Source organism: Equus przewalskii, chromosome 25, assembly GCF_037783145.1.
Source record: "Equus przewalskii isolate Varuska chromosome 25, EquPr2, whole genome shotgun sequence".
Lineage (NCBI taxonomy): Eukaryota > Metazoa > Chordata > Mammalia > Perissodactyla > Equidae > Equus > Equus przewalskii.
In genome coordinates, this window is record NC_091855.1 from 35,265,913 (window position 1) to 35,505,695 (window position 239,783).

Genomic DNA, 239,783 nt, shown 5'->3' on the forward strand with positions numbered 1-239,783 from the left:
AAGACACTTCCTGAGTAGGACATGGCTCTAAAGAGCCACCCCCCAAATCAGCGCGAAGGACCATCGAGCCCCAGCGTGAGGGATGGAGGGAATCCATGAAGGCCCGAGGAGGGCGAGGCCCGGAAGGCACTGAGCTCCACGTGGCTCAGGACAGAGGACCATCAAGGAACCGGGACGCTGTCGGACCACCCACACCCCAGACACAGAGCTGGGGGCGGCCAGCGTCTGGGCTTGGGATCCGTGGGCCAAGGTTGTGAGCGCCAGCGGTTTATCAGGAGTCCCTGGTGGAGGAGAGAGGAGGGAAGACAGGGTGGAGGGTGGAAGGGTGAGGAGGGGAAAGGAAGGCTGTAAGTGCGCGCCGGGCAAGCCGGATGCCACTGCGAGAAACGGAGCTTAATTCCTCAGGGAACCGCTGGGAAATGGTACCAAAACCCCTCCTCAGCACTATCCCCCCAGGGGTGAGGAAGTTGGAGCATTTCTAAATGACCCTCTGAGACTCACTGGCCCAGGGCGACTCTCCGAATTTTCGGCACCCGGCAGGTGAGAGCAGAGCCAGTTTCTAGGTTTCTGTAAAAAACCATCGGCCCCCGAGGGGTAGATCCTGGCAGTGGGAGGTTGGCCAGGACCCTGAAAGGTCCAAGAGACACAGTGGGGGCTTGGACTGCGTCTGATCCAGGTAGACTCAGCCGGCTCCTGGGGAGCAGCCAGGGGCTCTGGCAGCCCGGGGCCTGCAGCTCCCCTGGGCGTAGACGGGCCGCCTCTGGGGTCTCACCTGGTGTCAGCATGCTGGGGGCTGCCCTCTGTGAAAGCGACCCCAGAGTCCGGGGAGACCAGCTCTGGTGGGGCCTCTGGCGCCTCTCCCTAGCGGGCACCCCAGCGGGACTCCTGTTCTCCAGGCCTAGTTCCTGGACCGCTCCCAAGTGCGCTAGCGGGCGGACAGCTTTTGCCCCATAGAGAGCAGGACACTGTCCTGTCCCCTGCTCTCCTCCCTTCAGCAAGGAGGCAGCCACCTTACTATAGCCAACATCCCCACACGGCAGGGGGCAGAGAGAATGCTTTCTTTTTATTGGGGTAAAATTTACGTAACATAAAATTTACCGTTTTTAGGTTCACAGTTCAGTGGCATTAAGCACATTCACAGTGTTGTGCAACCATCACCACCATCCATCCCCAAAACTTTCCATCTTCCCCGACAGAAGCACTGTTCCCATTAAGCAACAACTCCCCATCCCCCCCTCCCACCTGCTCCTGACAACCACCGTTCTATTTTCCGTCGCTGTGAATTTGGCTAAGGAGTGACTTTTTTTAAAAAAGCATTTCAATGTAGTTCTCACTGTTCAGCTCTGCCTCCTCTCCTCTCCCCCTCCCACCCCAGGTTGGCCCATGGACTCTGGAGTCAGGGGGCGAGTATTTCGGCTGCCAGTCCCATCCTCGCATTCATTTCTTCATTCACTGGAGCTGTGGAACGGTTGGGTCAAGGGTCAGGAGAGCTAGTTCTGGCTCTTACAACTTGCTGTGTGACCTTGGGTAAGTCCCTTCTCATCTCTGAACCTCAGGAATGGGACTAGAAGCTTGGCAACACCAAGAGTCACTGAGTTTCCTATAGATCTGGAAACTGATCATTCTGTGGCATTAGTTCAGACAACCGCCTATTAACCAGGAGGTTTCTACCCCCGTGAAGCAACCCCGAGTGTCAGCATCCTTTATAAAGACTGCGTGGTTTGAATGAAGGTGAACAGTGTCGTCTGGGATATGGAAATAGTGCCTGGCATTGAGTCCCTTTCCTTTGACACTGTGACAAGGGGTCCAAAACCACACCCACCGTCAGCACCCTCCCCACCTGCTGTTGCTTTTGTTGTCAGAACTGCTGACAGTTCTGGCCTTTTCCTTGTTTCAGTTGGAGTTCAGCTGCAGAAAACAGGCTATTAAATGGCTTACAGAATCGGTGGGGGGGCTGAAGAAGTTGACGATAGAGTGTGCTTCCAGAAACAGCTCGCAAAGCCACACCTCAGAACTGAGCTGCCCCGGGAGCTGCTGCCCCTGCCAGACTTGGGTAACTGCCTGCCACGTCAGGGAGCTGCCACCACGGCTGCTGTCTCCAGGGCCACCCACCTCTGCCACATCCACACTGGCAACATGATGGCTCTGCACCCTCTCTCTCTCCATGCATGACTCCAAATTCAGTTCCTGAGCAAGTACCACTCATTGGTGGAACCTAAAATAACATCCAGGTCCTTAGCTGCAAGAGGGTCTGGGAAATGTAGTTTTTAGCTTTCCTACTTCTGCCCAAGAAGAGGGTTAGAGTGGACGATGAGCAATCTAATCCACAGTGCCCTTACGAGGCAAAGAGCTTCTGACTTTGCTTTGCCTCTCACCTCTGTCTCTCAGTGAGCTGTATGCTCCCACCACCCACTCAGCTCAATGACATACAAAATCAAGGCAATGTATCTACTTAGCTATAATCAAAACCCATTTTGTGCATGGGTCAAAATTTGGCAGCAGATCCAGGAAATTGCCCTGGGGAACGAGTGAGCAGTGAGCAGATTGACAACTACTGGTCCCTTGGAGCTCTAACATGATTCTAAGACGGACTGCTAAGCCCACCTTCAGAGCAGACCACACTCCTCGCTGATTCCCTCTTACTGCATAATTGATGGAGAATTAACCACTTCTTGGCTTTCTGTCCCAGGCTTTCCTGTTACAGCAGGAGTGATTCACAGTAAGAACATTTGTCCAGAGGAAAAAAAACGAGGACCATCAGGGTGCACCTGAGGAGAGGTGCTTGCTATAACCAGAGGCAGCTCCAGAATGTCAAGACAAGAGGAGCTCAGGGGTAGCGACCTGATTAGAAATAGGAGGCTAGAGAAGCTGCATATGCAGAGTAAGGGCATGGCTTTTATGGAGATTGAGTATAGACGTACAGCAACAAAAAGGGCCTTTCTTCATGCTTCATCCACCTAAGGTTGGACAAACATCAATTGTCTTTCTCAAAGGTGAGAACCCCCCAAAAGTCTGAAGGTAGTAGTTTTAGTGGGGGTTGGTGATAGGGAGCAGGTAGAGGGTAGTCCCCTCTAAGCTGGTAGAGGGCTTAGGGCCTCAGAAAGGGAGTATGCAATGACATGAGACAGATGGCTGGCCCCCAGACTCCACCATTTCCTAGCTGTGTGACCTTGGGAGAGTTACTCCATCTCTCTGAGCTTTGGCTTCTGCCTATGAGAAACAGAGATGTTGATAACTTAGTCACAGTTTTCTTGTAAAGATAAAATGAAATAACATGTATAAAGCCCTGTAGTAGATGTCAGTGTCCCACCTATGTCCCCTTGGGCTACTTTAGAGGTTACCTGTAGACAGTTCCCATACATACCAACAGCTTCCTGTGTTTCTCTGCCTAAGGGTGTTCTCTGGCAGTGGGAATTTGCTTGGCCCTTTCACAGAGCAGACCAGAAGTGCTGGGCAATCAAGGGCTCCAAGAGAGACCTTCGATGAGGGAAAGGAATCGACAGTAAGCACCCCAGCCTCCTCATCCCAGAGGTGTGTTTACATGGTTTCTCAACAAGTCCCGGCCAGACTGAGTCTCCACCACCCTCAGTGGTGACTTGCTCACCAACACTCTCTTCACTGGCTTTTCTCTTTTCCTTCTCACTTCCTTACTCCCTTACTGTGCTTCCTGGAATCACTTCCAAATGAACTCTTTGCACTCCCAAATCCTTGTCTTAGGGGCTCCTTTTAGGGGAACCCAAACAAAGACAGGCATCAAATCCAGTGCCTGGCTCCCTGAAAGGTCCTCGTCAACAGCACCATAGAGACTTCCTCACCAGATCCACAACACAGAAATTATTGGAGTGACTGTTTTCTCAACTCTCCCAAGGATGGTGCAGAACTCGTACCTTTCTAGATGCATGCAAGAGACATTAACTCATTACAGATGGCAGATGCCTTAGGACATTTGGGCTTAAATCTCTTGTAGAAATCCATCTGTAAACAAGTATAATAACGGCGCCTACCTCATAGGGCTGTAATGTAAAACTCTGAGAACAGAGCCTGGTTCTTAGGAAGTCTTCCACAAGGTTCTTTGTTTTGTCATCCTCCCCAGGGGTGTGTAGTAGAGAATGCTCATTGTTCTCCAGGGTCCCCTCTTCCTTTAGTAGTCAGAACCACCCCCAATGGCTGGCTGTACAGCCTCCCTTACAGCTAGGTGTGTCCGTGTGCCTGGGTTCCAGCCAATGGTTGTGGGAAGAAGTGATGCGTGCAGGTTCTGCATCAAATCCTTACAAAGAAGCTGCCTGGCCTCCCTCTATCCTTTGGCCCCTTTGCGATGATTGAGAAGTGGTGGTAACCAGAGTAGCTGCCTTGGTATCAAAGATGGAAATCTCATGCTGAGCTAGCAAAGCCACCCCATAAGTCTGGATGGTTCACTTCCAGACTGTTGAGTGAGAGAGAAATAAGATCCCATCGTATTCCACTGTACTTTAGGGTCTTCTGTGACAGCAGCTTACCTAACCGGTCCAGCCCAAAGCTCAAAGACAGGATCAAGGGACGCGAGGTGTTTTTGGATGTTCACTTTAATATCCTGGGTCTCAATTTCCAAATCTGCAAAGTAGGATCAAAAATCGCACTCTAACTGAGGCCTAGGGTGCTGTAAGAGCCCAACAATGAGACATTTTTGAAGAGCTATAAAACGTGGTGCAAACGCTAGTGACAGGCACTGGCACTTTTAATGCTTAGTTTGGGAGATAATTTTGCTGGTTGGTTAGGCTCAGTTTCATGACAAACAGGGTCAAGCTCCCGGAAGACTGGTGCTCCTGGGAGGGTGGCCAGGGCTCTGAAACTTCCCAGGAGAAAAGCCCACTGAGCTTGGAAAGTGGTTCAACTTCTTCATGGCAGTTGGACAATGCAGGTCAAGTACCTTAAAAATGTCCATTTTCTTGGACCAAGGCTTTCACCCACTATTAAATGAAATCCTTGCAAATGCTACAGAGGTTTGTGTAGAAGATTGTTCTTTATAACAGGAAAAACAAAAACAAAAAACAGGAAAACTATCTGTATGTGAGTCAAACAAATGCGGTACACAATAAATTGTGGTGGACCACTATCCTCATGATACAGGAAATTCTTTATGATATGACACAGGCGAGGAAGACATTGCAAACCTGGGCAGCACGTTCAGGATGAGCGCACATCATAAGGGCTTTTTTCTTCCAGTGCTCAGCTGAAGTCTTTCACTGGGAACTGCCCTTTACGAAGGGACCCCCCTCAACAAAGACTGTGGAAAATTATCGATGCTTATTGCTGGGCGGTGTGAGTACTTTTCCTGTATTTCTTTGCATTTCCAAGTTCTTGAGATGGACTATTTGTCACTGCCCGGCTGTATTCTCCAGGTCCTTTTCATTCTATCTCCTCGCTATCCCTTGAGCATGCCGGGCACACTCCTCCCTCTGGGTATCTGCACTTGTGGGTCCTTCTACCTGGAGTCCTCTTCCCCTGGACACACGCAGGCCCCCTCCCTCACCAAATCCAGGTCTTTGCTGTAATGTCCCCTCCTTCGTGAGGCCTCCTCAGATCCACCCTATTTAAAATATGGCCCCAGCCTTCCCCCAGCACACCCGTCCCCCTTCCCTGCTTCACTTTTATCCACAGCACTTGTCCCCACCTGACATACTGTGCATCTTACTTCCCCATTTCTTCACTGTCTGTCTTTCTGTCTTTACCCTTTAGAATGTGACCTCCACACGGACCAAACTCTGGTCTTTTTTGGTCACTGCTGTCTCTTCAGCACCTAGAACAAGTGAATGCTGTTCCAAGGTGTTCTAAGCACATAGTAGGTGCTTAACAAATAGTTGTTGAATGAATTAATTAATGCATGAACAAGACCATTTCCGTCTCCTCTGAGCTCCTGCCAGTTTCTCCTCTAGGGGTGGGAGTGGGCACAGGTGTGGGGGCAGGAAGAAGGAAATAGCAGCAGCAGATGGGAGGGGAGAGTCCCAGGAAGAGGGAGGGGATCTGGATGATGCCAGCCTATGCAAACTGTAGCCCAGATACCGGGTTCGCTATGACACTGGGGTCAGGTGCCAAAGGGTTTCCAATGTGACCCCCAGGTTGAGAACAGCAGTGTGGCCAGAGCATGAGGGACCCAGGGCAGAGGGACACAAACCAGGAGATCAACCTTACACACAGAACACCCAGGTTCTGAGAACACTCAAGAAAGGTGAGAGCTGTTCCCAAATACACAATGGGTTACCAGCGACAACAAAGTGGTCCTGAGGGTTGAACCAGGGCTAATGAGTCAGACTCCTATTGGTTTGCTATCAAGAACTGGCCCCCACTCCTCCCTCAGCCCCCATGAGAACTGTCCAGCCATGGCCGGGGCCCAGGATTCATTCGTCCATGGGCTGAACTTCCACGGAGTACGTTCAACAGTTGTCTATTAAGCGCGTTTACTCTGCGCCACGTGCCAGGCTCAGCACGGCGAAAGCAATGGCGACCAACATTATTCAAATAAATAAACACATATACAATTACGAATTGGGAAGGCAGAAAACTGGGTTGCCAAAAAGAGAGGCTTCTCTCAGACAGGGGGTCTGGGGATCTCTCCAGGGCCTCTTGTTTGAGGGAGCCCTAAACGGCTGAGCGTGCCTCCAGCCTGTAAGATCACGGGAGGCGCGTTCCGGACAGCGGAACCGCAGGAGCTTGGGGAGGCTCGCTAAGACTGTCAGGACCTCAGCGCGTATTAGAGGCACACGAGGCCCAGAGACAGGAAGTGACTTGCCCAGCGATACACAGCAAGTCAGTGGAGCAGTCGAAGGGTGAAAGATCAGCCGAGTTCCCTGTGCCAAATGCTCGCTTCGTGGCCTGACCCACGAACTGTGAGTGGCGGGGGCTAGAGGCAAGCCGGGTGAGGCTAGGGGTGGAGCGAGCTGCCGCCGGACCCCCAGAAGGGTGGGGAAAGGGGGCAGGGACGGGCACGATGACGTCATTTCCGGGGTCGGGGGTATATAAGCAGGGCGCGCGGGCGCTGCCGCTGCAGCTGCAGTACTCAAACCCAGTGCAGAGAGCCTGGTGGGCAGACCGACAGACGGACGCACCCAGAGACGCTGCGCCCCGTCCCCGCGCCAGCGCCGCCGTAGCCCGCCCCGCGCCGCCAGTCCAGCCACCCCTCGTCCGGGTGCCTGCCGTGCCCGGCCCCAGACTGCCAGCTGCTCGGCGCCCGGCTTCGCCATGCGCTCCGCCGTTGTCCTGGCGCTTCTGCTCTGCGCTGGGCAAGGTGAGCGAGCGCGGGGTCTCGGGGGGAGAGGGTCCTGGGCGCCCCTGCCTGCCCTGAGGTCCAGGCACCGCGCAGCGCCCCGCGCCCTCCGGCGCCCCGAGGTTTCAGCACCGCGGACAGCGCCCCGCCTCCCGCCTGACCCTGCAAAGCGGCCTCGGCCCGGAGCCCGCAGACCCGACTCTCGGGGCGCGACTCCCGACCCCGCGCCCCCACCACGTGTCTGGGCTCCGCGGCTCTGGCTGCATCAGGGCCAGCGCCGGCTCCGCGCCCTGGCTGGCCAAGGTCATTGGGGGAGATGGGAGGACTGCTCCTGGCTCCCTCTCTCGCCTCTCGCCCTCTTTCATCCTCCCGCTGTCCCCTTCTTTCTGCCCTTGACTTCTTCTGCCCGGGTCATCTCTCACAATCCTCCTCCATGTCTTTCCCCCCACCTCACCCTCTTTTCCCTCACCTCTGGGGTCTCCCTCCCTCTCTCTGCATCCTCTCCCTACCCCAGTCCCAACCAGCCGTTGGCCTTGTTTTCACAGGACTTGCCTTCAGCTCCCACACCCCCTCCCAGAGCAGGAGCTTTCCCAAAGGAAAAGGTTAAGGCTCTCAGTGTAGCCTCTGGGAGCCACCCTCCTGGGGGAAGCAGCCAGGGCAGGGAAACAAAATCAGCCCCAGCCTTCCATTTGGGTGGCGGCAGTCTCGAGGGCGACATTGGGGTGAAAGGGTCCCCGATGACCCCGGCTGGGAAGGACTGGGCTCTCTGCTCGGAGCGGAGGCGTGACCCCAACTGTCTCTTTTTCTTCCCAGTCATTGCCCTCCCTGTGAACAGCCCTATGGATACAGGGGATACTGAGGTAAGAAGGGGTTCGGGGATGCCCCGGGGTAGGGGGTGCAAGGCCCCAGTGGACACCTCACAGCCAGTTCTTGGGCAGCTGCAGGATTGAGTCTGGCATAAAGCCAAGAACCAGCACTGCGGCTGCTGAGCCTGGGGACAGTTTGCAAAAGAAGACATCAAAAACTGCTTGATTTCCCTGCCACCCTGCTGTGGGGACTTCCCCAGCTTCCTCTGAGCTGGCTGTGCACCCTGACAAACCCAAGTCTACTTACTGGGCCGAGGTGCCAGGGCCACTGTCTTGAATACTCCGAATCTGTCGGGCCCACCGTGGGCTGCTGGGGGCGACTCCTCCGTGGCTGTGGTTGTCCACAGACCTGCGAGAAGGGTCTTCACCTGCCTGGCCCTGGCTTCCCGCTTTGCTCCTCCCGTCCCCCCAAGGCTCTGCCAACAACACCCCTCACCCCACAGGCGCTCCCACCCCGGCTGTCCCAAAGTGCCGCAATGGAAACATTCTTGATCATGGCTTCTGTACCCAGGGTCCCAGCCAGTTGGGACTGATGGTGGATGTCACCCAGGAAAGGGCCTTAGGAGACACTGGTGGGGAGTTCTGGAGCCAGCAAGACACACTCCGTGTTGAGGGGTATACTTGGAATTCATTTAGACTGTTTTTCCAGTCTCTGGTGCTTACAGATAGCTGCACTTGTGCATCGAAGAACTTTCTACTCCCACCTTTCCAGGAGCTGTTTTCTTCCATTCCAGAGTGGCTATGGTTAAAACCCAAAGCATAAAAGTGATTTCAATCTCAATTTGAATTAATTATATTTCCTATTCTTTAGTTACAGACAGACCTGTTTTTAAACCTCTACCACTCGTTGTAGCTGTGTGGTCTTGGGGAAATTCTTAACTTCTCCAAGCTCCCCTTTTTCCATCTGTAATAATATTTCCCTTGAGGGGAGTTGTGAGGAGTAGGAATCATAGAGGTGAGGTGCCTGGCACATAGTAGGTCCTCAGTAGATGGGCACTGTTATTCCTGGAGCTTCCCTTCTTGATCGCTCCATTATTCTTAGGAGCCATACCACAGTCCTCTCTCCCAGCATCTGTCCTCAGGGCCCCATGGTTCTGATATTCCCACTGCAGCACCCAGGGGTGCAGGGAGATCCAGGGAACAGGCTGCAGGGCCCCCTGCCAGATCTCTTAGGGGAGACACTTTGGTCACCATATTGTACCCAGCAGCCTGGGGTCAGAGGCACCAGAGCAGCTGGTTGAGACCTGAATGTTCCATCCTAGGATGCTGTGACTACTGTAGCGCCTGTTTGCCAGTTTGCCATCCTGGATCCTTGGATGGGTTGCCTTGGCATCCCATAGACACAGCTTCCACCCCCTCACTCCCCACCAGTATTGCCTGATGCATGTCTGACACCTCCTGCTCCTCTGCCTGGCTTTAGGCAGCTGAAGTGGGTTGGGAGTTGTGAATCCTTCCCTGGGTGTGCGTGGCACTTCGTGCTTTATACAGTGTTTTCCCATCTGTGTCCTATCACCCTAGGAGGGGAGTGGAAGGTCTTCTCACTCCCATTTTACAAATGAAGAAACTGAGGCTCAGAGAGGTCAAGTCACATGCCCAAGATCACACAGCTAGGATACCACACTACAGTTGGCATCATCTTCAAATATCATCTAAAAATCAGTTGCATGATTTTCCACAGCACCTTGCTGGGCATTGGACAAGATTTTCAGAGGTATGGCTGCTGTTGGCCTGGGATGGGCAGCCATATGTAGCTGATGTGTGCCCACATCCAGCCAGGGGATGCATCCCATGGCTGAATATGGAGCCAGACCGTGAGGCTGTCACTCCTTGCATGTGACAACACTGTGGATGTTGGGAGACAGTGACCCAAGTTCTGTTTCCAGACAGGGTAGAGCCAGGGAAAGTCTTTGTTCTCCTCTGGGTGGTCCAGAAAGGCTTCCTGGAGGTAGCTGACCTTTGGGGCACCTGCAAGACTAAAGCGCTTTTGCAAAATATACCTTAATGCCCAGGGAAGCTTTCCCATCTTCAGAGAAATACTTGAGGATGAGGAGGTGTCAGGGACTCACTCCCACCATGACCCACCTTAGTGAGGCACCTGCTGGCCACGTGCGTGGAGTGGCTGGCACACGGTAAGCACCATAGAAGGGGTTTCTATTATCACTGCTCTTCTTGTCTGGCTAAGAAAGCAAAGCTGTGCCCCGGATCCAGGCATCCTCGGACTCCCGAAGACAGAAGCAAAGGCCCATCTGTCCTCATTAGAAATTCGCCGTGGCATCTCCAGGGGCTGAGCTCGGTGCCCACACCACCCCCAACCCGCCCCCACTCTCTTCCCAGGTGATGAAGTGCATCGTTGAGGTCATCTCTGACACGCTCTCCAAGCCCAGCCCTGTGCCTGTCAGCCAGGAGTGTTTCGAGACCCTGCGAGGAGGTAGGGGCCAGGCCGGGGGTGAGGGGCTGCTGCCTGCTGGGCTGGGAGGCTAGGACACGGTGTGGCTTTCAATGGAATTCAGTGATTTAATTCAGCGGTCAGTGACCGAGTGCCTGCCTTGGCCAGGCCTGTACTGGGGTCTGAGTGGTATAGGGAGCTGAAGGTCATAGCCCCGTATCCCTGGAGCTTACAGACTAGCAAAGAGGACAGGCATGAACACAACTAACTGGACCTCTGGGCAGAACAAAACCAGGGCTGGAACAGCAAGCCACCAGAATGTGAGCTCCCCGTGGTCGAGGATTTTGTGTGCTACATCCAGTGCCGAGAACAGCTCCTGGCACCTGGCAGATACCCTATAGATACGTGATGGATAAAGGAACGTGGTGGGTGGGCGTGAGGAGGACAAAGCTTTTCCAAGCAGGCAGTCAAGTTGTGACCAACTGTTGGATGGATCCAACATTAGCCTTGGGGCGGGGCTGTAAGAAAAGTTGGGAATCAATAGGTAGAAAAAGGAAGAGAGGGTCCTCCAGGTGGACCGAACAGCATGAACAGAGGCCTGGAGAGGGGGGAACGTGTTGTGATTGGAGAGGCCCGCATACCTCACCTCGGGGGCTCCCTCCCTTGGCTGAGGTCTGGGCGCTGGGACGGTGGCGGACCTTTCTGAGTTGCAGAACACTGATGAACACCTCAGATAGGAGGTCATTTCAAAAGTGTTATCTCAAGATCCAATCTTGCTGCTGCCACCCAGGTTTGGAGTTTCCAGAATAAATTCCTTGTGCTCAGCTGAAAACATTGACGGCAATCTCTTTCTCAGCTGTTCTCTGTAAACCACCCATAACGACGCTCCCTCATTGCAGATGAACGGATCCTGTCAATCCTGCGACATCAGAATCTGCTGAAAGAGCTCCAAGACCTCGCACTCCAAGGTATCTTCCGGCCACTGCGCATGGATTTGGGTAAATTCCAGTAACTGGAAGTCAGAAAATCAGGATGGATGGTGGAGCAAGGTCCCGTTTCTCTCTGATACTCAGTTATTTCCTTTCAATTATAGAGTAGAACGGTGAGTCCAATCTGTCATTGGTATGGTTAAAGAGATCAAGGCCCAGAGAGGCTGAGTGAATTGTCCAAGGTCACACAGTGAGTGAGGGACATGTCAAGACCAGATGCAGCTCACCTAATACCCCACGGTCTCTGGGGTCAGCCGCTTCCGTGGGGGCACTTTGACGACTAGACGGCAGAGAGGACCTCTTTGCCTGGGTGTACTCCCTTGCCCACACCCAGAGGGTCAGGCTCCTCTGGCCACCCCAGAAATTCCCATCATGGGGAAAAACATCATCGCCAGCTGCAGAGTTGGCCTGGCCAAGGGGCCATCATCAGGAACCAGGCACGGATGGCGACAGAGGAGGCAGCGGCAGCCTGGGGCTGAAGAAGGGAGAGGGGTTTCTGGATCATGGCCGCAGGTGCCAAGCCTGGGCTCAGACGCAGGCAAGGGCTGGGCCCTCTCCCAAGGGCCTGGACTCATGGGGCCCAAGGGGAGCAGGGGTTGCCGGAACCAAGAGCCCCCGTGCACCCCAAGGTGCCCTCTCTTTGGCCAGAACTGTCACCCTAGTGGTTGCTTGGGGCACTGCATGGAGGCGACAAGCAGTCACTGTCACCTCCAGCTGCAGGGTCCCCTAGCCACCAGCCAGGTCCTGAGGGGTCCCCACTCTCTGCTCCTGCCTCCGGGACGCTCTGCTCCACGCGAGCCTTTACTGCTATGTGAGGACGCACACAGGGCTTGTTGCATTTCCTGGGTGAGCAGCTGAGTCTGGAGAGTGTGGCTGTCCCAGGGGCCTCAGCCGGGAGTGGGCAGAGACAGCCACCCCCTGGTCCCTGTCCCCAAGCTCTCGCCCTTGGTCTTTCAGGGGGCTGGCCTGGAACAGGACGTGCCCAGCGCAGAGATGAGGGATGGAGGCCCTCACTCTCATAGACGAGTTTGCGGGCTGGGCTCCATCCAATGGGACGTCTTCCCCCTTTTCTCCCACCAGGTGCCAAGGAGAGGGCGCCTCAGCAGAAGCACAGCCGGCTTGAGGACGAACTCGCAGAGGTTCTCGAGAAGCAGAACCACCAGGCCGAGCTGAAGGGTCAGTGCCAGAGTCTGGGCAGAGGTCAGGGGAGGGAGGAAGGTAGTAACAGGAGTTAGGATAGATCGAGGGTTCCCAGGGCTCAGGAGCCCCTCCTTTGGGCCCTGCAAAGTAGCTATTATTTTCTTCCCTTTACAAATGGGGAAGCTGAGGCTCAGAGAGGTTAAGTACCTTGCCCAACGTGAGCAGCAGCATAACTGAGATGTGAAGCTGGGTCTGTCTCACCCCAAAGCCCTCGGTCACGCCCATCTGCCCCCCTCAGGGACTGACCCTCGAGAGCAGGAAGTCTCTGGCCTGGCAGGCGAGCAGCTTCCACTCTGGTCTTCCCGGTGGCCAGGGCAGCAGGGCCCCGCCCCCAGCACCCGCCCTCCAGGGCCTCGGTGGTGCCTTAGCCAACCAAGATGCAGGAGGACCCCAGAGGAGGAGGTTTGAAATGCTGAACGAACCTGCTCATCCTTCTTGAAACCAGAGCACATTTAGGGGTCCAAGAGGTCCTGGCGTAGCTCGGGGTGCTGCCCTGTTACTCCTCTCCCACCCGGAAGCAGCCACGAAGGCCCCGGCAGGCCCTGCTCTTTGCGTGTGGAAGGGGGGTGGATAATGCCAGTTTCCAGGACCCGGGATCTCGGTGGTCTTCCCTCCCGGGCTTGACCAGAGCTGTCACCCTAGTGTCTGCTTTGGGCACTGCATGGATTCCCACACGCTGGCTCCGTGGCATCAAGTGTCTGGATTGACCATGGATGCTGGCCATGGGCTGCGGGAGACGGAGGAGTGTGTGTGTGTAAACTTTAATGAGGGAGGCAGCCATGTGTCAGCGCAAAGGACACCCGGAGGCTTGGCTTCCAGGCTCAGGTCACATTCCCTCTCTGAGGCTCAGTCTGAGTGTCTGTAACGGGCCGGGAGCACCTTCCCCTGTGGTCCTGGAGTCAGACGTTGGGATGCACTTGCTTGTGCAACGGCAATCATTCCAGTGATGGGAGGGATTTTTACTAGCTAAAAGGCTGTCGGCAAGGCAGCCACATGAAACTACCTTTTAAAGGGAACTCAACAAATAGTGAGGAACTGAACACTTTCACAGGATGCTCAGCACAGAGAAGTCCCACGTGGAAGGGAGAATGAAGACACAGTAATGGTGCCTCTTATTCAGAGAGGTTAAGGACTTGCCCAAGATCACACAGCAATTCAGCTGATGTCCTAATTTTTAATTCGGGGCTCTGTCTCCTGAGGTCATTTTCAAGGTCTTTTTTTTTTTTTTTTTTTTTTAATCACATTTTTCTATAAGAGGCAAAGAAACACAATCTAATTGTGCTCAGGTCTAACCTAGACACGGAGAGGGTCAGCCTAATTCTGTCTCAGGTGTCTTAGGCGGGACTTGCTGGAAGCCAAAGATACAATGACGAAGCTCTGAAATTGGCCTCTGGGGAGACCCCACATGCGGCATGGTCCTCAGGGCCTGACTTTGTCGTTTCTGCAGAGGTGACAGAAGAGGCGCTCTCTGAGGATGCTGCAGAGGCAAGAGGGGATTCTAAAGAGGTGGAGAAGAATGGGGAAGATGCGGATGGAGCCAGGCCCCAGGCCGCCCTGGAGCCCGAGCAGGAGTCCAGGGTTGAGGATGCCCAGGCCCCAGGGGAGGAAAAGGAGGCCATCAACACCCACTCCCCAACCCGCCTCCCCAGCCAGAAACACCCAGACCCACAGGCTGAAGGGGACAGCGACAGCCCCTCCCAGGGTCTGGTGGACAGAGAGAAGGGCCTGGGTGCAGAGCGAGGGCAGCAGGCAAAGAGAGAAGAGGAGGAGGACGAGGCTGGAGAGAAGGCTGACGCTGAGGAGGAAGGCCCCACCGCAGCATTTAACCCCCACCCGAGCCTCAGCTATAAGATCCGGAAGGGAGAGAGTACGTATGATGTCTGAGACCTCAGCAAATGTCAGGGAGAGGGGGACTGGTGGGAGGGGGACTTCATCCATAATCTCATTCCACCTTCACAACAACCCTGAAAGGTAGGTATTATCTCCATTTTCCAGATGGGAAGCCAAGGCTCAGAGAGGTTAAGTAATTTGCCCAAGGTCACACAGCTAATTTGTAGTAAAAGCTGAGATTCCAACCCAGGTTTCTCTGACTCCAAAACCCTGCATCTCCCACTATTTCACACAGTCCCTTCTCCCCAACCCAGGAGGTGAGAGGGCCTTTGAAGGGTGGGTGGTTATGCTTTGGGAACAGAGGGACAGCACGACAAGTGGGAACAGGCTGGTCTGGGCACACTGTCAGCTTCAACAAGGGTTTCGGAGAGACCCTAGCTCCTCTTGAGGCCCTTGTCAGGGTCTTTCCTCCCTCCTCGGCTGCGTGACCCTTGGGGTCAGGGGCTTCTGGGCTGAGAGGGCTAACGGAAGAGGCGGGCTCCGGCCAACCCACCCTCTGAGATATGAGAGGGCATGGCAAAGCTTGGTGTCAAGATGGCTTTTCCCTCCAAGTGAAATCTGTATGGAGAGGCTGAGCTGGACCCCGAGTGTGGGTCTGTGGTCCCAGCGGTGGCCACAGAGAGGCCCCCGGCAAGCGGCAGGGACCCAGGAAAGTGGCGGTCCCTCCTCACTCTCCTGCTCTTGTCCACCACCTGCTCCAGGTTGGTCCGAGGCTCTGGCCGTGGATGGAGCCAGGAAGACTGGGGCTGAGGAGGCTCAGCCCCCCGAGGGGCAGGGGGAGCGGGAGCACTCCCGGCAGGAGGAAGAGGAGGAGGAGGAGACGGCGGGGGCCTCTCGAGGCCTCTTCCGGGGCGGGAAGAGCAGGGAGCTGGAGCAGGAGAAGGAGCAGGAGCGGCTCTCCAAGGAGTGGGAGGATGCCAAGCGGTGGAGCAAGATGGACCAGCTGGCCAAGGAGCTGACGGCCGAGAAGCGGCTGGAGGGGGAGGACGAGGAGGAGGACGACCCTGACCGCTCCATGAAGCTCTCCTTCCGGGCCCGGGCCTACGGCTTCAGGGGCCCCGGGCTGCAGCTGCGCCGAGGCTGGAGGCCGTCCTCCCGGGAGGACAGCATCGAGGCGGGCCTGCCCCCGCCGGTGCGCGGCTACCCGGAGGAGAAGAAAGAGGAGGAAGGCAGCGCCAACCGCAGACCAGAGGTTGGTATGGGGCAGGAGCCGGCCCTGGGCCAGGCCCCGGGAGTGAGGGCCCAGCCTGGGGACAGCCACAGCCAGACGAGCAGCCCTTGCCCCATGGAGGGGACATGGTCCCCTTGGTGTCCGGGAGTGGAGAGGCGCTCAGACGGGGCTCTTGGGAGATGCCAGAGGCCTGGGTTTGGGGCAGTTGGGAAGGGGCGGGAGAGAGGGCATGTCAGGCAGGGAGCCACGTGGACCCAGCTCCCAGAGGGCACCCAGAAAGCTGGCCACAGGCAGGCAGGAGCCAGGAAGAGATCAGATGGGTGCATGGAAGCTGGAGAGGCAGTGAGTTGAGCCAAACCCGGAGGTGCTGGGTGGGGACTTTGTCCTGAGGGCAATAGGGAGCCTCTGAAGGTCTGAGAGCAGGAAATGGGAGTGATGGGTGACACCTGGGGCTTTAGATGGAGAGCATTTGGAAACTAAAGGACCTGGCAGGGACTGGCCTGGGGAGGGCTGTTTGCTGCTGGGGGATCCAGGCACAGGGCACCATTGGCCCCGAGAGCTGGGGGAGCATGGGAGGAGGGGACGCTAAGGGACAGGTCACGCCCTGGGAAGACCCTGTGGTTGGTTCAGCCATGTTCTCTCCTGGACCCCAGGCAGTCCAGGCACACCCTCCTGCCACCCCCGATGGCAAAGGGGGCCGGAGCAGGGCCAGGTGGACCTCAGGGCCTGGTGACGAGTGGGTGGGGAGGCGGACGTGTGCCAGATGACCTGGGTTCTGCCTCCTCCTAGCTCTGTGACCTTGGGCAGGTCACTTTCCTCCTCTGAGCCTCACTGGTTCCCCCATTTGTGAAATGGGGGTAAGGACTCCTTTCTGCTCATCTCATTATCATGATCAGAACACACGCGAGCTTTGAAAACCTGGCTGTGCCCACGTTACTTGGGAAGCTCGATGCGGTGCAGAGATGCAGCCCCATGGGAGGGCATGGGGTGAAAGCTGGGGTCCCTGGCAGGCTGGCAATACTACCTTGGAGCTGGAGGAGGCCTTGGGGGGCCTGTGGTTCAAGCCTCAGTGCCCAGCTGGGAATCAGGGTCCTGTGGGGGCTGGGACCTGCCCGAGGCCCTGGCCCCAGTGCATCCACCCAGAAGAGGATGTAGCCCCTTCCTCAGGCCGCCGACCCTCTCTCTAGGCTTGGGACTGGGGTCTTGGCAGTCTGAGAGGAAGAAGGTTCCTTGGCTCTTGGAGCTGGGAAGGGGCATCTGCCTTTGTCCCCAAGAGCCAGAGGGGACAGGGCTACAGAAAACAGCAGCTTGCCCCCCACCGCTAGCTTTGGGACCAAGGACAAGACTGGGCACCTTTGACCCCCCTCTTCCCCCAACAGGAGCTGGAGAGTGAGGTGCCCACCAGCTTCCCTTCTCCACAGGCAGAGGGAGTCCTGGCCTGTGGGGCAGAGAGATGGGGACCCCCAGAGTCCCTCCACCAGCCCAAGGGTCTTCTTAGAAACAGCCCCAGCATCACAGAACTCATCTCCCAGCGGCTACTCCAAGACAGAGGGCTCTAGGATCCCTATTTCCATGGCAACCGTCTCCGTCTGTTCTGCCAGGGCCCCAGGCGGTTGCCCCTGCAGCCTGTTACCCGGCAGGGACCCCAGGAAGACAAGCCTTCCCAGGTCAAGGCTGAGGAGGTGGTCTTCCCTGACTCCTGCTCTGAGTCTGAGGGCATGCTCCTGTGGGCGTCAGTCCCGACTTGGGAAGGGGCCTGGAAGCTTCCCGATGCTGGGGCACAGAACAGGGCTCACAGAAGGGTCCCCTGCTGCCCTGAACCACCCTGGCAGCCGTGGGGTCCCCATGATCGTGACCAAGGATGGAGGCCCAGCCCTAAGCAGGGAGATGCGGGGCAGCCCCCACGCCCTCCAGCCTGTGCCACGGGCCCACGGTCCCTCAGGAAGGGATGCCGGCAGCAGACAGAAGACTCAGGCCTGGCTGCACCCTGGGGGCCACCAGCATGGTCCAGGCCTTGGGGTGGGGGGACTGGAAAGCGCCCTGAAGGGCACCAGAGGCTTTGCTTCCCATGGGCCTGGATAAGAGGCCATCAGGGGCAGTGTGAGGTCAGGGCCCCCATGCCCCCCACATTCTTGCACACGGTACTCCTCAGAGCAGCTCAGCAGGGTGGCATCACTGTCCCCATGGTACAGATGAGGCCCCTGAGGCTCAGAGAAGCAAAGCCACCTGTCCGAGGCCACACAGCTAACCAGTGGCACAACCAATCTGGCTGACTGCACGCTGCCTGCTGGCACAGGCTCCCTGGGCCAGTCCCAGCGTGACCCTGATGTTCTCTCCTAGGACCAGGAGCTGGAGAGCCTGTCGGCCATCGAGGCGGAGCTGGAGAAGGTGGCCCACCAGCTGCAGGCGCTGCGGCGGGGCTGAGGCGCCACCCGGCCACGCCAGCCAGGGCCCCGAGGCACCCTGTGGTCCTGGCTCTGCTGTCCCCTCTGCAGGTCCTGGCCAGGCGGCCTGGGCGCTGCTTCCGGTAGGGCAGCCCCCTCAGCCCAGGCCACCCTGTTGTGCCCACACTCCTTTCCTCCTGCTCTTGACCCCTGCCCCAGGGTGCCCCTCTGCAGGGCAGACCCCCATGACTATAAACGACTATCCTCTCTCTGAACATGGGCAAATTTCTAGAAGTTTCCCTTCCACCATCGGAGCCATTGGGCACAACTGCAATAACTTCTGACCTTTTGATGAAAGCTGAGAACTCCTGCCTGCAGCAGACTCTATATGAAATTTAGCTAAGGAAAAATAAACTTGCTCTGGGCTCTTGCCTGTTCTTTGAACATTTCCCCCTCTTGACTCGGAGTGGGGTGGGCTGGACTGGATTCGGGCAAAGGGACAGGGGAGGTACAGGTCCCATGAGGCGACTCCTTTCTGGGCCACAGGCAAGGGGCTTTGCACGTCTGAGCATCAGTTTCCTCATCTGTGAAATGGGGATGCTGACATCTGCCTCCCAGCATGTGTGGGGATTAAATGACACATGGAAAGGGGCTACCCCAGCCCTTCCCCTCGCCCGTCTCCCAGCCACACCTGAGCTGGGGCATCCAGAGGCAAGGCCAGTTTGGGAAACAGTCCCTGTTCTCTGTGGTGCTGGGTAGAGGCTCCGAGAGCCCTGGGATGGTGCCTGCCACCAAGGCCACAGCCCCAGACCAGCGGTGGACTTTCCTGACCGGGGCCTCTGAGCAGCAGGCCCTCCTCAGCATAAATCGTCCATCCCCTCTGACCTGGCACATACGTAGGTCTCTGGGGCATCCGAGGTTCTGGCACATGTTATGGTTCACTATGGCAGGGAGTCTTAATCTCAGTTTTGAGAACGAGGAAACTGAGGCTCAGAGGTGAAATGACTCATCTGCGTCACAGGCAGGGTGATGTCCAAAACATTTAACCACGGGGACTGCAGGATTATGCAATCAGAATGGATTGGGCTGGTGCACTGGACCGGTGTGGACCAGCGGAACATCAGGGTCAATCATTCAGTTGTTCATCAAACATTTGTGAGTGGTTGCTTTGGGCCTGCAGGCCTGGGCACACAGAAATGGCCAGAACAAGCCCTGATGTCAAGAAGCCCACTGCCCAGAGAACGTGGGTTTTGATGTCAAACTGGAGTTAGGATCCCCAGCCTGGCTGGGGAGCCTGGGCCAGCGCTCCTGGCCTCTCAGAACCTGTTTCCTCATCCACACAATGGGGATGACACTTCCCTCCTCAGCAGATCATAGTTAGGGTTCGAGGGCCCTGACAGCCTGGATGGGAAAACTACGACGATGGCGACACGAGTCGTTTGGGGGGGTCTTGGCAAGTCTGGGCGTCTCCTATGAGGCAGGCGAGGGGGCCGCCCACTGCTGCTGCTGCCCGTGCCCTCCAGCAGAGGGACACCCTCTAAGGAGCTGGTGCCAGAAGGTGTGTATTTATTCACGTTCCAAAGAGACAGGTTTGCGTTCCACCCCGACAGTCACAGAAATCACACACACATGCTAACCACACTCCCCGAGTCAGTCAGCTGTCAGAACATCCACCACCAGGACCAGTGGGCCAATAAAGAGAACACAGGACACCTTGTCCCCAAAATACCCCATCCCAAAGATGGGCCACCTGCGTTGTCATAATCGCATGGAGCAAAGACATGACCAAACCAAAACAGCCAATGGACAAAGGTTCTCGGTTTGTACAGAAGCTGTGCTTTTATATATAGTGTGTATATATATATCTCATCGTATAAACACTATGTATACGTACGTACACAAATTAAATACAAGCCAGCTCAGGGTTCTGGCAAACGGTGCTTGTGAACAGGACTGAAGCAAACCCCATTGGTCACAAAGCACGGGTGTCAGCACTCACGCTGGGCCTCCAGCGTCTCGGCGAAATGACCACGTGAGAAGTTTCTTCAGAGAGCAAGCTTCTGAGGGTGTGACCCCACACAGTGCTGGAAGGGGCCAGTCAGGCTGTGGGGAGCGGACAGTCCCACTAAACCTCCAGGTGGTGGACACCTCTGGAAGTAAGGGGAAATGCGACCATCTCTGGAAAAGGCCCCAGGTGGTCTGGGTGGGGCCTGGTGCTCAGAACCAGAGGAAGAGCGTCCAGGTTGTCCATGTTAACTGTCAGCTCCTCTGAACAGTGTGTCTGGGGTCATTCCAAGGTCACACCATCAATGCTGTGCAGAGGGAAGGGGCAGAGGCACATGCCCTCTGTCATGGAGGGTGGGACCCACGGGATGATCGCCTCTCCGGAGGCCTCGGCCACAACATCTCGGGCTCGGGCTCAGGCACGGGCAGGGCGGATATGGGTGGCATCAGGGCTGGCCAGGCTGACCGAGCCCAGAACCTCTGTCAAGGATCGACACACTTCTCTGCCTCATGGTCAGCCCCGGTGGAGGGGCCATGTTCCCTCAGGGCAGCCAGCAGCCAGCTCAAGGTCTCTGGAGCACAAGGGGCCCTTCAGCTGCGGCCCGAGAAGGAAGAGGAGATGTCGAGGATTCCACAGGTGAATGATCGGTTTCTAGGGGAGAGAGCGAAGGGCAGTGCGAATCCCAGGGACACTGGTGAGGCCATTCAATGGCTCTCTGTGGCCAGTGGCCAGTAGCCAGTGTGAGTGCCCGGGGAGAGGACCAGTCTCCCAGGCTAGGACAAGGATACAGTCTCCCTTGGTCTCAGTGGCCACTTTCCCCAGCTGGCTGGAAAACTACGGCTTCCTGCCAGGGCCCTTCAACCTTCCAGTCTTCCAGGTAGAGAGCAATCAATTCCTTTTCAAGGTCATTTTCGCCTTCATTGGCAGGATTAGTGATACAGGCAGCCCCACTTAAAGGATGCCCCATTAACTCCTTGGGACTTCAGCTGCGTCTGCCTTCTGCAGGGGAGGCCGGGTGGCTTCAGGCCGAGCCCGACCCTCCATTCGCTGTGACCCCAGGCGCCTCCACGATGCTGACTGCAAGGACCCTATACTGGGCTCTCTGGTGAGGACAGACATCCAGCGCCTGCGCTCGGTGGGGCTGAGCGTGTGGAAGCACCTCATTATATAACCAAAGCATCTGAAAGCAGAACGCGGCCCAAGGCCTCTGCTCCAGCTTGCCCAGGGCAGAGACCTTGCAAGTCACCCTCTGAACCCACACAAGGCCTCGGTCAAAATGTGTCCCTGCCACTTGCTCCTAGAGCCCTTGAAGTCAGGAGCGCCTTCAGCAGCCCTGGCCACAGACCACCACCACCAAGACAGATGTGGCAGCACCACAGGACCCCAACATGCCCACCAACTGGCAAAGAGAAGCTTGGGAATGCGAGTCCCAGCTCCCCCTGCATGCTGGCAGGGCCGACTCTGGGCGCCACACCTGCAGACCACAGCAGACCCTTCCCATGGCCCCTCGAATGTTCCAGAGACTCCGTTTCAGAGGCAGCACCACCATGTGCTGGCGAAGAGGCTGCAAAGGCTAAGCGTGTCTCAGGGAGTCTGTCTTCCCCTGACGCAGGAACCCAGGGCCAGCGATGAAGAGGCCTAAGGGGAGACCAACTCTATGGACAGTGTCCCAGGACCCAAACAGGTCAGTGTGCACCCAGGTGACACTGTGAGGGGGGTCGCTTGTCTGGCTCCTGAGGCCCACTACAAGGGGCGGTTGGTGTCTCATCACTGGCCAGTCCCTCTCCTCGTCTATGCTCCTAAACCCCTGCAGAGACGGCCACTGAGTTTGTTGGACAGTGACCTCAGCCCAGTGTGTTGGGGGGCTGCTGCACACGCCCTGGAGTGCGGGCTGGTCCGTTTCCCACCACCTTGCAGCTCCCAGGCCTTGAGGAAGCCAACTCCCCGCCCCACGTTTCCACTCCTGGAAAAAGCAATTACCACGCCTGCCACCCGCATCGAGACCGGGGGAAAACGCCATGTCACCGGAAAACAGTTACTTGATACCTGGGCCCTGGGCACTAACGTGGGTGACCCTGAGAGGCGACAAAAATTACAGAGGAACACAAGACAGCCTGGTGTCGAGGGTCACACTACACTCGCCACCTGTTCCTGAGGCAGATCGGGACTGGAATTTTATTCAAAAAGGAAAAGCGGTTTTATTAAAAAATTGGGAGGAACGACAAACTCTTAGCAACATTCTGCAAACACATGTGAAATGCGTTTGATTTCAGTAGTTTATTTTGGAGACGAAGCAGTGCAAGAGGCCGGCCACGCTTTCCTGCGGCCCCGGGGCTCGGGGTCCGACCGGGAAAGGCAGCATACAGACATTATGATTGGGGTTCAACACTCACGTTGTGTAAACGCGGTTAGTCGGCAGGCCCTCGGTTTCCAGGACAGCGGGCAGTTCTGACCGCATCCACCCCGCACCCCAGGCCCAGCCCTGCTTTGTGATGGTCACCACCCTAGCCCTTCCTTTCCCAAAGCTGAGTGACCCCCACTCCCCCCGAGCCAGTGCACAGCCCAGCAGCCTCTCTCGGCCATCTGCCCTGGACACACAGGGCAGTCCAGAGGGCTCTTCCTCTTGTTCAAAGTGAACCGTTATCTTAAGACACAAGATCACACTCAGGGGGTCCCATGGATGTCGCCAGTGTTCACATCGTCCGAGGACTGACAAAGCCCCTCACCCACTCCCTTCTCTGCACAGGGGGCTTCTAGTCCACTTGGACCTCAGGATCTGACCCATCAGCTGGTGGTCCGTCTGCTGCTATTAGGGGCTGGGAGTGTACGTGTCTCCTCACCTCCCAACTGCAGCCCCTCGCACCCGGCTGGCTCAGGGCTTGGAGCTTGCAGTGAATACAGAAGGGAGGGGATCAGCCCACTGGGAAGACAGGCCAGGCAGCTGTGAACAGGAGGGAAGCGTCTGGCAGCCTCCTCCTGCCGGGGAAGAGGGCCCCAAATGGCCTCGGAGACCAGGAGAGCTCATGCGGGTTGACTTCGAGGAGAAGCAGGCTGCACCACGGGGGCGAGGGTGTCAAGCCTGCCCATCAGAGATGGGGACACGATGCCTGACGACTCTCGGAATGATCCACCCACAGTCACGACACAAATCCTTGGCACAGGTGCGATCAGACCAGGGGCTCCCAGCCAGGCAGCCCCTCCTGGTCCCCGTGAGCAGCAGCGTGTGGTCAGGGCAGGAAGCCCTCTCACCGGACTGCACCGGGCAGTGCTGAGGGGCCTGGGGGACTGCAGAGAGCTGGACACAGAGAGAGGCAGCCACCCCAGGACGCTGGCTCCTCCCCTGGAAGCATCCTTCCTCCATTTCGTGAGCGGGCAGCAGGTAGACCACCACCCAGACCCCCACCCCCGTATGGACTCCCCAGGGGACCAGGAGCTGTAGCCTCTTGCTTTCTCTGGCTCACACCTTTGGGAAGGGCCCGTGGCACACCCGGTGCGGGTTTCCGCCCTGCTCCTCAGAGCTGGGGGGGAGACCAGCGGGAGGGGAACCAGCGAAGGGGCTGGGCTGGGAGGATGGGGCTCGGGGAGAAGACAGCGACGGAGAACCGCTCATGGGGCGGCCCCCTCCAGGCTCCCCTCGGCCTGGTCCGCAGCAGCCATCGAGACGAAGAGACGTGGATGTGCACGCGCGCTCGCGCACGCCCCACCTCACATTCAGACCTAGTGTTGAAAATTCAGTGCCGGGATCTGCGCAGCGGCAGTTAGGCGGGATGCCCCTCTTCCGCGAGGCTGGACCACGTGGAGTTCTCTTCCATCCCCCCTCCCCCCTATTTAGATCGTGACATCAGAAAATCAGGTTAAAAATTAAAAAAAAGAAGGAGAATCAGATTGTTGGGAATTCTTAGTAGTAGCGTCACCGTTGGGAGCCGCTCGCCCAGCAGGTGTGCTCCGCGGCCGCGCCGCCCCTCTGGGTCCCGGGCTCCGCGGCTACTGGGAGGAGGCCTTGGTGGCCAGCGAGGCCACGCAATGCTGCTGGAAGCTGGGCGACACGGCGGCGGTGCAGCCGAGTCTCTGGTGCGGCAGCTTGGCGGTGCCGCCCACGCCGCCCGCGTCGGCCTCGGCCGCCCAGGGCCGCTCCTGGCCCATCATGCTGCTGCAGCAGCCCGGGCTGGCGCTGCACGTCCGCTCGCCCGCCAGGCTGCCCGCCTGCTCCGCCAGGAGCCTGCTGTGCCTCAGCGGGGCCGCGGCCCCCGCCGCCGCCGTGGCTGCGCTCTGGCCCTGCAGGACGGTGGCGATGTGGTTCAGGAGGTCGGTGAAGAACTCGCTCACGCCCTCGTAGCCTGGGGGAGGGAGACAGACAGCACGGGCGCTCAGCCAGGGCGCAGGGGGAGGAGGGGGCTCACGGGACCCAGGGTGGGCAGGTTCAGGATCCCGTGTACAGAGAAGACTGAGGCTCAGCGGATGAGGGGCTGATGGAAGCCACACAGCCTGGTCTCAGCCGGGTGCGTGTGACCCAGAGCGCCGCTCCTTGGATTTGGCTGCCCCGCGGTGAGACGCTGATGAGACAGCGCCCTGCGGCCCTGTCCCTCTCGGGCACCGCTTTAGCATCTCATTTAATCACCTGGCAGTGCGATCAGAGGCCATCATGTGGGGGACATGGCACGGCTGGAAGTGGCAGTACCACGGCCCACTCCTCACGTTCTAAACCATAAACACCCCCTCGCCTCCATGCGCCCGGCCTCAGCTTCCTCACGTGGGAACAGAATTCCCAGGGGGAGGTTCCTGTGGGCACGACCACAAGAGGGGCTGGCACTGGGTGACGGCTGATCGACAGCAGCTGCTCCTGGAACTGAGTCTGCTTCCTTCTCCTCCCAAAATACCTACAGGGGGACCCCTTGCGCCACATGTTCTGGGCATCAGAGCCAAGGGACAGAGACTGGGTGCCCCAGACAGGGCCACCTCACGCTGAGACCCACTCCCCCTAACAAGTGGGGCCCGGGGCTCCTGAACAGAAACTGCCCGATTTCCCAGCGTAGATGCCAACATCAGCAAACCAATCCTCCGGGCAGGTTTCGGATCTATGGTGGAGATTTTGCTGACGGCCAAAAACCTGCTTCAAAAGAAATTTGACAGGGGGTGGGTGCCCCCCGCCTGCCCAAACCAACGTGGAGGGAAGAGAACCGGGCACACAGCTGCAAGAACAATGACCAGGACAGGAAGTGCGTCCCCGAAAAGGAACAGTGTGCCCACCTTGGAGGGGCTCCGGGTGCTGTCCCCTCCCCTAGATGTGACCTGCATCACCGACACTGGGCCCGGTGCTCAGAGGTTACTGGGACCCTCACACATCCTCCAGGGTGGGCTGCACAGCCCCCAGCACCAGGCGGGTGAGATGGAAGGCTTGGAGATGGGCGCAGGGCGTTACTGTTTACAGAGAAGCCCGCCCAGTGCTGGGTGGTGGGGCTGCCTCATTTGCTCAGTGAACAACTGCTGTGGTTCAAGGGGGCCCAAGGCTGAGAGGGGGAAGCAGAGGTGCCACAGTAAAAACAGGGGGAAACAGCTCGTGTGCACAGTGCTCCACGCGCACACCATCCCCTCGTTTCACCTTCACAACTATCCCATTTCACAGACGAGGAGAGGAAGGAACCGGCCCCAAAGACAAAAAGAACCGTCAACAGGTGGACTCGAGACTGTTCACCAGGAGGGTGAAGATGGTGGTGCAGATGGCCTCCTCGCAGCCTCAGGGAGAGGGGCCCTATGACCGTCCCACTGTACGGGTGAGCACATGAGGCTCTTAAGCGGCAGGGTGGGGTCTGAACCAGGCCCTTTGCTCCCATCTGTGCCTTGAATATTGTGTGGTGCTGGCGCCGCCCTAGGACTGGGGGCTTTTCAGCCTGGGGCTGAGGGGAGGATAGGGTGGACCCAGGCCCCTCAGGGCCACCAGCAGGTGCGCTGCTGGGTTTCCAGGTGGAGATGCAAGCAGGGGGAGGAGAGCTGGAGATCACGTCAGGCCAACACCAGGGAACATAAGCCGTTTCCTCAGCAACCACTCTGCTGTCCCCAGACGAGGCCTAGGAGGCCCAGGGCAGGGTGTGTGTGCTTCCTAGAGTCGTGTGGAGGCCTGAGGGTGGACAGGAGGCCAGGGAGGTCACCCCTCAGGTCTGCTCGACCTGGCCGGAAGCCATGCAGGCCGCTCCGGGCCCCCAGCTCTACACTGGCCTGGGGAGAGCAGACCGAGGCATGTACTAGCGCTGCGGGGTGGCAGCTCGGGGCCAGGCACTGTGTCTACGCCACCTCCTCTGTCCCTGCAAGGTGGGAAGCATTGTTCCCACTATGCAGAATTGAACACTGAGACTGCCCCAGGAGGTGGCTTGTCCCATCACAGACTATAGAGGCAGAGCCAGGATTTGAAGCCACAACTCAAGCTGAGAAAGCCTTGTGGTCAGGAGCGCAGGGTCCTGATCCCGGCTCCGCCACTTGGTAGCCCCGTGACCTTGGACAAGTCACCCAGCCCCCAGCCTCCACGTCCCCAGCAGTAAATGGAGAGCCTAACAGTCCTTTGCGCACTGTGTTGTTTCAAGTACGAAATGAGATGTTGCAAGTAAAGCTTGCAGGATGGGCCTGGCATGTGGGGGGTCATCACAAGATGGGCCTGCCACCCACAGCTACTGCTGTGATGACTGCCCAGAGCCCAGCACGCCCCTCTGACGGGGTTGCTGCCAGACACCCATGGCCCAGGGCACCTCCCCTGGGGTGAGGGCCCCCTCCTCAGTTCGGGGCCCATGAGTGCTCTAAACCCAGGCTCCAAACTAAGCAGGGAGAGCAGGGGCCGCCCTGGGCAGTGTGTCTCTTGGACAGGGCTCCTCTGGGCCCCTGGGCCACACGTGCTCCCCTTGGGCCCTCCCTCAGCATCCGCTGTGCTCAGCCTCTCACTTAGGCAGCCTCAGACCCCTCCATGCCCAGTCCTGGGCTGCCCTTCTCTTGGCTCCCCTGGAAGAAGGCTCCCCATCCTCGCTGGCTCCCAGTGACCGCCCCTCCTCTGAGCACCCAGGACGCCCACCTGGCCAAAGTCGCACACAGCTGTTAGCGCTGGGAGGGGTCACTTGGGACCCTGCACCACTGCAAAGCTCAGCTGCATGGTTCCTGCTCTCCCCACCTCCTATCACCCTCCTTCTAGAACGTCTGCCCCAACAGCCTGCCCTGCTCCCTCCCCGTCCCTCCAATCTGCTGACTCTGCCACCATTTCTTTGTTATTGTCCCCACGTCCTCCCTGGTTGAGATCCTCCCGTTTATGATAAGTGTCCCCCAACGCGCCCTCAATTCCCTGGCTCGCTCTCATTCGGGCACACTTGTGTCAAACCCCGCCTCGGGCGAAATCCAGGTCTCCATCCAGGCCGCACCAGGGTGACTGGGGGAGACACCCTGGTCCCAGTGGGTCTGACTTTCTACTCAGGAGCAGACCTCAGTGGCAGCTCCTGTCTTGCTCAGAGGTAAACCCCTCGTTCTCACCACGCACACAGCGGGCTCCTCTCAGACCTCATCCAGGCCTCCCGTGCCGCTCCCGCACACTAGGCCTCCACCCTGTCCTGCCTGGGATCCTACGTGGGGTGGCTTTTTCCCTTCTCGCTGGGCTCTGCTCCCACGTCACCGCCTCACAGAGGAGCCCTGGGCACCCCTGGCCTCTGAGGGCAGGGTCCTGGCAGCCGTGCTCGCACTGCACCCCAGTCTGGACCAGTTGGGACACGCAGTGGGCCCTTGATAAAGGTCAACTGAATGACTGAAGGAGTGGGTGGCCTTCTCCGAGCCTCGGTTTCCTTGGCTGTGCCCTGTGGTGCTGGCCGGGCCTGGCTCACGTGCTCTGAGTTGGGGGGGTGGAGGGACACATCAAGCACCCGGTCCAGGGCCTGGTACCCCATGAGCCCTGCCCAAGCCCTTCCCTGCAAAGGCCCCTGAGCCACTGAGATGCTAACCGCCTTGAGGGTAGGGAGCCATTCCCGCTCGTTTTCACACCCACTGAGCAGCTGGCTCTTTCCTTCCACAGCAGATACTCAATCAGGGTGAGACAAGGCCTCGAGGCAGAGTACCATGGAGCGGGTAAGCACCCGGTGTGTTCCGGGGCCAGTGGGATCACAGTGGGACTCTGCCCCTGACCTGCTGTGCGGGTGGAGGAGTCACGCAGCCTCAGTGTGCTCCTGTGTAAAGCGGGACATCACTGCCATCATTGCTGCAGGCGCCGCAGCCACGGGGAGCTGCTGTCCCCAGCACCGTGGCTCGGTGAGGGAGCTCAGCCATGCCACCAACCTGCAGTTGTCCTGGGACAACTCCCTCACTAGGGGACTCCTTTCTGCTCGTTAAACCTACAGGGGCCCAAGGGATCAGTGAGACCTCCCCAGTGAAGGCTCACGCTGAGGCACAGGGTGAGGAGGAAAAGGTGGAAGGACACAGGTCCAGGGTGGGCCCACAATGCGCCCAGCGCTCTCCCTGGCTGGATGTACAGATGGACCTAGTTCACTCCTCCCCACACGCTGTGCACCCATTTTGCGGGGGGTGGGCACTGAGGCCTATCGAGGGCTGCATTTACCCCACGGAGATTGAGGGATGGAGTTGCTCAACTCGACTCGCCCGCCCTGTTGCGCTGCCCCAGGACACCAGCCTGCAGACGGACGGAGGTGGCGCCCAGCCCACCGCTCACCTGGGAAAGCGTTGATGTCGATGACTGCGTGCTGCCCCGTCTGGTTGTTGATGATGATGTCGATCCCAAATAGCGACACGCCCAGCGCCTGCCGCAGGGCCCGGGACAGCTCCCGGATGACCTCGTCGCTCGGCCGCTCGAACACGCCCTCGATCTTGTCCAGCTGTCGACACATACACAGGAGTCAGGCCGTGGGCGGAGGGGCGCGATGCCACGACACACACGGAGACCCCCGAGTGAGGTGCCCCAGGCTGGCCTTACCCTCAGGCAAGGACGCAGGAGAGACCCATGGCGGTCAGCACTAGGATGGCCGTTTCCCAAGTCCTGCCAAGGACCGGAGAGCTACCAGGTGTATTGTGTATGTTACCCCTCTAGGCCTCACAACAACCTGGGAGGCGGGCATCTTTGTCAGCATTTTACACAGGAAGCTGAAGCTCAGAGAGCGTCGGGCTGGTTCAGGGTCACACAGCTCAGAAGCAGAGGGACAGATTTGTACCTAAGTTTGCTAGCCTCTAAAAACCCAACCCTCTTAGCAGGGAGGAAGGAGACGGAAACTCTGTTGTGAACACGGGAAGACTTTGTGGGGCAGGGAGCCTGAGCTGGACCCTGAAGGAGGGGAGAATTTGGGCCAGGATGGGAGGAGAAAGGTGCCGGGTGCGGGCACAGTGGACGCAAACATGCAGAGGCCAGAACCTACAGGAGAGCTGTGAGCGCTGGACGGTCGGGACAGAGATGGGCACTGGGTTGTCATCGCCAGAACCTCAAGGTTGTGAGGGGGAGGGTCCCGTGGACTGGCCTTCATTTACTGCCTGGTGCTGGGGGTCGCAGGGCTCCTGGGCGGGGCTCCCAAGCCCCCCTTCCCGGTGAGTGGCTGCCTACAGGGCTTCCACGCTAACTCACAGCCCACACGAATGGGCCTCCCCACGGAGGCCACTCTGCCACTCCCACCCAGCTCCTGGGGGCCAAGCTCAGCTTTCAGCAAATCTCCCACGGGCTAATGGGGCCGGCCCAGCCCACAGTCCTCCCACCCTGCCCTGGACTCCCCCCTACGTTGATCATTTTCTGCTCGTCACAGCTGGCCTGGAACAGGCACACAAGTCTTCCTGGGCTCGAGCTTGGCCCCTGGCCAGGGCGTCCAAGGACGGGGAACATTGCACTGGGAAGGATTCAGAGTCAGAGGGATCTGCATTCGAATCCTAACTGTGACTTCCTAGCTCTGTGGTCTTAGGGAAAAGTACTTGGCCTCTCTGTGCCTCGGTTTGCTCATCTGCAAAACGGGACCAATGAGGCGTCCGTCCCAGACTGCTGGGAGGAGCCATGAGGTCACTGATGAGGGGGGACAGCACTCGCCCATCTGGGAGGAGGTGCTTCACCTGCATTCCAGGGCAGGGATGGCACCGGGTCACCTCTAAGTCAGCCAGAATAGGGCTCACAGCAGGTGCTCAATAAATACCGAGTCCTGGGGGCTGTGGGCTTGTGGGGGCGAAAGGGGAAGCTCGGGGCTAGTCCAGCAGAGAGCAAAGTGAAGCTGGGTCAGAAAGTCAAGCACAGAATTACCACCTGACCAGCAGTTCCACTCCAAGGTATGTGCCCAAAAGATTGAAAAGAGGCACGTGTACAACCACGTTCACAGTGGCGTTATTCACAACAGGCAAGAAGTGGAGGCAAATCAAGTCTCCATCAGCAGACGAACGGACAAACTGTGTCATCCACACAACGGACTGCAATTCATGGACTACTACATACAACACTACAACGCAGATGAACCTTGAAAACGCCGGGCTAAGTGAAAAAAGCCAGACACGACGGGCCACATACGGTATGACTGCATTAATATGAACGGTCCCGACAGGTAAATCCATTGAGCCGATGAGCAGATCAGCGGTCGCCTGGGGCTGGGGGGAGGGGTGAATGGGGAGTGAGTGCTTACTGGGTGCAGGGTTTTCTTCTGAGGTGACGAAAATGTTTGGAACTGGATAGTGGTAGTGGTTGTCCAACATAATAAATGTACTAAATGATGCCACTGAATTGTTCTCTTTAAAATGGCTAATTGTATCTTATGTGAATTTCACCTCAACTTCTTAAAAAAGTGAGGCTGGGTCAGGAGGGGTGGGGAGAGACCCCTGGGCACCAAGGACAAAGGGCCCTGACCCCAGCACAGGATGCTGAAGTGGCCAGTGGGGAACTTCCAGACACATGAGGAGCAGGGAGCCCACCCCGGGCCACCCCCGCTGGCTCCGCACAACAGGCAGGGCCCCCATGCCACGACCCTGCTGCCGTGGCATCTTATTGGGGAAACACTTTCTGAGGGGCAGTGCCAGGCTGGTGTGACAGGTCCTCATCACTTAGCACCTGCCTGCCTGGGTGGGCGCCTGCCTCTTGCTCACTCTCACAGGTGAGGGTCAGAGACCGTCTCATGCAGCAGCTCGGCCACGGGTGCTGCAGCCCAGGGCCCTCCCCACGTCAGAGGCCCCTCTGCGCTGCCCATTCCCCTGTGGGGCCCTGAACGTACCCTTCTGGGTCTTGTTTTCTCACCCTGATAAACAGGGAGGAAAGCTCCCTACACCGCAGACTGTGGTGAGGACCTAAGGCACTCAGGCTTGCGGCCCGCAGCCCAGGCCTGGCAGCAAGGGTGCTGCCTCGTTACAAAGCCTCGTGACATGCTGTTTACGAAAGCACTTTCTCAGCTCAGCTGAGGAATCTCAGAAATCCTTCTGAAGCCATTTGATCATCTGAAACCAAACAGCCACCCTAGGACAGGATAAAGGGCTGGAAATCCTGCCCGTGGGTCATAAACACAAAGGATTTGATGATGGTCTGGAAAACAAGGAGGCGATGGACAAGGTGAGGGGTGTTCACGTGGATCCCCCAGGTCCCCCTCGTCGCCCCTCACAGCTGACACTGACGGAGCACTTACTGCACACCTGGCTCAGTTGCGGGCCCTTTTCATCTAGTAGCTCCTGGAATCCCCTGACCACACTTCAGGGCAGGATGGGGAAACTGAGGCTCAGAGAGGCAATGGGACTCTCCCAAGGCCACACAGGTGGAATGTTGTGGAGCTTGGGTCTGACCCCAGGCAGCCTCATTGGTATCCAATATCCTACACCAGTGTTTGGGGGCCTGCAAGTTGAGTGTGGGAGCTGGGTCCACCCTTGGGGACATCCAGCCTGGGAGGGAAGCGAGGCTTCAGGGCCAGGGCAAGGCTCCCTGCAGGAGGCGAGATGGGGACTGGAGGGCCCCCGGGGGCAGGAGGATGAGAAGGGGCATGCCTGGAATGGAGCTGTCTGTGCCAGGCCAGCCTGCAGGTGTACAGGAGGGGCTTATGTCCCAAATAGAAAGGGGACTGCTGACTGCGTTTCCTTCTTCTATTTGTGTTGTCAGTCCCGGGTGACTGGCTGCCTCAGGGAAGGAGGCGACGACAGCAGCAGGTGGAGAGAAGGCCCGGAAGCAGGTCTAGGCTGACCCTTTCCCATTTCACAGACGGAGAAACAGGCCGAGCAGTGGCGAGGTGACCACTCAAGGTCACTTCCAGCAGGTCGCTTTGCTTACAGCCCTCACAGGGACCCTCTGGCATCAGTTAACAGCGCCAGTGGCCACCGGCCCCATGCTGTGCAAGGGGACTGGCAGGGCCAGCTTCCTGGGAAGTCTGTGGAACGCCCACTCCCTCCTGAATGGGGTCTGGGAAGGAGCCCTGTGGCACTGGGCGGGCCTCAAGTTTCTGGAGCTTAGAAGGACAGAAAACCTTCTCTGGCACAGAGCCCCTGTTTACATCTTGCAGTGCGCACAGCCAGGCGCCAAGAGGTTCTCTTGGAAATCTGGCTGTTCTCCAAGCGTCCCTGCCCAGGGAACTTGCTCCTGGGGAATGTCTAACAACATCTTGAGGGGCGCTGGTGTTCCCTCTGGCCCCCTCAGCACCCAGCTGGCTCCTCAAAGGACCCAGAAACAAACAAGAAACAGACAAGCAGCCTGGGTCGGGGGCAGGAGGCAGTAAGTCAAACGCAGGCCCCTGACACGGAACGGAGGGGAGTGAGGCCTGGGGGGTGGGGGTCTGCCATGGATCACGTTGGCGAGACCGGCTCCGGGCAGGGAGGGAGACACAAGCAAATCCTCCCAGAAGAGCCAGGATGGCCATGACTCGGGAGCAGGGGACTCGACACCAGGCTCCCAGTTCAAGGGAAGTGGCAGCAGAGGCCGCTGCCTTGCGAGACTCGAGAGGGATGGCAGAGGCTGGCCCCGTGGCAATTTCTAACTGCTCTGGGCAACGGTTGCTCTGCCGTTGCCAGTGAGATACGAAGCCCTGAACTCCTGGAAGACCCAGCTTTGGAACCAGATGGATCTGGGGTCAAATCCCAGCTCTGCCCGTGAATGAAGAGCCCTGTGAGTTTGGAGAAACTCCTTAACCTCGCCGAGCACAGCCTTCCCCCTGGGGAAGGTGGAGCTGTCCGCCCCGCCCCTGCAAGGCTGTTTCAGTGCCTGGCTGCGACCCCATGGGGCATCCAGGATGGACACACAGCAGCGTTTACTGAGCAGCAGCCCAGAGCCCAGCACCCACACGAACCACCCCAACCCCTGTGGACACACAGGCTCTCAGCAAATGCTTCCTGGACGCATATGGACAAGGAAAGGAAAAGGAAAACTGAGGTGAGGTCCCCCCAACCCCTTTTGTTAGTCAGGAAAAAGGCAGATTAGAAAGCAGGTCTTCAAATTCCTCGTGATCAGGGAAATTTCCTCATGCTGGCAGAAGAGTCAGAAAATCTTCCATCTAAAGGCAGCTGGTGGTGAACGGGCATGGCTACGATGGCCGTCAGCATGAAGGCCCGAAGCAAGCAGAAAGAGGGGTCCATGGAGCTGCCCTAGGCCCCTGGCAGGGGGCAAAGGTCCCTCCCACCCTGCCTAGATGGAGAGCTCAGCCCTGGCCCCACACCCAGGCTTGAGTGATGGCAGCCTCATGCCAGGCCGCCATGGCGGACAGACAGACCTCGGTCAGCACGGACGACGACTCTGGCTTCGACACGTTGTGGCTGTTGAAGAAGATGGACTCACGGTCTGAAAAAGCAAAGACAGGAAGGAGCCAGTTAGCAGCTCAAGGCAGGGACGGCGACTCCGCCACCCGACACCAGGGGGCAGCACCACCCCACCCACAGGCCACGGTGGCCTTCAGGCCTAGGGTCCAGCAGCAGCCACCTGGGACCCCAGCGAGCCAGGCACCCCCATCCCAAGGAGACACTACACCGTGGACAGACACATGCCCAGGCAGGGCTCCCGTTTCTTCACATATAGCAATGACTCTGCTACCATCTTACATTATCACGTCAGATCACATCCCCCAATCCCTAGGGCCCCATTCCCAAAGGGTCTAGTGTGTCTTATGGACAGGGCACCAGAAAGGGGGCCAAGTTAGCAGGAAACGCTGCATCCCCGAGTATTAAAGGCCCAGAGGGCTGAGGTCCAGAACGCCATTTAGTCCAGTATTCCCAACCCCTCCCTGTATCCACCCATGGACTCCTTTTTGGGGTAGCCCTTGAGAAATGGCCAGGCTGCCACTTGGCAGCTGAGTGTGTAAAATACAAGGGGTTCTGCTGTTTCCCAACTATTTAGGGAAAAAAGAGGAAGTCAGACATGGGCTTCTGTAGGATCCATCCAAGAAAGCATCCAGAGTAATTTCCGTTTGGCTTGGGAAGCTGGCACAGCCCCTGAAAGGCCCTCCGCCTCCTCCCACCCCATCCTCCTCGATCTATGCCTGCCTCCCCCTGCCCCGTGAGGGTACCCGGAGAGGCAGACCAGCCCGCAGGATAATGAGAGCAATACGCAGTCGGTTTGTCTGTTTGTCCCAGGGAAAGGAAAGTACAGTTGTCGGTCAGAAACAGGTTCTCAAGCACGTGGAAGCGTGGGCACACGAATGCAGGAATCACAAAACCACAAGCCTCAGTCTGAGTCGCAGAAAAGCCTGTCTGTCACCACTCCACGACCCCCCAACAATGGCATGGGGCCGTCCTGGGCCACCAGACCCCACATGGCCTGGGCAGCTTTGGCATCCATCCTTCTGGGGTGGGGCGTTATGGCTCCCGTCCCCCAGGACACAGGCTCATCCCTGGGACCCAGGCCCCTAAGCGCAGGACAGGAAGGGCCCTGGCTGAGCACCACTGTGTGCCAGGGGCCAGGCCGAGGGGGCACCTGCTCTGGCTGCCCATGACCCCCACCAGCTCCAGGATTACAGGGTCGCAAGAATCATGCACGAGGAGGTGATTCGGGCGGAGCCAAGCAGGCAGGTGCTGAGGTCTAACTGGCATCCTTCCTGCTAGTGGACTACGCAGGCCCCATGCTGCCCCAGTGTGCCTGACACTCCTCCCGCCGCTCCGACCAGAGCCAGTCCAGACGGGGTGCATGGGAGACGGTCCTGGGAAGGAGCCGGGGGAAAATAAACAGCCTGCAGGGCTTGGGCCAAGCAGCCCCCCTGATCTCTGCTCCTGGGTGCTGAGAGCCGAGAAAAGTAAGCCTTTGGGGGTGGCAAGCCCCACCGGCCGGAGCAGGGCTGGAGCAGCTGGGATGGGCCTTCTGGCCTTCTGCAGGCACTGCTCACCTTCTCACCCTGTAGCCACGGAGCTCAGGGCACCTCCTGGCGCTTCCCATGTTTCCCTTGGGTTCCCAAGGGCAATGGCTAGGGTGGCAGAGCTGGCCTGGGGGAGAAGGGCCACCCAGAGCAGGTTTTCACAGCCCAGCTCAGGGAGGCTGGGAAGCCTGCAGGAACCATAGGGAATACCATGGGTGCTTAGCTATGCCAGGAAGGAAGGGGCGGACACTCGGAGGGGCTGACCCAGTGCCCGTTGAACTGGACACACCATGTCACCCAACAACTTCCTGTGGCAAGAAGATTCAATCATAAGTGTGGACCAGGGGCAAGCCCTGTGGCTGAGCGGTTAAGTTCACTCACTCCGCTTTGGTGGCCCAGAGTTTCGCCAGTTCAGATCCCGGGTGCGGACATGGTACCGCTCATCAGGCCATGCTGAGGTGACATCCCACACAGCACAGCCAGAAGGACCTACAACTAGAATATACAGCTATGTTCTGGGGAGCTTTGGGGAGAAGAAGAAGAAAAAAAGAAGATTGGCAACAGATGTTAGGTTAGCTGCCAATCTTTAAAAACAAACAGTGTGGACCATTTCAAAGGGGACTCACTTCTCCCGGCTAACTGACCAGGGGCTCTGGTCAGATGACTGTTCAGCAGGGTGGAGTGAGCACTCCGTGCTCAGCGACTCCCCATTTACGGCCTGAGCAGGGGCCAGAGTGGGTGGGAATGGCTGGAGGCTGCTGGCGCAGGACACTGAGGGAAGCTGGGACGGGTCAGAAAGGGTCAGAGCACCCCTTGCAGCAGCTTTAAGATGCCCAGTCCCTCTACAGACAGACCTGGCCAGGCTCTTGCACTCTCACTGTGGGAGCACCGGATTTGGAGGGCCTTTTACTCTGTTCCCAGGCTCCTCCCGAGACACTGAGAGCCCGGTGAAGAACCAGCACCAGCGCCTGCAGGGGAGGGAGGGCAGTGAGGAATACGGCTGCTTCTGTCCCCAAATTACAGTTGAGAAAAATGTCCAGAAGAAGAAGAATAAATGACGAGCTGAACCCCCAAACATCCCAGTAAGTCAGCGGTGCAGCCATGAGCCATGGCCCCACTTTCTTCAGCTTTATCTGTTTCATCTCTCTGTCTCTCTCCGGAGAGCAGGGCATGTCATAGCGCCGCAGATGGCGACCAGGGTCTTGCTGCAGTTCTTAGACAAAGATGAGCTGTGCAGCGCAGCCATGCTGGCCAAGCAGCTCCCCTTACCTAGTGGTATCCCCGGACCCACTGCTTCCTCTGGAGCCCCTCATCTCACACCACAATTAATCCCTTGATTACTTCTTTCCTGGTGTGTGGTTTCTCCCTCTAGGATATAAGCACACGAGGGCGGGACACCTGGCCGACTAGTTCCCTGCTGGACCCCAGCATCTCGCACATGGCTGGGCACGTGGCAGGTTCAAGGAAACACGGCATTTACTAAACCTCAGACGATCGAGACGAGAGATCAGCAAACAGGACCGCAGGCCAGCCCTGGCCTGCCACCTGCGTTTGTAAATAAAGTCTGATGGGAACGCAGCCATGCCCTTTCGTTTACATAGTTGTCTATAGTGCTTTCACGCCCCAACAGCAGCATTAAACAATTGTGACGGAGCTGGAAATATTTACTCTCTGGCCTTTTGCAGGAAAAAATCTGCTGAGACCTGCTCCGTGGGGCAGGTAGTACTGCTCTTCTCCGTACCTGCAAGGGAAGAGGACCAGGACGGAGAGCATGATAACGGTGGTGTGTCCGCAGGGTAAGGAAACAAGAACAAACCCACAGCACGGAAAGGGGAGCGGAGAAGCGTGTCCATCCTGACCCTGGCACTGGGTGGAATGAGGGGAGCAGTCTCCCCAAGACTGGGAACCACGGGCAGAGAATTTAAGTGTCCCCGTTGGCTGACGCAGACCAATGTCAACTCCTCCATAAGAACCTGACCTTAGTTCCAGCCGAGGCAACTATCAGATGCCACTGGCTGCAGGGCACACCTGACGTTAGAGACGTGAGCATGTGAAAACAAAACATGCACCTGAGGACCAAAACAGCATCATAAGAGCTCAGCAGTGGTGGCGGGGAGGCTGATGGCCTCGTATCTCCTCCAGAGCCAGAATCCCAGTCCGGGAGCCCCACCTCCCTGCATGGACAGGGGAAGCCGGGGCCACCACACTGGATGAGGGGAACCAGAAAGATGGGTGGGGGCGGGAAGAGGCCGGAGCCCCAAAGCCCCCACTCAGTCGGTCCAGCTCGAGGGGCGCTGTCGCCTTGTGCTCCTCATCCAGAAAGAGAACACGCGTGTAAAAAGAACAAAGCCCACGGCAGCTCCCTAGCCCGGTGCCCTAAAGACAGTGGACATGGAATCGGCTTTGGGGACTGACGGATGGACACAATGAAAGTGACTCAGCTTGCCTGAGCCCGATAAACATCTCTCCGCTAGCTCTGTGTGTTTACCTGCTCATTCATTCGGCGCCGGTCTGCATTTTACGGTAAATAGCCCACCTGGAAACACACAGACATGGAGTGCTTGTCCTCAGACACAAGATGCAGAGCCTACACCACCCCTCGTGGCTCCCAGGGCTGAGAGAGAAACTGGCCCAGCCTCTTCCAGCCCACAACTTATAAGATGCCTCTTGCCGGTAGACAGCCACACGCAAAAAGACCCCTCCAGACGTCTGTCCCCTGACCCCCAGATCATTCCACCACCCCAGTGGACAGGGGCTGGGACCAGGGTGAGGATGGGGACGTCCTGAGCCCTGAAAACACAGTCTCGCGCCCTGGAGCTCCCACGCCTGGCTGGGGAGGCTGCCTGTGCTCAGAAGGGAGCAAGAAGAGACGCACATTTCCAGTGTTGGCTCCCGGTGTTGTGTTAATGGGAGAAGGGCTGAGAGGAGAAGACGGAGCAGCTGAACTCCATCAAGAGGACGGCCTGCAGCGCGAGGAGCAGATGGGGACAGGCAGTCTCCCCCGCAGGGACTTCAGGAAGACAGACACATCTGTTCGCTGAGATGGAGAGAATGCAGCCTGGTGTTTCATCCTGGGAGGGCGCGATTCCCTTCCACAGACAGATACATGAGCAAACCACGCCAGGGCAATCCACCGTCCTCCACAGGGTCCTCGTGGAAAGCTACGCGGATTCCAAAGATGCTACCGCCACTGTTCTAAGGGTTTCCGGAACTTGCCTTAGAGATGCCTTTGGAGGCACCAGAACATTCTTTTGAGCAGCCCCAATGCCAGCAAATCCTTATCTTAGTGTCAGTTTTTCAAATGGCCAAGGGTCACCTGGTGTCAGGTGAGCAGCTGAAGAAAAGCTGAGCTCTGGAGCCCTCAGCGTCCCTAGAGGACCCCGTCTGAAGCCTCAAATGATGGCAGCATCGCGCAGAGGCCACCGCCGTGTGACATCACAGGGACACTTAGGACCATCATCCACTGACCCAAAACACACTCACCCATGTGGTCCTCACCCCTGTGAGGGGGCACGGTGGGGTGACTGTGCCCACCTCTGGCCTGCCTGCGGCCCCACAGCCAGGAAGCCTTGTGTTCCGCGTGCTGACTTGACCTCAGCAGCTGCAGAGGCAAGAACTCAGTTTCCCCAGTTGGAGAAAGATGACATAAGATCGTCAGCACTCTGGCCCTCAAAATATGAGGGCCCCTCCGTCCCTCCCTCCCTGAAGGGCCAATCATCCACGCCAGCACGTTCCTCCTGAGTCTCATTAACGCGTAGGGTCCCAGGGAGTGACTGGGGTACAGAGAGCTTCCGGGTGCTTCCTGCAGTTTATGGTGGTGCCTGTGGATGGAGCCCCGGCAATCTGCTGGTCAGGGGTTTTTCACTCGACTCTCCAAGGTCCTGCATGCAACTCTTTCAACCTTCAGAGCATCTCCTCCTCCCTCCAGAAATTACACGGGGTGGCCAGGGTTAGTGCTGAAGGACAGATGGCTGATGCCGTGTCCCAGCCATGCCCCTGGGCTTAGGGCAGCTGGAGGTGGAGTGAGGCTCAGTTACCTGATGTGCCTGCGGAGAAGTTCTTCAGCGAGGGCCTCTGGACCACGGTGTAGGACTCGCCGACCACAAACACCTTGTACAGGACGGCGTTGTGGTTGATGAAATTCTGGACCACGCAGGGCGGCTGGATGGCGCTCAGACCCTCCTGGTTGAACACAATGGCCATCTGGGGAGACAGGGGGCCAAGGGCTGTCAGTCCGCCACCCCTCCAGCCTTGGACACGGGCGCGTTACCTATCCAGAGCACCACCATCAGGGCCCATCCCTGGCCCAGTGGCATGAGGATTCCCCAAGCAGAGTCTCAAGCCAGGGTGAGTGAAGTGGGATTCGAGAAGAACACTTGGAGATCAATTCACTCCTGCTGTGGGGGTTTGGAAATCCTGCACCATTAGGCCTGCCACGGAAGGTTGAGCTGGCTGTGCATTGCACAGCTCCACTATTCACACTGTAGTCTGGGAATGGGAGCCCCTGGGGCAAATACTACCCAACTCTTATGACATCCTAGAGGTTCTACCACAAAGACCCAGGAGGGAGAGGCAGGAAGCAGAAGACTATGGATTAGGAGCTGGGAAGCCTTGGGTCAGAGCCTGTGTAATGACAAGGGCTGCCTCTGAGCACTCTGGACATGCTAGGCCCTGTTGTGACCACTTTAACATGCATCACCTGGTGTGGTCCTCACAGTGCATCCCTGAGGGCACTATCACCATGCCCCTTTTACAGATGAGCAAACTGAGGCCCTGAGAAGCTCAGCCACCTGCTGCAAAGTGACCAAGCCCGGAATGGGACCGGGTCTGCCCAGCAGCCAGCCTTGCCCTCTTACACACTGAGTGAGCCATACGGATGCTTAAGAAATAGCCACATGCTGCTCCAGGCCCTGTGTCTCCTCCAGGGACAAAGGTCTCCAACAGGAGGATCAGGCAGGGAACTGAGGTCGGGAGAGCAGAGGGGCAGCTGGAGGAAACCTCTCGGATTTGGCTGAGGCCGGGGCTGCTCCAAGCCCACTTGAGCCAGCTGCCAGTGTTGGGGCCATGGCTAATCCCCAGCCCACAGGGCCCCGGGACGGAGCCAGCAGATGCCTGGGGCTGCTGGGAGGGGATCACAGGGCCTGGACAGCTGGCTGCCTGCACTGGCTGCTGCCGCTCACGTCACCCATCACAGAGCACCACCTAGTGTGTGTGGCGCTCGGCTGGGCAGAGCAGAAGTAGAGATCCAGGCCGCACAGGGAAACAATGTGTGTGTGTGTGTGTGTGTGTGTGTACAAGTGCACGTGCGTGTATACTGCAGCGAACGTCTCCTCAGCCTTCTGACAAGAGCACGAAAGGGCAGGAGACCCCAGCTCGGGCACTCGCTGCATAAGCTCAGGCAGAGGACTCGCCCGGTGTAAGCTCCATTCTCCTCGCCAGTAAAATCGCATCAATAACCACAGCGGGGTGGCTCTGGGGGTGCTTTGAGCTTTTAGCACAGTGGTTTAAACAAAGAGGGGGAGTATTCCACTGTGGAGCAAACTAGCATGTTCTCACTGGCTTAAAGCAAAAAACCAAACAGTTTTGTGAACATAAAACGAAAACAGAGTGATTTGGTAAACTCGTCCTGATTTCAGAGGATCTAAGGGCTGGGGGACTCAGGGAAGGGCTCGGGCAGGCTGGGGTGCCAGAAGGACCCCAACCGAAAGCCCTACGTCCCAGTCTGAAGCTAATCACATGCACAGAGGTGCCCTCCGTCCTCGCTGCACCCAGCATCCCCAGGGAACGGGAACTAGGGGAGGAGCCTGGCCCCTGCACCAGCTCACGCTGTGGAGGGCATCCCACCAGGGGGCGCATCCCTCTGACGCTAACAGCCTCACGGGAGGCAGGCAGCCTGCAGCACACGCGAGCCCCCAGGGACTCTCCAGCCCTCCAGGTCCTGTTCTCGGAGGCTCTGTCCTTGACCCCACCCTGGAGGAGAGGAACCCCTCCCTGAAACAGCACACTGTGGGTCAGGGAGCACAGGCGAGAGACGGGGGCACGCATGTATGTACACCCTGGAGCCAGACTCAGACCCTCAGCTGCCTCCCCTGAAGGTGCTGACCCCACACCGGAGGGTCAAGACCCCTCCGGAGGAGGGCACTCACCTGGATCCAGAACCCCCATCCCTTCCGCAGTGACCCTGCAGGCTAGAGGGCAATTGGTTCCACAAGAGCATATCAAACAGCTCCTGTGCCAGGCCCCGGGGCGGCACATGCAGCAAGTCCCTTATCCTTGCAACCACCACCACATACCCAGTTACAAGTGCAGGACAGATACTCAGAGAGGCTGGGGAATCTGCCCAAAGTCACACAGCTGCCAGTGCTAAGAGCCAGGCCCAGTTCTGGGTCTCTGCGATACCAAAGTTCTTGTGTAAAGAGCAGAAGGGTTACCTCCCTGCAGACTGACCTGTTCTGTGTCAGGCTGGTCTAGTCACACCAACAAATGCTGTCACCCAACCATCCTGAAAACCCCATGGCACTGACAGACAGACCAACTGTTTGGCGGTGGGAAGGGCCAGGTGGCAGGTAGGTACTGATGCCACTGAGGGGAGCATAGGTCCTGGGGACATGATTCTGGCTGCTCTGAAGCGTTCCTACTCCCCACCCCTGGGCCTGGCATGGAGCACACCGCTGGCACCCCAGGCAGGCCTGGACTGGGAGGGCTCCACGGGGGCTCCTGACCTTAGGACACAGCTGACCTCCGCAGCGGGCTGGGATTTCTTGCCCCCACGTTCCTGCCACGAGCAGAGGTGCCCCTGGGCCTCGCAGCCCCATCACAGCACCTACCACACCACATGAACACTATCTGTTTACAGACACTTGCCCGAAAGTACACGCCAGGATAAAGAGAACTAGAGAAATCTTCCCCAGGGCGTGGCTGTGGGGTGGTCCATGTTTAGTCACAGGCCTTGTGGAGCATCTCTGACGGTGGAGCTGCCCAGGGACAGGCTTTACCACAGGGTCTTCTCTATGGGTCAAATGATAGGGCCCAGCATGCCCTCATGCACCTAAGGGGGAGCTGTGCCCCGGAGGAGCATGAAAGGCAGGGGGTGAGGGGCCCTGAAGGCAACGCCCCAGGTATGGTTTCTAACGACATGAGGGCAACACAGACCCAACGGAGCCCCTGCCTGGCCATCTGCTCTTCTCGCCCCAAAAGGCCTCCTCTGCCCGTCTCCTGCACTGCGTCTCACTGGTGCTATCTGCCTCTGGGATCCTCCGTCTTCCCATCAGGGCAGGATTCATGTCTTATGTGACCGTCCCCTGGCACCTGAGGTGGGGCCAGGAATGACCTGGGTGGTAAGTCAATGCGTCGAGCAGGTAGGGGCCCTTTCCCCCTCCCACCCTCTTCCAACCCAGCAGGACAGGCAGATCCTCATGGACAGGGATGGGATCTCTTCAGCTAACAGCGGCCGCGGGGCCAGCCCAGTGCCCGACAGAGCAGGTGCCCGGGGAGTGAGCAACACTGACAGGCCAAAGGACAGGTCAGACTGGGTCATGACTCGCATGGGCTCAAAGGGGGCAGGCTCATCCTGGCCATGGGACAGGACAGGCAAGGGGTGAGGTTGGAGACAGCGTGCAAAGCCGCAGCGTTTCTCCTGCTTGACTCCTGGGGAGCTCAGAGAAGGAAGGGAGGGAGAGAGGGAAGGACAGGACCAGGAAGCAGCCACAACCAGGAGCAGGACACGGGGCGGGAGCAGCAGATGTGAGATCCGGCACAGAGCCTCCAGTGGGCTCCCCACCCTGAGCTGGAAGGACGGGGGACGGGGGGGACGGCTGGGGTGGGGAGGTAGGGGATGGGGGCAGTCAGGTGGTCAAATCTACTCACCTCATGAGAGTTGGTGCCATGAGCCACTCTGGTTTTGCAAACTGTGGGTAAGGGAGAGAAAAGCCGAGAGGAGTTAGCAAGGTGATTCACCCATGAAGCCCAGCCTGGCAGATATAGGGAGAAACTCCCCAAACTCCTACTGCCGCTGGCGAGAGAGGCAGGTGGGGGCTGGGGAGACACACCGGCCGGACGACGGCCAGCAATTGCCCTCAGGGTGATCCGGACGGACACCCCAGGCCAGGCACGAAAAGCCCTTCTGTCCAGACTACCTGAGGATCTGTTTCCACAGTGCGGGGGGTGGGGGGGGGGGGGGGACACAGGGCCATCCCCTCCTAGGCAGCCAAGGCCTTCATCCACCCTGGAAAGGTGAAGGCCAGGGGGCCGTGGACAGCCCCACCCACTCATGGCCCCCCACATCCACCCCACCAAGCTCCAGGTGATACGCACTGAACGGGAACGCCAGGCCGTTCTCCTCCAGGAGCCTCATGGTGTCGTCCCCGCACAGGCTCGTGAGCTCCATGAAGGGCGGGGAGCAGATCCTGTCATCTGGGGACAGAGGAGAAGCCCGCGTCAGTCAGCACGTCTGCCCGCCGGCCGCGTCCTGGGTCAGACCCACCTCCCTGGGGGCCGCCCTCCAGGCCCTGCTCTCCTCATCTGATGCCCCAATTCCACAGTCACGTGCACACACACACCCCCCACTGAGAACAGCAGCACACTCTCTAATCACATTTTCTAATAACATTTCTATAATTACAAAACCAATATATGATAAGTGTAAAACTGGAAGACCAAAGAAAAGTAAACACCACACCCCTTCACAGACGTGACTATTGCGACCACCTTGTTTTAGGCAGATACACATACACGCACACAGAGCTTTACAACAGGACGCTGTTTTGAAACCCGAACTTTCAACCAGCGATGCACATTTTTCTGGCTCAATACAGACTGGTCCCCCCACCTGCTGTCTTGGCTCAACAGGAATCACAGGAACCATGCGGCACACTTAGCCCCCGCCATGTGGCTAGCACCGTGCTACGGGCTTTTGCAGGCATCACCTCTGAAGCCTGCAGAGCAGCCCCTTGAGGAGAGAGCGGAGGCTGCGGAGACACATGAGCACGCCCGCAGCGGCACGGCAGGGCCTGCACCCTATCCCTACCTAACGCAAGGCAGAAGACGGAATGGCACAGCTAATCAACCCCCGCCCCGCACTGGGTCTTGCCTCCTAGCTCCTCTCAAGCACGCTCCCACCCTCCTGCACTGAAGACACACTTCAGCCCTTGCCAACACCTTCTCCCCCCACGCCTCAGCTCTCCTGAGCCCCGAGTCTCAGAGGGGTGCCCACCTCCTCCAGGCGCCCACCCTGCAGGTTCTAGGTGTGTCTGGTTTTCTGAAAAGCCCCGTGAACTGAATCTGCTCTGTTCATCAGGATGCTCCAGGTGCCAGGCACCGAGTGAAGGCAAAACAGATTATTTGTGGGATAACAAAACGCATTCTGACTCTCTACTGATGGTTCAACTACATTACTGGTTTGTTACTCCTACTTCTTGTCTAGTCTTCTTCCCTGATCAGACCAACAGCTCTCAGGAGGTGGGACCACCCTGTACTTCTGGGCACAAGGGCTGGGAAAGGCTAAGTGTTAGTGGAGTGGGGGCGGCCCCCCACCCACAAACTTGGAAACCGGATCAAAAGTAAATAAGCAAGCGGCTTGTCTCCAAGAGCTTCTAGCTACTTGGCTGGCTAGGAAGTCAGTACGTTAAACCAGGGTGAGATCCAGCCTCATAAAGCTCATTAAAATGAATGCCAAGAATTACACAGGGCATATTAAAAACGTCTTAATCTCCCTCCTTCACCCACAAAGTCCAAACTCCAAATAGGCCAAGAGTGTTGGCAGATTTCAGGGGTTGCAGAGCTTCTTGGGGACCCCGGGAGGGTAGTTTGAGGAGGCGCTGCTGGCCCCCCGCATACAACACTCATTAAATCCTGTAAGTGTGGTGACAGAGTCTCCACCGACAGATGCAGAAACCAAGGGCCCAAGAGGTCGTCTTTGCCCGAGGTCACATGGTAGTCAATGACAGAGCCAGGACAAGGAGCCCGGCTCACACGGCAGGCCAGGAAAAGAGAAGTCAGGAAAATCAGAGTGGGGAGGCGTGGGGGACAATGTCCTGACCCTCAGCTGTAAGCCCTTAGCTAAACAAGGCCTCATTTCTGCACCCCCAGCCCAGAGTCAGAGCCAGGGTGGCAACGGTGGTGGGGGGCCGGCAGGCTCTTCCACCACTCTGGCGGGAGGAAGCAGTCTGTGCAAAGGCTTGTTCCTGTGAACACACAGCCCCTGCAGCCCGGCCCTAGAGAGATGTGACGCTCGAGGCGTGAACACACTGGAGGATGCTGCACAGGTGGACTGAGGGCAGGTGCTCACCTGGCCTGGCAGGGGCCCCGCCCTGGCCCACCTCCCCCTCGCCACACACAGGAAGATTCAGAAATTGCTGGAGTCACACAGGCTACCTCCTGAAAGCACGTCAGACTCCCCACCACCAGATTTTCAGAACAGGCAAATCAGCCCGGTTTTTAGATTTGCCTCGCAGCGCCCCCTCAACGTCCCCTCCCACCCCAGCCCTTCAACACTTTCACAAAACGTCACCGCTAACAGCCAACATCTCAATAAGCTGCACTTGTTACATACCAGACACTGTTCCACACAGTCTACGAAGGAACTCGTTCACCCTCACGAGAACCCTATGAGGAAGCACGGTCAACACCATTTTACGGACGGGGAGAATGGGGCCTGGAGAGGTGACGTGACGTGTCCTGCCCAGAGTTACACAGTGAGTGAGTGGTACGGCTGGGGGGCTCACACCTGGGCAGCTGACTTCCCAGTCCATGCCACTGACACAGCCTCCCTAGTAGAAAAATCGCCCTCTCCATATTAACAGAATAACGGAGAAAAACCACACGATCCTATCAAGAGACACAGAAAAAGCATCCAACGAAATCCAATGTCCTTTCAGGATAAAAGCACTCCACAAACCAGGAACAGAAGGGAACTTCCTCAGCCTGATAAAGAGCATCTGTGAAGACCCACAGCTAACACCATACTCAACGGCAAAACCCTGGATGCTGTCCCCTAAGATCAGGAACAAGACAAGGACGTCTGTTCTTCCCGCTGCTATTCAACACTGCACTAGAGGCTCTGGCCAGGGCAATTAGGGAAGACAATGAAATAACATGCATCCAGATTCAAAAGAAGAATAAAACTACCTTTATTTGCAGAAAACATGATCTTGTATACAGAAAAATCTCAAGGAATCCACATACACAAAAAACCAAAAACTACTAGAGCTAATAAACCAGTTCAGCAAGACTGCAGGATACAAGATCAAAATACAAAAAGCAACTGCATTTCTACACCCTAGCAACGAACAGTCTGAACGTGAAATTGAAAAAAATTCCATTTACAATAGCATCAAAAAGATGAAACACTTAGAAATAAATTTAACGAAGACCTAAATGCTGAAAACTACAAAATATCGTTGAAAGACATTAAAGAAGATCTCAATAAATGCAAAGACACGCTATGTTCTGGGATAGGAGATTTAATTTTACTAAGCTGGGAACACGCCCACACTGATCTACAGATTCAAAACAATCCCCATCAAAATCCCAGCGTGCTGATCCTAAAGATCATATGCAAATACAACGGACCCAGAAGGCCAAAACCATCTTGAAAAAGAACAACGTTGGAGGACTCGCACTTCCCAATTTCAACACTTCCTACTAAGCTACAGCAGTCAAGACAGTGTGCTACTGGAGAAGGACAGACATACAGATCAAGGGAAGAGAACTGAGAGTCCAGAAATAGACCCGTACGTCTCAAATCAAGTGACATTTTCACAAGGGTGCCAAGACAAGGGGAAAAATATTCTTTTCATCAAATGGTCCTAGGACAACTGGACATCCACATGCAAAAGAATGAGGTTGGAGCCCCACCTCACATCATATACAAAAGCCGATTCAAAATGGATCATGATCTAAATATAAGAGCTAAAAATCATCAAACTTAGAAAAAAACGGAGGTGTAAATCTTCATGACCTTGGACTAGGCAATGGTTTCTTAGACACTAAAAACACAAGCAATCAAAGTAAAAATAGATACATTTGACATCATTGAAATTAAAGACTTGTGCCTCAAAGAACATTATCAAGAAAGAGAAAAAACAACCTACAGAAGGAGAAAATAAAATTTGCACATCATGTATCTGACAAGGGTCTAGTATCAAAAATCAAAGAACTATTAACAACCAAACAATAAAAAGACAACCTGATTTAAAAATGGGCAAAGGATCTGAATAGACAGTTCTCAAAATAACACATACAAATGGCCAATAAGCATGTGAAAAGGGTGCTCAACATCATTAGCCATCAGGGAAATGCAAATCAAAACCACAATGGGATATGACTTTACACCTAGTGGGACCGCTATAACCCCCAAGACAGACAATAACAAGTGTTCTGACACTGCCGGTGGGAATGCAAAATGGTGCGGCTGGTTTGGGAAACAGTCTGGTATTTCCTCAAACAGTTAAACACAGAGTTCCAGAATGACCCAGTAATCCACTCCTGGAAATATAACCCAGAGAATGGAAACACGTCCACACGAAAACCTCTCCAAGAATGTTCATAGCAGCATTACTCATAATAGCCAAAAGTGGCAACAACCCAAACGTCCAAGTGATGAGTGGGTAAATAAAACGGGATCTACCCACACGACAGAATGTTATTCAGCCATAAGAAGGAACGAAGCACTGATTCATGCTGCAACACGGATGAACCTTGAAAACATTATGCTATGTGAAGGAAGCCAGGCACAAAAGCCACATATGATATGACTTTATTTACCTGAAATGACCAGAATAGGCAAATCCATAGAGACAGAAGGGAGATGGGTGGCTCCCAGTGGCTGGTGGGTGGGGGGAATGGGGAGAGATTGCAAATGGGTACATTTCTTTTGGGGTGATGGAAAACATTCTGGAATAAGATAGTGGTGATGACTGTATAATTTGTAAAAATATTCAAAACTACTGAATTACATGTACACTCAAAAGAGGTAGATTTTATGGTATGTGAATTATATCAATAAAAAAAAAATAAGAAGAAACTCCAGCAGCAGCAGCTGTCGTCCCTCGAGTGCTTGCTCCCTGCGGGACACTGGACTAAATAAATGTTTCACGTACAGAACACTATCTCCTTCAATTCTCCCAGCAAACCGGCAGTGTCCCCTCCCCACGCTAGGTCCAGGGTGAAAGTCAGAACAGGACAGGGGAGCGTTTCCCCAGAGATGTTTGGGGTCCAAAGGAAATGCAGACACAAGATATTTCCAATGACTGGGTCACAACCAGCATTCAGTCAAATACCCCCATGTTTCCTTTTGGAAATCTCAGGCTCTGGTGTGTGAGATGGCAGGACCCAGCAGAGGTGGCAAAGGACCAAGTGTGCCAAGAGAGAGGGGTACATGCACACTGTCACACTCTTCCTCCTTTATCCTAATCTGGAGCTTGTGACCACACCCTGAGCAGCAGACCACTAGCTGCTCACCCTATTCCCTCTCCAGGGATGGGCCCGAGACTGAGACTGGCCGCTCACACCGCCAGGAAGGGCCCACAGTCCAAGCTCAGTCCCCAGCGAGGGGCCAGCACCGGCTGAAGTCCGTCTGAGCTCGGGCCTCACCGAGGGGCCAGCACCGGCTGAAGGCCGTCTGAGCTCGGGCCCCACCGAGGGGCCAGCACCGGCTGAAGGCCGTCTGAGCTCAGGCCCCACCGAGGGGCCAGCACCGGCTGAAGGCCGTCTGAGCTCGGGCCCCACCGAGGGGCCAGCCTCGGGTGAAGGCCATCCTGAGCCCATGGGGCAGAGGCTGGAAGGGACCCGTGTCCCTCACTGGGCCGCAGCCTGCTCCACACCTGGGGCCATCTCCCACTCTGGACTTGGGTACAGCAGACCACAACGTCTTTACTGCTTGAGCCAGTTTCTGGCTCCTTGTAGCCAAAATCATCCTGCATGTCCAGGAAATCGCAGTAAATTAGAAACCATTCTTCCTATTTTGGTTTCAAGAACCATTCACCAACAAAAAGAAATATATTGAAGCTCAAGTAAACCCTAGGAGCTGGAGATGCAGCAGTGGACAGACAGAGTCACCCCGCCCTCGTGGAGCTCACGTCCCAGGTGAGGTGAACCAGACAACAAACTAGACCGATAAGTAGAATGTAGAGGTGAACAGTGCCAGTGGGAAACACAAAGTACAAAATAGGGAGCCGAAGGGGGTGCCAGCAGGGGTGGGGGTGTGATTCAGGGGTGCCTCACTGAGCAAAGAGAAGCGAAGGCCAGCGAATGGATCATGCATCCAGGGGGGTGTGTTCCGGGCAGAGGGAACAGCCAGTGCAAAGACTCTGCTCAAGGACATGCTGCCGTCTGGAGGCACGAACTGGACCCAACCTCTGAGCTGAGGATGGTGACGGCAGTCCAGCTCATGGACACAGAGGTCACCGAGCAGTGGAAGGCCTGGGAAGCAACCAGGCCCTGCAGCATCAGAGCCAGCCCCTCGGTGGCAGCAGACACGCGCGGGCCCTGCTCCACATGAGAGGCGGTGACAGCAGAGCTTCCTCCAGCTCAGCCCTGGGAAACTCACAACGTCGCCAGCAGCTCTTCTCCCCAAATGGAGACAGAATAAGGCCTCTTTCTCTAAGGCAGCACTGGGAGCCCGGGAGGCTATTTCTGGTTCCCTGAAAAAGGCTACTGTTGCTTATTTCTGGATGGGAGTTGGAAAGAGGCTTTTTTTAGTTAGATGGTGGGTTGTGTTCTGTCAAGAGCTGAAACATCAGCCCCTGGGAAACCACAACACCCCGTCTTCCCTCTCTGCCACCCGCATCGGAGAACGTGATGCTGGAGGCCTGGGAGATGGGCGAGCCCCAATCACACGTCCACAGGTCCACAGAAGGGAAGAGAACAGTTCAAGGCCACACATGAGTCACTGGCAGACCCAAGGTGAGAGGCCAGGCGTCCCAAGCTGCACACAACTGCCCCGTCCACTCTGCCAGGTGGCCATGCTCGCATCTGACCGGTGGCAGCTGCTACAGAACTCGCAAGAAGACAAAAGACCAATGACAAGCAGAGGACAAGGAGGGGTGAAGGAGAAGGGGAGACTGGCATTCTGAGGGTGTGGGTTGGAAGCCAGTCAGCCCAACTTTGAACCTGGGATGAACTACTCATTAGCCGCAACCTTTAGCAAATGGCTTAACTCTGCTGGGCCTTGCTCTTCTTGTCCGTAAAATGGGAGCGATGCCTCCCTGGAGGGTTGTTGGGAGGCCTGGCACATAAAGGTACCCAACAGGGGCAGCTGACACCGCAGGAGGACAGGCAGATCCTGAATCATGGCCACTGGTCCACGTCCAGCTTCCTGGGGTATGTTGGGTGCTGGGCGCCGTCCTCACTGGCTTTCTCGCTGTGCCCAGCATGGTGCTGGCAGAGCAGGCCTTCTTCATGTGGCTGTGAAGGAAGCCTTGGTGAGGCACTGGCAGTGTTGGGCCTGGGGACAGCTGTGATGAGCCTCTGCTTCGGTTCCCTTCTCTCAGACAGGCTTAACCTCTTCACCCAGACGTACCTCATGAAAACCCCACAAGACCTGGGGGCAGAGATGGTCCCTGAGGACATGCAGGCTGGAATCCTCTGAAGTTTCTGAGACAGGCGGAAACCCCGAAGGAGAGAATGACACCCCCGAGTCAGGCCTGTGCTGAGGGGAGAGGAATGCTGGCAGACACACCAGGGAGGGGCCCAGTGGCCAGGAGCCTGCTGCGTGGTCCTGGGCAGTGGGGCGACATCTCATCTGGAGCGTCCCACGGAGAGGACATACTACAACTGTGGGCTCTGTCTCCCTGTCCAGAACGTCAGTTCCCGAGGGCAGGGCTTGCGGGTTTTGTTCAGCTGTATAGGTCCAGGGCCTAGAACACTGCCTGGCACACAGCAGGTGGTCAACAATACTCGCTGAGTGAATGGACTGGCCCGTCGAGTGAAGGGGTTGACAGCGCCCTGGTAAGCAAGGCTGGCTCCTTGGGCATCCGGACAGATGCAGGACCTGTGGTCAGTGTGTCTGGGCGCCACCCGTACAGTGTTCCAGGCCCAGCCTGCCGCAGGGGCCGCTGGCCACCATCATGCTGTCACTGCCCCACTCCCCTGAGGCCTGCCCTGCCCCAGGCTCGCTCCACTTGAAAACAAGGCAGCTGCCATGATCACCCCTCAGCCCGCCCTTCATTCCTCTGAGGACTGTCTCCTCACAAACATCTTGTTTCTCTACTTTGCTGTGACTGTGGTTGCATTTTCCTTTTCTAATCCTGTTCTTCTCGAACACTGTTGCCATCAGGATTTTGCCATGGTTTACCATGTCCTGCTCATCTGGTGGTGACATCTCCCCGCAAGTCAGACATTTCCGTTTGTGCCAATTTTTCTCCACGGCAGACGGCTTCAATGAACAATCTCAGGCATAAGTTTTCTGCTTGTGCTAAATCATTTCCACACACCAAGTGTTCAGCACTGGGGTTCCAGGGTCCACGGAAATCGACATTTCTATGGTTCTTGTGACACTGTTTCCAAAGGGAGCAGCAATGAAAGGATTTGACCACGTCTTCCCAGTCCTGGGCGGTCTCATTTTCAGAAACCTGGGCAGTACTTTCACGAGGGAGGACAACAGGCGACAGAGTGAATGATCCCATCCCGGCACGTATGGTCACTCTGGGGGCCGTGGGCCGCCCAGGAGGGGGAGCGAGGCACAAAGCCGAGGCCAGTGTGAAGAGCTGCGGGCAAGGCCTGTGCATGACCTCATGAGTGAAGGCACTGGACGTGGGCCCAAGACCTACATGTGATCCCAGCAGCTCCCCTGGGCCCTGGAAACCACACGGCCCGTCTGGTCTTGGGCTCCTGACCGGGAGAAGGGGGTCATGGTAAGCCTCCTGCCTACTTGGCGGAGTTGCAGCGAGAATCAAGGATGACAAAACAGTGCTGTGCAATCTGCAAAATGCCGGATAAAGCAGCTAAGCCTCTCGGGGGGCGGCAAGCAAGGACCTGGTGCAGCCATCTGTTCACACCTTCCTCGCACAGCGAGGAAGGCCAGGGCTCCCAGGTGCCACTGTGAGCCGGGCAGTGGCAAGGGGCCGGTTCACTGAAGCCCAGCTCCCGATGCAGAGGCGGAGACAACAGGAGCACTCCAACCAGTGCGTGCTGGAGGCAGGGCCGGGAGAGAGCGTGTGACTCTGATTTCTAGGCAGCAGACCAGGGTTCTGCGACCCCCAGGGGAGCTGGCTGCCAAGGGGCAGCAGCCCCAGACCTAGGGAGCATGTGGTTCAGGGGGCAGACTTCTAATTGCATTCTGGAAAGACCAGGGAGGGCTCCCTGGAGGATGCAACATAGCAGCGGGCCTTGGTGAAGGCAAGAAGTTTGAATTTATGCGAACCCTCTGGCCTTAGCCAGAGCTGCTGCCCCGACCTGGGCCTCCACCTGCTGGGCAAAACGCAGGCTCCATGACGGCAGAGACCTTATCTTCCTCTGCCAGGTTCACATCCCCGAAAACGCGTGAGTGAGTGAACAGACTGAACGGTGGCCTGGGCTCCCAGCTCTCCTGGCCCAAATGAAGGAGCAGGTTCCCGCAGGGTCAGCAGCATCCCAGCCCTGGGCTCCCGCACCAGCCCCAGACACTGCCCCTCAGAGGCGGGCTGTCCTGCTTTCCTGGGCCACTCCCCATTCCCAGGGGCCCACGCTGAATGGCAGGAAACGGCCTCATCCAGGAGAGGGCGAAGAGATCCTCTGTGTCACTGGCAGATGGGGCACAGGAAGGTAGGGGTGGGGAGCAGGATCCAGGCTCTCATCAACCTCTGAGAGCTGAGGAAAACCCATGTCCAGATTTCACAGCCTTTTGGGCCTTTGCATATGCTGGTCCCTCAGCCCCCAAAGCCCTTTCTTCCAGGCCCTTCTTGGCCTGGGAAACTCCTGCTGGTCCTCCCAGCCCAGGGCCGGCTGCCTCCCTCCTCTGAGCACCTCCTTCCCGCACATCGGGGAGCAGGAGGCCCCTTCTGCTGGGCTCTCCCAGGGCCCTGTGCTGCTCATCTCGGTGACTTATGATACGGCCGCCTACGCACAGATGGGGCCCCACAAAGACCCTTAGGGCCTGCAGGGGACTCAGGCTGCCTGGGCTTGAATCCTGGCTCTACCCCATACCAGCTGTATGAACTCTGCCCAAGTAATTTTAGCTCTCTGCCTCAGTTTCCTCGCTGGAAAATGAGGATGACAGTACCTACTTCATAGGCCTGTCCTCCTGCCCCCCCTTAGAAAATGTATTTTTAAATTATGAAACAGTGTCTAAATTAAAGAGTACATGTTCACATTTTTCCATTATTTGCTTCAGACCTTTTTCGTTTAACAAGAAATAAACTGTGAGTGATAAGGCTAAAATCAGATTACCAAGTGCAAGCAGCAGAAAAGAGGGTGCTGGAGAAAGGGAAGCAGGTTGAATGCTGAGTACACAACTGAGACGTCCAGCACGATGCCCAGGACCAGGGGCATCAGGGAAGACTGCCTGGAGGAGGCAGTCACTGCAAAGGGCAGCCCAGAAAGCAAAATGGGGCAGCGATGACAAGCATCAGCTCTGCGGCCCAAGAGACGGCTCAGTCCTTGCAACCTGTGCCACTGGGCCAGGTCACTGATCCTCTCTGATCCTTTCCATCATCTGTAAAATGGGATAGTGACGCTGCCCACCTCCCAGGGCTGTTGCAGGGACTCAGTGAGGCCACATCACCCTCCTTAGGGCACTTGGCACCCACACCTCTGCCAGTCCCTTCTGTGCTCCACCCGGCCCCACCCCAGGGTCTGGGCAGCTGCAGTGGCCCCAGCCTACCCAGCACGACCCCTCATCTCAGCCTGTCCTCCCAGGACACGGACAGAACAAGTGCTGTGGCCCCAGCACTGGGCTTCTTCCCAGCTCCCTGACCAAATGTTCCTGGAGTTTGTGAATCAAGGAACCCCCTTCTTGGGACCCTTACCCCATAACCATCGGCTGCTCCATCCACCAGCCACCAGATTCCTGGTGTCACACCCACCTTGCCCACCATCTAACCCAACCTGCAGACCGCTGTAGGATCCCGGAGCCTCTCTCTAAAGCTCCCACCTGTCTCCCAAGGCAGCTGTCAGCCCAGGCACGGTCCACGGCCACCTTGAGCATGAGTCCAGCGTCTCTCCAGGCCTCTGCAGCCTGACCCTGCTCCCCTTCCTGTTCCAGGCTGCAGCGCGTCCCTCCCTCAATTCACAGGATCAAGTCCTGCCCCCAGCACCTCAGAAGGTGACTGTATTCGGAGAGAAGGCCTTTGAAGAGGTGACTAAGGTAAAAGAGGCCATATGGGCGGGCCCTGTCCAATCTGACCAGTGTCCTTATAACAAGATTAGGACACGGACACACACAGACGGACGGGACGGAAGACACAGCGAGGAGACAGCCGCCTACAAGACGAGGGAGAGAGGCCTTAGAAAAACTAGCCCTGCCGACGCTTAACTCTGGACTTCCAACCTCCAGGAACTGTGGGAAACTCAATTCCTGTCGTTTAAACCTGTGGTACTTTGCTACGGCGGCCCGAGCCGACTAACAGCTTCTCTACTCCTCTCAGAGCGCAGAGCCCGGGGTCACTGATGGCCAAACCTGGCTCCGGGCAGAGTGGTCTTCTCCTCACTCCCCACATGGGCCTCTGGGACTCCCCTCCCCCACCACTCGGCCACAAGCCAGTCATCCCAGCATGGCTCCGGGTCCCCGAAGCTCAGAGCAAGCTGTGCTGTAACAATGCTGCCGCCCAGCAGCACCTCCCCCGGCACCTTCTCCGGGCATGCTCGTCTGGCCTTGCACCATGTCCTGTTTGGTTGCTCATCTCTCGCACCCTATTAAATGTGCACGTGTTTGGGTTCTCACTCAGCAACCAGTGTACGTTCCTTGGGGTCAGGACCAGGCCTTGCCCTGGGCCTAGCAATGCTCAGAGGCGGCAGGCGTCAGTAAGAACCACTGCTCTGACAAGTGTGTGCGTGTGAGAAGAATTGAGAGATGGAGTAAAAGTGAGCTGTGAGCACTGGAAACAAAAGGAGAAGGGGAAGCACGGAGCCCTCGCAAGCCACCAGCACAGGCAGACAGGAGGCGGCCTGCAACTCCCCAGCCAGCCACCGTGTGGCGCTGTTGGCCTGGCACGGCCCTGATGACTGGCCACAGGACGGGAAGGCATGGCCTTGAGAGCCTGGCCTGCCACCCTGCAGGCCCGGTGTCCATGACTCACTCGGTGCCCGACTGTCCAAAGTCACCTTCCCTCTGCTGTTTAGCTGTCAGCGGCAGGAGCCACGTGCTCCTGAATTCTAGACGGGGAAAGACACTCTGCGCATTCTGAGTGAACCTAGTTTCAGCCTGATGGCAGCTCTGAAAACAACCCGAATGGCTTTCCAGCTCATGATGATGGCAGCCGCCCAGTAATTCAGAACGGTCAAGTCGCAGGCACGTGGGGGTGGGAAAGCGGCCGCAGGTTGGAGCCAGAAAGAGGAGGCCAGGAGGGGCCAGATGAGAGGCCCATGGATGAGAGGCAATGGAAGTGGGCATTGGTCTTTGATGTGGAGCCGGACCCGGGCCCACAGAGGGCATTCCCATCCTCATGACTGCCCTGCTCTCAGCGCCCACAGTATAATGTCCCGTCCACCCGACCTGGCCGGGAAGCGCTCCAGTGTCCAGTCATAGCAAACCGCGTGCCCTTCCCCAAGGTGGCGCTCCATCCCCGCCTCCTTGTTCTCCTGGGGCATCCTCCCCTGGGACACCCTCACCACCCAGGCCTCTACCACCTCCCCCTGCCCCTCCTTCAAATAACTTAGAACGTCTGCTCTCCGCTGCTGATTCCCTCCCGCTACACTTCGGAATTGTCCCCTGCTCTGTCCCCAGCATGTCCCCTCACACCAACTTCCAGTTCCTCCTCATTCCCTTTGCAGTAGGTGACTCATCTCTCCCTGTAGGCCCCCTGAAGCATGGCGGCGGCTGGATTTGCCGGGGGATCTGCGTCGGGCTTCAAAAGGGTGGAAACAACTGGACGACGGTGACATCCTTGGGTGTATCTTCAGACCCATTCACAGCCCCAGATGAGATGAAACTCAAATAATCTGCTTTGTTTTGTTTAAGACATGAGATGTTCCAGCCCTTGGAGCTGGTATGCCCTGGGGATGTGGGGACTGGGAGCCTGACTCATGGAAACCACTGGAAACCTGCCACGGCTTTGGGTCAGCCCCAGGAGAGGTGGAGCCTCACCCTCGCGGCCCCCCGCAGGCTCTGGGTGTATGCAGTCATGGGCTAAGTGCCTGGGTTCCAATCCGAGGTCCACTGTCTCCCTCCGGGCTGGCTGTCTCTGTGCCTCCATTTCCACATCTGCAAGATGGGCACAACTACTACCTGGATCGTTGGAAGGACTAGGTCAGTCCCTGTGCGTGAGCGTGCTGGGACCGTGTGCGACATGCAGTGGAAAGTGCTAGGTGAGGCTTTGTGCTATTCGCTGGAGATGGGTCTGCTCCCACCTGCTCACCAAGGTCCAGCCAACAACCTGGACCCACGACGGGGTGGAGCGCTCCTCAGGAGCTACGCCTGTCTCACGAATGTCAAGCAAGGACACAGGTGCCCCTCCAGGCTCCCGCTCTGGGACAAGGAGGGGGAGGAGGCTTTGCCCACACTGCTCAGGCACGGGGAGCTCAGACGGAGCTGGGGGTAATCAAGGCCCACAGCCAACCACCCACGGGAATCAGGTTCCCAGAAAGGCAGCCGGGGGCAGGCCTTCCCCAGGCACGACCGGGCTCTGCTCATCCGTCTGGTTCACCCAGGGCGTCTGAGGGAAAGAAGGGCCTGGCACCTCGGAAGCTCACGTGAGGACGGTGGCTGTGAGCAAAGGCCAGGGCTCCCTCCCCCCGGGTCCCCAGAGACAGAGCCCAGCAGTGACCCAGGGCCCCAGGGCAGGGGCCAGGCCTGGAGGGTGCTCCTCCCAGGACCCCCTGCGGGGAGGGGAGAAGGGGCACCTCCTGAGCATGGACGGGCCTCTCGCTGTCTCCTCACCGCCCGCATGGAGCAGAGCGGCGAGGGGGGAGGAGGGGCTCGGCAGCAGCGATGTGTGGAGGGCCGGCCTGCTGCTGCTCCACCTGCTCCACACCCCTCTGTGGCCCCCGGTGTCCTCGGGATCAAGTCCAGGCTCCTTAACCAGCCCTCCAGGTCCTCCAAGATGGAGGCCCTGCCTACACCCGCCCCCGGCCCCCCACCATCAGGCTCTGGACAAAACAGGTTTCACTCAGTTTTCCAAGCAAGCTCCTGCCTCGGGGAGCTGGCTCAGCGCCCCGGCACGTGCCTCCCGCCATGGCACCTGGTCGGCCCTGACATAAAGCTTCGCTTGGTGTCTGCCCTCCAATCAGACCGGGAGACGGTCGTGTCTCCCTCTGCCTGGGCAGGTCCTAGAGCTGGCAACACAGCAGGCCTGCCCCAGTGATGCTTGTGGAGAGGAGGCCTGAGCACGGTTCCTCCCCACTAAGATGCAGGCCTGACTGCTGGCCCCTCGGGCGTGGGGCCTCCCAGGGTGCGGACTCTCAGGCAAGGCCACTAGACGCTCTCCTTCTCAGGACACATGCCCTGGAGCCTGGCCAGCCCAGAAACCCAGCCACTGCGCAGGTGCCCTGCTGAGCCACCACCTGGATCCGAAGGGATGCTCACTAGCTGAGCCCAGCCACGCCCCGGATCTGTGAGCAACACACACACACACGTTACTGTCTGAAGCCACTGTTCTGGCTCACACCTAACAGAGGGCCAGAGGTCGACAGGAAGGCCATGCTTGGCTCCGTGTCAGCAACAGCCACACGAGGACTCCCAACACCTACAGGCCTCCACTCCTGTGAACGATTCTTCCGGCAATGTCCTGGTGTGGATCGCTGCTGTCACCTCCACTGGGCGCTGGAAGAAACTGAGGCTGCGGGGGGTTACATTCTGTCTTCAAAGACAAAAGTTGGTCTGTAGCAGTGCAGGCTTCCTGCGCAGGCAGGCTGGTCCACGGCCAGGCCTTCAACACGGGGCCAGAGCCTCGCTTCTCCATGCCTGCATGAGTCCCAGTGGAAGGGTCCGCGAAGGTTTGCCAGGAGGCAGGTGTTGAGCTGGCCGTGCTTCCCAACACCGAGTGGCTGGACACTCCAGGCTGCCTGGGTTTGTGTAACCTTGAGGAAGTTACTTCCCCTCTCGCTGCCTCAGTTTCCTGCTCTGTAAAATGGGGGGGAGAGCAGTCCTGCCCGTGCAGCTGCCTTAAGGATCAAGCGAGTTAACACACGAGGCACGGGAGAGAGGTCCTCAGTGTAGACTCCACCACCCCCCGTCATCATCACTGCTGTCATTATTCGCAGGTCCACCATTTTTTTTCCTGCTTTTTTCTCCCCAAATCCCCCCAGTACATAATTGTATATTCCAGTTGTGCGTCCTTCTAGTTGTGGCATGTGGGATGCCACCTCAGCATGGCCTGATGGGCAGTGCCATGTCCGTGCCCAGGATCTGAACCAGCGAAACCCTGGGCCACTGAAGTGCAGCGTGCAAACTTAACCACTCGGCCACAGAGCCGGCCCCCAGGTCCACCATTTTAAAAGTCCAAAATCAGCTCCAAGCCCAGGGCTGCTCTGCATGGCCCGACGACGCCCCTGGGGAGACAGGAGAGTGGACATGGAGGAGCAACGTGCTTGGTTTTTCCTGCCCAGAGATAACGCTCTTGACATTAGCATTAAAGAGAGAGATAAAGCTTTCTCGTCCAGCTGTCCACTGCGACAGAACTCAGACTCCTAAAGCAGATCAGCACCAAACGCCCCAGCAACCCCCCAGGGGCCAGTGCCTCCTCTCGGCAGAGCATGTGGCTCCCAGGCAGCATCCCCCTGTTCAGAACACAAGGTTGGATCTGAGCAGTCGGTCCCGCAGGGCCAGAGAAACGACGATGACAGCGACAGTGTGAGACGACACAGTGGGACGAACGTTCGCAGGCCCGACAGCGCTCTTGGCCATGGTCGGAGCCCTGAGGCGGGAGAGTGAAAACTCCACGGCAGTCTCCTCCAAGGATGGGAGGGAAGGGCGGGCGGTGGGGGCTCTGGCCGGGTCCCTGACTCTATGGTGTGGCAGCAGGGCCGGCTAAGACACCTACCCTGCACCCCAACACCAGCAGGGCTCTCCCAAAGGGGACCGTGCTCTGTTGCTGGTGGCCACCTGTGCTCCTCCCTGCCCGGCCTTTGCCCTCTGCACTTGCCCCCAGGAAAGCCTTCCCTTCGCTTCTCCGCTGCTGAACAGAAGCCTCGTCACAAAGGCCAGCACCTGGCCTGGGCTGGGGGATCACTAACATCAGCTGACTACAAGCCCCTCCACCCCAGCCTTTCTGGGCAGCCGTGGAGGCATCGCTCGCCCCTCCAGCCCCACAGCACCGCCCCACCCCTGCGGCTCTGGCCTGCACACCCCGGGACGGCTTGTACCATGGTGCCTCCCCACCTCACCCTCTGCCCGCCTAAACACGATGCTCGTCCCCAACGCCAGTCAGTAGCCCCCTTCCAATCTCCCTGGGCTCTGTCCCCTCTACTCCTGCCACTGCCACCACCCTCACTAGGCCCTCGGCATCTGTCCCCAATGTGGCAGCTCCTCCCTGCCTCCACCCACAGGCTAGGTCCACACTGGCACCGGAGGCCCACTGGGACTGGGCATGGGGTCCCTCCCGCAGCACAGACAGCCCCCGTTTCTCCAGCTCGTGCCACTGTTTCAGACCCGCCTCAAACATCACCTCCGCAATAGCTCGTTACCACGGAGGGCCAGGGCCAGGGCCACCCCCTCCTCTGGCTCTGAGCTCCTCACCCCACCTGCATGAGTCAGTCCCCTCCTCCGGAATTTCTGCCTCAGAGGCTCCCCTAGTGCGTCTGCCTCTTACGCATCTAATTCCTGCACACATCCTTCCTTCGTCTGCACATGTACTGGGCACCCGCTATGTCCCAGGCCCTGCCCTCGGAGGCCCTCGGTTGGGTGGGAAGAGATTGGTAAGCAGACACGACAGCACAGTGGGACTGGTGGTGTGACCAAGGGTGGCAAGGGGTCTATGGGAGCAGAGAGGCAGGGCACTGAGGCCCACACACGGAAGGGCCTATGGAGCAAGGAGGACTTCCTGAAAGAGGCTGCCTGAGCCAAATCCCAAAGTTAGAGCTCGTCAAGGGAACTGAGGGTGTTCCAGGTCGAGGGAAACTGAGGACAAAGGCTAAGGGTCAGGAGGGGGCTGCCCGTGAGGTTTGGCACGGCCACAGTGTGGAACGTGAGGGCTGATATGGCAAGAGATGTCGCCAGGTGAGGGGATGGGCAGGGGCCACATGCCCTTAGATGCCCAGTACAGGCCACAGGGCATGGAGAGACTTAAAAGCAATTAAATTCAACTTAACTCACAAGCGTTTAAGGAAAAACGCTTCTGTTGCTCTGCATGATGGGCAGAATCCAAAAACGGCCCCCAAGATGCTGTCCCGTGTGCACACTGCACATAGTCCAGGGACTGAAACGATGGATGTTACTTGGTGACTGGGTCACGTTACACTGTGGACCACAAAACAGAGGGAGCTTATCTGGATGACCCGCTGACTCACAGGAGCTCTTGCAAGCAGAGTGTGTTTTCTGAGAGGAAGTCAGAGATCAGAGGCACCAAGAGAGCTGGACGCACCACTGCTGGCTTGAAGATGGCGGGGCCCCGTGGGAAGGAAAGTGGGGGGCTGCGGGAGCTCAGAGCAGTCCCCGGCTGACAGCCAGCGGGGGGAGACCGGGACCTCGGTCCTACGGTCACAAGGAACAGAACTCTGCCAAGAGGCACGAGCCTTGGAGTGGGATCTTCCTCGGGGCCTCCAGGCGAGAACTCAGCCCGGTGATGCCTTGATGCCAGCCTGTGACACCCTGAGAAAAGAAACCAGCCCTGCCAGGTGGCCATCTGACCCACGGAACTGTGAGACAATAAACGGGGCTGCTGTAAGCCACTCCGTTCAGAGTGACCTGTTACACAGCAATAGGGAACTAAGAGACTGGGGTACGACGAGTTTTCAGATGGAAAGTTCACTGAGCTATCTGAGACGCTGGGTGGGGGGACATTTCACCAGTGGCTGCAGCCCCTACCCTGCTCCCCAGAGGCTTCTGAGGGGCCCTAAGCCCTTGCTGCAACTGCTCCCTCCCTGTCAGCAGCCTGATCTTCAGCTCACTGGCTACAGGTGGGCTGTCAGGGAGACAACTCTGGAAAATGGGAATCAGCCTGAAACTAGGGGAGGGGATTGCTTCCCGGCAGGGACAGAGGGAAACAAATGCCACAGGTCTGACACGGCCATGGTCAACTGGATGAGCAGTTTTCCTCCATCTGACTTAGCTAAGGACCCGTTTCATCTCCAGGGCACGGAGCCCTGTTTGCACCCGGCGTCTTGGAAGCCCAGGAGCGGAGGAGCCAGACACGGGCCCAGGCGGAGACACGGACATTCCGGAGCCCCGTTCCAGCTTATGGAAACGGGCAGGAACTCTGTGGCAGCTGTTCCCACTGATTTACGGCCCCTTCCAGACCCAGGCAGATGCTCGCTGGCCCCTCTCAGCTCCAACTCCCAAAACGCAGCCGCCTTTTTTGTTTTCAAGACTTTTAAAAAATAATATCTGAAGTGCTCTCCCTGGCAGTACACACTCTAAAAGCAGAGCAGAAGATGTCAGCTTGGCCCCAGTGCAAAGATGAAGCTTCCATCGACAAAACATTCCATATTTTTAAACAATGAGCAATTTCCTTAATCCAAAAAGGGCTCTAACCAATCAATAAGAAAAAGACCAATAACCCAATAGAAAAATGGGCAAAGGAGATGAAAGGATGCACACACAGAAGAGAGCAAAACGCCGATAAACACGTGAGGAGATGCTCAATCTTGCCAATAATGGAAGAAACGCAAATTAAGGCAGTTACCATTTCCCTGGCAGATGGGCACAATTAGGAGTAAAATTTGTTCAAATTTTTGGAGATCAATCCAGCAACGTGAGGAATGTTTATAATAATCTTTGACCAAGAAATTCCACTTCTAGCGACTAATGCTACAGAAATATGCAGGCTTGTGTTTACTGCAGCTCAATTTGTTAAAAAAAAAAATCCAAACCCAACTAGAATGACCTTATAAGCCCAATATAATTGACGAAATCATGATTCTTTCACCCTCAAGCTGAATTATACTGCCATCAAAAAGGGCAGAGACGGCCTAATCTCCCCCATCTTTATGGGCCATGAACGGAAGTCAAGATATCCACTAAGGAGGGAAAAATGAGAACACACATAATATGATCCTGTTTCTATTTTTTTTTAAAGTACATATGTATTTGTACATGTTTGAGAAAGGTCTAGAAGGTTGCATTCCACAGTTAAGAGCAGCTGCCTCTGGGAAGTGAGGTCGAGGATAAACAGGTTTGAGTCACTGGCAATCAGGACCCTGCTTTGATAAAGAGGAATCAGGATGAGATCTGTGCAGATCAGGGGGCATCCAGTTCAGAATTCCCGAAGTGTGCTGGGTGGAGCAGGCCTCCCACTAGAAGCCCTACAAGACGGGGTAGGGGGACTCATAACCAATTAGGTGGAAAAAGTTAAATATTGCTCTATCTCATTGATTCTAAGACACGTGTTCTTTTTCATTTTCCACCTGTGAAGTTGACATGTGTCTCATCATCAATGGTCTGTCACAATTTAATTAGCACTTTTTTCTTCATTAGTAGAATATAAACTATCAGTGCATCCTACCATGCGTGGTAAAAGTCAGTATACCTCCCTCTGGGAGACTGGGGATTCACATTAGCACATTAAAGGCTCTGAGAAGTCCTGCAGCAAAGAAATTTGTCTAATGCTGATTTCTCCAACATATCTGACACAGCCCCTTTTTCCTTCTTCTCAATTCTTATCTTCACCTTTTCCTTTGTTGACAGATGAGATACACTGGGACTCCATGAGGTGCCCCCATGGATGTCAGAGAAGGTACGAGAAGTCCCTGGACGAATGGGGGCAGGCTTGCTTTGTAAAATTCCATATAATGGCCATTGGCAAATACCATAACAGCAACTGTTGTCATCAAGACATCAATGGATGCTAAAATAGCAGGCAGAAGTATGATGAGAAACAGGATAGCTGCAAAGTGTCTCCTTGTAAGACCACCGCCAACTACACGGCAGATCTGTAGTCTCCATTTACAGTGGAGAGCCCTGGCCGACACCACTCTAACAAATAATCAGTTAACCAGACAGAAGACACGCTGGCGGCATGCCCTCCTGATAGACAGCATGTGAGTCTAGCCCAGATCTAGTGCTAAACAGAAGTTCAGGAACTCAGCAGCGCAGGGTCACAACATACGGGGTGTGGTCTGAACCACAATGCAGGGTGACCCAGGAGAACCACCATCCACTGAGTGTTTATGCCTTAAATGCACAAGCACGTTCAATCTTGGAATAACCCTCTGAGGAAGGTGCCACTCTCATTGCCCCATTTTAGATAGGAAAACTGAGGCTCAGTGCAGTCAAATAACTTGCCCAAATGCACACAGCTTGGCCTAAGGACACGATCTGAACCTGGGCAGTCTGACTCAGATTCATCACGGCACCGCCTCTGAGAAGACTGCTGCAGGGGTGTGCATCCCACGGAAAGGGCACCGGGCTGAGAATCGAAAGGCACCGGGTCAGTCCTGCAACCTCTCTGGGCCCCTTTCCTCATCTTCAAAGATATGGAGAAGAGCAGTTTTGGGGACGTCAAGAGCTCAAGATGTCTTTCAGCTGGAAAGACACGAGGCGGGCTTTAAATTCACACTAAAGTGTAAATGACTGGTGCCTGATACTTGTTGGTCAGATTGATGAGAAAGTATGTTTTGAGTCCGTCTGCCCTACTACGTCCCAGGGAAGAGATGTTGAGATTTCTCACTGAGAGCTGGGGGACTGAGTGTGATGGGGCAAGAAGGTTCCTAGGAGTCCCAAGTCTGGAAGAGTCAATCATTACCACAAGGGGAAAGGACCTCGGGAAAACGGAGCGAGGGGTCCCAAAGACAGACAGCATCTGGCTCCCCAACTGGCCCAGGGTCAGCCCTGCACACTCACATGCAGGGCTGCAGGGACAGGCCTGGAGGAGCCATCAGAGCCTGGTGGGGTCACACTGCAGTGCCTCCTGGAGGGGTAGGTCTGTGGGTTCTCCCCCTGCTGAAGCTAGGCCAGGGCAGGAGATGCCAACAAAAGGGCTCCCAGGCCTGAGGAGAGCGAGCAGGCCTACTGGGGTCAGGGACAGGTGGTGAGCAGGTGTGAACCTGTGGATGTTCTCCCTGCAGAGTTCTGGGCTCTGCGGCCTCAACTGGGAGCCTGGCTGGCTGGGCTGACACATTCAGGATTCCTGGGTCCCTGGGGGTGATGGGGCCTCATCGTGGAACAGGACCTCTGAGGGCTGTGCAGAGTCCCTGCAGGGCAGGGTGCCTGGATGGCAGCTCAGATGTGCCCTGGCCCCAGGCCTGCACAGCAGGTGTGGCCTCTGACCTGGAGCCAAGGACAGGAGCAGACCCCACCCAGGGGTCAGCAGAGGGCAGGGAGATGGGTGGGGTTCAGAGAACTAGCTGCAAATAGCATTTGGCATAAAGGAAGGAGGGTCAGCTTGGAGTCAGCAGAGCTCAACTTGACCGAGCAGCTCTGGAGCTTAAGCAAGTTGCCTCCCTCCCTAAGCCTCCACTTTCTCATCCGATAAGGGGAAGGTCGCAGTGGGCGGTCCCCTCCCCCCGGCAGGTGACACAGAGAGGTTCACCAGGGCTCAGAGACTAACTTGGGGCCCCAGGGCAGGGCCAGGGTTCAAGGCCAGCTGCGTCATAAGGAGACACCCACCTCGGCCTGGCCCACAGCCAATGCCCACCCCACCCTCCTGCTCTGCAGACCCTCCGTGGGGTCTCTGCCTGGGTGGCGGGAAGCAGCTGATGTGAAAACGAGGACAGTGTTTCTCCCACACACCCCAAAGTCCAGTAGGGGAACCAGAAGCCAAGCACCCACCCAAAGAGCCCCACCCCCTGTCAGGCCATGGGGCCTGTGCCACTTCCGCGGTCACCTGCTCCAGGAGCTTGTCCAGGCCCAGCCTGGTGCCCTGTCTTCCCTCACACCAGCCCCCTTGATGGGGCACGCTGCCCCCTCAGCCCTGTGGGTTGAGCAGGCTGACTTGTGGGGAGGTCCCGGGCAGGTAGACACCAAAGGGGCCAACTCCTCAGAAACCCACTTACCAGGTGTGAGGCATCTGCCTGGGAGGCTGATCCCAAACTCCAGCCTCCCACACAAAATCAGGGCTGGAGGCTGGCCCTGATTCCAGAAGCAGCAGTCGTGGGGGGCAGACACCCTGTCCTCTGTGTCCTCCACGACTCCAGGCCCTGCTACCAGCCTCTGCCACATGCCTCCCACCCAAAACCGGGGTGCCTGGCAGGATCAAGGAGAGGGAGCTGACAGCATCTGAGCACCTAACTTGTGTCCAGACCTTCTGCACATCTCCTCCCCCAGAGATGACAGCAACGCCCCACTAGAGAGGAGCACGCGACTCACAGAGGGCTGGTGACTGCCCAGGCCACACGAGGGGCGCTGGGATTGGAGCTCCAGTCTGTCCGCGCCAAAGCCCTGTTCTTTCCAGTACAATGTGTTGCCACCCTCAACAAGAACAGACAGGATTTTTGTTTCCTCAATAATTGTAAGGGGGCGGACACTCAGCGACCATCTGTAGCAGAGCTGCTGGTCTCTCAAGTGGACACCAGGGACCTGCTCTGGTCAGTGCCATCGCTGGACACCAGAGGGCGCTCAGAGCGGTGCCAGCAGGCAGTGCCGACACCACCAGGGCACTCCAGGGATCACTGTATCCGACGGTACCCATCGTGGCCTCGGTCCCGGAGGTCAGTCTCAGGGATGGTGGGATGGAGGAGGCAGCTCACACAAGGGCTAGAAGCCGGATTCAGGAACCACTGGCTAAGAGCACAGGCACACAGTGTGGGTTCAAATCCTAGCTCTGTGCCCTGGTGGCGTTGTGGCCTTAACCAACTGAAACTCAAGGCACGAGGACCCTAGTACCTTTCTCACGAGGACGGAATTAGCTAATACGTGCAAAGTGCTTCCTACAGTGCCTGGCACGCACTCAGTGCTTAGTGCCCACCTGAGCACTGCCAAGGCGGGATCAGAGAGGAAAAGCAACCTGCACAGGCTGCATGGCACAGGGGGCACAGGCCGGCCTGAGGCCCCCTCCCTGCCCTCTCCTCTCCCACCCACTGCCCTCTGCAGCTCGCCAAGGGCAACAGCGGGCCCCATCTGTCCACACCCCTAACCCCCAGGCAGAAGCTCTGCGGAAATCTGAGGAATGTTATTTTCTCTGCACTGCATGTCTAGATTACTCCATTTCAATCCGGCTTCCAAACGGCCTCCAAGCTGAGTGCTGATTAAATTCCCATAAAACCACAGGCAGAAACACTCAATATGTGGTGCGCACTCCCCTCCCCAGGGGAGCCTGGCATCCGATGGCCATCTGTCACCTCCAGAGCACGTGTGTGGGAGGCTCCAGGAGAGCCATCCCTCACCTGCAGCCGTCAGCAGCTCAGAAGGGCCTCTCAGGCCCTCTGCCCTGTGGCCTCAGACCTTTCACCAGCCACTGCTCCCGGGGCCAAGGAGGCAAGCCCATCATCCGATCACAGCCCAGCTTTCTTGCACATGGGTTCGGCTGGTTCAGGAGTAGCCTAGAGCCCTGTCCAGAATCGCCTGGCCGGGAGTGGCAGAGCCAGGCCCTGGTCTTGGGGCTTCCATCTCAAGATCCTGGCCGTGTGTGGCAAAGCGGGTGCCAGTGGGAGAAAGGCCCGCAAGCGTGTGTCTGGCAATCTCGGCTTGTCCACACGGCCACCCGCCCCCGCCCCGCCCCCACGCCTGCGCCAGGCAGTGTTTAATTTCTGGGAGGCTCCTGCACTTGGCTTGAACTGGGTCCAGCTTCAGTGCCATCTGTGCCTCTGAGTGCAGCCATGCCCAGAAGCAGTCATCTCCTAGGGAAACCCACAGCCCAGGTGCTCCGGGTGGGTCACTCTCCCAGCCTACTGACCTCCCACTGTATTGAGCTGCTGGGTGGAGTGGATTTGCTGCTGAGGTCATAGGCTGAGGCCACACCTCCTGACCAGCCAGAGGGGGAATGGTCATTCATCCACAGATTCCCCAGGCAGGAACTCACTTCTCAGAAGGTGGAGTGGCAGACTGCTAGCTGTCCCCCAGATTCATTCTCCCCCTTCTTCTGTGGTGGCAAAGCTCCCAAATTCTAGCTGAGCACACGGCTGCCCATAATAAAGACCACAATCCCTGACTCCCTTGCAGCTAAGTACCTAACTCAGTTCTGGCTCCACGTGAACAGAGCATCATGCAGAGCTTCCAGAACCTTCCCTTAGAAGACAACCAGGGCTGTTTCCCTTTGCTTCCTCTTTCTTAGTCCCCCTTTCTACTCTAATGTCTACATCTTGGATGTGACTGGCTGGAGTTTTAGCCACCACCGTAGGCCAGGAGGGCCACACCACAGAATAAGCTGGAAACTGCCTGGGTCCCTGCCATCGCACAAGAGCACCAGATGGCTTCCCCTGGGCTTGTACATGAGGGAGAAACAAAGTCCTATCTCATTTAAGCCACCGTCATTTCAGGTCTCTGTTGTTGTAACGATGTCAGTGCTAACTGAATCAGCGGGTCTGAGGCAGGGCGAGGAGCCTGACTCCCTCCAGGCTCTGAACTGAAGAAGATGAGCTCCGGGAAGGTGGCACCAGCCACGCCGCGGCTGCCCCGGGACTCAGAGTGGGGAGGCTGGGAGCTCCGGGCAGTGGCCTCACTGTCTCCCACTGCTGATGCTCTGCATGGAGACAGAAGACCCGCCTGAGTGTGGGCCCCTCCACGACTCCATCCAACTGCTTTACCTGTTATTCCTGGGAGACCCTCCCATGTGCCACGGCCCACCCGCCCAGCCCCACTGCAGAGCAGGGAATGTTGGCGGCCTCCCTGCAGCAGCCACCCAGGCTCTCTGAGGCAGGGAGAGCAGCCTGGGCGTGGGGGATGGCAACATCCCGAGGAAGTCGTCCCTTCTTCCGACACAAAAGTGGTGTCACTGGGACTGCTATAATTGTCTGAGGAACTTAAAGGGTAATTATGGCTGTTTACAGTACATCTAACGGGGCTGTATGCCTCCAGGAATAGCAGGAGTGGAGCGGAAGAGCACCAGGGAAGTGCTCCACAGCTGCACGGAGGAAGAGCCCTGGCCTCTGCAGGGAAGACGGAGTGGGGAGCCAGCAGAGACCAGCCAGCAGTGCTTGAGCACGCACAGCCCCCGGGTGGGCAGGAAAAGGCTCCAGGAAGCGGCAGCCTCTGGCCGCCCTCCTAGAAGAATGCCAGCCTGGCTCGGCGAGCACGATAAGGAAAATGCAGGGTGCAGCCGTCTCGGCCCACCCACGCAACAATCCCTGCTGGCCTGGGACCAAGCCCGCCTTCAGGGTTTGGTCAGCAAGTTCTTGCCCGGCCTAGAGGGGACATCCCCCCTGGCAGGCAGCTCCTGAGCCTTGACACCTGGGTTTAAGGTTTCTTGGCCCCAGCAGAGTGTCTGTCTGACTCTCTCCCCACTGGGGCCGGTCACCAGTCCCTCACGCCTGAGGCTGGGTGTGGGTCACCCTCACAAAGGATACAGATAATGCCCCCCAGAACCTGTCTGCAGGCCACATCTGCCCTGGTCTAAACGGAGTCTCATCTCCTTACTCGCCAGCACACACGCCTTCAATAGCTGCCCACGAACAAAGTCCCCAACTGCACGAGGCGTTGGTCCCCCAGTCTGACCTGATGGTCTACAAGTCCCTCACAAGCACCCCACGCTTCAGCTCTCTCCCTGCTTTGCTCACACCGCTGCCCTGTCTGGGGGCCCCAGCTGTCACTCCCTTCGTGCTCGCCCACCAGGCACGGCCCGGCTTCCTGTGCACCCTGAAGTCCTGATCACACCCTGCATGCTCACACTCTGGCCCGGGCTCACCCTTGACCCCAGCCCTGATTCCCTGTCCATGAAAATCAAGACAGACTCCAAGATCCAATCCAGGTGCCTCAGCCCCTTCTATGTAACAGGAGCAACGGCAGCAGCTACTGCTCCTAGTGACCCCACGGGCCAGGACCCACGCTAACTGCTCGTCAGACGTCATCCCAGGACCCCCTGGATAAACCACTTATTATCCACATCTTACAGAAAACAGGCAGGACCAGTCAAGCAACGGCCAAGGCCACACAGCCAGCAAGAGTCCAGATTCGGACACAACCTCAGTCTTTCTCCCCCCAAACCCTGTGCTCTTTGCCCAGAAAAAGCCCTCTCAGCAGTGCCCTCCCTAATCCCATCAGCATGCGTCACTCGCCTACTGGACTGGTCCAGGACGTGAGATGTGGCTGCTGACCTGCGCCTCCTCCCACTCACAGGTCCTTCTTATCTTTTAACACGATCTCCTGTGCCTTCACAGAGAGTCAGTGTCCAACACACCCCCTGCTGGGAAGAGGCGGATTTCCCTTCCAGATACACCATTTAGCCAAAACTTCAATACAGATCTTCCTTCTTGTCTGGAGGTTCTGCTGGACCCAGGAAAGGAAGACAAAAGGAAGCTGACATCGTCACTGACCACTCCAGACCCAAGGAAGAAATGATGCTGGTGTGTCTCCTTGAGGCATCCGAGGACATCATGTCCATGCTCAACACCACTTAGTGAACACCAGGCCCCCAGAGAAAGAAGCCACAAGACTGCTTCCAGGATGACCAGGTCCAGCACCCAGCTCTTCTGTAGGGCACGTTCCTTAGAGAACCAAGCATTCGCCAACTCTCCCAGCCAGGGCCCGTGGCTGCATCCAGGGTCTGTTACTAGATCCAGGGCCCTCTGGCCGTGGACGTGAAAGTCAAGCCCGGGGCTTAGGAGCTGGGCAGCCTGAGTCGGGGAGATCTGGCTGGACGCTGGCCCTGCCACTTACAGGCTGTGTGATGCTGGTATATCTGCTAACCTCTCAGAGCCTCCAGTACTCAACCCAACGCCAGGCACCTGGAGTGTACCCAGTAAATGCTGCTCTCATTATTCTCATGCTCCCCTTGCAGACAGGCTGCCTTTGGTCCTGTGAGCCAAACTACCCACTGACCCCACCATCACGTGAAAGGACACCTCAGGCCCAGTCTCCATCCAGGTCAGGGTTCGAGGCGGCCCCTTTAGGCCACACTCATGGTCTGGATGGCAGGAGCAGGGGCTGCCTCCCCTGCCCCTAAGGTGAATCCTCATGCAGCCCCAGGGCCCACGCAAAGCACTTCTCCCTAAAATTAAACCAGAGCTCTCGGCAGGGAACACTTGAACCAGGCGAAGAGAAGCAGGAGGCGACTGTTAACGTGAATCCTTCCAGAAGCCCTTCTCACATGCACGCACGCACACACCCCGTCGAAAGGCCATCCGCCCCCTCCGGGCTGCCCTGCCCAGGAGGTGGGAGGATGAGTGCCAGGGACAGGAGCCTGCAGCTGGCAGGAGAAGCCTCACAGCTCAGAGGGAGGCACCGCCCTCGAGGACAGAGCGTCCCGCGAGGCCCAGCCGCTACATTATGTATCTCCTTTGATTAAAGCCCCTTTCATTCTGTTTGTCTCCCTCGCCCAGTTATACAACTCCACGGGCCACCTGCCACCGAGCTATTCCACGCACATTCCTGCTCTCTCCCCAGTGCGTTATCGGGATACTTCATCGCCACTCCGGGGACTCAACACAACACAACACAACTGTCTTGAAGTGTCTGGAGCCACTCTCTCCCCCAAAGAGCACGTTGGGGCTTTTATTTCCTAACTCTGCTGGTCACAGAGGGAGGAAAGGCCCTCTTCACAACATCTGCCCCCACGGAGTTCAACCGCTTCCTGTCCCAAAGTGCTTAGGAAGACCAGACCCCACCCCGGCCCCATGCGATGACCACCTTGCAACTGACTGTAGAGGTGGGCTGCCTGCCGCAGGTGCCGAGCCGCACGTGTCCGTACCTTTCATGTAGGCCTCGATCTTTCGGATGAGCTCGTAGGACTTGGAGCGGTCCAGCAGGGTCCTGATGGCGGGAAGGGGGTCCAGGACGATGGTCTCGGGGTGGGCGTCGATGTATTCCTGGAAGGAAAACACAAGCCCTCCGATCAGAGAGGGGAGGCTGATGCTGAAAGGAGGGTGACAAGCAAGATTCCATCCATCGGGCCCTCCCTGCATCCGTCCCTCCCTCTCCCTCCCCCACCAGCCCTCACTTCTGTTTGGGGCATCACATGGTCTTGGGAAGCTGCCTCCACTCACTCAGCGCCACTGGGATCACAGGACTTTGGGGAGACCAATCAGCGCATGCCACCTCCCAGGGCTGCTGGCTCAGAGAGGACATGTGGCCCAAGCTGGTCCAATCAGAGGCAGGCTCAGAACTCTTGCTGGGAATGCTGGGACAAGAACACTCTCCCACTCACTGAGGAGAGGCGGAAGCATGGAGACTGGGCGGCTGGGAGTACTCACCCTGGGACCTGAAAGAGAGGCCTGATGGAGCCAGAACTCAAAAATGGAGCCCAAAGTGAGAAAACAGCTGAAAAAAGGAGAGCAACTGAGTTCTGGTCAGCTCGTCCGACCCCTGGATAAAGCCTCACCTGAAACCAGATCTGCTCCACGTGTGGACTACACTCAGTGAGAGAGGCCTAGCACCCTGCACTGATAAGGACTCTGAGGCGGGGCCAGGGGGGAGTGGAACGCCGGGGTTCATTAGGAGGTCTGTGGGAAGGCGTTGAGTGAGAAGCACTCCACGGAACAGCCACTCACCCTCACGTGCTCGCTCAACAAGCATTCCTTCAGCACCTACTAACTTCACGGTAGACTGTGGAAACGCAAGAGGAACTGTGACAAAATCAGTCTTTAAGGAAACTCCAATCTTCTCGGGGAAATAACACTAACGCACATGGGGAACAAAAAATTTTATAACAGAATTCAACAAAAAACAAAGCAAAATGTTTCTAGGAAAAGAACACAAGAATCTGGCCCCGCCACTTGTCACCTCTGTGACTACAGGAGCCCCAAGCCACATCACTGGGCCACAGCAGCTTGCTGGGCAGACACAGTAAAGGAAACCATCCCTCCGGCTCTTATGATTCCAAGACCCAAAACGTGGAATGGTGGTATAACAAGAGAGGGGCTCAGAGAGAAGGCTGGGGGTAAGAGCAGCCATTCACCAGCTGTTGTCATTGTGGGTTGAATTGTGTCACCTCAATAGATCTGTTCAAGTCCTAACCCCCCATACTTGTGGATGTGACCCTATTTGGAAATAGCGTCTTTTACACCCATAATCAAGTCAAGATGGGGTCATGCTGGATTAGGGTGAGCCCGAACGCATCGACTGGTGCCTTTAAGATGGAGAAAATCTGAAGACAGAAACATACAAGGAGAAGGCCACGTGAAGATGGAGACAGCAACTGAAACCATGGGGCTACAAGGAAAGGATCAGCAAGCGCTGCCAGCCACCACCAGAAGCCGGGAGACAGGCACGGAGCAGACTCTCTCTCAGGCCCTCCAGGAGAAGCCAACCCTGCAGACACCTTGGTTTTAGACTTCAGCCTCCTTATCCATCACACAATAAATTTCTGTTGTTTTAAGCCACTCAGTTCATGGTACTTTGTCACGGCAGCCCCAGGGAATGAATACACCAGCTTAATTCACCCCACTCCCCGCCCTGTCTACAAGATAGTGTGTGAGGTCAGCAAAGGCCAGGAAAAAAGCCACAATGCTTCTTTTCTAGTAAACCTTATCAACAAAAAAGAAAGCTCCATTTGGAATTACTCTTCTTTTTAGGGAAACTATTTTGGTTCCTAGTAATCATTTTTAAGAGCTCTCAACAGGAAAGCCAGAGATTCATATTTACTTTTCCCCTGAAATCTGCTCCCCCTTGTGTGTCGTGCCAGAGTATCTGTTTATGGGCTCCTCTGTGTCTTTCTCCCTGAATCTTTAAAACATCTTCTCCAGCCCTAAGAGGTAGCTAGGACATTCTTCCCATCCTCACATGCACGAACTCCACGGAGCCTACACGCTCCCCCTGCACATGCATTCTGTAGACCTGAGCGTGAACAAGCCACCCCTCTTCCTCCTCCTCCTGAGAGAGGCCACTGTCAGCAGGTTAGCACAGTGACTGGCCCACTGCTCCACTCTTACAGAACAAGCCAGGCAGCTGATGCGGCAGAGCCCACATTTGCCACCCACAGGGTACGTGGGGACGGGCTGAGGGGTGTCCTTCAGAAAGGTTTATCCAGAGCTGCCCTCAGGCCAAGGGGCCGTGCCCGGCTCTTCTCTCCTGCAGCCTCGGCCTCACCAAAGAGCCCGCACCTCTGCTGTGCAGGCCCACCATTGGCCACACTCCTTTATCAGAACTCGTTCCTGGAACTACGCCTACGCTGCCCCAAGAGCCTGTCATTCATGAGACACCAAGATGCACATATAGGGATGAAATCATACAAATGTCCCCAGGTTAAAAGGTCATCACTCAACAAACTTCACACCACCGACAGTGCCCAGGGCATCGTGCAGGGTGCAGCAGACGCGTGGATGAACCAAAGTCTTCTAGGCTTCATTCCACCGGAGCTATGATCCTGGCCCATGAACTCATGTTCTGGGTTATGACCTAAAAGCACAGAACTATCCTCACCACCTGCCCCCACAACACGCTGGGAAGCAGCTTGTGTAGAGGACCCATTAAGGGACCAGTGGTCAAGAAACCTAGGCTCCCACTGTTATCACCTCCCAGGGTCACCCTGGGCAAGCCCCTTGCCTTCTCAGGGTCTCAGTTGCCTCACCCATGACTTGACAGTCTACATGGGAGAAAACCAAGGACCGGTATTTACAGAGGCAGATTTCAAGGCCACACATGGGGACTGCTCTAGAACAGGACAAACACCCACTTGCTAGAGGCATTACAGGGGACACACATACTGACTGCCTTCCTTCAAAAAGGAGGCAGTCTCAGAGAGGCGCACTTAGACGGGCTGCCCCAATTCTCCCTCAACAACTGAGTCACATAAAACACGGACACGATCCTCCCACCCCCTCAAAAACCCCCTCCAAGTCCCGAGAAAACTATCTGCGTAGCTGCTGGTTCTGTTCCACTTTTATGCATTACGGCAGCGACCTTTGAAAAGAGAACTCAGAATCATTAAGACATGAACTTAAGCCAAACTCATGAGGGAAGGAGCTAAGAAGCTCGAAGAAACCAAAGGGGAAAAGATCTGACAAGCAGGCACCAACAAGCTTTTGACCCGGGATGAAAGCACCAGTATTAACAGAAGAATTATTCCTAAACACTATCTCTTTTGGGACAAGGACAGAGAGAGCAAAGAGTTTTTCCAATCACCCCACCATCCACAAGTGGATTTTCTTTCAAGCTTTCCAGCTTATCTATTGTATTGCAGGCCTCATGCATTTTCACAAGTCTCTTAGAATCACCAAACTGCTGGAAGGGCGAGTGCCCTATCCCATTTTATCACCGCTCAGAGGAAGAAAGGCCCAAACCATCTCCATGGCAAATAGTAAACACGTTCCTTAGAGGGCCTGCCGAGGAACACCTGGATAGGGCCCTGGAAGTTAGCAGGAGAGCCCGGCTCCCCACAGACTGAAAGAGGGACAGGCAGAAATATCTAGCCCTGGGTCAGCAGGGCCAGGAGGGGGCCTGGAGAACACCAACTGTTTGTCAGAATGGACAGAGGGACAAGGACCAGCCAGACGCTCCCAGCACCCCAGGCCCATGGGATGATGATGCCAAGAGGGGCACTGGGCCCTCTGCTGGACTCGGGGGACTCAAGGTTTCTCCATGGGGAATCTGAGCCCATTGAGAAGAGCGAGATGAACACCAGAGATACCACCTCCTGTGCAGTTCCATCCATGGACAGGAAGTGAGACACAGGGACTTGCTCTCATCTAACAGACAACGCACGCAGAAGTCCTGGGTTCAAATCCTGCCTCTGCCACTTACTCTATGTCTATGAACAAGAAACTGCACTTAATCTCTGAGCGTCTGTTTCTTTGTGTGTGAAACGTGCATTTTGAATAAAACCTATCTCGGGGAGCTGCGGTGGTTGGCAACAAGGAGGTCAGGGATAGGAAAGTAGTTGGCAGATATAAAAACCAAGAGGGTTCTCATGATTCTGCAACATGGGGATTCTCGTGGCCAAACCTGACCCAAGGTCTCCGAGCTCATGCTGCCCTGCCCTGGCCAGAAACGGGTTCAGACATCAACAGTACCTTTCATGAAGGAGCCAGAGGCGGCTACCCGATGAGAAGGAGAGATTAATTACAGTAAAGATAATAATAAATAAAAATAATCATGATTGATAATTTTTAAATAATAGCAGCTACCATTTACCCAGGACTGGCTATATATGCACACCACTGGATAAAATGGTTTTCAAGCAGCATTTCTTCCAATATAAAAATCTGATGAAGTTAGAGCTAAAACTATAACACTTTTAGGAGAAAACACTGTCAATCTTTGTAGGCTTGAATTAGACAATGGTTTCTTAGATGTGATACCAAAAGCACAAGCAAGAAGAGAAAAACTTGGGCCAGCCCGGTGGTGCAGTGGTTAAGTTCACACGTTCCGATTCTCGGTGGCGCCGGGTTCACCGGTTCGGATCCCGGGTGCGGACATGGCACCGCTTGGCACGCCATGCTGTGGTAGGCGTCCCACATATAAAGTGGAGGAAGATGGGCATGGATGTTAGCTCAGGGCTAATCTTCCTCAAAAAAAAAGAGAGAGGAAAAACTAGATAAATGGAACATCATGCCCAGGAGGAGCTTTTGTGAGTCAAGGATACCGCCCGCCCTGGACCTGGTGCTCTGGACCGAGGGCCCGTACACGGGGTCACCTCCTCACACTCGTGACCCGCTGCTGAAACACCACCCACTGGGCTATGCATGCCTGAGAGCCCCGTGGGCATGGCCTAACTGAGGCAGGATTGGTAAATTCCGCCCCCGGGGACCGCTCTGGAATCTCCTCTCGGGGGTGGGCAGCTGGGCTGGAGGAAGGGGCAGCACAGAGCGCTGGAAGCCACTTCTCCTGTCCGGGCCGAGGCTGCCTCCTCTGTCAAGTGAAGGCCAACGCTGAGAAGGGGTGACACGTGTAGGAGCAGAGATGGAGGCCACCAGACCTGGAGAGGAACCCTGCCTTGCCCACTTGTGCCTCTGGGCCTCCACAAACCTCAATCTTCATCTGGAAAATGGAGATTGTAATAGTTCCTGCCTCGTGGGATTTTTTTAAAAACAGGTTTATTGAGGTGTAATGCACATACCATGCAATTTACCCACTTACAGTCTACAATTCGATGGCTTTTAGTATGTTGACAGAGTTATCAAACCATCAGCACAATTTTAGGACATTTTCATCACCTCAAAAAGAAATCCCACACCTTTGAGTTACCAGCCCTAAGTTCCCCATTCCCCCCAGACCCTGGAAACCACTTTCTGTCTCTGCAGATTTGCCTATTCTGGAGATTCCATAGAAGTGGAGTCATATGTGGTCTTTTGTGACTGGCTTCTTTCACTCAGCACATTTTCAAGGCTCGTCCATGTTGTAGCGTGTGTTGCTGCTTCACTCCTTTTTATGGCTGAATAATATCCCACGGTACGGATATACCATGTTTTGTTTATCTGTTCATTGGCTGACAGACATTTGGATTGTTTCCATTTTACGTCTACTATGAGTAACGCTGCTACAAACATTCGTGTACAAGTTTTTGTGTGGACTAAGTTTTCATTTCTCTTAGTAAGAATGAAAAACACCACAGAACTTCTCAGCTCTTCAGGCACGGATATTTCAGACTGTAATCATGATACTCCATCGTGGTATACAAAATATAGTACTTTCTGGTTTTCAAAAGCTGCCATCACACAAAATATTCGATTTGATTATCAGGGCAATGCCTGTGGGTCGACTGCGTGAACATCCCTATTTTCATTTCCATTTTATAGATGAAGAAACTGAGTCTCTGAGAGGCCCAGTGGCCAGCTCAAGGTCACATGACCAGCTGGGGCTTTGGCAGGATTCAAACCAGCCATTGCAATGGCAAACCCAAGGCCTCCAGGGCATACCTATGACCCACCCAAACACAAGTTATGTGGCTCTAGTGTTTTCAATTCCCAGAAAGTCTAAGGACCCACTTCAAATCTAAGTGCTGAAGAAGCTGTACACAATTCGGTCAGGCAGGTCTAGAACAGGAAAGAGAAGACTGAAGCCTGGGGTCAGTGGTGGGAGGACGAGAACGAAGAGGCTGGGCGCTGCCCAGACCTCCCATGGGACGAGCAGAGGCCCCTGCTGGGTGTCTGGACGGCCGGCTATCTGAACAACAACTGCCTGGGTAGTCGTACCTCAGCAGACACCTCCGGAGCACCACAGCAAGGGCGAGCCTCACACCGCTGTTCTCAGGGAGCTCTCCATCTCTAGCGGGCCGAGATGGGAACAGCCTGGTGAAGGCCAGACAGGAGCCATGCACAGAGCTGGGCAGGCTAAGCACCAGGCCCCCTGCCAAGCCTTCTGCAGGTTAACCTAAAAGCTGGAGGGAGAGGCCGAGCAGCCTTTTAGGAGAATTTTGTAGGATGGGAGGTAAGTTTCAGAAAAGTCCTGCTAGCAGGAGCAGTGTGGGAGGACCAGGCTGGGAGCCATTCGTGGAACACTGATCTGAGAGCACCCAGTTTGTTAGAGAAAGTCCATCTCCTGGTTTGGTAACCAGCCTCCTTTCCTCCAGCACCCCTGTCCCCCACCCCCGGGAGGAGGATGTCACGTGGGAGGACAGAGGCTCTGAGAGTGGAAAGAGAGGGGCAGGGTGGCAGGGAAGGGAAGGAGCAGGGAGCCCATGAGCAGCCCTGGGAGTGACACCGCCCTCCTGGTGGATCTGGCACTAGGCACCTGTGTCTCTGGTTTGTGAAAATTCATCAAGCTGTTCACGTGCGACAGGTACACTTTTCCATGTGTATATTATACTTCAACTAAAAAAACAAAAAAGGAAGCAAGCAAGCACTGGACTGCACAGCACAGCCCTGGATTCCTGTCCCTGCTCTGCAGCCTGGCCTGCCTGCGTCACCCTCTCTGGGATGCCAGTCTCCTATGTGGAGCAGATCAAGGCTGGAAACCGGGCTGCAACTCTGCCTCGCCTCCCCCACAGCCACGGCAGCCGTCACCACTGAGCGTAGCAGCGGTCACTTGGGGGCGACAACAACCTGTTGTGCTAGCCCCAGTGGGACTTCAGAATCCTGAGTCTCTGTTGGTTCTAGAAGTAGGTAAGTGTCAGCACTCAAGACGAACCCCACACGCCATGCACTGAAGAAACTCCCCCGGCAGATTCCCAGGACCCCACGAGTCAGGGTCTGTGAGCTCCAGTTAGCACTCGGCCACCAGACGAACCCCGGGGAGGAACTCCAATTACTTTCTCGTGGCTGTTAAAAACTACTCACGGGGCTTTTATGGGAAAGGAGGTGGCCTCGGGCTTACTCAGCATAATCCTGCTCCTTCTGGCTCTCCCTGAGAGCACAGCGCAAGCCCAGACCTTCCAGCTGATGCCCACAAAGGCTGGCCTTTTAACCAGCTCCTTCCACAAAGTGGCGGGTGAAAGCCAGGAAGCTTCTGGTTCCTAAAGTCTTAATGCCATGATGGGGGTCCTGGCAAGATTCTAGGATGAGTTACTATTATTAATAATTACAATAATAATGGGGATGACAGCAGCTAACCTTTCCTGAAGGCTCGCCAAGTGCAAGACAATGTTCTACACACTTTGCAGGAGTGGACACATTTAATTCCTCACAACAACCCTATGCCTTAGGTCCTATTAGCGGCCCCATTTGACAGACAGGGAAACTGAGCCAGAGCACCTCAGAACCTTGCCCAGGCTCTCCCGGCTAGGAAGTAGCCAAGACGGCTTCTGAGCCCAGGCCATTTGGCTCCAGAGCCCTCTAGTCAGCCAAGCAAGGCATGGGAAGGCCCGGCTTAAGGAAAAGCACCTCAATTCTAGCTACAGCCAGGATGACTCAGGTGCATTCTTTTAAAGTTTATGTTAAAGCAGAAAAGTAAGCCTTTCTCATGTCCTGCCAACCCAAGCCCAGGCCTTTAGCCTGGTGGTTCCGCCCGTGAGACCAGGCACACTGCATTTGGTGCCAGCAGAAGGTAAAGTCAGGAAAAATGGCCCAGAGTTTGCAAATTTCTTTCCCAGAGGCAGAGTCACAGATGGTCAGACCTTGCGAGACCTAAGGGTCCCTTATTCCAGCCCGTCTTTTCAGAAAGGAAGTGGAAATTAGCCCAAGGTCACACAGTGAAGTGGCAGAGGTGACACTGCGGCCCCCTCTGCTCCTTTTACCACCCCAGGGGCCACCCTGGCTCCCTCTTCTTCTAATGGCCCCCGAGGGGCCAGCACATCGGGCCAGAGTCTTTGCATTTGTTCCCATCTTGGATCAAGATAAACTACCATGACTAGAAGAGAGATGCCTCTTAGGAAAGTAAAAAATATGACACGACCAGATGCCAGTGTCCACAGTGGCCTGGGAGGAGGTTCTGCATGGCACCAAGGGAAGGACATGTGTAAGGTCCTCAGGGCTGGCACGTGCTGGACACACAGGCAGGCCACAGTGAACACCTACCGAGTGAAGGATGGGTCCGCATGGAAGGAGAGCGAACAACACAGCAGTGTCGCGGGCCATCGCACCTTCAAAGGCACAGCACACGTCTGCAGACATGCAACCTGTCCCTGGGGGGTCAGCTCCACGTGAGGATGGGGTCATGAGCCAGGCTGAGCAGAGCTTTCTGGGGAGGACAACTGAGGAATCCTCTGGGCAGACCACAGCAGCTGTGAAATCAACCACCATTCACAGACCAACCAAGGCCAGGGCCAAACGTCCCCCAGGCAAAGCCTTCCTGGCACCACCCAGAATACCTGCCTATTCATTACAGCTTACAGAAAACCACACCACAGGTAGTCCTGAGGAATCCACGCTAAGCCAGGGAGCCGTGATGTAACACAATGGGCCCGGCAGCCAACCACAGTCCTGGCTAAACCCTAGCACCCACAGCTGTTCAAGAACCACAGGCCAGGGGTCTGAAGAGGCAGCCAGGTCTGGCATGGAGCTGGGGCTGGAAATTCATGCAGCTCAACTTTGGGAGCGGGCTACTAGAGGCCAAGAGAAGATTGCAGCAGTGGCCAGCAGACACCAGGGGCAGGCAGGACCACCAAGTTCAGCCACACGGGGTGCCATTTGCAGAGTCTATCACCGAGCTTGTGGAGTGTGCAATCTGTGTAACAGTCCCTGACAGTCAGCCAAGGCTTCTGCCTTCCAATTACTGGCAGACCACCTCTTTCAGCCCAGTGCACCTAGCCAGTCCCAATTCCAGCACAAAGACCCCGAGACACTGTGAAAATTAAGGCAAAGGCAGAGTCAAGAAATCTGGCTTCAAGTTCTAGAACTGCCATTAACTTTACGAGTGCTTCTGAAAGTCACTTAAATTCTCTGTATCTCAGATTTCCCCTCTATAAAATGAGAGGGTCAGAAAACGCATTTATAACATCCTTTCTGACTTGTAAGTCCCAGGATTCTTTGATTCTGTGCTGTGAAGAATGAACAAACAAAGCTCTTAGACAACCCCAGAATGGAGGAGCCAGACCATTTCCCCAGGTGGAGACATCCACATGCGGGAGGCTGGGGCTTGCTGCCCTGGAGCACACCCACCCGATGCGTAATGACCACAAAGGACCCGATCTCGGCAGGGCAAGGAGGCACGTGCCCGGAACTGTAGAGAGAAGAGGGCGAGCAGGCCAGCCATACGAGTGACAGACACACAACGGCTCCGTGTCATGGACAGACGCCCGTTCACTCACTCAGGCAAGACCATCCAGCCCCCAAGGCTGTGTTTCTGTGCAGTGCTAAGGCGATTCTCCCTTTCTTACAGACTCAGCCCTGGCGTGAGGAGGGCATCTCCTCTAACCTTTCTAAAATCCTCAGGGGAGGTGGGCCTCCGTGCCGGCAGACTCCTTGGTCTTAATCAATCCTCGTCACTATTCTGGAGAGATCGCTAGTGTCTGAGCACTAAGCCTGAGGCCCCCCAGAGGGCACGAGACCAGGGACAGCGGGATCCCTAGGAAGTGTGTGTGTATGTGTGTGTGTGTGTGTGTGTGTGTATGGGGGGGCACCTCTTCAGCTGCAGAGCAGCACATTCTGCCCACCCTAACTGGGGGCTCCTCAGTGGGAGAGGTGTGGGGGGACTGGTGATCACAGAGTAGAGGAGTGTGGCCATGAGGGAATGCACAGGGGTGCAGGTAGGGAGGGGGGAGAAGGGGAGGAGAGAGGGTTTCCAGAGGACAGTGATACTGAACCACAAAGGGTCACAGGCATCCCAAGCAGAGGGACAGCAAAAGCAAAGGCACAGGTGAGGTGCCCGGCGTGGCTGGGTGGATGTAGGTGTCAAAGGGGAGGTCATGTTAAAGCAGACGGCGGGACAGACAGCTGGAGACACACCAGCCAAGGAATTTGGACGTGATCCTAAAGCAACAGGGTCCTGAGCCAGGGAGCGATGGGGCCAGCTCTGAGTTTTGCAGTGAGCAGTCAAGTGCTGTGCAAGGCCCAGCAGCCGAGCTGGGGAGGGACGAGGCCTGTGCAGCGTGTCAGATGCAGTGCTGGCCTTAGGGACATGTGCGCTGGCCTTCGCTGTTTGGGAAGGACTGAGACATTGCCCGACCTTTGGCACAATATGGTCTCTATGACTTGGCAGCACTGGTGAAAGGAAAATCATGACGCCACGTGCCCCCAGGCCTACTGCTCTTCAGACCCATTGTTTAAACCCATGCGCTCAGGCACTTACGGCACAGGGACGAGCACGCAAGCACTGGGCAGGAGCAAGGCGGCCCAGGTTCAAAGTGCAGCAAGGCCATGAGCCTGGCACAGATGCTGCCCTTCCCAGGGCCCTGAACGTGTGCGGCAGAAACAACAGATGAGGACGGGACCATTAGGATGCTGGCATTCTCCGATACTCTGCGACTCCATGCCAACTTAAACTGAATGGAAACACCTCCCAAAGGGGGGGATGCGGGCCAGCGCTTGGCTGGTGGGAGTGCAACTAATCTAACTTCTATGGAGAAAAATCAGGTAACAGCCAAAATTACGAATGGATAAAGTCAGCATTTCTATTTCTAGGCATTTATCCCATAGAACTCCCCACAGATGTACAGGAAGATATCCGCACAAGGCTATTTAATCACTGTAGCACGTTTCCACAACACGATCGGAAATGTCCTAAATGTCCCTCAGCAAAGAACTGGTTAAGAAAAGGACATTAAGGCCATTTAACAGAATACTATGCAGCCATCAAAAAGGATGAGGCAGCCCAAAGGGCTGATATGAAATCACTTCCAAGATGTATCATACAGAATGGCTTTGTGTGGGGGAGGAAAGACCTTCTTTGTTCACATACACAGAAACAACCCCCTCCCCCGCCCACCCCACCCCCGAAAAGGTTTAAGGCTGCTGGCACCAACAAGACAGAAACCAGCAGGCTGGGTAGCAGGGGCAGGAGGAGACCCCATTTTTTAATTTGTTGCGTATGCACATATTACCAAAATAGGTCAGGACTGCCAAGAGCCTAGCAGAGACATAGGGAAAGCCACCAGAATCAAAGTCCAATTGCAGAGGGGTAAAATTCATGGTCCCAGGCTGCACTGGATGGAGGTGGGGGAAACGGGAGCATGTGGGAAGGGCAGACAAAGCTTCCATGGAGCAGAAGGCAGCAATAACCCCCATTTATCACTGGTGACGGAGAGACACTCAGAGAACAAGAGGTTCAGAAAGGATGAGGAGAGGTCCGAACACCCAGACCCCACCCTCCAGAATGAACTGTACGGGACCTGCACCAAAGACGCAGAGGGAAACCCCTTTCCACACTGGGGGGTGGGGGGGGAGCTCCTAAGAGAGTGCTTGCATGGGGCAGGCCTGGACCTGAGCACCCAGAAAGACAACAGGTTCTCCTGGGTGTGTGACTTTGCACGCCTGCCTCAGTGTGCACACCTGTGGCCTCCAGGTCACGGGCACCCACAACCGTCCGTCCACCTGGGTCATCTTCCCAGATGGTGTGAGCTGTCATGGTGTCACATGCCTCACGCAGCCCCCCGACAAGCAGGGCGAGCGTGACTGGGAGAAGCCATGGTCCTGTTGGGGGGAAACTGTTGTTGACAGAGCTGGCAGAAGAGTCCACAAAAAAATGTAGCTCTGGCCAAAATATAACCCAGAACACTTCAGAAGAGAGGGCTGGAAGGACACTGAACACTATTCTTCGAGACAGTAAGGGCCTTCTCCCGCCTCTTGCCCAGGCCCCCCACGGAAAACAATACCTCCCTTTCTGTTCCCAGATTTCAGCACCAATTTATAAGCCTTCTCCATTTTCCATCAGCAGGAGGCTGGCAACGTGCCCAGCCAGGCTATTCACCTGACGGTTGTCACACGTCCTGTCACAGTGCCATGACACTACACAGGTCCTCCAGGGAAACAGAGACAGAGGCCACACACGGCCTCTGGAGCTGGGAGGGGCATCTGCAGGGCTGGGTCCTGGTCGGGAGAAGGCATCTCCTCATGGGCTGATGCTAAGCCAGGACAGGCTAGCATTCCCAATCGGGGATCACCGTCTGGGCTGGAGGGGGTCTCAGCAGTCACCTGGCCCAACGGTCACAGCTGAGCAAAGTGGGGACGAGGTCCCAGGCCCTCAGTTCTGCTCCAGCTCAGCAGTAGCACCCTCATTCCTTAAACACCTGTCTTAACCCCTAAGGATGCACCCAGTCCACACACCCGGTGCCTTCTCCATACTCCCGGTGCCTTCTCCACACACCTGCCCAGGTGAGACTGTGCAGCTGCCCCTGCCTTCAGGCAGCTTCCCAGGATCCAGGCCAAAGGCCTGCTCTGCCTGCCCCGCCCGCCGCACCCACAGCCCTCCAGCCAGAGCCCAGCTCTCAGTTCCCAGGACAAGCTGAGGCCTCCCTAATGCCCACAGGCTCCCCGACCTCCTTCGCTGGGTGTGCAAGCCTTACTCACAGCCAGAACTCGGGGTACCCACACTGCTGTCAGCGGGGAAAGAAGGGTCGTCTGGAACCAGTGCAGAGTTTGCAGCATGCTGCTAACTCTGGAACCACTGAGGGTCGCTCAGGCCAGAGGACACCTGGGCCCCTCATGCCTGCACTCAGCCACCCCAGCCTTCCCAGCTTCCAGCCAGGATCTGGCTGCCTGAGAACAGAGACGGCTACTGCTGCCAGAGGCGACCCTGGCAATGATACTGGGTGCTGCAGACAGCTGTCTGCCTTCCTGCTGGCGCCCCAGCCTTCCTGGAACAGGTGGCCATCAGGCACGCTCGGGGGTAGGAGTCATCCTGTCACCAAGCAAGCATCAGCCCGCTGCCCCAAATCCCCACCACGGGGTGCTGACCCATCCTCCCCAGACAGCTGTGGAGCTAGAAAATGGCTCTTGTTCAACTCAGGTGATCAGGGAGAAGACTCTGCATGATGTTACCTGTCCCTAATCCTGTCCTCTCCCCACACCCCTGCTTAGAACTCCTCAAAGAGCTGCCCAGAGCTCCTCAGGGGCCACCAGGCGCCGCTTGGTCTGGCTCCCGCCTGCCCTCCAGCCCAGTTCGCACACTCTCCCCTGGCCACTGTGCTCTGGCCGGAGCCACTTACTTCAGGTCCTCGGGCCTCCGTGCCCACCCTGCAGAAGGGCCTGGGCAGACGCTGCTCCCTCCGCCTGTGCCACAGTCTCCCTCATTTCCCAGGCTCCTCAGGCCTCATCTCAAGCGCTAACTCCTCTAGGAGGCTGCAGGACGAGGTGGTGAGACCCTCCCCATTATCACAGGCCCTGACTTTTCTCCTTCCTAGAACTTACCCCAATCAGAGATGGTGTTACTTTTTCCTCCCTTCACTTGTGTTCCCTTTGTACCACCCCTGCCCCCTCACACACACACACACCACACACACACACACACACTCTCTGTGGGGGCAGGGGCTGCATCCACCTGATCCGTCTTATTTATCATTGAGTCTACAACGTCTTTTATGATTCCTGGCACACAGTAAGTGCTCAGTTAAGACTTGCTGAATGAACAACATGACAGTCATTTGATGAATGATCTCACAGATCAACGTAGAGACTGAGATAAAGGGCCAGGTCAGACGCTGGAAGCCCCGGGGGCGTGGGCTGTGCAGGCAGGGGCTCAGAGAAGGTCCTCGTGCCTCCCTCTGTCTGTCTCGGGAACCCAGGTGGGTAAAGGCTCAGCACCTGCGCAGTCTGACTCCTGGCTGGTGAGAGACTTCATGACTTACTACACAAAGTGGAAGAAAACCACACTGGGGCTTTACTGGGGGCACGCAGCCCACAGGGGCGGCACAGCAGCCAGTCAGGGAGTCTGGCCCCAAGACCGCCCAGGATGAGAGTGGAAGGCGAGTTTTCTGCTGCAGGTGTTGGGAAGTAAAACCCACGGGACTACAGACCTCTCGGCCTACAGGCTGATCTCCAACACCAGACAGTGAGGCCCCGGCATCCACGCTTAGGAAACACGAGCAGCTTTACCGACCCGCTGAGGCTCTCAGAGCTGCTGTGCTCTGAGAAATGAAGGGGTCTCAACCAGGGGTGAATGTGCCCCCCAGGGGACAGCTGGCCACGTCTGGAGACGTTTTCACTCATCACGATTGGGGGTGATCTACAGGCAGCTAGTGGGAAGAGGCCAGGGATGCTGCTGGCCATCCTACAATGCACAGGACAGCCCCACGACCAAGGATGGATCCAGGCCCAACAAGCCAGCAGCCCTTAGGCTGAGGAGTTCCGATGTGATGTGTAGACACATTCTTTCTACAAATGTGGAAAAGGTATTATTAACAAAATGTTAGTATTTTTAAAACCCAACATGCCTCACACCCTGTGCCATAAAACACTCACCGTCCAACAGAGGAACCACGGCCAGTGTGCTGGGGCAGAGCCCAGGCTTCCGGGGCAGCCATCCCCTCCCACTGCACCGCCCAGCGCCATACAAAGTCCAGCTCTGCCCCGGGCTAGCAACAGGGTCAGAAAGTCCCGGGTCTGCCTGGGGGCGGGCCTTCCCTCCACACCAGAAAGGCGACACTAAATGGCACCAACCTCCCCAGGGCAGAAAGAGAGATTCACAGCCACCGCTTGCCTGGCCGGGCCAGGCCGCACAACAGGCAGATTGTGCAGCCATCTCTGCCATGGGAGGAGTGGCCTCGTGACCCCGTGACCCCGGGCAGCAGTCATGGGGAGGGTGACCTTATGGTCACCCCGGGACAGAAGCCATCCGTCCTCTGGGGCCAGAGCCACCAGATATGTCCAGTTCTGTCTCCCTTGGCATCTGTGGCCAGCGTTTGATCATCACGTGGCACCAGCTGTGTCACAGCAATCCTAGACGGTGACGTCTCCCTCAGGTGACCCTGAATCGCTGGGCCTCACACTCCCCAGGGGTCCGTCAGCTGCTGGCCAAAGGCCCCTTGAGGCGCATTTGAAAAGAGCACAGCCACAATCCTGGCTCTGCCATGTTCCCTCTCAGCAACCCCGGGCAGGCGCCTCAACTTCCTTGGGCCTTGGTTTCCTCACCCAAAAAGGGGGGAAGCAATTCCATTTTCCCAGGGATTGACAGATGCACCCAATGAGATAAGAGATGTGGAGTGCCCAGTGCAGAGAGGGCCACCAGGGACCTACTCGGGAAACAGTGGCCTCTCCCGGGGCTCCAAGGTGACCCCCCGAATCCTTCCCTGGCGCCCATGGTTCTTACTCTGTCCCACCAGCCAGGAGGCCCTCACGCCGCCAGGCTCTGCCCCCAAAAGAGACAGAAACTCCTTTAACGTTTGATAATCAGATTAGAAGGCCTCGAACAACAAAACCTTTCATTTCTTCTACTTCAACTCCATCCCCACAGCACACAGTCCAGAGCCCTGTGCTGGCGGCCGCCCAGGAAACATCTGAGGTTGACAGGTTTGAGTCAGCGCAGCTGTGGCATCATTCCTGAGCCCTGGGGGTCCGGAGCAAACCAGAGCTGCGGCCTCGGAGGTGATCACGCTGCTCAGAGAAGCCACCTTTCGAGTTGGGTACAGCCGCTCTCAAAGCCACTGTCTCACACTGCCATCCTGACATATACCCCGCGCAGCAGGCAGGACAACTGAGGCAGGTCAGCTGGAGAGGGGTGGAGCCGACCCCCACCGGCCCCACTTCCTAGACTAAAATCAGCCCACATTTCCGCTCCCCTGTCACAGAGCACATCTCCCATTTGGGGACACTTTCATTATCGCTGTCTCATTGACTCCAGCTATGACTACGAACTCTCAAGTCAGCAGGGACCGACAGCCACAGATAAGCCACAGATAAGAAAAGTACTATTGTCAGGGCAATAATAAGCTGACAGGACTGAGAGCCCACTCAGTGCCAGGCCTACGCCGAGGGCTTCCCATGGGTCTCACACCCAGGCACTGACAGAAAGAGTGGCGAGCGCTTACACCCGTGCACACACTGCAGGCGCTGTTCTAAAGGCACCAAGAATATTAATGGGTTTAAGCCTCACAACGCCCCTCTCAGGCAGTTTAATTATCTTCTTTACTTTTTAGAAGAAAAGGACACTGCGGGGCTGCTGTGTTCCTCTTCACCATATGTGGCTCCCTAGCCTGCAGGCAGGTCCTCTCCCCTGACTTCCTGCAGTCAGTCATGCCCAGGAGGATGGCGTGACCCGTGAAAGCTAAGAGTCCACAGCTCGTGTCACTCTGGGGCAGAGCTAAGAGTCAGAACAAGCTTCACGGAGTTCTCTTCCTTCTGCCACCACCTGTCAGCAGCTGCTCCGTCCTCCCAGCTCCCACACCCACAGCAGAGCTGCAGGCGAGCCTCCGATGACGTGTGGCACGAGGCAGAAATGAGAACGTGTGGGTTCCAGGAGCCGCCTGTCACGGCAGTGTGGCTGAGCCTATCCCGCTAGCCTGGAGCAGGAAGGGCCTTCAAAGCCGTCCGTCCGAGCTCCTCAGGAGGAAACTGGGGCCTGCCGCTCGCTACTCCTGGGGGAGACGGGTGGCACTCGGGCGCTTCCTGCCCCGTGGCCAGGCCCCGCATATGCCAGCCTTGCACCTCCAGGATCGTCAAGCTTGGGTTCCCGGGGCTCTGCGTGGTCGACGTGTGTTAACACACTTGGCCTCCTACCAGGACTGTCTCCATTTTCAAGACGAGGAAACTGAAGCACAGAGGAAGGTAAAGACCTGCCCAAGGCCGGCCAGCAGGAAGTGGTGGGGAGAGCTTGGAACCCAGGCAGCGGGCTCCAATACCAGTGTTCCTAACCACTGTGCTATGGGGCCCAACAGTCTAAAGGTGGAGAAGGCAACTCTGCAGGCTCTAGGCACCAACATGGACAGGACATGAGGGCTCTAGGAGGGTATACAAATGGCCAAGGAGCACACCAAAAGACACCTGACACCATTAGCATCATTAAGTCAAAACCACAAGATGCCACTTCACCCCCACTAGAAGGGCTAAAAGTCAAAGTCAGATAGTAAGTGTGGCTGAGGATATGGAGAAACTAGAACCTTCACACACTGCTGGCGGGAACAGAAAATGGTGCAGCCACTGGGGAAAACAGTCTGGTGGGTCCTCAATGACCACATGACCCCACAATTCTACTTACCCAAGAGAAATGAAAACACACATCCCCACAAAACGTACACGTGAACGTTTATAGCAGTGCTATTCATAGGAGCCAAGAGAAGGAAATGGCCCAAACAGCCATCAGCTGACAATGTGGTCCGTCCACACCACGAACAATAGTCGGCCATGAAAAGAATGAAGCACGGATTGATGCTACAACATGGACGAACCTCGAAAACATTACGCTGCGTGAAAGAAGCCAGTCCCAAAACATAGCATATTCTACGATCTCTTTCATCTGAAAGCCCAGAAGAGGTAAATCTTTAGAGACAGAAAGCACTGGCTGCTTAGCGCTGGGAGGGGGGTGACAGTTAAAGGTTACAGGGCTTCTGAGGTGATGAAAACGTTCTAAAACTGAGTGTGGTGGTGCTTTAACACGCCCGTGAACACCCTGAAAACCACTGGGTCATACACTTTGAATGAGTTTATTGTATGGTATGAGTTATAGCTCAATAAACCTGACTTTTTTTTAATGATAAGGGGTAGGGGATGGGATGGGGAGCTGGGCTACTGAGGGTCGATTTGATACTGTTTCCTTTGCGGTAAACACTGGTGAAGAACCAACGTGCAAAGTGTACGTTCTCTGCCTGCGTCCACGCCCGTCCACGCCGTGAGGCGAGAGCTCCCTTCCCAGACACATTTTATACAATCAAACAGTGGACTGGGAGCCAAGAGGTGAGTAGGGCGTTGTCCTTCGTGGGCCTATGGGTGCCGGGCGCTGCTCAGAGGCTGGCCTGTCACAGCTGAGGGGGGGGCGTCCAGGACCACAGGGGCACTGGGGTGAGGAGGGGGCACTGCGAAGCACGAGCCCCCTCTTCATATCAGACACTGCCAGACACCAGCGACCACGGTGTCCTCACTGCCCAGAGTTCATCTCACACTGGCAACGCCCCATCCCAAACAGGCTTCTCTCTGTTCCAATTAAATCTGATCTTATCACCCCCCCACCCAGCCTGCAGGATAGAGTCCAGGCCCCCCAGTCTGCCGAGAAAAAGCCCTCTCTCCAACGTTATTGTCCTGCTGCTCTGACACCCATGAGGCACGCCCACACGCACCCAACAGGCAGCGCTATGTGCCTTACGACCCCGCCTGGCCTCTGCCTTCGTGTCCCGCTCTCAGCTGCCCACTGGAGCCGCCTGCTCCCTCTGCTGACCAGGTGCTCTGCACAAGGCCAGTGCCCATGATGTTCTTTCACTTCACAAACGCGTAGGCACAATTCCTACGTACCGGGCACCGTGTGTGGCCATGAGCTTGAGGCAGACACAATCCCTGCCACTGTGGAGCTAACCCCCAAATGAAGAGATGGCAGTAGCAACAGAAAAAGAATCACGAACTTCCAAACGGAAGGAAGAAAGAGTGCAAAGTTATGAGGGTCTGGGACGGGGGATGTGTCCTCGGTCGGATGATCAGGGAGACATCCCTGAGGAAGGGGCACCTGAGCCGGGAGCTGAAGGTCAGGATGGAATTCCAAGCATGGGATGGCTTGTGCAAAGGCACTGAGGTGGGCAAGAGCTCAGAGCCTGAGCAGCTGCTGTGGGGGGGCCAGCTTGGCAAGAAGGGGCGGCTGGGCAAGATGAAGCTGGGGAAGGAGGCAGGTGCCAGATCACTCAGTCCTCACGGGCCACGTTAAATGGTGCAGCCTTGATCACACCAAAATGAGGAGGCGTGGAATGGTTTTAAGCCAGGACGTGCAGTGATCAGGTCTGTGTTTGTCCTAGCTGATGACTCTGGGGGCTACGATGGCAGGTCCTGGTTTCCCCAGAGGTCTCTCCTCCTGGGCTAGGAATTTGCATGGGCAGTGATCTGTAAACAGTGTGCCACGGCAGAGGAAGCTGTCCTTGTGCCCAGACTGGGGGCTCGGGGACTATCTGGGGGACTCAATATCTTTCCAGCTAATCAAGATGGCGAGAAGAGGCGACCATTTAGACTCAAACCTCCTTCTTCTAAGCTCATTCAGGGAAAATCCCACGAAGATCCACCTAGACAGCTCCACGTGCCTCCTGGAGCATGATTCCAGGAACCATTCTGGGCAACTTGGAGGCTGGCAGGGGCAGCAGGTGGAAGACCAGCCCTGGCCACACCTGACAGGTGGCCCCAGAAGCCACAGTGAGAAGAAGGTTCTCCATGCTCCCCTGAGGAAGCAGCTCGAGCAGCGAGGACACCCCTGAGCACAGGACAGGGACCTCCCCACTGCCCAGCCCCATTCAAGGGACCATTGCCTGGATCTGTTCACTAATAATCACTGATAACTGAATCTCGGGCAGAGCCGCGGTGGCACGAGGCTGCTGGCTCCACATGAACCTTGGCGCAGAAAACAACTGAATCATCCTGAGGATTCTGCAAGCCAAGCCCTCTTGAGGCCCATCAGAAAAAAGAAGAAAGGCTTGGGAGTGGAGGGGTTCCTACGGCAACCAGCTTTAGTGATCTGCAATAAGCCCCAGGCCCATACCCTCCAACCTGCCCACAAAGTGTAGCCAGGAAAAAAAGCATCATCTGTCAGCTCTGAGAATTCCTTTCCATCCCCGGGACCTGGAGGTTTCAGGGAAGCATCCCACAGGCAGAATGCTTCAGGGCTGTCAGTAGGATCTCAGACAGGTCAAAGCAGCCCCAAACCACTTCCCCAGGAACCTGAGTATGGCCTTTGGAGAAGGCCCTTCGAGCTGGGCCTTCCATCCTACTCTTGGCCTTGCTCACAACAAAATGCAGAAAGGCCAGCTTTGCAAACCCAAGCCCTGGGCTCTGCTTTTCCACCTCTGACAGGGCTTCCCTCTGCCTCTCTGGTCCCTGCGTTCCCTACCCACCCAAGCCGTGTCTCCCTGTTAATATCTTGAGAATAAATTCTAAAACAGGAATCTGAAAACAATGGCATGACCAAGGTCAAGTTTCAGTCTATCTGGTCTGGCTCTGAACTTGGATCTCTCGCATCCTAAGCGGAGGGGAGGACCGGGTCAGCGCGGACAGCACCGCGCCTGGCGGCAGGAGGAAGGCCTGCGTGCCGCTGAGGGGGCCTCTTCCCCGGCATCTCTGCATCCCCCTCTACGCCAGCCCCCGCCCACCTCCTCTCTTCCTGGGGCCTCTGGAAAGTGCAGCCTGTCACCCTTTTCCCCAAAGGATTGTTCTCTTCACAAAGGAGGAAACGTCCTGGCCTTATCAGATATCCGGCTTCATGCTGAGGCACGGACTGCTACATTGGAAATTTATCCCAGAAGTTCCAAGGCTGCAAGGTTAGCCTGAGGTCACCTCAGTCATCGGAGGGCCACTGGGAGAGTGAGTGTGCCTGGGAGGGACCCAGCCCAGACCCTCCCTGGGAAATGCACGCAGCGGCTGAAACCCTTAAGCCACACATCCCTAGTCCCCCGACCTGCTCTCTCTGTAACCTTCTTTCCCGTCAAGAACAGGAACACAGGGGACACAGTTCTCCTTTACCAGTCAGCTGGGCTGTGGGCTGTGTGTCTGGGGAAGTGTGGGGGGCAATCCCCACAGGGGCGGCTGTCCCATCACTCTCCGGGTACCGGGGCTGGCCGTGGGTGGCAGACCTTCAGCTGGAGGGACAGTAGTGCCACAAGCAACAGTGGTGGCTGTACTGGCCTAGCAGCAGGCGTGGCAGTCAGCACTCAGCAGACAGCAGGCCCTTTCGTATCCACCGACATGTACTCCTCACTGCGACCTGCCCACCCCAAGAAGGAGGAACTCTCAGCATCCCCATTCTTCAGAAGAGGAAACTAAGGCTTGGGGAGGTCACCGGATCCAGCTGGCATCAACTTCCCACTAAGCGCTCACGGGGCCCAAGCAGTGTGCAAAGTGCTTCATCTGCGTCAATTACTGCCCCCAGCAGTGTATAGGTTTTCCTGTCCTAACACCATCGTACAGATAAGGAAACTGAGGCTTGGAGCCTCCTGGGGAGCCCAAACACACCTCCCCCGTGGCCTCCAGCCCTGTGAAGGAGGGACGGACTTCAGGCACGGGCAAGGCAAAGGCCCAGGAGGGCACGACGTGAGGACAGCACACCCCCCTTCAGGCGGGGGGGGGGGGGGAACCACAGCAGAACCATGAGCAGGCCACCGTTATTCTGGGGCCACACGGGACACAGCAATCTATGAGAGTCGGCGAAGGAGGGGGTGAGACCCTCGGGGAAGTGAGGGAGGCTGGGGTCACTGACCCCGACACAGGGAGAAAGAAATGCCGTCAGCACAAGGGCTACTGTGTGGCGAGGAGGGGAGCTAGCGAGAGTGCCCTCTGTCCTGAGAAAGGACAGGACACCAAGTCCCCAACCATCTCCACTGGGAAGTGCTCGCTCAGGCAGCCCTCCCCCAGGGAGGCCTCTCCTTGGCTGCATTTCCACGGATAATAGGACTTTGTTTCTCATGACCCCCGAGCCGCCTTCCAGAGGAATGAATCACGCTCTTGTCCACAACAGAGACCAAGTCAGTGGGGGCAAAGGCAGCACCTCCCAAGGTGTCAGGCGGGTCACCGTGGAGTCAGGACCCAGGCTGTGGGGACATGGGGCTGGGAGGAGGGAACAGCTAAGAGGACTACGTTACGTCAAAGCTTGGAGATGAGCACACAGGGGTCAAAGCAACGAGCACAGAGAGGGGCTTCTCCACCACATCAAGACTTGGGGGCACGTGCGGCTGTTCCAGTGTAAAAGCCCTCGGGTGTCCCTTTCTCTAAGCCCGGCAAGAGGGTTGCAGCCCTTGTGCCAGCTCAGAACCACTGGCAGTGGCTGTGTGTGTGCATGTGCTGAGGATGTGGAGGCCACATGTGGACTCGGCAGCACTCTGACCAGTGAATCATGTCCAGACAGGTAGAGGGCGGCGGTTCTGCCCTGGTTCAATCCCCTTTCACAGCCAACAAGACAGAGGCCCTGGCAGCAAAGCACCTGCCCACAAGCCCGTGTCTCGGCAGCGGCAGAGCCACTACCACAGACCACACAGCAAGACAGCTGCTCTAGCTTTAGAAACGCACAGATCCGCTCCCTCCTCAGCATCCTCACTCACCTGGAACCTGTGCACCAGCTCCAGGGACTGGCTGTCGTTCTGGTCAGCTTCGAGGATGACATCGGTCAGCTTGTGGATGATGACGTCCAGGGGGCCCTGCTCCTCGATTGGCCGGCTAAGGTTCAGCTGCAGGGGGACACAGAGAAAAAGAACAACTTCAGCAGCTGAGCCCACTACCCTGTGCTATCCTCACCCTCTGCCTGCCCCTGCAGCCCTGAGAAGGGGGTGGGAGGAGGGCCGCACACACAGGAAATAAAGACAGGACCGCCAGGCCAAACCCGCTGAGATCCCAGACCTCCTCCGGAGCAGGCCCCATGTTTGTACTTCTGTCCCCGGGCCCCGTGCTACCCAGGATACAGAAGACACACACAGGAAATCAAGGTGACAAAGGATTCACTGGTCAAGCGAGTGCCACTGTGAAATTGCTTCACAGAGAAAGTGTTTAATGAAGATGTCCCCTCTGCCCAACAGCTGAGATTTTTCAGGTAGGGAAACCAAGGCTCAGCAAGGTGGAGTAAAGCAACTGAAGTCACACAGCCAGCTCTGAACTGAGACCCAAGCAGGTAATCTTTCTACAAAACACAGAAAGTCTCGCAAGGCTGTGATCTTCACCAATCTGAGAGCTGCTGCTCCCAGAGATCAGGCACTTGCCCTTCACACTGAGATCAGGGCTTACCATGACAAAGCAAAAGCGAGCGGGGCTGCCTGGAACCTGTGATGCTCGGCCTGCCCTGCTCCGCTGGGGGCATGATTATTTTTTTCAAGAGCGTGGGGTTAGGAAGATCGGTCCCCAAGGGAGCCAGAGCCGCCGGCTGACAGACAGTCGGCATCACCTCACCCCAAGGCAAGAGCACCTGCCAACAGCTGGGGCAGCCTGACACTGCGCTTCCTGACCCGCCAGATGTCTGCCGTCCGGCACGCAGCCACCACCACCTGCAAAGCCGGTCCCTCAGAGGCAGCGGCGCCAGCCCGGCACCTGGCTGACCCCCAGGATGGCCTCAGCAAAGGCCAGAGAAGGCCACCAGCCTGACCCCCAAGTAGGGCTTCCTCTGGGATTCAAGGCTGATTGTCTCAAAGTTACTGGTAAAGAAATCACAACGACAGCTACAAATGATGGCTCTAGGTAGGCACTGTGCTAAAAGTGACACGCATTTGTTTCGTTTTATTTTCCAACCACGCAATAAGAAGCGAATTCACGAATGAGGAGGGTGGAGAACACAGACTTTTGAAACCTGCCTGGGATCTCATAGCGAGAAAGCGGTGGAGCTCGGATGCAAAGCCAGATCTGAAGCTGTGCTTGTCACTCAATCATCCCCATCCCTGGAGCTCGCCCTGTGCCCTGGGAGGCTGTCCTCTAGAGCCACAACCCCCTGGCTGCCTTGTCCTCTGGCTTCTGGCCGAGTCTGGCCAATTGGAGGCACCAGCAGAAGATGAGAGAGAGAAGTCTAGTGAGTGAGTGTTCCCACCGCCCTCACACCCCGACCATATTTCTGGCAGCAGCTCCAGTCCCTGTCGAGCAGGGCAGCCCCTCTCCCAAGACCACCGCTGTCTCCAGGCTCCCACACCACCTCCCCTCCCCCTGTCCCCTTGGGCCTGGGGTGATGACAGCTTGCACTCTCTGCCTCGCCACCTCCTGCTGCCTCCTTTGACCCTGCCCACACCTTGTCATCCTCCCTTATTTGAACTTTTTTTTCAGTAAACCTTCAGAATGTGCCAGCTCCTTCCTGGTGATATCCTTAACTCTTCTTTTTTTATTGTCTGCCAGGAAAGATGTTAAGGGATTTCCCCGATTTAAAAAAAACAAAACCCCACAGACCACACAGTAAGAAAATACTGAGAAGACATTTCCCGTCCCATGGTGACCAGCCTGTGTACAAAACAAAACAAAGCAAGAATCAGACCAGCTGAGACAGCGAGCATCCCTTCCAGGGCCCCTGGACGAGGAAGGGAAGTGGCACTTGTCCTCATAGCAAGCCCAGCAGCTGAGGACAAAGTTCCCACCCTCACAGACCAGGACACCAAGAGCCCAGAAGGCAAAACGATTGGGGCGAGGCCACGCAGTTGGGAAATGGCCCACTGGGGCCCCAGCTGAGCTGCCAGGTGTCCTGGGCCTGTGCAAAAGCCCAGCTCATCATCCCCCTGGGCCTCAGTTTCCCCTTCGATAAAAACAGGAAACTGCAAGACCTTTCTGGTTCTGTTCGCAGGTTCAGTATCACATTCCCAAATAGCCCCACTTCACAGAAAAAAACAGAATCTGAAGGAAGGTACAGAAGCCAATGAGAGGTGGTAATGAGAGCAAAGGATGGCAAAGTCTCAAAAGCAGCCATAGACACAAACCCACTTTTGCCATAACTTGTGGTCCACTGCGACAGGCACCCAAACAAGGAGCAAACTGGACAGCCACACGCGTAAGAATGAACGTAGACCATGACCTTTCACCATTCACAAAAATTAACTCAAAATGGATCAAAGACTTGAAGGTAAGACCTGAAACCATACAACTCCTGGAAGATAATATAGGTAATACCCTCTTTGACATCGGTCTCAGAAGGGTCTTTTCAAATACTATGTCTATTCGGACAAGGGAAACAAAAGATAAACAAGTGGGACTTCATCAGACTAAGGAGCTTCTGCAAGGCAAGGGAAAGCAGGGACAAAATGAAAAGAAAACCCACCAACTGGGAGAAAATGTTTGCAAATCACATATCTGATAAGGGGTTAATCTCCAAAATATATAAAGAATCACACAACTGAACAAGAAAATATCAAACAACCTGACCAAAAAATGGGCAGAGGATATGAACAGATACTTTTCCAAAGGAGATATATACATGGCCAATAGGCACATGAAAAGATGTTCAACATCACTAGTCATCAGGGAAACGCAAATCAAAACTGCACTAAGATATCACCTTATACCTGTCAGAATGGCTACAACCACCAAGACAAAAAATAACAAATGTTGGAGAGGATGTGGAGAAAAGGGAACCCTCCTACACTGCTGGTGGGAATGCAAACTGGTGCAGCCACTACGGAAAACAGTATAGAGATGTCTCAAAAAATGAAAAACAGAAATACCACATGACCCAGCTATCCTACTACTGGGTATTTATCCAAAGAACTTGAAATCAAAAATTTAAAGACACTTATGCACCCCTATGTTCATTGCTGCATTATTCACAGTAGCCAAGATGTGGAAGCAACCTAAGTGCCCATCGACTGATGAATGGATAAAGAAGACATGGTATGTATATATAATGGAATACTACTCAGCCAGGAAAAAGACAAAATTGTGCCATTTGCAACAACGTAGATAGACCTTAAGGGTATGATGTTAAGCGAAATAAGCCAGACAGAGAAAGACAAACACCGTATGACTTCACTCATATGTGGAAGGTAAACAAACACATGGATAAAGAGAACAGATCCGTGGTTACTAGAGAAGAGGGAGGTTGGGGGGCACAAGGGGTAAAGAGGCACATTTATATGATGACTGACAGATAATGAGGTACAACTGAAATTTCACAATGTTATAAACTATTATGACTTCAATAAAATAAACAACAAAAAAAACACAAGAGGCCGATATTTTCAGACCAAGTCAGCCACAAACGGAAGAGAACTGGGCCACACGAGTGATGCTGGGCAGGGTGCCCTGGGGCCAGTCAGAAACTCCATCCCCACCAGTGTGCACATCTCCAAAGAGAATTTTCCAGGTCTCCTGTGCAGCATGAGGGCACAGAAATCAGCCCCCGAGAGGAGCGCTCGGGTCCCCATGGGTTTGGGGAAGCAGGTGGGCACAGGAGATGCCCCTGGGTTGTCCTCGCCTGGCACCAGCCCGAGGCCTGTAGACCTGACAACCGTGGGCTGTTTGGAAAATAAGCTCTCCGAGTTCCCGGCTGCTCCACTGAAGGTAAACAGTTGAGCTCTGGAAGCCAGCCACCTTCCTTTGTGTATTTTCCAAGCGTTCTGATGCCAGTAAAACCCTTTCAGGAGAACGGCAACTTGGGACATGCATCAGGCCTGGTCTGGTCCCGGCTCGGCCGTCTCTCGCAGCAGCATCTTTGCTGAGGCCTAAACAGAGCTGCCGGTTCTCCAGCCTCTTCCTCAAGCAGCCGGACAAGCCGCTATCACCCTGAGGGGTCTATCCCCCTGAAAACGCCTCAGGGGGGCTTCAGTCTCTGCCAGCCGGCTGGGAAGGAGGAGATGGGCCCACTGGGGCTGCACCCTCAGGAGGGGCTGAGGCTCAGGCAGGCTCCGGGTGCACCACGGCAGAACAGGCTGGCTCCCAAGAACCAGGACACTGCTGAGAAGGGGCCCCCAGGAGGGGATGCCACAGAGGAGGGGATCCCCAGGAGGGGGACGCCACAGAGGAGGGGACCCTTGGTGGGTGGGGGGGGAGGATGCTGAGAAGGGGACTCTTAGGAGGGCAGGATGCCACAGATGAGGGGATCCCCAGGAGGGGATGCTACAGAGGAGGGGACCTTTTGGTGAGTGGGGGGAGGATGCTGTGGAGAAGGGGACTCTTAGGAGGGCAGGATGCCACAGAGGAGGGGATCCTCAGGACGGGATGCCACAGAGGAGGGGATCTGGCGGGAGATAGCTCAGAGGCCTCGTTTCCTGGGTGGGATGGGGACGGGGACCCTCATGGAAGTGAAAACTCAGTGCAGTTGTGTCATTCTGTTTTCTGCCCACGTTCGGCCCCCAGGAAAGGGAACCTTCCTGGGGAATTGTCCTCTTCCCAGGAAGGGGTCTGCTTTGGCCCTCTCAGCCAGTAAGGAGGGCGTCTCAATGAAAGGGCCGCCCGCTGTGGCCAGAGGAAGGCTGTGGGCGCCATGTTTCCAGGTCACGCCATCCTGTGAGGCCCAAGCTGGACGCTGTTCCGCGCGGCGCTCTGAGTTCAGAATCCAGGGAAAACAAGGGCCCACTGTTTCCCGCAGCCACCAAGCAACAGGGCTGACTGGGGTGGGGCGGGCCTGGGAGGAGAGGGGACAAAGGCCTGCACACCCCAGTGGCCTGGGAGTCGCCTGTGACTTCCGAAATAAGCAACCCAATCACACCCGGCCTGGTATCCAGGCGGGCTGGGCTGCGACTACCCCACCTCGCCCACCTGGTCGGGGAGGAGGATGGGCACGGCAGACGCCCAGAAATGCACCGCAGCTCAGCCGCTTCTGGGGCTACAGCAGATCACTTAACTGCTCTGTGCCTCAGTTTCCCCCATTCATAAAATGCAGACGCTATTAACTACTCCTGACACCTCATAGGACAGTTTGGGTGGACGAGAACATTCCATCTATGGAGGGGGCCCACGGTGGGCATCCGGCAGATGCAGCAGGGCTCACCCCGTGAGTGCTCAGGACAGGTTCCCACTTCTGGCTGCTCACTCACTAACCTGACAAGCGTTTCCTGGGCACCTCCGTGGGCCGGGCACAGACAGCCCCCGCCCTCTCCCCTCGGGGTTCTCAGTGGTCATACGAGCGTGCTGTTCCCCCTGGAAGCAGACGCAGGCGAGGCAGCCACGTGCTGCTCCAGGTCCTGCACGGGAGCCGTGCTGCTGCGCCTGAGCCACCCTCTGCCTGGAACATCCCCCGCCCTCACATCCCCTTGTTTGCATGAGGAGCTCTTACTCATCTTCCAGTCCCAGCTCAAAAGTTTAATCCTGTTTCAGACTTCTCAACTCACCCCACCCCAAAGAGGAAGAATTAACAGTCCCCTGGTCTCAACCATATGCCCAGGGCCCTTTGCATATCCTGCCAGGATTGTACCACAAGTGCCAATTATAAAGTCATTTCTCTAACCCTGACTCCTCCTCAAGACCCTGAGACCCCCAACGACCAGGGCTGAGGCCTGGCACCCCCAGGACCCAGAACAGTGGTTCGAGGTAAGAGCTTGGTAAACGACTGCTAAATGCAACTGGACGCTTTACAGAACAAAGTGAACAACGCAGAACACCTCGAGGGGATGTTCCGTGGAGCGAGTGACCCCTCCTGCTAAAGGAGCCAGAAAGAGCATCCTGGAAGAGGAGGCGTCCAGGCCAAGCCACGGAGGAGGGAAGAACGGGGCCTCCGGAGATGGGTGGGGTAAGGAAGGTGATCCAGGAAGAGAGGGTGCTGCAGGGATGCAGAACTCATCTCCAGTAAGCACTCTCCTTGCATTTGTCAATTCCAAGTGCCTCGGATGCCCCAGGCCGCCGCTCTGCAGAAAGAGCTTCTCCAGCAGCACTGACCCCCAACTGGCACCTTGGGAGGGTGACCCATGACCCCTCTCTCATGCCAGGTCTGTTCCAAGCACGTTACATACATTAAGTCATTCGATTTTCACAACCACCTGCGACGAGGACTCACGAGAGAGGCACAGAGGTTAAATAACGCGCCGAGGTCTCACAGCTTCCCCTCGCTCTTTACAGTACCCAGCCAACGGGCAGAGTGGTGAAAGGATAACCTTTTGGGATTTCCTTGGTGATAGGAGTGTCTTTTGTTCTAAGGAGGCAAAGCTGGGTGGGCTCCTGGATGGGGGCTGGTCACCATAAAGACCAAGCCACGATTAGAAGCTTGGAACTTTCGGCCCCATCCCCCACCTTCCAGGAAGGGGAGAGGGGCTGGAAATTGAATTAATGGTAGATCATGCCTGTGTGATAAAGGCTCCATAAAAACCCCAAAGGGAAAGGGTTTGGGGAACTTCCCGGTCGGTAAGCGTGTGGAGGTGCTGGGAGAGCGGCTTGCTCCAAGAGAGCATGGGGGCTCCACGCCCCTTCCCACATACCTTGCCCTACGCATCTCTGCCACCTGGATATTCAACTGTATCCTTTATTACATCCTTTTCTAATAAGCCTGTCAACAGTAAGTACACCATTTTCCTGAGTTCTGTGAGCCGCTCTAGCAAATTACTTAGATCCCAGGAGGGGGCTGTGGGAACCTCTGCTTTACAGCCCACTGGTCAGGAGCACAGGTAACAACCTTGACTTGGGATTGGCACCTGAAGGTGGGGGAGAGGGGGAGGCAGTCGGGACTGAGTCCTTAAACTGTAGGATCTGACACCGTCTCCTGGTAACAGTGTCAGAATTGACTTAAACTGCAGGACACTCAACTAGTGTCACAGAATTGCTTTGTACGAGAACTCCACACGTCTGGTGTCAGAAGCGTCCCGAGTGCGTAGGTGTGCGAGTAATGGAGATGCACAAGAGGTGTGTTTTTCCTACTCAGTAGCACAGTAGATAAATGTCAACTATTCTATTTCCCTCTTCTCACGATTCACATTATTACTGACCAGTGGAAATTTCCCTGACTTCCTGTATGAGCTCAAGTACGGGCTGGAATTCAGATTGTGCAAAGCTAGGCCACTTGTCCTGGCTCCTAGGAGACTCCTCAAAGCCTTTGCAGCCACAATAAAATTTACTATCATTGTGAATGATAACTAACATTTACAAAGTTCTTACTTTGGGTCAGATAGCATGCTAACAAGCACGAAAGGCATGAGGTGCAGACGAGGATGAGTCACGGAGAGGTTAAGTAACTTGCCTACGGTCATACAGCTACAGCTGCGTGGAACCTGGGTCTCTCTCCCACCAAAGCCAGGCATTCAACCTCTAAGCCAAAAGGTGTCCTGGGCACCTGGGGCTTTCCTTCCATCCACTTCTCCCTCAATTCACCCCTGCGGAGTGGTGTGTTTTCAGCTGTGACCTCAAATGGAAGCCACTTGATGAAAAGTTTTGTCTCAAACAAGATCCAGACAAAGCAGCCGGGATGAAAGGTGAGAGGGCATAAGTCTGATTTATTCCTCTGCACTCTCCACAGATCTCAGGATCTGGGGCACGACTGCCAGCTCCAATGTTTAAAGGCCGTGCCAAGCAGGAGCAGGTCTCTCCTGAAATAAGAGTCAGGCCTGGTGCCTCGTGGACAGACTTCAAAAGGCAGCTGGGCCTCGGAGGACGCAGCACTTGTGTCTTTTTCAGTGGGGTTGGTTCCAAAAGACAACTTGGGGGGAGCAGACCAAAGGCTTTTCCCTGGCAAGATCCATTCTCACTCCCAAAGGAGCTCAAAGTGGCCCTCGGAGAGGTCAAGAGTAGGAGGTCACATAGGGCTAGCCACCAAGACCCAAAGGCCGGGCCAAGCAGGGCACTGGTCACCCCAGCAGCCTCTGCCCCGGGCTGGGGAGAGGAGCTGTCACCAATGCTCCCTGACCCAATTCCCCACTTTATCAGTAACTGGTTTCCAAACACCGGGGTAATGAGAAGAAACAGCGATCTGGTTAAGGCAGCAGACTGGATAACCCTTCTCCCCTAGAAGAGGAAGGGCCAAGTCTACTCAATGTGTCATGATAAAGGGACCTCGCAGGTCCAAAGTTCTGGGAATTTGCAAGCCGAATTTATTTCAAAGAGCCACAAAAGTTACGCCCACTTAGCAAGCACAAGTCCGGAAGAACGGGACTGACCTGGGTTCTCAGGAACTAAGACAACTGCGGCCTGCACTCCATGCCAGGAGCCAGGTTCAAGAGCAGATTCAAAGGATAAAGACACCCATGCCCTTTGACCCACTAAGCCCCCTCCTAGGATGCACTGGCCAAAGGAAAAAATGAACAGGTGAAAACCAGTCCTGGTCCAGGGAGATTCAATGAGGCCACACCAACAAGAGAAAGATACAGAATACACATCCAAAACCGGGTGGCTAAGTAATGACAGGTGCACCTGCACCAGAGGATGTAACATAACTACTGAGATGACAATGAAGAGGCCTAGTGGAGACAAGGGTGGCTGCATGCGCCACAGCCATGTAAAACCACCTTGTGACGGACAGAGCTGGAAAGAAAACACAAACCTGAAAATGGGAGGATTCTGGGCAGAGTGGTCATTACGGGTTCAGCAGCCCCTTTCTGGACACCTGGCGGGTGCACTTCCTGACTTCCTTGTAACTGCATGTGATCAGGTGACTAGTTCTGGCCAACGAATTGCCACAGGAGGGAAGCATGTCACTTCCCGGGCAGAGCGTGTAATTGCAAGTGCCAGGGCCCCCAGAGCTCCCTCTCTGCTCTCTGGCACAGGACTGGCAATGTTCAAGATGGAGGCTGCTCAGTCTCGGATCTCTCAGCGATTATGATGAACCGAGGCCCCAGCGGACCCCCCAGGCACATGTGCATGCGTGAAACATAACCACTCGCTGCTTTAAGCTACTAAGATTTGTGGGCTATTTGTTAACACAGCACAACCTAGTCTACCCTCCCTAACAGAGTCCCCCATAGATTTTTCTTTTTCCATTTGTTCAAACAAAGGAAGTATGGAGGGGAAGCGGAATGGGGAGAAAGGGAAATGAAAGCAAATGGGCCCCACAGGTAACCTACCAGGCTGAGAATGGGCTTTTGTTGAGTTTTTTTTTTTAAATTAGATTTAGTGTTTGGATGAACTACAATAACAGGGATTTATCCCGTAAGGGGAAGTCTTCTTGCCCATCCCTTAGGCTCAGAAGGCGGAAACCGTGAAGAGAGCCACATCTTGAATGTGGCTGCTCTCTGGCACCCCAAAAAGCACACCCTAAATCTGCCAGATGAGTCCCTCAACCCCGTGTGGCTTGGCCAAGTGGGCCGCTTCCAACTTGCTCTCGTTCACAGTGGTGCTTGCGGGACAGAGTCAGGATGGTGGGAGCCCAACCCTCGCCTACGTGCCAGGCACCAGCCTGGTCCTGTCCTGGGACGAAGCACAAACCACAGGCTGGCAAGAAAGAGAAAAGAAGCATAAAAAGGGCTGGGGGATCTGGACCCACAGGGAGGAAAGTCGGGGGCCATGTAACAAAGGCTGACAGCACTGCGTGTGTTTGGGAGGGGGGAGGCGGCCCCACTTACTAGTCTCTGGTCCCCAGGCCAGAGGAGGAAATCCAGAGTGCTCCCTTCTCCCTGGCGGTCAACTCTCCTCTTCCCCTCCCAGAGCCACCCCAAGCACAGTGCTCCCCTTCCCCATCCCAGGCAGAAAGGAACAACGGGCAGGGCAGAGACTCCAGCCCTGGGGAGGGCACTTCCCTCACCTCCTAAGCCTGTTTCCTCACCTGCAGGGTGAGGGCAGAGAGACATGCTTCCTATAGTCATCACCTGCACGCAGTGAGGGGACAGTCACCAGCGCCCCATGTAGGCGGGCCTCGCGGCTGTCAGCAACCAGGAGCTTCTTCCTTACTCCAGGCTGACTCTCCCTTCAATTTGAGCCTCTCTCGCCTTGTTAGGCTGCCAGCATGATCCTAATAATCACCTTCAAACCAAGATTCTCAGGAGGTCCCTGGCGCTGTGCTGAGCACTTTACATACCTAGTTCATCAAATCCTCATAAGGTCCCCAGGAGGCAGAGATGTTGTTACCACTTGACAGACGTCAGACAAGGAAGGTTCCAGGAGGCAAAACCTGACGGAGGTTGTACAGGCGCAGTACGTGGGAGAGACAGGTCCCCACCCCAGGTCCCTGTGGCTCCATGACGGGTGCTCCTCAGCCCTCTGCCTTCCTTAGGAAGGAGAGTGGCTGGGGCGGCTACAGGGTGGTCTGAGGGGCTGCTCCCTCCCGCCAGGGCCAGAGGCAGGCCTGTGTCTGTCTGCCTTGGGGCCTCGCAGGCACAGGGCCCCCAGTGCAGTCTTGCTCACAGCTCCAGAGGAAGGGGAGCAAGTCTGAAATCCCAGCTGGTGAGCCCGAAGCTTTCAACCAGAACGCCCTCGCCTGAGCACCACCTGTGTCAGGAAACACAGCAGCTGCGGGAGCATCCTGAGGGCGTCGAGAGCCTGGATTCGGGTCTTCCAGCCTGCCTGCAGCCAACGCAGCACCCCACTGTCAGCTCAGGAGAGGGTCTGACACCAGCACCACCGCCCAGGAAAACCCGGCGGGAACAAAGACACCCACAGCACGTGGGGATAACACTTGTCTAAGTCTCCACTTTGTCATCTTTTCACTTGACTTAAGGTGGTTTTGCCATACAGAAAATCTTTACCTTTCTTAATTCAAATGTACCACGTTTCACTTTTTGATTCTTTACGCGTGAGATTATTTTTAAAGTATCCCACAGTTTCTCCAAGTATTTCTATGTTTTCAATTTTACAATTAAATCTCTGCTCCATCTGGAATTTGAATGATATGAGGTATGCATCTCTGTATATTTTTTTCCAGAGACTCAATTGTCCCAATGACATTTATTAATAATCCATCTTTCAGCCACTGTTTTCAAATGCCGCTATTTCCAAATATTAATTCCCATGTTCATCCTGCTCTCTTTTTGGACTCTCCATTAATCTGTACAGTCTTGTACGGATACCACATTGGTTTGGGGTTTTTTTCCATTGTTTTAATTACGGTAGCTGTAGGATAAGGTTTAATACCTAGAAAAGCTAGTTCCCTCTCACTAACCTTCTTTTTCAGAATTTTCCTGACAGTCGTGCTCATGTATATTTTCGACATGCCTTTTAAAATAGGACTGGACTGGGAATTAGTTAGATGTATAGACAATTTAAGGAAAATCCATGGTTTCACCTTGAACCTTCCTAACCAAGAACATGGCAAGCTGTCTCCGCAGCTCACATCACAAATGGCTAATTTTTTCACATATGATAAGCTCCTACAAATTGATAAGAAAGTCAATCAACACCAACAGAAATAAAACGTATGTTCAGACATAAGTACAGAAAAGTAAATAAAATGGCTCCAAACATACACTAGATAATGCTCAATGTCACACCCAAGACAAAAACAAATTACAACTCTATTAAGATAGCATTTTTTTCAAAAAATTAAAAATAGAAATATCATATCACCCAGCCATCCCACTACTGGATATCTATCCAAAGAACTTGGAATCAACAATTCAAAGAGACTTATGCACCCCTATGTTCACTGCAGCATTATTCACAATAGCCAAGACGTGGAAGCAACCCAAGTGCCCACTGACTGATGAATGGATAAAGAGGATTTGACATATATATACAATGGAATACTACTCAGCCATAAAAAAGGACAAAATCGTCCCATTCAGGGGCCGGCCCCGTGGCTGAGTGGTTAAATTCGTGCGCTCCGCTTTGGCGGCCCAAGGTTTCACTGGTTCGGATCCCGGGTGTGGACATGGCACTGCGCATCAGGCCACGGGGAGGCAGCATCCCACACGCCACAACTAGAAGGACCCACAACTAAAATATACAACTATATACTGAGGGGATCTGGGGAGAAAAAAGCAGAAAAAAAAATTTTCTTTTTTAAATCGTCCTATTCGCAACAACATGGGCAGACCTTGAAGGCATTATGTTAAGTGAAATAAGCCAGACAGAGAAAGACAAACACCGTATGATTTCACTCATATGTGGAAGATAAACAAACACATGAACAAAGAGAATCATTCAGTGGTTACCAGGGGGTAGGGGGGTGGGCGTGGGCACAAAGGGTGAAGAGGTACACCTATATGGTAACTGACAAATAATAATGTACAACTGAAATTTCACAATATTGTAAACTGTCAGAACCTCAATAAAAAAATAATAATAATTAAAAAGATAGCATTTTTCTGTATACCAGATTGGCTAAAGTCTGAGAGATTGATAAAACATCATGTTGGCCAGGATGTAGAGAAACAGATACTCAAGCACAGGGTGGGTGCAAATTCGAATCATCTCAACAGAAAGCAAGTTAATAACAGCCATCTCGATTTTAAATCACACACTCCGCTTCTAGGAACTGACCCTGGGAGAACTCACACAGAAGTACAAGGTTAGGCACTGCTATGCACTGCTGGTGCACTTGCCATGCACTAAAGGAGGGAGGGAGGAAGGGAGCAGAGGAAGCAGCAGGCGAGCAAGCAAGCAAAGGCCCATCAAGAAGGACTGACTGAATGGCCTATGGCCATCCCCAAGGCAGAACACCACACAGCCATAAAAGGAATGGGGAAGTGCTTTCTGCACTGATACAGAGCCATCTCCAAGAAGGCGCGGGTCACCGAGCACAGAACACTACGATACACATGGGGAGAAATAATGATTTACATGCACATTTGCCTGCATGTGACAGAGTAGCTTAGGATGTCCACGAGAGGCTGGTCAAAGCGGCAGCCTCCAGGTGAACCAGGGCACTTGGGAGCAGGGTGAGAGGGAGCAGTGTGCGTGCGTTCTTTTGAATTTCCAACCAGTGAGATGTATTACGTACATAAATTTGTAGTACCAGATGGGTAGCATGTATAAAGAGCGCACAGTCGGACTCAGATAGACCTGGATTCAAATGCAGCCAGTAACTAACATACGATGACCACCTACTGTGTACCAGGCACGGCTCTAGGCAGTTTACATGAATTAACTCATTGAACCCCTACCCTGTGGGGGAACAGAGGACAATTACTACTCCCATTGTACAAACGAGGGCACCAAGGCCGGAGAGGGTGAATGACTGGTCCCCGTTCGCACAGCTAAGCAGGGAGGAGCCGGGATATGGAGCCAGGGAGGCAGACTTGGCTATGCAAATAAGCTGCAAATGCCCAAGACACGGACACCTCAACAATGCGCGCACGCACGTGGATAACCACGGGCACAGACACTCTCATTACTAATTACCCAGATCTCAGAGCACACACACTAGCTACTCCATAAGCAGTGGGATCGCCAACTGAAAAGGGAAATGGTTTCCACATCTGTCCAGCTGGTCCCACCCCTGACTCACACCTCTAACTCGCTCATTCTCAGCCGTGTCCACCTAACCAGCCTGGTTTGGCCAGGAGCAGCAAGATGTTCACTGAAAAATCCTCCCAGCTCACAGTGCAGGCATCAGAGCCAGAAGGAATCCTGGCTGTCCTCCCCTCAACCACTGGCCGCAGGTGTCAGGGCTTCGTCACCTGGAGAGCCGTGGGGAGGAAAAGGGAGCTGCTCCTTGGCTTTCCGCAGTGAGAGGACGTCAGAGGGAAACTGCAGCTCTGTGGGCCCAGGACCCAAGGCTAAAGACAGTTCAAGTCTCTGATGACCCGTGTACCTTCCCCAGACCTGGTCTGCGTGGCTAGAGAGAAGGACTCTGAGATGACAGTCACATGATGGAGGGAACCTGGAGTCCTGAGTCACTGCCTGGAGAGATCACCAGACTCCATCAGAATGTGGCACGAGCAAGAAATAAAACCTTCACCGTGTTAAGCCTTTGAGCTATTGGGGTTGTCTGTTACAGTGGCTTAGCTTAGCCTATGCTGACAAACACACCCAGCCAGGACAATTTCTGCCCAGGGCACTTGTCACTGTGTACCCAAAGCCAGGCCTCTGGGACTGGGAACAAATGGAGGAAGGCAGGCAGCTGTGCACAGGGCCTGGGCCTTCAGTCAGTGACCTCCAACCCCTTTGAGCCTCTGTTTCCCCATCTGTGAAATGGAGAATGACACCTGCCCCCAGCATTTGAAGACAGTGTTGGTAAAGCCTTCACACCGCGCCAGGCCCACAGCAGGCCCCAGGCAGGCACAATCCCAAGAAGCAGGGCGTCAGCTCTCCATTCCTGGAGCCTTCTCTGCTCTCAGTCCCTCGAGACTCTCATCAGTCGCAGTGCTTGGGGGCGCCTCTACCTTCGAGGCCACCCAGTAAAGGCTGTTCATGTTCAGATCGGACTCTTCTGAACACTCTGGGTCCCAGGCATGATGCTTACACCACTGGCGAGTTGCAGAAAAAGAGCTCTCCTTAGCCTGTGCACCCTCATCGACCTTGTCAGCGACTGTGTCCTGTTCCTCCCTGTGACCCCTGCACGGCTGGGCACAGTGCCTGGTCATGGCAGGGACCAGCAAACACGCTGAATCAATTTCCTGAGGCTGGAGACTCATACCATCCACCCACCCGCCCCCACCCTATTCACACAATATTTATTGAGCACTTACACAACCACCCCTCCAAGTAAATGTCATCCCCATGCTCCATTAAGATGATGAAAACAGAGAGATTAGGGAATGCATGCAAGGTCACCGCTAACAGGGGGCAGGCCCAAGGGATTTCTGATCACAACCTCCATCCTTTCCTTTCCCCACAGCCACCACCTCCTTCTGTCTTCAGCACACTGCCCCCTCCCCAGAGCCAGGACCCCCAAGGCCTCCAACCTTATTACACCTGTGTTGGGCTCGGGGAAAGGGTGCTCCACAGGGCCCACTGGAGAAGGCCCCAAAGACTTCTGCATAAGTCCCAAGGGGCCGTAGGGACAAGCTGCAGACACTCGGGGCATGGCAGGGTGAGAAAGTCAAGGGAGGCTCTGGGCCATGGAGCAAGGACACGCAAGCCCAGGGGACAAGAAAGGCGATGTGGACACCCCAGTTCCAGCCCCAGGACATGCACCTTGCAGAGAGAGACGTGGCCTCCACAGTCCGAGAGGCCTGGAGGCCTTGAAACAGCTGTGTTGTCAGCCCAGCCAGCAGGCCATGACCGTTGTAGGTAGAGATGCCAGGGCTCCAACCTCAGCACAAAGGGGCAGGGGGAGGAGCTGCCCCTCATTGCTGGCATGGCTTCCTGGGCCTGAGTCTTGTCCTCCCGAGCAGACCAGGAGCATCTTGAGGGCCCCTGCCTCTAGGTGTCTGTCAACAGCTGAGTATAATACAGGATCAGAGATTCACCAGACACTGACCCTGAGGGACCCAAGAGGGCGGACGAAGAAAGGAGGCACAGGGACAACATTCCCCATAGACAGGCTTCTGCTCACCTCATCTGACTGCCCCAAAGCTAAAAGCCTGAGCTGTGACAACGTAAGGGTCTCCACCTGAGCTCCCAGCCAGATGAATTCAAATACCACCCTCCCACCCCAGTCCCAGACACCCCCACTGCTTCCTCTCTCTCCTTTCTCCCTGCACTTCCTACAGAGTATTTCAGAACGAGCATGGACTGACCTCCTAGATGGTAAACTTGATGTTGGTGCCCAGTGCATGCTGCATCGTCCATCCGACCCACGGCAGCCTCACACGAGCAACGTGCTCTGCAAACGTGACTGAGGCGTGAGAGAGCCGCGCCCCGCAGGGGACCGGGTGCACATGTGCCCTCGGCAGAAACTGACTGCAGAGCGTGCAGAAACAAAAGGAGGTGAGATGTATCCCATTTGACAAACTCTCAAAACGTGAGAATGCAATAATAGCAATCATCACTTCTCCTCTTTAAGATTTAAATAAAAGAAACCGCTACTGCTTTACACATCATACACAAGACTGTTCCTTATTCTGCTCTTGCTTTCTCTAGATCTCAGTTTGTGTGAGTGGTTAAGTGGGGATGATAAGGGTATCTGCTTCATAGGGCTGCGTTTTCAGCCATCCATCCACTCATTCACCCATGTAATCATTCATTCATTCAATAATTACTGTGAGTGAATACATTGTGCCAGGCATTGCTCAAGTACTGAAGACACAGCGGTGGACCAGGGGGCCAAGGTCCCTGTTCTCAGGACACCCAACTCTAGTCGGGGGAGATGGACAACAAACAAAATAATTGCAGGTGGCCATCAAGCGTCACAACATCAATAAAATCAGTGTAGAGAGCATGATGGGAAGGGCAGGGGTACTTATCCGAGAAGGCCTATTATGAGGTGAACTGTGTTCCCCAAAAATATGATATGGAAGTCCTAACCCCCAGTTCCTCGGAATGTGCCTGCATTTGGAAATGGGGTCACTGCAGATGTAATTAGTTAAGATGAGGTCACACTGGAGTGGGGTGGGCCCCAAATCCAATATGACTGGTGTCCTTACAAAAAGGGGACATTTGGGCATAGACACACACTCAGGGAGAATGTCAAGTGAAGATGGCGGCAGAGATCAGGTCGATGCATCTACAAGCCAAGGACGCCAAAGACTGCCAGCCAACACCAGAAGCTGGGCGGGAGGCCTGGACCAGATCCTCCCCAACAGCCCTCAGGAGGAACCAGCCCAGCCGACACCTTGACCTTGACTGCAGCCTCCAGAACGTTGAGAGAATAAACTCATTGTTTAAGCCGCTCAGTCTGTGGAAGTGTATTAGGCAACCCAGGGAACTAATGCAAGGCCTTCCCAAGGAAGCCCCATCTGAGGCGAGATCTGAACGAGGAGGATGACCCAGGAACAATCCGGGAGGAGAGAACTGCAAGGGACAGGAAAGGCCAGCACAGAGCCCCAGGCAGAGGCATCATTTAGTGGGTCTCAGGCGGAGGGGGAGAAGGAGACGGGGCAGGCTATGCAGGGCCTCCAAGGGCAGGACGAGGAGTTGGGAATGTATTCCCAGTGGGAGAGGAAGCCACGGACGGTGCTGGGCAGGAGTTATGCTCTCCGCTCCCTTTGAAGAGACAGCTCTGGGAATTAACATAGGTGAGGCATCAGCACGCTGCCCAGGATACGTTGTAAGCACTTAATACTGGCAGGTGTCATTTTTATGGCCCCAAGGAACAGGGGGCAGAGGTAAGAACTTCAATAACTATGACGCTTCGAAGAGAGCAGAGGGCCGTGGGTCAGGGGTCTGGCGCTGACGCCGTGTGGCGCTGGACCATCATTTTCCTTGTCTGTAACCTGGGGGCCCAGTCTTTACCATGAGGGCCCCAGACCCCGCTGAGGCCAAGTCTGGTGCTGAGAGCTCGTGATATGAGAATAGCTGCCCACCCGCAACTGGGACCCTCACTTCAAGTCCCAAACCATGCTCCCTCCTTCCCGCCCTACCCTGGCTCTCGGCAGAGGATGTTTCTTTCCACTGACAACAGAAAGCACATCTCAATGTTTCATTTCTCTCCACGTTCCTCCCAGAATGGCAACTGGCAGCCCAGGCCTCAAGTGGCTAAGAATTCTCCAAGCCAAAAATACATACTCTCTGTGTATCCTCCTTAACAGTGAGGAAGGAAAACGTGAGTCAAACTCCTACAAACCCTGCATAGATTATCTTTTAAGCCCCGAAGCAGTATTCTTTCTATATTCATTTGTTTCCAGGCCAAAGAGAGCATTCCTTGAGGCAGTTTCCAAACTGGTATTTGATATAATGTTAATGAAGGCGCTTTTTAAAAAAACTGAACACACTCCATGAAAAACAGAAGTTCAGTACTCAGAATTGCTTGAAAAGGCGCCAGGTTGTGTCAAGTTGAACAGGTATCTCTGGTGCAGGACTTTTCAGGTCCTTTAAAATGCTCGTGTGAGCTGGAGATTAACAAAGAGGGAAAAAGTGGATGCCGAAACCCTTCCGGGACTCACTTGGGAGAATTCTAGAGAATAACGCCAGGTCACAGGAATTTAGAAACTCCACTGAATCAGCACGGAAGATCCTAGAAAATGCGTCTGGCCTACACCCCGCCCCTCAATGGGATGAAGTCCCCGTGGATCCTGCACATACCACGTCGGGAGCGGGCAGCCTGGTGTCCTTGAGCATCTTCTGATTGGTGACGTCCTGCAGTAGCGTGTGGTGACCTTGGTGAGTCACTAAGATTCAGGATGAGGAGACCACATTCTGCAGACTGTAATGTACTCCATACCTGTGAGCAGCTGCTTTTAAACTCAGCCTTTAAGCTTGGTCAATGGGTGATGATGGCCAGGACAGCTCACTACGCTGTGAAGCCAGCCCCTCTCTCTGGGGGGGAGGGGTTGGCCTGGGCCTTCTGCAAAGACCTGGTGGGCCTCATCTTGCTTTGGCAGCAGCTGCTCAGAAGCCGCTCAGGAGGCCTCGACACAGAGACGCCCAGGAGACTCAGAGCGAAAGCAGACACGTGCAAGGGCCCGCACTGGCCTGCAAACGGGGCCGCATCCTAAAGCAGGGCCGTGGAGCAAAAGCAGGCCTGGGTTTTTCCCAGGCTCTACAAATTAAATCTGCAAATTCAAATTTGTCGTGTCACAGATTCTGCTCAGGGGCCTGGGACCAAGTGCAATTTGGTATGACTGCCGTCCTGCAGGTGAAAGGAGGCCCGAGGGTCATCTGAACCAAGCGAGGAGGCGGGGGAGATGACAGAGTCAGGGAAGGCTGCCTGGAGTAGGTGCTGTCGAGTTTAAACTGAGTGCATGAGCACAGCTGCACCTGAGAGGAACCTGAAGAAATAGGCAGCAGGGCGACCTTGCCTAACACAGTTACTCTGCTCATCTTAGCAGGAGCCTTTATTAATGTCCAGGCAGAAGCAACCCCACTCTGCCCCCCGAAACATCCCCCAGAACCTCCTCCAGGGCAGGCCCTGTGCTGGGCTCAGGCACAGAACCAGGGCCAGGCACAGATTGAAAACCAACCAGTCGTCAGTAAACAGTGACCACCAGGGCGATCAGGGAGGGAGTGCAGGGCTGTGCGGGGGTTTAGGGGAACCACGGGGTGGGGGTGGGGGGTGTCCCTCCTGCTGGAGAAACCAAAAGAGAGAGAGAGCTTCACCAAGGGGAGAGGCTGGGTCAGAACCCAGCCTGAGCGTGGGGCGGTGGGGCCAGCTCACTTGAAGGGGCTCAGGTCAGACGAGAGGCAGGACCCTGCCGGACAGAGGAGAGCAGCAGAAGAGGATTTGGAAAGAGGTGCACATGGATTCCCAGGGGCCTCAGGAGCCATGGAGCTCCTGATGATGAGAGAGAATGGCCCGGGGTGTGTGTAGGAGGGTAAGACCAGGACAGAGGGCTCCTAGGCAGGACAGGAGTAAATAGAAAGGTCTAAAACTGGGCAGTAATGGGCAGAGGGGGAAGAGGCAGGAATACGCAGTGACTGAGTGGCTGGGGACCCAGGATGGGTTAGGGTGGGCACACAGGACAGATTCTCATTAGGGGGTATGGGGTGGGGGGGTGGGGAGCGGCAGCCTTTCTCCAAAGCCAGGAATGGGGAGAAAAGAGTGGGCTCTGATGCCAGGGTCCCAGCCCCCAATCAAAGTGTGAGCCCCTAAAAGCAATCACAGTGGTCCCTCTGACCCCTGAGCTGACACCTTCCTCCCAGGTGCCCTCCCTCAGCATCCTGCCCCAGCACAAGCAGAGGTAGCTTCCGGCACACAGGTGCCTACAGCAACCAGGGGTTCCTATGGAAAGCACCCCTCCCTCTCTCTGCAGGAGGGGGAAGATGGGAAAACCCACAACCACCAAAGGCAAAGCCACTGGGTTCAGTGGAATGTAATGAGCTCTTGAGTTCCTTGATTCTGACCCAGAAAACTCTCCCTCCCTCTGGGGATCCTACAGCCCTCCTCAGAAGGTGCCTCCAGTCCCTCTGCCCAATCATGCCTTTATTCCCTTATCTGTGTGCTTTTCTAGAACCTTCCACCAGGAATGAAAATGGGAGGTGGGCTCTGCCACAGCTTTGACTGTCCTGGGTTGGGATGATCTGTCTGCTGTGCTTCCCCCCATCCCAGCGCCAGTGCCCAGGGGCCATGCCCTGTACGCCTTCATGGGGCCCGGCGTCAGTGGTTCCCTCCACCTCGATGTCCCAGCGCCCCCTCCTCTTGGGTCTGGCAGTGCCTCAGCAGGCCTTCCCTTCCCCACCTCCCCCAGGCGGCATTGACGGGCTTGTCCTCTGAGCAGCACACTCTACAAGCCGGCCCTACGGCGAGCACACACCTCTCCCTCGGGTCCTCTCTCTCCACCAAGCTTTACGCCCCCAGGAGGATGCCTTGCTCCTCCTTGTTCACATCCCCTTGAAACAAACCCCTTGACTCAGGGGCCAGATGCCGATGATCTCTGGGACCTTGGTCACACCGCTTCACAGTCATTCATTCAACACACAGAAATCAAGTACTCGCCGTGTACCTAACCCCTCACCAGGGCAACCGGGAGGGCCCTCCGGGGGCAGACATGGGGCCATAGGAAAAGTGAGGCAAAAGACAATAGGGGCTCTTCCAGAATGACCAAAAAGAGTGTGGTGGGGACACAAGGGAAGGTGCAGGTATTCAAAGGGAAATTGGGAAGTCAACTCAGAGGAGACGGCCGGTGAGTGGAGCTGTGACTATGACCTCCCTTGCCTACTGGCAGTGTGCATATCTGCACACGTACACCAGGGAGTCCCAAATCAATGGTGCACACCAAAGCACTATGGAAACTCTGCATGTGGAATCCAGAGGGAATAGGAGGTCAGCAGATGGCCAGAGAAGCAGTGTTGCCTTGGAAACAAGGTTTGGAGAACAGGACTATCAAGGGGAGGCCTCAAGGCAGCAGAAACCCACATGGCTGTTCCCAACACTGCTGAAGGGGATGTAGTGGCCTACTGGGCACCTGTGACGCCTTCCAGGATGGCAATAACCACCAGCTGACCAGTAACTGGTGCCCTGGCAGCATCACACTACATTTGTCTAACCCTCCTCAGTACTAGGAGAGAGCAGAGCCAGAATTCCACCAACTTCAGGTCAGCCTGGGATCTGAAGGCCAGGACCCTGAGTGAGGCCCGGTCAGGGGTCCATAAAGGTCTGAGGCCTGTGGCTGAGGCCTAGATGGGCCTGGATGTTCCAGGCTAGACCTGGTGGGAAGGGGTATGTGGTGCCAGGTGGCCACTGTTTCCCAGCCTTGACTTGAGCACTTTGATGACTAATTCATGGTTTTCTTATTCCCAAGGAGCATCCTTAGAGAGGATGGAAACAGGTGGGAGAGAGTATTCACCAAGGCCACCTGTTCCCAAGAGAGAGGCATGGCTAAAAGCATCAACTGTGCCATCAGTGAAATGAGCCCCCTCTGCGAGGAGCCCACGATTGGCCATGTGGCAGGCCACAGGGAGCAGACAAAGACCACCAGATGGATGCTGCCCCTATCCTGTTGGGAGGGGCATGCTCTCTGTAGCATGGAGCCCTGCCCCAGGATGCCTGCACGGTGCAGGGGACTGAAACGCCGAGAGGGCATATGATCAAGGCCACAAGGGTCACCTCTCTGTGACAAGCATGAGAAAAACTGCAAAGGTCTAACTGAGGTTTAAGATAAAACCAGAGACACTGAGAGGACAAACAGAAACGGGACAGGCTCCTCAATACAGACAGCTGATTTCACATTCGTCTGACATCTCCAACGATTAATAAACACGACTTCCTCCAAGACGTTGGCGGAGTGCACGGCCCATAGGACCCTCTAGGCTCTTGTTCTGTTGGCTGGTGGCACCCTGCCCACTGTTCCCCACAAGTCTCAGCGGCTTTCTGAACCCCCAGCGGCCTGGAGTGGGAGAAGCAGGCTCAGCCCCCGGCCGGCAGGGGTTCTCCCACCCAGCTCCATAATCACTTCCCCGCGGCCCAGACCCGGCGCCCGGGAACACTGCCCCCATTCTCCTGGCTCCAGGGTCACGACCGAAAGCACGCGCTGCCTTCTCTCCCACTCATCTCAACAGCAGGGGAAGGGGGAGGTACCAGGCTCCAAGAACTGGGAGATGCTAAGAAAAATCTCCCCAGAGCAGAGCAAGGAGGGGCTGGGAGAGACAGCAGCCCCCAAAGCAAAGGCAGTCGTGAGGGAAGAAGGACTTACCTGCCAGGGGTGTGCCCCAGATCACAGGGCCTCTCGCCTGCCAGGAAGCAGGGTGGGCCACGGAGCAGAGCCCCCTGGCCAGCGACGGCCCCCACACTTCTCCCCGACCCCGACCCGCTCAACAATGCGCCTTTTATCTTGACAGTGAGCCCACTTGTCAGGACTCTGTTCTGGGACAAGGTCAGCCCTGAAGGCTCTTCACTGCTCCCAGGAAGGGGTCGTGCAGCTCCCTGCTCTGGGGCATAGCCCTCCGGGGATGTCCCCATCCTTGAGGGCACATGGGAACCTCCTGACCAGAGCACAGCTCCCTGCCAACCCCTTGACCCCAGAGCAAAGCCGCCTCCGCATCCCTCCCGTGGTCAATGGGGCAGTGTTGACAGGAAAAGAGGAGGGGAGCACTTCTTCCCCCAGGAGCTCAGATCCCGTCTGCCTGCTTTAGCGAGGGCAGGGGCGGGAGTCTGCCGTCCTTTCAAAGACACAGCCAAGGCTCAACCTCACACCGACTTCTGACAAAAATTCAGCAGTTAGTAAGGATGATTAAGGTATTTCAAGAAATGTGAAGCTCAGGTCTTGCTGTTGAAATGAAACGGCAACTGCAGGGGAAGACCTGGCCAGGCTTCCGGCTTCAACCCCAGGACGGAGCAGCCTGCACCTTGGCAGCCACCTGCAGGCTTGTCCCACTTCCCAAAGGGGAGCCAAGCCCGGGAATCAAGAACACCCAGCTAGACACCACAGGGCTGGGACACAAGCCCAGCTTCCGGAAGGGTGCGGTCTGAAAGCTCGAGTCAGAGGAATGCCACTTGGCACCTTGTGAACCCCGACTGGACACGGGCTGCCTCTGTTGGCCTGGAGCTCAGATTCCAGAGGGTCCCACCGTGGAGCCGGTGAAAATCAGGCAGGCTGGAAAGATACCAGATGTGGCTATAAAGTAATGCAATTAAAAATTTTTTTCCCCATCAAATTAGTATCTGCTCATTGTAAGAGATGTTTAAATTCCAAGTTATTATTCACATCAGACATTTATTCCTTGATTTCAAAGGTAACCAATAATATTTTATTATACATCTCTGCGATTTTTAGATATATTTTTCCCAACATCGGAATCATATTGCATAAACAGATTTGGATCCTACTTTTTAGTTAAACATGCTATAATGAATATTTTCCTATGGCATTACGTATTTTTCTAACATGCTGTCATTTAAAGATCAATAAAGCATAATTTATTTAACCAACTCCCTACCGTTTAACATTTGGTTGACTCTTTTTTTGAGGAAGATTAGTCCTGAGCTAACCTCTGCCGTCAATCCTCCTCTTTTTGCTGAGGAAGACTGGCCCTGAGATAACATCCGTGCCCATCTTCCTCCACTTTATACGTGGGACACCTGCCACAGCATGGCTTGACAAGCAGTGCCATGGCGACACCCGGGATCCGAACTGGTGAACCCTGGCCCACCTAAGCGGAACGTGCAAACTTAACCACTGCACCACGGGGCCAGCACCCATTTCTAATTGTTAAATTAGAAACAACATAGGAAAAAGATTAAATTGCAGCCCACATACTCTTTTTTAAAAGGGAAAGAAGAGGGAGATGTGTTTAAACCTGGAAAACCATTTTTCTGAAGACAAAAGGTAAGCCCCAAACAACTACCTAAAAAATGCAGTTAGTGGAAAACCTCATTTCCTGGTCACGCCAGAAAATAAGATGTTCGACTGCTATTCCTAAAACCCGTGACCTATTTCTTGCTCAATTCGTCTCTGAACTGAGCCCCAAAAGATGTCCCCCAAGTTCTGGAGCAAGTTCCCTGTGCCACTGACATTGATTCGTGGCCCCCTCCAGTCCCCACGCCAGCTGCTGCGGCATCTTCCTGCACCCAGGTCTCGTCGGGGCACTGCTGTATAAAAAGCCCACCGCCGACTCCCCTTGTCCTACCAAATGATCCCCTGGTCCTCAGAGGAGGCCGAGTCCCTCAGTGCCCATCTCTAGCCAGATCTAGCCCCAACCTGCCTTTGGCTCCCCTCCCCCGACTTCAGTCCACGCACCTGCCAGTCAAGCGAGACTCCTGCCCACTGCTCCCCAGAAACGCCCTGCACCCCATCTCATGTTGAACGGCTTTCCCCCATCGATCGACTTCTACAAGAATCCTCCTCCTCCACTGTGTGCCTGCATCTTTACAAACCTAAGGCGCTGGGTGTCAGACCCACAGACGCCGCCTGGGCGCCCACTTCACCCCGCTGTGCTACCGTTACCACCGAATGGGGACAGAGGAGGCAACAACCCCTCAGAGGGTGCCTAGAAGTCACTCCTGACAGACGGTGGCCTCTCGAGGACCCACCCTGCCCTCCCGCTCGCCACCCCCAGGAGGCCAGCAGTGCAACCGGCGGGGACGTGGCCTCAACACCCCTTGATGCACGAACCCCAGTCTCCTCGGCTGGCACAGCCATGGTCCACAAAGTCCCGGGGGTGGGAGCGAACAAGGGGCACTGTCACTTCTCCTCCGGACGGCCCCTGCCCTCACTGGCCCCACCCCTCTGAGACTCCTCTGCAGAACTGGCCCCAAGAACTCTCTGGATGAAGCCAGCGTGCACACTGCTGAGTGTCCCCTCCCCCTAAAAACACACTGAGAGCCTAACACAGGCTACCGAAAGAACGCCCAGAGCATCTTCTATTGATTCATTTTCTATTGACTTTGTTCCTTTCGGGTAAAACTGCCTTAACTTTAAAAAGTACATAGTCACACATCTGGCAGGCTCTCCCTCCTCCTCATCCCCCTGCGAGGAGACCAGTCAGGTGATTTCACACCCATTTTACAGACCAGAGAACTGAAGACTCTGAGGGTCTGTGTGAGGACGGAGAGCAGTGAGCCTGGGTCATCCTCGGGGCTTCCCACTAGATCTGTGCCCAGGGTCCTTGGCCGTGGCCTTACAGTGCAAGGGCAGGGCAGGGCGGGGCAGGGGGCAGGCCTCTGCCCACTGTGCCACTCCCCACCTGCACCGGCTCCCACCAACGACAGAATGAGGTTCAGGTCCCTGACCAGAGCACACGGGGTCCTCTCTCACACCGCTCTGCCCCCTACCATTTGCCCAGGCACCACCCACAAACACTGGACAAACCAGTCACTCCAAATGCAGCTCCGGCCTCCGGGGCTTTCCCCTCCTCTCCCTGGGCTACCTGGCAAGCTCCCAGCCTTCTCCGAAGGGGCTGTCCAAACGTTCCCTCCTCGGGGAAGCCACCTGCACCCCCAGGAGGCAGTGGCTCTGCGTCCATCCTGATGCACCGCCATTCTCTCCACCTCAAGCCCGTGTCCCCGGGTGGGGGCCGTATGGGCTTGTGGAAACAGCCAAGCTCGGGAGGCAAAGTCCTGGCCCATGGGCTGGACGGCCTTGGGAACTCACTGAGGCCCTGTCTCCCCACCTGCAAACAAGGATCGCACCTCCTTCACAAGGCGTCGCGTGGATGAGACGAGACAGGACATGGATGCACTGAGCTCAGGCGGAAGTTCCACAAGGGCACCTGCCTCCCCTCAGTCAACACGGCAGGGCCAGAGGGTCTTGGCACAACTGCCCTCAACCTGACCCCTGGCAGGAGTCTGAGGGGTCCAGTGTTCTGTGTCTGCCCTGGGCTTTCTTACCACCGCTGCCTGCAGGCCTGAGGGCAGCACCATCTGCTCACCAACAGCCCCCAGCATGCAGCACTTGGTGAGCATGATTCACTCGCCTTACCAAGAGCTTACTACTGCCGGCCAGGCACCGTCCTCAACCCTCTACTCCTCACAGACTCTATCAGGCGGGCACTAAGGAAAGAGATTCAGAGAGGCTATGAGGCCAGGGCCAGGCTGCACTTTCAAGTGGCAGAGCTGGGATTTGAATAAAGCAGGCTGACCAGCTCAATAATCTCTGTGAATCAATGAATGAATGGAGCAACCCCCTGCATGACTGGCTTGCGTGTTCTCTCGTCACACAATCTCACTTTGTCGAAATCTTGTCCACAACCTCCTGCCTCCAGCCTCTTATCCCACAAAGTTCCCTCCGAATGCCCTCTCCTCCGAGAAGTCTTCTTTGATGCTTTGCTGTAGGCAGAGATGGTAAGCCTTCTCCCCCTCTCTGCTCTCAGCACAGGTTACTCTGAGTCTCAGAGACCAGTGAGTTCTGGGGTGTAGCACAGAACTGACCCAGGACTGACATGAGCACAAAAAGGCCGCATTAAAAGGCCATTGTGCAGCTCAGAGAATATGGAAAGCCACGCCCGGAAACCAGATCCCAGCAAAGGAGGCTGCACCCAGAAGCACAGAGAAAGTGCACCCCGCAGCAGCCAGACAAGGACCCGCTGCCCAGCCCAAACCAGGGCACGCAGCACTCCTCATCCCGGCCGGACCCGCCGCTGCAGCGGAACCACCACGACCCATGCTCCCTGTCCCTCTTCCCGAACACCAGGGCCAGGTGGTGGGTCTGGCTGGCAGGCTCCCAGGCATGTGCCCACAGCCAGGACATGTCCCTGTCCATGTGCAGGACGAGAGAGAGCAAGGCCCTTCCTGCCTGACCTCCACGACTCATGTCGAAGAGAATTCTTCGGATGTAAATTGGGAGGTTCAGATGCTGGGAACCCCAAAACACAGCACCCCTCTATTGTGGCCCCGTGCTGACTCTCTCTGCCCATGAGCTCCCGGCAGCAAGGACCCCATCTCACCCAGCCTGTGTCCCCTATGGCGTCTAATACCACATGTCACCTATGAAATGACAACAGCGGGGACCACCTATCACACACCTGCCATGTGCAGGCACCTTCACATCTCATCTCATCCTCATGACATCCACCACAATGGGCGCAACTAAAGTCCTTGTTTTTAAGTTAAGGAAATTAATCTTCTAGAGCACAAACAGCTTAAATGTCCTAGATCTCAGAGGAACAGATCCAGGATTCAAACAGAGGTCTAACAAACTTGAAATATGTTTTTTCCTACTCTGCTGCCCCGATATTCTAATAAACGTTGACTGAATGAACGATAGCCATGTACGAACAGAAAGAACAAAACAGTCCCTCTCTCCTCAGCCAGGCAGCCTCCATCCCAGCCCCTGGGTGGGCCTCAATGCTGAGGGTTTTGGAAAACACCTGGTCCTTTCTCAGGTCACCGAACCCCCTTGACATGCAGCCATTTGGCAGATGGATGCGACTGCGGCTGCAATCTCACCCGTCTCGAGGGTGTGGATCCAACACCTCACCATGGACAGGACTGGGAACCGGGCCAGGGCAGAGCTGGGCCCTCACAGGGCTTTGAAGGAAAGTTCAGAAACTCGGCCTGGGCGCTGTCTGCCTTTCTGTGGGAACTGGGGCTTGTGGGGTGACCCAGGTACTGGCTTCAGGACGCTGGGGGGGCTCAGGACCAGAGGGAGGTTCTGGTGGGCAGAGAGAGAGTGGGGTCTCAGATAAGGAGAAGGAAATTAAAGTTTTGATTCTATCCTTGATACTAACGGATGGGAAGTCCAAACCCTTCTCACCCAGCTACAGCCAGGATGAGAAAACCAAGCTGCCCACAAATGGAGGCAAGTCCTACAAACGCCTTGGCATGGACACAAAATACTGACCCAGGACCGGCCACCTGAACTACAGGTCGGTTCACAGCACACACAGGTATAAAGCTGGGGCTCAGAGAGGTAAAATGATTTGCCCGCGATCACACAGCTAAGGAGGCCAGGATTCAAATCCATCCACGTGTGCGTGGAGAGTTGAGGGGCCAAGGTGAGGGTTCCCCGGGGGAGGCAGGTAAAAAGGCAGGCCAGGTGGATGTCTGAAGGCAGGAACATCAGTAGGAAAGCAGGAGACAAGCCGGGACGGAGACTGGAAAAGCCCACACACTCTCTGGGGTCACTGCAGGAAATATTAACACACCCTGGATCAACCCAGTGACCGTTCTCTCCTTTGGGGCTATTCCCAGCAGGAAACTCCACGCGACCCTGTCAAGGAGGGGAAGTGCCACCCCGGGTCCACACCAGCAGGGCAGCCCCACCCGGCCCAGCCTCACCCTCCTGAAAGAACAAAGCACCCCAGGCAGGAATGTGGGGCCAGGCCTGGCTGGGAGGAGGCTGAGCCTAATCTTCGGCCTGGCCTGATTAAAGCCAGACTCGATTACCGAGGTCTACAAGCCTCGAGGCTCAGGGTGCTGCAACTGAGTACCTGTTTCTGGAACATATCAGGGTTCTGGAGCTTGTGTGCTAACCACAGTCTCTTCCTGATCGATCTGTCGGTGGCAGGCCTGGCATCCTGCCCGGGACCCCATAGGGAGCTGCCCCCGGCCCCTCCCATACCACACCCTGCCCCCACCCCTCCACCTGAGCGGCCCACTCACAGCTTCCTGCTTTGTCCCTGAGGCATTTACTGCCCCCAGGTCCACTGTCTGAGCCCACTCTTCAGGCACCATCCACACCCTAAGCTCTGAGCACATGGAGAAACTCTCCCCTTCCCAAGCGCTCAACCTCCCATCACTCTAGAATCCGGCTTGTGAACGACCAGCCTCTCTCCTCTTCCGCCCCATCACCCAGGGAGGCCAGAGCCAGCAGCTGCAGGGGAATTCCAACAGGGAGGGGCCTAGGAGCAAATGGAGGAGCAGAGAGGAAATGGAAACAAGGCGGCTGGTGTGGGACAACAGGGACTAGTGGAGGCTCCAGGCGACTGGTTTAAATACTGGCAATTAATTCGAAGAATGTGAAAGTCCTGTGTAGACCAAGAGGGTCACCGACAGGCCAGAGACCATCCAGGTCACCAATCTGTGATCTGGTCCAGCTCCTCTGCACAGATGGGGAAGCTGAGGCCCAGCCACAAGGAGAGGGAACATGACAATGGTCACGCCAATAATTACTGAGAAAATCCACGATAAAATTTAGCCCAAAGCCTAGATGGGTGCTAACTAACCACCTTCCCCCCACCTGCTGAGCTGTGGCCCTGGGGAGTGCTGCTGCGGGGCCCTGTAGAGAAGCACTGAGAGCTGTCCACACGAGGGCCTGAGACTGAGTTGTATGCAGTAACTGACTAATGCTGACCATCCTCCAAGCCCGTGAGGATCTCAGATCCCAGAAGAGGGAGAGACGGTGGCCCAGGGGACACTAGCACTGCGGGGTGAAAGAGGCGCGTGGTCTCTGCGCACAGGCCCCGTTGGAGGGGATACCTGAAGCCCCAGGCTGACTGGGGGAAAAAGCAAGAAACTCCGATGACGCTGTGACTGACTGGGTCCAGCCCCAGGGACCCCGGCCAGAGCAGGCTCCAGGGCTGTCAGGAGGTGGGGGGAAAGGGACATTTAAAGCCCCCCTCCCTGTAAGATGACCCTAAAGAACCAGAAGCCCATGCCATGCGGCCTTTCAGCCTGAGATGAAAGTCTGTGTCTGGCCTCCGGGGTCTGGTGCTGACTCATCCGGCCTGTTGTCCTCGCCCTCGCGTGCACTACAGTTCAAGATCAAATCAAAGCTTCAAGCCTCGTCGCTCAGGAATAAGCTGGGAGGCCAGGTACCTCTCTGTGCAAACCCTCGGGCTCCTCTGGCCTCACTGCCAGCAATCACCTCCTGCGCAGCTCCTCACCGGGCTGGGAAGCTGAGGGGGTGGCCAGGGCAGAGCAGCCTGTGAATTCAGGCCCTCTCCTGACCCCAAAGAGCAGGGCTGCAGGCTGGAGGCCCCAGGTATGCTCTGCCTCCCTCCTAACAAGGGTTCTTCAACAAGTCACCTGAGGGGCAGCTAGGTAAGAGAGATGCTGTGCCCACCTGAAAGGTGTCACAGCACCTGAACACCAATTAGGGACCCCGGCTTCCATTCAGATCAGAGGGCTGGTTAACAAGGACCAGTAACTAAAACTCAACTATGTTTTTACTACTTTGAACTCTAGTGCAGACTTTACTGCTTCAGAACTAACTTCAGACTCCAGTCTCTAGCCTGGGTGAAACCTAATCCCATCCTGGGCCAGCACTGCCAGAGACCCCTTCCTGAAGCTGCTCTCCTCACCCACTCAAAAACCTTCCATGGCTCCCCACTGCCCTCCACGAGGACCCACACAGCCTCCAGCTTCCTCTCCACACTCACAGCTCACTACACTGGTTGGACTGGTCCACAAACCTGGCCCCAAGCCCTTGGCCAGCACGCACAGAGCCCTCTCTGACTGCCACCCCACCCCCACCAGGCTCTTTTCTTATGCAAATGGCCCTGTGTGAGATGAAATGAGCCACACTCCTCTATCTTAACTCCCAGAGCATCTGGCCCTCACCTAGCAGGCCGACCATAAACTCAACTCAAGATCTTTTTGTGGGCTGTGCTCAGGGTCTCTGACACATACAAACTTGCTTACAGGAAATCGCTTACAGGAAAGCCACAACCATTTAAGCGGGCCACGGGCTGGCCCCGTTTTCTATTTCGTAGAGGAGGAAACCGAGGCTCAGAGAAATCGTGCTAACCCAGGGCCCCAGGGTGGCAGCCCCAGGACCTGCGATGGGTCCGCCACGCTCGAATTTCCTCTCCCACGTGTCCTCCTATGTGCTCCAGATAAAAGAAACCTTGAACCATGTCCCTGTCTTCAGAGAGATAAGGCCGGCGTACAGGAAGTGGTGAAACGGCTGGACCTCCCGCTCAGAGATTCCCTAGTGCTCTGAGGCTTCTGGACTGTCGGCCAGGTAGGGTGGGACGGACCAACGGAGTGGGGAAAAACCGTGCAGCAACAATATCTCCAAATGAGTGGTCAACTGGAAAGCATGGGACAGAACCAGGGATCGGTGTTTTTCCATTTCTCTGTGGACGGAACACTCCAGCAGCCTTCTCCCACCCCCTGACATTATGACTGCCTCCCACAGCGGCTGAGCAGCTCTCCAATAAAGAAAAACAGCAAACAGACAGTCCTTATCGTCAAAGCTTAACTATTAGGGCCAGCCCTGGTGGCCTAGTGGTTAAATTCAGCACGTTCCGCCTCGGCGGCCCGGGTTCAGTCCCCAGACGCAGACTTACACTGCTCTGTTAGTGGCCGTGCTGTGCTGGCAGCCCACATACTAAAAAATAGAGGAAAACTGGCACGGATGTTAGCTCAGGGCAAATCTTCCTCAGAAGAAAAAAAATGATAATAACCTACCCAGACTGCAGTCCCACCTCAGTAACTCCTGTCAATGGAACCACGCGAAGGACAGGGGCGCAAGGGCGGCATGCGCAGCCTGGCGTTGAGGCCACTGGGTCCACTGTGAGGCCCGGCCCAGGTGACCAGAGGGCACGTCAATCACACAGGCCTCTTTGCCATTGCTCTGCTTTCTCTCTCCATCCACCTCCCAACTGAACAACGGCCCCCTCCTCGATCTCAAAGAACGGAAGTGGGCAAGAGGGGTGAGAAGTGGAGACAAGGAGCAGAAGGATGGACCCTCATAAACCGAAAGGCCTGGGCCCTCACAGCGAGCGAGGCTGCTGGTGAATCACCACCACCACTTCCTCCAGCCGTGCATCCCTGGCCTGCCCTCAACACAGACCCCCTGCTCTCCGGCTTTTAAGCCACATCGTTCTGGGGGGCTGACCCCTACTCACGTTCAGGGTGAGCATGCGACTCCGGCCTGGTCAGTGAGAACATCACGTCATCCAGGCCAAAGTGACTGGTCCAGGAATAGGTGTTACGGGTTGAACTGTGTCCCCCAGGAGGAGAGGCTGAAGTCCTCACCCCCGTATCTGTGAACGTGACCTTATTTGGAAATAGGGTCTTTGCAGACAGAGATGAGGTCATTAGGGTGGGCCCGGATCCAACATGACTGGTGTTCTGAGAAAAACGTACCAGAGTTTGGGGGGTCAGCGGGGGGAGGTGCGGCAAAACAGGTGAAGGGGATTAAAAAGTCCAAACCTCCAGTTATAAAATAAGTCCGTCATGGGGATGCAATGTACAGCATGGGGAATGCAGTCAATATCCTGTGATGACTTTGTAGGGAGACAGATGGTAACGAGACTTATGATGGTGATCATTTCCCAAGGTATATAAATATCAAATCACTATGATGTACACCTGAAACTAATCGATACTGTATGTCAATTATACCTCAATAGAAAAAAAAAAAAGAGGAAACACCATTCAAAGACACACACAGGGAGAGCAAGGCCCCATGAAGACGGAGGCAGAGACTGGAGTGAGGCTGCGCCAAGGGGCCAGCCAGAAACCGGAGGAGGCAGGGAAGGACAGGAGGCCAACACCTTGATTTCCAACTCCCGGCCTCCAGAACTGAGGATAAAGGTCTGTTGCTTTAATTCCTTCTGGAAGCCCCAGGAAACTAATATCATAGGTATGTAACCCAAGCCACACCAATCAGAATCAACAAGCATCAGCCAGCCCGGGGCTTTCCCTGGAACTGGGGAGACTCGGATCGCTTCCTGTGAGGTTGTGAAGCCGAGGATGGGTCTGCTGGCCATCTCTTCCACATGACCTGGCAAAGCCTGCCCCAACACAACCTACACAAGGAGCCTGAAAAGTGAAGCACTATTTCTGATGACATAAATTTGAGCCCTTGGGGCCGGCCTGGTGGTGCAGCGGTTAAGTTCACACGTTCTGCTTCTCGGCGGCACGGGGTTCACCAGCTCGGATCCCAGGTGCGGACATGGCACTGCTTGGCACACCATGCTGTGGTAGGCGTCCCACATATAAAGTAGAGCAAGGTGGGCATGGACGTGAGCTCAGGGCCAGTATTCCTCAGCAAAAAGAGGAGGATTGGCAGCAGATGTTAACTCAGGGCGAGGCTTCCTCAGCAACAAAGAGGAGGATTGGCAATAGTTGGCTCAGGGCTAATCTTCCTCAAAAAAAAAAAATTTGAGCCCTTGATGGCCTGAAACTTGTCACACCTACCACTGGACTGCTTGAGACATCCATGCCAATAAATTCTATTTATTGGTGTTTCCTTAAGTCTTTCATGTTGAGACTGGGTTGCTTACAACCTGAAGAGCCTTTAAGTTTGATCAGACACAAGGTACAGTTTGCTTTTTAACAAGACATATGTCCAAATGAACATGATCCCCAACAGTCATCACCTTGAGTATCAAAACTCTCAACACTAACAGTAACAACACTCGGAGCACTGGTGGCCTTCTCTGTGGCATGCACCTTCAGCCTTCAAAGTTTTGTTTGGGTAGTGGCCAGTCCTTATCCAAAAGGTGCGTTTGATCTTTGATAACAGAAAACAGTTCAGCCAAGCTCAGAATAATCAGTGAAGAGGTATTTGTAAGAAATGCTGACTAAAAATGGCTTAAATCCTAAGGACAGAAAGTTTAGAGGGAGGTGGGTCTCTAGGGTATTTCAACAGTTTGATGTCAGCAAGAACCCAGGCTCTTCTCAAGTTTTTATTCTGCCATGCTTACTACAGGAGATTTTTGTCCTCATGCCTATCACCTCATGGTCACAAAATGGCTGCCACAGCTCCAGGTACTCTGTCCCCAGAGGGTTTCCTGGAATGCAGGAAAAAAGGGATATGACTCAAATGGCAGCCCTTTTGTAAGACAGGATATACTCTTTCTCCTTATATCTTACTGGTCAGAACTGCAAGACATGGGTGCCCCTTGCACAAGGGAGGCTTGGGAAGCAAGTCTCTGGCAAAGGAAACTGTTTTCATGACAGGCCTATGGCAATCACCACTGCCAGCAGGATCAAAACAGGGACTACGTGGAAGGTAAAGAGTGAAGACATGCTAGGAAGGCAACTCCCCAGACAGTAAAGATAGTAAAGAATAATGGAGCCCATGCAGCCCTTAAAGTCTTAAAAAACTCACTTCTGCAGCTTATATACTGATCTTGAGGTAAAGTCAACAACTACACAAGAATCACTGATCAAGGACCTCCCACGAGCCAGGTTCTCTGCCAGGTACAGCAGCCTGGGAAGGCCAGAGGCGCAGAGGAGGGAGTGGTTTCCTAGGAGGGGAGGGGGCAGAGCGGGCGTGGGGGAACGCTTCCGATAGGAAGTGACACCTCACAGGTAGCTGGAGGACGAAAGCAGCTGTGCCAAGGTGGGTCCCAAAGGGCGTGTGCAGGGGTTCAGAGACAGGGGCAGCTAAGGGTTTACTGGGGTGACCTGTGGAGCGGCAGGAGGGGAGGGGGCAGGGTTGGCAGGGCGAACTGGGAAGAGCCTGGCAACTATTCCCAAGACTTTCCCCTCCAGACAGCGGGAAGCAGGGGACTGGCTCAGATATTCTTGATGAGAGACTACTCCACGAGGTGGGGGTGGGCCGAAGCAGGGATGCCAGCCAGAGGACTGGCAATACTGGGGAAGGAGGGACACGGGACCTATGGTAAAAGGATGGAGGGGGGATGGGCAAGAAACATCCAGGGAAGATCAACAGGGCCTGGAAACTGATGAGCTGTGGATGCGGAGGGGTAGAGGCATCAGGGCTGGCTGCCTGAGTGGGAGACGGCGAGAGTGCTTTCTTTATGATCCAAGAAAACAGGAGAGGCAGCAGGTCTGGAGGGGAAGGTGGTGAGTCAAGTTACAGAACATGGGACCTCCAGGCAGAGGTGTTTCCCAAACATTCTAGGCCTGCTGGGGACGGGGTGAGGTGGGGACAGACCAAGCTCCCAGCACTCCCTGCTCAGGTTCACTCAGCGGCAAAAGCCCGTGTGAGGTCAGCCTTCCTGGAGCAAAGCAAAGGCCAGGAGGCCGCAGGCCGGAGGAGAGGCAAATAGAAGCAACAGAAATAGAAGCAAACGGCTCTGATCGGCAGTGAGAGTTCACACAAGGAGGGCGGGGGTGCACTGGGGACCCCCACGAGGCACACTTTGAAGAAAGCCCAGTGGTTATGCTGGTTCTCCCACCAGTGCTGCCAGCCTGGAAAATCAGAACTAAGCTTGCATTTCTAAGTCTTATCGTCCAAGAGCCTTGAGCGGGCAGGATCCAGCTGCCTCTATCTCAACTACATCCGTGCAGTGGGGTGGAAGGCACGTCCTTCCACTCCCCCCACCCTCTAAACCACCGGGCCCCTGTCCTGCCCATGGTGGCCCTGTGCCTTTGAGCACCACGTGTTCCAGTGGTTCGCTAAGAGACCTGAGTGGCAACTTTGGCTCTGTCCACCAGAAGACAGAAAGACACAAAGGCTGATACCAGGGGTCAAAGGCTGACACCAGTGGGCATCTCCTGATGCTGGCCTTCGAAAGCACCCCATCCACACTGCAGGGTCCAACCTCGGCTCCTGGGCCCCTCCTCGCACGAGAAACCTCTCCTCCGTTCATTCCCTTTTCCCACTCAGAAAGGTGGCAAATCAAAGCCCTGGAGAGGTTTGGCAAGTGTAATTCTTGAAACATGGGGTCAGGTAGGGACCAGTTAGAGACCCAGGGAGCCACAGCTGACCCCGCTGCTGACCCACCATGACCAGCAGTGTCCAGTAGGTGGCGCGCCCACAAGGTCTTGGGAGGAAGCAAGAGACGCTGACCAGTCTGAAGAAACGAGCCGGGCAGAAGTACCTGTGCAGGAGATTAAAATGCTCCGCTCTCTGATAATCCACCGGAGGTGCTGAAAGAGGTTCAAAGTCCACCAAAGCCAGATTCTGTCTTACCAATGACCAGAAGCTCCCGGAGGACTGGGACAGCTCTGCTCTCAACTATACGCCCAGTGCTGGGCACAGGACCCAGCTGGTCTGGCGCACAAACGCCTGAAGAAGAGTCAATGAATCAGTCAAGTCAATGACAGCCAACTCCACTCCAGGCCTCACAGCCTGGCCGTCCTGCTCCCCTAGCAGAACAGGAGCGCCCTGTACCAACATCACCCCAACGACGGGGGCCCAGGGCTGGGCAAGTGCCCGGGTTTCGGGGCTCTGGCTCTGTTGGATCCCAACTGTCACTTCCGGGCTGCCCCCGCACCGGTGGTTTTCAAACGTTCTCTGACTTCCAATGTCTCACTTGAAATGAAATCCAACATGAAGACCCCAAATCGGAAACAGATGAAGAGTTGCTGCAACAGTTGAAGGGAGCCTGCTGTGTGGGGGTCAGAAAGCGCCTCCCCCCCCCCCCACCAAAAGGCAGGCAGTCCCTCAAAGAACCCCTCGGTTCCTCAAAGAGCCCAGCTGGGAAAACGACAGTGCCATCCCCTCCTGCCAGTCCTACTCCAACGAGCTTGGAAAAACACCCTGGGCCTCGATTCTCAGCCCGGGAGACGGGACACGGCAGGTGCAGCCGCAGCCTTTCAGTGTGAGGGCTGAATGACTCGCCACCCCTGCCCTTGGACAGATACGGGTGGGCAGGCTGCACCTCTGGCTGAGATGTCAAGACAAAGAACACTCACTCATTTCAAGAACAACTCTGAGGAATTCTAGCACATTCCACTCTTATGAACCTCTTCACTTCACCTTTCACAGCCAGAGCTTGCTGGAGAGGAGCCTTAATCTCTGCCTGGGGGTTCACATGGGGGCGGGGAGGAGTGGGGGCTGAGAGAGCAGAAAGCACCATGGGTTCAAATCCCAGCTCCGCCAATTAGAGAGCTCTGTGACCCTAAAATTCCTCATCTGAAAGGCAGGATAATTCATCAGCCCCACAACTCGTAGGACTGTCTTGGGGTTTATAGGAGGGATTTTTTTCAAGTGCTTTATAAATCACTCCCAAATGTTAGCTATATTTACATTGATTTTACTGCTAGGCTTCTAGTTTCTATGGAAGGTTTTTATAACAGTTGCCAGGAGATCCAGGGCAGCCTGGGACCCGGACCCCAGCGTCCTGAGCTCCACACAGGGCCCAAGTCTCAAAGTCAGACCCGGCTGACACCCACCAGGGAGGCCTGGTCTGGGTTGTCCTCACCCTGGGGGTCCTGTCCGTCCTGCTGGGAGTGCTAAAGGAACCCCCAGAGACTGCCTGAGAGCAGTTCAGGGGCTGCAAGTTCACCCCCCAGGACTCTCCTGGCCTCCTGGCTCGTGAGCAACCCACCCCGCTCCCCCGGGCCACCCTGCATTCAGTAAAATACCTTCCTGTGCCACCACCGCCCTCCAGAACCCAGGATCCCCAGGGGGCTCATTGCTGAAGACTGTGGGCTCAGGCACAGAGGAAACGCGCTGCATCTCCCACACACAGACTAGGCCCCTACTTTGAGAGCAGGCAGTGCAATCGAGGACAGGGACCCAGGCACAACCCCCAGACGCCCCAAAGGACTCGGAAAGAGCTTCCATGGCTTTCCAAGTGAGGAGCATCTGGCCCCACCACAACTTTCATCACCATTATTTAAAACCAGCGGTTCTCAGAGGGGAGTCCTCAGACCAGCAGCATCAACATCACCAGGAAACTTGTCAGAGATGCAAATTCTCATTCAACCCCCCTCCCCTGACCTACTGGTTCGGAGAAACTCCCTCGAGTGAGGTCAGCCGCCTGGCTGAAGACACTCCTGGGGATTCTGGTCACGCTCAAGTTTGAAAACCAAGGCTTGAATCCAATGAGCCTCACTCTGCTTGCATATCAGAATCACCCAGGGAACTTAACACAAACCAATGCCCTTGACCCGCCCCAGAGACCTTGATATGATTCATGCTGCCCATCAGCACTCTTTTTTAAGAATGTTAAAACAGAATCACAGGGCACAGAGGATTTTTAGGGCAAAGAAATGATACCATACGGCGTATGATACTAGGATATGGTGCTACGATATGATACTAAGAGTTGGATACATGTCATTATACGTTTGCTAAAACCCACAGAATGTACACCACCAAGAGGGAACCCCAGCGTGAACTCTGGACTTCGGGCGATCGTGCCAGGTCAATGTAGGTTCATTGACTGTAAGAGACATACCAGGCTGCTAGGGGATGTTGACAGTGGCGGAGGCTGTGCGTGTGTGGGGGCGGGGGGTATGTGGGAACTCTGCACCTTCCGTTTCATTTGTCTGTAAACCTAAAAACTGCTCTAGATAATAATGTCTACTTTTTAAAAAGCCCCCAGGTGACTGTAATTCAGGTGGTCCGCGTCACCCGGGCTGATGCTTGGGAGGCAGGCAGGACAGCAGGGATTCAGTCAACAGGTAAGAACACAGAGGTCTGGAGCAATCAGAAGATGCTAGAAGGAGGGAAGTCACATTCGTGACTGAAGAAGGGAAAGACGGGGTGGGGAAGGAAGGGCTTTCTCATAGCCCATCCAACGACTCATTCGTTGCAGCTCTGCTTTTAACATCTTCCTTCCCCACATCTGCCTTAACCCCTCCCTCTGGTGTGGTCAGTGCCTCAAGCGCGGTCTGAGAGTTGCTCTACTCAGTCACCCACAGCCCCTATTTTCCAGCAGGTGAACTTGAGCAAGTCACTGTGTGCACCTGCTTTGACCTCCGCTTCCTCATCTGTAAACAGAGGGTATTAAGAGGCTTGAGTGGGGTGCCAGCCCCGTGGCCTATGGTTAAGTTTGGCACACTCCGCTTTGGCAGCCCAGGTTCAGATCCTGAGCACGGACCTACACCACTTGTCAGCGGCCTGGCGCTGACCCACATACAAAATAGAGGAAGATTGGCACAGATGTTAGCTCAGGGCGAATCTTCTTCAACAAAAAAAAAGAGAGAGAGAGAGACTTGAGTGGGATATAGCGCCTGGCAGAGAGGGTAAACGCACACTAAACATAGGCTGTTATAAACCGGCTGGTGCAGACTAAAGCCCACATCTGCTACAAGAAAACAGCATCTAGACAATGAATGTTCTCATCTCCTGCCGGCACCACCTCTCTGGCCTGGAGGCCAGGGCTAGAGAACAGAGCACAAGAGGGAATCCTGTGCCTCCATGCCCACTTTCCCAAAGACGAGCTGGAGCCACGGAGACAGAAACACCCTTCGCTCCTTAAGTGTCCACTGAGCAGCCTGCTCCAGGCCAGGCTGGGAGTGCAGGACCTGCAGACCTCTGGTTACAGGGTGGCTCCCCAGTCCCGGGAAGGACAAGAGGAATATCCCTGGGGTGCTGGCTTCCTGCCAGGCTCCTCATCTCCGTGGAGGCTGTACCACTGGTGGCGAGGGAAGCATCTTCCCCAGAGGGCAGCCTCGGGAGGAGGGACACCCACGTCCCAAGAACCAATGTTCTAGAGAATCCCAGGGTACTGACTACAAACAACAGCACACCCTCCGCCTCCCACAGCTTTTTTTGCCTTTTGTTTGTTTTAAGTCTTTGTTGTTTACGTTAAGCCTTTTATTGAAGTATAACACCCGAGAAGAGAGAAAGCACATATCCTAAGTGAGCAGCTTGATGAATATTCACAAACGGACGCCCAAGATCCAGACTGAGAAGAGAACCCTGCAGGACCCCAGCAGCGTCCGTCACGTCCCCACCCAGGACCCTGTCCCCAGAGGTGACCGCCAGCCTGCCTTCCACGTGCACAGAGTAGTTCTGCCTGCTCAAGCACCTCACATCAATGAAATCGTGTGCTCAGCGCTCCTCCGCGTCTGGCTCCTTTGGCGGAACATGAGTCTATGGGACTCGGCCATGTTTTGCATATGGCCGCCACTGGTTATTCTCACTGCTGTACAGGATTCCATCATGTGAACCCGACACAGCCTATGCATCCATCCTACAGCTGATGGATATTTGGGGGTTTCCACTTTGAGGCTATTATGAACAGTGCTGCTTTAAACATCCTCTGTCTGCCTTCTGGTGGACAGAGCACTCCTTTCTCTAGGGTATACACCTGGGGTGGAATTGTGGGGTCAAAGGGCAGGCAGACGCTCAGTTTTAACCAAGCCATGTCCTAAAATCCCCTATCAATTTCCAGTCTCTCATTCTGCTTTATTTTCCTCCCTATGCCTCTCCACCATCTCGCCCTCCTCATACATTGATTTATCTGTCTTCAGTCTCTCGTCCTTCAAGATGTAGACGCTCCGTTAGGGCAGGGACTTTCGTTCTCGGCAGAGTCCCCAGAGCCTCGACACTGCCTGGCCCGGAGCAGATTCTCAACCAACTCCTGCAGGCCAACCAACTTCTGCGTTCTCACCCGCACACAGGAGCTCGGCACACCTCTCAGCCGTCCCTCCGGGCCCTTCCCAAAGCCCAAGGCCCCCATCTTTATCCAGTCCCTCGCACCAGCTGCCAATCAGGCCTCGACTGGACACTAGAGGCCCCACCCCCAGCAATTCCTGCCATTCCTACCACACAAGGTCCAGTCCCCAGGACAGAGTGTACAGGCTCCTGGGAAAGGCCCAGCCTCCAGTCTTGGCCCTGTGAAGACTGGCCGACTGGAGTGGCATTCCTGAGTGCCAGCTGCAGGCCAAGCCCTCGAGGGGGACAGGCGGGGCAGTCAGAGCACCCAGTGAGCTTATGGTCCGGGGAGAGACTCTGGCAGGTGGGTCAAGCAGCCCCATGGGGCTGGGGAAGGTGAGGCCTTTGGGCTATGGGAGCTGCGGTGAAGCTAGACCTGACCCAGTCAGGGAAAGCAGAGAAGGCTTCAAGGAGGAGGTATCTCAGGAGCTGCCTCTCCCAAAATGCCTACACAGTCCCCCGGAAAGAGAAGGCTGGGGCAGGCAGGCAAGTGGAGACTGCCGTGTGCAAAGCAGAGGCAGGGCGGCTGGATGTCGCTGGGTTGAGAGTTGATGCCCACCCCTGGCAGGGCAAGGGGAATGGGGGATAAGGAGTTAGAAAGATCACAGGATAAGATGGTGGCGGGGACAAAGAACAGCCAGGCTAAGGCCTCTGGGCTCTGTCCTGAGAGTGATGGAGCCTCAGGGGTGTCCCAGAGAGGTCAGCCGATGGCAGTGTCGTGGGCACAGGTCAGAAGGCACCTGCCATCTTACTGAACTGCAGACTCCAACCCAACAGGTCTGGGGGAGCATGTCGTCTCCCACAAGTGCCCCGTGGTGCAGCCGCTGCGGGTCTCAGACCACACCAGGCACAGCAAGGGCCTGGGGACAGAAACAGGAGACTGGAGCAGTGTACCAGCCAAGGGAAGAGGGACCCACAGGGGTGAGGTACAGTTGGAATGGAATGAGGAGTCTTAAACAAGTCTTGGTAAGACAAGGAGTCTTACCAAGGCCGGCCCTCGGTACAGCAGCTGCTCTATTTCACATTGCCGGCACGTTCCAGAACCTTCCACACCGCCTCGGTGCAGGGCCTCTCCTCCTGAGCCTCAAACCCCAGCGTCGCTGTGGCAACAGCCCACAAACACAGGAGCCCGGGCCTCGGTGCCATAAACAACCCTGACAGATTCAATAAATAGAGATGTACTACAGCAATTTGTGGGGAATTTATGAGAAATTAAAAATTCAACTTGGACAATAAACAACCCATTTCAGAATTTGCCCCACTTAAAGTTAAATAAACTGCATGCGAGCATTTTTTCAGCGTGATGTTTCAAGGCTAAAAAAACGGACCTCGTCAGGAATGCTCCCTGCGCCTCCAACGCTGGGTGCTGCTGGGGAGAGCACATCCGCACGTCTGCTCCCCTCAGAGGGCGCTTCACAGTTTATAAAGCACCTGCACCCGCACCCCCCGACCTGGTCCTCCCAAAAGCCCTCTGGCAGATGGGGGAGCAAGCGTGACTAACTCCGTTAGGATGAGGAGCTGCGCAGGGCTGAAGAGCCTGAAGCACGGCGACTTGCTCAAGGTCACAGAGCTGGTCAAGGTCAGACACAGGATGCAAACCCAGGTCCGCCGACTCCAAAACCACCGAGCACACAGGCAGCCACGTGTGCACTGGCTATACACACACAAATTGCACCCGAGTGCGGTCTGATGTGGGGAGCGGGCTGAATTCTCTAGCAGATTTCTAGAGAATTTGCAGAGCATCAAAGGGAGCTGCTTCAAATAGATCAGCAAGTTCTCTCACTCACTCACACACACACACACTCTCTCCCTCTCTCTCTCTCACTCACTCACCACCCAAGGGAACAGGAGGGCTCAGATCTCCAACTCTGCCGTGCAAGCGCGGCACCTTCGGCAGGCTGTCTTCAAGATGAAAGGCTGAGATATGAGGACACAGAGACGGAGAGGAGAGTCGGGAGCTTTTCCACTCGGCTCTCGGAAGACTCAGAGATTTACAGGAGGGCAGAGTGAGACGGGACCCCAGAGACGCCATCAGGGTCGTGAGCCCCCGGCACAGAGGAAGGAGGAGAGCCGGGCCCGGCGGCATGAGGCACAGGGACCCGGGTCCCCAGCTGCCCAGGAGCCTTGACTGAGTGCCCACTCCTCCCCCAGGTGTCACACAACTCGAGGCCTGCTGGTGCCCACCTGTCACCCTCTCCAGGTTGGCTGGCTCCATGACCAAGTTTCCAGCTCAGGGACAGGCTAATCCTCTCTTGAGGGGCTGCAAACAGTTGGGGGAGAGTCACCGGCTCTGGGCCCACTGTGCTGGCAGGAGTCCCCCCCAGCTCCCAGGTGGAGTAGGGGCCCACCCTTCCCCCGCTCTTCTGATGCGGCCCTAGGCTTCTCTGTCTCCCAAGACATGGGCATCAAGGCAGCTGGAGACTTGGTCATCTCAGTGTCTCCAGTGGACAGCAGAGGCCTGCTGCCGGGGGCCTAGATGAATGTTCAGCGACGGAAGGAATGAAGGAACCAGCCCGAGAGTGTCAGCTCCCTCACAGGATCAATCACAACTGCACGACCAACCAGATGACAGAAAACAGGCCCATGGGACGATGGCCGAAGGGGCATCTGGGAGGGCCAGACAGGAAAGTCAGAGGTGAGGGGCCATGCTGGAGTCTGGGTAGGGACAGCCAGGGATGACATTTGGGCACAGGACACACTGCTGCTCTGCCCTGAGGTCCATAGAGACACAAAACAGGGGGGAGAGGGTGCTGGCCACTCCCTGATGGTCCCTCACCCACTCTGCACCCTGCTCTGTGCCCAGGAGGCTGCCCTCTGAGGACTGGACCACTCAGGATCCTGGGCTTCCAGGTGCATTCGGCCAACAGGGGCCACTGGGGGGAGGGCAGAGGGCAGGAGGAGAGAGGGGCTGGAGTATTCATCCCTCATCCCGCTTCAACACCATGCTGTGGGCAGTGGGTGGGGCTCACTGTGCCTGCAGCCTCCTCAGGGCAGGCCCTCGCCCCCCAGCCCTAGGAGCCGTCACAGGCCCCCACAGTCAGGCTCTCGGAGCCTCCCGTCCCCTCTGGTCCCTTCACCCTGCCCACACCTCTGCACATCATCCCCACATCAAAGTCACTTCATCAGAACCATCTGGGGGGCTCTGCTTCCCCACCAGGTCCCTAACTGAGATGAAGAGGGACGGGTCCAGGTCACCAAACATTACAGGATCAGGACTCGGTAAGAAACTTTAGCTGGAGAGACTAGCACAGAAACACAGTGCAGAGCAGGCAGGGTGTAGACCTTCTCACCAGCACGGAGGGCGGGCCGAGGGGGTCATAGGCTGAAAAAGGTGAGCATCGTCTAGGGGGACAGCGGACCGAGCTGGGGAAGTGGGTGACCCTGCTCTGCCGCAAAGGCCCCTGCAAGACATTGGGGGCTGGGTCCGTGGCAGCCTTAGAAAATCAGGAAGGGCAAAGGTTTTTATGGGAAACCAGGGAGCGCTGGTTAGCACTGGGGCAGGGGTGGGGAGGGTGGTTGGTTAGGAAGAGCCCAGGCCATGGGGGCCAAGCCCATCTGGCTTCAGAGACCACAGTGGTTGGTACTTGCTGGCTCTGTGACCTCAGACATGTCACTTAATCAAGTGACCTATCTGAGCCTCGGTTTCCTCATCTGCAAAATGGGGAGAATAAAAGATAGATCCCGCCTCAGAGAGCTGTTCTGAGAACTGGCAAGATAAAAGTAAAAATGTCCGAGAAAGAGGAGGACCTAGACTCAGCAATGACAAGGAATTGGTTCAAAGTCACATGGTCAGGATTCTCTGGGACAGCGACCCGTATCCACACTGGAAATTCTCCTGGAAGTCTGGGCTGGGCCCATCCCACCAGGAAGCGCTGTAGGGATGGACTCGGGGCCACACCCAACTCTCCCATCCCAAAAGGAACCTGACGTGCAAGCTGGAGTTGGATATTCTTTTCAGAAACTAACTTTCCAGTCCTCAGTTCCCTAAACGCAAACCGGCAGCCGAAGGACAGGGTTGAATCCTAACACTCCTCCACCAGCCCTGGATTACAGAACACGGATCTCCCACCAGGCTTTGCAGTGAGTGCTTGGATGCTCTATCTCAATGAGTCTTCCCGACCTTAGAGGCGGGTGCCATGACAACGCCCTTCCAAGCAGGAAGGCTGGGCCCAGAGGGCTCAACAACTCGCCCCTGCCCCGCTGGTAAACGGGTCACCAGCACCTGTGTGGGTATGGCTGGTCCCTGGACCACGAGGTGATGCTGGCCGCCTCCAAGGGAGGTGGACGAGGGGGATGGCAGGTCTCCAGGTGTCTGGTACAGGCAGAACTTCCCCTTGGCTAGGGAACCATAGGGATGTGCAAAGAGGAGCAAAGCCCCTGAGAGCAGCAAGGGCCGCAGAGGGGGATGCAGTACCACTGTGCAGACGGACCAGCATGGGGGAGCAGCCTGCAGCCTGTTGGCGCTGTGACAGAGCAGGACTGGAGACCACCGGGGACCAAATTACCTCCTCACCAGCACATGCTCCCTGTGCCTCTTCCTGGGTCAGGAACACACACAGAGCAAAATGCCCACAGGCAGGGCTGCAGCCAGGCCCCGGGCCCCAGCTACAATGGGCAGAGACAGGGTCCAGGGCATGAACAAGAAAGAGAGGAGGGGAGGGGCCAGCCCGGTGGCATAGCAGTTAAGTTTGTGTGCTCCACTTTGGCAGCCCAGGATTCACGAGTTCAGATCCCAGGCACAGACATACACACCGCTCATCAAGCCATGCTGTGGCGGCATCCCACACACAAAACAGAGGAAGCCAGATGTTAGCTCAGCGACAATCTTCCTCACCCAATAAAAAAAAGAAAGAGAGGAGAGAGAGGACGTGTGAGAGAGAAACAGACGCCATATAAGCACCCAGGTGTACTCAAAAGTCCAGAAGGACAAACTCCAGAACAATGGTCCCTATGGTCCCTTTCTACAATTCCCTATGATCTTTGGGGTTTTCCCCCAAGAAGTACATATTACTTTGATAAACCGAAAAGCCAACAAATATGATTTATTATTTATATAGCCCAAAGAAATAATTACAGACTTGCCCCAACAATATCAGAGCCGGATGTTCACCACATTATTTATAATAGTGACAAACCAGAACCATCGCCCACATCCACCAGGAGAATTCAGTAACTTTGGTTACGAGAGAATATTACGCAGCCATTAAGAAAACAAGCAAAAGAGGAAATGCTAACAATATGTTAAGAGTGTTTGTGGGGAGCAGATTACAAATGGTAACAATTTTGTTTAAAATATATAAATAGATTTTCCATTTCTATGCACAGAGAAAAGCTGAAGGACCCTCACGCAGCGTAACCGCTGGTAAACACATCTTGCTCCCATCGGCTACACACGAGGCTCTTCAGTACCTTCGTGAAAAACATTTTCAAACCCCTTCTGGAGAGCCAGAGAGTCACGCGAGACGGAAGTGCTGCTCTGGTAGGCGGCCCTGGTCCCACGGCAGCTCCATGCTGTTTGAGACAACAAAATGGGTCCGTAACGGTCCCAGGGGAGGGTCCCCGGGCTGTGCTGAGGACAGATGGGCTCCAGTCAAGGCAGAGGCCTGGTCTTATCACATTAGGGTGTTTCATCTTCTCCACATCAGGGGTCCTTGTCCCCATCAGACAAATGACGGCACTGAGGCCTCAGACCACAAAGTAAGGAGGCTCAGGCCCAGGGCTGCCCTGGGGACACCCAGGTGTCTACTGAAGCGGGAGCCCGGAATATTCAGTCAGCACACAGTCTTATCGAGCCCTGGGCTCAGGGCAGGGCCAGCCTTCCCATTTATTCAGTCCAATAAATGTGTGTCCCCACCCCCCCACTGGGTATCTCCCCTCTCTCTTCCGTGCCAGGCTCCCCTCCCCCAGGCCACACTCTAGGCCATTAGCTCAGTCCCAAAGGCATCCTTTCCCATCCTGGCTTCTGGGGATCCTGTCAAAACACTGTAAATAACTTATTTCCACTTGGCAGGGCCTGCAGCCCAGGCAGGGAGAAGGGAGGGGGGCAGGGGCTGCCTCCACGCCAGGAAACCCATACCCCCACCCATCAGGGATAGGAGAGGCTCAGAGTCAACACTAAATTTCTGCCTAATAAGATGGGAGTATGAGCTTCACAAGACCCCTCAAGTCACCTCAGGAGCAAGAAAACCAATGAGTTGCTAAGAGGTCCTTACCACCCACAGCCCCACACAAGACCCCAAGCCTCATCTCCTGGCTTCAGGCTATGCTCCCCTTAAGGAGGGCCATCTCATCTGCCCTGGCCTCACCTCATTCATCAATCTCATCACCATCTGGTAGATGAGCCTCAGAGGGGTTTTGCTACTTGCCCTGAGTTGCACAGCTACAAAGGGGCAGAATGGGAACTAGGGCCGGGTTATCAGACTCTCGGTGCAGGGAGGCAGCCTCCTGAGCAGAGAAGGCACCCGCTTTCCCGTCACACACCCCTGGAATCTGATGCTCTGCTGCCCACTCACTGGGCGGCACAGGGCAAGGACACCCCACCTGTCTGAAACTCAGTGCTCTCACCTGGCAAGTGGGGACGCTAACAGTGGCACCCAGCAGGCAAGGCGCAAACAGGAGCTGTCACCATTGCCGCCTGGGCTGACTCACAGAAGCCCAGCCCAAGGACACCCAAGCACTGGGGAATTGTTACATGGGCATTTCAGAGCTCTGAAGCAACCTCGCTAGGTGATTACTGACCAGATGCCCAGGCTGGACCCATCCTCTGAGAACCCGGCAGCCATAAACACTGCCCCAGGACACCCGATCAAAGCCCCTGCATTCCCCTCAGACTGCTGAGCACCTCCTGCCAAGTGGCTTCTAGGGAAGTGATGACTGAGCCCTGCTCCACCGCCAAGTCTGCGGGACACAGCACCAGCTGGGATGTCCTTATAGGGTATGCTCCAAGGCCATCAGAAAGTTCAAAGAGAGAAATACTCAGACTGACGGCCCTGCTGGAAAACAGGCCTGTTGGGGGGACAAGGCACCCAGAGCAACTGGGTCACTGAAAGGGCTGCCCCTGCCACCACTTGTACAGGACATGAGAGAACTCGAGAAATATGGGGGCCGCGGAGACTCCCAGGGGAGTTCCCGAGGCGGGGGGGGGGGGGGGGGGGGGTTGGGGAGGGGGGGGGAGTGGCTGAAGGGGAGAAAGATACAGCCCAGTCACAGCTCTGGATTCGCAAACTCTTGCAAAAGCCATGAAATCTCGGCTGCACATGGGCCTCCCGGGGCCTCCCCCGGCCAATTATGAGAGAGCAGGCCAGTTTTAGGGAGGAGGGCCTTACGTGGCCAGGGTCGGGGTCTGCACCCCACAGAGGTGATGCCTTCCCCCCATCATGGCTGGACCCAGGGAGATCCAGAAAGAGGGAGTAAGTCAGCCTGTGTCCCCAAATGCACCCAGCCAGGACAAACTCCTCTCCAATCCCAGAGCACGCTGCGGCCCAGGCTATGCCCATCCCTGCACGCAGCAGACTGCCTGGGGCTGCCAGGTCCAGAGGGACACTGGAGCTGGGACCTCACTGGACCACAGCAGGAAAACTGTCCCTGTCAGCCCTGCTCTAACAAACCAGAGGGACGTAACAGACACGGTAGACGTTTTTGGCTTCTCTACTTGGGATAACAAATCACACAAGAGAGATCCTTTTGTTTTGGCTCATCTGCCCATCCAATCATTCAAGTACACAACACCTCGTCTAGACTCATTAATTTCCACGGGCCGCCAAGAACGGCGACGACGATGGCACCAGTAAATAAGAATGAACAGTGGCTTCTGGGGACGAGCTCTGTACCAGGCTCTGTGCTGCTCTTAGCCGTATCATCTCAAGCCTCACAACAACTCTGTAAGGCTAGTTCCATCATTACTGCCATTCTACAAACGAGGAAACTGAGGCTCCTTGGAGGTAACCTGACCAGTTCCAAGTCCAGAGCCCAGTGTGCTGGGCACAGCTAGTTGCAGCCCAATGCCAATTCTCCATCCTCCTCTTCTTCTGTAGTAAGAGAACCCCGAGTTCACGCGAGGTGACAGCGTGCCCAGCAAAAAGACCACACTTGCCAGCCTGCTGGCTGCCAGCTGTTAGGACGCTCGATTGTGACCAAGGCAGTGCAGGCAGTGGTGTAACGTGGGACTTCTACAGAGCCCATCAAATGAGAACAGGCTCAGGGGCGAGGTGGGGGTGCCCTGCTCCCTTCCCACCTTCCTACTACCTGGAACATAAACACAATGGCTGAAGCCCCCGCAGCCATCTTCAGGAAAGGGCCCCCCAAAGTACAATGTCGCTGCATGAGAGACTCACAGAAGATATGCTCAGGCCATCATACTTCTGATCTGCTTCTCACGTAATTCTCCCTTTTCATCAAAGTCAAGATGAAGACTTCCTATTTGTGACACTGGTGAGGTTCTTCAACATTTTAGGAAGGAAGGTTCAACATGCTCTGTGGTTTTTACTGCCCCACCTGAGGACTTAAGAGTTCTTCTTTGTGGCAGCTAATCTCATTTCCCCACATGCCTTGGCCACCAGGAAGCTCAGAACCCTGATGTGCCCTCAGAGCAGCAGGCCTGACAGTTAATATTACATCCTCTTTTCCTCAGCCTTGATTTCCTTCTTCTATTTCACTAACCTTTTCTTAGGGGAAAGAGAGAGAGTGTAAAGTACACAGAACACTAAAAGCTAGGAAGGTCCCTAGACTATAAAATTAAATCATTTTTCTCCTCTGAGAATTGTTAAAATGGCAAACTATCTAATAAGTTAGGACTTCTTAGTTCATGTTCATGTACACTTTCTGACCTTTCAAAAGGGGGATGCATCGACGTGTTGCTGAATAGGACACGCCCAGACCTCCCCCAGCCCCAGCTTCTACACACTATGAAACACAGATTAAGAACCTTCCATGAGAGGCCAGCCCCGTGGCACAGTGGTTAAGTTCATGCACTCCGCTTCGGCGGCCCAGGGTTTCGCCGGTTCAAATCCTGCACGCGGACATGGCACCACTCATCCGGTCACGTTGAGGCAGCATCCCACATGCCACAACTAGAAGGACCCACAACTAAAATATACAACTATGTACTGGGGGGTATTTGGGGATAAAAAGCAGGAAAAAAAAAAAAAGAAGATCGGCAACAGTTGTTAGCTCAGGTGCCAATCTCAAAAAAAAAAAACCTTCCATGATATACAAATACGTTGTCGTTCTATTTCCTCCGATCGAAAGCCCCATTAGTCATAACCATCACAGTAAACGTTCAGATCCCGATTTCAAAAGTCTTACAAGGTTTTTAAATAGAACCAAAAGAGAGAGGAAAAAAGGGGATGTTAGTGCAGGCATAGAAAAACAATGGAGAAGTTAACAGCAGTTACTTCTAGAGAATGAGACGATGGGGAATTTTTCCAACTCATGTATTTCCGTAATATTTAATTATTTTCCACTGATTTCCAAAGATTTCTTTCTTAAAGGTTAGCACCTGAGCTAACATCTGTTGCCAATCTTTCTTTCTTTTTCTCCCAACAGCCCCCCAGTACTTAGTTGTATATTCTAGTTGTGAGTGCCTCTAGCTGTGCTGTGTGGGATGCCGCCTCAGTATGGCCTGATGAGCAGTGCTAGGTCCACGCCCAGGATCCGAACTGGTGAAACCCTGGGGCGCCAAAGCAGAGCGTGCGAACTTAGCCACTCAGCCACGGGGGCCGGCGCCCCCAAAGATTTCTTGATACGATGCATCAACAAGCCAGGATACACTCCAGGCTGGCACAGCCCTCAGAAGAACGAGACGTGGTCCATGGGCCTAAGGAGCTTACAGAGAAGGGGGAAGCCCCCATAGTATGTGGTTAGACCATGAAATGGAAACTTCTGTGCCCATGAGGTTGGGTGCACAGAGCATGTGGGGGCCCAGATGAGGGAGGGACCCACTGAGCCTGGGGAGATTCAGGAAGGCTTTGAGAAGCTAGTGGCCGTGAGCTTGGTTGGACAGATCGATGAGTGCCCACCAGATGGAACAGGAGGAGGGGCACGGCAGGCTATTGGGATAGGGTGTGTGGAGGGGCAGGCCTGCCATGTGGATACTGGGGCTCTGTACAGGATGCTTTGGGGTACGTGTGAGGGCATGTCCTGGGTTCCCTGGAGTGGGAACCATGTGCCCAGGATTTCACGGACCCCTCCAAGGAATAGGTCTTCATCCTGTACGGGGTGCTGCAGCCAAGCTGTGACGAGATGGGGTTTGCTTGAGAAAGAGCAGGTTGAGGGCTGGCCAGCAGACAGGCCCAGTCCAGGAGAGAGACTGAGACCCCCGTGCAAAGGAACTGCAGGGAAGCGCTAGTTTCAGGAATGATGCAAAACCAGCAGTAGGGTGTGGAGGTACAGAGACGGACCAAGAAGCCAGCATGCTGGGCTCAGATGCCAGCTCTGCCCCCTCCTAGCTGAGGGACTGGGGCAAGATCTCTCTGACTCAGTTTCCACATCTGCAAAGTGGGGGTAATGAAAGTTTATCCACTAAATAGAGCTAATAATGTACTAATGATAGTCTTTCTCTGGACTGTTGTGAGGATTAAATTAGTTAACATACGGAAGTGCTCAGAGAAGTTCCCAAAACATAGTGAGGCTGTGTTCCTGTCTGCTTTGATCATCTCCCCTAACCCGCTATAATGACCACTCCTAAGGGGGCACCAATATGAACAATTCCTCAGGACCCAAACAATTCCCACATGTCCTGGGTCTCTAACAGCCAGCCTGAGGCCCAGCAGCCAGCAGGCCGACAGCTGGGGCCTCACCGACCTGCCCCAGCACCGTCCTTCACTCGCCTCCCAGAGTCCAGAAACGAACACAGTGCAGCGGGCAGACCCAGGAGGCCGGGTCCCATCACCCAGCAGCGCCCCACCCCACCCCACATGGACTGCCCAGAGTTAAGAACAAGGGTTGGTCCTTACTTTCCAGAGACACACAGTGAAATATTTACAGATAAGCTAACAGAATGGTGAGACTGGCCCCAAAACAATCCAGCGGGGCACAGGATCTCCAAGAAACGACCTGGCCACGTGCTGACGTGCGTCAAGCCAAGGGAAGGGCACAGGGGGACTCAGTACTAGGCTCTCTAATTTGGTATGCCGTGCAACTTCTCCCTAACAGAAAGTTACGAACAACAATAAATAAGCCCTCTGGAACCAAGTGCCTGGGTTCCAGTCCAGCTCCTCCACTCACTCACAACCTTTGTCTTATTTCCTCCTTCATAACACAGAGACAACAGCACATACCTAAGAAGGTTGTTGTAAGGAATAAATGAATTAATATACATAAACCTTATGACCGTGGCTGGCACAAAGTGAGTGCACTGGCTGGCACAAAGTGAGTGCACGATCAACCTCAGACATTAGAACCTCGAGGCCGTGCGGTGGAGGGATGGCCACACACCATCCTTACGGAGGTGTTAGCTGCTGCCACCACTGCTTGTACATGCCTGGGCCCCCCAAGCTCCCGCTGCTAGCACAGAGCCAGGCATGGGGATGCTGCAGTAAACCTCCACTGAGTCACTGGCCTGAGACCCCCCAACGTCCACACCGCAGGGGGGAGTGCAGAGAGCTCAAACGGTCCAGAGGCCATGCGGCACTGGCACACCATAAGATCTAGATGCCTTAGACTCAGTAATATCACTTCTAGCAGTCAGTCCAAAGAGAGAACTTGAGATGTGAACTCAGACTGAAGTCCAAAGACACCCAAGGCAGCAGTGTTCCTAACAGCAAACCAGAAACCTCCTGGAACTTGAGGCTCCAGAGCAGAGTGATGGTTCCAGACGCTGGGACACATGGACGGTGGAAAACTGACGCTGCACTAATGGTCACTGCCCAGGTGATTAAAGAGCACGAGTAAATGCTCATCCATCCCCCAAATGCAGGGCGCAAAACCACGGACACAGAAAAGTCCAACTTGGATTCGCACAATAGGTACCAAATAGCATATTTTAGGTAAAGATAGGAGAAAAAATTGGAGGAAAACATACCAAAAGAATTGTTTTAATGATTATCTCTGGGTTTCCATTTTTAGGCCTGTCTTTATTTCCCAAGATCTCAACAACAAGCACATATTACTTAATGAGGAAAGAATAATCAAGAGTTTTTTAACAAACACAGAGCTCAGGGCCTGCCCTCTCATGTGTGGAACAGCTCAGTCCTCAGCTCACTCACCCAGCAAACAGAGAGCACGCACCAGGCCAGGTCCTGCACTCCTCGGAGATAAGACAGTTCTGGCCCAGGAGAACAGGCAGCTCCAGCGTGGGGTGGGGTGGGGGTTGCCAGGGGAGTGGGGAAGGTGTCACAGGCAAGGTGACACTTGAGCAGGTCTAACAGCACAAACAGAAACATGAGAGTGGGGCGGGGGCTGGAGAGGGAGATGCCAGCTTCCTAGTCAACCGCAAGATTCAAGGATGCTTCACGGTCTGTGACACTGAGCTGAAGGCACTGCCTGGCTTTACTCTGCTTTTCCCAGTGCCAGCTGTGCACCCAGGGCGTTCACATCAATTCATCAGCCTGCTCAGAGTCTCAGCCCCAGGAGGGACACCCCCCAACTCAAATGGGCACCCATCGTTTGCACCAGAGCTTCTGTAACTGTAATGTGCCCCCGGCTCAACAGGACATCCAGATGCAGAAGGGCTGGGCTGGGCTCTCCCCAGCTCCCGGGCCGTGCTGATGCCAACGGGTAGGAGACCACACTTTGAGTGGCAACTCTGCACAACTTCACCCCAGAACGACTTCAAAACAGGCAGCTACTTTCAAAGCAGAATCTTTGCTCCTGGCTCTTCCAGTTGCCCTTTTCATCCCTTCCTATTTCCACACTTCCTCCTTCCATCTCTCTGCTTTTACATGAAGTGCTTACGTGCTACACTCCAGTGAGACCGGTGACATCTGAAGGCCACCTCAAGGCAGAGGGACCTGGGAGATGGAGTCACGGCTCCATGTGGGGTGGCACGGAGAGGCCTGGGTCCCGCAAGGCCAGCCAGGCACCTCGGAGCACAGGCGCACAGAGTCCCTGGAAGGAGCACTTTTTCTGTTTTAAGGACTTGCTCCAGTTGACTCAGCAAGTCAAAGGCCGGGGGAAGAACACCCCAGAACTGAGAATCGCAGCTGTCTGAAGCCACGCAGGACTTCACTGACACTGGAGACACTTTCTATTTGTAACAGCAAGCCTAAAAAGCTCAAGAATAAAAATAAAACTGACAGAACTGAAACCATTCAGTAGACGTCAACAGCACTTAACATCATCTCAGGAGCATTTTCCCACGTTGTCCTCCAAAATGTGATCTCTTTTTTTTGCTGTTAGTGCTGTGGAGTCGATTCCAACTCCTAGCGACCCTGGAGACAGCAGAGCGGAACCCTGCCCCGTCTTTCCGCCCATCCTCGCACCCTCCGGTGCCATATCAGAAAATGCTCCCCTCTTACTCGTAGGGTTTTCAGGGCCAATTGTTTCAGAAGCGGGTGGCCAGGTCCTTCTTTCCTAGTCTGTGTCAGTCTGGAAGATCTGCTGAAACCTGCCCACCCTGGATGACTGTGCTGGTATTTGAAAGACACAGGTGCCACACTACAACCACCGGCAGACAGACGGTGTGGTTCCCTGACCAGGAGACAAACCCGGGCCGTGGAGTGAGAGCACCAAACCTCAACCTCCAGACCACCAGGGCTGGCTGATCTCTTTTTAATGGCTCCTAAGACACATTTGATATGATCAGATCCTAATTTACATAACTCTTTCCCCTGCCCCATGTATCAGTATTATTAAAAAACACTGTGATGAGCACGCTCACACATAAATTTGTCTAATTCTATTTGTTAAAAATAGAACCTAAGTAAATGACCGAGAATGAAAATGATTTTCAATGTTTTGAAAAAAAGAAATCAAAATATCTGTTTCAAATTTTAAAAATAAAATCTATCTTAAAAAAAGGAATTAAGGGGGGCCGGTCCCATGGCCAAGTGGTAAAGTTGGCACACTCCGCTTCGGTGGCCCAGGGTTTCGCTGGTTCGGATCCTGGGTGCAGACACGGCACTGCTCGTCAGGTTACGCTGAGGCGGCACCTCATATGCCACAACTAGAAGGACCCACAACTGGAAATACAACTATGTACCACGGGGATTTGGGGAGAAAAAGCAGGAAAAAAAAAAAAGAAGATTGGCAACAGTTGTTAGCTCAGATGCCAATCATAAAAAAAATAAAATAAAAAAGGAATTAAAGGGCCAGCCCAGTGGTGTAGTGTTTAGGTTTGTGTGCTCTGCTTTGGCCCAGAGTTGACAGGTTCAGATTCCAGGCATGGACCTAGTACCACTCTACAAGCCATGCTGTGGTAGCATCCCATATTAAAAAAAAAAATAGAGGAAGATTGGCACAGATGTTAGCTTGGCAACAATCTTCCTTAAGCAAAAAGAGGAAGATTGGCAACAGATGTTAGCTCAGGGCCAATCTTCCTCACAAGAACAACAAAAAAAAAATGGGGGGGAGGTTAAGCTAAAATCCACAATAGTTGGAAACCTAAAAGTGTTACTGGGGGAAGGGGGCACCATGGAGACATTTTTTTTTCCATGATTTTTTTATTGAAGTAAAATTGGTATTTAATATTATATAAGTTCCAGGCGTGCATTATAGTTCCATATCTGTAGTCACTACAAAGTGCTCACCCCGAGTCTAGTTTCCATCCATCACCATACACTTGACCCCCTTCACCATTTCACCCACCCACTCCTTACCCCAGAGAGTAACCACCAATCTGTTCTCTGTGTCTGAGTTTGTTTTTGTTTTGTTCGCTCATTTGTTTTATTTTTTAGATTCCACATATGAGCGGTTTTTTCCTTTCTCCTTCCAACCTATTTCATAATATCTGAGTCCATCCATGTTGTCGCAAATGGCAAGATCTCATTCTTTTTTATGGCTGAATAATATTCCATTGTATACACATACCACATCTTCATCCATTCATCCATCAATGGACACTTAGGTTGTTTCCATATCTTAGCTATTGGGAATAATGCTGCTATGAACCTTGGGATGCATATACAGTCATGCACTGCATAAGGACATTTCAGTCAACAACGGACCCATATATGATGGTGGTTCCATAAGATTATAAAGGAACAAAATTCTTAACCCCTAGTGATGTCGTTACCTTGTAGTGCAATGCATTACTCACATGCTTGTGGGGATGCTGGTATAGGCAAACCTACCACCCGCCAGTCATACAGAATAAGGATATAAAGAAAGAAAATGTTCCTACAGCTGTACAATGTGTTTGTGTTTTAAGTGTTATCACAAAAGAGTCAAAAAGTTTTAAAAAACGTAAAAGTTTATAAACTAAAAAAGTTACAGTAAGCTAAGGCTAATTTATTATTGAAGAAGGGAAAATTTTTAAAATACATTTCGCGCAGCCTAAGTGTGCAGTGTTTACAAAGTCCGCAGTAATGTGCGGTGATGTCCTAGGCCGTCACGCTCACTCACCACTCACTCACCCAGAGCAGCTTCCAGTCCTGCGCGCTCCCTTCACGGTAAGTGCCCTACACAGATGTACCACTTTTATCCTTAATACTGTATTTTTACTGCACCTTTTCTATGTTTAGATATGTTTAGATACACAATACTTACCATTGCGTTCCAAGTGCGTATGGTATTCAGTACAGTAGCACAGCATGTAGGTTTGTAGCCCAGGAGCAACAGGCTTTACCCTTCAGCCTGGGTGTGTAGCGGGCTGTACCATCTAGGTCTGTGCAAGTGCACTATGATGTTCGCACAACGATGAAATCGCCTAATGACACATTTCTTAGAACGTACCCCCATCGTTACGCAACATGTGACTGTATCGTTTTAAATTCATGTTTTTGTATTGTTTGGGTAAATACCCAGAAACGGAATAGCTGAACCATATGGTAGTTCTATTCTTAACTTTTTGAGGAATCTCCCTACTGTTTTCCATAGTGGCTGCACCAATTTACATTCCCAACAAGAGTATATGAGGGCTCCCTAGTGAGACGGCATTCTTTACGCAAGGGAATGCATTTTTCCAAGCAGCACAGTTTCACCTGCAGCTGTATTCCCTGCTGCCCCTGCCCCATGAGCCGCATTGTTCATAACAAAGGATGAGGGGAAATAAACCCATATTCCTGAAGCATCCATTAGGTGTCTTAGGTCATCCCATTTTAACGATGAGGAAAGTGACATCAGGCACAGTCAGAAAACAGACTAATAGAAACTCAAACCCAGCTCTCTGGGCTACACAGGGAGGTCAAGCACAGCCAAAAACCTATATCCCAATAATGGACCCAAATGACCATGTGGAAACATTTTGTGTAGAGCCAATTTCCCAATCCCAGGGCCACCCTCCCTAGAGGTGCTGGAGTCTGCTGTCAGAGGTCAAGTCCAGAGTCATACTCAGGCGGCCTTCAGAAAGACCCTGCCCGTGAGGAAGTGACTGATGGTTGCCATAAGCCCTTCCAGCTGCAGGGATGTCAGGCCCCCAGTAAACACCAAAGCAACTGACATTCCCAAAGTCCCTTATCCTTGAGCACCCGGCAGAGGGAGCAGCTGGAAGGAAGAATGTTCACAGGTGTCCAACGCTACCTGGGCCCCAATATCTGGAAGCAAAATCCACTGAGGGCATGGAGGTCAGCCAGCTGGGACACCCTGGACAGAGAGCTGTTGGAAAAGGGAGCCCAGCTGGAGATTAATCATTTGACACCTCTAACTGCTGACCTTTCAAAACAATTTTTGAACCATGTGAAAATATTACCCAAACAACAAATACATTCTTTAAAGCTGAACAGAGAATTAAGCACTGTAATTCTTAGAAAGAAGCATACTACTCAGCCACGTGACTCTCCTTCTGGCTCTAAATGAGGAAGCCAGCTATTGCATACACTGCGTGCATTCAGGGCACCTGTCTGAACCAGCTTTCCGTGCCCCACTGCTCCTCCTCCTGCACCCCTGTGCCAGGGTGCCTGGCCAGAAAGAAGGGAGAAGTCTGGGAACCGACCCTTCACTCTCCCTTACCCCCCACATCCACCCAGGTACCACGCCTTGCCATCTGTCTCCCCCTGCCTTCCACTACTGCGTGAATTCAGCCAGACTCCATCACACTGCCACCCCCACTAGGCCACGGCCCCAGCCTCCTTCCAGAAGACCCAACTGGTCGCCGTCCAGTCCAGCCTTGTCTAATCATGCCCCATGAGCCCTTGGGTGGGACCTTCCCCTGCTGCCTCTAACTGGAGCAAGGACCATGAAGAAGCCCTTCAATGCCCCCTGAACCAACGTCCCATGGACACCTCATGCAGCCCTCTGTGGTCTGGCCCTGCCGTCCACTTGCCAACTCCCTCATGACCAAGGCCCCAGCGTTCCAAACACACACAGTCAACAGACCCCCTTGACCAGCCTCTGGGTCCTTGTTCACACGATGCTCCCTGCCTGCAATGACATTCAAATCCCTCACCTCCCCGCTTGCACCTGTGCCCCGTTTATTCCGTATCGAGAGGCATCAACTTCCTCTAAGGCCTTCCCCACCCCCTGCCTACCCTCTCCTTGAAACGCCCACCCCTGTGTCCTCGCAGGTCCCTAGCACAGCACAGACAGCCCCCCAGCCCCGCGGACTTGCCCATGAGCTCAAGCAATGACTACAGCTCTAACTCCAGCCGCCCAGCACCCAGTCCTCAGCAGCCCCGGGCACATGGCCTGCTCTCGGCGTCTTTCTGTCTGGCTCTTTCTCAGTATTTCCTTTTCTGCTTGATCATCCGCCACCCAACCTCCTTCCCTGAATGGTTTGTGCAGAAAGGGGGAAACGCATGTATAAGGATCTCCAACATCACAGGCAGGCAACAACTCTGAGAAACCTGGAGCCTAGGCCCGCCGCCCACCCTCCACTCTTTTGCAACCTGGGAAATTTATTTACTTCCTTGCCCGCTTGAGAAACAGCGGCTGCTCCAGAGACCGGGTTTCGTAATGTCTGATTTCTCAAGGAATTTGGAAGGAGGACAGTGACTCTATAATCAGCCACTGTACTTCTCATACTCACAGTCTGCTCATTTGCATTTTAAAATAAAACTCCAAACCCTCTCGTGCTAACAGTCATCTCCTTCTCCCCATGCGCTTTGAAAATAACTGGTGAATGACAGCCCACAAAACATGCCAGAGCAGGGGGTGGGAGGCAAATGCATTTTCCCCCGAGGATGCCGAAGCTGGAAGTGGGCGGGGCCGTAGGTTCGGTGTTCTTTCCGGATCCTCTTCCACCAAATTCAGGGCTGACCGAGAAAGGGGAGATGGGGTCCAGGGACGGAGAGCCCCACAGGCGTCCTTCCCAAGCCTTCCCCACAGATCAGGACAGAGTGGAAAATGCCCCCAGGTGACAGCATCCTGCAAGGCTGATGGCGGGCCCTCAGCAGAGCCCCAGGCCTACCCCTCAGGCCCCCTCGGCCACAGAGGCCCGCAGTGGCCAAGGAATGTTTTCTCCCAATGAAGGCTTGCTGGGTGAGGGGCAGTGATGGCTGCGCTGTGCTCGGCACTTGGTCATTTTAGCCCCTGGCTGTCTCAGGGGCAGAAGGGCCTGGGGAGGAGGAGGTCAAGCCCCCGTTGGGGACGTGAGCTTGGACATGCCTCTCAGCCAGGATCTGTCCAGCGGCTGAGGCTCATAGCCATGAGCCAGGATCACCCTGCCCTCCTCCAGGAAGTCTTCCTGACTTACCAGGCTGGGTAAGGACCTTCCTCCATGCCTGTGCTGGTGAGCCCCACCCACTCTAGCTGCTGACTGCAGACTTCGGAGAGCTGAAGTGACCTGCCCTTGGCCCGTGCGAGTCCCCAGCACCTGCAGCCTGGTACACAGCAGGCACCCGGGAAAGGTCTGCTGAATGCTGCTGCAAGGAGAGCCCAGTGTTCCCAAGCTACACCCGCTGGCTTTAAGGGGCCCTCACCTCAACGGCTGAGCAAGGCCAACTTCTGACACCCGAAATGGTAGAGTCGGGGGCCTGTGTGTCCAGCATTCTCGTTACAGAAGTACAGAGGAGGAAAGTGAGACAAACTGGTACCTGTGACCATCAGCTTCAGGACAAGTACATGCGACCGTCACCCTCAGGACAGGTACCTGCGACCATCACGTTCAGGACAGGTACCTGCGACCATCACCTTCAGGACAGGTACCTGCGACCATCACCTTTGGGACAGGTACCTGCGACCATCCCATTCAGGACAGGTACCTGCGACCATCAGCTTCAGGACAGGTACCTGCGACCATCAGCTTCAGGACAAGTATCTGGGACCATCACCGCAGAACAAGTAGCCCCTGAGGACATCTTGCCCCCCAGCCCTTGCTCCACTCTCCCCCCTTGTCCTCTAGCCCAAGCACTAAATATACAGCAGGACTTCCTCTCCTCCTGGCTGTCCTGGCTCACCTGGGCCTTCTCACACTAGGTAAGCAGGGAACAGCAGGTTTTCCTATTTTCAAGCATCTCTTGGCCTAACAGACCCAGGTTAGGGGAGGCCAGCCAGCCTGCAGACAAGCCCACTGCCAAGGCTCCAGCAGATGCACAGACCCAGAGCCCGAGCCGGGCCTCTGGATGGCTGGAGAGCCAGGTCATTGTTCCTCCCTGAGGTGGTACCTGGTTCTGAGAAGTAAACGGGGTAATGTTCTAGAAGCAGTGGACTTCAAACCCAACCCCACAAAATAAATGTTTAAAACTATGTATCCATTTGCACATTTTCAAGTTGACATCTAAAATTTCTCATCGTAAGTTTAAATACTTGTAGAGGATGTAATTTCCAACATATTGTAAATATTAACATTTCAAAATAAAACTGTTACTGTTTCTCTTTTAAATAAGGATCCAATGGAATCTAAATAACATAGCAATTTGAGATGCACCACCATCCATCTTAAAATTACAGAATCAGACTCTTCTTAAACAGTTGGAAGTTAGCAGTGTTCCTTTTGCCGCCTCAAACTCCAATTTCCAATCCACTCCCTCAGGATGTTTCTACTATCAGTGTATTTTATGTTTGAAGGCCTTTTATTGATTAGTCTATCATACTTACCAGGAAAAAAAATGTATATAAATATTTTAATTTTTTTAATTCATGTGACCATAAAGCTCTAAGTATCAAAAATTTTCTTCTGGATTGAATTATTATTATAATTACTATTAGTACACAATTGATGAAGACAACAGAAATATACTACAAATTTGTATAAGTAATAAGCATAAAAAATTAAACCTTATTAGAAATACATCTCAGAAGAGATGAATGCGAATTTTTAAAACTATTTCATGTATCCACAGATGATTATTACCCATTGCTAGAATAAGGCAGAGTTTATTTTCAATTCTATCTCTGTTTATCAATTTTTATAGATATAAGTGCTGAAACCACTTATTCAAATAAATAAAAAGACAGAATGGAAAGAGATTTACCAGAGCAAATTCTCTGAATTCCTTTAGAAATATATGCCAGCAATTACAGTAATTTACCACCAAAAATCATTTTTAATGTTCTCTCAGCTGACAACTCAATCAGGTCCTCTTTCAATTTTGTTGCAAGTGAAGAAGTGGAAATCCCTTGCTTGCCCCAGGACTACAACCAGCCACATGGCGCTCAGGAGACCAGATCCACATGTGGCTGTAGATAATGCAAGTGTGCGTCTGCTGTAGATAACCAGCTTCCTGTGAGCTAGGCACCCTGCCAACTGCTCTGCCCAAATTAACTCAATTTGTCCTCAGAAAGATCCCACGCAACAGGCACCACTATTATCCCCATTTCACAGACAGGCGGACTGAGGTGCAAATTGGTTAGGGAACTGGCCCAACATCACACAGCCAGAACCCAGGAGACCTCGCTCCTCACCGCCACATGCACTGCCTCTGCAGAGACGCGAGGAAGGCCAATGTGTAAGGGGCAGCCGGCAAGGAGGGTTTATAAGCTCCTTCCTAAACAGAAAGGCAGTGGGAGCAAGCACAGCAGGAAGTTGAGGCTCTGTGAAGTTTACTTTCTTGAATGTGCTCCCACCCCCACCTCTTAGAGAGGTTATACACAAACACTTCTTTCAAGTAACTGGCATCATGATGCTTGGTACACCATAGTACCCAATAAATGTTACAATGTTACTACCCATATTGTTACCATTGTCACAAAATGGCAGGAAGAGAAATAACTCCTGTCACTGGGACAAACACTGCAGGATTTCACCACCATTTTACAGTCTTGCTCCCTGACCCTAGGTCCCAACATCCTTTTGTCAAATAGTAGCCAAAGCCCAGGTAATAATAGGCCTGGAAGGAATTAGTAAATGGAGCAGTCTATTAACACGCAGAGGAGACGGAATTTGCAGAAAAGCCATGGGCTGCAAAGATGAACCGACCTGCAGTTAAACCCCAGCTCCACCACTTATCAGCTGAGCTCCCCAGAAGTCACAACATTCTGAGCCTCAGTTCCTCATCTCTAAAACGGGCATGAACCCTCACATCACTGGGTGGCTGCACAAAATGAGACAATGCCCCTGGGGGCATGCGACACAGGAAATACTGCTGGTGGCTGCTGGCATGCTTATTCTCATCCTCTTCAAGCCCAGACACCTAGTGACTGGCAAAACGCCCTTCTCCAGCATCCAGCAGCCCACCAGCCCAGGGATCTGGCACACAGAGGCCCAGCTGCTTGTGAAAAACCAGCCAAGCGGCTTGGCTTCCAATTTGTGCAAAGAGCCTTTCTCTACGCCTTGAAATTTCAAGCTCTCCAAACGCTTGGGGATGCCAGGGGGAGGTGAACGGAGAGATGTCTCGGTGGGTTTTATTTTTAAATGCTGGCATGGAAAGCGTCACTCTGGTCCCCAGCCACCACTTCCTCCCCCAAGTCATCACCAAAATGAACAGCAGACACATCAAGGATTTCATAATGCTTCCTCCGCCTGGTACATTCTCTCACAATGGCTCCACTCTCCCGTTCCACCCAGAGACTAAGTGGATTAAAGGTTTTAGTCTAAATCTTCCCAGGAAGCCATGTAAAGCCAACACTGACCCTGGGCTGTCCCTCACACCCTGAAACCCCAAGGCCCTCTCCCCACCTCCCCTCCCGTGGCAGGTGGCAGCCCACTGTGTTACAGTCTGGGAGCCGGCGGGTACAGGATCAGGTATGGGGGAAGGGCCCCTTTCTTCCCCTTTTAAGCAGTGTTTGCTGGTGAGCACGTAAAGTCACTTCCTCTAAAATGGCTACCAACAGAAATTTCCTCGTGGACCCTCACAAGCGTCTGTAGCTAACCTCAGGGAAGCATCTGGCCCACAGCGAGCTCCAAGTATAGCTCCAACTATGAGTCCAAGCCTCGGTGGTGGGTACGGAAGCATCTTCAAAGGCTGGGGACTTCCAACGTAATCATCAGAAAGGACTAAAAGACAAAAATAAGCCAAACCATCCTGGAGGAACAATGGTCTGCGACACCTAGCCTCAGAATGACAAATACTCAAGTACTCCTCCTCTGCCCACTGCTGGAGCCCTGGCAGGCATTATCAATCCATCCCTGCCCTCAGCCACTCACAGATTTAGCATCCTCCAGACAGGCACGACCAATCAATCAGAAAAGGCCCCAAAAGCATACTTCTTAGCCATTCCTGAACTCTGACTTCCTCCTTTTGCTGTATGGAGAGATTAAGGTCCACAGAAAAGCTCAGTGCAGATCACGCAACTTTGCAGAGCCAAGATGAGCCTGGATGAAAGTTCTAATGAGAGGCTTCCAGAAACTACCTCCTTCCCCAAAACAAACCTCAGCCTCCGGGTGACAAGTTCAACCCACAAACTACGAGGAGGGAGGCCAGAAGGAAGAATTCAGCAGCTCTCCACCAAGGCTGAGACTGAGGCACCCAGCCCCACCCACCCCCGTGGATGCTGTCAGAGCTGCACATCTATTTCAGAGCCACAGAGCCTGCCCCAGGCCCTGGGAGAGCTTCTCTCTCCATCCATCCTTCCTTCCCCAGCCAATGAGCTCCCGACCCAAATCCACCCCAGGGTGAGGCAACACAGGGATCAAGAGGCCCCACTTTCTCAGTCCACCCTCCAGAAGCCAGGGGCCCATAGAGAAGAGCAGGTGTGGCCAACTGACAGCAGAAAAGGGGTCACTTGGGGTGGGGACGCACCCTGACTCGGGGGGAAAGGAGAAGGGGTGGGGACAGGAGTGGTCTTGGAGATGACACCACTCACAAGAATGGTCCAAGCTAGGAGAGGGCTCCTCCCCAAAGGGCTGAACAGTCACGGCAGGGGCCCAGGGGGCTGCTGCTCCCTCGGCAGAGCCTGAGGACAGGCACACGCAAACCGTGGGGGCATCGGGACCACAGACGTCTGGCTGAGTGGCCATGACCCCTCACTCTGCCCACCACAGACTCACCTCTCCCCTAGGCACCTCCTTCCACCAACAAAGCCACAGCAACTCCACAAACCTGAGAGACCACCGGCCCGCTCGTGTCCTGCCAGCGCAGAAACCACGGCAACTCCACAGGGGAGACGTGGAGAGAGGGCCAGGCGCCCAGGCTCTTCAGAGAGAGGGGGAAGGGAGTGCTGAAAGGCCCTCCACCCGAAAAATGGTGAGGGCGTCGTCCATACTCACCTGCACGACTTCTATCCCTCGCTTCCTGTGGAGAAAAACAAAGAAAACAAAGGTTAATCCAACGGGCAGGAAACATCCTTCCAGAAGTTCACTGCAGCCGGCTAGAGGCAGGATGAGGGGAGCTGGCAGCCACACCACTCAGGCCATGGTCCCCACAACAGCCTCATTTTCAACAGGAAGGTTTATGAGCTCCTAGCCGGTCCTCAATGCACCTTTTGGCAGAAAGGGAGGGTTAGTTCCCCAGAGGAACTTAGCTGGAGTTCTAGAGAGACCCTAAGTTGGCTGGTTTTCCTCACACCCAGCTGTCCAATCCAGGCCTGAGTGGGCGCAGCTCCAGCCTGGATGGCCCCGAGACCCTCCCCACCACCATATTCATCACCGACGGCCTGGCCATCCCTCCTTAACTCAGCCACCTCCCATGGCTCCCCATCTCCTCCCACCTCAGGTCTGACCCCTCGGCCTGGCCCCCCAGGTCTGCCTCAGCCCATCCACTCTCCCACGTGCAGGAGGCCCCGAAACTCTTCCGACCTGCCTCCGCAGCTGGTCCAGCCTACTCACCCCGACCCCCTCCTCATATCCCTCCAAGGCTGGACCTCGTCTCCTCCATCTGTCCCCCACAATCCCATGGCCACTGTTCTCCTGCACACATGCCCTGACTCACCAATTTCAGAGTCTGGGGTCAGGGTCAGGGTCTCGGCAGAGGAGACCCTCAGGGCTTGCCCACCTTTACCTGCCCCGGCCTGCATTCCTTCCTGAGGACAGCTCAGGCACCTCCAGACTTGGTCCACGCTTTCATCCCAGCCTGTAGGATGCGGTTCAGACAGGAGCTCTCCCAGGACGCCTTCCCTGACCCCCCATCCCTCACCCCCACCCAGAACCAGAACACTCCCGAAAACTCAGGGCCACCGCTAGCCTGGCCCTTCGTTCTCGAGTTGTGACGGGCCGGCACCAGGGCAGCAAGCTGGGAAGGCACAGGGGTCCACATGGGCCGTGGACAGCCTGCCAACGGCTGTGCCCGCGGGCATTTCCCTGGAAAGAAGGGCCAGGCCTCCAGCCAGGAAACCTCAGGGACGGGAGCTGCCTCGCCCAAGCTGCTTCCCTGGAGCAGGGACGGGGCAAACGCAGTAACTGTGAGGGCCCTGTGCCTCGCGGTGGTGCCCACCGGGGACACCAACACTCCCTGCACGTTAACACAGCTCGGCTCCCGAGCCCGGCCCGGCCTGCGTCAGGAAGCACGACAGATGCATGGCCCCCGTGGGGCTCACAGTCTAAGGGAGGAGATGGCACCAATCCTGCGGGAACCCCCTGGCGACCGTGAGCAGGCACAGTCCCCCAGCACAGCACAGCCGAGGTGACACCCACCCATCTTACATGCGTCGGTTAGTTCATCCAACAAGTGTTTCAGTGCCTCTGAGAGCCAGGCCCCGAGTGGAACCTTGCGAGGAAGCCACCACACGAGACAGTGAGATGGAGGCCAAAGAGGGCTGCCCAGGTCACACTGTGGGCGGTGCCCAGATGGCCCTCCCCTCGACCCCCAACACCTCCATGGAACCCCGGGCCCCAAGGAACCCAATTTGAAGACCACGGTGGTAGATGCTTTCAAAGGTCCCTGCCCGTCACTCAGCTTCCCTGCAGTTCCGAAAGGAATGGTGACCGGCAACTATTCAGCTTCCATGACTTCATGAGGGGACCGCCCAGACACAACAGCACAGCCTTGGGCCACCAGAGCTCACAGCAAGGGGACAGAGGGCGTCCCCAGGAACCTGTGCCACGCCCAGTCGTCAGCTCACTGCCCAGAGCCGTCAGCTCTGCCCCTGCCTCATTCCCAGGTCACCCTGGCCCCAAGTGAGCATTGGTGACAGCAACCTGCCACGGTCACTCAGCTTGTGCCTCTGACTCACCAGGTCAGGCTGGGTGGCTTCTCGACCTGCACCTGCTCCTGGGCAGAAATCTTACACGGCCGAGACAGAAGCCCCACGACAAGACCGGGGACCACACAACAGGAGAGAGACGAGCACTGAGGGAGACGGGGCGGCGGGCGGACGTGACCCACGCCAGGTGCACAGGGCTTCCGCTGGGCGCCGGGCCGGCCCAGGCTTTCCCTCCGAGTTAATCCTTGCGGCATCCAGATTATCCCGGCGTGTGGCTCTCCTCTCCTTATGCAGCCAGCCGCGGTCATTTCCAATCTGCCCACACTTGACATCGTCCCAGACGGCTCTCCCTCCCCGAGTCCTAAAAAGCTCACAGGGCTCTAACTTTGAAAACAGATGGAACCCGTAAAATAAAAGAAACAAAAGGGGGGAAAAAAAAAGTAATCTTGAGAACAGACAGGCTGAAAATCTCAAGTGGGGCTGAGCTCCCAGGAGCCAGAACAGTTTCTCCATAGCTCAGAACTTCAAGGACAGGATAAATTGTGACTCTGGCCAAAAAGAGGGGGTTTGGCTCCCCTTTTAGTCCACGTCAGGCCACACACGTACACTAGACATGCTCGATGGCAAGTGCTCGCTGCTGCTCACTAAGGCCTTCGGCAGCCCCATGAGGGAGGGGCGGTGACAGCCCGTTAGCGGATGGGCAAGCTGAGGCCTGGCAGCCTCCAGAAGTGCGGGCGCTGGCTCCAGAGCCGGGCTCCCAATGCTCACAGGGTGACCGGCAGGGGAGGCCCTGGGAGGGGCGGGCCTGATCTCCAGGCTCCAGGACCTCGGAGTAAGGGGGAGACGAGCAGGGGCAGGGGGGAAACCACGTTCCCTCTGGTGGTGGGAACCCATGCACGCCACCGTGGCCCGCTCAGGGAAGTAAAACGGAAACCTGCTGGGGCTCACTTCTTCACCTGGAAGTTCTGCCGAACCAAGGCACCAACAACCCTCGTTTCCCCGCTGCAGGCTCCTGAAATCCGGAGAGTTCAGAAATCGAACCATGATGCCAAACGGGAAGAGGGAGGAGGGGGCAAAGGAGGGAGGGAGATGGGAAGAGAAACCAGAGAACTCACTGTCAAGTGATTAACCACTCCTCCCAAAAACCCCAGCTCCATGACCCCACGCCACAGACACGCTTGTTTGAAGCTGGGGCTGTTAACGGCCACACTGTTGGTGACAGCAAAAGAGCTCCCAAGAGGGGCCACTAACAAACGGAACGCTGTCGAAGGAATATTACGCAGCAGGAAAAAGGGGTGAAGCGCTCCTCACACCCGCACAGCATTATTTCCAGACACTGCTATGTGAAAACGTAAGCACAAAGCCCTGCATGCTGCGTGCAAGTATCTGGGTTAAGAACGACTCCAAGACAAGAATGAGTACTTGTGTACACACAGAACAAATGTAAAGTACTACAAGTGAACAGGGGTAGCGGGACCTCTGGTCAAGGGCAAGGGTGGCTAGAGGTTGGGTGAGGAGACTTCCCTTGCACTGTGCGCCCTCCTGCAGCTCTTGAATTTTGTGCCACTGCCTCTCACATATTCGCAAAAACTAAAGAAACATATTTTTTAAATAGTTGCCAGGCTGGCCCCGTGGCCGAGTGGTTAAGTTCGCGCGCTCCACTGCAGGCGGCCCAGGGTTTCTTTGGTTCGAATCCTGGGCGCGGACATGGCACTGCTCATCAAACCACGCTGAGGCAGCGTCCAACATGCCACAACTAGAAGGACCCACGACGAAGAATATACAACTATGTACTGTGGGGCTTTGGGTAGAAAAAGGGGAAAAAATAAAATCTTTAAAAAAAATAATTACTGCTAAAAATAAATAAATAAATAAATAGTTGCCAGCCTTCCCAGTGCCTGGTTTAAAGTAGATGCCTGATAAAGGCATGAACCAATTGATCGATAGATCGATGCAGTGAAGCAAAGGACCTCAGGATTTATCTAGAAAAGTTTCCAAGTTCTGCTCGAAGAGGAGCTGAATTAACACCCATCCCAGGGCCACGGGACTGTCACGCATCAGAGGATTCAGCTCGCGGTCTGCGTCCACTCAAACACTCGGGGCCTGGGAGACAGGCCGGGAGGGAACAGGCCGCAGCGTTAACTGTGGCTGCAGAAGGAGAGCGATGTGTGTGGTTTTCTCCTTTACACTTCCTGGTATTTTCTAGTGTTCTAAAACGAACACAGATATTACTTCCAAAATTACAGAAAAAGTAACAATAAAAGTTAAATAATTACAGAATTTTATTAAAAGCCTGCTCCTTGAGGAAATCTTTATAGGCTGTAAAACAGTCATTTTCTTGATAAATATTGCATTAATAAGTTTTGGATGGAGGCCTACCCCACAGCTCATAATATAAACTTGCTTTTCCACAAGCTGGATAACTGATGGAGAAGGATCCATTTTGGACAAGGGACTCCCCCCCCCAATCCCCCCACTCCCCCCATCCCCCAACTCCTGAAGCTCAGGGAAAGCACAGCCTTGGGGAATTTCAAATACTCATTTACAAAACCAACTGTCCTCTTGTGGGAGGAGGGAGAGCAATCAAAGAGGGCTTGAGGGAGGAAGCGAGATTTGCCATTTGAACAAAAACTGAAGGAAAACTATAGACCCTGGGGAGAAGTTAAAGAGGAATAACACGAGTGCCCCCTTCCCAAAAGAAGTCTGGGGATGTGGGAGCATAAGACCCACCGAGGGGGCAGGCAGGGGCCATGAAAAGCAGACAGTAGATGTAGGCTAGGCAGGCCCCAGAGGCCTGGACTGTCACAGTGCATTGGCCAGTAGGTTCCAAATGCTAAGGCAGATGACTAAGAATCACCACGGGAACTTGTCAACCAATTCAAGGTCCAACGCTGAAGGCTCTGGTTCAGGAGGTCTAGGGGCAGAGCCTGAGAGGGATCCGGGGCTGGTCACACTCCAGGCGTTGCTCAGGAGCAGCCAGGTATGGGAACCGCTGCTCAAGCACGAGGAGCAGCAGGACAGACTTGCCTGGGGGTGGGGTGTTCATTCAGAGGCAGCCCTTCCAGGTCCTGGGGACAGAAGGACACAAAAGAACTAGAAGCAGCTATGGTGCTCAGAGTCTGGGCGCAGCAGGCTGAGGCCACACACCAGCACCGGGAGAGGACACTGTAGGAAGATGATAACTCTTCCATTTCTTCAACAGTCATGCCAGGAGGAGGTTAGAAGCCCAGGACTGAGCTGAGCGGACAGTCCAGGGTTAGCAAAACACAATCTGGGAGGGCAGGTGGAGGTGGAAGGGGGGTTGTGTCCCCAAGAGGAGACCATGGACCCAGACCCAACTACATCTTGTGCCTCAGTGTCCTCACCTGTCAAGTGAGGAGACTCCTGGAACCACCCCACAGGACTGCTGGGGCCCACACTGGAGCCGAGGGCTTCCGTTCCTTCTGCTCCGCTCTGCCTTTTGGAGGCGCCCCTCCTCTGTCCCACATGGTTCCAATGGGCACTCAAACAATCGAGGGGCTGTACCCCCTCCAGGTGGGCACGTGGCCTGCACCACACTGGGTTGCAGGATGGGCATGGGGCCCAAGCCAGGCCAGTCCTGGGCCTTTGCAGGACAGGTCCTGAGGGACTGTGACAGCAGGAAAGGTCAGAGGACACCATGGCCACATTGACCTGCGCAGCCAGACTCTTGAGAAGGAGAAAAGGCCAGCGTTCTCTAGCCGGAGATCAAGGCCTGAATCCAGGCCGGAGCCTGTCCTTGCTGGACTCTCAGTTATGGACTTTGCTTAAGCCGGTTTATGCTGAGTTTCTGCCACTGGCCGCTGTCCTGCTCACCACAGCAGGTGCTCAGTAAGTGACAGCGGCTACACTTCCTGAGGATGAGAAAAATTGCCCTGGATGACCTGGTGCGGAGGGAGTGGGGACCACAAGGAGTCCAATGAAGACGATAACATGAGGAGGAGACAGGAGCAACGTCCCAGAAGCCAGCGAGGCAGGACCATCAAGAGGGAGAAGCATCCACGAGCCCTCGCCACAGCGAGGCCACGTAAGGCCTGAGGTGCGGCCACTGGATGTGGTGTCAGGAAGGATAACACGGACACAGGGAGACAATGACCCCCACTGAGCGGCAGGCCTGCCTCACAGCCGAGCAGGGCCCAGTGAGAACCAGCAGCAGGCACAGAACAGGTTGCTGAGCCGCCGTGGGTCTCAGCTTTCACATTTGATAAATGGGTATGACCTTTCCAGCCCAGTGGGACCTTCCGGGGCGGGTGTGACACCCGAGGGCTGCAGGCGAGTGCAGCCCAGGAAATGGTGAATCAGCCGGGGAGAGAGAGAGCTATGCCGAGACCCAGATGCACCCTCCAACCAAAAAGTCCAGTGACAGCTGGGAGAACTGCCGGCGCTCAGAGAGAGCACAGCGACTGAAGAATAGGGAAGTCTGTCAAAAACGGGGCCCTGGGGTTCAACAAGACCTGCTTTCCCGCAATAGGCAAGGCCACAGCCCCTTGCCTGCCCTCCAGACACAGCTGAGGGCCGGCAGGGCAAGTCGCCACTGGAAAGGGGGCCTGCAGGACAAGCCAGCTGCAGAGGGATGCCAGGCCGGCCTCGGGGGCAGCCCCACAGCAGAGTGATGGGGCGGAGCGGCAGGCCCTCCCACCAGCGGGCCCAGAGCAAGCAGCAGCACCTGCACCCAGAGCTAGACCCACTGGGAGACAGGCGGGGAGTAATTACGCAAGTGGAAAGCCGGGCACGCTCTCACCCAAGCCATTTGTAGCTCGGCTCGCTAATTACCAGACTCCAGGAACCCGGAATAACAAGGCCCATTGACACCCACGAGGCCTGCCAGCAACCTCCTCCCACCTCTCCCTGTCTTGCAGGGGGTAGGGCTTGCGGAACGTCTCCCAGGGACTCAGGGTTCCCTGAGCAGGAGGCTGGGCCTCCTCTCTCCTCGGTGAGTGCACAGGGACACGCTGTCCGGCTGCCTCAAATGCCGCCCCAGCGTCACCCCTAACCCACGCTCAGGGTCAGCCCCTGGGGAGCCTTCCTGGCTCTCCCTCTCCGCAGAGACCCCCACACCACAGCACTGATACGGAGTTGCCTGGCTCTGTGCTGCCAACGCCCCCCCAGGCTAAGAGCTTTGTGGCAGACATTAATGGGGGCCAGAAATACCGTCAGTTCCCCTCCTGGGCACTCCCCCCACCCCACCAGATTAGGCAATGAAATGTGCACAGAAGTGACTCACGTCACTTCCAAGTAGAAGCATTTAACTGCCAGTGGCCAACCCCCTGGTCAGCCCTCCTAGAGCTCAGTAACTGTGGAAGCACGAGGTCACAGGCCCCAAAGCCAGCCCGGACCCCCTCCTGGAAAGGAACCCAGCCGGGTGGCAATGAAGCCAGGCTGGGAACGAGAAAGAAACTATTAAGAGGACCATCAGTAGCAGTGGTTCTCAACCAGGCAATTTTGCCCCCAAGGGACATTTGGCAACACCTGAAGACATCTGACTGTCACAAGTGGGGGACGTGCTACTGGCATCCAGAAGGTAGAGGGCCTACCAGGCACAGGACAGCCCCCTAAAATAAGGAATTACCGACCTAAACTGTCCACAGCGCCAAGGTTGAGAAATGCCGGGTACAGCCGACCAGCACTGAGCCGCCGCAGAGCTGTCCAGGATGGGGACAAGCCATAAATAAACCCGCTGTTGCAAGAGCTTCCAAGGGGGTACTTATTGCAGCCTAACCTGGCCTATCCTGACGAATAAACGTTCCTTGAGGAAACAGGGCTTGTACCCTCTGCCCACACCGCAAATTCTTAGCACGATACCCGGCACATGGCATCTGGAGGTGCAGCACAGAAGGCATCGCGGGGCGGGGGCCGGCAGCCCCAGTCCCTCCTCTCATCTAACCGCCCCAGGAAGGACCCTGTTCTCTAAAAACACCCAAGCCTGACATAACTGTGCCGTGGCATAAGCTGTTCCCTCTGCCAGAATGCCCTTCCTCCCCTGGCAAACTCCTGCTCCACCAGCAACAACAGCTCCCACAGCATACTTGCCAGCAGGCTGTTCCTGCCACTTCCCTGGGCAGAAATGATGGCTCTTAGCCATACAGCCATCTGACACTTAAGACTGCTCTGTGCTGCATTTCGGACTGTGAGCCCCTGAGGCCAGAGGCTGTGTTCTTTATTCCAGCACCCTGTGCCCAGTGCACAGCCCACACCTCACGCAGGCCCTTCCTGAATGAGGATCCCAGCCTCCCAGTGCGGGGCTCCAGCCCTGAGCCGCCCCTGCCTGTCGGCTTCCTCGGCCGCCTGGTTTACTTGGTGGTGGTTTGATAATTTGGATTTTCCTCCTATTAACAGTGCCAGAAGCTGAAATGGCCCAATATAAAGGCAACATACGAACAGAATTTTAAAGCCAGTACAAACATCTTAATTGTTTGGACAGCTCCGGGAAAGAACCAGATAAACTGGACGCTGCCTTATGTCTTCTTTTTGGTGGGGGGAGACCCCTTCCCTTGATTGGACAGTCACCAATTCCCGTCACTGAAGACTTTCCTCCATACTAGGTGCCCCACCTGGAGGAGGCGGCGGGCCACAGGGTCCCTGCAGTGCAGACACGGCAGCGTGAGTCAGCATGTCCCTTCAGGCCTAGAACAAGCCCACAGGGTCCCTGGAAGCGGCTTTTCCTCCTGAACCCAAGATGTGAGCGAGAGGCAGACCTGGTGACTCACCTTCCTGGCACCTCCTGGAAGGAAGCAGAACCACCCAGGCCGAGGGGCCTTTGCTACTGAGGCACACGGCAGCCCAGAGGCCTAGGCACCTTTGAAACCACTCCACTTTCAGGATGGGGAAACTGAGGCAGGGGTGGGCTGGAGATTACCAAGGATGTGTTCTGCTGCATCCAAAGTGCCACCATTTCAGATTGGAAATCACCCCAGCTTTTCATCTGAAAACAAATGTTGAAATTCCCTTAATGGCATTTGACACGCCCCCACTTTTTAATATAAAAATCTTCTACTTGAAATTCCTTTTAAGTCTTTCACTACTTCCTTGCAGGTGCTGTAATGAGCAGGAGACCCACAGGGGCTGCAGGAAGGGCTGGTTCCAGCGCTCCCACCACTACTACCACCCCAGCTATCAGTCTGCCTGCCCCAGGGCTAACGACTCAGTCTGTTCTCTCCACAGCAGTTTCTTATTCCCAAGAATGCAAAGTCCCTTTAACATCAGCCTAATGAGCACAGTCAGCCACAGCAGGGAGCCAGGAATTCCCACACCGACATTTCCCTCCTTTGGACCCGCTGGGGGAGGGAGAAGCCTGCTCAAGAAGGTCTGAGTTTTTTAGCACCTATCCTCAGGGTACCACAAGCTCTTAAAATAACTGCACGAACGTGTGTCCCAGGCCTGCGATCTGGGATGCTGACATCCTTTTAAAGGCTGCGGTCCAAAGTAGATAAAACATCTCCATCCCCCCAGATGCTGCTGCTAGCACCCCCTCACAGCAACGCTCCCTCCTGGCCTGAGGGTTGGAGTCTAAGGCCACGAGGAAGATTCTCTGAGCCCCTGTTTTTAGAGGGTCTGTGCCCTGACGCTGGGCCTCCAAGCACAGGAGTGCAGAGTCCCCGTCCGACTGTCATCAAACATTTGCTGGGCTTCTCTGTCCAGCCCCGGGCTGGCTCAGGAACAGAGGGGTCCCCAAGCCACAAGGCCTGCCTAGAGATGCGAGCAGCCACGGGGCCCCTGAATACAGCAGACATCTGGGTGATGGCAGGGGACGCGGGAAGGTGACTGAAGACTGCTGTCTGAGCTGAGCCCCGGGGTGACCAGGAGGGAGGCTGCCAAGCAGCAGGCACGGCTAGGGCAAAGCCAGGGCCTCCGGGCCCCTCTGCCACAAGCACCAGGGTTGCTGTCACATCACAGCAAAGGTGAGGTTAGCCCCCCCAATCCCAGAAAACTTAAACCAGAAAGTACCTTATTCAAATATTCCCCCAGCCCCTCAGCTATTTACAGGATGGCCAATGGGAAGGCAAGCCCAAGGAGTCAGGGACCAACCTCATCCACTGGTCTGTGATTAAGGGTAGGGAGTCAGAGGCCGGCCCATGGCCAAGTGGTTAAGTTCACGTGCTCTGCTTTGGCAGCCCAGGATTGCGCCAGTTCGAATCCTGGGTGCCGACCTGGCACCGCTCATCAGGCCATGGTGGGGCGGCGTTCCACATAGCACACCCAGAAGGACCTACAACTAGCATATACAACTACGTACTGGGGGACTTTGGGGAGAAGAAAAAAAAGAGGAAGATTGGCAACAGATGTTAGCTCAGGGCTAATCCTCCCCAAAAAGAGAGCAGGGAGTCAGAGCCTGGCTCTGACCTTGACCCCACCTGTCCCCATCAGGCCCGAGAAAGGCACTGTTATGAACACTGTATTAATTTCCTACTGCTATTGTAACAAATTACCACAAACGGCAGTGGCTGAAAACAATGCAAATGTCCTCTCTTACGGTTCCAAGGTCAAGAGGCTGCATTCCTCCCCCAAAAGAAGGCACGCCTTTCCCTCCTCCAGTTCTCAGGCTGCCTGCACTCCTTGGCTCCTGGCCACATCACTGTGACCTCTGCTTCGGTTGTCACATCTCCTTCTGACCCTCCCATCACCCTCTTATGAGGACCCCTGTGATTACACTGGGTCCACCCAGGTAATCCGTGATAGTCTCCCATCTCAACACCCTTAACCTTTGGCACATCTGCAAAGTCCCTCTGCATGTAAGGTACCGTATACACAGGTTCTCACCCCCCACTCCAAGGCCCCCTGGCTCCACTGAAGGCCACATCCCTCAGATCCTGCCAAGTGGCAGCAACAGACACTCCCCAAACAGAGGTGTCTGGAGCCTGAGCCCAGCACCTGGGCACACTGAGGCCACAGGGGCCTGCTGAGCCCCCATTTACAGGCCTGGGGATGCCAGGCCTGTAAATGGCCTCAGCCCCATTCCAGATGAACTGAGCACCCGACTCTAGAAACAGGCGGCGGCTTCATCTCGTGCCCGAGACCCTCAAATCTCAGGGAGGATTCCAAAGGCCTGGGCACAACCCAAACAAAGGATGGGTAATACTAGTAATTCCCGGGCCCCCCACTCTGCCCTCAGGCCTGTTCTCCTCAAGCCAGGGAGCCGCCTCTCCTCCCCCCCGCCAGCCACTGCCCCAAGTCTGGGCTGAAATCCTTCCTCAGACCCTCAACCCCCAGGAGGCTGGGGGAGGGGCGCTGTCGCCCCCGGGAAGGCCTGCGGGGAAGAGCCCAGAAGGCAAGCTGTGACTGGCCTCAGACGTCCCGAGACCACTGTGGAGTGGGCACTGGACATGCTCCAGGTCAGGCGAGGCCCAGAAGCAGGGGGAGCCGACAGGCCTGTCTCTGCCCCTCCTCAGGGTTGACAGCTTCTCCCGACTGTGATGTCACCTCAAATCCACGCTTCCCAGGCAGAAGGAACCCTTCCTACAAAGCCGAAAGGACGAGGAAACCGATTTCAGCTCAACCGTGGGGAGAGGTTGCCAGCTCCCAAAGGAAGGCTGACCAGGCAGGGGGTGATCGCCCCATGGTGGGAGGGATTCAAGCAAAGGCCGGATGGCCACCATCAGGGAGGGAGAACTGTACACAGGGAAAGTGGTGGAATTAATGTCTTAGGAACCCCTTCTGATCTCTAAAGGTTTCTGAACCTACCAACAAGTGAGAGCAATGGGTGGGTCACAGGACTCACAAAGGCAAAGGTGCTCCAAAGGGTAGGTCGGCTGGGCCTCCAAGGGAGAAAGAAGGAGCCTGGGGCCTCAGAGGGCCCCACTGCCAGAGGTTGAAAACCCAGGGCCTGCTCCCGGCAGGGGGGCATGCACCCCCACCTTCCTCTTGCCCAGCCTCCCACCCTGCCAGGCTCTGCAGCTGGGAGCTGTGGTAACAGGCCCCAAATAGTGAGAGAAATGCCTCAGAGAGCCCTAAACAGGGTGTCACAGCAGCCGCCAGCCAAAGCGAAGAGCTGGGACCCTGGCAGAAGTGAGCAATGCCAAAAAGAGGAAGCCCTGATTCTAGCCAGAAGGGAAGAAGGCTTGAGTGCCGGCAAAGGGTAGCCGCCCTGCCTCAAGAGACACAGGCCTCCATCCTGACGGCCACCGGGACCACCAGGCCACCGTGCTGCTGTCCCTGCACACTCCCCTAGGGGCCCAGCCCGTGACCCTCTACATCTAAGGTGTGACTCATCACCTTGCTGCCCCCTACCCCAGGCCTCCTGCGCTTCCTTTGACCCCCCCTGGCATTCAAGGCCTCTACAGCAGGCGCCCACCTCCTCGCCTGGTGATGCTCACCCATCCGTTCCCAGCACACCTGGCTCCGTGACCTCCTGCACAGGCTGGTTCCCCCACACCTCCAACCACATGCCTCTACACTGTAGTGCTCCCCTTCCCGAGTCTGGAACACCCCAACCCCTTCCCGCCACCCACACTGGAAGCTTCTTCCTCAAATGTCCTCCCAGAGGGCAGCCCAAGTGTAAGGCCACTGAGGGGCCAGGGAGGCGGCTCCTGACTGGAAGGGCCAGCGAACGGTGCTTCCTCCTCATCTGGACGCCTCCCTCCCCAGGGACAAGGATGCAGCCCACCTGTTCCAATCCTTGTTGGGGGGGCTCTACTGTCCGTGCCCACTTCCCTGACTCAGGATGCTCATCTGCTGGACGACTCTCCAGGGATGATCTGAACGCCAGGATAAGAACTCGAGAGAGGGAGGAACGAGCCCAATTTTCAGGGAGTGGGGAGAGGAGGCTTACTTTTTTTATTTTGCCAGTTTTCTCAAACTAAATTCCTCCAGATGACTTGCTTTCTCACGAACCACCTTTTATATCCAAGGCATTCTTCTATCCATTATTTCATGCATACTTCTCGAGCACCTGCTCTCTGACCAGCATGGTCCCAACACCTAGGACACAACAGTGAAGACAACAGAAAGGGTTCCTGTCCTCCAGGAGCTGACAACACGTAGAGGAGGATGAACAAGAGAACAGCTGAAGTAAGTGCAACGTGTGACATGTTCTGGAAGGAACACTTGAGAGGCTGAGGCAGAGAAGTGGGGACTCTGCTGAGATCTAAAGGCTCAGAAGGAGCCAGTGGTGTGAGCGTGGGGAAGGAGCTTGCTAGGCAGCAGGAATGGCATATGCCAAGGTCCTGAGGTAGAAAAGATTGAGAGCAGCTGAAGAACTAAGAAAAGATCATGGAGGCAGAGACACGATCAGGAGTGTGAGGGGCAGGAAGCATGCCTGGGGCCCTGAGGGGCCGTTCTTGTGCTGTTTGGTTACCCAGGCCAAGAAATTCTCCTTTTGCTTAAGCTCATCTGAATTGGGTTTTCTTTCACTTGCATCTACAAGAATCCTGGCTCCTACAACATCCAAAACAAAGCACCACATTCCATCACCTCCTCCACCAACGTGAGCCTCAATCTTGAAAGCAGACACCACCTCCCATCCAGTCGCCCAAGAAGAGCCCAGCGTGACCCTCCACTTCTCCTCTCCCTCGTCCCCTGCCCCATCCGGTCACCACACAAAGGTTTCAACGGGGCCTGCAGGCAGCCAAGGGCCGGTGGTCCCTCTCCCAGGAGGTGGCCAACTGCACGCTAGAAGGAGGGGCAGGAAGAGAAGAGCAGATGGTCTCTCGGTTGAGGGAAAGAGAGAAGCCCCCAGTAGTGCTGGCTGGCTGATTGCATATAATTATGAAGGAAAAGCGTTCTTTAAAATTAGCTTCCCCAAAGCGGATATAATTGTAAGTGTCCCTTGCAGTGCGATTACAGCATCAGCCCAACAAATGTTTTATCATCAGCACAGATCATTCAGGCCCCTACAGGCAGAAAAATTACAATGCCAACAAAGGCGCAGGGGCCAGACAGCTCCCAGAGAAGCACTTCCAGCTGCCCAGGGAAAGCCCTGGCCCAGAAAACCCAGCTCAGAACCGGCCCCGCTCCCCTGCACACCTGGCTCAGGGCCAGTCCCCAGAAGGCACAAGGCACATCTTTCTTCCTACTTTCCTTCTTTCTCTTTAGGGTCTCTGATGTTCAGACTCAAATCCCAAGAGCAGCCGTTAATAACAACAAGGACAGTTTCACAGATTGTAAATGGCCACGTGCCGTACTTTGTGCCTCAGTTTTCCCATCTGTAAACTGGGCGTGACAATGGCGTGTATCTCATGACCTGCTGGAGGATGGAATGATGCCTGGCACATAGTGAGCATCCATCAGTGTCACCACAATCCTCCTCCTCCCGTTTAACCTCGGAACAGTGCTGGCCTGGTTCTGCAGAGGGGGAACCTGACACTCAGAAAGACTAGAGGAGCCATTCAGCTACGGGTGAAGAGCAGGATGCAAACCCAGCTCTGCCTGAGTCCAAACTCCACACTCATCGCAATGAGTCCTTGCTGGGCTCGAGGGATAATGGAAAAGGGGCTTCTCTGAGCTTCTCAGGATGCCACTCCTGGGAGAGCTGACAGACCAGCATGCACTCAGACCTCAGCGGGCAGCCCGGCCCTCTCCAGCCTGGCCACACGACCCTCTTCAGAACTCGGGGCTTTGAAACGTCACAGGCTCTGGCTGGGTGGCTGGCCTCCACTATTCCTCTCTCCCTCCAGGGGAGGCCTTCTAGCTCTGGGCCCTCCACTCCTTGGGTCCTTCCATTCTATACGCAACAGAACCAAGGCCCAGAACTAAGAGGAGCCTGAGGTCACAGGGAGAGTCAGGAGGACATCAATAAACTGTCACCAGGCCCCCATGATAAGCCCAGCACGAGGGCATGAGAGGCACCCCACACTGGCATCTCCAATCCGTACCAGCATCCAAGGAGAGGAAGGGCTGCCACAGCCCCATTTCAAAAATGAGAACAGTGAGGTCCAGAGAAGCATCAACGGACAGGTTCAGGGTCTCCAACAAGGGAAGAGGAGAGCCATGCCCTGCCTCCCAGGCCAGAGAACTGGCCACACTGAGTACCCACCAACACACTGCCACACAGGCCTTGACTGGGGTGGTGAGGACAGTGAGCAGGCCATCCCCACACCTGGTGGCTGGGTGGCAACAAAGCCAGGCTAGCCCTGGTTCTCGCTGAGCGACTGTGCCCCCAGGGGATATGTGGCAATGCCTGGAGACGTTTTTGTTTGTCACAGCTGGGGAAGGAGAGGCACCCAGGAAGCGGAGGCCAGAGATGCTGCGAAACACCCCAAAATGCACAGGATAGCCCCTAACAAGTAGAAGGATCCAGCCCAAAATGTCAGGAGTGCCAAGGCTGAAGAACCCCGAGCTACGGTAACCTGTGAATGATTCCGATCGAGAGGGGGTTGGTTCAAAGAAACAAAACTTTCAATTAAATAAATATGCACGCGTTCATGCACATATGCATCTATGTACATATGGGTATATGCATGCGCACGTGTCTGCTTGCATGTGCCGGAATATCCTGGAAGCATAAAAAACTAGGAACAATTCCAGGAAGCAAGCTGGGGTGAAGGGACATCGCCAGGACAAGAAGACCCTTTCAACTGTCAGTCCTTTCTCATCTTTTGATTTGAATGTGTGACTGTACTATTTCAGTTCATTTATGTTCTCTTAGAAATAAAAAACTCACCCTTCGCGGCATGTACACAGTCTCAACCTCCCAACCTCCATTCGGACAGCCTCTGGAGCAGGAAAATCTGAGGCCAGCCTCCCACACGCCTGCCTGACAACTCCGGGATCAGATCCTCACTGAGAATGCCCACCAAGGCACAAGGTTCCACCCTACCCCCCGCCACCCTCCAAGCCTGCCACCCCCCAGGCTGGGCTCCCCCAGCTGACCACAGAGCCTGCGGGTGACCCAGCTGAGCTGGGCATGCTGTGGTCCTGGCTGATGCCAACCGGTCCAGCCAAATTCCTGTCCCAGTACAGCCAGTCTCAGGAACGTGTGCTCACCAGCCTGGGGCACCAGGAGACTCCAGAGGGTCAGGGGCCGGATGCCAGGGGGATGGGCTGGAAGGGCGAGCGAGCTCGGCCTCAGCTAAACTCCCAGGGCCCCAGGCATGCTCCCCACCAGCTACTAAGTGACCCACTTCTCATGCCACTCCTCACGCACCTGCCTCCCAAGGGCCCCACCCCAATCACGATACCAACGTCCTCCACAGGAACATCTCACCCGGGCTGGCTGACACCCAGCCGGCCTGTCTGGCAGATGCCTCATCTGGTCCTCACAACAACCCTCCCCCTACTCCCCACCCGGCTCTCCCCTCTGCACGCTCATCACCATCTGTCCCTCCAACCAGAAGGGCAGCTCATAAAAGCAGCCCTTCGTTCTCTTCTAGGGCCCATGGCCATGCCCAGACGGACTCAATGCCCATTTCCTGACCGAATAAGCAGACGAACAAACACCCCATTCTGCGGGGGAGGCACACCCCACGTTTACAGAAGCATCACAGCAGATGGTGCCGCCCGGTTCCGGAGCCCCAAGGGCAGGGCTGGGGTTCAGTAGACCGCCCCTCAGAACCCAGCTCACTGCCCGGCTGCTTCCAGCCCTTCCCCAGTCCTCAAACTACCTGTTCTCCCAGCAAGGAATCTGGGGGCACTGAACACCCCAAACCCAACAGGATCTCGTCCCCGGCCGACCTAACCTGCACTCTATCCACACACCCACTTCCCCACAGGGGCAGGCCCTGGCCTCCTCCCTCCCTCCCCTCCAAGGCCCATGCCCAGGGGTCAGCAGGGTTTCTAAACCGGTGCTTCTCAGACACAAATGTGCAACGTGCACACGGCCCCCTGCGCATCCTGCTAAGATGCAGCTTCCAGTCAGGGGTCTGCAGTGGACGAAGCTTCTGCAGTTCTCTTGAGATCCCGAGTGCTGAGGCTGCCTGCCATCTCCTGAGCAGCCAGGTCCTAAAGATCCTCACCTCCGGCCATTGGTCCAGTCCACCTGCACTGCCCCTGCACTGCCTGGACCACCGTCACCTCTTGCTCGGACAACCATAGCGGCCTCCCACCCCCTGGAGCCCCCAGTCCCAGTCTTGCCTTCTCCAATCCATCCTCCAAGGTACTGACCAGAGCCCACACTGCCTCTGCCCGCCCTGCTTTCCTGCCAGCTATGGCCCCACAGCCTTCCAGCCAAAGCCCAAACTCCTGCAACGATGGTTTACAGGATCCTGTGCGACCTGGCCTGATTCACCCAGAGTGCCAAGCTCCAGCCAGATCGAACTTCTCTCAGCTCCTGGGACGCTCTTTCCAAGTCCACTGCCTCAGCTCCTCCCCTCCCAAGAGGGGGGTCTGGGGGTCATCCCAGCTCTTACACCAGAGCATCCTCTGTGAGAGCAGGGGGGACCGCACCTGAGGGCATGCGGGGTCTCCGTCTCCCTCCACTGCGGGAACAGTCCCGTGGGGGGAGGGGACGGCCAGGCATGGGGCTGAGGGCAGACCTAGGAAGGAGCTGCTCTTGGGCCCCTTCAGAATGAGAGACAGGAAACAAGAAGCAGAACTGTATCTCTGTCAGCCTGCTCTGGAAACTCACCTGTTCCCACAGCTCGGAGGGGCTAAGAGGGGACAGCCCCCCACCCCCGCCCACCACCCACACAGCTAAATCAACAAGAGGCTGTTGGTCAGACGCAGCCTCAAGGAGCTCATTTAAAAGCCACCATTTTATTATCAAGTAAGTAATAAACGTGGACCTCTCGTCCCTGCAACTAGCCCTGAAGGCGGGGAGACCTGCAATGACCTCCCAGTGGGGCAGCCAGGATCCGTGCACCAGGGGGGCCCCCTTGGGGCTCTGCGCTCCTAACCACTCAGTGTGGGTGTAGCCACACCTGCCACTCACAGAGTGGGGACGAGACTCAGTGGGTGCTCCTTCCACTATGCCCCATCTCGCTGCTTTCTAGATGCTCTCCCAGGCTTCCAGTGGCTCCCTGCAGCCCCCATGGGGACACCCCCGACCCGACACACCCAGAGTCCCTGTTTGAGGACCCCTGAACCCAGAGCATCACACCTTCGCACGTGCTGGCTCACTTACTACCTGGACTACCTTAAATCCACACCTGGCGACCCAATGAGCTCCTCCTGAGCATCAGAGACCCAGCTGGGGATCACCTCCCGAAGCCTTCCTCAACCTTCCCAGACGGAGACAGCTGCCTGCCCACCCCCACTAGTACCATTCCTTGAGCACAGCTGGTCTAACCCCTCAGTGCTTCTCGGTCAGTCTCCTCCACGCAACTGAGCCCCTGGGCTACGGAAAGTCCCTGTGTCCCCAGCCCCTAGTGCAGCGTCTAACCCAGACCCACGGCACTACCTGAATACCACCACCACAATAACAATGCCACCCACCTGCCACTTAGCAAGGACCTAGGATGGGGTGTTTCTAATATTCATAAGTAAACCAATGTGCCAGGCAGTGAACTATGGGGCTTCATACTCATCATTTCAACGGACACATCAACCACGAGGGTTAGGAAGTACGTTGTTTCTCCTACAGATGTAGAAACGGAGGCTCAGAGCACAATAACATGCCCCAAACCACAGAGCTGGACAGTGGCAGAAGCAAGGCTGAAACCCAGGTCCCTCCTTCCAAAGCCAGCTCTGGGCACTGTGGCCGGCAGCTGGAGGGAAGGGAGCCCAGGCTGCCCTGTGCGCCCAGAAGTATTCCTGTGTCCACCCACCCCAAGGGTACTGCCCGCTCCAGGGCACAGGCACACAGGCAGGCCGCCGCCATCTGAGGGCTGAGCGCAGCCCCAGGGATGCTGTGAGCAGTGCTCTTCACTTAACATTTAACATCCTCAGAGGATGCACAGACAGCCTGGGCAGCTTAGCACGGAGCTCTGGAAAACCGCCTCCTCCTTAGTGAACACTGCCCAAAGCTTTCAGTGGGGTCGTCGATGTTCATGGACTGCTGTGTGGGATGACTTGATGAGAGCCTTGGCACACCATGGCCTGGAAAGCCCTGAAGAATCTGGCCCCCACCAACCTCTCTTATCGCTCTCCCCCACACAGTGCACAAGCCTTGCTCCAGCCACACCCTCCTCCCTGCTACTCCACAAATGCACCAAGCTCCCTTGCTCAAAGGCACCCCAGGGCCTTTGCACTTGCTGTTCCCCCTGCCAGAGATGCTCCAGCCCCAGCCTTTCCACAGCTAACTCCTTCTGACCAGTCAGCTCACAGCCTCAAGTCTCTCCTTTACAAAGGCCTTTTCTGACCACCCTGAGAACAGTCCCTGGACCCTGTGACATCACTGCTATCACTTTACTTCCTGATCCCTGCTGAAATTACTCCCTTTAACTGACTGAAGGACATGTTTGTTACCCCCACTAAAGCTAAACTGGACTAAAGCTCCAACGGACAGGCCTTGTCCATCCCGACCACTGTCAGTCTCTCACACTTGTGGTCTCTCACAAGCCCTGGCGCGGAGGGACACTATAGATGTCGGTAAATAAACCCTCTACAGAGGGAATGCAGTTGTCATCCTAGTGAAAACACACATCAGCAGACCAACAACAGGAAGCTGGGTCTGGAAGCAATCCGGAAGTGAGAGGGCGCCCAGCCGCCCGCGGAGGAGGAGGAGAGCGTAGGAGTGAGCGAGGGCCAGGTTCACTCCAGTTTCCCCACTGAGCATCCAATGGCTCTCCCAGTTGGAATATTCTAGAAATTGAGGGCTCCTCCGTTCTAACCTTCTCTTCTTCCAGCTAAGGAAAATGAGGCTCCTCGAGGAGGGCTGCCACACAGCTAACACCAGGCTCCAAACAGGGACCAAAACTTGCCACCCCCGCACAGCGTGATCACACCTGCTCAGCTGCCCCGTCAGTCACGGGCATCAGCCTCCTCTCCTCCAGTGGAGGCCAAGTTCCCTGAGGACCAGGCCCGAGAGAGCTTGGCATGAGCTGGGCATACAGTGGGCGCTCAGAAAAGCTTTCTGAACAACAGACGGACACTCACTCCTTAGGGAGTCCACTCAAGGAGCCCTGAGGGCCCCAGGCCAGGACCTGACCTTCCCACACCTCACACCAGCCAGCACAGTGCCAGCTGGGCACCTGCTGGGACCTGAAGAAGGAAGGGCCTATGGCCAGCTCACACACTCGTGTACAGAAACGTTCCCAGTTCTTGACCCCTCCCGGGACCTGTGCCCTTGGCAATGACCTTGGGGCTCCAATCAAGAGGTGAAGTTCACGGGGCATCAGCATCACTGTCGCAAGTTCACAGAAGAGAAAACAGAGGGTCACAGAGTGAAGTTCTTTGCCAAAGGTCACAAAGCTGGTGAGTCATGGAATGGGTACAGGACCAAGCTGTGTCTTCCACAATGTCTTCTCCAAGATGCTAACACGTCAAATGCAAAACACTAAGTTAAACAAAGACAAAAAGGTTTCTTTATGGTAAGACTTCTTAGGGTTTCTAACATGCTTTTATGTATTTTGAATCTCCAGAGATGCATTGCTGGCCAAAATTCCGTGACCATGGAATTCTTCTTCAGTGGATTATCCTGCAGAAGTCATGTTCTAAAAAATGCTTGTATAGCATCTCTCCTGAAAAATCTATGTCACGTGTGTCAAACAAGAAAATGTAACCACAGAAGGATCCACAGAACCTTTACTTCAGAGAATCTGTGGCATCGTTATATTCTGCTGTATACCATTACATGGATTTTTCTAGGAACAGGGTCTGTAGCTTTCAGCAAAATCTCAGAGGTATCCAGGACCCCCCAGAAAGGTTAAGAAGCAGTGTTCCACAGAAAGAGGCGTTTTCTGGGAAAGCTTCTATATTTCCTTCAGTAAATTCTATTTATGTGCTTAAAAAGAAGAGGTGAAGTTCATTTTCCCCTCCTTGAATCTGGCCTGACCTTGTGCCTTGTTTTGGCCAAGAGCCTAGCAGGGAGATCAGAGCTCCCAAGGCCCTAGAAACGCTCACCGTGTCGTAGCCCCCGCCTCCAGGACAAGAACACACCCAGGCGGCTGCTGGAGGAGGAGACCCTGTAGCCAGGGCATCCCCATTGCCCAGTTAACCAGGGGCCAAGCAGCCAGAGATGCTGACAGACCTGCAGCCGACCAGACACACGAGGCGCCCGGCCCCAGAACTACAAGCGAAACAGCAGTTACCGCTTCAAGCCACTGCATTCGGGACGGTTTGTTATTCAATAATAAGCGATAAAACTCTTACTTACACATAATGGAATCAGAAAGGAATCAGGAAGACATTTACACTCACAAAGATGTCCAATGCAGCATTATCTACACCAGCAAGAAAACTGGAAATCATCTAAATATTTGGTAAGATTACAGCTCAATATATCACAGCGTAGACGTCCGACAGAACTATTGCATAGTGATCACCAAGGACGAGCCTCTGTTAAACCTGATTTCCAGGTGGGATAGGACATTGGGATTCTGTTTTAAAGATCACATCAAAGTATTTACATACAAAATAACATATCCGGGATTTGCTTCAAAATAACAGGGGAAATAAAACAAAACTGGCCATAAGTCAATAATGGTTAACATTTAGTATTGAGGGGGGCAGGGTGTCCATTTTATTATTCTTTTGTATATGTTGGAAATTTTCATAACAAAAGTGCATAAAAATTAAATTTAGGAAAGATCATTCTAAAGACTGTAGAAGCACAGAATTCGTTTACACTACAATGCTATGTGCAGAAAACAAAATTTAAAATGTTACATTATGTGCAGAAAGCAAAAATCAAAATGCAACATATACAACAGTACAATGATTCCAACACTGCAACTGTTAGAAACAAAAAGGAAAGAGATGCGGCTGGGTGGGGGGTAGACGGATGACTTTATCTCTTCAAATTTTGCTTTCATGATGCTAAGTTGTCTTTACAGAGCACCAAAAATCCCAGGAAAAACAATGCCATCTTTTCATTTCCTTCAGCTGGGGCTCAGCGTGAGTGAGGGGCTGGCTGGCGGGGGTGGTGGGTGGGGGCTGGGAAGGGGGAGGACGCTGCTGGAAGCCACAGGAGACAACTGAGGAAGTCCAGACTTGGCTGCGCTGTGGAGAGGACCCCCAGCCCGCCACCCCAGCTGGCCAGAAGGGGAGGTATCAACCAAGATCAGTCCTTCCCAGTGTAAGGGACCACGCCAGGGGCCCCTTCCTCTGACCGGGTTTGAGATCAGAGATGACACTCTTCTGTAAAATTTATCTTCAGGCAGGAAAAAAAAATTTATTTTGGGAAGAGGGTAATTATAATCAGACCCCTCATGACGTGCTGGAAACCACCTCTGCCAATTCAGCCCTCATCTCCTCTGACCCCCGAAACCGCCCCACAATAGGGTACTGATGCCCCCATTTCACAGATGCGGAAAGGGAGGCGGCTCACCTTCCCAAGGTCAGTCATGCCCTGGGCGCTGGGGCTGAGTTCAGAAGCCAGCTGGTAGGCTCAGGCCCGCCGCACCTGTTGTGCACCTGTCAGTTTCCTTCCCAGACAGCACCTGCCCTGGGGGCTGCATGAATGCAGGGCAGGGGGTAGAGGGACCCTCACACCCCGAGGCCCCTCCCAGCCTTAGGTGGAGGGAGCTCACGCTGTACCATGCCCCCCCCCCCAGTAGAGATGCTATGGACTGAATGTTTGAGTGCCCCCCTAAACTCACTTTGAAGCCCTAACCCCAGATATGACAGTATTGGGAGGTGGGGCCTCTGGGAGGTAATTAGGGTTAGATGAGGTCAAAAGGGCAGAGACCCCACAATGGGATTAATGCCCTCATACAATGAAAAGGCCAGAGTTCTCTCTCCTCACCATGTAGGGCCACGGAGACGGCGACAGTCTCTGAGCCAGGAAGTGGCCTCTCACCAGGAAGTGAAGCGGCCAGCACCTTGATCTTGGACTTCCAGGACTGAGAGAAAGAAATGCCTGTTGTCTAAGCCACCCAGTCCATGGTATGTGTTATAGCGGCTCGAGTGGGCTAAGGCAGAAGGTAAACCACAACCCTGGGGCAAGCCTAGAACCCCAAAAAGAGACGACAAGGGGTCTTTTTCAAGCCTGAGGTATACTAGACAGAAAAGTAAAGCTATATTGGGGCTGGCCCCATGGCCGAGTGGTTAAGTTCACACGTTCCGCTTTAGAGGCCAGGCGTTCACCAGTTCGGATCCTGGGCGTGGACCTACACACCACTCATCAGGCCATGCAGAGGCAGCATCTCACACAGCACAACCAGGACCTACAACTAGAATATACAGTTATGGAAAGGGGGCTTTAGGAAGAAGAAGAAAAAAAAAAAATTGGCAATAGATGTTAGTTCAGGTGCCAATCATTAAAAAAAGAGCTGTATTCACATATCATTGCCTAGACAATGAGGGTTCAAAGTCAGTGTAGGTACTGAATCATCCATAAGCTTTATTTTTTTTTTTTTAAAGATTGGCACCTGAGCTCACCTGTTGCCAATCTTTTTTTTTTCTTCTTCTTCTTCTCCCCAAAGCCTCACAGTACATAGTCCTATATTCTAGTTGGGGGTCCTTCTAGTTGTGGCATGTGGGACACTGCCTCAGCGTGGTTTGATGAGCAGTGCCATGTCTGCGCCCAGGATCCGAACCAGCGAAACCCTGGGCCACTAAAGCAGAGAGCTCCAACTTAACCGCTCAGCCACGGGGCCGGCCCCATAAGCTTTATTAAATGAAAAAAAAGTGAAGCATAGGAAAGCATGGATAATAGGCCATCACTGGTGCAGAAACCAAAAAGGGAGTTGTGCATGCGTGTGTGTGCATGTGCATTTGTACACACTGGCGTGTCATACACATGGGCTTGTAGAGACACAGCATGTGTCTGTGAGAACAGGCAAGAATGTGGCACCACATCTGCCTCCGGGGATCCGGGTCGAGGGTGATGGACACTGCACTGGACGCTCTTTGGTTTGATGTAATTTTTGATCATGTACATTATTACTTTTTAAGAAGTTTTCAGTGGTCTTCACAAGCCAGATGTGAACCAAGACAGACTATGGAATTCCATGTAGACAGGTCACTGAACTTCTTGAGCTTGGTTTCGGTTTCCAGCACTATTTCTATCAGCTGATCAACTGAAAGGACCCCTCCTCGCAGCCTCGCCTCACGTAACAAAACTGACAACCTGACAGCGGGGTCCAAACAGCAGACCCACCGGCTGAACCAGAAGCACTGGGTCACAGATTGGCTCCCCAGGAACTCTGAGCTGAGGGCCCTCAAAAAGGGACTCGGATGGAGGCCACACAGCTAAACAGCAGAATGAGACCTGAGCTCCCTGAGACCTCACGCCACCTCATACAGCCCCAAAAGGCCCCAAGAAGCTACTTTGGGGCTGATAAAGGTCAGGCCAGCCCTGCTGTCCAAAGTGACCACAGCAAAGAGGAGAGCACCGCACAGCCCTCCCTTCCACTGCTTTCCTGCCAGCACTACCTCTGTCTAGCTGCCACCAAAGGCCACACCACTAAAATGAAACACTAGCCTAGGAGAATTCTGGAATACCCAAAGCAGAGGCATCGGGCAGGCAGGGCAGCCACCAGCCTCTCAAGGGTCCTCACTTCCCACTAGTTGCAGAAAGGAACCATGAAGGACCTAAACCCCTAATCAGGCCAACCGCCCGGAGCCTTCTCCCACCTTCAGCCCAGCCCCTCCAGGACTGGGGCCCTGAGGTGTGCAGGCCCGAGTGCGTGGCCACCAGCCACTCACCGTTCAAGTCCTCCCCCTTCCAGGTGGAACTACTCCTGGTGTGTCCTCCCCACAGCCCCCCAGGCCTGCTGGGACGTGGGAGGGCCAGGACAGGCGAGCTGAGCATCCTGAAGCAGCGCTCCCCTCCAGCTCGACAACCTCAATCCAACAGTTTACGGCTGCGAGACCCTCCAGGCTCCCAGTGAAAATACACCTTCCAATTGTTCCCCACGCTCAGGAAGGGGCCAAATGGCCACAGGCCGATGGTGTGTTTACATAACACGAGACCGCTTCCCCCAAAGGACAGTGTCAAAACATCAAAGTTCTGCACAGCACTGGGGGCAGGGACATCAGCCTTCACCCCGGATGCCGGGCGGCCCAAGGCCCTGGAAGACCTCATCCCTGAAGGCAGGATTACACAAGCCCTTCTCCAGGATGCCCACAGCCCAGGACACTCAGCATCTGCCTGTGTCTGACCCGCTGTGGACCATGCCAGGCTCAGGTTTATCTGAGAAAGATGGAGCCAGGGGCCCTGCCTTCAGCTCTAACTTGTGGGCATACTCTTCACTCCCCTCTTGGGAACAGGGCCCAGGCCCTAGAGCCTGTGTACACACCCTCAGGCTGGCAGAAGGCAACCCACCCTCACCCCAACCAGCCACGGAGCCCAGAGCCAGCGAGCACCTCCACCTCCCCCTGGCTACCCAACGGCCATCCCACTGTCTTCAGGGAACAGTTCCCAGCTTCTTGCGCAGGGTGCCCCTCCAGGCACGAGGCCGATTCTTAACAAGGAGGAAATCAGGCCCAGAGAGGGGCCAAAATGCACCCAGGTCACCCATCCCATAAGAGGGAGGTCAGGGTTCAAACCCTACCACTGACTAAAACACACACTGTCCTGGGACACCACGTGGAATCCAGCCCTACCTATGGGGCTTCTGAAACCACGTTCCTCCGCTTGCCCATCTTCCTCCCAGATGGGAGAGATGCTCAAACGCAAGCTCCTGGCAAACAGCTCCATCAGCCTCTAACAGCCCCGACTGCAAACACGAATTAGAGAGTTCCCATTTACTGAGCGCTTACCAAAGGCCAGGCTCTGTGTAAGGACTCAAGCTGCCCGGTGCACCCAAGCTGCGAGACTGTGCCGCTGCAGGCTGGTATTAAAATGCCACTTCAGGTGCAGAAACTAAAGGCTCAGAGAGGTTAAGTCACTGGACCCAAAGTCACACAGCCAGATTGCAGCATGGCTGCCTCCAAGTTTCTGCTCCTGACCTCGAAGCTCTTTCACAAGCACCACCCCCCTTCTGAGGCTGAGGGTCTGCCCAGGTGAGAAGTTAGTAACGAAGAGGCACTGAGGACAGGTCGCTGGAGAAGGGCTCAGACAAAAGGAAAGCCATCCTCTTGTCCTCTGCCTTTGTCTACAAAGAAAATAACCTTCCTGGTCAAGGGCACGGGCTTTGGATTCACACAGACTGCTGTTCAAATCCCACTCCCAGGAGTGACCAGCTGTGAAACTCGGGGAAGGTCACTTACCCTCTCTGAGCCTCAGCTTCTGCATATGGACTGAGAGCCTTAAAGCACAGGGTCAAGCCCGTAGCGGGAACTCCAGAAACAGGAACGACTGTTACTTCCAGGACCGAACTGTCCTTACACCACTGAAAACAATGCCATGCAGGGACGACCTTACCATCTCAATCAAAGGCCGCTGTGCACGTGTGGAGGAGGGCACTGCCACCCTCCTCCAGGCCGGGACGGCCACATCAGCTCCCCCGAGGGAACAGGCACATTCCTCACCAGCAGGGGCACCTCCCAATTTACACCCAAAGGCCTCTGTGAGGCCCAGGGGCTCAGGCCTGGACCCTCTGCCCCAGAGCAGTGAGGAACTGAGCGCCCCACCTCCTTAGGTGCAGTGCACAGCTCGGCTGCCCCCGGGTCAGGGTGGGGGCCGGAGGGGACTCAGGGACTGACTCTGCAGGAAGAACTCCTTCCCGACAGGACCGCGACGCCCCTGCCCAGACCTGCCACAGAGAGGCAGGAACAGGCCTCTGATGGGATGGTCAGAATTCCTTTTCTTTCCAAGGATCCCATAATGAATGTTAGGAATTTAAGAATAAAATCTTAAAGAAAATACATTTTTATGTCATCAAGGCCAGGATCAAATCCAAACTACCTCCCCTACTAGCCCTACCACATGGGGCTGACTCCACATCTTCCTTCCGGGGCTTCGCTTCCCGTGCAGAGGAAATTCCACCTAGAGAGAAACCAGCAGCCTCCCAGCAGCGAACATTCCTCCTAATAGAGATGCCCACGAGCCCAGGATCCTGCACCCAGGGCTCACAAACACCCCCACGGTGCCAAGATATCCATCTTCTCCTCTCCAAGAGCCCCCAGCCCCCTGGGAGAACAGAATCCCCCCTCCAACCTGCACCCCCTGCTACCACCCTCCCCCCCGCAGGTCCCCAGCCCAGCACACTGCAGGAAGAGCCTTCTGTGGCCTCAGGCTGTCCCTGGGGCCGCAGGGGACTCCACAGGGCTCACTGCCAGGATTCCCAGAACCGAAGGGCACCCAGCATACAGCAGGCACTCACTAAACACATGTTGTGTGACAACAAGGCAGGCGGTGCTTTTTAAAAAGCAGATGGCTGGGCCCCCAAGTCGTTCAAGGGGGAGGAGGCGGCCCGGGAACCTGCACTAGGACGGGCACCCCAGGGTGGGGACCTGCTGTTTCCTCACCTCCACACCCCAGCCCTCGACTACTGGATGGAAACAGAGTGAGGGAGAAACGAAAGCGAAACTCCCACTGGGGCATCCACTGTGCACCCACCTACCACCCTCGGCGCTCCCAGGAAGCAGTGAGCATTGTCCCGGTCACTGATGCTAGAGGACCCCCCTCCACCAGAAAAAGACCACCAGTGCCCTGGGCTGGGGGCTCCCACCTGAGAATGGATAAGGCCCCAGGCCCCAGCTTAGTCGGGTAGGAGGGCATGGGAGATGGCCTCCGGAGGGAAGGGGAAATCCTATCATTTGTTAAGCACCTGCCATGCTCACCAGCCCTTGAGGTAGGGGTACCAAGCCCAGTTCACAGATGGAAAAGCAGAGGCTCGGAATGGCCTGCCCGGTCATCTACAGCCAGTCGGGCAGGTCTTATGCTCCAAGTTCACTGCCACGTCATCACCCCTCTGAGCCCAACTGCACAGAGAGGATGCTTGGAAAAGAACGCCTGGATTTTCTTCTGAAACTGGTATCAAGCCAATGATGCCAGGATGTTACATGCAAGACGGAGACAAAGGACACCCGGCTGGGTGGAAACAGTGTGGTCTCAGGAGTCAACCACCATGAGGGTGAATTCCAGCTCTGCCACCCATGGCTGTGTGACCAGGCCAGGCACCTGGCCTCTCCCCGAACCTCAGTCTTCTCATCCAGCAAATGGAGACACGTCACTCATCCAGGAGGGGATATTTCCTATCTGCAATAGTGCCTGGCGCTGGTAGGGTCTCCCTATGCTCTGAAATCAGTGTGAGGCACTGACATAGGAAGGCACCAGGGGGAACGTCAACACGGCCCTTCTGAATGACAAGGGCCACCTGGATGAGCCCCAAGTCCTGGTTTCACGGCTGGGGCTCCAAGACCCGAACGTGCAGATGGCTGATGAAGAGCCAATGGTGTACAGAGTAAACCCCTGACCACCGGCGTCACACCTGGCCAGGCCAGTCTCCAGGAATGTCTCCTGCGCAAAATCTTGCTCCCGTCCAGCCTCAGGATCCACCCTGAAGTGACTCCAGCGCAAACCAGCAGCCAGAGGCAAGAGAGTTTATAAGGACTGCCCAACAGGGCAGCCAGCCCCCAGCAAGCGGGAAGCTGGGTGGCAGCCTGGTGCCCCTGCCCTGCCCACTCCTGTGTGCTCAGGCTCAAACGGGGCAGCGGGGCTGGGTGCCAGACAAGAGGCTCCCAGGGTATGCGCACCGGGGAACACGAGTCCCACCCAGGGGCTCCCAGAGTGACCAGCTGGGGAATCTTTACATCCCAGACACCCTCCCAGGAAACCCCTGACTCGAGAAGGCCCACGGTGGGCTGGCCCCGTGGCCGAGTGGTTAAGTTCTCGCGCTCTGCTGCAGGCGGCCCAGCGTCTCGTTGGTTCGAATCCTGGGCACAGACATGGCACTGCTCATCAAACCATGCTGAGGCAGCGTCCCACATGCCACAACTAGAAGGACCCACAACGAAGAATATACAACTATGTACCGGGGGGCTTTGGGGAGAAAAAGGAAAAAAAGAAAATCTTAAAAAAGAAAAGAAAAAAAGAAAAGGCCGATGGTAAGGAGACCACTGCAGCCTGTTTCATTTGGTGTTCCTCCTGCCTGGCCATTCGGGGGTGAGGCCTAGCAGCGCATCTGGGGAAAGACAGTTTCAGTTTACCAGAAGCAGCATCAGGGCACCTGCTGAAGGAGACTCCCAGAGCCCTTCCCTGGCGAAGCTTCCAGGCGAGGGGTGGACTCGAGGCTGTGTGTGACTCACTCACACCCCAGGTGGTTCTTGTGTTGGGCAAGTTCACTAGCCCGGGGGAAGGTGAATGACGGTTAAAGAGGACCAGCATCAGGTGGGGCTCCCATCCCACCCCCTGGGCACCTGCAGCCCAGCCAGAGCGGAGGGAAAGGTGAGGGCGCCTGGGGCTGGATCCTCACCAGCCCCCGCCACTACCTCCCAAGGCCCAGAATGCAGATTCCTGAATACAAAGGCCAGACTGCGCCAAACCAAAGGGAAGCTCTGGCCTACTGTCCTGGGCCCCAGCGCACAGCTGCCACCTCAGATGTAGGACGGTCCCAGGGCCACCCACCTGGCCCCCCATCACCGTGTCAGGGAACAAGGCTACAGGAGGACACCACGCTGCCCACCTTGACCCGATGCCTAAAGTGGAAACCGGCCTGCCCTTCCCTAGACAGCTGCCCTCGGTCCACATGGAACTCAGGGCTAGGACAGAGGCAGCCTGGGTGCCCCGCATCTAAGCAGCAGACACCGCCCACCCTGTGGGTCTTCAGCTCCTAGAGGAAAGGGCTCTCATTAAATGTCACCTCCTCAGACAGGCCTGACCACACAGTGCTAAAGTGGCTGCAGCCACCCCTGCCACAGCTCTCTCCCCTCTCTGCAGGCTTCCCGGCTTTAATTACACCTTGCAGCATTTTAAGTATATCTGTGTGCAGGTTTACCTTCATCTCATTACCATGCACCTAAGTGCACGAGGCCGGGGACCAGCACCAGCACAGGGCCGGCTGGGGTGGATGCTGGAGATTTGCTAAGGGAATAAAAGCCTGAAGGAATGAAGCCGATGAGCACCTCCCCGCCCCATCTCCCTCCACCCCTGGGGTTTCCTTCCTGGCCCAGAGCACTTGAGTCACAAGTGGCTTTGGCTGAGCCGCACGGACACAGAAAAGGCTTCCAAAACAGACCCGCCAGTTCCTTCACCCACCGGCAGCTCCTCTTTTGAGGTCCTACTGTGTGCATGGGGACGGGCACCGGGTCTCAGCAGTGAACCAACCTGCCAAAGTCTCTGCCTTTATAGAACCAGCTTTTCAGAGGAGAGACAGACAATGCTCAGGCCACCAGCAAGTCCAGAAAGAACGAGCCCAACACGGGGGTCACTAAGGGCTGAAGATTCTGAGAGAAAGGGGGAGAAACAGCGTCTCCCAGGAGCCATCGCAAATCCTCAGCCTGGCACCAGGCATGGGCCCACGAGGCCCAGCTGGGGAGGCACGAGCCACACGGCCAGCTGCTTTCTGAGGGCGGCTTGGAGCAGGCAAGACAAAGCACCAGGGGGATTCATCTGCCAGCCCACGGGAACAGCCTGGCTGCTCCAAAAGGCCCCTCGGTCACAGCTCCGGAGCCAGTGCTGTTGAAAGCAGGGGGAGGGGGTGAGCCCCCCCACAGCCCACCTTGTGACCCTGGACAAGCCGCCCCACCCCAGGCACGGGTTTCCCTCTGGGGACGCCGACACTCTCCCCAGAGCAAGGCCCCACACCCCCGGGCCGGCAGATGGAGAAGGCTGGGGGGCCTGATTCGCACCTGAAGGGGAAGGTGTTTAAGACGGTGGCTTTGCCAGGGAAGGAGCAGGTGCAGCTCCTGAAGCATGAAGTGCTTTCTCAAATGAACCTTTTTAAAAGGGAGGTACCAGAACATTCCCTCAAAAAGCTAGCTTACCAGCTGAATTCAAAACACGAGTTGGAACAGAAACCCTATTTACACCCAGCTGCTCAGGAATTGCATTCCTGACGCCCTTCGCTAAGCATTTACTGAATGCTCCAAACCTGCTAAATCATGTAGGAGAAACAGCCAGTGGGGGCAGGATTGTCCAATGGTTAGGGATGGAGGCGCCCAGCCTGCCACGCAGGTGAACTCAGCTCTGTCCAGGGCCTAAGGCATAGTCAGCCCCCGACAACGTGAATTCAGTCTCACTGTCTTAAGAGAAATGCAAATCAAAAGTACCATTTCACACCCATGTGTGTGGCCAAGATCAAAAACCATTTGTCCACGCACTGCAGAGGGTACGGGTGACAGGCCCTCCCATCGCTGTCATCTGTGAGCAGTGCCACGTCTTTGTGAGCAGTTTCAGAACTGCCATAAAAAAGTAAAATCTCTGTGCCCTTTGACCCCGCACTCACTCATCTGGCAATGGGGTAGGGCACTGACTGCCCTGTCTACACTGACAGAAGCCAACCACAGGGCAAGAAATACAGTCCCTCACTTTAAGAGCTGGACCCCACGGCCGTTAAAGAAATGAGGCAAATGATACGGAGCTGTCTCCAAATGAAGCAGTGATGCGCGACTTCTCCAAGACACGGTCCATACAGTGAGCCCAGGGCAGAACGGTGTGTATGGAGAGACCTGCACACGCGTGTGCCTGTGTTTGCACAGAACACCTACAGAGAGACTGCAACAGGCGTTGTCCCTGAGTGACTGGAACTCGGGAACAAGGAGGAAACTGACAGACTTTTCATTGGGTACTTTGAGTCCTCTCATTTTTTTTTTTAACATATGCATGTATTAAATATTGAGAAAGATAAAGGAAACAATAATTGTCAGCTAATATTATGATTGCTCATGGAGACTCTTAGCATTTTCAGGAAACCCAGCACAAACTCTTCTCAAATCTCCAAACTTACAAAAATCAAAGTATCATCTTGCATTAACATATTTTCTTGGGTTCCCCATCCTTAAAATAGGTGGACAGCATCCCTGCCTCCGGGGGGCTGTAAGATTCGGATGGCCGTGGGTTGAAAGAAGAACATGCGATGCTGGAGGTGGGCAGGCAGGGTAGGCCCCTCCTTAGCCGTGCTAGCTGGCTCCACAAACCCCACACCCCAGCAGGATGATCAGTTAGCACCCATCATGAACTTTAGGGTCACTTGCAAACTGCCCAAACCAAGAACACGAAATCCACAACTGCCAAAGATCCCGGCATGGAGAGGCCTCCACGGGCAGAAGGCCACTCCCCGACTCCCCCAGGACAGCAATGAAAAAATAACAGCAGCCACAACTGACAGAGGCCCAGGCACTTCACACGTCCGGCATATCGACTCCTTTAACGCACACACCAACCCTGAGCTAAGGATTGTTGTTATCCTCACTTTGCAGATGAGGAAACTGAGGCATGGAGGGGAGAAGTCACGTGCCCAGGGTCACAGGCGTAGTCTGCTGTGGAGCCAGGCCTGGTTCCCCGGCGGTCTCATTGACAGACAGCAGTGTCCAGGTGGACATCTTCTCCCACGCTAAGTCCAGTTTACTCCCTCGGAGGCGGGTGGAAGGTGTTTATTGGCAAGGCTGAGTTACGGATCGTCCTGGTGCGCTACAGCAAAGGAAACCTAAGTCGGTACCTCCTCCCACCCCCACACCCCCAAAATGGTGCCAAATCCAGACATTAAGACAGACAAAAAATACCCACCCACAGACGAGCATGACTTAAGCCTGGAAAAGACCCTCCTCCTCCCACTAAGAAGCTCCCAAAAGAATCCCAGCCCAGAAGGCTAAGCCAGCCCAGCAGAAAGCAACCTTTGAGATGCGTTCTTTTAAAGGAAGGAATGTAGGCCCTCAGGGGAAGGGACAGCCTGGAGGAGGTGGCAGCACCCCAGATCCCTGGCATGCCTCCCAGGCCAGGTTACTGTCAACACCACACTCCCAGCTCCACCCTGCTGCCCCCCAACCTCCTGCCTGACACAGGCCCAGAGTCCAGAAGGTGTCCAGTAAACATGAGCCGCAATGGACCCTGGGCCTAGCTCCTCCTGGAGGCACAGTACAAAAGGTCCCCAGCGGTAGTCTGCAATGATAACACGGTCTGAGATTGCTCCATAAACACATTTCCTGCAGGCCTCGTCAGCCCCTCCGGCCTCCAGTTTCTCAAGCACAAGAACCTCACAAACATTCTTCTGCTTCTGGAAGCCCAGTCCTAACCTAGACAAAGAAGAGACACCTAACGAGGAAGCCATGTCCTCCGATGGAGAAGCCTTGAGACTGGGCTCAGGGAAGCCCAACTGACTATGCAAGGCCCTTATACTCCCAAAGCTTCAGTTTCCCCATCCCTCCATCCCTGGACTGCTGAGAGGATTAAGTGAGATGAGGAAACTCATCTCACTGAAGGACTGAATTGAAAAGTCAGCTAATATTACAGTCAAGATGGACAGGGCGAGGTGAAGTTCATGCACTCCGCTTCAGCAGCCTGGGGTTCACAGGTTCAGATCCTGGACACAGACCTACACACCACTCATCAAGCCATGCTGTGGTGGCATCCTACATACAAAATACAGGAAGATTGGCACAGATGTTAGATCAGGGACAATCTTCCTCACCAAAAAAAAAAAAAAAGAAGAAGACTGACAGAAGTTCACCCACATTTTATACCAAAACACTTCAGGAAGTCATGTGCCTTGTCCCTACCTCCTGCAACACAGGTTCGGAGGCAGGAAAGAGAAGAGAGGGAAGGTGAGGAGCTGGAAGACTGACACAGAAAAAGCAAACAAAGGGATCCGGGGTCAGCCAGCATTTCCAAACGGGGTACTGCGGAGAACCAGGAAAATTACAAATTAAAATCACCTAGCATTTCCAACTAACAGCTTTATTTCTTTGCTCTGCCTCTGAAGTCCCTTGTGGGCATGGTGAAAAAGCCAGAGAGAGGGTGTGAGGGAGCTGCAAGGCTGCTCCAGGGCTGGAGAAGGGGAAGGAAGGTGGGAGGGGTAAGAGAGAACACAGCCAGTGCACGTCCCCATGGAGAGGGGAAGAAACAGAGAGTGACAGGAACAAACGGGCCCCCTGACAAACAAGCTGATCAAAGGCCCATCTGTTGACCGGTCCAAGGGCCCGTCCATCAAGGTGCAGCAAGGGTTCTGAAGGGCTGGCCCCTAAGCCTACGTAAGGTATGCAGGCAGGACCGGGCTCCAACCCCTGCTGCTGTCACCAGTGTGCGATGCCCCCTCGGAAAACATGCACTATGCCTGCTGAGGGCACGACTCAGCCACGCAAGGAGAAGTGTCTGCGGGACAAAAGGGCGGCAGCCGGACCCCTGTGAAGATGATGAGGGGACCCCGCCTTACTGTTGGAGATGCCCAAGGAGAAAGCACTGCTTTCTGCGTGGGTCTCAAGGTCGCCTGGTCCAGCCTATTCTAGATGTTAAACAAAAGGCACAAAAGTATCGAAGCCGCGCCATCACGTGCCTGTTTCCCCATCGGTAAAACAAAGGGGCTGGAAGAGGGGATCGTCCACATCCCTTCCTGCCTTAGGATTTTTTACAAGGCCTGACATTCGACTAAACAAGTCCTCGCGATCTCCTCAGGTCATCCTCTCTGGCACTGACGCTGTCCCAAACATTTGGAGCAGGTCATTTTCAAATATCTCTGGACTTTTTCATTACGGAATTTACAGACAATCCACCATCCGTCAAAACAGGAGCGTTGCACGCCCCCACTGCGAACGTCCAAACCACAACACTGTTCATCCACATCAGCTCCTGGGCCACAAAAACCACACCAGCATGCACACCAAACACAGCAACAGCACTGGGCTCTGGCCGCCCTCTCCAGGGTTGGGAGCATGCTGAGCCCTCTATGGAAATGTGGCCACCAGGGGGCACTGCCCCGAAGTCACACAGGAGAGAAGAAACAGAAAAACTCTTTTTGGTATTTTCTTTTCCTTCTTAAGCTTAAGTGACAAAATATCTAAAGCTTCCCAAATGAAAACACAAAGTGGACATCCCGAGGTTCTAGAAGAACCCGGATGCATTCTGTCTTCTCTTTGAAGCCAATATTTTGGCCAGAAGAAGGCAACTAGACTTTGAATGCAACAACCCTTTTAGAGAAATTAATCCTCCGTGCCCGATTTCCCCCTGAATGGATGACATCATAGCTTGCCCTGAACCCACCCCTCAGCTTAAAAGCAGAGGGGGTCCACGAGGAGGGAACGCCAATCGGTAAGTCCAGCATGAGGACTAGCCGCAAGTCTCGGCTGGAACGGTTTTGCAAGAGGCTCCTAATTACTGAGCAAAACATACCAACTAGATGACAAGTCTCATGCTTTCGCTGCAGACACTGGATGACACAAATACAGACAGACCTCAGTAAAAAGGGTGCGAGGTATTAACTGGGATTTCCCAAGTCTCAGGTGACTGCAGGGGCGCCGAACACTAGAACCAGACTTCACAAACCTGTCAAAGGGGCTTCTCCACATTTCTTCCATGTCTAGGGCACCTTTTCCACAAGTGTGTGTATCTGCGGTGGAACGTTCAAGTGCCCCTTTTTAATGTTCCCAAAGTCCTCAGACCCATTTTCAGAGCTCTGGCTGCAAGCTCCTCCCGATTTCCTTGTGAATTCCCAGGCTGCTGGCATGCCCTGCAGACCATGAAAAGCTTGCTTTCTCATGGGCCAGTCGGCCTGAGAGAAGGCAGCCAACTCCATCCTCAGACCAAGGGATGCAAATCCAGAAGACGCTGTATACAAGGTGCGCCCCTCTGGCTGCCGAGAGGAGTGCCCACAGGGCTTGCCAGGGCCAAAGGAACAGCAGGCCCTTGGGACAGACACGAGGGGCACAGAGGCGTTGCCAGCCAAGCCGTGCAAGCCAGCACAGACCAGCCACTTGCTCCACACAACAGGAGATAAGGAAAGCCAATTGTTCAATTACGCAAGATGTTTGGGGACCCAACAGGGACAGAAAGGCAAGTGGGGCCGCTTTTCAAGAATCAAATCTACCAAGTGGAGACACTGCATAATAAAAGGTTTCCACCTAGAGTTTGCAAGAGGCTTGGGGAGCCGGATTCTCTTGGGCTTTCGCTGAGAACAGGATTTAGCGAACAGCTTCTCAGAGGCAAAGCCACAGCTGCGGTGCGAGGTGAGGCATACCTGACCCAAGACTCGAGGCTTCTGTAACGGATTAAGAATGCAATCTTATTAAAACACCCGGAGTCGCCACCAGTGAGCACCAGCGTGGGGGTGGGGGTGGGGTTGGGGGGCCGCCAGATAGAGGAAGGCCATTCTACACCGCCCGCATCCACCCAGCACCTCCTCTGCACCAGCCACTCCCCAGCTGTGGGACCCCAGGCGAGGTACCCCACCTCTCTGCGGATGGATCCCCCTTCTCAGACACGTGGCCCAGATTCACCACCCCCCCACCGCCAATTCTCAAGGCTAGTGGGAGGTTCTAATGAGACAGCAAATCACCACATACATGCCAAGTATTACTACTCGCTTCAAACAGGGTTAACCCAGTGACACGCAATGACAGCTTCAAAAGATGCACACGCCGGGCGCGTAGTAGGTGCTCCACGGACACTGGTGCCTTTCTCCATGAAGGGAAGGGGACGAAGCAAGAAAAATACTCCAGCCCCAAAGTAACCTCCAGCCCCAGGCAGACAGCGTGGATCCCCCGATCTCCCAGGTCCCTCTGCCCCCTTCGGCAGCCTTCCCACCGCGCCCTGGGCGGCTGGAGGCTTCCCCAGAGCCCGGTGCACCTGAGAGCCCTGCTCCGTGCCACCCCGCGCGTGCCGGCCACCGCTTCCCCGAACACAGCCGGCGGCCCCCCACGGCCCCCCGGCTCCTCGGACTCGCTGCCCCGCGCCCCGCTCCTTCCCGTTTTGCTCGAACCTCGCAAAACAGCCGCTGAGGCTAACCGGGCTCGGGCCGGGGTCCCCGGGCGCCGGGGCGCCGTCCCTCCTTACCTGCACAGCTCGGCGAAGGCCTGGAAATTCAGCTTCTTGATCTTCTTCTCGCTCAGCCAGTAGCCAACTCTCTTCCCTTTCAGAAAGGTCTGCATCTTCCTCCTCGGCCGGGGGAGCTGGGCTCCGGAGGAAATCGCCCACAGGCCGAGGCTGGCGGCCGGGGCGCGCCGCGGGCGTGCGGCACCTCCTCCCGGCGGCGGGGACGCGGAGCGGGCGCGGGGCGCGCAGTCCTGCCGGGAGGGGCGGGCCGGGGCGGGGCGGCGCCGGGGGGGAGCGGCGCTCAGCGCGACCCGCCACTGGCTGCGCCGCCGCCCCGCCCCGCCCGCCGCGCGCGGGGCTCCCCGGAGCGCGAGGTCGCGAGCGCCGGGCCGGGCCGGGCGGCGGGGAGGAGGCGGCTCGGCCTCGCCGGCGCCGCCCGGCGCTCGGGGCCCCGCAGCACGCCCTCCGGCGGCGGCGGCGGCGGCGGCGGGTCGGTTCCGCGCTCGGGCTGCGCGCCGCCCCTCCCTCCCGCTCGCCCGCGGGCCCGCCCTCCGAGCCGGGCGCGTGCCCTTCCCCGCGCGCTCGGTCCCCGGCGGGGCGCACGCGGCCGCCGTCCTCGCCCGCCGCCGCCGCCGCCGCCGCCGCCTGCTCCCGGTGCGGGTCCCCGCGCGCGGCCCGGCCCGGCCGCTGGAGCCGCGGGACCCCGGCGGGGCGGAGGAAGCGCGGCCGCGCCGGCCGCCAGGGGGCAGCGCCGCCCGCCGCCCCTTAAAGGCGCCGCGCCTTCCCCGCCTGCCGAGCGGGTGCTTGCTTGCGTCGGCGCTCAGGCTGGGGAGCGTGGGGACGGAGGGCGCGGGCCTGGGTTTTAGGGCGGCCCTTGCAAGTGGTTTTACTTTCGAACGGGGCGAGAGGAGGCGTGCTGTGGGCATTTTCTGGCTGTCCTTGGCGAGCGATGGAGCCACTGAGTTTCATTCATCAAAAGCGTCTCCGTACCCCCAGCAGTATTCAGGCCCCCCCTCCCCATATAATTCATTGGAACTGCAGCGGGGAGCGGAATACAGACGTTCCATGAGATCATCTTTCTTCCCTCGAGGAGACAGACACAGCCCAGGATGTGGGCCCCTGGGTGGGGCCTTGAACACCCAAGGGCCTTCTCAGGCTTGGGACGTTGACCACCAGCTCACACTCTGGGTCCTCTTCAACCCGGGGGGGAAATGGGAGGGACTAGAAGCGTCAAAGGTGAGGGTGGAACACTCCCTGGAGACCCTTTCCTTTGGAGGTGATGTTGGCGTCCCGCTCAGCGCCCTTGGTTCGCTGAAGCCGCCCTGCCCTGCCCAAGCCCTGCGGGGCAATAGGGGAGCGTCCTGCCTTCCAAGAGCTCCAGGACATCTGTCCCCGGGCCCAGACGGGAAAAATGAATGGGGGGGGGCTCAAAGTTTCAGGGGGGAATTTAAGCTGACACTGGAAAATAACGAGGATTCTAACGGGCCTGAGAAGGGGCAATAGCTCGGATTGAAGCAGGGAGACAGGAAAACCAAGTTGTTCGGAGTGACACTCTCCTTGACCAAACTTGAGCTCATTCTTCCAGGCCCAGCCCTAGGGGCCTGCCTTCTTCCCCTAATTACGGCATCCCCCCAGCCTTCTTCCTTCTGGTCTTCCAAGTTGCAACTAGGTGAGGATTGTCCAGGAGTGATGGCAGATGTCTGCTCTCTCATCTAGACCCCACCCTTGCTGTGTGACCTTGCAGGCCACTTAGCCTCTCTGAGCCTCAGGTCCTCCATCTTACCTCATGAGGTAAGCCCTGCCTCAGGAGATCACCTCAAACTGCAAAAGAGCAGTGGCTAGGAAGTCTAAAATGTATGGTGTTATGGGGGTGTGGGAGGGGCGGGGAAAGGAGGAGAGTAGAGACATCGCTCATCATAATGGGAAAAATGGTCTTTGGCTTCAGAAAGGCCTGGCTTGGGAGTCCTGGTCCAGCTCCTCCCAGCTTAGGCAAGTCCCTTAAGTTCTGTCTCAGAGCTCCAGGCAGAAGAGTGATGCTTGCCTTACAGGACCGTGCTGAGGACTAGGGCAGGATGATAGACTGGTCCTCAGCAGGCCATCAGAAATGAGGCTTGTTACTGTCTCATCCAAGGACCCTTCATTTGAGGCCAGTTAAGTCCCCACCCCGCCCCACTCGGGGGCTTCAGGAGTGGGACCCCTGCCCAGGGTAGAGCAGAATCCTCCCCATGCACTGGTGGGACCAGGGACCCACTCACACTTCTCTGGAACCCTAGCTGCGTCCTGGCCTCAAGCCTCCTCTCCATTGGGAATAGGAAACTCTACATTTTTATCTGTTTTACGATCTTGGTCATCACACAGGGAGCTCCAGGGCCAGAACCACCCTTAAGAGCTGCCCCACCTTGACCAAGGGAGCCTGACTTTTTGCCTACCCCACCCTGGCCCAATTGACCAGTCTTTGGATATGGGCTGACCCCAGGGAGGGGCATGACCTTTGGTCAAATATTTCTCAGATTCGCTACTTCCTCCATTTCTTTCAAAGTCAGAAGCCCATCAACCCTTCCCGGCTTGTCTGTCCTCTCTAGTCCCAGCTAGTCTGTCCTCCACTCTTCAGCCAGAACGTCTTCAGAATGCACATCCAATGGATCCAACTTAATTAGCTTCCCACTGTATTTGGGACAAAGCCAAAACTCCTTGACACGGCCAAGGCCTCTTAGCCGCGTCTCTGCCACGTTCCCCTCACCCTGCCCCCCCCATCCTGGCGTCCTGTGGTCCCTGCTGTCCCTGGGGCCTTTAGACATGCAGTCCCATTTTTGTTATCTGGAATGTTTCTCCCTCTCTTTGCTAATTAACCCACCCACCAGCTATCGGCTGGTGGTCCTCTCCTGGCATCTCAGCCATCTAGCTCCCCGCACCTGGTAATCAGGCTTGGACTCTTACCTGGGCTGAGTCCTTGACTAATGTGGGTCCCACCGCTAGACTCTGAGCCCCTGGAGGCCAGGGGCTGTCCTCTGCTCAGCACTGCATCCCGTAGCACAGTAGGAGAAGACGCTGGCTGAGGCTGGACTCTGGCTGGATTCAGGTGAAGGCAAACCACCTGTCGCAGTGCCCTGCCTGCAGAAGTGCTCAGTAAAAGGGACTCAATAAACGAGTGTCAGGTAAGTCCCCCCAGTGGTCCCTGACCTCTCTGAGGTGAGAGGGGCAAACGTGGGGAACTCCAGAACGGGAACTTGGAGACATCCATATTCCCTCTGGGAGGCGGGTGGACCATTAGGGCGTTCAGTGGGCTTTTGCGCATCCATGGCCTGGGGCCATCAGGGAGAGGATTCCAGAGTGGGAAGAGGAACTGCAGTATGGGGAGGTAGGGCACTGCCAAGGGGCGGAAGTAAGCCACCTGGGAAGCCCACCTAACCCCTTAGCCCCCATCCTCTCCTGAGGGAGACGGACTCTTGGGAGGTGGTGCAGAATGTAGCCATTGAGAATTCAGACCTAGGATTCAGGCTGATGAACTTGAACTCTAGCTGTGTGACCTTGGGCAAGCTTCTCAACCTCTCTGAGCCTTATGTGCCTCATCTGAGAACCATAAGATGGTGTCCATTTACAGGACACTGGTTAAGTAAACCCATTCTGCAACAGTTTGGCAGAGAAATTAAATGTGCTAGTTCAAGAGGCAGCCAGACTGGCATGACCATTTACTATCTGTGTGATGTGGGCAAGGTAATAAATCTGTCTCAACCTCAGTTTTATAATCTGTTAAATGGGGGTGATTGGGACCTGCCCGGTGGCGCAGCGGTTAAGTTCACATGTTCCACTTTGGCGGCCTGTGGTTTGCTGGTTCGGATCCCGGGTGCAGACATGGCACTGCTTGGCACGCCATGCTGTGGCAGGCGTCCCACATATAAAGCAGAGGAAGATGCACACAGATGTTAGCTCAGGACCAGTCTTCCTCAGCAAAAAAAGGAAGATTGGCAGCAGATGTTAGCTCAGGGCTAATCTTCCTCAAAAAAAATAAAATAAAATAAATAAATGGGGGTGATTAGCAAACCCAGCTGATGAGCTTGTTGAGAAGTTTACATGAGTCTAAATTCGTAAAGCTGAGTTCGTAAAGGACTATGCCAAACATGCCTTAGGAGCGTCAGCCACCACCGTGCTGTCATTGCATCTTCCACACAGTGGACCCCTGCAGCCATTTAAACAATCAAATAAGATAATATCTGTCCATTCATCCATTCAATAAATATTTATTAAGCACCTACTATGTGCCAGGCACTATTCTAGGCACTAGGGATACGGCAATGATGAAAACAGAGCAAAAGTGGGAAGTAGATGGACCCCCACTGCCTGTCCTTGAGGAGCTTATGTTCTCACGGGGCAGACAGCGAATATACTAAGTAAGTAAATAAATTATATAGTATATTGGTAAGTGACACATGCTACTAAAAGAATAATAAAGCATAGTAGGGGGACAGGAAGTGGTGGGTGGCAATCTTAATCAAGTGGTCAGGGTAAATCCCACTGGAAGGTGACATTTGAGCAAAAATGTGACAAAGGTGAATAGGTGAGTCGTGCAGGTATCTGGGGTCAGAGCTCTCAGGCAGAGGAGCAGCAAATGCCCTAAGACAGGCTTGGGCCTGGTGTTGACAAGGGATAGTCAGGAGGCCAGACTGGCTGGAGCAGAAGGAGCAGAGGAGGGCGTAGGAGGAGGTGAGCCAGAGAGGGAATGGCCAGATCACGTGGAACTCGTGGGCCGCGGCAAGGACGTTGCCTTTTACTCTAAGGGACACAGAATTCCTTGGAGGAGTATAGAACCTCGTCTAGCTTTACCAGGATCACACTGCTGCTGTGCGGAGGAGAGACTGGGCGGGGAGCAAGGCTGGAGGAGAGAGACCAGTCAGGATTCTGTTGTGATAATCTCGCTAGGGAATGACGGTGGCTCAGACCAGGAGCAGTGACGGTGATGAGCAGTGGTCAGCTTCTGGGTACAGCTTGAAGGGAGAGCCCATGGGATTTGCTGGTGGGTGGGGTATGGGGTTTGAGAGCAAGACGGAAGCCATGGATGTCTGAGGTTTGGGCCTGAGCAACTGGGGAAATGGCGTTGCCAACAATTGAAATGGGGAAGACGGCAGGAGGAGAAGGTTTGAAGCCTTCATCAGGAGTTCTGTTTTGGACAGGTTAAATTTTGGGGGTTTTTTCCTGAGGAAGATTAGCCCTGAGCTAACGGCTGCCAATCCTCCTCTTTTTGCTGAGGAAGACTGGCCCTGAGCTAACATCCATGCCCATCTGCCTCTACTTTATATGTGGGACACCTACCACAGCATGGCATGCCAAGCAGTGCCATGTCTGCACCAGGGATCCGAACGGGGGAACCCCGGGCCACTGAAGCAGAACGTGCGCACTTAACTACTGCACCACCCAGCCGGCCCCATGGACGGGTTAGGTTTGAGACATCTGAGTGGAGATGTAGAGTAGGCAATTTGATAAAAGGTTCTGGAGTTCAGGGGTGTGACTCAGGCTAGAGAGAGAAAATCGGGAGTTGCCGGTGTCAAGATAGTATTTAAAACCACAAGACTGGATGAGATCACCGAGGGTGTGAATGAAGATAGAGAGAAGTTCAAGGCTGAGGCTCAGGGGCGTGACAATGTTCAGAGGTCCGGGAGGAAGACGCAAAAGAGCTGAAAAGAGGAGGAAAACCAGGAGGGTACCAGTCCAGAAGCCAAGTGAGGGAAGCATTCCAGGAGGAAGGAGCAATCAGCTGGTGACAGGTGGCCTTGGATTTGAGCACCGGGAGCTCCTTGGTGGTCTTCATAAGAGCCGATGTGGAATGGTCTCCTAGATAGTTAAGTCAAAAAACCCAAATGTAATACAGTGTGGACAGGAGACTGCCACTGAGTAAAAGAAGTCAGGGATCACATATCCATATGTACGTTTGTGTGGACAAAGAATGTCTCATTTCTGAAGATACACAAGAAACTATTAACCGTCGTTGCCTTTGGGGAGAGGAACTGAGAAAAGGAGTTTCCTGGAGTGAGAGGAATCTCATATTTCACTGGTAGTTGTTAGGCTATTAAAATATTTTTCATCAAACAGGGGCCATCCCAGTGGCACAGTGGTTAAGTTCACACACTCTACTTTGGCGGCCTGGGGTTCACCAGGTTGGATCCCGGGTACAGACCTATGCATTGCTTATGAAGCCACGCTATGGCAGGCGTCCTACATATAAAAAGCAGAGGAAGATGAGCATGAATGTTAGTTAGCTCAGAGCCAGTCTTCCTCAGCAAAAAAAGAGGAGGATTGGTGATGGATGTTACCTCAGGGATAATCTTCCTCAAAAAAAATAATAATAATATTTTTCATAAAATAGATATTACTTTTTCATCAAAAGTAGTTATAAAAAGGAAAAACTTGTAAACTATTATGAAATCAGAAAAATATATGAAGTGCTGGTGCACAACAGAAGTCCAATAAATGTCCATTTCCTGTTGAAAGGGTTGTTGGGAGAAAGGGAAACTTTTGAGGTTCTCTTGTGGGTTGACGTGTCCTTCAGCAAGCTGAAAGTGAATCTGAGTTTTCTTTTTCCAGCATCTTTTTAAAATAACATTATCCCATGGAACCAAATTTGCATTATCATACTTTAAAACATTTAAAACAATTCCTTACTGTCATCTAAAACTCAGTTCATATTTAAATATCCCTAATTGCCTCTAAAAGTTTCCTTCACAATGGGTTTGTCCAAACCAGGATCCAAACCAAGGTTTTGCGTTGTCTGTTGAGCTCTTTGGACCTTGACCAGTTCCCCTGGTGAAAAGACCAGGTTGATTGTCCGGCAGAAGGGCCAACACTCTGGATTTGGCTGGTTGCTTCCTTGTGGTATCATTTAGCTTGTTCCTCTATCCCTACATTTCCTGGAAACTGGAAGTTAGACATAAAGTCTTGATTAGATTGAAGTTAAAAGCTTTGGGCCAAAATACATTATAGACGGTGTTAGGTAGACGAGAAAGTACATGAGGTCTGGTTGTGCTAAGATTTTTACATATGTATTCACCCACGTAATCACAGCCCAAATCAAGACAGAGAACATTCCTAGCTCCTCAGCTGACTCCCTCTCATGTAGCCCCCCGAGATAACAGCCCCCACACAAAGGAAGCCTCTAGTCTGACTTTTATCACAAAGATGAGTTTTGCCTGCTTCTGCTCTTCACAGAAATGGGATTTCATAATATGAACTCTTCCACTCCTATGGTGGTGAGTATCAAGGTTTTCCCCACTATTGTCTTATTTCACTGGATGAATATGCCACAATTTTGTTGTGCGTTCCGCTGCTGATAAACCTCCTAATAGTTTTAACACCAATTGATAATCTTGCCTAAATTGATGATTTCCTCAAAAGTTGCTGTCATCCTCAGAAAAAGGGGGATGGGGGAAAGTCACTGAGGCTCTGAAACTGGTTTTCGAAGAGCTCTTCAATACGTTGCTTCAGGGACTTCTACAGCCACCCCGTGAAGAAGGATGTGTCCTCCCCGTTATGCTGAACGAGGACCCCCATGGGTGATGTGCCCAGCTGAAGGTCACACAGTGATGACAGAGTGGGGCCCGACTCCTCACGCTGGGCTCGCCCCACCATTCCCTGTTACTGTGCGAAGACAAAGAGGTCAAGGACAGGAACCCTCTTCTCAAGGCCACCAGAGGAAAGAAGGAAGGAAATACTCAGAGAAGCAAGGCGGTGCAATCAAGTTTCGAAATGTACCTAGCTGCGGCAACACACCCCTTGTACAGGCCAATAAACTGAGGCCGAGTGAGAAAGCCAACAGCAGCCAGCTCTGCCCGGGGCCTGAGCAAGGCCACGTTCCAAGGACTGCGAGGCCAGAGCCTCCTTGGGTGATGCTAGCTCACTGCTTACCCCAATATATTCACGCCCAAAGCCTAAGTGGTAAAAAGCAGTGACCAGGCCTGTGCATGGGGATTTGTCTCCAGGATTGCCCGCTTCTGTGATGGCTGTGCTCCCTCCGAGGCCTGGGAAATGTCCCTCTCGAAGCCATCATCCATGCCAAACATTTAGTGACATTCCTTTAATCCTCTGTGGCACGTAGAAAACACAGCTATGACTAACTATATTAAGAAATGCCATCTACAGACCACCCCTGGCAGCCCCATGTGCCCCAGTGACGTCCACCCTCTGGGGTTATGGGGAAAGAGGCCCCTGGTGGCCTCCCAGGTCCTAAATTGCTTTTCCTGGCACAGTCCCGCCCTCTGGGCTCTGCCAGACAGAGAACTGCAGAGGGACCTCATTTTACGAGAACCCTAGAATTAAAAAAGGAAAAAAAAAAGAAGCTCGCAGTACATGTGCTCCAGTGGTTGAGGCTTCATCAGCCCCGTCTAGGGTCTAAAACGTGGTTCCGTCTCCGGCAGTCGAATGCAGAAAGGGAAGCGAACCCACACAGGACACAAGAGCTGCGTGCTGCTTCAACTTAAATGAGCACCTGGATCTCTTGGAATCTTGTGAAAGTGCCCACACTGACTCAGTGTGGCCTGGGGTGGAGCCTGAGACCCCACATTTCCAGCAGGTGATGCTGATGCTGCTGGTCCATGGGGATCTCTGAGCAGTAAGATGCTAGAAGCTATAATAAAACACTAACTCAGGGGCTGGCCTGGTGGTGCAGCGGTTAAGTGCGCATGTTCCGCTTCGGCAGCCCAGGGTTCGCCGGTTCGGATCCCGGGTGCAGACACGGCACCGCTCATCAAGCCATGCTGTGGCAGGCGTCCCACATAGAAAGCAGAGGAAGATGGGCACGGATGTTAGCTCAGGGCCAGTCTTCCTCAGCAAAAAGAGGAGGATTGGCAGTAGTTAGCTCAGGGCTAATCTTCCTCAAAAAAAAAAAAAAAGGAAAACGTTAAATCAGTGGTTCTCTCGCTGCACATTGGAATCACTGAAGTGCTTTTAAAAACAAATACGTGTCTCTGTCTGTCTACACCCCACCCCGGACCAATAGATCAGAATTCTTGGAAGGGCGTGGAGAGAGTCAGGCCCAAAAAATAAACAAGAGAGGCACCTTGCAGGCACCAGTGATGATAATGTGCAATGAAGCAGAGTACAATTTTAAAATCCTCTGCCTCTAAGATCAACATAAAAAAATGCAAGAAATGAAAGTCTTCGCTGGGATGTTGGATGCACGTGGGGCTTAAGAACTATTGCGCTGCACCAATATATGGGGAGAAATGAGCCACAAAGTTATCTTCATCATCGTTTGTAATCGGGTACCCAATGTTCCTCACGTAATAGCTACCATGTGTGCATTTATAAGGCTCCTACAGAATGCACACAGGGTCACAGTGAGTCCTCATAACAGCTCTATGCTGGGGCCACAGTTATTTCTTCTCATTTTATTTTAATTTTTTTTCTGGTTTTTTTTCCCCAAATCCCCCAGTACATAGCTGTATATTGTTAGTTGTGGGTCCCTCTAGTTGTGGCATGTGGGATGCCGCCTCAGCATGGCCTAATGAGCAGTGCCATGTCTGCACCCAGGATCCGAACCGGAGAAACCCTGGGCCACCAAAGCGGAGCGTACGAACTTAACCCCTCGACCACAGGGCAGGCCCCTCCTCTCATTTTAAATCTGTGGAAACTGAGGGGCCTAGAAGTTAAGGAACTCCCCCAAGGTCAGAGTGAGTGACTGGTAAGGCTAGAGTTGACTTCAGGACCAGCTGATCCCAGAGCTCCTACTGGAAACCCCGGATCAGCAAACTACAGCCAGACCGACCCCGCCACCAGTGGCTTTTGTACAGCCCATAAGCCAAGAATGGTTCTTCCATTTTTTTAAATAGTTGGTGGAAAAGAATCCAAAGAAGAAGAGTAATTCATGACATGAAAATTATATGAAATTCTGATCTCAGCGTCCATGAATCGTTTTCTTGGTGCACAGCCACACCCACTCTTTTCCATCTCATCTGCGGCCGCTTTCCTGCTGCAACGGCAGAGCTGAGTCATTGTGACAGAGACCATATGGCCGGCAAAGCCCAAAATGTTTATATCTGGCCCTTTCTAGAAAAGGTTTGCCGACCCCTGCTCTAAATGGTTACGCTGTTTATAAATTCTCCACTTTTCTTTTTTTTACACTTAAATGAGTACCTTTTTTACCCCCAAACTGCTAAATTCAAGCATGTATAAAAGTACTTTTATAGGGTCATTTAACAATAAACCAGTCAGTTGCTTGTCCAAGATTTCTGGTGAATCAGTTCAAGTTCGTGAATGCAAAGGTCTTGTGTGTTCAGATGTGGGAGGCCGTAAAAACATTTATAACAAAAGGAAGTCTCAGGGCTGGCCCCGTGGTACAGCGGTTAAGTTTGCACGTTCCACTTTGGCAGCCTGGGGTTCACCAGTTTGGATCCCGGGTGTGGACCTACACACCACTTGTCAAGGCATGTTTAGGCAGGCGTCTCTCATAGAAAGTAGAGGAAGATGGGCACGGATGTTAGCTCAGGGCCAGTCTTCCTCAGCAAAAAGAGGAGGATTGGCAGCAGTTAGCTCAGGGCTAATCTTCCTATAAAAAAAAAAAATGAAAATGAAAGAAAAAAAGGAAAAGGCAAGCAGAGCCAGCCCCGATGGCCTAGTGGGTAAAATTCGGTGCTCCCACTTCAGCAGCCTGGGTTCGGTCCCTGGGCATGGAACCACACCGCCTGTCTGCCAGTAGCCACGCTGTGGTGGCATTTCACATAGAAGAACCAGAAGGATTTACAGCTAGAATGCACCGGGGCATTGGGGAGGAGTAAAAATAAAAAAAGGCAAGCAGCTGAGTAAGAAAATCAAAATGACAAACTAAAGAGGGTGAGGTACCCTCCAAGTTCTCACCACACGGTTGTAGGACATACAAAGCATTCATTTATTTATTTAATTTTTATTTTATTTTATTTTTATTTTTTTGAGGAAGATTAGCCCTGAGCTAACATCTGCCGCCAATCCTCCTCTTTTTGGTGAGGAAGACTGGCCCTGAGCTATATCCATGCCCATCTTCCTCTACTTTCTATGTGGGACGCCTGCCACAGCATGGCTTGATAAGCGGGGCCATGTCTGCACCCGGGATCCGAACCAGCAAACCCCAGGCCGCCGAGAATCGGAACGTGCGCACTTAATCACTGCGCCACCAGGCCGGCCCCCAAAGCATTCATTCAGAAACCTATCGGGAGGCCAGTTCCATACTCTGGGAAGTCAGAGGAAAGAGACACAGTCTGTGGCCTTAAGAAGCTCATGATCTAGTGGGAAACTCAGGTAAGTACGTACAGAGACGTATGAGACCACCAGGAGAAGGTATCCTGGAAGACATCCTGGAGGAGGGACGCCTAGAACGGCTGATTAGCAGGCGTCTCGAGGGCAGGTTCTGTGGGTTTCTCAACTCCATATTCCAGCTGCTCTGTTGCGGGCCTGTGCCTAACCTCTCAGAGGCATTCATCAAGCATTATTTTTAATTTGTTGGAAGGTACGAAGGGAAGGTGAGAGAATTACAGTGGAGGCCTCTGTGAGATAACCCTGGGCAGACTCTGCATCCTCCCTGGCTACGTGGGAAGAAAGGGGGAGGATTCTGGAAGACTGTTCAGTTTTGCTTTGTTTTTTAACTTTCAAACTCATAGACACTGCTTGAGGGATTTTTGGAAAGAAAGACACTATGGAAGAAAAAATTGCATAACAATCACCACATTGCTTCCTTCCAGTGCATTTTCTATAGATAGATAACAAGTTCTTATTTTAATTTTGTATCCTGCTTTTTGGCCTCTCATCCTCATTCCCTAAGCATCTTCTATGTTGCAGCAGCCTTAATAATCCTTAGTTTTAACGACTGCCTAATATTCTGCCTAATGATTAGGCCAACTCACTTAACGGGTCCCCTGATATTGGACACCTGAGTTATTCTCTGGTTTCAGTCTTATTGGGAGGATTAAGCAATTCGCTTAAGTACAGCCTTGCCGTGGAAGCGTCAGCAATTATTCTTGCTGGAGGAATGGCTTTATTCCTGAAGCTTACTTATGATTTTGTCCATGGACATGGCTCCTCAGAGAAGAATAACAGGATCAATCTCCTCCAGTAACAAGAAGTCAAAGGTATTTCCCAAAGGCTGCCACTGACTTCGACTTCTGGGGTAGTTTCTGGAAGGGTGGTGGAAGGGCGGCACCTACCTGAATTACCAGCACAGTCCTCCTTTGACAGGTGCCCTCACTCCCTTTAAAGACACCAGTTGGTCTCAGTTGTTTCTCATAGTTACATGCAGCCCCCAAAGGTTGCCAGACTGAGCAAGTAAAAATACAGGAGGCCAGCTAAATTTGAAAGTCCGATCAACAATGAGTGATTTTTTAGCATAAGTATGTCTCAAATGGACCATGAGATGTACTTAGACTTAGAAAAAACTCTCGTTGTTGATCGGAGGTTCAAATTTAACTGGGCCTCCTGTATTTTATCTGGCAACCCTTCGCCCGAAGACCCCATCCAATCTATGAAGCCACCTCGAAGTGAATGTGACCTTTATCTGCCACCTGGGGTCGGTCCCTCCGTTTCTGAGGGGAGTGGGACTCTCCGTGTGGATTGGATGCCATATTAGGAAAGCTGGGCATGGCCTAGAGCAGCTGGGTTTGTTTGCTTTGTTGGGTAAAGATTTTGCCTGCTGACATTAGTGGGTAAAGGTTTGTTTTCTTTTGGGAGAGCCAGAAATATCCAGGCAGGCCCGGCCCCAGAGCATTGGCGGGATAGGTCAGAGCAGCTTCTCCCATGTCGTCCCCGAGGAGAGCCCCTCAAGGATTTTCAAGGCCCGGTGGGAAGAGAAAGGAGCATGTGAGCCTTAAGAAGCAGACAGCGGGGGGCTGTGGGGGGCTTCCAGCTGAAGGAGACGTCGGGGACCATCCCCCCCACAGGCTGGTGTGAAAGACTCTGCAGACCCGCGGGAAGCCCTCTGGACAACTCTCCTGACGGCCTCTGCGCACCCCGAGCACTCCCCTCCACCAGGGCAGCCCGTTGTGCAGCCACACCCCGACTTCCAGAAAGCTCTCTGTCTTTTGTGCCCAATTTCCAACTCCCTCAGGGTAGAATCACACTTTTTTATCTTCTAACCTAACACTGAGGTGACCCTGAGGAGCCCTCCTTTCTGACCTCTGCAGTGTGAACACTGACCTCCCTCCTGGACTTGGGTCACTGGTCAGGAGTGCCAGACATCACTGGGACACGTGGCAACCTTGCAAAACCCTTCTGCCCACTGAACGCCCTTCAGAGAGGAGAAGCTGGTCACCCCACCCAGACCCACCCGCTGGGCTTCGCTCTCCAGGCCAAGACAGCCCCCTTTCCTCCAGCTGGGTGGCCTCCTCTGACCCCGCTCCAGGCCCAGCTGGGCCCGCCAGCGGCCTCAGGGCAGAGTCGAATTCTCCTTCCTTGAAGTATGCAGCAACATGTCTACTCATGTGGCCTCGGGCCAAACTAACTTTTTTGACTGGTTCCACCACTTCATAGATAAGGAGGCTAAGTGGTCCAGCTGTTGCCACATAGCAAGTTGGTGCCAGAGCAACACCTTGAACCCAGGTCTCTGGCTCCTAAGCCAGACTACTTTCTACCATCACACACTTTCCTACCCGGAGCGTATCAGGAGGGCGTATGCCTGCTGGCTCCACGAGAGGACAGGGAGTGCCCGGTATTCAAAACCCAGGCCTCGCACTTGCTGGGTGCGTGACATTGAGAACACCCCGGCCTCGCTACTGAGCCTCAGTTTCCTTATCTGTAAAATGGGGATAATGATAGTACCTCACTCAAGGGTTTTCCCAAAGGATTGAAACTGATGGTCCTTATGCAGTACTCGGCCCAGTGCTGGGCATGCGACAAGCATTTAGTGGGCGTCGGGAACCATCTTGCTGTTGTAAAACCTGCCTAAAGTATGATTTGAGCGAAGAAAGGGATGGTGGCACTTGCCCTGCTCAAAAATCTCAAAGTCATACAAAACGGGGGGTTGGATGTAAGTCAACCTTGACTTCGAAATCTTGTATCCTCTTCCGAGATGATGCTGACCACACTGTGAGGTACCCTTCTAGGGATGGGAATTAGATCCTGGATAAACCCACTCATATCCACCCCGTCACGGCAGGCTCACAATGTGCCAGGCGCTGTTCTAGGCCTGGCGATGCATCAGCGAAAGAAGCAACGCCTTGCCCTCCTGCAGCTCACATTCTAGTCTCAGAGACAGGCGAGACACACGCGCAAAAGGTGTGGACCACGAGCGCGGGGAGAGGGGGCCGCTGAGAAGAAAAGCAGCACGAGGGCCGGGCTGTGGTTCTCGTCCTGGACCGCAGCGCCGCCTAGCGGACACTTTGGGTATTTCCGGGGGCTTTGTCGGTTGTCGCATTGATGAGGGGGCACACCAGGCGCGGAGCTGGCCGGTGTCGGGGCCACCGGACATGAAAGATCAAGACTGACCGCCTCGAGCAGCTCTAGAATGTCCCCGCAGACATCCATGTAGGTGAAAAATCTGCTTATAATTATATGAGCCTGGAACCTGACTTTGTTTTGTAATTAAGCACAAAGTATTTTGTACACAGATTTGTCACTGCATTTTCAGGACTTCAGGAATTATGTATACAGAGGGAGAGTGATACTCTGTTTTGTTTACACTCCACCAAGAGTTATTCACTGTTTTGGAAAACCACATCTCTGTGGAATTTGAGTCAACATGTCACCTCTTTGTCACGGTCACATTTACAAGAAGTCTAGGTGTAGATGCTGACAGCTGCCAGAACATCTGTATGGTAAAATACATGTCAAATTATTAAACATTAATTTACTTTTACTTCTCCTTTAAATTATATAGTACATCCTACTGATTTTTTTTTTAAGTGTGGGCTTAGGTAGGTTTTATTATCGTGAATTTACTTCATGCTTATAAAATGTTATAAAAGGGGGAATTAGAGTAAATGTGCTAAAGAGCAGAGGCCATGCTGGAGGAAGGAAGGAGCCACGAGCATATCTGAGGAGGCGTGTTCCAGGCGGAAGGAACAGCCAGTGTGAAGACACATGGGCGCCAAGGGAGAGAGAGGGGGAAGGGGGGCCGTCGTCTCTGGCTGTGCCCCTTTGTCAGTGCTGAGGACTCAGGACTGAGCTGGCAGGACAGGCATGTCCAGCGGCCAGGACCAAGCAGGGAAGAGAGATAATTTGATTTCCTTTTTTTTTTTTAAAGCTCACTGTGGTTGCCCAAAGGAGAGCAGCTAGCAATCTACTGCAGTGGTCCCGCCGTGACAATAGCTTGGATGAGGGCAGGAGGCCCAAGGTGTCAGATTTGTGATGTATTTGAAGGTAAAACCCACAGGATTTGCTGATGGAAGTGTGATTTTAAAAAAAACCCACACTCAGTAGTCAAGGACTCGCCTCTCAGAGAAAGGATGAGAGAGGGAGACAGCTGGCTAACCCACAGGGGAGAGTCAGGTTTTCAGTTAGGAGATTAAATTGAGAGAGGTTTTGCATTTTGAAAATACAACAGATCTTTAAAAATGTAAAAGATTAAACCTATTTTTAAAAGAACAGGGTATTTTTAAGTTGGGAGGTAGGTTTAGGGGGTGGGGGCTGTTTTATTATTACACTTTATAACTTGCATATGTGTGTTACATATTTTCTTTTGTACTTGTTAAATATCACATGAGAGTGCTTTTTTAAAAAGCTTGGCACTGACATCTTTTGTGAGCCTGGGACTGTATTTCCTGGGCAAAGGCAGCACTAGCCAGAGCGTGGGCAGTCTCAGAAGGAACAGGGCGAGTGAAGTAAGGGCTTGGGGCTCCCAGCAGGACAGTGGCGCTGGGCTGAGAGGGTTCAAGTTCTGGCCTTGATGCTTGCCAAATGCCCTTGAGAAGAAGGTTCGCGCATCTCTCCGAGACTCAGTATTCTCATCTGTAAAATGGGGGCCAGAATAGTGCCTCCCCCATTATTGCTGTGAGGATTGAAAAGAGACAATGTGTGCAAAGCCTCTGGCACAGTGCCGGGCACAGGCACAGTTGTCCCCGAGGGTGGGATCAGAGGACAAGAAGGGGCTTCGCTGGATGCCCTTGAAGAGCAGCTGCCTGAGCGTCAGGCTCCCTGCCTAGCGCTGGAGAAGCATCCAGGTTTTGTGCCTCCAGGGTCCTCCTTTGAGGGTGTCCTGCAGGCCAGCCCCTTCGGGTAGCACCTTCCTTCTTCAAACAGAGGCAAAGCCACTCCCAGCTTCCCCAGGGCCCAGGGGTGAGGTGGCGATGTTTTCTCCAGGAGGACGGTTCGCTCTGTCCCTATAAGAAAGCAAAGGGGAGGCCAGATTGTAAGGAGGAGGCTATCTGATGGGCAGGGGAAAGTAAAGGGATTGATATTATCTCAAAATGTGTGTCTGGTCTCCCCCTGCCCTTGGTCAGACTGAGGACCTGGCAGGGTCAGGCCTGAGGATTGGTCCGTACAGGGAGACTGAGCCCATGTGGAGATACAGTGAAGATAACGGGATCCGGTTTCTCACCGTCAGAGAAGAGAGTAACTTTCTATGGAAAAGGGGTCAGACCAGAGGGTCAACCCTGTGTGTTGGACTGGAATTGGAGCTGTTGGTGTAAACTCATGGTTTGGTTTGGTTTTGTTTTTGTGAGGAAGATTAACACTGAGCTAACTGCTGCCAATCCTCCTCTTTTTGCTGAGGAAGGCTGGCCCTGAGCTAACATCTATGCCCATCTTCCTCTCCTTTACATGTGGGACGCCTACCACAGCATGGCTTGCCAAGCGGTGCCAGGTCTGCACCCGGGAGCCGAACCAGCGAACCCCAGGCCGCTGAAGTGGAACGTGAGAACTTAACCGCTGCGCCACTGGGCTGGCCCCTACGTGGTTTTTAAATATATGTAGATGTGGAAGTTGCTATTGTATGTATGTATCTACACACGTACGTGTAGATACATACATATGCATATATACACATAGACTCACACATATAGTTCTCGCTTTGTCTCCTGGAAAGCCTAGAATGAGTGGCAGCTTAGTAGTAATAAGCCCTCCTAGGGCCTGGGATGTGGTCTCTAATTACCATTCTCCCCTAAAAGAACTGAAACTCATTATTGAAATGGCTGATTCCAAGGCTGGAGAAAGGAAATTACAAGATGAACATGGAACATCTTCCGCCAAAGTAAGGAAATACTCAATAAACAAATAATGTGCTTGTATCAAAGGAACACAGGAGCCCGCCGAAGGAGCTCCCAGTAGTCAAAGCCAAAACAATGGGGTCGTTTGTTTGGCTCTTTTTGGAAGCTGTGAGCTCCTTAATGGTTTACTGAGTGTCTTGGTCCGCTCAGCTGCTGTAACAAAATTCCCATAGACTGAGTGGCTTACAAACAACAGAAATTTATTTCTCACAGCTCTGGAGGTTGGGAAGTCCAAGATCAAAGTGCCAGCAGATTCGGTGTCTGGGGAGGGCCTGATTCCTGGTTCATAGGTGGCCATCTTCTCACCGTGCCCTTGCATTGAAGGGGCAGGGGGGCTCTCTGGGGTCTCCTTGTAAGGGCACTAATCCCATTCATGATGGCTCTGTCTGCATGATCTAATCACCTCCCAGAGGCCCCCACCTCCTAAAGTCATTAAATTCCGAGTTAGGATTTAACATATGAATTTTGGGGGGACACAAACATTCAGTCTATTGAACTGAGTATGGGATAGAGTGTAGGTTTGGCTGCTATAACAAAAACCCAAAGATTGGCCAAAGCCAAGCAAATAGAAGTTTAATTCTCTGGCACTTACAAGTCTGAGCTGGCATGGTGCCTCTTCTCGGCGAAGTCATTAGGGATCCAGGCTCCTGCTATCTTGTTTCTCTGTATCCTCAACACTCATCTTCTACCTCATGGGTCAATATGGCTGCTCCACCTCCTGCCAGCACACCCTGTTCCAGTGAGAAGGACAGGAGAAAAGAAGGAAGAGGTGAGTATGTGCCTTCTCTTTCAGGACATGACTTAGAACTTTCACATATCACTTCTGGTCACATCCCCCTGTCTAGAACATAGTCACCAGGTCACGCCAACCTGCAAGGGAGGCTGAAGAAAAAATGTAGTATTTAGCGGAGCAACTCTATACCTAGCTAAAAATTATGCTACCATGTAAGAAAAGGATAACAGAAATTGGGGAACCGTTATCAGTCTCTGCCACTCTTACAAATAAATTCCTTGTTTTGCTTTGGTTAAACGGAGTTGATTTCTATTGCATATGACCAACATGACAGGAATATGGGGGAGCTGGCCCGGTGGCACAGCGGTTAAGTTCACATGTTCAGCTTCTCGGCGGCCCAGGGTTCGTCAGTTCAGATCCCGGGTGAAGACACGGCATCGCTTGGCAAAAGCCATGCTGTGGTAGGCGTCCCACATATAAAGTAGAGGAAGATGGGCATGGATGTTAGCTCAGGGCCAGTCCTCCTCAGCAAAAAGAGGAGGATTGGCAGCAGTTAGCTCAGGGCTAATCTTCCTCAAAAAAGAAGAAAAAAGAATGTGGGAAAAGGGGACATTAACTTTTATTGGCCATCTCCTGGGCCCCAGGCACTGCGTATAGATGATGTCTTTTAACAGTGGCTCAATAAAGTTGGGTCTCACAGGTCAGAATGCTGAGGCTCAGAGAGACATAGTGACTTGCTCACAATCACAAGGCATAAGTGACAGAGCTGGAGTCTGAACCTAGATCCCTGGGATCCCAAAGCTCAGGTGCTCGCATGGTACCACACTTGAGGTGCCCCTCTTCCTTTGCCCCAGGCACTCCCCAGCCCCTAACCACCCCTCGCCCCACTGGGGCTGGGAACGCACTGGCCATAGCGATTCCTGCCCCTCACCCTCAGCGTGTGTCGCGGCCTGTCTGCGGTTGGCGTCGGCTCCCTCACCAATGTTGACGCCATCCTCAGTCACGCCCCTTTGTGCTTAGACAGTCGGCTGTGTCCGTAGCTACACCCTGATTTCATGATTAGAAGTTGGGTGTTAGGACACACCCCGGTCATCCCTCAGTCACCCATGTGCTCCCAAATATGACAGTGATAAGTGCTTTCCTGGAGCAGCTCCCAGTGTAGTAAAAGACTCAAAAATAAGCACAAATTTGAAAGCACTGAAGATGCCGAGCTAGAGGGATGTTTGGGGCAAAGTGGGGGCACACAGGATGTCGGAGTCAGGAAGAGCTTCAGAGAAAAGAAGGTATTTGGTCCATGAATCTCCTGAAACTATACACAAGTGTTTGTGGGTCAGTGTGTGTTTCCCGCAGGGAGAAAGCCCATGCTCTTTATCAGATTCCCCAGATGATTGACAGCTTGTGGGCTAGAGACTCTGGGCTAGAGGTTGAGAAGGCTGCGGAGGCCGGGGGTGGGGTGGGCAGGAGAGGAGCTGGCAAGAAAGAGCCTGGAGACGCAAGGAGGGCAGGGGCCACTGCTCAGAGGGCCAGTCTGCTAAGGAGCATGGACTTCAGTCTAAGGCAATAGGCAGTTATTAACTAGGTGGGGTGTCTGTTTTACCCTTGGCCTATGTCACATAACCCTCATAGCTCTGGATTGTCTCATGGTGTCTCCCAGACACTATGAGCACACAGAGAACTCCCTTCTCAACATCCGGGGAGGCTTCTCATGAGTCATGAAGCATGAGTAGGAGTCTGCCCAGCAGATTTTTTTTGGTTTTGAGGAAGATTAGCCCTGAGCTAACATCCACCACCAATCCTCTTTTTTGCTGAGGAGGACTGGCCCTGAGCTAACATCTGTGCCCACCTTCCTCTGCTTTCTATGTGGGACGCCTGCCACAGCATGTTTTGACAAGTGGTGTGTAGGTCTGCACCCGGGATCCAAACCAGTGAACCCCGGGCTGCCGAAGCGGAATGTGCGAACTTAACTGCTGCGCCACTGGGCTGGCCCCCCAATGTTTTAATTAGAAAGACTGGGCAGAGGGCCAGTCCTGGGGCTGAGTGGTTAAGTTCTCGCGCTCTGCTTCGGTGGCCCAGGGTTTTGCCGATTCGAATCCTGGGTGCGGACATGGCACTGCTCATCAGGCCATGCTGAGGCAGCATCCCACATGCCACAACTAGAAGGACCCACAACTAAAAATACACAGCTATGTACCAGGGGGCTTTGGGGAGAAAAAGTAAAAATTAAAAAAAAAAATCAAAAAAAAAAAAAAAGACTGGGCAGTAAGTTACAGAAATCTCCTGGAACTGTCTTAAACCCGGTGGCACTCTTGTAAATGTTTAATAACTAGCTTTTAGTGGGGATCCTGATTTGTAGCATTTGCCAATTTCTGTGGTGTAAATACTGCCACCATGGTCTGTTTCAAGCTACTAAGGTGATGTCATTGAAAAAACACGTACAATTGACTTTCAGGAGCCAGTGTGAGCCAGCTCCAGCACACTATTGTTTAAACCCCATTTATTATAAGAATATAAGCATATCTCGTGGTGTACCCACAACATTACTAACAATAATGTACAACTGAAATCTCACAAGGTTGTAATCTATCATAATCTTAATAATAATAATAATAAAAAGAATATAAGCATATCTCTTGGGGACCAAGGCGGAGATGCAGCCTGCTCTCAGGATCAGACTGGAAGCAGGAACCGAGTGCTTTTGCAATCTCAGCTATCCTTCCTTTTTCTCTTCACTTTCATTCCTCTGATTTCATTTTTCTCTCCCGTTGTGGCATATTGGCTTTCTCTGTTCCCCAGTCCATGGAGCAAAGAATGGCTATTGCCAACAGTTTCCAGGTTTTTGTGTCCATCTTGACAAGAGAGCAGCCAGACTGAAGCCTGGACTCTCTTAGTCCCAATTTCACATGCCCTAGAGAAGGAGTCCGCTGGCCCAGCTTGGGTCAGGTGCTCAGCCCTGGTCCAATCAGCTGTGATGAGGGGGCAGGATGTCATTATTCCAAGATGGTGACCAAGCCCTCTGATGCTGTGACCACAGGGTAGTCGGGGAAGGAGAAGGAACCAGAGAAAAAGGAAGCAAGATCTGAGCAACCTACTCCTTAGGTATCTTGACCAGCAGAAAATGGGGGAAAGAAATCATATAATAGTTCATGCTCTCTCTTCTAGTCTTTTAACTATCTGCTGCGGGTCCGTCACGAATTCATTCATTTATTTAGTCATTCAATCATGCCTTCAGCATTAATTTGACATTTATTGAATACATACTCTATTAGATACCAGGTAGGGCTAAAATCGAAGGGAAAGATGAATAAGATTTAGTCATCACCCTCAAAGAGTTGGCAATCTTGGAACGAAGCAAGCATCCATGATAATGCAACATGGAAAAAGCTTCACAAGAAGCGCGTACTAAGTGCTGATCCCCTGAGGACGGCAATGGGGAGCTGCAGCCAGCAGCCTCCAAGATGGCTGGGTGGTCCTTGTCTCCTGGTCTTCACACACCTGTGTTGTCCCGGCCACACTGCACAGGCTTGGTCTGTGTGGCCAACAGAATAAAGTAGAAATGATGATATGAAACTTGAGAGACTAGGTTATAAAAGACTGTGGCTTCCGTCTTGAGTATGTTGTCTCATTCTCTTGGACCACACGCTGTGGAGGAAGCCAGCTGCCGCGTCATGAGCAGCCCTGTGGAAAAGGCCCATGTGGCCTGGAACTGAAGCCTTCTGCCAAGAGCCAGGTGAGTGAGCTTGGGAGCAGATACTCCAGCCCTAGTCAAGCCTTCAGATGAGACTGCAGCCCTGCCAACAGCTTGACTGCAACCTCATGAGAGACCCTTAGCCAGAACCACCCGCCTAAGCCACTCTCAGATTCCTGACCCTCACAAATGGTGGGAGATAATAAGTATTTGTTGTTGGGAGTTGCAAAGTTTTGGAATAATTTGTTACACAGCCATAGATGACTAACATGGGAGGTGACATTCAAGGTGGATCTTAAAGGATGAACTCACAAAGCAGAAACAAAGAAAAGCATGCAAAGCAGAACATTCTAGCCATGCCATGTGCAAAGCTGTAGACAAGAAAGTGCAGGACATGAAGCGGGAACAGTAGCTTGGTCCGGCCAGAGCTTGAGCTGGCTGGGAGGAGACAGCACACGGCTGCCAAGATGGGCCAGGTACGAGAAGGGCTGTGGGTGCCATCAGTTTAGTCAGTGGCTTCCACCCTTTCTTAGCACTAAGAGCCCCTTCTTCACATAAGATCCTGTACCAAAGACCAAGCTGTAAAAAGACAAAATAGAGCTCCTCTGGTTGGAAGTGGTGGGATGGGGGTTGGAAAAGAAGAGGGTCCTGCCGCCCTCCCCTCCTGCCCCCGCCATTGGCTGCTGTACAGAGAGACCAGCTCTGGAAGGATGCACAGGACACTGAGTAGAGCAGTGCCGTCCAGGCAGTGGACCTAGTGGCTGAATGGGCGGGAGGGAGAACTTTTTACTATCTTTTCTTTTGCATTTTTTGAATTTTAAGTTGTGTGCATTATTACTTATTCAGAGAAGTAAGTAAAGATAAAGCATGGGGCCAGCCCAGGGGAGCAGGGGTTAAGTTTGCAGTTGCGCTTTGGCAGCCCAGGGTTCGCCGGTTCGGATCCCGGGTGCGGACCTACGTACCGCTCATCAAGCCATGCTGTGGTAGGCGTCCCACATAGAAAGTAGAGGAAGATGGGCACGGATGTTAGCTCAGGGCCAGTCTTCCTCAGAAAAAGAGGAGGATTGGCAGCAGATGTTAGCTCAGGGCTAAACTTCCTCAAAAAAAAAAAAAAAAAGATAAAGCAACAAGAGCAACAACAAGACAAGCTTAGGGAGGAAACCCAGGAAGGTTTTTAAGCAGGGCAGTTGCAGGGTCAGATCGCCCGCAGAAAGGTCCCTGTGGCTGCCCTGTGGAGCACCGTTAGGAGACTGGGGGTGGGGACAGGAGCCCAGCCAGTCCAGAGGCCACTTGGAAGATTCTGGGTGTGTGAACTGGGGCCCAGAGTAGAGTGTGCATTCCGGGGACACATCTGAGGGGGAACGGCCGATGCCTTTTAAACCACTGTTCATTCAACAAATATTCACTGAGCACAGGAGTGTGCTGGCTGCAGAGATAGGCAGGAGGGCATGCAGTGGGCTCAGTCCTGGCTCTGCTACTCCCAGGCTCGGTGACCTTGGGGGTTGCTCACCTCTCCACGCCTCAGCTTTCTCATCTGTAAGATGGGATTACTAATATCACTTACCCCCTAGTTAAACAATTTTTTGTTTTGCTTTCTATCATAAAATGTTCAAATGTACAGAAAAGTAGAGACAGTAGCATAATGAACACCCATATACCACTACCTAGATTTAACAATGTTTAACATTTTGCCTCATTTATTTCTTTTAGTTGGCATTGTTATTGAATTATTTATTTACTACTTTTTTTTTTTGCTGCGGAAGATTTGCCCTGAGCTAACATCTATTGCTAATCTTCTTCTTTTTGTATGTGAGCCACTGCGACAACATGGCCACTGCTGGACGAGTGGTGCGATTCCGTGCCTGAGAACCAAACCAGGGCCGCCAAAGTGGAGCGCACCAAACTTAACAACTAGGCCACCAGGGCTGGCCCAATGGAATTATTCAAAGTATAGATATCATCTAATTTCATCTCTAATGATTCACTATGCTAAAAAAAAAATGACATTCTTTTTCTACAGTGACCATAACATTGTTATCACACCTAACAAAAGCAACAATAATTCCTTTGTATCATTTAGTCTCCAATCCATGTCCAGATTTGCCTAAAGTTCTCCAAAATGCCTTTTATTGATTGCTTTTTTCAAAGTGGCTCCCAGTCAAGGTCAATACACTGATCCCAGAGGGTCTCTGCCATAAGGATGAAATGAATCAATGATCACAAAGCTGCGTGGACAATCCGCTGGTATGGTGAGTGTTCCGTGAGCATTGACCCTGATCAGGCATTAGAGACTGGGAGCTGACTCCACGGGGCCCCAGCCTCAGGGAGCTGCAGACACACCATGTCACGGTGGGAATAATAAGTGTGTCAAGAGAAGCAGGACTGAGCCCAGGAGGCCCACATGGTGGTGTGTGGCGACCCCATGACAGAGCGGATGGTCCACGGGGGAGCCTCTTGGCTGGGTCTCAGTCAGTCCTGACTGTCTTCTAGAAGGTGACTTCATCAGAATAGTGTCCCCTGGGGGTGAGGGTGGGTGGGGCGTGGTCTGCCTGGCTGAAAGCGTGTAGTGAATCAGGAAGCTCCAGGCTGCTTCTACCTGGGGTCTCCACCTGCTAAGAGAACTCAGCGCTGGGTGGAGGTGTGTCTGGGCCCCTGGGAAGGCTCTGCGCCTGAGAGCTTTCAGGAGACAGGCCCTGAAGGTGCTGTGGAGTAGAGAGGGCCAGCGCGGGCTTGGACATCAGGGTGAGAGGGGCCTGAGCTCTGCTCCAGGGCCTTGGCGGCAGAGCCTGTTCCGGGCCAGCCTGTTGTTGAAGGGAGCCTGCCCAGCCCCACCTCTGGCCTCACACCCCACATGCTTGGAGAGCTGGCTGCCCAGGTCTCTCCTGCTCCTGCCCCATGGGTCTGTGCTGGACGGCGGGCGGGTCATAAACTCCCTGCCATCTGGATCTGCGTTGCTCCCCTCCTCCATCGCACACCCAAATTGGCCTTCCCTGCGCCTCATCTTGCCCCTCCTCCCAGCTTATCACTGCTCCTGAAACTTGAAAGGAGAAGATACCTGGAGACCGAGCTTGGTCCTCACCCCCGGACAGTGATTGGACCAGAGGAAAACACGTGAGCCGATATGGGCCAATCAGAGTCCACGAGGGTCAGCTCCAGGACTTTGGCTGAAACCCCAAGGAAAGAAGCATTCCTTGCGTGTGAGAACAGGTCGGAGCTTCTGGCGGTACCCTAGCCTCCATTCAGGGAAAGGCTGAATAAGAATAAAACCAAAGTGGAGAATAGCAGAGCCTAGAGGTGGAGAGAGGGGGGATTTCTGCCCCATTGTGCTTAAACACAAGCCAATGCTCTTAATTTTTTATTTATGCTGGCTGGAGTTGGTAATTGGCCTGGGTTCCCCAGAAAGCAAAGTCTGAGGCAAAGGCCTGTTTGCTGCTAGTTTTGAGGGAAGGCAGTCCCAGAGAGCAGGAATGAGGGACAGGAGAATGGGGCGAGAAGGAGCCACTGTCAGTACGAGGGTGCCCCATCTTGTGGGACAGTCCTCTTAAAAGCCGCATCAGTTTCATCTGAGGACAGTCCATTGAGGGGAAAAGGTTAGGAATTGATCCACTTCTCCCAACTCGCATCGGTCAAACGTTTCCTAATAGGGCATTAACTCCCCTGCTGTCCCCCACCCCCACGTCGCCCTGCTTCTTCCTTTGCGTGGGGAGCTATTGGGCTCTCTGGGAACACTGGAACTTACACTCTTTGAGGAGAAGGCTAGAATTAAACAAGTAACTGCAGGGAGTGTTTTGAAGAAACAGAGCAGGATATTCTGGAAGGGAGTCAGGGAAGGCCATCTGAAGAGGTGGCGAATCCAAAGGTAGACCCCCAAAAGCAGGAGTTAGCCAGGCCAAGGGGGTGCAGGTGGGGAAGAGCCTTCAGGAAGCCCTGGGGCCAGAAGGAGCCAGGCAGATCAGTAGGCATTTATAGAGCACCAAGTACATACGGGGACGTGGCCCCCTATTGTTTGGGCTGTCCCGCCCCTTCTCCCTTTTTCTAGGGAACTGAGCCTTCTTCCTTCCTGCCCCCGCCACGTGGTTACCATAGGAACAACCGCGTTCCTACGATTGGACCACACCCCTCTGGCCGCAGTTGATTGGACTAGAGGTGAGCACCTCATCGAGGCTGGACCAATCAGAGTCTCGACCCCTGGAGACTGGGGCGATTGGAACCCAGAGAGTGACGAGGCTCTCAGCTCCGCGCTGGACGAGTTGCTCGTCCCCTCGGGAGATGCTAGCAGCCAGGATTTCAGCCGAGGGGACCAGGAAGCAGTGAAAGACACTTATGCAGTGAGGAGGTGTTAATGAGGCAGATGCAAGAGATGAGAAACCGCGAGAGAGCCTGGTTCCTGTCCATCCGAGAAGTGGCTGCACCCCTGCCCTGGGGCTCCTTGAAACAAAGCCCCCTTTTTGCTTAAATTGCATCCAGTTGGGTTTCTATCTTTTGCAACGGAACAAGCCCTAATTAGCACCTTGCCAAGTGCTAGGACTGTATCAGTGCATAAATACGGCAAGATCTCTGCCCTAAAGAAGGTCATAAACCAGTGGGAGAGACGGACATACATAGTAAACATTAACTACAGAGCGATAAGCGCTGTAATAAAAGTTTGTTCAAGGCAGGGAGGTTGTGGAGAGATAAATTAAGATAACGGATGTAGAAGCATTTTGAAAAGAAAAAGGTGGTATGTACGTCCCCTATGATCATACTTGTGAGATTCAATTGCATTTCTACTTTCGGGTTAATCAAGAACACATCCACCCTACTTTCAGAATAACGCTATTTCACAACACAAGTGCTGACCTGTTATGTGGCAATGGGCAAATTCTCCAAGGTCTCATGCTTTTGGTTCCTCACCTGTGTTTGTTGGGTGGCTGGATAAATAACATTACGATTTCCCAAAGAATCGGGAAGCATTTGTGGTTCCTGCCCTTGCTGCTATGTCACAAGTTTCCACCATTTCTGGCCTGCCTACGTCAACCTCTTTTTGCCTCTATGACATTAAGAAGCTGGCTCAACTAAAATAAAATCTCACAAGTGAATCAATGATTGAGAAGTTTGCTGATAAGCATACCATTGCTATGTTAACCACAGATGGTGACATTATGTCTGGGGACAAGTTATGATGGCTACCACCCAAACAATCTTCAAAATCATCCTGTCCAAGCATGCTTCAGACATTCACATAGTTTATGAAAGAGCAGTGATAGCTTATTGAGAAATGCTTTCCCTCCACCCTCATCACAGACAGACACCTGTTTATTCTTGCTGAATATCTGATGCTAGAGATAAGGCAAATATAGCTTAGAGGCAACCTGGTGGACAGGAACAAAGCGGGCTTCGGTGTCAAGCTGACCTTAGGTTCAAATTCCAGATCTACCAATTGCCAGCTGTGGGATCTTGGGCAAATTACTTAACCTCTCTGAGCCTCAGTGGCCTCATTTGTTGAAGGAAGGAAAAGACACTAACCAGAGATCAGCTGTGGGGGTGGACAGCTGGATAATAGAACCAGGTAGGGCTGTAGAGTTAAATGAAAGAAGGTGGATAAACATAACTTACCATGAAACGGAGCTAAAAAAACTGTACATCTCTTCTTTTATATTCCGGAGTGAACTGGGTTATCTGGCTAGGAGTGCAGGACTTCCTTTCCAGATGAGCTGATCTACTCCTGGGGATCAGAATCTGATCAATCACATTTAATGAGAGTGATGGGTTTCTAGAAATTTGCATCATTTATTTATTTATTTATTTGAGGAAGATTAGCCCTGAGCTAACATCTGCTGTCAATCTTCCTCTTTTTGCTGAGGAAGACTGGCCCTGAGCTAACATCCGTGCCCATCTTCCTCTACTTTCTATGTGGGACGCCTACCACAGCATGGCTTGCCAATCAGTGCCATGTCCACACCCGGGATCCGAACTAGTGAACCCCAGGCCGTGAAGTGGAACGTGCACACTTAACCGCTACGCCACTGGGCCAACCCCGAGATTTGCATCATTTAAAGCTCAATAGCTCAAGAGTAATTTCCCATAAGAATAACTGTAACGTTGGGGGCATGGTCTTCAGGGCACACATTCTACAACCATTGTAGTCTTGTGCTTTCATGGAAACTTTGCTCTTGCACCATCTCTATTATTTTGCAGAGTGCTCGCACATAATAGCAAGAGCTGTCACAGTGACAGGTCTTCATAGGATTTTACCTCAGCTAACCTTCCCACAGAAGAGATTACGGCATTGATGCATTTTTCAGCCTCAGCGCTTCTAAGACCACTGGAACTCAGAAGTCCCAGTACACCTAAACCGGCCTGTGGTTCCCAGGCTGCTGACTCAGGAGACCTATTTCTGTTTACCCATTGACGTGGCGCCACCCTGTGGCAATATCCTGTATGGTGAACAATGCCCAGTCTCACCAGTTTTGAAATACAGGGATTCTTGACTAATTTTTCAGTTGGGTGGGGTTCTTTATTTCAATTATGGGATATAATATCAGGCTTTATTCATATTTTTATATTATTTCAGATTTCCATGATTCAAATTCACGTAAAATATAACTGCACTCTACTTGATGTATTTAAATCTTTTAACTCCAGATTCAGGAGTTTCTATTAGAGTTTTCCCATCCAGAACATTTTTAGGAGGGCTACTAAATTTGGGGATTAAGATAACAGTGTGAAGGGGTGTGTGTGCGTGTGTCTAAAGCACTTGTCTATGGACATTTATTTGTTTTTTAAAGATTGGCACCTGAGCTAACAACTGCTGCCAATCTTCTTTTTTTTTCTGCTTTTTCTCCCCAAGTCCCCCCCAGTGCATAGTTGTATATTTTTTAGTTGTGGGTCCTTCTAGTTGTGCTATGTGGGACGCCGCCTCAGCGTGGCTTGATGAGCAGTGCCATGTCTGCACCCAGCATCCGAACCGGCGAAACCCTGGGCCACCGAAGAGGAGAGCGAGAACTCAACCACTTGGCCACGGGCCAGCCCCCCTCTCGGCATTTCTAATGGGCATTGTGTCTGTGTTACAACAGCCCTAGGAGGAGGGCTCTGTGTGTAGGGGTTGGGTCACTCCCATTTTATGACCAGGGTTCTGATGCTGATAGAAGGTTAAAAGTTTGCCCAACATCTTACGGTTAGTGGGAGAACCAAGCCCGGATCTCCTGGTTACTAAAACCAGTCCTCAGACAACGTTTGAGTTTAAATTTTCAATGTTTCAGTTGTCATTTCTTAAGGTTTGTCTCTCGCAGTTCCTTCCACCCCTCAGGACGAGGGAGCAATGTGCAGGCTCCCATCAGACAGCTTCACCAGGAGTCACCAGCACTGCAGCTTGGGCAGACGGTAAACCAAACTGAGCCTTAGGTTTCTCTACCTTTTCAAGTAAAATTAAGGTAATCTCTCTCTCACACACACACACACGAGTGCGTGAAAACACTGGTGAAATCTGCATGAGGTCTACAGATTGTACCAATGTTAATTTCCTGGCTTTGACATTGTCCTGTAGTTGTGTAAGATGACTCCATTACGGAAAGCTGGTTAAGAGAACACAGGCCTCTCTATACTATTTTTGTGAGACTCTGATTAGTTTAAAATGAAAAGTTTTTTTAATTTAGTTAAATTTTCAAAAATTTATTAATTTTTTTAATAAAGATGGGATCTCCAAAATAGTTTTTCAAATGCTAGTGCTCACCTGGGCTTTACTGAACCATGGGGCAAACGCTTATGTCCTAATGTTGCTTGGAAAACAAAAAAAACTACTGAATTCCACTCATGCGTGATTACAGCTGTATTCAAGGACGGGAAATTTATACCTCAAAGCAGAAGTGGACAGAAATATTTCCAAAAGTTAATGGCGATTGTCTCCAAAGGATGGGAATTTGTTTGGTTCCTACCCACTTTACTGTATTTTCCCAATTTTCTGTGATCAATCTGACTTTTATAATCAGAGGAGATGACACTTCACCAAAAGAACAGACTGACGCTGGGCGAGAAGATCCAGGATATGTGGTTGCCATTCCCTCTGACACAGTATTGGCGATGGAGAGGTGAGGCACTCTTTATTATTCAATAAAATGAGTTATAAAATAAATTATACATGCTTATGTTAAAAATGCATAAAGTATAGTAGGGTGAAAAGGAAGTCCCCTGACAACCTCCTTCCTGCTTTCCAGGGGTAAGCATTGTTAACTGTTTATTTGTGATTTTTTTTTTCAGACTATACTCATTTTAGCATTGTTTTTTGGAAATTTGCAGCTCAAGTTTCAAGGAAGCACAGTACAAAGGCAATCTTGTGTCTTACGTTGTTGATTCCTACAAGAGACCCACTCTGGCCAGGATTGTGCCAGGCTTCCTGGAGGAGGCCACCTCTTCCTTGAATGTATAGGAGGTGTCTATACTTGGCCTTGGAAACTCACCTCCACTTCCTGCCGTGTATTGGCATCTTCCTAAGCTATTTCTGCAGGTCAGCAGCGGACACCTCCAGGCCCCATGCACGTGGCCGCTGAGCACTCTCTCTTTTCATCCCGATCCTCTCTCCATAGTGCTTTTCAAACTGGGGTCTGCAAGCACGGTCCTGGGGATCTGTGAGCTCTACCCAAAGTTTCTAGTGTCGTGTTTTCATTTTGGGATCATTTGGATGATCACCCCAGAACCAAGTGCCACTTCACAATTTTAAAATCTGCTCTTCCATTTGGATGAAGGCCATGTTCATGGCAGATGAGTCAGTGTGCAGTATCCTCAAAGGCAAATATTTCACCAGAGTTCAGATAGGGAAAGATGGCAGGAGAACTGTGTGGCCCTGCAAGCCGATGGCTTTGGCAGCCCCATCTCCTTCCCACCCAACTTGCAACAATACGCATTAGCGGTAAGTGTGGTGGTAAATAAACAATCAACAAGTTTCATTAAATATTTCCTGTATTATATTTTGGGGGTGCACAGTTAAATTGATTGGCTCATTAAAATAATGGATAGGTGGTTAAAAAAGCTTATTATTCACAACCAAAAAAAAAAAAAATTAACAGTGATCATGTCAGTGACTCAAATAATGGTCCATTAGCACAAAAAGAAAAATCAAGTTGAAAATACGTCTTTCTCCCATTAAACCACACACCAGTGATTTACAGTGATTCAGTTTCAGTAAAACCTCCATCACGTTGAGTTAATGTTAATTTGAAGTTCATGACTTTTTGCTTGTATTTTTAAGTTTATTTTACTTTTTTTTTTTTTTTAAAGATTTTTTATTTTTTTCCCCTTTTTCTCCCCAAAGCCCCCCGGTACATAGTTGTGTATTCTTCGTGCTGGGTTCTTCTAGTTGTGGCATGTGGGACGCTGCCTCAGCGTGGTTTGATGAGCAGTGCCATGTCCGCGCCCAGGATTCGAACCAACGAAACACTGGGCCGCCCGCAGCAGAGCGCGCGAACTCAACCACTCGGCCATGGGGCCAGCCCCTTATTTTACTTTTTAAAGCTGAGGCAGCATAGGAACTTTTTAAACATGGAAACTTAACGGTTTTGTTTTTCTTCCTTTTCTTCCCTGCCTTGGAAGGATTCGACACAATCTAGGAAGCGAGTCTCCCCTCCACCCCCAAGCACGTACCCTGGTGCAAAGGCTTCCCTCCCTTTCCAGCAGTAGCTGAAGAATGAGCCCTTCCAGCCCTCGGGGCAAGGGACACCGCTTCTTCACTGGGTGATGATGTAGGGGCCAGTTCTATCGGCGCGTCAGGGTCCACTAGGCGAGAGCAGAGAGTAGTACTTTTGTGTGGAGGGATTAGGAGGAAAGGACTGTGTGTGAGGCACTATTGAGAGCCCGAGGGCTGTGCTGGAACCTCCCCAGCCTCTGCCAGAAGACTCTGGATACAGACGCCTCTGTCATCTGCACGCAGGATGAAGTCAGGTTCTCGCCAGGGACTGCCCGGCAGGGACCACACCCAGTGATGCCACAAGACTGTACTCTGTCCTGTTGTGACTATGCAGTGTGACACCTCCTTGAAATGCTCCAGGACCCCCAAGAGCCCAAAGGGCATGCCCTGGCCACCCAGTGGATAGCATGGGAGGAGGTGTGACAGCTGTCTGTAGTTGGGGGATGACATCCTCAAGCTGGAGGCCCCCAACCTGGGACAGTGATTGGAGATGACCCGGTCACTGATCAACCCTGTTGGGAAAACACCCCTGAGGAGGGGGCACTGCCCAGCCTCTGCGGTCCATGTGAGAGGGCATAAAGGAGCAGGGCTGGGGGTGCTGAAGGCATCTGGAGGGTGGGACCAAGTGCTGTTGCCAAGACAACATGGACCAGAGAGTTAAGCAGCAGGAAACATGTCCCTTCTCTCCTCTTCCCTGGCAGTCTTTCTCTAGATGCGGGGGACCCGTCAGAAAGCCAGCTGGCCAAGGAGTCTAGAATGTGGTTTTCAGAGTCCCAGCCCCAGAGCAAGTAGACAGGTGGGCTTGGGGCTAAGAGACACTAGGCCAGTGACCACCAAGCCACCTTAGGGCCAGAGAGGAATTAACATCCTGCATCTCATTCACGACTCTCAGCTGCAACCCACAGAAGCCACTCTGGCTGATTGAAGCTGGAAAGGAATTTGCCAAAGCCTACTGGGTGCCTCACAGAACTATCTTGAGAATCGGGATTAGAAATTGGGCCAGAACCACAAGCAGAACCAGACTAGAAAGGACACGGCCGCCATCTAGCCTCTGATGTTTCTGTCATGGTGTGATGGATTGTTATTTTCCAGGAAGGATGCTGTCTCCCCTCTCCCACCCCACACCTCCCTGCCCCACCAACTTTGGGCTTGGCCAGGTACTTGCACTGACCCATGGAGCATGGCAAAGTGACTATGCGCCCTTTCTGAGCAGAGTGTTTCTGCCCTGCTCTCCTGCTCCTGCCATCTTGCATGAGATGAGCATGCTCCAGGGGATGGCTGCTCCTTTGGCCCAAGCTCTGAAATAAAGATGTGGGGCAAACCTGAACCCAACCCACGGCCTGGAGCCCAGCCCATCAGAGCCCAGCAGAACCCACCAAGCTGAAGTCCACCAACAACCCACCCACAGAACTGAGAGTGAGAAACACGTTTGCTGTTGGAAGCCACTGAGATTTGAGGGTGTTTGTTACCACGTAGAAACTGACAAATACACATGACCAGCTAGAAGAAACTCTCCTCTGCTTCTTTAGGAAAAATCTCTAGCTCCAGCTACAAAATCCTACGTGAGTGTGTCGGAATGGCCAAGCCCAGGTCCCACACCTGTGCAGTACCTGACAGGGAGACTAGAAAAGCACACATCGGGTGCTTTCATTTTCTGTCTTTCTTTTTTTTTTTTTGAGGAAGATTAGCCCTGAGCTAACATCTGCTGCCAATCCTCCTCTTTTTGCTGAGGAAGACTGGTCCTGAGCTAACATCCGTGCCCATCTTCTTCTACTTTATATGTGGGACGTATGCCACAGCATGGCTTGCCAGATGGTGCCATGTCCGCACCTGGGATCGGAACTGGCAAACCCCAGGCCGCCGAAGTGGAACGTGTGAACTTAACCGCTGCGCCACCGGGCCGGCCCCAGGTGCTTTCATTTTCTATAGAAGTAGGTGAGCTCTGTGTCTTCTCTAGGTCAGCCAGAGTCAGGTTGGTGCACTGGGCTGAACGGTGTCCTCCAAGAATTCACCTCCACTTGGAAGCACAGAATGTGACCTTATTTGGAATAGGGCCTTTGTGGATGTAACTGGTTAGGATAAGGTCGTACTCAATTAAGATGGGCCCTAATCCAATGACTGGTGCCCTTATAAGAAGAGAAAACTGAGACACGAGGAGAACCCATGTGCATGGCAACGGGGGCAGAGATTGGAGTGATACGCCTCCAAGCCAGGGAGCGCCAAGGGTTGCCGAAAGCCCCAGAAGCCAGGGCGGAGGCATGGAGCTGATCCGTCCTCGGAGCCTGCAGAGAGCAGGGCCTGCCGACACCTTGATCTCGCACTTCTAGCCTCCAGAACGGAGAGAATAAATGTCTGTGGTTTTAAGCCCTCCCTCCCCGCCCCGTTTGTGCTGCCTTGTTACAGCAGCCCCAAGACACTAACACTGGGACATCCTCAAATGTAGGAAGGAGGTGTGGAAGCCGCCTCCCCCACCCACGAAAAAGATACATTTCCTTGTCTCGCAGATATTTGAGTAATATTCTGAAACAGTCATTCAAGGGGAGGCTTCTTGAACGTTTCTTCTTTAAAATCAGTTTGGACATGAACTTAACGGAGCAAGGGCGTCCTCTGGGCACCATGGCCATTGCAGAAGGAATTTGGATGCCATCTGACCCAAAGACCGCTTCGCTTGGAGAGGGCTGCTCAAGACCCTTGGGTGAGAAACAGATGGCTCCTCAAATTTCAGAGTAGAGGGGCTGCTGTGGGGACATGTCGAGGGCTGGAGTTTGATGTCTGAGCAAGACCTGGTTCCTTTGGACTCCAAGTCACACCAATATGGCTTTCCATGAAAGAAGAGCGTACTCTGTTAGACTCTCTCAAAGCCATTTTGGGACAATGTGGAGAAGATAAATGTGCATCTTACATGTCTTTTTAAAGTGGGAGGTCCAACAAGGTCATCACACGGAGAAAAGGGAAGGGGACAGCTTTAATTAAGAGACGTCAGGGGCATGTTGATGAAGGGTCTTGGTGGTCCTTGTTTATATCCTGATTCCCATAAATTAAGTGTAAAAGGATATTTTTGAGATAATCAGGGAAATTCGGATATGAAGTGGGTGTTAGATGACACCAAATCATTATTGACAATTTTGTCAGGTGTGATATGGACATTATAAGAAACAATGTGTTTTGTAAGGGTTGTGTACTGAAGTGCGTAGAGACAAAATGCCATACTGTTTGGCATGGGCTTTAAAAACATTGTAACTGTAGGGGCTGGCCCAGTGGCGCCGCGGTTAAGCGCACACATTCCCTCTTTGGTGGCCCGGGGTTCGCGGGTTTGGATCCCGGGTGCTGACATGGCACTGTTTGGCCAGCCATGCTGTGGCAGGCATCCCACATATAAGGTAGAGAAAGATGGGCACGGATGTTGGCTCAGGGCCAGTCTTCCTCAGCAAAAAGAAGAGGATTGGCAGCAGATGTTAGGTCAGGGCTAACCCTAGGCACCCCTAGGCAGGGATGCAAACGGGTGAACCCGGGCGGCCAAAGTGGAAAGTGCGAACTTAACTGCTGCACCACCAGGCGGACCCCGGTAGGGGACTATTTTGAAAAGAAGCATATAATATTGTAATAAATGCAAGAAGCAACAAAGCTATTTGTAAAAATATTTAAAACCAGTGGAGAGACATTTGGTTAAACACTGTATATTAAACACACATGTTTCTCTCTAGTTCCACCTGAAACTCATCCAAAATGACAGTCAAGGACTAAGACAAGTGTAAGCCTACCAGAACGAGGAGAAGGGGGATGCGGTGACTGCCAAGGAGAGATGTGTCTTAGTCCGTTCGGGCAGCATAGCAAAATACCACAGACTGGGTGGTTTATAAACAGCAGAAATTCCTTTCTCCTCCTCTGGAGGCTGGAAATCCAAGGTCAGGGTGCCAGCGTGGTCGGGTGGGGGCTCTCTTCCGGTCACAGACTTCTCGTTGTGTCCTCACATGGTGGAAGGAGTTAGGGAGCTCTCTGGGGTCTCTTTTATCAGGGCACTCATCCATCATCTGTGAGGGCTGCACCCTTGTGACCCAATCACCCCCCAAAGGCACCACGTCATAATACCGGCACCTTTAGGGGTTAGCATTTGAACATATGAATTTTGGGGGGACACAAACATTCAGACCATAGCAAAATGTCAGCACATTTTTAGAATGTGGACGAGTATTGAAGGAATGGTGCTGACCTAGGAGAGAAGAGAAAGCTACACAAGTCCCCAGAGAGAGGGGGCTACGGATTGGAAGCAAATCTTCCCTCATGGAACTTCTAGAAGGCGTTAAAGGCACTAGGGACAGAAGCAGACGGTCAGGACACGGGACTGAAAACAGAGGGTGTGCTAGGTTGAATAATGGCCCGAAAGATATCAGCTCCTAATTCCTGGAACCCATGAATATTACCTTACTAGGAAAAAGGGTCTTTGCAGATGCGACGAAGTTAAAGATCTTGAGATGGAGAGACGGTCCTGGATCATCCAGGCGGGCCCTAAATGTAATCACAGATGTCCTTACAAGAGGAAGGCAGAGATGGATTTGACACAGGTACAGAAGAGAAGGCCATGTGAAGACGGGGCAGATAGAGATTTAGAGATGGTGGCCAAAAGGCTCGAGTGATGTGACCACAGCCAAGGAGTGCCAGCAGCCACCCAAGTGGAGGAGGCGAGGACTGGACTCTCCCGCAGAGCCTCCAGAGGGAGGGTAGCCCCGCCAGCACTTCGATTTGGGACCCCTGAAACTGATCGTGCACGTCTGGTCTCTAGACTGTGAGAGAATAAATTTCTGTTGTTTCAAGCCATTGAGTTTGGGATAATTTGTTGTAGCGGCCATCAGAAATATACAGAGAGTTTGGCTGAACGTCAGCTAAAGGAACAGTAAGACACCCAGAGCCCCACCCTACCCTGAGTGGTAATATAGGATAAGTAGCCATTGAGACAGGGTGCATTTTCCAGTTATATATTTATCCCATTCCACATGCCCTTCTCACAGTAGGACTGAAGGGAAATCTATGCTCTTTCCTTGAATCTGGGTGGGGGAGGGGCTGTGTGACTTCCTGACCAGTAACTGGTGAGTAGAGCAGAGGTGATGCTATAGGACTTCTGGGGCTAGGTCATAAAAAGGATAGGGCTTCTACCTGAGTCTTGGGATGTTTGCTCTAGGAACTCAACCACTAAGCTGTGAGGAAGCCCAGGCCACATGGAAAGGCCTGGCAGACAAAGTCCTGTGTTCTGGCAGACAGTTGACCCCGGCTAGGCCCTGAGCTGACCCCAGCATCAATGGCCAGAGAAGTCTAGCCACACCCGACCTTAAAGTCTTCTAGCTGAGGCCCCAGATACTATGCAATGGACAAGCCATCTCCGCTCAGCCTTGTCTGAATTCCTGACCCAAAGAAACCATGACAGATAAGAAACGATTATCATTGTTTCAAGCCACTAAGTTAATTAGTTAGGCAGCAATAGGTGATAGGGAGTAATACAGCTGGGAAATAAGAATAGAAAACTAATAAAAATGGAATAATCATGTAATGTGAATGAGTGCCAGGAAAGTCAAGCCAAAACTGAAGCTAAAATTCAACGGAGAGGCTGGAGGAGGGAGCTGAGGAAATGATTTCCTGCTTCAGCGGCTTTGGTCGGTTTCACGCCCACCTCATAGGAATGTGACCCACTGATGGGTCTAGGTCTAATTAGGGAGATCATCGATGCACCCCTAACTATGGCTAAGCTATAGGGGGAGAATCCACAAACAAACACTAGGGTTATTGCTGGGAGAAGGCAGAATGGGCTGGAGAGAGAAGCAGTGTCTATGCAGACATCCTGGGAGCACGCGCATTTCTTCAGTTGCTCTGGTCTCAGCACAACTGAAATGGGGATCAGTCACTTAGAGAAAACACCTGTCTCCAGGACGAATCCCCTCCAGCTGGCTAGGACTGCCACGTCTGCTCCCTGCAGAGGTGCTGGGTAGCCCCTGCTTTGCTGAATGCACTGTAAGTTACTAATAAAAAGTAAGAGAATAGGGTTGGCCTCCTGGAATTGATCTCTTACGGTGTTTTATTTATTTAAGAGCCTGTCAACTTTACACCAATAGGAAGTATTCATTGGAAAAAAGCAGAAACTTCATTAAAAAAAAAAAGATAAAATTGCCCATAATTCTTCCTCCTAAAGATAACTACTGTGAACATTTTGGTGTATGCTTTTCCAGACTTTTTGCTTTACAAATATATTTATGTGTATTTGTCCACACAAAAATGAGACTGTTCCATAAATACTGTTGTACTCTGCTTGCCTCGCTCAAGAGTAGGTTATAAACCTATTTGTATACCAAAAAATATCCTTCTATTAGGTTGAACCATATGATATTACCAAAATTCAACCAGTGTTGACCTATAAGACAGCAATCATGTATGGTTCCACTGGATACAATTTGGTTTAATGGGTACAGAGTTTGCATCCCTTTGGACATTGCATACTTTATTCAAGCTATCACTTATTATTAGGCATTTACGTAGTTTCCAATTTTTTCACAGTTATAGAAAATATTGCAATGGAAAACTCTTTTGGCCCGTTCTTTGTGGACATCCTTGCTTAGTTTCTTAGGATACATTTCTATAAATGGAATACATTCAATAAAAGGAGGCATATTTTGAAAGCTTTTGTTGCAAATTGAAGCTACAGTTTCTGAGAAGCTAGAAGCTGGTTGGTTGAAGGTAAGTCTTCTCTGCGGTTCCAGGAGGATGGGAATGTCAGGGGCCCTGTGGGTTATTGCTTCTCCTTAAAGGGCACTCAAAACGGAGGGAGGCAAGATCTGGAGGGACTGGAACCTAAGAAGCAGTTGGGCCTTTACTGCTCAGAGGGGAGAGAGACTGAGGAGGTAATTATGCCTGTATTCTAAAAAGCCGAACATATGCTGGTTGTAAAACCTGAGAGGGCCCCTGGCAGCCTTCAGGAAGGACAAAGAACAGCCCCGTACTTATTACTCTGATACATGAAAGAGTTAAATTAGTGACAAGAAATGTAATGGAAGATTTTTTCTTTTAACCTGGATCTAATAGAGGAATTTTATTATTTAAAGGTAAAACATAAAGTAGAAGTAACAAAGTACAGACTTCTTCTCTGTATATGTTAAAAAAAAAAAAGCTGTCATAGGCAGCCTCTAAGATGGCCCCCAATGATACCTCCTGGAATTCACACCCTTGTGTGATCTCCTCCCCTGGAGTATGGGCTGGATTGGGCTGGATTTGTTGACTTGCTTCTAATGAATAGAATATGACAGACGCAATGGGATGTCACTTGTGAGATAAGATTTTAAAAAGACTGTGGCTTCCGTCTTGGGCATTACTCTCACTCTTTCTCTGACTTCCTGCTTCTGTCTTGGGTGTTCTCTCACTCTTTCTCGGACTTCCTGCTTCCAGTGGAGATCAGCTGCCGTGTCACGAGGCAGCCCCGTGGAGAGGTCCCCCTGGGTGAGCTTGGAGGGTCTCACCAGAGACGGCCACAGCCCTGGCCGACACCTCAGCTGCAGTCTGTCAGGGAGCCAGAACCACCAGTTAAGTCACTCCCAGATTCCTGATCCACAGAAACTGTGAGATAACAACTGTTTCTAAGTTTTAGGGTAATTCGTTGCACAGCAATAGAGAACAAATACGACAGCTGTTTCTTGCATACTTATTGTGTAGTAGGTACAGTTCTCAGCATGACATTATTAACTCATTTGGACTTCACAAGGACCCTGTAAGTGCCATAGTTGTCCCCATTTTCAGTTGAAGAAACTGAAGCAATGGGAAGGGTTAATAAATTTTCCCAAAGTCACAGAGTTAGAAAATGGTGAAGCTGGAGAATCTGAATGGAGGCATCTGGTACCAGAGCCCCACTCACAGAAATAAAGAGAAAAACATAGCTGCTCCTATCTCACTGGATACAGTGGCATTATTTTCCCACGCCTGAAATGAGCAGTTTGGCAAAGGGCACTGAATCATCTTACACTAATCAAGAGTTACCACCCCCACTTCCTACTGGGCAGGGAAGGGCTGGGCTTCCCCTAAGATTCTCGGTTCCATAAAGTGGGCGAACAAATCTGGCTTTCGATACCAAGGGGGAAGAGAGGTGGTGGCTAACAGCGTTGTCTCCTGCAGCATGAGCTGGGTTGTATCATTACTATTTATTTTTGGAGGGAGGCATCGGGGAGTGGCGATGGACAGGGTTTCAGGTTATACGTTCAGAACTAGTTCACCGAGGATTATTTTCACGTACTCTTACCTGCTCTTGAGGTGGTGCTGGTTGGGTTCAGAGCACAGTGTTTAAGGTGCTGGTTCTGGAAGCAGAGAGACTTTGGTAGCTTCTAGCTGTGTGACTCCGGCCAAGCCACTTGACCTATCCAGAGGTCTGTGTCCTTATTTGAAGTTAAGGACAGTAATAGACCCGCAAGGGTTGTGGTCAGAGTTAAATGAGGTAACACATATAAAGCATTTAGCTCCACGCCTGGCACAAGGGCACAGCTTAACAAATGACAGCCAGGACTATTACTGCATACCATAAGGTATGCCAGCGCACAGCTAATTAGTCACGAAACATTTATTGCCTTCCAAGTGTGACACACCGTGTTGGGCTTATATGGGGATATAATACCTTGATGTCAAGGGGAACATAGAATCCAGCTGGGGAGTTAGAAAGCATATCCACCAAAAGATATCTTGATAATATTTGGGAACACGTGTTATGTGACAAATATTAGGTGTGTTAAGAATTTAGAGTCAATTTTTAAATTAAGGATATTCACATAAAGATAAGTAGACCTTTTGTGTCACACAGTTTTAGAGCTAAAAGGGACCATGGATATTGCAAGTTAGTAAACTGAAGTCCAAGAGGAATTTGCCTTTACTTCAGGTCATAGAGCAAGCTAGAGGCAGACTCAGATTTGGGTTCAAGTTTGGGCTCTGCCACTAACTAGCTGCGTGTCCTTGAGCAGGCCACTCACCTTCTCTGAGCCTCATCTGCCTCATGCAAAATCCTCTTATTTCAGATCCCGGCCTTCTGACTCCCAACCAGCCTCTCAGGACGGGCACTAAAAGCCCTACAGCCCTACTTCACACTGAATTATTTAACACACTGTTCCAGTTCGTACGATAATCCAAGTGTACACAAGAAAATTAACACCTCCAAAAGCAGAGTCAGGCTTGCTGGTAGCAGAGGCAGGAGAGCGTGCGGGGGAGACCCATGATAGCTAAAGAGTACTTTCGACCCTAATGTCATTCTCTTTAAAATAAGAGACTTTCAGAAGTTGATCTCTACAAACCATCTAGTTTCCAACTCTGGCTGGCAGTGAAGTGGAGTCACTAGGGATGTTCTCACTCTATAGACGCATCAGTCCATCTGCCAAGGCCAGGCCTCTCCCACAAGCTAATTACAAGATTCTAGAAGTGTCATGGGCGTAGAGAGGAAGTCACTTTCCCAGATTGAGTACTTAAATATTTTTCTACATAACGGCTTGAGAAATTTTCCAGTCTTTGAGGGGGGCAGGGATGACCTTTATGTAAGAAACAGTCCCTTTCCCGGCTCAGGCCCCGCGGAGGCCGAACCTGAGTGCTCACCGCCACCCAGCGGTGTCGGGGTGAATAGCTATTTTTAGGAAGTGGGGCATTCCAGTCATTCACGCCCTCATGACTCTGGTTGGCATTCCGGGTCGTCTGGCATTTGCTTGCGTGTGCATGTATGTGCGTATCTCTGCGTGCGTTTCAGTGAACATTTTATTTGAGCATAGTTTTAGAGCTGCAGGAAGGTTACAGAGATGGTGCAGAGTTGCTGTACCCTCACCCCGTTTCCCTGCACTGGGAGCGTCTTACGTTACAAACGTATTTGGTGGTACATTTGTCACCACTAAGAAAACGACACTGGTACCTTATTATTAACTAAACTCCAGACTGTATCTCGATGTCGTTTTCCACTGATGTTCTTTATCTGTTCCAGAACCCCTCCCAGAAAACCACGTTACGTTACTCACCACGTTCCCCTCGTCTTCTCGGTCTTCGCTTGTTTTTCACGATCTTGACGGTTTTGATGAGTGTTGGTCAGGTATTTTGCAGAGTGTCCCTCAATCTGGGTTTGTCTGGTTTTCTTCTCATGAATAGATGGGGTTATGGGTTTTAAGACCACAGAGGTGAGGTGGCCCTGTCATTACATGGAATCAGGGGAACATGCTATCAACATGACTGTTCACCTTGATCACCTAGCCAAGCTAGTACGTGCCAGGTTTCTCCACCGAAAAGTGACTATTTTTCCTTTCCATACTCTATTCCTGAGTTCAGCCCACACTTAAGGGGGAAGTGAATAAACTCCACCTCCTGGAGGAAATGTCCATACAATTTGAAATTCCTCTGTAAGGAAAATTTGACTCTTCTCCCATACTTATTTATTCATTCATTTATTCATGTCAGCATGAACGCATGGATATTATTTATTTTTTTGGTGAGGAAGATTGACCCTGAGCTAACATCTGTTGCCAACGTTCCTCTTTTTTTTCCTCCCCAAAGCCCCTCCAGTACATAGTTGTACATCCTAGTTGTAGGTCATTCTAGTTCTTCTATATGGGACACCACCTCTGCATAGCTTGATTTGCGGTGCCATGTCCATGCCCAGGATCCGAACTGGCGAACCCTGGGCCTCTGAAGCGGAGTGCACGAACTTAACCACTCGGCCACAGGGCTGGCCCAGATATCTGTTTTATACTTTGGGTCATAACCCAATACTATGCTACTCATTTGGTTGCTCAAATTGCAGCTTCGGCCAGTGGGAGCTCTTCCAGGCTGACTCCTGCGTTCCTTTGACTTGCCACCTGGCTTTTGCTTTTTGAACACTGCCTATGCATATTTATTTTTCGTTTAAAAAAACAACACATTTAGGAAATGAAAGAAAACTAAATCACCCTTATAGTTCCATCATCCCAACACAACTACAGTCATGCGTTGCTTAACGATGATGGAGGTACATTCTAAGAAATGTGTCGTTAGGTGATGTCATCATTGGGTGAACATCCTAGAGTGTACTTACCAAACCTAGATGGTACAGCCTACTCCACACCTAGGCTGTATGGGACTAACCCAATGGGACCAACGCTGTACATGCGTTCTCTTGGAGTGTAAAGTCATGACATGGTACATGACTATAGTATTTTAATGTTCTCTTTGTTCATGTTTTTGAAACATAGCATTTAAAGAACAAACATTTTTAATACTTTACCTTTCATTAACATAACCGCCGTTTTTAACACATGGTGTTTTAATACGTGGTGTTTACCAGATGCATATGTCAGAACACCTTAGAAGCTCTCCGGAGTCAGACTACGTGCCCTTGCGCCGGGACTGAATCTTCTGAGCCTCACAGCTCTTGTCTGTAAGGGGGGAAATGACGGTATGTTTCTCACAGGTTTCTGCGAGGATTTAACAAGGCAGCATAGAGTCGATGGAGAGCAAGGGCTCTGGAAATAGAGGCTAGAGTGTGAATCCTGGCCCCGCCACTCATTAACCGGGAAACCTGCTGCAAGATGTGTAACTTCTCTGTGCCTCATTGATCTGTAAAACGGGGAAAACAAAAGGACTTGCCTCTCAGTATGGTTGGAGGACCACAGGTGTTCAATGGTGCTCAGTGCTGTCCCATGGCAAGTGTTCAATGTCAGCTACTATTATTGATTCTGGAGAGACCTCCATGGCAGGGATTATAACCTACATTTAACAATACAGTCTAAACTCCCCAGCTTGGTGCCTTGCACATAGGAGAGGTGCAACGTTTGTCCACATCTGTGTGTGCACACACACGATGTCTGTCTATCAGCTGCCCCTGGGCCTTACAGGTTCTCATACTCCCGCTTCTAATAGTGTCTAGTTTGCAGTAGTGATTCAGCGGAACGTACTCCACACTAACACATTCAAGATGTGCATTTATGAAACGCGGGTAACATCTGCCCAGCCTCCCTTGTGAGGCTGCTGGGTACAGATACCCTTATGATTGCTTCTCCTTCTTGGCAGTGGGAAGAATATGGGCCTTACAGTAACACAGAGGATAGAACTCTGAAACCCATTGTTTCACCTTGGGCAAGTTCTTAACCTTTATGTGCCCATTTCAAGTGCGAAACTGAGTTTTCCTATACTGCAGGATTTTTAAGAGGATTAATTGAGAAAGTACATGGAAAAATGTTAAGTCCAGGATGCCATACAGAGATATGCAATGTTCATTCCTTTCCTTCCACCCTCCAAATTCAATGCACTGATGCAGCTGGACCTGCAGCTTGCACTAATTTGTGTACTGTCTTGTTTCACTCCATTGTGCTTCAGGAGAAGGTTCCTATAGCAATCTCACTTAGGAAACTACTTCCTACCCCTGGGCACCATGAGGAAAAGTGTCCAAGGGACTAAGATTGTGTAAATTCAGTGGTTTTCAGGTTCACGCTTTTGGCACCCTTCGTTCAAATGAAATCTCTCTTGGAACCCTGATATAAACATAACAGATAAAAGAGGTCATCTTATTAGCAGTCCTTCATTTTATAAGTTCACACCTACAATTTCAGAACCCCTATGAAAAGGATATTCAGAACTAGATGTTTTGATGACGCACATCGAAAATCCGGGTTAGAGAAGGCAGCTACAAACTCACCAACCTCCGCATTTAATTCTCGTTTTGAATGCACAAAATCAGTAAAATTCTGATGCACATAGAAAATAATGAAGTCTCTTAACCACTGCTCAAGATCTTCATGATAAATGGAGGGCAATAAACACCTAAAAACTATCTATGGGGGCCGGCCCGGTAGGCAGAGGTCAAGTGCACACGTCCGCTTCCGTGGCCCAGGGTTCGCCAGTTCAGATCCCGGGTGTGGACACGGCACCGCTTGGCAAGCCATGCTGTGGTAGGCATCCCACATATAAAAAAGTAGAGGAAGACGGGCACGGATGTTAGCTCAGGGCCAGTCTTCCTCAGCAAAAAGAAGAGGATTGGCAGCAGTTTGCTCAGGGCTCATCTTCCTCAAAAAAAAAAACTATCTATGATCCATTATCACCTTTGACACGCCACACTTCCACCTGTTCACACAGCTGACATCTCAACAAGATCGAGTGAGCATAAGCACCTGAGCCTTGCCATCCTCTCAGAGCACCACAGGTGTAGTGACAGACCTTTCATACAATTTCGTATGATAAAAAATTCATGGAGGTGAAAATAAATACATAAATACCAGCGCAGAACTACAGCCTTCCTAGTCAATGACACATTAAGAGATATAAAATAGGCACAGAAATGACAAAGGATTTATACTGAGAACTGGACAAAAATGAGTTACTTGGCAGCACAAGGTAGGGACAGGTTAATGTCTATCACTGGAGTATGAGGACTGTTCAACGTCCGTGCTCCGCTCGCTGTCAGATGTCCCCTCCTGGTTTCCTAAGATTCAGACGAAATGCCCCTCCAGTCCTGCCTGGAGAAGGGCCTCGTCCTCCTCCTCAGCAGCGTCTTCTTTCTTTATCAGCGTCAGCAGCTGCAGGAAGCCAGGGCCTCCCCGCGCAGAGCGAGCTTCCTGTGCAGTGTTCTGTGGCCTGCTCCAGCAATGACTTGGTCCAGGCGGGCCTGGTTCACAACTTCTCTCCCAATTGCTCACCTCTCTACCAGTTTCTGTAACACAGGCTCCAGGCTTAGTACATAAGCAGACAATTTTTCTTCCTCCTTCTGGTAAGTGGTCAGATATTTGACCTGCAACTCCCTGGGATTATGATAACCCCAAATACCTGCTCAAGAGCTCGCAGGCATTCAGGGACTGTAATTAAAGGACTGTTTATATCGAGGACACGAATGACATCAAATGCTGGGCTTCTAGGGCTTCCTGGCAATCACCTTCTTTTCTCTGCATCTGAAACCCACCATGATTTTATCATTTGCGTGATATGAAACAGCCAGGGTTCAAATTCTTCTTGGTC

The 239,783-nt window shown here is 54.1% G+C and overlaps 2 protein-coding genes across 3 annotated transcripts; one reads left to right on the top strand and one right to left on the bottom strand.

Moving 5' to 3' along the window:
* The first annotated feature begins 6,957 nt into the window (after positions 1–6,957).
* CHGA (chromogranin A) lies at positions 6,958–18,570 on the top strand. The gene is made up of 8 exons (XM_008528691.2): positions 6,958–7,261; positions 8,054–8,100; positions 10,441–10,534; positions 11,392–11,460; positions 12,562–12,657; positions 14,129–14,548; positions 15,273–15,763; positions 18,083–18,570. The coding sequence occupies exons 1-8, from the start codon at positions 7,216–7,218 to the stop codon at positions 18,164–18,166; spliced, it is 1,347 nt and encodes a 448-aa protein (XP_008526913.2). The 5' UTR covers positions 6,958–7,215; the 3' UTR covers positions 18,167–18,570.
* Positions 18,571–22,389: 3,819 nt separating this feature from the next.
* On the bottom strand, positions 22,390–194,921 carry ITPK1 (inositol-tetrakisphosphate 1-kinase). Of its 2 annotated transcripts, XM_070594655.1 has the most exons (10): positions 194,614–194,921; positions 157,948–157,972; positions 94,074–94,199; positions 71,370–71,487; positions 43,681–43,779; positions 43,234–43,274; positions 39,405–39,570; positions 33,796–33,863; positions 28,818–28,980; positions 22,390–24,468 (listed from the first exon to the last, which is right to left on the bottom strand). In XM_070594655.1, exons 1-10 carry the CDS (start codon positions 194,706–194,708, stop codon positions 24,116–24,118), a joined length of 1,254 nt encoding a protein of 417 aa, XP_070450756.1. In that variant the 5' UTR covers positions 194,709–194,921; the 3' UTR covers positions 22,390–24,115. The 2 variants fall into 2 exon arrangements, with proteins under 2 accessions (XP_070450756.1, XP_070450757.1); XM_070594656.1 differs by lacking the exons at positions 157,948–157,972; positions 194,614–194,921 and adding an exon at positions 156,612–156,810.
* Between the last annotated feature and the right edge of the window lie 44,862 nt (positions 194,922–239,783).

What these genes read in the sequence shown, in the direction of transcription:
- CHGA (XM_008528691.2), top strand. Translation starts at nt 7,216, where the DNA reads ATGCGCTCCGCCGTTGTCCTGGCGCTTCTGCTCTGCGCTGGGCAAG. An exon ending in TGGATACAGGGGATACTGAG is followed by an intron (nt 8,101 to 10,440) that starts GTAAGAAGGGGT and finishes CTCTCTTCCCAG; the next exon opens with GTGATGAAGTGCATCGTTGA. An exon ending in TTTCGAGACCCTGCGAGGAG is followed by an intron (nt 10,535 to 11,391) that starts GTAGGGGCCAGG and finishes CCCTCATTGCAG; the next exon opens with ATGAACGGATCCTGTCAATC.
- ITPK1 (XM_070594655.1), bottom strand. Translation starts at nt 194,708, where the DNA reads ATGCAGACCTTTCTGAAAGGGAAGAGAGTTGGCTACTGGCTGAGCGAG. An exon ending in AGCTGGTGCACAGGTTCCAG is followed by an intron (nt 71,488 to 94,073) that starts GTGAGTGAGGAT and finishes TTTTCCTTCCAG; the next exon opens with GAATACATCGACGCCCACCC. An exon ending in CGTCGTCCGTGCTGACCGAG is followed by an intron (nt 28,981 to 33,795) that starts GTCTGTCTGTCC and finishes ATGTGTCGACAG; the next exon opens with CTGGACAAGATCGAGGGCGT.